Below are 288,358 nucleotides of genomic sequence, written 5' to 3'. Positions count from 1 at the left end.
TGGCGGGGGGGGGGGGATTCGAAGATTCCAACACATTCACCCTAAGCACTCTACCCAAGCCCTGCATTGGTTCCTCAAGGTGGTCAAAATATATAACTTATTTGCTGATTGTGTTCTCTCTTTTATGAAACTGGAATTCTGTAATTACTAAACACTGATAAAATGCAATAATTATAATTCATTATACCGACAGGGGGATAATAAGCATTGGCTATTACCCCCAGTGTCTGGCTTCAAATTTTTGAACGCTGGAGCATCAGTGTGGGGCTATATAATGCTAATTTGGCTTTTCTTTGATCCCTACAAGGACCATGCCTAGTAAAAAGAGACTGCAGTTAATGGTGCCCCAGGAATAGGAACTGGAGAGGTTAAAAAAAAGTCCTATACAGGGTATGCAAATAAGTGCATTGATGCAGTTTGACAAGAATAAATAGCTTGAAAGCCCAGGAAAATTTTAGAAAGATCTAGAGAAACAACTAGTCATGGTAAACATGGCCTCAGGCTACATTTCCATGATTAATTCGGCAGAGTAAGTTAAAGAATGCCTTTGGAATGTTACCTCGGTTTCTTGTCAGTTAAAATCAAGATACACAATTTGCCCACTGTAATAGGGCATAGTACACTTACTTTATAATTATATCTAGGGATAAGCAGGAAGCTAAAAAGTTATATCAAAATAGGTGGAGAGGTAGAAATCTTAATCTCTGAATTATACAGATAAAGTTGGTCTACCTTTCCTGCCCACCAATAGGATTTTATGTCTCCCTAGAGGTATAAACCACAAGACCTGGAAGCTCTTTAATTCTGTTACCTGATCTACCTATGGTGATGGTCCAGGAGGCACTACGATAAACATTAAATTAATCAGGTTCAGAGAAAGTTATTTTTACCTTAAATGTATAAAACATACAGATGACTGAAAAGATAGACTCATTTTCAGGACTCCAGGAGTATTCTCATGCCTTGAAACCTAAAGAAATTACCCTGCTGGGTTTAAGATGTTCTTGGGAACTGCAATGTCTTTATTCCGTCCCAATTTCTCCCTTTTGGAATGGGAATGTCTATTCTATACCCATCCCACCATTGTATTTGGGGAGCAAATAACTAGTTTTCTAGTTTCACAGGCCCACAGATGGGGAAGAATTTTGCTCCAAGATGGCCCATAACCCGAGTCTCATCATACTTGCTTTAGATAGTTTGGAAGATGAGTTTTATGACTTTTTGTGTTGATGACGTTAAGATGAGATTTTTGGATTTAGAGTTGATGCTAGAATAGGTTAAATCTTTTGAGGAGGTTGGAAAGGGGTGAATGTATTTTGTACTTGGGAAGGACATGAATTTTGAGAGACCAGAGGGCAGACTATTGTGGGTTGAATTCTGGCCCCAAAAAGGTATGTTGAAGTCCTAATGCGTGGTACTTATGACTGTGACCTTATTTGAAAATAGAGTCTTTGCTGGATTATCCAATGACTGATTTCCTTATAAAAAGAGAGAGCTTTGGGGGCACAGAGACATAGAGGAGACACAGGGAAGAAGCCATGTGAAGATGAAGGCAGATATTGGAGTTATGCTGCCACCAGACAAGAAATGTCAAGGATTGCCAGCAACATCAGAAGCTAGAAGAGTCAAGGAGGGCATCTTCTCTAGAGCCTTCAGAGAGAACATGGTCTTGTCAACACATTCATTTCAGACTTCTAGTCCTAGAACCATTAGAGAATACTTTTCTGTTGTTTTAAGTCACTTGGCCTGTGGTAATTTGTTATGGCAGTCCTAAGAGAGTAATACAATGTAGGATTCCATTTCTATGAAGTTCTAGAAAATATAAACTAATCTATAGTAACAGAAATTAGATCACTGGCTGGCTGGAAATATGGGGATGTGTGTTGGGGACAGGAGGAAGGAGGAAAGGTTTACAAAGGGACATTAGGAAGCTTCAGGGAGTGATGGCTATGTTAATTATCTTGATTGTGGTGATGGTTTCATGGGTATATAAACATAGAAACTTAGCATAATGTACACTTCAAATGTGTACAGTTTATTGTACGTCATTTATACCTCAATAAAGCTGTTTAAAAAGTCATTGCTGGAGAGTAGAGTTGGGTTTGGAATGGAATTAAATGAGGGCTGTTGAAACAGTAGCATCATGAATATATTTTCCTTCTTTTATCAATGTTGCAGTTTCTTTTTTTCTGAGAAAAAGAAAGAGAAAACATTGTACTTGATTAAATTCTTGGAAATTAGCTCTTAAGTGGATTTAAATGAATTAGCATTAATCTCCCGTGGGCACTTTTGCCACTGTCCACTTATGGCACCTTTATCCTAATATTGTGCCTTGGTTGGGTTCTATTCTCCCTTTATCAAGCTCAATAATTAGAAGTCCATTCAGAATTATAATTGTATTATTTGTCTCATTTTCTGTGAGAAACATTCTCCAATGCGCTGTTACAGTCTTAGGTATAATTCAGTTAGTAGAGGCTTTGTCCTAAAAATGCCTGCTTAATGTCAGCTATTTTACTCTGCTGGGGCAGAGAAGCTAACCAGCTAGAAGGCAAGGTAAGAGGTGGGAATAAATATCTATTTTTCTCTTGATCCAGATCTGATAGTGCTGGCTCACAGACATACATTAACGGTCTTTGCAAAACGTCTTGTGTGATTTGAAGATTTATGATTGGTGAAAAAGGAAGGAACAAAAGGGAATTATAGCTTTGCTGTATTTTACATGGTTGGACAGTTTCTTCTTCTTAAAACCTCTAATGTCAAAAGTCTCCTCTAGTTCTCTGATTTTCTTGGCTGTTCATTTTTAGTTCCTTTTTGTGTTCCTCTTTTTGTTTTTGTTTTTCTTTTAAACATACCTCTGTACTTTTTGCATGACCTCCTCTAAATGAATGGCTTCAAGCACTGCACTTATTGTCACCACTCACAGTACTGCTGAGATTTACACTTGTACACACAGTTGCCTAAAGGGCAGTTCTGTGTCACACCTCCAGGTAGTGAGCCTTACCTGTTCCCCACAGGGTCCACTTGATGAAGCTAAATATCTTCACTATTTCTGCTTCTCCTCCCTTCAGGAGGCAGAAGGCAATTCTTTACAAGTCTTTTACTTTATTTTAATTTAATATTTATGTTAGGGTATAGTTGATTTACAATATTGTGTTAGTTTCAAGTGTATAGCAAAGTGGTTCATTTATACATTTACATACATCCATTCTTTTTTAGATTCTTTTCCCATATAGGTTATTACAGAATATTAAGTAGAGTTCCCTGTGCTATATAGTAGGTCCTTGTTGATTATCTCTTTTATATATAGTAATGTATATATGATAAATTAGGAGTTTGCGATAACATATCTTTTACTTTGTTTTACTTCAGTATCTCTTACATTGCTCCCTTCCTTTCCAAACCTTCCAATTCCTCTGTCTTTCAGTTACACCCTAGAAATCACTAGATTGTAGATCATGACCTGTATTTTAATTTTTCTTTTACGTGTTCCATAGAAATATCTTTTCAAAATTGATAGAGAGTCTGCTTGAAATGTTCTCCAAAATATTCGAAGTTCGAAGTTCTTGGTTTAACCTATAAGATAAAGCCCCTGGTCACATATCTACCCATATTTCTATGTTTGCTATACACTTCATAAATGCTGCATTATCATTTTATCAGGTAAGATAGTTCTCTTTTTTTTACTAGCTTGATGGGGTTTTTTGGGCATATGTGGTGAATTATTTATCATAAAGGGGTAATGAATTTTATTGACTAATTTTCCTTCATTATTGGTAAGATTCTATTGTTTTCTCCTTTGATCCATTAATGTAATAAGTTGAATTAATTAGATTTTTAAAAAGTTAACCAACTTTGCATTCCTGTGTTAAAAAAAACCTTGCCTATGATTTATTATATTCTTCACATAATTTAGGATTTGGCTTGTCTATATTTTGTTTGTGATTTTGAATACGTGTTCATGAGTGAGGTTAGTCTATTGTTTGCTTTTCTCATATTATACTTGTTTGGTTGTGGTATCTAGTTATACTAGCTTCAAAAATAATTTCAGGAGTTGGATCTCTCTCTCTCCTTTTTTTTTTTTTTGTACAAAACTCTGGAAAAGTTTTGTAAGTTGGTTTATCTATTCCTTGATAGTTTCATGGAGCTCACCTATTGGTCTGTCGGGGTCTGGAGTTTTCTTTGTGGAGACATGTTTTTAACTTCTTATTCAAATTAGGTAATATTTATGTAAATAGAGGGCTCTTCTTGAGGCTGTTTTTAAAAGTCATGTATATTTTTGGAATTTGACATCTCATCTATGTTTTCATGTTTACTGGTCTATTATATTAATAGACTTCTTACATCAAAATTTTTGCTTTGTCTATAATTTACCCTCTTTTATTCCAAAAGTTGTGCCTTCTATTTTTTTTCTTGGTAGCTCTCACCAGAGTTTTGTTTGTTTTATTAGTCATTTTAGAGTGTTATTTTTTCTACCTTTTAAAAAGTCTCTGTTGTATCGTTTTATATTCCATTAATGTTAATTTTATTTTTATCTTTATGTCCTTCCACACACTTTGAATTTATTCTCATTCTTCTTTTTATATCCCAAGTTCAATTCTTAGCTTTGTGGTCTTGATCTATTCATATTTATTTTTATAACTACATACTTGGTTTTATTTTTGTATCTTATTTTTTTATTTCTACTTCTCTCACTTTATCTTGGATCCTATTTTTCTCCTTTCTTGCTTTCTTTTGGATTGATTTTTTTTCATTCCATTTATTGTCCTTTTACAGGTTTGCAATTTTTATATTATATTTCTATGCTATAATTTTCTACACAGAAACCACTATTTATCAACTTAAAAAGTTGAAAGCTATAAAATAATGTTAGGAATGAAACATAACTAAGGAGATATAACTCCTAGATTCATATGTAATAAGAAAACAATGAAAATCACTTAATGGCAGTAAATTAATAGCAGAATAAAATAGGAAATATTCTAAAAACAATTTATCAAACCTGAGTTTTAAATGATCTGGATATATTTATAACCATTAAAAATTGAACAAATTTACATATCAAAATATTAGAGGACTCAATTTCCTGAAAGCTTCAACATCTCTGTCATACACACATTATTCTTAAGGATAGAATATAGGAAAAGTTTTCCAATGCTATAGGGGAATTTAAAGTATTCCTAAAAAGTGAGTACATACTCAAAGCAGCAATGTAAAAATAACTTAAAATACTACGACTAAGTAGCATTTCACTCAGGAATATTAGAAAGAGTTTAAAGAAGAAAGGACGTATAAAAATAATAACAGATACAGAAAAATCACATAAAATCAATAGCAACTCATGATGAAAAAATTCATAGTGAATTAGGAATAGAAAATAACTGCCAGTAAACTATAGGATACAGAGGTAACGAAGGCAAATATGAACATTCTTTTTAAATCAGGAACCAAATAATTATCTCTGAGGTCACGCCTATTCTGTATCTTACTGAAGTTTTTATTCACTAGTCCTTTCGTCGATCTCTCTCCATTCATTCTTTGTGCGAAGTAGGCTAAATTTACCTCTTAATAGTTCTACAAGAAAGACTCATGTGAGTAATATTCCTGTTCTCTTGAGAGTTCAAAACACTTTGTTTGGAGCCTGTATAAGGCTATCTCCTGGGATCCCTGAACCTTCTAAAATATAATTTAAAATATTTGCATATAGTAAAGTTTACTCATTGTGCTTTAAAATTCTTTGGCTTGTGACAAAGGCATAGTATTATATATCTACAATTATAATATCATACAGAATAGATTTACCATGCTAAAAACAAATCCATCTCCTGTGATTTACTCATGCTACCTTCCTCTGCCTCTGACCCTCTGGCAAACACTGATCTTTTTACTACAGCTATACTTCTGCCTTTTTCAGAATGTCATATAATTGGAATCATACATTATGTAGCCTTGTCAGACTGGCTTCTTTCACCTCGCAATGCATATTTAAGTTTCATCCATGCTGAATGTGGATTAATAGCTCATTTGATTTCTAAATAGTATTGTGTAGTATCTATGTACCAAAGTTTGTTTATGCATTCACCTATTGCGTACATCTAGATAATGTTTCTTTGTGATGATGAATAAAGCTGCTATAAAAATTTGCTTCTGGTTTTTGTGTAGAAATGTTATCAGATCAATTAGGTAAACATTTAAGAGCATGAATACTGGGTCATATTTAAGTATATGATAAGTTTTACAAGAAGCATCAAATTGTCTTTTAAAGTAGCTGTACCATTTTGCATTGCCTCCAGCAATGAGGGAGAGTTCCTTCTGCTCCATCTCCTTGCCAGCCTTTGGGGTTGTCACTGCTTTGGATTTTAGCCATTCTAACAGGTGTGTAGTGATGTTTCGTTGTTGTTTTGATTTCCATTTCCCTGATGACAAATGATGTTGAATGTCTTTTCATATGCTTATTTGTCATTTGTATATCTTCTTTGGTGAGGTGTCTGTTCAGAAGTTTTGTCCATTTTGTGAGATCATTTCTTATTGTTGAGTTTTAAGAGTTCTTTGCATATCTGGATACAAATCCTTTATCAGATTTGTGATTTGCAAGTATTTTATTCAGTCTGAGACTTATCTTCTAATTTCTTAATAGTGTCTTTTATAAAGCAAAAGCTCTTAATTTTGATACAATCTGATTAACTTTTTTTTCTTTCATGGATCCTGCCTGTGGTATGTTTTATCTGAAAACTCATCAAGAAACCCACAGTTATTCAGATTTTCTCCTGTTTTTGTCTTGATGTCTTATAGTTTGTATTTTCCATTTAAGTCTAAGATACATTTGGAGTTAATTTTTGTGTAAGGTCTGAGGTCTGTGATGAGCCTCATTTCTTTTTTCTTTGTATGTGAATATACAATTGGAAGCACCATTTGCTAAAAAAATCTTCCTTTCTCAATTAAATTGCCTTTGCGTCTTTGTCAAAAATCAGTGACTATATTTGTATGGGTCTATTCATGGGCTTTCTATTCTGTTACATTGATATGCTTGTTTATACTTTCACTGATACCTGCTGTATTGATTAATTAACTTTATGTTTAATCTTGAAACTGGGTTATAATAAGTCCACCAGGTTTGTTCTTCTTTTTAAAACTGTACTGGTTTTGGCTCTTCTTTTGGCTTTCCATATAGATTTTAGGATCAGTTTATGAATATCTACAAAAACAGCTTGCTCAGATTTTGATTTTGATTATATTGAATCTGTAGGTCAAATTGGGAATAATTGATATTTTAACAGTATGAAGTCTTCTAATCCATAAAAATAGACTATCTCTCTATTTATTTAGATCTTTGATTTCTTTCATTGTTTTTTTTATAGTTTTTCACGTACAAATTCTGTATACATATTTTGTTAGATTTGTATCAAATTACTTTAGGTTTTTTTAATTAATTAATTTATTGGCTGCATTGGGTCTTTGTTGCTGCACACGGGCTTTCTCTAGTTGTGGCAAAAGGGGGCTACTCTTCATTGTGGTGCGCGAGCTCCTCAATTGTGGTGGCTTCTCTTGCTGCAGAGCACAGGCACTAGGTGCGTGAGCTTCAGTAGTTGCAGCACATTGACTCAATGGTTGTGGCTCATGGGCTCTAGAGCACAGGCTCAATAGTTGTGGTGCACGGGCTTAGTTCCTCCACGACCTGTGGGATCTTCCTGGGGCAGGGCTCGAACCTGTGTCTCCTGCATTGGCAGGTGGATTCTTAACCACTGTGCCACCTAGGAAGTCTCTACTTCAGTTTTTTTAAAAACAAAATTCTCTTAAAATTTTTATAACAGTAACAAAAAGTCATTCAACTTTTTAACAGTTTTTAGTAAAATTTTGTTTAAGAAATTAAACTTATTTAAAAACTAGTCATATAAACCAATGAGATATAAATTATGTCTTTATTCTCAAGTCTTTTAATATTTATCTTTATTAGGATGATGTAGAATTGCTATAATAGTATTAAGTTTCCTTATTCTTACTAAAATTAGCTGTTTTCAGGATTAGTGGTTATAATAAACTTTGCTTTTCATAACTCTGTAAGGTAAGGTAGAACCATTTTAAAATTAATTTTCAAATTTGTATGGACTATTTTATAGTAAAAATCTATTTGTTACCAAATGTTCTATGCTAAAAGTTCTAAAAGTAATCTTTAGACCTCAAATGAAGTTTGTACTCTAAGATTTTTTTATTTTAATGATATTTATATAATAAATATTAATTAATTAATTTATTAGTGTGAGGGGGTTCCCCAATGACCCTGGGCCCCAGACATTTCTCACTCTCAAATGCTCCACATCTAGTCTCCAGCAAACTCAAAATTGTTTTTATTTAATATCTATACCAGCATATGACATCCAGCAGCTTCTGCTCCAGGTAAGCGTATCTCAGGAGCTATATCTCTCTGGATGCAACCTGACTCTCCACATTTCAGCCTGGTGATATGCCCTGCAACCTTAGTTCTCTGAGAGTTTAAAGAAAATTCCTTGATTTTCACTTTGTTAAAGTTTTTCTTGTAGGACTGGAAATAGTGTTTCCAAGGTCTTTACATATCAGAGCTGAAACCAGAAGCCTGTTTTATATTTTTTATTTGCTTTTCAGATACATTTTCTTGGTGAATTTTCATCATCCGTAAAATGGTTATGCTGTTCATTTCCCCCTTTTTCTGATAATATCTTATCGAACATATATTTTTGCTGTTATTCCAAGGTGAAGGAGTTGAATTTTCTTAGAGTATTAGAAGGAAGTTTTTGTCGGAGGTGGTGGAGGGAGAGGCCTGGGTAGTTTTCCAAGCCTCTCAGCTCAGAGGCTCTTTTATTGCTGTAGCTATAGCCTATTGCCATAGAGCTTGGTGCTTCTGTATAGAGGGGCTGCCTCTGAATCTCAGAATATAGTCTGGCTCAGGATGACTTCTAGTGTGACTCCTGGGGCTGCCAAGTTTCACAGGGTGGCTCAGAGGCAGCCGTCATCAAGGGACTATTGCCTGCCTGAGTGATGACACTTTCAAAGGAGTTTTTTTCTGAAAGCCACTCATTGTGGCTCCCTGGGCACTTTCTGCAACTTCCTTGCCCATTACTGAAAAGTTAGAGTTCTGTTACATCTCAGTCCTTCTCATATAAATTTCATCACAGAGACCTTCTCTTTCAGTTAGTGAATATTTGCTGAGTAGTCTATGAGATTGCAGATGTTATAAAATCATAGTATTTGACAGTGTGATATTGGTGCAAAGATAGACAAATACATGAATGGATAAAAATAGTCTAGAAGTAGTCACACTTAAATAATTTACTGATTTACAATAAGGGAATTACTGCAATTCAATGAGGGATATGGTGGTATTTTCAATAAATTGTAATGGATCAATTAAACATATATATAAGGAAAAAATAAACCTTGACTCTTATGTCATGCCACACACACAATTTTATTCAAAATGGCAATAACTCAAAGATTCAATTGTGACTGATAAAGCTATGAAGTTTTCAGAATAAAATATATAAGAAAATGTTATTCACCTTGGGATAGACAAATATTTAACAGGACACATGAAACAAAAAAGAAAAGATTCATATATTTGACAATATTGAAATTAATAACTTTTGTACATAAAATGATACCATCAGAAGAGTAAAAAGGCACCCTACTCAGTGGGAGAAAATGTGAAAACATATGAAAAGATCATCAACAAATGAAAATCAAACCAGAATGAGATAGCACTATACAACCAAATTCGCTTCAGTTAAACAGACGGAAAACATCAAATGTTTATTCTTATATGGAGCATCTGGAATTCTCCTGTACTGTTGATGGGAGCATAAATCAGTGCAATCAGTTCACAAGACTGACAGTGTTTACTAAAACCGAAATGTGCATTCCTCTGATCTTGAAACTACACTCCTAGGTGTATACCCAACAGAAAAAAAGTACATATTTTAATGTACTTATTTCATGTACTTACTCACATACATGAATTTCATAGCATCACTTTTTGTAAAAGTCAAAAAGAGAACCACCCAAATGTCCTTCAACCACAGAATGGGTAACTAAATTGTTGTAAGGAATGGATAAATTGTAGAATTCTATTCAGCAACGAGATTGAACCATCTATGACAACAAAAGAAGCTAGACAGCAAAGATGTACTGTATGATTTATTTATATAGATACAAAACCAAGCAAAACTAATCTGTGCTGTTTTAAATCAGTTAGTGGTTATCCTGAGATGAAGTGGGTTAGGTCAGTGCTAGGAAGGGAGTATAAGGGTGGCTTCTGGATGTGTGTAACAGTATTGTTTCTTGACCCATTTGTTGTTTACATGACTTTGCTTAATTTGTAAAAATTCACTGAGTTTATGCTTATGATTTGTATACTTTACTGTATTTATTATTCTTCCATAAAAATTTCAAAAACCAAAACCAAAACCCAATATCTATATGATTTGAAGCAGGAGAGCTTTTCAACTTACCACTCTGCTCTATTACCAAAAGCTGTAGCACCCCTTGAGCCTATCTCTCTATGTTTGCTTATTACAGCTCTTTGGGACAAAAAATAGAATGAATTAGTGGTTTCTAATCTTGGCTGTATATCATAAAAAAACTTGGGAAGATTTAATAAAGTATAGATTTACATTCTTCCAGGTAAATTTCATCCACAGACAGGTTTGTGGACGTAAGGTTAAACTACTCAAAAGAGTCCTAGAGGGATTCATCAGGCATAATGTTAATTTATAATTACGTGGGTACAAGTCAGTTTGACCAAATTCTGACCCTGGTTATTTCATGCCTTTTGTACTGACTGGACTCAATGGGATCCATATTAAAAAGATAAAACTTGTTTGATAGCACCATCCTAATAACTCAGAACCTTCTTTTAGAAAAGTTTCAGATTGAAATCAAATTACAGATATGTTTACATCTGTAATTGGTGGATGAAACCCATCTCGTATGGTTGTTATAAGGAATAAATGGAGAATACAGTAAAACACTTAGCATAGTGGTTTCTGGTACATACATTTGTTGAACAAATTTCAAGGATCTCTGTAAGAGTCAAAATGGCATTTCTCCGTCAATTTGGAATCCTGCTCTTTCATAATAGTGCTGTATTTTTTGGAATACCAAGCTAATGCAATTGCCCACCTGGTGCATTTCTGAGGTATTTATTCCAGCCATGGGAATGAATTTGTACTCATCAGCCATGGTCTCTTCAAGTTCCCAATTTAGATTATCACCATCCTTTTGTAAAATGCCTGGCCAGTGTTAGGGAGGAATCGAGTCTGTGGTCATGAGCAAAACAGGCCTATTCAAGTGTTAAATTAAATCTCCTATCCAATCTTTCCTAGCATCATGATTTAACCAATGAGCCAACCAGCCACAGGGAACTGAACAACCACCATGTAATTGGTATGAAATGCTCCACTAATTCAGAAGACCAATTTGGTCACATCTCCTTAATTTTTTCAATCAATCACTTCAGTAGCCAACTTCCTTCTTTACCAGGAAACCTAGACTCTCCCTCTTGGGGTTTCCCTTTACCCTTAATTTGCCCAAGAACTTCAGAATCTCACACAGACCCAAAGCAGTTCGCATTTTACACCAACAGGAAAGAACCCCGGGGTCCTACCAGTCTACAGCCATAAAATCTATTGCCACGTGGTGTGACTTTTGCATTTAGTCCTGCTCTGTTGTGGAATTAGTATGGGATCACTGATGTTATGAAGCCTAGATGATCCAGATTCCTGCAGAGAATACAGTGGTTCTTTGAGGATAGATAATCCTTTAGTGCTAATGGCCAAGAGTGCCCCCAAATCCCCCACATTATGGGATCTTTAGTGTACACATATTTCAGCTCTCTTATAAGTTACTTCCATGGTTTCTGATTGTCCCAGAAGTGCTGAGACAGGATCAGCTATGTATTATTGTTACTTCACAGTCCAAAGCCACTGTCCTCTCTTTCCACGTAGGAATCAACTATCTAACTCCAGAATGTCTGCTGTTGTTTCTTCCCCCAGATTGTGGTGCTACTCCCTCAGCTTTCTAAAGAAGACTAAGTTCCATGACTTTAGGGCTTCATCTCTATACTTCTTGTATTCAGACTCCAACAGCCATGGTATCCAAGTGGGGAAATATCCCACTGCATCACCATATTTTATATTCTAAGGCTTGCCTTCTATGTGCCCATTTCCTGCTCCCAAAGCTACCTCTTCTCAAAATGATAGACACTGGAAATATTCTCTACCTTCTAGGCAAACAATATTATCCACTTAGAGGATTATATCTTCCCTGCATGATACACACAGAATATTGTTCTCCATTAGCAGTACATTTGTAGCTGGGGCTTTTGGCTTAAATGCGAGAATATTAACATTACAGTTTAGTTGGGCATTGCATGGTTCAGACTGGTATCACTGGTATTGCCTTTGGTGTTATGCTGGTATTAACTTTTCAGAAGTGTAAATTCTTGGACCCCACTCCAGATCTACTGAGTTAGAAACTTTGGGGGTGAATTCCAGCAATTTATTTCAACCAGACCTCTAGGAGATGGTGATTAAAACCAGAGTTTGGGAACCACTGGCTTACACAGAAACATACTTTATAATTGTTTCTCATGTAGGAGGTAAAGAACTGACTTCCATGTTCTTGGTGATGTTTTCTGAGTGTCAGCTCTTCTTCAGACATGAATAAACATATGTCTTTTCTAGGATAAGCAACTGTATGTAGAAAACAGTGTGGTATAAACAAGTTTTTCTGGAGCTTTTTAAAAAATGTGTGCCTGTTAGCAGTTCTGAGTTGGGGGTTCAGTGCCCTATCTGGGATATAGGAGGAGGCACTAAAGAAGCCCAGGGGACTCACTGCCATGTTATTCCTTAGGTCCCTAGAATCTGCTGCCTTCTTTCCAGCTTTCAGCATCTTCCTCTTCTTGTTCATTGTGTTATGTCCATGGTGTTTTCCTTGTAAGAGGATAAAACTAGGCGGGATGGAGCTACCACAAGTTAGCAGGACTAGAAGTCCTATGAAGCTCTTTATAACCAAATCACCATAAACTTGTGGTAGTGTTTTATGTTTTTTCCAATCTTTGATGTATTTTTTTAAGGAAAAATGTGGGATTCGTAATGAATATTTTGATCTATGTTGGGATTATTTGAATTCAGATGCAGTATATGGTATTATTGAGCAATGAGAAGAATAACTTTTTAGACACTTTGATCCTTCTAGCCCATGGCCTATTGTGAAAGAATGCATTGCTCTTGAGAAAATGTATTATGAGAATAGAACAAAGAGAGCACCACAAAGAAATAGTGGCAGTAACAACATTTTATTTCATCTAGGTGACAAACTCATGGCAAGGCTACACACCTTATGCACCTACCTATCTAATTTAGAAATAAGATTTTAAGATTTGAGAAATGCTGGGAAGTACATTTGCAATGCAGTGTGCTTTTGTCACTTTCATCATTCTAAGGAGTGAGAAAGAGTTCAATGAGAATGTTTACACTTTCAGGTCTTGGTCTTTAGTTGTATAGTTGTCATGAATTAAATCAGGCAAAGATTTAGATCAGTGCTAACAAGGAACATGTATCAGAGCTCAATTAGAGTGTTATAGTTTAATGATCAGTTGCTTAGATTCATAGGGGAAACATTTTCATTACATTTTTCCAGAAAATTATTTGATACTGTGAACACATATTCTCTTTTATAGTACCAGTGTACAAGCCTCCTGCTCACATCACTCACCAACTCCTTTTCTTATTTGTTTCTTAAATACTCATTTATCCTTGCATTTAATTATATGATTTAAATTAACAAAGTTAGTTGTGGGTTTATATTGCAGATTCTGTTATAAAGAATGTACTTAACATTAATTTTTATTATAACAACTTGTATAAACTCTGCACTTCCTAGTGGTTTATTACCTTGTTGTCCTTTTGTATAATGTAATGCATGCTTTAAAAAACAGATCTCCTTACTTAAGAATTTAGTTCCCTTCATTTCTACATTTCTTTAAAAAATATCTATTAAATTCCTGCTGTATGCTAACCATTTACTATGTACCAGAAAGCTAAGGTGAATAAGAAACAATCCTTCCCTTCAAGAAATCCTAGTGGAAAAATGCACAAATGTAATGAAATGTTATGACTGTGAAACTAAAAGAATATGCAAAATATCAGGTGACTACAAATGTTAGACTGCCTCATTTTGCCTGAGGGACTAGGAAGGGCTCCCCAAAGGAGGTGATGCTTTTAGCTGACTCTTGAATTAGAGGTAGGAGTTTGTCAGGATGTGTGTGCTGGAAAGAAGGAGCAAAGTGGTAAGACATTTTGTGATATTAGTAGAGATGGGGCACAGTTTTATGTAATTTAATTTAAATAAAGAACTAAATAATCTTTGGTGTATTAACAACATAACACCAATAATAATAATGAAAATATGATGAATATTTGGCTTAAAATCTGAAACTTAAAAATATACATTATCCTTGATTTTTCTGATAATCCATTTTTTTGGATTGAAGAGGTCAACCTCCAAGCTTTGGGTTTGACAACTAATATTTCACAAACTGAGTGTGTTGATGGCATTCTAAATGTCACTTTTTGCCTCTCAAGAAGTCCTACAGAGGAATCAGGCTCCACTGGAAAGAGCGCAGAGTCAAAAGCAGCCAGCTGTGTTCAAAGTCAAGTACTGTGGTAGAGTCCAAATAGATGGATAGCCATAAGCTCAAGTTTGTAATTCATATAATTCTACCTGGATCCTTATAGTTGACTTGGAGCTGTTATTGATCTAGAACATTGTGCTAATTCTGACTTTATAACCCAATAGGAAATTTTCTTTGAGAATAGAAGTCCCTAGAAATAAGAAATTTTACCTTAGACCTCTGATGGGGTTGGATTTTGTTAGAATGCCGTTTTGCATAAAGTTTTTCAAGGGTTTTTAATGTCATTCTATCTAGCATTTAATTGTAATTTTCTGCAAAGACTTTATGTTTCTGATTTTTTAAAAATATATGTTTAACACAATCGTTATATTGCGTTCTGGCATCCTGACATTTTAAAAACATGTCATTTCATTATGTTTCAGATATATAAGTGTTGTATTCTTTTATAGCTTTTGCCCAGAGGAGAACTCATAATGAAGACAAGAGTCAGCTAGAACTCATACCCTCTGAATCTCTGACATTCTCATTTTTAGGTAAACTATATTTGTCAACAGAGGGGAGGTTTTCAAGTTCCTGGAACCTGATCAATTTATGCATGCTATTGAATAGAGTAGAGGCAAAAATAAACCACTTAGGCTACAGGAAAAGAGAAATCAGGCCTGGTTCAATTTTCATCCCTTTCCTATGGCTTCCTGAAATGTCTCTTGTCAGATGCGCTTCACACCCATCTCCTCCATCTCTGACCCACCTCAGGCCTATATTATCTGCATGATACATTTTGGTACTTAATCGTACACCGTCTTGTAACATAAATGTTTATATCTTGTGTCTTTAAATAGGCCATAAGCCTTCAATGGTAATGGACTCTGCCTCTACTTCTTGGTATTCTCTTTGACCCTTAATATAATTTTCAGCGTATAATATATATCCTATACATTTTTATTTGATAGAGCTTAGATGAGTTAGCTCACCATCTTTAAGAATGTATGGTAGGACTTCCTAGGTGGTGCAGTGGTTAAGAATCCGCCTGCCATTGCAGGGGACACGGGTTCGATCCCTGCCCCAGGAAGATCCCACATGCTACGGAGCAACTAAGCCTGTGCACCACAACTACTGAGCCTGCGCTTTAAAGCCCGTGAGCCACAACTATTGAGCCCATGTGCTGCAACTACTGAAGCCCACGCCCCTAGAGCCCGTGCTCCGCAATAAGAGAAGCCACAGCAATGAGGAGCCCGCACACCACAATGAAGAGTAGCCCCAACTCACCGCAACTAAAAAAAAGAAAAAGCCCATGCACAGCAAAAAAGACCCAACACAGCCAATAAAATAAATAAATTAAAAAAAAATAGAATGTATGGTAGCAGAAGAACTGTGAAAGTATCACGAACCAGGGGATTCTGATCAGTGGTCATGCTGTCCAACTCCTACTACTCCTTCCTCCCTCCACTCAGTAGAGCTGCACACTGTGTTTCGTTTTTTTACTTACCTTACTGTGTAACCCAGGGACATACCCTGAGGTAGAAGGGCTGTCTTATTTTCCTCCAGACAAGTTCAAAAGTGGTGAAAAGTATTTTTTAAAACATTACCAGTTGTTCAGTTTGTATGAGGCAAATAAAACATTGCTGGTAACAGTGAACATTATGGCCAAAGTGTCAAAAGTATAAAGTGTACCTGTAAGTCCTAGGGCAGAAAAAACAGAAGGGCTTAAGTTGGAAATGGGAGTAAAGAGAATTGGTCTGTGATTAGACAGGGAAAATAGGGAAGATGTAGAGGAGGAGGTCTGAATGGACTATTTAGACTTGATAATGGGAATATCCAGGTTAAATCTGGTATAAGTTCATCACTTGCAGATTTCAAGGGAAAAGCATCTCAAGTCACTACAGCTGTTTTAGTTCTTTGAATATGCCCTCTAAGGAAGCAGGCCTAGAGAACACTAAACACAAGTGGACATGACTAGAATTAGATCTCCACATGTTGGATAATGTTTTGGTAGCTGAGGCTAACTGCTATAACAAATGGGTCCCAATGTGTACAGTGTCAAACCAAAAGAGATTTATTTCTTGCTAAGAGCACCGGGTGTCTGCCAAGGTTGGCATGGCAGCCTTCCTCCATGTAGCTACCCAAGGACCTGGTTGATGGAGGCTTTGCCATCTTTAATATGTAGCTTCCAAGGTCTCTGCAGGGGTGAGAGAATCATCTCTATTTCAACTAGCCATAAAGGGGAAAAAGGCAGCCAGGAACATATGTGGATGTTTTTAGGGGCCAGGTCTTGAAGTGGCACAGATTTCCATTGGTGTTTATTCCAGTGTCTAGAGCTCCATAATCCGGTCACACCTAATTGGTAGGAATTTAAGGAGCCTGAGAATTCATGAGAGGTGATGGGGGAGGGGTACCTCCTTCGGGAAAGAAAAGATGAGAACCCTGGAAACTTCCTAGTTTTTCCTTGCTTTGTGTACCTGTAACACTGTGTGTGTTGGTATGTGTGTGATTAGGTCAGGTACAACTATACCTAGATACATCTTATGAGCGATCTGGGCCTGACCACATGAACTATGCCAAAGTGCCTTTTCATGACTTAAAAAGACTGTTGTGTATTTGACATAAAGTCGATTTTCTTTACTATTAAAAATAACCTTTGTTTCCAGCGTTTCAGTAATTGAGGTGTCCTTGTATGTGGTGGCATCTTAGTAGTACAGCATATGTTTGGTGCCTTTGATAATCGTTTTATTTTTTAAAATTAGAAAATGCTCATTGAAATTTATCCAAGGTAAGATTTTTGGTATTTCAGTAAAGGGGTATATAGAATATGAATAATTTAGTGCTGAACTAATCAAATTGTGCATTACATGGCCTATAAAATATAAAAGGCTTCTAGTGCCTTTCTGAAACCATAATGGATTTCTAAATTTCAATAATTTTTTACTTTGTTGTATGCAAGCACAATTACCAAAAATTACTCCACTGGAACAGCTGTAGGCAATAGCATTAACATAATCTGCTAATGGATTAGTCTATAATGTTCTGAAGTGCTCTCTCTTTGTTTAAATGCTTTCCTAATCTTATAAGGGAATCACTAAAATGATTTTGACCTAGGTCATTACAAATGTTTGTGTAACTTCATTTGGCAACAGTTTATAAAATGTCAAAAATGGGGTTGGAACTGTGTTAACAATGGGAAAATAAAATTACAAGCCACATTGTAGGTGCAAAAAATATTTGTTGACAAATGAATGAAAGATACAAAGATTCTATCACCTCTCTTTTGACCTAATTTATCACTTATTGCCTGAATAATTGATCACTTATTCAATCACCTGAATCTCAAGGCTTTGTCCCTGATTAGTATAAGCACAGCTCTCAAACTTGTGGAGCAGTAAACCCACTGAAGGCTGTGTAGAGACTGGTTTAATTGTTAACAGTCAGTTCTGAACCAAGATACAGAGGCTGAAAGCAGATACATTATTTTTTAATCGTATATTTTGTTTATTAGTTTTTTCTTAATTAATTATAGCCTTACCCTCACATGTTATATATTGATAGTACAAGTTTATGCTCCATCAGGCAGACTAAATGAGAGTGTAATAAAATGTGACTGTCTGAATTGGAAAACTCCGAGGCTTACATAACAGGTCTCAGAAAAAGTAGAATACAGTTTCATATTCAGTCCATTTTTTCCCCTGTGATTATCAAGACCTGGCTTCAATTCTTTATTATGCTGTCCACTCTTGATTATTTCTTTTTACCTGGTTATTTCAGATACCCTGAAGCTTTGCTTGTACAAAATCACTTTATTGTGTTTTATTTTTTTAAAGAAGATAGAGTTTATTAGAGAGAAGGGACGCTGTAAAGACAGCAGGATGACTTCCTGGCAGACCAGGGAGAGCAGATGCTCTGGTGGGCTCACAGCCAACTTTTATAACCCCCAAGACAATGAAAATTCCTGCTAAGAAAATGGCGCTAATTGATTAGTCAATGCACCAAAGGTGACAGGTATCGGTAGGTGATAGGCTAGGGTCCTATATGGTGAATACCTTCTCTAATATGGGGTCGGCTGGCCCAAGTCACGAATCAAAGATTGCAGTGGGGGTCGAGATAACTCCGGAATTTGGTTGCTATGAGGGTTGGGTTAACTCTGGAATCTTGTCCTGTGACTTTGGTGTAGGGCTCCACATTGCCCCCTCTTTTTATTTGTGGGCCAAATCTTTGGCCCCTTTACACCCTGCTCATGACTAACTAGCTGCCTATCCCTGTGTCGGGCCATAGTGACCCAGGTCATGGGGGAAAGGGGTGATGACCGCTCTTAGCTTCTTCCTGCTGGACAGGGGCGTTGTGGGGTCCTGGGTCCCAATGCCTGCTCTCTGTCAGGGTGTATTTACAGAGGGAGATGGGACCGTACGGAATGATAAGGCAGCTCATTCCAATGTAGTCTGTATGCCAGCTGGCTGGTACCCTTGTTGTAGCATCATCTGGAATTGAATATTTTGAACCTGTCGGGAGATGAACTTAGATATTGTGTTAATAATGTAGGGGCCAAGCAACAAAACTAAGGGACCAGGGGCCAAAGCAGGAGTAAGAACTAAGTTACCTTTGGTAACAACTTTTGATCCTGGTCTATATAGAGTCAGTGCTTGGGTTAACCTGTCTAAAGGAGTGGAGACATTTGGCGTGGTCATATATATTTTTGACGTCCTTTTTATTAGCCCAGTGTACTGTGACAGACCCAGTTAGAAGTGATTGGAGGAGTAACAACCTGAACTTTAATGGACAAAATAGATCTCAAAAATTTTTTTTTGTTTTCTCAAGGCAACAGGCCTGAATTCCAGTCTAGATGTGGCACTTGGAGGAGACCTTTAGCCAGATAGCCAGTTGTCTAGTTTTGTCCAAATAGGTTTTAACTTTTGATGTGGTATTAACACATAAACCAAAGCAGTTGTCATTGTTAATGATTTTAGTGTTTCTTTAGGTATGAGAAGAGGCAAGAATTAGGGCTCATAAAAATCCTTACCTGAAAATATCTATCTGAAGCCCTGTTCTGCTAGTTTTTCCCAGAGCACAGAGTACCTTATTTCTGATTTCCACCCTGAACTCCTTTCAGGGGGTGTTGAAGGTCAGCAGTTGTAGCACCTCCTGATTTAAGTTTTTGCTGAGGTAGATAGCAAGTGCCAGTTTCCAGTTGGCAAGACCCCTTCATGGCCATAAATTTGACGATGGTTTGGAGGGCATTTTATGACCATTTTGTCCCGTGGTGCTAGGAATGCTCATTCCCAGGTCTGGTGAAGATTCTACTGATAGGTCACTCAATGTGCTGTTGCTGGACTAGGCCTGTGAGTCGTCAAAAGCCTCTGGACCACCTGTCTAGTCTGTTAAGATCCAGGAAAATGTTCCCTCTTATTGCTTCTTCCCATATCTAGAGTTACACCATTATGATCATTAATTGCATATGGGACTACTTACCATTACTTTATCAGAGGCTCAGAAACACACTTGGTAATGTAAGAAATAACAATTTTGTAAAACAGGCAAAGAAAGAAATAATGTAGCTAACAGTATTAGTAAGAACTTAAGAAGTTTTATAGGTGCAGCCCAGTATATTCCCAGATTGTCTGGCTTAGTCTGGTCCGTACCAATCCTCATCTCTAAGGGAAATTGTCCATAAGGCACCAGCTTAATATGCTAACGTTGCTAGACTGATTATCCTTAGTGTGATTTAATTATTCTCACCATAGGGGAGGTAATAGTTTTTGTCTGAGACTTAGCTCGTAGTTCTGATTGAGCCTGAGTGACCTTAAAAGATAATTTGAATTTACAGCCAGGGTCAGAGCAGGTATTATTAATTGGCCAGGTGAGGGGATCCCCTGAACAGGACTATAATTTTTTTTTTCTCTAGAATAAATTAGTTTTTCCTCTGATAAGTGTCCTTCTATCTAGGTTGGAGATTGTCCTTTAAACTATGTCCTTTCTAGTATGCACAATTCCCTGGTTGCAGTTTGCAGGGCATCTGATTTTTATCCAAAGATAGATTACTGAGATAAGCTTCAGAAACAAACTTAGAGTGGCCTTTTAAAAATTCAGTTGGACTTTACATTAATATAGCATAACAGCAAGGAACTATCCAGGGAGTGAATCTTAGTAAATACAGACCTCCATCAGCAAAACTGGCACTTAATGTTCATTGAAACATAATTTTTTTCTCTCTAAAATTACCCTCATATTTACCAAATATAACCAAATTAGGACTAATTTGTTTGTGAAATAAATCTAGTCTCTAAATAAACTGATAATTTATGTAACTATAATTGATCATATAGGCTTTTGGCTTTGTTGAAACTTTTATAAGGAGTCTCAGGCTAGACTTTTAAAAGACCTCTCAGGGCTAGGAAAGCCATGCCAAGGGCTTGGGCTTATCACAGATTTTTGCCTAACAGATATAGGTGAATTCTTCCCTTTTCAAGTTTCCCAAAATACCTTGAGTTTTCTGTACCTGTTAGTGAAGTAGCCTTTCTAATTTATCTGATAAAGCTGCTGGGAACCTAAGGGTTTCCAATGTCTGGAGGGAACAGATAGAGAGAAAAGATAAATGTTTCAATCCTGCTTTACAAAAGTATAATTTACCAATTTACTGTAAATCATAATTAGTTTGAGGGGAAGGTTTTCCTCACACCTGGAAAACACAGATTTAAACCAGTAATTTTTCAGATAGAAACCATAAAGTTTATGACCATATTCACCAGTTTTCTCAGTCCTATTTAACTAATCCTTTTTGTTAACAGCTTATGAAGCCATCAGTTTTCTCATCAGGATTCTTCAACTTCTTACCCGGTTCAGCATTATGGTCTGAAAGTCAGAAACTTGTATTTATCCAAAAGTCCTTTGTTATAAATCTTCTTGAAGAGGAAACATTTTGCAAAGGCATCAGAATAAAACCATAACTGTTTATAATGACATAAGGCTCAAGAAGGTGCATTTAAAATCTGATTGCAATGTAATCGACAAGGAAACTGGTTACGATGTGACATACAACACTAAGATAATAACTAGAATTATGACTGATAACATTTTACCAGGACATATCAGAATTTAATTTCTAGAATATCTACATTAATAACATTTACCATACACTAAAACCTAAGATTTATTACTCATTTGACAATACTTCCCATGTAACTTTAACGTGCCAGATGAACCGAGTTTATATCTTTCTGTGGGATGTTTCAGGGGCACCTGTGAGTCAGACCTACTTTCTTTCCCCTTAATAAAACATAATTCCATTTCTCATGCCTTCTTGAAAACACACATCCTACTTTTCTTAAGCAACCATGAACTGTCCTTTATGTTAGCATTCTGTAGATTGGTGAACATAAATACCAATGATATTGTCTAAAAATGTTTGCTTTCTTTACAGAACATGGCACCAAACATATTCATCAATAGTCCTAAATACCCTTTTGTTTCTCTGTAGAAGGAAGCCAATGTTTGGTAGTTAATGTGTCAGTATCTTATTTCATTTGGAATGACCTAGCTAGTCATTAAGCTTTCATTGCTTAATTTAGTACAACTCTAGAACTTCAAGTTACCAGAATCTGGAAAGGCTATTTTAGATAGACATTTGTAAAGCATAATCATTCTTATTAGAGTTTATCTAAAAGCTTTTATCTCATTTACATTTTTTTTTTCCTTAAAAGTTTCTTCACCTCGCCACTGCCTGCTTTTTGATCTTTGATGGTCAGCCTCAGAACTTCCATGGAGCTGGTGGGTGTGTCGCTTAGCTTGCTGATGTGAACACACAGAGGCCTCATAGTTCCCATTCCAAAATTTCAGCCCTGAGGCAGGTACAACATAAAAACCATCATTTACAGGGGGTTGGATTCAAATTGGGCTTCTAGCAGAAGAAATCAAGGTCACCTATCTAGATGGCTAAACCCTTTTTACTGGTGTTTACAGAAAAGACACTTAGGATTTCTATTTATCCTTAACAAGTCAAGTTCTAAATTACTTTACCTTCTTTTTTTAAATTTGCATTAAAAAGATGGCAGAGATAAGAGTTCCTGAGAAGACCAGATAGGACATTTGCATCAAGGGTCCAAGCAAGTTCCTCGCAGGATGACTTTGTTTTCCTTGTTTAATATTTACATTTGGTGGGCTTTGGATTATTTTTGGAGCCACATGCCTATATTCATTAGATCAACAAACATTAATACCAAGTATTAATTTGATATTGAATATTTCCCAGTTCATGTGAACCTGAAATTCATTTAGCTTAATTTCTCTTATACTTAGAACTTATAAGCACCTATTTTTCTTGAAGCCAATTAAATAGAGCTCATCTACAAATTAACCTCAGCAATATTATCCAAAGACAAAGAAGCATACCGAGACATACATGTATCCAGACAGACACAATGAGAGATCTCATAGCTTCATTTTCCAAATGTAGTCACGAATCATATATCTCAATATACAACTAACAGGAAAGGTCAAGTAGAGGGTTGTCTAGGAGATCTGATGGAGAGGGGGACAGAGGAGGTTGGGGAATAAGGCAGCAACAGAAAGACGTGTGGCATGAGTCCCTCAGATCTGGATTCTGACTAGGGCCATAAAGTCTGAACACAAGGAACCTCTGAGTCCTTCCCTTGCTTTTGACAAAAGAGATCAAGTTGGAGAATTTAGTGTGCCATTAAGAGGCCATCGTTCTTGGTCCCCCAAGCTTATATTTGAGCCAAGCCATGTTATAAAAGAAAATGAGCCTATAGATTGTCAGGGTCAAATTTCCTAGAATACAGCCAAGAGGTGAGTCTGAAGGAGGCTCCCGGGATGTACCAGAACCGATTCTTAGCTTTATGCCATAGAATGGGGATACTGAGAGTCACCGACCACAGAAAGGCGTCCCCTTTGTCCCAGTGAACTCTCCGTGCGGCTAAGGCACAAAAATGGCCGACTGTCCCAACAATCGCGTCTGACGGTGAGAGGTGACCCCTGAGCGTGTGGCTGAGGCACAAAAACCATGCGTCAAAGGCATAAACCGTGCGTCAAGGCACCATGCAACACGGGCTGGGAAAAGACAGGATAGAGAAGTGATTCTTGGGGAACAACCCAGAGACTCACCATGTAGGGATTCCCTGAGACTTGAGAAGGCACTCCTGGGATGGCTCAGAGGCAACACTTAGGCTCCTGTAATTCAATCCCGACCGAGGAGAAAAAGATGAAAGTAACAGAAGGCGGGCTGAGGAACCCGCCGTGTAATCCTGTCGGGAAAGCGGCGGCCAGGGGAAGGGGGCTCAGTGTTCTGCTTGTACCAATGTGTGCCTCACGTTGCACGGAAGTTGTCTTGCTGGGGACAGACACTCTAACAACCTGGTCTGTCCATGACCCCCTTATCCTCTCACAGGAGTCTTCAAGTGGCAGGTGCCCTAATGGCTTTTAAGTGCCTGACCCATGCCCACACAATGTCAACTGGCCTAGCCCTCAGTGAGAAGGAAGACAGAGGGACCCTCACCCGATCTGGGCAGCAGTTACTGGGGCGAAATGAGCTGTGGAGCCTTCGGAACACACCAGGGTGTGGCCCTGGCCAGAGTTCCTCCGTTGCTTCCACAGGCACTCACCTGTTCACAGGGAGTCCTAGGAAATGAGAAGAGGAGATGGGGAAGGAGATTTCCCCAGGAGAGAGTGTCCCTGTACGGGCCACCAAAATGTCATGGCTTGAGACACGGGTTGGAAAAGAATTTCCAGACACAAGGCAGAATGTAAGGAAGATAGAGTTTATTAGAACAAAGGGACGCTGTAAAGACAGCGGGACAACTACCTGGCAGACCAGGGAGAGCCGACCTTTATTGTGTTTTAGAATGAAGATGTCCTTAAATCAACACAAAAAAATAAATTAATTGAGCATTTACTTTGTATGAGCCAATTCAATTAAAGAATTCATTTTGATTCAATCAAGTAAGCATGTACTGATTGCTCTCCATGGAAAGGCACTAACACTGGTTTGGGGAATATTTTTATAGAATTGAATTAAGAAATACATCTATAATTTGTGAGCTTTTGGTCCTGTAAAATATCATGATTGTGAGAACTCATCAGTCTGATTGATGTGTCATCTCGGGAGGGAAGCTCCTTGACTGGCATCTGAAACTGCTAGTTTTGATGCTTCTCATGATCTGGAAGTGACCTGTCAAAACAGCCGTTGCTATGTTTTATGTTTCCTATTCTATTCATGATTTAGGAACAGGACCATATTCAGTTAGAGATGCATGTTTTGTCAGACACACCATGTACACACTCCTTTTAGCACCTGTTTAGCATGTACCTTAAACTCTCCCTTCTTCACTGGCTTTGATAGTTGAAAAGTGAGGCTGGAATAATGGAGATTCAGAAGAACAATGGACAGCAAGAGATGATCTTGGGATCCCAGGTTCAATTAGGAAAAGAGTCAGGCTGTCTGCAAACGATTGAAAGTGTATGTTGGGAAGGATGACATTAAAAAGAAGTCTCTTGGTGTATAACTTCCTTTTTCCAGCCTTCCAGTCTTTGCAGAGCCATCTTTCCCAGTGCTCTTGGGCTGACCTGTTGCCCATGGAGAAGTCCCACACAGTTATGTACTCTCTAGTAAGTGCTTTAACACTTCAGAACTTACTCTTCCTATCAGGTATTTCAGAAAGTGACCACCTCTGCTCAACCTACCAGCATATACTAGATGTCTGTTACTTGCAGGCTCACTTCCACTTAATTTCAAAACCATTGAGAACAAAATATTATAGAGTATCATGGACTTTTTTCCCTACCAGACTGTGTTCTGGAATATCCAAAAAAATGCCTAGTGAAAATGGAGGGGGGGAAGAAGACTAGCAACTGATGAACTTGATCTACAGTCTCCATTTCCACTCATGTGGTGGACACGCCAAAGCTGTGGTAGCTAGTTTCTACTCTGGGTCCTAATGGGGCTTGAGCCTGTCCTTAGAACTCCAGTATGTAGGAATAGAGCCCCAACTCCTTTCCTTTCCCAGTAAGCCTCTTCCTGAACTGGGCTGGATTTCTGGTTCCCACCTGACTTGACCACTTCTATTATTGAGAAGTCTGTGTCCCCATACGATGCCCCAAACATTATTCTACCACTTGTGTTATCAATGTCCAGCTCAGTCTTTTCTTGTACTATCTGGGACTTTATAATTTGCACTAAAGTACTCTTTTCCCAGTGATTTCATCCTTAGCCTCAATCTCACACCAGTCTCTGGACATTCCAGCATGCCATGTGCCCAAGGCTGCTTTGTCTCTGTTTACAAGGTCTACCTTTCCTTCAATACACACCCTTACCCAGTTGTAGAGGGTAGATGTAAGGCAAAGGTTTTAGGATAAAGTGGTTTGTTGATATGCTGAACGTGTAGGAGAACCAAGGGTAAGTCATCTATTCTCAGAGTCCTATTGGCTTTTTAAAATATAATTAGGAGGTTTTGATTATGCAGTTTTGACCATATTAGCAAATCTAAATCTGCTTCTGGAGAAGAGCTTTGTCTTACTTGTTGACTTTTGACTCATGTAGCTTGTTTCCTTGCAGGGATAGAATACATTTCCTCTGGGCAAGAAGTCAAGTCATACTCTTCAATTCCTTTTTAATTAATAGACATTATATTTTAGAGCAATTCTAGATTTATAGAAAAATTGATCAGAAATTGCAGTGTTACCACATACTCTCTCCTTCGCCAGTTTCTCCTGTTATTAACATCCTGCATTAGTGTGGTACATTTGTTACAATTGATGACTATTATTGATATATACATTGTTATTAACTAAAGTCCATAGTTTACAATAGGGTTCACTCTTTGTGTTATACAGCTAGATGGATTTTGACAAATGCATAATGTAGTATATCCAACATATCATACAGAATAGTTTCTCTGCCCTGAAAATCTCCTGTACTCCACCTATTCATCCCTCCTGCCCTTCCCTCAAGCCCCTGGGCACCACTGATCTTTAAACTGTCTCCATAGGCCTGCCTTTTCCAATATATCATAAAGTTGGAATAATACAGTATGTAGCCTCTAAAGATTGTTATCTTTCACTTAGTGATATGCATTTAAGGTTCTAATTAATGTCTTTTTGTGGTTTGATAGCTCATTTCTTTTTATTGCTGAATAATATTCCATTGTATTAATGTATCCAATTTATCCATTTATTCACACCTTGCTTTCTTCCAAATTTTGGCTCTTACAGAGTCACTGTAAACATCTGTGTGTAGGGTTTTGTGTAGATATGTTTTCAACTCATTTGAGTAAATATCAAGGAGAGTGATTGCAATATCATATGGTAAGAGTATGTTTAGTTTTCTAAGAAACTGCCAAACTGTCTTCCAATGTCTGTATCATTTTATATTCACCAGCAATAAATGAGAGTTCCTGGTGCTCCATAACCTCACCAGCATTTGATATTGTCAGTATTTTGGATTTTAACCATTCTAGAAGGTGTGGAGTGGCATTCATGTTGTGCTTTTTTTTTTTTTTTTAAGCTCTTTATTGGAATATAATTGCTTTATACTGTTGTGCCACTTTTTGCTATACAACAAAGTGAATCAGCTGCATCTACACATATATTCCCATATCGCCTCCTTCCCATGACTCCCTCCCACCCTCCTTATCCCAGCCTTCTAAGTCATCACCCATCATCGAGCTGATCTTCCTGTGTTATGCAGCAACTTCCCACTAGCTATCTATTTTACATTTGGTAGTGTATATATGTCAATGCTACTCTCTCACTTCGTCCCAGCTTCCCCTTCACCCCTCCCTACCCCATATCCTCAAGTCTGTTCTCTACATCTGCATCTTTATTCTTGCCCTGTCACTGGGTTCATCAGTGCCATTTTTTTAGATTCCATATGTATGAGTTAGCATACGGTATTTGTTTTTCTCTTTCTGGCTTACTTTGCTTTGTATGACAGACTCTAGGTCCATCCATCTCACTGCAAATAACTCAATTTCATTCCTTTTTATGGCTGAGTAATACTCCATTGTATATATGTGCCACATCTTCTTTATCCATTCATCTGTTGATGGACATTTAGGTTGCTTCCATGTCTGGCTATTGTAAATAGTGCTGCAATGAACATTGTGGTACATGTTTCTTTTTGGATTATGGTTTTCTCAGGGTATATGCCCAGGAGTGGGATACCTGGGTTATATGGTAGTTCCACTTTTAATTTTTTAAGGAACCTCCATACTGTTTTCCATAGTACCAATTTACATTCCCACCAACAGTGCAGGAGGCACCCTCACCAGCATTTATTGTTTCTAGATTTTTTGATGATGGCCAGTCTGACTGGTGTGAGGTGACACCTCATTGTGGCTTTGACTTGCATTTCTCTAATGATTAGTGATGTTGAGCATCTTTTCATGTGTGTGTTGGTCATCTGCATGTCTTCTTTGGAGAAATGTCTATTTAGGTCTTCTACCCATTTGTGGATTGGGTTATTTGCTTTTTTGGTATTAAGCTGCATGAGCTGCTTGTATACACCGTTGTGCTTTTAGTTTGCATTTCCCTAATGACTTATGATATTGAACATCTTTTCATATGCTTGTTTGCTATCAGTGCATATTCTTTGGTGAGATGTCTGTTCATATCTTTTGTCCATGTCTTAGATTAGGTTGTTTGTATTCTCATGGTTGAATTTTAAAAGTTTTTTCATATTTTAGATACAAATTCTTTATTAAATATGTATTTTGCAATATTTTCTCCCAATCTGTTACTTGTCCTTTAATTCTTTTAAGTGTCTTTCACAAAATAGAAGGTTTATTTAGTTCCTGTTATATTGAGATATTGAGATATAATTGATATATAGCAATGTGTAAGTTTAAGCTGTACAGCATAATGATTTGACTTACAACCATCCTGAAGCTATTACTACAATAATTTTAGTGAACATTCATCATCTCATATAGATATCAAATTAAAGAAATAGAAAAATGTTTTTTCTTTGTGACGAGAACTTTCAGGATTTACTCTTTAATAAATTTCATATATAATTGAAATATAATCTATTATCTTTATCATGTTGTATGTTAGATCCCTAGTAATTATTTATCTTATAATTAGAAGTTTGTTTCTTTTGGCCACCTTCATCCAATTTCCCCTACCCCTACTCTCTGCCTCTGTTAACCACAGACCTGATTTCCTTCTCTGTGAGTTCTTTGTTTATTTTTGAAGTAAGATTGACCTACAACATAGAGATTCACTATTTTTATACATTTCAAAATAACCACCATGGTAAGTCTAATTACCATCATACAAAGATATTACATTATTATTGACTATATTCCCTGCATTGTACCTTTCATAACTTTGACACATTTATTTTGTAACTGAAAGTTTGTACCTCTTAATCTCCTTTAGCTATTTCTCTCCTCTCCTCACCCTCTCTCTTCTGACAACCACCTGTTTGTTCTCTGTATCTATGATTATATTTTGTTATATTTGTTCATTTGTTTTGTTTTTTAGATTCCACATATAAGTAAAATCATACAATATTTGTCTTTCTCTTACTTATTTCACTCAGCATAATATCCTCTAGGTCCATCCATGTTTTTGCAAATGGTAATAGTTCTCTTTTTTTATGGCCAAGTAATATTCCGTATATGTATATTCCATATATATATGTCACATCTTCTTTATCCATTCATCTGTTGATGGACAGATGTTGAGCATCTTGGCTATTGTGAATAATGCTTCAATGAATACAGGGGTGCATATATCTTTTCAAATTGGTTTTTTAGTTTTCTTCAGGTAAATACCTGGGTGGAATTGCTGGGTTGTATGGTAGATCTACTTTCAATTTTTTCCTTAAAAAACTAAGGACCCTCAATACTGTTTTCCATAGTGGCTGCAGCAATTTGCATTCCCATCAACAGTGCATGAGTGTTCCCTTTTCTCCGCATCCTGGCCAACATTTGTAATTTGTTGTCTTTTTTATAATGGCCATTCTGACAGGTATGAGGTGATATCTCACTGTGGTTTTGATTTGCATTTTCCTGATGATTAGTGAAGCTGAGGATCTTTTCATGTGCCTGTTGGCCATCTGTATGTCTTCTTTGAAAAAATGTCTATTCTGGTCCTCTTACCATTGTTAATTGTATTGTTTCTTTGTTTGATGTTGAATTGTATGAGTTCTTTGTATATTTTGAATATTAACCCCTTATTGGGTATATTATTTGCAAATATCTTCTCTATTCAGTAGGTGTTCTTTTCATTTTGTTGATAGTTTCCTTCACTGTGCAAAAGCTTTTTAACTTGAAGTAGTTCCATTTGTTTATTTTTGCTTTTGTTTCCCTTGCCTGAGGAGACATATCCAACCAAATATTACTAAGAATGATGTCAAAGAGTGTACTGCCTGTTTTCTTCTAAAACGTTTATGGTTTCAGGTCTTATAGTTAAGGGTTTAATCCATTTTGAATTTATTTTTGTGAATGGTATGAGAGAGTAGTCCAGTTTGATTCTTTGCATGTAGCTGTCCAATTTTCTCAATATTGTTTACTGAAGAGGCTGTCTTTTCCCTATTGTGTATTGTTGCCTCCTTTGTTGTAGATTAATTGCCCATATAAGAGTAGGTTTATTTTAGGGTTTTCTATTCTGTTCCATTGATCTATGTGTATGTTTTTGTGCTGGTACCACACTGTTACGTTTAATGTAGGTCTGTAGTTTGGTCAGAAGTCAGGGAGCCTTTCAACTTTGTTTTTCTTTCTCAAGACTGCTTTGGCTATTCAGAGTCTTTTGTGTTTCCATGTAAACTTTAGAATTATTTGTTCTAGTTCTGTGAAAAATGCCATTGGTATTTTGATAGGGGTTTCATTGAATCTGTAGATTTTCTTGGGTATTATGGTTATTTTAACAGTATTAATTCTTCTAACATAAAGGCATGGTATATCTTTTCATTTGTCTGTGCCATCTTCAGTTTATCTTTGTCATATAGTTTTCTGAGTATAGGTCTTTGACCCCCTTAGTTAGATTTGTTCCTAAGTGTTTTATTCTTTTTGATGCAATTGTAAATGTGATTGTTTTCTTAATTTTTCTTTCTGATTATTTGTTCTTAGTGTATAGAAACATAAATTTCTATATATTAACTTTGTATCCTGCAACTTTACAAAATTCATTAATGAGTTCTAGAAGTTTTTTGGTGGTGTCTTTAGGATTTTCTATGCACAGTATCATGTCATTTGCAAACATCTACAGTGCTTCTTCCTTTCTAATTTGAATGCTTTTTAATGTCTTTTTCTTGTGTGATTTCTGCATCTAGGATTTCCAATACTATGTTGAATAAAAGTGGTGAGAGTGGTCATCCTTGTCTTGTTCCTGATCTCCGAGGAAATACTTGCAGCTTTTTACCATTGAGTATGATGTTAGCTGTGGGCTTGTCATATATGGCTTTTATTATGTTAGGTACATCCTTCTATATCCATTTTGTTGAGAGTTTTTATCATGAATCAATGTTGAATTTTGTCAGAAGATTTTTCTGCATCTATTGAGATGATCGTATGGTTTTTATTCTTCAGTTTGCTTATGTGGTGTATCACAAGAATGGATTTGTGGATATTGAAAAATCCTTGCATCCCTGGGATAAATCCCACTTGATCATGGTATGTGGTCCTTTTAATGTATTGCTGGATTTGATTTGCTCTTACATTGCTTAGAACTTTTGCATCTATGTTCATCAGTGGTACTGGCCTGTAATTTTCTTTTTTCTGTGTGATATCTTTGTCTGGTTTTGGTATCAGGGTGATGCTGGCCTGATAGAATGTGTTTGGAAGTGTTCCTTCTTCTGCAATTTTTTTGTAATAGTTTGAGAAGGATAAGTTTTAACTCTTCTTTAAATGTTTGATAGAATTCACCTGTGAAGCCATCTGGTCCTCAACTTTCACTTGCTAGGATTTTTTAAATTATTGATTTAAAAGCTGGTAATTGGTTTGTCCATATTTTCTATTCCTGATTCAGTCTTGGCAGATTGTTCATTTCTAGGAATGTGTCCATTTCTTCTAGGTTGTTCATTTTCTTAGTGTATGATTGTTCATAGTAATCTTTCTGATCTTTTGTATATCTATGCTGTTGGTTGTTACTTTTCCTTTTCCGTTTCTGATTTTATTCATTTGAGCCTTCTCTTGGTGAGACTGGCTAAAGGTTTATTAATTTTGTTTATCCTTTCAAAGAACCCAAGTTTCATTTCATTGATAATTTCTATTTTTTTCAGTCTCTATTTCTTATGTTTCTGATTTGATTTTTATTCTTTCCTTCTACTAACTTTGGATTTTGCTTGTTCTTTTTCTACTTCCTTTAGATGCAAGGTTAGTTTGTTTATTTAAGATTTTTTTTTCTTTGAGGTAGGCTTGTATTGCTATAAACTTCCCTCTTGAAACTGCTTTTGCTGTATCCTATAACTTTGGATCATTGTGTTTTCCTTTTCTTTTGTCTCCAGGTATTGTTTGATTTCTTCAGGAACCCATTGCCTGTTTAGAAGCATATGGTTTAGCCTCCAGGTATTTGTGTTTTTTGCAATTTTTTTTTCATATAGCTGATTTCTATTCTTGTAGCATTGTGGCCAGAAAAGATCCTTGATATGATTTCAATCCTCTTAAATTTACTGATACTTGTTTTGTGACCTAGCATGTGATCTATACTGGAGAAAAGAATTTGTATTTTGCTGCTTTTACATATAATGTTCTCTCTATATATCTATTAAATGCATCTGATCTAATCTGTCATTTAAGGCCAGCATTTTCTTACCGATTTTCTCTCTAGATCATCTGTCCATTGATGTAAGTGAGGTGTTAAAGTCCTCTACCATTATTATATTACTGTCATTTTCTCCCTGTATGTCTGTTAATATTTGTTTTATATGTTTAGGTGCTCCTATGTTGAGTGCATATATATTTACAATTGATATATCTTCTTGGATTGCTCCCTGATCATTATATAATATCTTTCTTTGTCTCTGGTTACAGTCTTCATTTTGAGGTCTATTTTATCTGATATTAAACTGCTACCCTGGTTTTCTTTCTATTTCTGTTTGCATGGAATACCTTTTTCCATCCCTTCACTTTCAATGAATGTGTGTGTCTTTGGAGCTGAAGTGAATCCCTTGTAGGTGGCATAAATACGGATCTTGTTTTTGTATTCATTCAGCCACTCTATATGTTTTGATTGGAGCATTTGACTTATTTACATTTAAAGTAATTGTTGATAGGTATGTACTTATTTCCATTTTGTTGGTTGTTTTTGTGGTGGTTCTTTTTTTTTACTCTCTACCCTCTTGTGATTTGATGATTATTTTTAGTGTTATGTTTGGATTCTTTTCTCTTTTTTTTGCATGTGTATCTATTACAGATTTGATTTGTGTTACCAATATGTACACGATTACTTTAAGTTGCTAATCTCTTATGTTTGAATGCATTTTAACAACCCTGCATTTTTACTCCCCTTCCTGTGTGTTTAATGTTTTTGACATCATATTTTACATCTTTTTTTGTTTCCTTTAAGTACTTATTATGGATACAGATGATTTTACTATTTTTGTCTTTTAATTTTCCTACTAGCTGCTTAACAGGTTGAATTTGATTGGGATTCTTTTGGCTCTATGGATCAAGTTGGGAAGATCAGAAATTCTAAAAATATTGATCTATTCTATCTGTAAACATGGAATATCTCTCCACCTGTGTAGATTTTTTCTTTAATTTCTTTCATCAGTTTTGTAGTTTCCTAATATAGACCTTGTACTTCTTTTTTTACATTTATGCCCAAGTATTATTACTTTTTGGCACTAAGGCAAATAATGTTGTATTTTTAATTTCAAACTCCTATTGTTCATTGCTGGTATATAGGAAAGTGGTAATGTAGATTCATTAGTTTTTATAATAATATGTTAACTTTATTACCTACATATCTGGTTTCCAAAGTTAGGTTGATGTCCTCTAATCAAAACGTATAACATTTGTTATTCAGGGACTCAGTAAGAACTAAAATCCACATTGACTACTAACGAACTCCTTAAAAATCCTATCTAACTTAACTTGGGGGGAAATAACTCTCCATTTCTAGATTCTCTGCTCTGAGAAGAAAAACTTTTTATACATCAAACTCAGAAAAGTTGGTCATAATCCATCTCAATCAATCCCTGTAAACTTGCTTCTTTAACCACACTTCCTAAAACCACCCTTTGGTAACATCATAACTTGGCTGAAGGCCAGGCAATCAGCAATAGCCTCACTATGGCTGACTTTTAGAGACACATGTACAGCTTGAAACATTTTCACTTTTAGAGACACTTCCATAACTACTAAAGATCAACTAATTCTGAGTCACTCACAGTTCTGAAAGTTCAACAATCCCCAAAAGTCTGTACTTGCCCAAACCCTGTATAAGATCAGCAATTTGCTTTAATCAGTAATACTGAGCTCTATTGATACAGATCTCCCTTGCTTACCAAATAAGCCATTAAACTTTTTATTTCAAGCAGAGAGTGGTGGCCTCTTTTTTTGAGAGCTTTTTTTTTTTCCTTGTTATCAATTAAGCTACCAAAAACAGCACCTATGGATTGCATTGTTTTAGAGCCAGGTAGTAACTCTTACTGGAAATATGATTTTACAGTTTTCTTGGCAATTTTTTGTTCTTGCAAATTTGTATAAAACTCAGTTACTTGAATATAGTTTCTGTATCTTTTCTAAAATAGCTACTTAATTCATTGCTTAATAACTAGTGAAATGTTATTTAAAGAAAATTCTTTAAATTCTTCTTAGAGTTTAATGCTAGGTAAAACTGTGTCTCCTGAGCAAATGATTTCCTCTTTTCTTCGGCTGCCATGAATCGCAACACTGCACTTTGTCATCAGTTATAAGACTTAATTTCTCACTTTAAGATATTCTTAACCATAAATGATACATGACTTTCATTTATTTTCATGTTTTTTGTTATTATAATCCTTATCATAATGGTTTTGTTGCAATGACTTTTGTTTAAACTACCTTAAAATACATTTTTGGGACTAGGTATGGAAAAAAATTTATAATACCTTTCTTTTTGAGGACCATTATGATAATATACTAATATTTGCACCCTTCTTGCTCTTTCCAGACACTTTCACCTTTGATAATACTCCTTCTTTATTTTGTTTCTATGATATCTACAATTTGGCAGCAATATTTTAATGAAGTCAGTCAACTGAGTTTATATTTTTACAAATCATTTCTAACATTCACATTCTTTGGAATAAAATTATGTGTGAAAATATTACTTCTCAGTATAACTGGTAAAAGTTATACCTCCACAGCAGTTAGTTGGCCAACTGCACAATCACCTTTGAAAATGCTACAAGTTTAATAGCAATATTGTACTAAAGTAAAAGGCAGCATCTTTACCTTGAAACGTTGGTGCTAACAATGGAAATCAAAATAAACATTTCTAAATTTTTATTTCACTCCTCTATTCAGCAAGACAACAGATTAGTTAATTGAAAAAGTTGACATCCTGCTTGGAAGAATATATTTCACAACATATATAACAAAAAGCACATCATAAACATACGACTGATTTTGAGTCTGATGTAAATTTTCCTATTTCCATCGAAGGTTCCTTGCTATTCACACAACCAACGACTTGCATTAGGGTGCTTGAAACTAATTTGTTTGGCTGGACTTATAGTCATTACTGTTATTATGTATAGTTTTTGTTTTCTTTTTTTAAAAAAGATCAATCTATCTATCATCTATCTATCTATCTATCTATCTATCTATCTATCTATCTATCTATCTATCTATCTATCAGGCTGCGTTGGGTCTTAGTTGCAGCCCACTGGATCTTCATTGCAGCATGCGGGATCTTTTGTTGCCGTGAGCATGCTATTGGTTGAGGTGCGTGGGCTCCTCTCTAGTTGTGGTGTGCAGACTCCAGAAATTGCGGGCTCAGTAGTTGTGGCACGCAGGCTTAGTTGTGGCATGTGGGATCCTAGTTCCCCGACAAGGGATCGAACCCGCATCCCCTGTATTGGAAGGCAGATTCTTAACCACTGCACCACTAGGAAGTCCCTAGTTTTTGTTTTCATATAACCAACACAGGTCCTATAAAGAGATGAAATAAATCATGGTGCCCGTGGTATGGCTTAAAGAGGTGGTGAGAAAGGCTTATTCTACTGTATAGTTCTTCCCTTCTTCCCTAGATGACATCCTGCTTAAAATTCTGTCTCTAGAAGGGTTGTAAGGGGTGGTGCAGTGGAAGAAAGATGTGAACTACCTCTTCCAAATTCTCATGAAATATAATAAAAGATCAGCCAGAATTGACATCATTGAGACCAATTATTCTTTTTTCCAGAAAATATAGTAGGTACTTCTGGGGGATGAAACACAATACATTCTTATTTCCCAAGGACATGTATATTAATGGGTCTTCTCTGATGACTAACCCTAGGTGCCTAGGGTGGGGAAGGCAACGGCAGGGGATGTTTGAGAAACTCTAAAATTAGGCACGTGTGCAGAAACAGCAGTCTTAAGAAGAAACAGCTACTAAATCTGCTCCTGATTGGTAGTGGACTTAGATTTGGAGGAAAGGGGAGGGTTAGTTCTAGTTCCAACAACCTGAACCTCAGGAAAGAGGCAATCTTTGCCTACTTCCTAATTGTTTCTCAAATGACCTTGTTTTTAAGTATATAAGGTTTAGCTATTCTAAAGTGCCAACATGGCAACAAATACAATACTAAATAAGAAACCACCTATTTTTCAAGGAAAGAGAGGAAAATTATTACAAAAGAAAGTGTTTCTGACTTTCATAGATGTCTCTACTTGTTCATGAAACCACTGGAATGGAAGTTGGGAGGCATCTGTTTTTGTCTTGTTGTCTCTGCTGATTTTCTCAGCTACTCAGGATATCCTCAACCTCATTTACATCTCCTATTCAGAGGTTTTCTTGAGGCCAAGAGAAGCTCCTTGGGCCTGCTTTGAAGACCCTCACTGTAAGTAGCCGGGAGACCACCACTGAAGATGAAGAAATTTGCTCTACTATAATCATTTTTTTTAATTCCAAATTTTTATTTTATTTTAGTATTTAAAAAAATATCCAAAAATTAGGTTTCCTCATTCAAAGCCAAGGCAAAGCAGGTAATAGGATACTTTTATCCATCCAAGGCTGTCCTTTGGTGATTTATATTCCTATTTAAAATGACCACTGATGTATATTGTAACCTGAATTACATGGGAGCTACTTATAGTGGTATCCCTACTCACATTCCATAGTTAAATTTACATCTATTGAGGCTCTTTAATGACCCACCTGCTTCATGTTTTTGCAGCAGCAGCAGCAGCGCCACTGCCAGCAGTATAACTGCCATTTATGTAGAAATAACTATGTATCAGAATCAAAGCTAAAGACTAATTTTATTTCATCCAATTCTTACATAAACCATGACAGATAGTATTATTCTTTTTTTTTTTTTTTAATTCTTATTTGATAGAAAACTGAAGCAGAAAGAGCCTCGGTAATCTGCACTAGGTCACATAGATAATAAGTGGTGAGAATTCAATCCTCATGACACTGCATTTACAGTAAAGGACACTGAGGCCCAGAAAGACCAGAACCAAGGGGACACAATAAGTGACAAACTGCAAATCAGATCTGTCAGAACTCTCAAAGAACATGTTCTTTCTACTGTATCATATGCCTTTCATTCTGTGTTTTATTTCTCTGCCCTCTCCGAAGTGTAGGAAAAAGAAATAAAATTTGTAAATTAAATGGTTTTGAATTATTCTGGAAGGTTCCATTTTACGAATAGGCATAATTCTCTGCCTGAGTCTACATTTTAGAAGGGACATCTCAGATATGAAGTGCTGGCTTGGCAGTAGTCTCAAGCATATGTTACCTGGTGACCTCAGTGTTACCAATTAATCACTGGCATATGAGCCAATGCAAAGTTACTCTTTTTTTTCCAATTTTTAAATTGAAGTATAGTTGATTTACAATGTGTTAGTTTTAGGTATACAATATATACATTTTTTTCCAGATTCTTTTCCATTATATTTAGGTTATTACAAGACACTGAATATAGTTCCCTGTGCTATATAGTAAGTCCTTGTTGTTTATTTTATATATAGTAGTGTGTATCTGTTAATCCAAAACTCCTAATTTAATCCCCCTTTGCCCCTTTGATAACCATAAGAATTTTTTTCCCAAAATTACTCAGCCATAAAAGAGAATGAAATAATGCCATTCACAGCAAAATTGATGGACCTAGAGATTATCATACTAAGTGAAATCAGGCAGAGAAAGACAAATATCATATGATATCACTTCTTTGTGGAACTTATTTACAAAACAAAGTTACGCCTATAGGACAGAGGCAGCTAACGGTACCTTGCTTCAGGAATCAGTGTTATTCATGATAGGAGAAATTGTGAAATGAGTTTCACTGGAAAGCGTTGTAAGGCTTCTATTCAACTAACTCCTGAGCTCACATTAGAGCTGAGTCCTGGCAGCTTTGGAAAGGAATTCAAAAAGAAAATGCAGACAATAGGAAGGCGGCTTCACTTTCATTGCCTTCAGCTGGAAACAGGTTAGTGCTCATCCACATCAAGGCTGTGCTTGGACCAGCTGCCTGAAATACAATTATATCCTACAAAGTGGGCTTGCAGGTTTACATTCTCCTCCTTCAATGACTTTCATAGCAAAGCTGCTTTGTTTCCAAGTTAACATAATGGGACTCAGCCTAATACTTTGCCAAGCCCTCACTGATCCTTGGTGTGGAATAAATGTGAAAACTGCCTCATTAATCCTCTCCACGGTCCTCGGAGAGAAGTGGCAAGCAATAGCCCATCCATTTTGCAGTAGAGGAAAGAAAGGCAAGGTAAATTGTTCACTTTGCCTCTGTGCCCAGCCTTCTGGACACTTCCATCTGGATATCCTGCTGGCTTGTCAAACTCAACTTACTCCAAATTGAACTCATTCTCTTCCGTTTTCTGAAACACATCTCTCTTTCTGGGCGCTGTGTCATGGTTAATGGCACTACTATCCACACAATTCCCCTGGTAGAAGCCTCTGAGTCATCTTCGATTTCTCTCGCTTTCTATATTCAATCAGTTATGAAGTTTATTTCTTTTTCCTCTGAGATAGCTCTTCAATTCATCTAAACAACCCTGCCCCAATCTCTTGCTCTGTCCAGTGTCACATCATCCTTCATCCAGATTAGTGCCAAAAAATAATCATTACTAATATACCCAATTTGGGTTTTTCAATTTGTCACTTATATTGTCTTCAAAAATTAATTTTCCTAAAACCAACGTATCACTATTTTCTTTCTTGCTCAAAAAGATTTGAGGGCCCCATGCGGCCAACAAACAAGGTCCTGACTCTTTTCACACTAATATTTTTTTAAATTGGGCACAACCTCGTTCTGAGAACTTGTCTCCCACTTTTTCTCACCATGCACCCACTACTCTAGACACAAGACCATCTCACTACTCTCCAAGAGCTTTTGACCATCTCCTAACTTTAGTTCATGATGAGCTTACTGTAATTTCAGCTGATTCAACAAATTTCTAGTCATTCTTTATAGTTCATATGTAACATCTTATTTGTTATCTTTTTGACTTATTAATCTGCCTACTTTCTTAATTAATCTCTCCCTCTTTTGGGTCTTCATAACAATTTGTTACCATTTATCATACCGTGTGTTATAGTTAATCATCAATATTTCTTAAAACAGCCTATAAGTTTCCTGAGGACAAAGTCCATATTTTATTTATCTCTGAATTATTAGTATGTAGTATGGTGTTGGGTACCTTCTTGGTGTTAAAAACTTTTTGTATAGCAATTTATATAAAGAACTTACTTTAGAAAAAAATTTATTATATTTAATAACCACAATAACTGTAATATAGGTATTACGACTGATCCTTAACTTACAGATAAACAGACTGAGGCCTAAAGATGTAAAAAGACTTTTCCATGGCCTGTCTAGCCTGAGAGCCAACACTAAAACCCAGGATCTGCATCTGAAAACCCTGATTTTATTTCACTGTACTAGACTGCACATAAGCAGAAGTATAGTTGGAAATGTGGCCCAAAACAATGCCCAATTTTGATAAAACAAGCATTTCTGGTTACTACAACATGCTAGATGTTGTTCAGATTGAGGGGTCATCAATGTCCAAAGGATTGTCCATCATTCCTGGTTGTTTTCCGTGTCTGAGAGTAAGATTACAAACATTTCAGGGGCAAGGATTCTGTCATGTTCACATTTGGAGCAACCATAGCACCATGGACTTGAATATAAATGATGTTTAAGGATTATTGATTGTATAATGGAATCTAGTCGAAGGATTTCATTATCTTTGGCTATTTTCTCTTGTCATCCTCAGCCCACACAATATGCTGCCAAATGTTTATGAAAAAAATGTATATACCTTGGTTGATTTTTGTATTTAAAGACATGTTACAGGCACAGTTCCACTTTATTCATTCCCAGAGAAAAATCACTATTGTTATGTGGGCGTGTGGTTTTCCCACATACAATTATATATTTTTCACCATGTATATCTGAGTATATAGCAATTTTCTGTGTGTTTCAAAGATAATGTCATGTTATATATGTCCTTTTGCAACTTTCTTTTATAATCATAAAATAATACATCATTTATGATCTTTTCTATTGTATTGCAACTTTTTATCTCTTCATAATACCCTTAGAAATATAATGCTTTATTGATAATAATTGCTATAGTTTATTTGGGGTTTATTAAGGGGTCTAGCACTGTGTGAAATACTATTGATCCCTCAATAGAGTCTAATACAAATAAGAAAACACTCTGATCAGAAGTTTTCCTGATATCAAGTTTTGAAGAAAATGAGATCCAGTAAGAATTTTGGACTGAAGACCCAAGAATACTCAGTGGAGGAAAGGTTGATAAAGAGAAGGTTGGTCCCCTGATTACAAGTGCCTTCTAGTTTTCTCTTTTGCCCTGAGATGGCCCATGCCATAGCAAGTCTCAGACTCCTCAGTCTGAGTGTCTTACTTCTTAATTTTCTATTCTTTATTTAGATTTTCTCTGTATTCTTGCCTAAGGAATTCACTGTATTATTTCACAGATGCTTATGTTGCCCTTAGCGTGGCTCTCCAGGTATTATATACACACGTAAATTTCTCCTCAACAGGCTCTATGCAGTTTATTAGAGATATAGCAAGTTAGCAATAAACACTCATTAACTGATTTGAATTGAAATAGATTCTAGTTGTCCACCTCTTCTAGGGAAGAGGAGTCCTGTGACGTAAGAACCCTATGAGTCCAAATAGGATACTCATTCCCCCTGTGGGCAAGAAAAGAATTGAGATCATAGCTTTAGCTGCCCAAGTGTGAGCTAATAACTTTGAGCATGTAGAATGTCTTAGTTATGAACTCTGTGTAAGTGGGTTTACAAGATGAAATGTGCAATCACACAGGGATTAAATGAGCTTCTTTCATTGTTTATTTGTTCAGTATTATGAGCACACTCACTCTATTGTCTAGCTTCCACCTAAATACCTCTGATAAAGGGAACTCATTATACTCTAAGACAGTCTGTTCCATTTTTGGACAACTCATTTTGTTGAAGGATAAAAGGATCATTGGGCGTATTTCCAAGGGCTCTAAGAACAAGATGACTTTCACAGATGTTTGGAGACTGGAGTTTAGATCAGGGATTAATAATCAAGTTCTAGGAAGAGTGGTGCAGAAGCAAACTGTGTCATCCCTGAAGCTATATGAAGTTGACTAAATCAGGTATCATTACAGTCCTAGGAAGCCAGAAGTAATCTTCCCTTCAAATCCCATTGCATGACAATGTACAGTGTTCTCAAATCTATCATTTGCCACATTATGCTGGAAAAGGACAGCTATGGGGATAATTAAAGATGATGTCAGTAAGACTTTCAAAGAAATATTTAAGGAACTAGAATTATTTAGTCTTGAACAAGGGCATATTAAAGGAAGGCAGTGATGGTGTTTAGTTATAGGCTCACAATTCCTTAACCACATGCTCCCCCCAGGTCACTGAAAAAAGAAGTATTTCATAATTCATTTTATATCAAAAACCTGACTGAACTGAGATGACGTTGTTTATAGTCTCTGTCCCAGTTGGTATGAATATTCATGTTTTGCACAGAGATATTTAGGTGTTTGGTCATAGAATACTGTTCCATGTCTTGTTGGGGGCATTGGGTTACATAGAATATATGCATCATCTTACCTCCCTAAAGTTTGAAAAAGTGTGGATTTTGAAACACATCTGTTCCCAGGGCTTGTAGACTGTCAAAGGTCATTTTCATATTTAGCTTTGGTGAGGACAATCTTCTTCCAATTTTGCCTTCCTATTTTCCTAAATTTGGGATACACTGATACTGCAAAATTGAGATCCTTGAAAGCAAACACCAGTCAGAGAATACTCTGAAAGAGGAAAGGATCCTTTACTTCTGCAATTAATTAAGAACTAGGTGCATGGGGGAATAGGAAACAGGAGCTCAGCAAGATATTTCAAGAACAGTAGTTCTTAACCAGAGTTAGGTTATGGGCCTCTTGGAAAATCTGATGAGAGCAGTCTATTGACCTCTCCTGGAAAAAATACAAATGAAGACAAGATTATGCATATATTTTCAAGGTGCTCATAGATCCCCTAAGCTTATATGGTTAAAAATTTCTGCTCTGGAATGCAATTGAGTGTATATAGATTCAATTAAGTGAATAGGTTCCTGTAACTAAGGTATAGGTAAACATCTTAGAAGTGGTGACTTTTGGAGGAATGGGGTATAAATACCCTCCTTGTCCCCACCACAGTTTAGAAGCAAATGAGAGAGAAGATATACAACAGCAGGCCTCCCCTTGTACAGCATAGCCTTCCCAGCTAAGCTTACCACACAGCAGTCTTTCCAGGTAGAGAGACATGAACGACTAAGTTGCACTGTTTACTTGAACTTATCAACCCATCAAGTCACCTCCTCCCCCATAGGAAGGGATGAAGAAGGGCAGGGGAGAGTCAGATTGTCTCCTCCTGCTCAGTAGTATACAAATCATTTCTGTCTCTATGGAAACTTGAGGAATGAGGATTAAGAATTAACACTGACAGGCTATGTGGCTGTTTTTGATCAAACCAAAAATAGCCAACAAAAGGCAAAGAACCAAACCTCTCTGAAGAGTAGGCGCTCCCAGCTTCACACAAAACAAACTAGGTTGTAGTTTTCTCAGGTGGGGTGAAGAGAAAAAGTGTTACTCAGGAAACTGTGACTGGAAAAAAGATATATAAGACTAAAAAGTTGAGAGGTAGATATTCTAGGGTTTAGTATCTTTTTCCTCTTCCTTCTGCTCTTCACAGACACTGCCTCAGTGCCTTTCTCCTTCAGTCAATAGCGTTCTCAAAGCTCTTCCAGCTCCTTCTACCTGCTGCTGGTTTCTAAAGTCATTGCCACATGTTTTAGTTTTTTCGTTACAGTAGCACTTCTGGGAAACAGTTTCTGTTTGTTTATTTCTGTATAACAAATCACCCTAAATCTGAGTGGCTTAAGATTCAACAATCATTTAATTTGTGCTTGAATATGTGGGTCAGGAACTTGGGAAGGGCTTGGCTGGATTATTCTTCTTTTCCATATGGTGTTGTCTGGGGTCATTTGCTATTCAGTTGGTGGTGGTATTTTCTAGAGGTCCAAAATGACAACTGGAAGGCTGGGCTCAGCTGAGCTTCTCTTCCTTTCTACATAGCCTAAGGGCCTCTCCATGTGGTATCTCCAGCAGGGTGGTTGAAAGTCTTACATAACTTCTTACGCCTCCAAAATCTGAAACTGGCACCATTTAGTTCCACATTATTCTAATGATCAAAGAAGTTGTAAGAACCAGTGCAGGTTGAAAAGACTGGAACACAGACAGCCACTCACCCTCACTGTGGGAGGAATGTAAAAACAATGTGTGGCCCTCTTCAGTGTACTACATATAGATTATTAAATTGTTCTTTTTATAACACCTTAATTTGGATGCTTAAGTTATTTATTTTCAGCATTTTTCGCCTAGCATAAGAATCAAAGCTAAGTATCCCTTTTACTGCATCACAAAAGTTGTTTTTTATACTGTCTCGTTATCATTTAGATCTAAATATCTTATTTATAATTTCTTATTTGACTCAGTAGTTATTTGAAATGTCTTTAAAATTTTCCAGATATACGGTGTATTTGTTGTACATTTTTATTTTCTTCTAAATTAATTGTGATGTAGTGGGGACTGTATACATGACACTGACTATCTGAAATGTTCTTGATAGTCGCTTTTGTCAGGATTTAAATTGTTAATTTTAAAATTGCCAATGTATGCTCAGAATTATACATATTTTCCTTTGTTATAGGCAGCAGAACGTCTCTCACTCTCTTACACACACAGAAACACACATTCTGTCTTTGTAATCTAATTGTCATCTACCTATGAAAAGACGTTGTCAGCCTCCCCCTCTCGAGTACTGTACAAGACAGTACTGACTATAAAAGAGCCTTGTGATTTACTCACCACAAAATAAAGTACACACTAAATTTAACTTACTAATATGATAAAAACAAAATGTTTTAAGTCTTAAGTTAGATTTTAAAAAGCAAAGTGCCAGTTACTTAACTTTATTGCCATATTAAAGATAGGAACAATACCTTCTGGAAGAGTTTGTGGTGAGAATTAAATGAGACAATGAGAATCAATGAGAACTAAATGAGACAAGTAGAATGTCTGTTACCTAGAAAGTGCTCAGTAAATTATGTCTTTGACCTGAACAGAAAGTTCATTTCACTGTGAAAAGAAGTCTTATGATTTCTTCAGATAGCAGATTGAAAAAATGAATGAAATAGTGCTATTTGCAGCAACATGGATGGTCCTGGAGATTATCACACTAAATGAAATAAGACAAAGACAAATATCATATGATATGGCTTATATATGGAACCTGTGTCCCTTGCATTGACAGGCGGATTCTTAACCTCTGCACCACCAAGGAAGCCCCCACATTACTATATTTAAAATAAATAACCAACAAGGACCTACTCTAGAGCACAGGGAACTTTGCTCAATATTCTGTAATAACCTAAATGTGAAAAGAATTTGAAAAAGAATAGACACATGTGTACATATAACTGAATCAATTTTGCTATACACCTGAAACTAACACAACACTGTTAAAGAACTACACTCCAATATAAAATAAAAATTAATAATAAATATAAATAAATAAGAAAAAATGGTAGAGTACCTTCATTTAAATATATTCATAATTTTCACTATGTTCTTCAACCAAGAACCAAGGTCAGGAGGCATGTGGTTGACCCCCTGCCATTCTCTGTGCATGAAGCACAATGTGAATTATTGGGTTCAAGAGCAACCTTCCATTACTGGGATTTCTCTCCAGGCTGCGCGTACAGCTCCAGTGCTCACCGCTGATGCTTTTCCAGCCTTCGTCACAGCTCAGAAGATACTTCCTTGGAATCAAGTCTTTTATATAATAAATATTTTAAGAACATAACAGAAAAAGTTTCCTGTGTATATACTGCACGTATAGCAGGAACATATTCACGCACTTTGTCAGTAGTCAATTACAATTGTGAAGTTGTCTGTCACCATGAACAGAGCGCTAGTCACTGCTCACCTATACTGAATACCACTGACAGTCTCCTTTGAAAAACAAGCCTATAGCTCTTTCTACTTTTTTTCTGGCACACAATAGTCATCACTGTGTTCAGTTTGTCTATCTTCTTGGATATACGGCCCCTTAATTTGTATTTTCTAGGAAGGGTGCAACTTTAAACGATGCTTCTGTATTTTTAGTCATCTTTGCCACGAAATGAATGAATTTGATACTAGAAAACACTATTTTGTACTCATTCTGAGAAAAGATCAGTTTGGTTGCTAGCAAGGACACTGTGTTTTGTCTTGGAATGATATGTGAATTTCAGTAGCTTCAGAATGCTACTTGATAATGTTTCATACAGACAATGTCACCTTGGAAAAGGGTAAAATGGATCGCTCATCTACACAAAATCAGACTTTCTGATTGTCATCATTTCACTTTTTATTTGTACTTTCCTTTTGAACATTTGTGACTACCTGTGGGGAATTGCCATAATCACAGTTTTACTAACTTCAGTAATATTTCACATTTTTTCTCCTTTGAACTATGGTAATAATGCTACTATTTCAATGAATCCCTTTTGAGACCTTGACCCAGGTTTGAAAATTTGGGATATGGAATAACATGATAGTGATGAGCATTCAAACTAAAATACAAAATAATTAACATGCAACTGACATGAAAATAGATTTTAATCAAGATGACCTGTACCTCTACAGATGTTATAGTACCTGAAAAACTTTTAGAAATATAAATATTATAAACAATGGGATTTCTATAAAAAACAAAATTTAATTTTGTTTTACACTTATGAGCTAAAAGCAACATTTTTATACTTCTCAATAATTCTGTTACCAATCTTTTTTGTCTTTGTCACTTTGATGGGTGAAAGAGCATTTCCTTGCAAGGCTAATTTATACTTTCTAAATAATGAATGAGATTGAGCATATTCTCAAGTATTTAGATCCATTTATATTTCCCTTTCTATCACCTGCTTGAAAAAATTTTTTTTCTATTGGGTTTTAGTCATGTTTTAAGAATGTTAAGGAAATCTTACCCTTCATCTATTATGTTGGAAATAACTTTTCCAAGTTTTCAGTTGGCCTTTTGGCTCATTTTCCAATGTATAAGTTTTAATTTATATCTTTTCTCCTTTTAGTAATCTTTCTAAACTGGTTCTATTTGTATACAGATAATGCTGTGATTTTGGTTATTTACAATCAAAGTGACAAATCTTCTAATGCTTTTACATTCAAAGCTTTCAGAGTCACCCTACTTTAGATGACTCTATAATAACATATATTTGGAGATATGCTTTCAATTCAACTTGTCTTTTTAATTAAATATATTTGCTTATCCCATTACAGTTTTTTTGAGGCTCAGAAACCTGTATTATTTTATGTATTTATTCATTCATTCTAGCTTTATTGAGATATAATTGACAGATTGTATAAATTTAAACTATACATCATGATAATTTGATACACACATATTCAAAGTGATTATGACAGTACAGTGAGTTATTGGTTAGTTATCTCCATTACCTCACATAATTAGCAGTTTTCATTTATGGTAAGAACATTTAAGACCTTCTCTCTTAGCAATCTGCAATTATATAATACAGTATTGTTAACTATTTTCACCATGTGGTACCTTGGAAGCTTCAGAACTTATTCATCTTATAATGGGCAGTTTATAACCTTTGATCAACATCTCCTCATTTTTCCCACCCTTGGTCTCTGGCAACCACCATTCAACTATTTCTATGAATTTTGTTTTTTTAGTTTGCGCATGTATATGACATAGCATTTGTCTTTTTCTATTTGACTTATTTTACTTAGCACAATGCCCTCAAGTTTCAGCTATATTGTCACAAATGGCAAGATTTCCTTTTTTTCTCATGGCTGAATAATATTCCTCTGTGCGTGTGTTTGTGTGTGTGTGTATTTAACAACAATAACTATTAGGGAAATGCAAATTAAGACCACAATGAGATACCAGCACACACCTATTAGAACAGCTAAAATAAAAAATAGTAACAATAACAAATACTGGTGAGGATGTGGAAAAACTGTACTTCTCATATGTTACCGATAGGAATACGAAATGATACCGTCACTGGAAAATAGGCAGTTTCTTAAAAAAATAAACGTACACTTACTATGTCACTCAGCAGTCATAATTCTGGGCACTCATCCCATCTAAATGAAAACTTATGTCCACACAAACCTGTACATGATATTTCATAGCAGCTTCATTTATAATAGCCCCAAAGTGGAAGCAATCCAAATGTCCTATGATAGATCCATATCCTGAAATACTACTCAGCAATAAAAAGGAACAAACCATTGATATACACAAGAACTTAGGTGCATCTCAAAGGAATTATACTGAGTGACATTAGCAAAGGAATTATACTTAGTGTCACTGGAGTAGGCAACTCCAAGGGCTCATGCCTCCACAGAAACATTGACTAATCAAGCAAATGCTATTAGAATCAATTTTGTTGGAATTCTGGAAAATAGTCAAAGACTTATAGCAACCAAACAGATGTTGAATCAGGAAAAAGGCAACTTAAAAATGGTAGGAAAGCTTTGCAGCATTTTATTTGTCCTTGTTCTGCTTCCCTCCCCTGCTTCATGATGGTCTGGAAGATGGCAGCCTCTGTTCCCAGTGTGGGACCTTAGTCTCTGATTCTGGAGGGAGTAGAGCAGACTTTACTCATAAACAATTATCCTAACCTCTCTGGGGGCTCCCTGAAGGCAAGGTTTGTTTCACCTAACTTGGAACTCACTGAGGGCAGAAAAGTGCTGGTCATTGTTCAAAAATATTACGAGGTAAATGAACAATCAGCAGCCACCTGGGGCAAAAGCTTAAATTGAGGCAACCTATAGACACTGAGAGCTGGGGAGGTAGAGCTGGGGAGGTAAAGCTGGGGAGAGAGGTTCTTTGGGGAATTTGAGCATTCAAAAGTGCTTGTATATAGTGGGGACTTTAGAAAGCCACAGACATGACCAAGGCAGAATGCATGCTTAGAACAGACCTCAGAAAACCTTAAGCTTTTACCTCTGACCAATCTCTAGGCACAATGCAAGCAGGAAGTGAAGGCTAAGGCAGGGTTGTAAATAGCTTGGCTAAGCGTTGAAGGAGTGCCCCAGCACAAAGCCAATCTTCAAAAATTGGGAAAGGGTTTCTTTTCTTCTTATTTCTTCATCTTATTCTACTTTTCCTTTTTCTTCCTCTCCTTCTCCTCCTCTCTCTCCTCCTCTGCCTTCTTGTTCTACTTTCTTTTTCACCTCTCTCTCTCTCTCCTACCTGACTTGGCTCCTGGCATTCAAGGAAATCTTTCAAAATACTAGCCAACCTAAACTAAATGAACAGTTCTTTTCAGAGACCACATATAACAAAAAAGTACAGTTTAACAAAAATAGTTTAGAAAAGTCACAAAACAAAGTCACTAAATAAACAGCTAGTGTCTATATCAAGCTACATAAACAGACTCCAAGGAGGGGGGAGAGTCTGATTTCCAGGGCGATTACATTATAATATTTAAAATGTCCAGTTTTCATTAAGGGGCTTATGCTAAACAGGAAAAATAAAACTTTAAAAGTCACATGCTGGACTTCCCTAGTGGTGCATTGGTTAAGAATCTGCCTATCAATGCAGGGGACACGAGTTTGAACCCTGGTCCAGGAAAATCCCACAAGCTGTGAAGCAACTAAGCCCGTGCTCCACAACTACTGAGCCTGTACTCTAGAGACCATGAGCCACAACTACCGAAGCCCGAGCACCTAGAACCTGTGCTCTACAACAAGAGAAGCCACTACAAAAAGAAGCCTGTGCACTGCAATGAAGAGTAGTCCCCATTCTCCACAAATACAGAAAGCCTGCAAGCAGCAATGAAGACCCAATGCAGCCAACAAATTTGAGAAAATTAAATTAATTTCAAAAAGTCATGTTGTAGCTATATGATTCAATTTAATATTATCTATGTGAAGAAATTACAGAGATGGAGAACAAATTAATTATTGTCAGAGATTAGGGATGATGGGGAGGAAGGAGATAGGTAAGATTTATACCTACACCTCCTCAAGGAAGCATGAGGAACATCTTTTAGCTCTGTTTCTTGATCGTAGGGTGGTTACGTGAACCTACACGTATGATAACATGACATAGGAGTACACCTGCACTGTATAGCAATATCAATTTCCTTGCTTTGGTATAATATTCTCATTCTAGATGGTAACCATTGGGACAAACCAAGTGAAGAGTATGTGGGACCTGTCTATAGTATTTTTTATAACTTTCTGTGACTCCATAATTAGTTCAAATAAAAAGTTAAAAATGGAAACTTAAAACATTAGATTTTGTAATTGGATATTAATAAGTAGTAGGAAAGCTATTGATTTTAGGGTTAACATCTATATTAAGTCTCCTTAATAAATTCTAACTAGAGCTAATTGCCTTTTCCATTTGGCTTTTTTGTAAGTTATAACTCATTACTTCAAAATAATGACAGTTTTAAACTTTTCCTTTCTTATATTAATCTCTTTCTCTTTTCTGCAAAGCATTTTTTTTTTTTTTTTTTTTTTTTGGCACACGGGCTTAGTTGCTCTGCGACATGTGGGATCTTCCTGGAGCTGGGATCGAACCCGTGACCTTTGCATTGGCAGGCGGATTCTTAACCACTACGCCACCTAGGAAGCCCTCTTTCTCTTTTCTTACTGAATTATTAAGACATTAAGCACAATGTTGGAAAGTAAAAGTAGCAACAGGCATCATTTTTCCTGTAAAGAATGGGAATTCTTTACATTTTCTATCACTAAGTATGATGTTTACTGTAGGTTCTAGTAGATTCCTTTTATGATGTTAAAGAAATTTCCATCTATTCTTGATTGTATTTTATTTGGTACATTATGTATCCCACCTTTTAAAATTTAGTATATCAGTTTTTCATTGTATTGCCCCAGATGTACTATAACTTAAATTCTAAACTTCCTAAATAAGTTTGTTAATTCTAGTGCTTTAGATAGTTGTCCATTTTTATAAATTTTTTATATTTTCCATAGGTAAAAGTACACAGAAGGGTAGATTCAGACTGAAAAACAGCCAAATGAACATCACTGCTTCACGGAATGTGATTTGTTTCCAAATCTGTCAAGAAATCCTATTTCTGTGCCTTGTGACTATAACCAAATTCCTTTTGTGTGAATCACATTAACTCTTCTAGTGTCTTTTGTGAGATAAGAAATCTGTTGTCCTAAGTCCTCAATTTTATTGCTAATTTAAGGAAATCAATAACTTGGGATCTTAGTTTTCCCATCTATAAAATGGGGAATAATTTTCTCTTTCTTTATCTATCACGTAGGGCTGTTGGGAAAATTGTTCTATTTATTAGTAAGGAAAAGATAGTTTCTTATAAATAAAATATATTATCACTTCATCTTTATTTGATTGATTTTTAGAGAATGAGAGTAATTCTGGTTTCCAGGCTTGACCATTTTTTTAATAGCTGATACAAACAGTCTTTGATGTTTCATGTCCCTTCATAGATAAACAGACATAAATGGAAAATATTTACTCAATTTAAATATATATGACGTCTCCATTGCTCCCCATCTTTCTGATTTTCTTAGGCTGCCTTGCCTTCCATGCCTCAAGTCTCATAAGCTTTTTGCCTCTAGGCAGTTTTCCAGGAGTCACAAGTTACCTTGCCTATGAGAATCAGCTGATCTGATTGAAGACCTCACTGAGTCTTACATAGGTATCAATATCTTCTATGACTAGCTTTCTTTAGTGCTGACAGTCTGTTCTGCTTGAATAGTTGCATAAGTTGGCTTCTCAGCCTCAGATGATTAGCTAAAGTTAGTCTAAAAACTGAGATTTTAGATATTTATATTGATAGCTATAAAACTTGGCTTGCATTGATACTAAGATTTACATAGTGTGAGGAGGCCTTTGGCCAGGGGAAATATTTTACTCCGTTGACATTATCTCTTAAATTCTAGTGGTTCAGCACAGATTTTTATTTTCCTTTCAGATCCATGGCAAATTCAAGTTGCAATATACTGCTTAGTCCTGTCCATCTATCTCTTGAAAAGCACAAAAGAAATATCACAATAGTGTAAGCTTTCTGTGAGATTTGACACTTCTACTAAGTGAAATGCAGGCTTCCCTGTATTCCACGGCAATATTGGTCTGATAACTTTTCCTCTGCCTGTTATCCTGTCCAGTGACTTGAGTCACCCAAGCCCCCTGGGCAATATTTTCATCTGATTCATCTAATTAAAGAAAAGAGAGGTCAAGTATGCTGTCAGGCTAGTGGTCCAGCCAAACCAGTTGAGTAAGAGTCTTTGAAATATTAGAGAAAGATCTGAAGTCAATTTCTGATGAATAATAGACAATAGATCTAATTGGAAAAGTAAATTCGGAAAAGAGAGAGAGAAAGAAAAACACTCCTATCTTCATTGTAAGTTATCAAGTTTTTTTTTTCCTTTTTCTGTCAAACCTGGGGATAAGAACTGTGACATGTAATTCTTAACTATGGAATACTCAGAAAGAGATTGTGTCTGAATGGCTAAAATTCACTCCTGGGGAGATATATTCTTAAAAGATCAAGGTTTGATTATTACAATAATACTGTTAGTAATGTCCTGTAAGTGTGCTAGTCTGTGTAATAGGCAACTTCTTGGTTTTGAAAAAATATCTTTTACTTTCCATGAATAACTCATGTTTGATGTTTTCTCTGGAGTGTAGACTCATTTACATGTTACAAAAGTGGGACGTGGTGGTCCCTGCTGCTAATTATTTCCATTCTTGCATTTTTGCCCCTATCTAGTGAGTCTTAGAAAGTGAAGAGGAGGTGAGGGAGGGTGCAGAAGAATAGCATAGGCACTTAGCATCAGAAATGTTCAACTCTTCCTCGCACGGATCACCAGTTGAAGATTTATTTGGATTTTTTAAGCTTTATATAGCAATGGTTTCAAAGGCCAGTGGTATTCAACTGTGCCTATGTAAGGTGTGTGCGTGTGTGTGTGTGTGTGTAAGTGTGCGTGAATATTGTATATGCATGCGTGTACTGTGGGGGGGGGCGGTAAAAATCCTGATGCCAAGGCCTTGTTCCAGATCTATTAAATAAGAATTTAATAGGGGCCTGGGCATTTGTGTTTTAATGGCTGCAGAAGGAGAGCAGGGGCATCCTGAATTGCCAAGGTATCAGCACTTGGAGGAATTGCTGAGCACAACAGGAACCTCAACAGCCTGCCTGCTATCAGTCTTACAGTTTGCTGGAGGCATGAAAAATACAAGTCAAATGAGGTTGCAGACTACAAATTCCTTGAAATGACAGGTAAATTTGGGCACACTGTAGAAAACGATATTGTTTGACAGCCTGTACTTTACAGACACCTTTAGTGACTGCTCCTTGGAGTCAAATTTTAGGCCAGTGGTTCTCAAACTTGCGTGTACACCAGAATCACCTGGATGGCTTGTTAAAACCCAGATTGCTGGGCCCCACCCCCAGAGTTTCTGACTCAGTAAATCTAGAGTAGATTCCCGGAGCATCCATTTCTCACAAATTCCCAGGTGACGCTGATGCTGTTGCTGCTGGTCTGGGAACTATACTTGCTTTAAGGAATAGCTTAGGAGAGACATACTTTTCAATCGTAGATGATTGTTGGTTTAGTCAGATCTATCTTTTAATAAAATAATTATGTTCCTTCCTAACAGTTACGGGCTATTTAAATGGTACAGATATATAAACATAGGGAACTGGGGGCTGTGGACCTGGGAGGCTTCAATGGTCAGAATGAGACAGTGCATCTTCTCCAAAGTCCATTTTAAGTCAGCTGTTCAGAGTGCAAGGTGTTTTAAGCCCAAAGGAGCAGTGCCTTGAGTGGGTGCTGGGATGCTCAGTCAATCCACACAGCCTAAGCAGCAGGTATGCTGGGTTTCAAATTATACGTTTTATTACATTTGCTTCTTCCCCTCTGCAGTGTAAATTTTAATTTTTATACAGATTGTTGATCTATCTCTGAGCTCAAAGAGATGTGTCCCAGTCTGTCCATAGCTTTTTATAGAAATATTTCTGGTCATAGATAAATTCAACTCCAAATGGAAAGTTGCCATTAATGTTTTAAGTTAGACACAATTACCTTTTGAAATACGTTTGTAACAAAATATATGTGTGCTCCCTGCTACTGACTCCACTCTTCTTTTGAGGCTGGATGGTCAGGCCATTCAAGATGGCCGTTCTCTTGCTTTCTGTGTATCCCCTGCTGCACCAGTCCTGGTCTCACACGACTATCCAATCTTCCTAATTATAGGGCTTAATCAGTAACTTCCCCCTGCCCCAGCTGCTGGTTTCCCTGGTAACTGATGACGCCTGACGTCAATTCCCCCTATAAATGGTAGCCTCGTTCTCTCCCAAGTAGTGAAGAGTGCTGCCACGTGCTGCCTGCCGTCTGCTGTACACAGTGCGGGTGTGGCTCCGGGACTCTTTGTGTCGGACGTGTACGATCCTCTGTCCAGTAAACCGTTGCTATCTCTGTTGCTGTTTCCAGGTTCTTTCTTAAGTCTCGAGGCTGGGCAACTACAAGGCCTGCAGGTCTGTGGGGGGCAGCCCAACAGAAGCTACGGGAAATGGCAATATTTGTTTAGCTTAAATTAGAAAACCTGAGATCGATATTGAATATTTGAGAGTGGTTACCTGCAAACATTTCTTTTTTGGTGAGGAAGTGTTTCAATTATTAGTTTAATATCTTTAAAACGGAAAATTTCTATTTCTTTTGCAACAGTGTTGGCTTTTTTAATTTTTGGAGTAATTTATCCATTTAATTTTGGTCGTCACCTTGATCGGAGTATAATAGACTATTGTTGGAGGAGGTCTTGTGAGCTGGACCCCAGCAATTGGAGGTTCTTCACCCCCGCCCCTAAGAATGTACGTTCTGTCCACTGTTCCCACAGTGGGACTTGGTTTCAAGGATGTAACCCTGAGAGTAAGGAGTTATTGAGACCACCTGAGCTGAACATGTGGTTGACCCCAATTAGGACCTCTATATAACTCTTAAGATTCTGGTGGGCTGCCATGGAGATGTGCTTGTCTTACGACCAACCAAGACAAGCCCTGTATGTAAGTTTGGTTGCTTATTATTGTAAAACTGTCACCTACCAATTTGGAGTGGTCTGCCTCTTTTCCTGGTTTCCCTTTGCCCTCCAGTTTCAGATTTTACCCAACAACTCCCAACGGTGTTCTCTGACAACTATATTCTAATTATCTTTTAATCTGTTTTATCATTAGCCAGTTTCCCTTTTTCATTTTGTGTTTTATTTATACTTTGTCTCCTTAACCCATCTTCACAGAGGCCTCTTTTATTTCCCTTATAATTTCTTCTTTGATCTATGGATTATACAGAAATATGATTTTTTAAAAAGTCAAATATTGGAGGGATTCTTTTTCATGTTATTTTCACCTTGTTGCATTGTGGTCGAAGAACGTTGTCTTAAGATATTGTCCCCTCGTATTTGTTGAGACTTGTTGTGAGATGTGGTTGGTGGTGGGCATTATTTCAAATATGTTTATGAAGAGTATATATTCTCTAATTGTCAGATGAAGGAACTTCATATATTTGAACATGAGATCATGCTTTGTAACTATGGTATTTGAGACTTTTAGATCTTTATTTTTTCTATGTAATCTATTACTCGAGTGTGTCAATTTGTCAACCACTTTTATTCCGTTAAATTTTTTTAAAGGCTATATTTTTTTCTTTACTTCAATTTATTAAGCTATTTATTTGTGAACTATAGATTGTCAAGCAATATTGTTTTCACAGTGCCTGAATTTACTTGTCATTTGAAGAAATTTGTAGTTTGCAACCTCATTTGAATTGACATTTTCATGCCTCCAGCAAAGTGTCAGACTGACGGGATTCAGCTTGTTGAGGTTCCTATCATGCTCAGCAATTGTCCTCTAAATGCTAAACTTGACAATTCAGCATGTCCCTGCTTTTCTTCTCAGGTGTTAATGAGGATCTATATAAAACTATGATTTTATACTGGCTATAGTCTTATCTAAACCTGGAATTTACTTCAACCTCAATTTTTTTTTTCCTTTTCTCCCCAGGAACTTTGAGACTGGACCAGGATGGGTTTGCCATTCAGACGTGAGATGATGGGACTGCGTTGTGTGAGATACAGGTAGGCCCCTGTGCCATGACTATATTAATGCCCACTGTGAAGCACATCCTTCCTGAGTGAAAAAACAGTCCCAGAACCCCGCAGTGATCTTTTCTGTAGCCATTTAATGTTAATACAGTCTGTCTAATTGCCTTATAAGAGCTGCAAATTTTTTTTTTGGCTATTTAATCTCCTGAAGTGAAGTCACTGGATATTCTTCAGCCTCTGTAGTTCAATATTTTGATCTTTAATATTGCAGTTAAATTCCCACATCAGTGTTAATGTTCAGGCATTAATCTGGAATATTTATTGCATGAATGAATTGTAATATTGAGAGCCTTTATAATTATTTTTTTACTGTTACTTAATAGGACAGAAGAAACAAGAAACATTTTCAGACCTTAGGTACCAGTTTTAATTTTGGTAAAAAATGAAAAATATGCTCACCTGGTATATAATATAGTTAAGATTCCCCCCAAAATGTCTTTCTCGAGGACCTGGGAGCCATTCCTTTAAAATGTAATCATCAAGGAAGATAACACCCCTATCTCCTCATCTTTGTCAGAGGGTCAGAGCCCAACTTCAGGGTGTCCATTGCTCCAAGCTATAAAATTACCTCCTGTCATAAAAACATGAGAAGTTTATTTTTTCTTTAGCTAAAGCTAATTAGCAAACGCGGATGGCCACCATAATTACCAGGTGAGTTTAGGATGAACTATGCATGACACATGATGCTGTCAAGTCATCTTACTTGAGGACTAGTTATTGTTCATCTCAAGAACATGTGGGCAATGGGCAGTATGTTCTTGGCTGCATAGAAGGGGAAGATGTCTTTCTGTCTTCGCAATCCCTTAGCGGACTGATGGTGATGCACATCACATTCTGCCTTAATGTTGATTCAATAATAAAACCTTTCTATTCTACTTCTGTGAAAAGTTTTCTGGGTTGGCAGCAGGTTTTGTCTTGGATTTCTATTTCTCCAATATATTTGCTATATTTACATGTGCTATACAATGTAACCATCTGAACTATGTATTTTTATGGTAGTATTTTGAAATAGGAAACTGAAGTTCAGAGAAACTGACTTACCAAAGTTCATACAACTTAGAAATGAAGACTATAATTTGAACTTTATTGTCTTTAGCTCCACAGTCTTTTATTTCATTGTGCCACATTTCTCAGAAGCAGACATATCACTTATTTATATGATGCTACACTGCATTCAATAACAGTGACTTGCTGTTGACATGAGAATTACCAAGGTTTACTTGCTAAATGTGGTCAATTGACTTAGGGGCCAAGTCTGATTGAAGACAATTCTCCTCATTTATACCTGGAGCAATAACTCTGTGGCAACCAATATTACTGCATCTGGTAGTGAGGAGAATATTTATCTCCAAAAGAATGTATTCAAGCCCTTTATTTAAAGTACCTAGAGTGGAAAGCAACTATGAACAGTTGGAAAACTACCAGTGAAACTAATCTTATTTAAAATTTTTTTCTAACCTTTGTTAGCAATGTAAACAAACCAAAATTGACTATCCAGTATTTGAGGTTTCTTGGCTGTTTTTTGTTTTGTTTTTTGTTTGCCTCAAGTTCTGCATTCACATCCTTGTAAGAACTAAGCACTAATGTTGATTAAGACAGAACATTGTTATACATAATTGATTTTAAATTATTGTAGTACCTGTATTTTTAATATTTCTTTTCTGTTTCTCCCTGACTTTTCTCTTTACAAAACAATTAAAACTTTTTCAAAGGTGTATATTAGGTTCATATGAATTAAAAATGTTGAAATATGTTAGCTGCTTTTTTACTGAAGTATAATTGATTTGCAATATTATATTAGTTTCAGGTGTACAACATAGTGATTCAATATTTTTATAGATTATACCCCATTTAAACTTATTACAAAACAATGGCTATATTTCCCTTTGCTGCAACAAGGGTATATTATCCGCTTCTTGCAGTTTTCAAAAAAAGTCCTACAAGAGAGGTGAACTCTTGCTAGAGCTAGCTATCCTGCAGATGGAGATGGCAAAGTCTTCATCTTGTAAGGCACCTGCCTCAGGTGAGGTCTTTGCAAGGTGTCCAGACAAGAGAAGGCTGGCTCTCCATCAAGAAGGTGGGATCTGCAGACAGCAGTATCAAGCAGTATCAGCAGTATTTCGCCTTGTGGAACTGAAAACTACAACCACAGAAAGATAGAGAAAATGAAAAGGCAAAAGACTTTGTACCAGATGAAGGGACAAGATAAAACACCAGAAAAACAACTAAATGAAGAGGACACAGGCACTCTTATAGGAAAAGAATTCAGAATAACGATGGTAAAAATGATCCAGGACTTTGAAAAAAGACTGGAGGCAAAGATCGAAAAGTTTACCAAAGACCTAGAAGAATTAAAGAACAAACAAACAGAGATATGCAACACAATAACTGAAATGAAAAATACACTAGAAGGAACCAATAGCAGATTAACTGAGGCAGAAGGGCGAATAAGTGAGCTGGAAGACAGAATGGTGATAATCACTGATGCAGAAAAGAATAAAGAAAAAAGAATGAAAAGAACTGGAGACAGCCTAAGAGACCTCTGGGACAATGTTAAACGCACCAACATTCGCATTACAGGGGTCCCAGAAAGAGAAGAGAGGGAGAAAGGACCCGAGAAAATATTGGAAGAGATTATAGTTGAAAACTTCCCTAACATGGGAAAGGAAATAGCTACCCAAGTCCAGGAAGCACAGAGAGTCCCAGGCAGGATAAACCCAAGGAGAAACACACCAAGACATATAGTACTCAAAGTGACAAAAATTAAAGACAGAGAAATGTTATTAAAAGCAACACGGGAAAAACGGCAAATAACACACAAGGGAACTCCCATCAGGTTAACAGCTGGTTTCTCAGCAGAAACTCTGCAAGCCAGAAGGGAGTGGCATGATATATTTCAAGTGATGAAAGGGAAGAACCTGCAACCAAGAATACTCTACCCAGCAAGGATCTCATTCAGATTTGATGGAGAAATCAGAAGCTTTACAGACAAGCAACAGCTAAGAGAATTCAGCACCACCAAACCAGCCCTACAACAAATGCTAAAGGAACTTCTCTAAGTGGGAACCATAAGAGAAGAAAAGGACCTACAGAAACAAAAACAAAACAAGAAAATGGTAATAGGAACATACCTATGGATAATGACCTTGAATGTAAGTGGACTAAATGCACCAACCAAAAGACACAGACTGGCTGAATGGATACAAAAACAAGACCCATATATATGCTGTCTCCAAGAGACCCACTTCAGGCCTAGGGACACATAGAGACGGAAAGTGAGGGGATGGAAAAAGATATTCCATGCAAATAGAAATCAAAAGAAAGCTGGAGTAGTGATACTCATATCAGATAAAATAGACTTTAAAATAAAAAATGTTACGAGAGACAAGAAAGGATATTACATAAAGATCAAGGGATCCATCCAAGAAGAGGAGATAACAATTATAAATATGTATGCACCCAATATAGGAGCACCTCAATACATAAGGAAAATGCTAATAACTATGAAAGAGGAAATACAAGGCAGAAATAGACACACAGATGTAGAGAACAAACACATGGACACCAAGTGGGGAAAGCAGGGAGCGTTGGGGGGGGGGATGAATTGGGAGACTGGGATACCAAATTGTACATTCTAAATATATGCTATTTATTGTCTGTTAACTGTATCTCAATAAATAAATAAAAAAAAGACGGTGGGATCTGCTACTAGTGGCCGAGGAGGTTCAAGTTTCTCGGGTTCTTTCATACAAATGAATCTTTCCCAGGTATCAGGGTCTCACTCTTTCTCTATTAGAGTCCTGGTTTTGATGGAGGAGTACTGTTGAAGCTGAGTATTCAGTTACCTTGTAGGTGTCCTACCAGTACCTTTAAAACCTGAGCCTGATATTTTTCCCATATTTGGACGTGCAAAGGGTCTTAAATGTTGCTGGGAGGCTTTTTGATTTTCATAGTATGCCTTGAATTGAGTTGAATAACCTAAACCTGTCTTTAGATTTTTAAAAAGACTCTAAAAACAGTTAACCAAAGGCAGTCAATTCTGTAGAACTTATTACCACTGACTCCCAAACCTTTCAAGTTTTATCCCTACCTCATAAACCAGTGCTTCCCTTTCACCTGTAACTTGTCCTAATCTATGAAGAGTGAGAGTGTTATAATTGGGATGCTTCTGCAGCCAGTTCTGATCACCACTCCACCTATCGACAGCACTGGGGTCCTGATTGCCAGCTGACCCGTTGCTCACTCAGAACAACCACAGATCCTAACTTGAGGATGTTCCCAAACTAAGGATCTCCTCTATAGGGCCACTCTTTAGATCAGCTATCTTAGCCTGGGTCCCCCCAAAAGCAGAAACTGAGACAAAGCCTACCTCTCAGGTAGGTTAATTTAGAATGTGCTTCCAGAGACCCAGAGATGGGGGGATGGGAAGAATAAATCAAGAAAGGAAGGAAAGTCTATGCCAGGTAGCACCACTGGATGGTACTGCTGTAGAATACTGGGACTCAGTAATGTTGGGGACCGTTGGGAAAATGGTGTAGATTTCACCTCAGAACATTCCATTCAAAACATGTGAGGTTAATATTTATCAAAGAGCCCCTCTATAGTTTCCTCTTGCTGCTGTAACAAATTAGCACAAACGAGCCACAAAAACCACTCATTTACTATCTCGCTGTTACATATGTCAGAAACAAGGTGTTGGCAGGGCTGTAGTCTTCTTTGGAGATGCTAGGAGAATCTCTCTATTCATTCAGGTTGCTGGAAGAATTCAATTCTTTTTAATATTTGCAGAGGATCCAAGTTTCCACTAATATCATTTTCTCACAACCTGAATAATTTCCTTTAGCCTTTATCCTAGTGTAATTATATTGGTGATAAGTCTTCTTAGTTTTCTTTTATCTGAAAATCTTTAGTTTGCCTTCATTCTTTTAAGGAAAATATCCTGTATAACTAGGATAAAGATATCGTAGAATCCTGTTAGACCAAAAAAAAAAAAAATGTTTTCAGCACAACAGAGAGATTTTCTCACTCTTCATGGTTTCTGATGAGAAATCAGCCATTAATTGGATCATTGGTGCCCTGTATATAATGTTTTTTTCTCACTGCTTATGAGTCGTTCCTTATCTTTGATTTTCATCATTTTGACTATGATGAGCCTCATAACAGGTTCTTTGTGTTTATTCTGCTTGATGTTTAATATTTTCTTTTTGAAAAATACTCTATTTCAATGAATTGGGAAATTTTCAACTGTTATTTTAAAAAATATTTTTTCTGCCCCACTTTCTTTCTTTTCCTTCTGGTATATCAATTACATGTATATTAGACCATTTGATACCATCTAATCAGTTCTTGAGACTATTTTTTTTCTCAGTCTTTATCTCCCTGTTCTTTGCCTTGGACAATTTTCTATTTCTTTACTTCCATTCACCAAAAGTTTTGTTTTACTTAATTGGTGATAATTATAAGAGCCACTTAAAAATTCTTATATGTTAGCTCCAGCATTTGTTCATCTCTGGATCAGACTTGACTTTTTTTCCTTCTCTCCTGACAATGCATTGTAATTTCTTGTTTTTTCTCATGTTGGATAATTCTGGATTGCATTCAAGATATTATGAATGTTGGAAAGATTGTAGATTCTAGTATCTGTGATGAGGGTCATTTCCTTTCATCAGGTATTTATCTTGGCTGGATTTGAACTATAAGCTCTGCTGCATGGATATCAGATCTGGTCTCAATTGAGAGCGTTTGTCTTTAATTCAGGCGCTTTAAGTATCTTCTGCTTTGAGCATGTTCAGGTTCAGTTGGAGATACTGACAGAAGAGTTTGGGGATCCCCTTTATGGTTTTCACCACTTCAGAACTGCCACACTTCCTTCAGTGTTTGACATTGCCTAGCTTCACTTTTCTGGTTGCCAGACTAGAGAGAGTGAGAATTTCTCCATGTGAGACCATTTCACCACCGTGTGTTCCATGTACGCATATTTAGTCCCAGGTTAAGGCCACAAAAGATGGAAACATACTCATGGAGCATGCCATCTTCCCCATTCCAAGTGAGTGTGCACTTTCCACTAGACTCTGTTATTTTTATTCTCCAGTACCTTCAGATAGTTGCTTTTTGTATTATGTCCAAGTTTTATAGTTGTTTTCTGTGGAGGGGTCCATCTGGTAGCCTTAGTGTACTACTTGGAAGTGGAGCTTCCAATGTAATCTGGTCCTGGGCTGTTAGAGACACAATGGTCATCGTTTGCTCCCTTTTTACTTCCCTCTCAGAAAGAGACAATATTCTCAGGGGTATGAGCTCTCTGCACACCCGTGATCCCTCTATGCAAAGAGGACAGGGACACCACATATTAGTGGGTTCACTCTTGAGACTTAGACTCAAATTCTACAAGTACAAAAATATTCTAGTTGGTATTCAGCTGCCTTAGTAGTAAAACCATAGTCCTCATTCACGCATTTGTTCATTTCCCTCATTTAACAAATATTGAGTGTCTACTATGTAGCTGGCACAATGCTGTATTGAGTTATGACAGTTATACATGGTCTCTGCTATTACAGTTAATGTTCTATCAGGAAAGACATTATAATTAATGTGATATAAGATATAATAGGGAGAATACAGGTTGTTATAGAATCCCACCTAAAGGACTTATAATTTAGCTAAGTTGTCTAGTGATGGTTCTATACTGAAGTGATCAAGCTGATACCTGAGAGGCAACTTGGAATTATCTAAGTGAAGGAGAAGAAGAAAGGAAAAAATAGCACATGCAGAAAAATTATGTGCAAAGGTCCTCAGGAAAGTAAACATACAGAAGACAAATACATAAAAAAAAAACCTGAGAGCGGTCTATCATAGTATGTGGAAAATGGTGGTGAGATATGTGGGGTTAAAAGGACTGGGTATTAGGGGGCAGGCCATGATGCGTCATGTAAGATGTGTGTGCTGGGTATCTTCCAATATGTCCCTTACTTTCTGTACTGGAGGTCAACATGTACGGATTATATCAGTGGTTCCCGTGCCCGTAGTTTCTGCCAATGAGGAACCCAAGATAGTACACTGGAAGGTGGGAGGAGAGTGAAATCAGGGTATTTATTTCCCTACTGTCTTTCCTATGAAATAGCCTTGAAATAGTTGTGTTCCATAGCTTGAAGTCCCTCCTAATCTCAAAGAGGCTTCCTCTACCTGATTGTCTTCTCTCTTTTCTGCCTGGGGATAACAATAATCCCAGACTCCTAAATGCTCTGCAAAGTCACAGAAGCAGAACTGCTATGAATACTATGAAATAAGGCATTTATTATAGGAATAAGACCTTCCACATGGTGGGATAAGCTGGGGAAATAACGGTCCATAGAGCAGAGTTAGAGGATTAGAGAGAAGTCATAAATCAGTTCTTCTGAAGCACTGGTACAGGTGTGCAAATCAAACTTGTCAGGAAATCTGGGATGCTAGTCACTTTGAGCTTGTGGACTGGGGTGATGATGGAATGCTGGAGGAAAAGTCTGTATCTAACAGGGAGCCTGGGGTTGCTGTTGGAAAGGAGAGCTGGGCCTGGGGCAAGGACCAGCTGGGATCCATCTGTACCTCTGTATCTGTCCTTTACCACTCTAAAACACCTGCCATTGGATTGTAATGGCCCTTGGTTCACTTCTGCCTTTCAAATCTCAAAATAAATTTCTCTTCTTGTCCACTTAAATCCAGAACCATACAAGTGAAGGAGATTCTGAAAAATGTGGTTCTAGCTTAGCCATATTGACACATTGCAATCCCACCACAGTATTCCTTATGGTTTTCCTTACATCACACCCTACAGTATCTAAATAAGTCATTATTTATAAGATCTACCTGAAATGATACTAATTTGAATGTGTCATGTCTTCTTCATTAGGACCCTGGATGATACACCATTAGAATGTGCTTGGATTTATCCTCAGGAAAATTGAAAACCATTGGATTTCAAGCAGAGCAGTAATGGAACAGAGTTGCATGTTGAGAGATTATTTTAGATGCAGTATATAAAGAATGAAACAGAGGCCTGGGGTTGTGTTGGCTATGAATGGAATTGAAAAAATTCAGAAGTATGGAGATCAAGACCACTTAGGAGTCTCTTGCAATTATCCATGAGTGGCCATTGGTGATGAAGGAAACAGGGTGGATTAAAAGATGGTGATATCAGGTAGAATGAGTGGATTTGATGACTAATGAGAGGTGTTTCTGTGCAGACTGACATGATAGGTACCACTGAGGGAGATACAGTTGTCACATCTAATAGAAACATTCATAAATACAAGCTGATATGACTCAAAATGTGAATTTAGAAAAGTGGGCATAATTTATGTTGTATAATGTGTAAAAATGTAACTGTCCACATACACTTAAACCCCCCTTTCCACTGACAGTAGAAGAGAAAGGAAAACTTGGTAATTAGAGGTAACACTTCTGGGGTTAAGCAGTCTTTCAGTTTAACTTAACATCCTTTGAGCAAACTCTTCTCTAGATCTGTCTCTCCTGCTTTGTGCCTGCTGGCTTGTGGAGTAAGCTTCACCATAGTGGTAAGGGAGGGGAACATGTTAGTCTTCTCTGTGGGCTCTAGCTGACCTTGACTGCAGCCACTGCAGCAAGGTCTTGGCTCATAGAAGTTTTAGCATGTGCTTTTGTCACAGGCAAGGAATAATGGCTTTCTCACTGTGTTCTTGAAAGCATGGTTTAACCCCTGAAGCATGGCTATAGCACCATCTAATCAAGCATTTGAGTTTCTTTGTCTTTCTGCTTCAATGCCACTTTTGTCTTTTGTTAATGAAAGAGCCTCTGGAGTCACTCATGGACATTTGAGATAATCTGGATTCTTTTAACATGATACAGAAGATCAGAGAGACTTGAGATCAACCTTCCAGGACTATCTATCCCGACACATTTCTGTCCTTGGAGCTCTTACTCCTGTGCCATTTTATAAGGATATATATCACCAGCTTGAAAATCTGATGTTTCCCCAGATTATTTCTCAACATTGTCTCTCTGCAGAAACCCAAGGGGTCATAATTCCCCCTGTCTTATCGTTCCATATTTCTTTCCAATACAAAACTCAAGAGTTTTCCACTTCTTCCTCCTGTCGTGTGGGAACTTTTTCTTTGTCATAGTAGCTTTCAGAAGTAATTTATAAAACTCAATGAGCCAAATAACTTTTGGTTTAGATATATAAAGTGGAGACTTCCTCTGTGAACATGGCCTAGCTCTCAGACCATTAGCGATGACTATGGACTGAGGAAATTATGCTTGCAACCAAAAGCTAAGTAATACTGTCTTTGTTTTAGGCTATCTTGGTCTTTGCACTGATGTAAGGAATGTCCTTGGGTCAATAGTTGAAGTTTCCAAAAGGCAAAGGGAATAAAAAAAATAATGAGTTTGATATATAAAAAAATAAACCCACTCAGGATGATGGTTGTAATCTGTCATATAGCATTGTAAGTCAAAAGCATGTAGAAATCTATAGAGAATTGGACAGTTGAAATAATGGATAAATTAGGCCTCATCTCTATAAAACCTTTAGTTTTGATACTATAACACCCAGTATTACATAATCTATTTACATTTAAATATCTTCCTTTACTGGATAACAGCAAATAGATGGCTTTTAACTTTGTTCCGTAGCTCATGTGAAATGGAGACAGAAGGAGTTTTGTTTTGTTTTGTTTTTTTACAATAAACTGCATATATTTAGAGTGTGCAATTTGGTATCACAATCTCCCAACTCATTCCTCCCCACAACCCTCACCACTTTCCCCACTTGGTGTCCATATGTTTGTTCTCTACATCTGGGTCTCTATTTCTGTCTTGCAAACCGGTAGATCTGTACCATTTTTCTATAGTCCACATATATGTGTTAATATACGATATTTGTTTTACTCTTTCTGACTCACTTCACTTTGTATGACAGTCTCTAGGTTCATCCATGTCTCTACAGATGTCCCAGTTTCATTGCTTTTTACAACTGAGTAATATTCCATTGTAGGCATGTACCACATCTTCTTTATCCATTCATTTGTTGTTGGACATTTAGGTTGTTTCCATGTCCTGGCTATTGTAAATAGTGCTGCAATGAACACTGAAATGCATGTGTCTTTTTGCATTATGGTATTCTCTGGGTATATGCCCAGGAGTAGGATTGCTGGGTCATATGGTAGTTCTATTTTTAGTTTTTTAAGGAACCTCCATACTGTTTTCCATAGTGGCTGTATCAATTTACATTCCCAACAGCAATGCAAGATCATTCCCTTTTCTCCACACACTCTCCAGCATTTACTCTTTGTCAATTTTCTGATGATGCACATTCTAACCGGTGTGAGGTGATACCTCATTGTCGTTGTGATTTGCATTTCTCTAATAATTAGTGATGTTGAGCAGCTTTCATGTGCCTCTTGGCCATCTGTATGTCTTCTTTGGAGAAATGCCTATTTAGGTCTTCTGCCCATTTTTTGATTGGTTTGTTTGTTTTTTTGATATTGAGCTGGATGGGCTGTTTATATATTTTGGAGATTAATCCTTTGTCTGTTAATTCGTTTGCAAATATTTTCTCCCATTCTGAGGGTTGACTTTTTGTCTTGCTTATAGTTTCCTTTGGTGTGCAGAACTTTGAAGTTTCATTAGGTCCCACTTATTTATTTTTGTTTTTATTTCCATTATTCTAGGGGGTGGATCACAAAAGATCTTGCTGTGATTTATGTCAGAAAGGGTTCTTCCTGTGTTTTCCTCTAGGACTTTTATAGTGTCTGGCATTACATTTAGGTCTTTAATCCATTTTGAGTTTATTTTTGTGTATGGTGTTAGGAAGTGTTCCAATTTCATTCTTTTGCATGTAGCTGTCCAGTTTTCCCAGCACCACTTATTGAAGAGGCTGCCTTTTCTCCACTGTACATCCTTGCCTCCTTTGTCATAGATTAGTTGACCGTAGTTTATCTCTGGGCTTTCTATCCTGTTCCATTGATCTATATTCCTGTTTTTGTGCCAGTACCATACTGTCTTGATCACTGTAGCCTTGTAGTATAGCCTGAAGTCAGGAAGCCTGATTCCACCAACACCGTCTTTCCTTCTCAAGATTGCTTTGGCTATTCGGGGTCTTTTGCATTTCCATACAAATCGTAAATTTCTTGTTCTAGTTCTGTGAAAAATGCCATTGGTAATTTGATGGGAATTGCATTGAATCTGTAAATTGCTTTCAGTAATATAGTCATTTTCACAATGTCGATTCTTCCAATCCAAGAACATGCTATGTCCCTCCATCTGTTTGTGTCATGTTTGATTTCTTTCATTAGTGTCTTATAGTTTTCTGAGTACAGGTCTTTTACCTGCATGGTTAGGTTTATTCCTAGGTATTTTATTCTTTTTGTTGCAATGGTGTATGGGATCATTTCCTTAATTTCTCTTTCTGATCTTTCATTGTTAGTGTATAGAAATGCAAGAGACTTCTGTCTGTTAATTTTGTATCCTGCAACTTTACCAAATTCATTGATTAGCTCAAGTAGTTTTCTGGTGGCATCTTTAGCATTGTCTATGTATAGTATCATGTCATCTGCAAACAGTGACAGTTTTACTTCTTTTCCAGTTTGGATTCCTTTTATTTCTTTTTCTTCTCTGATTGCTGTGGCAAGGACTTGCAAAACTATGTTGAATAGTAGTGGAAAGAGTGGACATTCTTGTCTTGTTCCTGATCTTAGAGGGAATGCTTCCTGTTTTTCACCATTGAGAATGATGTTTGCTGTGGTTTTGTCATGTATGGCTTTTATTATGTTGAGGTAGGTTCCCTCTATGCGCACCTTCTTGAGAGTTTTTACCATAAATTGGTGTTGAATTTTGTCAAAAGCTTTTTCTGCATCTATTGAGATGATCATGTGGTTTTTATCCTTTCATTTGTTAATATGGTGTATCACATTGATTGATTTGCGTATATTGACGAATCCTTGCATTCCAGGGATGAACCCCACTTGATCATGGTGTATAATCCTTTTAATGTGTTATTGGATTCTGTTGGCTAGTATTTTGTTGAGGATTTTTGCATCTAAATTCATCAGTGATATTGGTCTGTAGTTTTCTTTTTTTGTAGTATCTTTGTCTGGTTTTGGTATCAGGGTGATGGTGGCTTCATAAAATGAGTTTGGAAGTGTTCCTTCCTCTGCAATTGTTTGGAAGAGTTTGAGAAGGATGGGTGTTAGCTCTTCTCTAAATGTTTGATAAAATTCACCTGTGAATCCATCTGTTCCTGGACTTTTGTTTGTTGGGGGATTTTTAATCACAGTCTCAGTTTCATTACTTGTGATTGGTCTGTTCATATTTTCTATGTCTTCCTGATTCAGTCTTGGAAGCTTATACCTTTCTAAGAATCTGTCCATTTCATCCAGGTTGTCCTTTTTATTGGCATATAGTTGCTCGTAGTAATCTCTTATGGTGCTTTTATTTCTGCAGTGTCCGTTGTAACTTCTCCTGTTTCATTTCTAATTTTATTGATTTGAGTCCTCTCCCTCTTTTCCTTGATGAGTCTTGCTAGAGGTTTATCAATTTTATTTATCTTCTCAAAGAACAAGCTTTTAGTTTTATTGATTTTTGCTATTGTTTTCTTTGTCTCTATTTCATTTATTTCTGCTCTGATCTTTATCATTTCTCTCCGTCTACTCACTTAGGGTTTTGTTTGCTCTTCTTTCCCTAGTTTCTTTAGGTGTAAGGTGAGATTGTTTATTTGGGATTTTTCTTGTTTCTGAGGTAGGATTGTATCACTATAAACTTCCCTCTTAGAACTACCTTAGCTGCATCCACTAGGTTTTGGATCGTTGTGTTTTCATTGTCATTTGTCTCTAGGTATTTTTTGATTTCCTCTTTGATTTCTTCAGTGATCTCTTGGTTATTTAGTAGTGTATTGTTTAGCCTCCACGTGTTTGTGTTTTTTTACAGTTTTTTTCCTGTAATTGATTTCTAATCTCATAGCGTTGTGGTCGGAAAAGATGCTTGATATGATTTCAATTTTCTTGAATTTACCAAGGCTTGATTTATGACCCAAAATGTGATCTATCCTGGAGAATGTTCCATGTGCACTTGAGAAGTATCACTGAAAAATAGACATGGCTCTAAAGTAATAGGTCTTTGTAACTTAGAATGGGACCTCTGATGCCTCAGAAATGAACTAAGAAAGACATTGGAACCTTCATTTGAGTTATTTGTTGAGCATGGGGCTACCTATGGGCTGGATTAGCATTAATAAAAGATGCTTCCCCCTGACATGCTTGTCTGAGGAAGACATTGCTTATGATGACTATACTTTTCACTGGCTTCTCTCAGACATTTTCATTTCCAGAACATTTTGTTTGTCCCCAAATGACTTCTAAAATGTATGGATTTTCAAAATTTGGGATAACTCAAGAAATCTTAAAGCCAATGTTTTACAGAAAGGGCATAGGACAATAAGAAGGAAGTAAGTTTTAGGAAGTGTAAGAGAAGATTGAGAAGCTATGGTGAGCCACTTGGTACAGAAATATACTGAGACATTGAAGTCCCATTTCTAAGATGACCTTGGGATTACAAACTTAAAGTACACATTTCTAAATAGGGGCCAGCCCATTATGCTGAGTAGTATAAGAGACTAATGCCAATTATGAAATAATTGGTTGAGATCACTGTCAGCATTGTTTTACCCAGGCAGTCCTTTTCAGGTCCATGTGATTTAAAAAAATACCAACAAAATACCAGGACTACACTGGATACAGTGGGAATGAGAACGGATTGGTGAGAGGGTCGAATGTCTATTTCTCCTCGTTTTGCCGTGTGTCAGCCATGGCAGCCTGTGTTTGATGACCCACTTTGATAGGCAGTGGTGGCAGTGGTTCGAACGATGACTAACACCATGATACTTAGCAGTACTTTAAGTCCCCCTATTTCACAGATGGGAATGTATTCAGCTGTTCCTAGCTCTCACTTGAATGGCTATTTACAGGTATGGCACCCTCTATTAATTATGTTTAGATGTCAGTGGTAACTCACTATTTTAAACTAGTTGACAGAGAAAATGTCTGCCAATTCTAAAATGTGTCTTGTCTTTCAGTTGCATTAAGCACAAAAGGAACATTGTTGTCTTAAACATGGGAATTTTCTAACACATGCGTGAACTTTTCAAAATTGTTCTAGTATCCTGGAGTTCTACCACATGCTTGACATCATGTTAAATCTATTCTCAGAAAGTGAAATTATCCCTTTAAAAACAAACAAAAAAATTGTCCCAGTGTAAAGAAAGTAAATTAATAGGTATTCAGGGGCCAGAAGAGCACCAGAGAGGCAGATGCATGGGGTTGAGAGCATATTTTATGAACAGTTTTGATAAATCAGCAACTGAAAAGCCTACAGCTTAGAAGTCCTGTGGAGACTGAAAACACCATCAGACGTACTGTTAAAGCTAATTTTTTTTATATTAAGGAAATAAAGAATAATTACAGACAAAGCTAACAGAAACTGCCATTATAGGCTTAATTAAATGCTTCCCATAACATTTTGCAAATTATTCGTCAGTTGGTACTATGCTGATGGAAGTGGCTGGTGTGGTCAGTTGAACATTTTATTGTTGTTCTTTACTGTTCTTGCAGTTGCTGTGTTAAGACACAATCGTAGAGAAACACTTGCTTGTTCTGAGGGAGAAGGCCATATATTCCCTTCATTATTACTCTTTCTTACCTAAATAATCACAGAGACATCACATTCTTCCTTGTAATCTTTTCAGTTTGGGAAATGTGCTTCAATATAGTAGTTAGGTTGTTGACCAGCTGTGTTCACTTGGTCTCCTTGGTCATTATTATAATATCAAATATACTGAGTTAGTTAAATTGCTTCTGGTTTTAATGATCAGAGGCACTTCAAGTTGTATCAGCTAATTAAGTGCTTTCATGGCCTCCGGTTTACTCATAGCTTCTATTACTCATGGCTTCTGTGTACTACCCTCTTAGTATATAAGTTTTTGGGATATGCCAGCTGCCACCAACTTCTGATTATCTCTAAAGATTGTATGTTCAAAGTCTCCAACGTAGAGATGTTATTGGATTAGTTAGATAATTTTGACCCTCTTGGGCAAATCTGTCATGCCAGATCACTTCAGATGCTACTGGCCGTAAAGATATTGGCTGCCTGTGGGAGAGGCGCAAACCTCTATTCTACTCTGCTGACACTAGGATGGTTGGGTTACATAGTCAGTGTACCTTTTAAGGAGCTCTGAAAATGCATACAGAACAAAGGACTCCTTAATACACACAGAAATGTAAAATCCCATATCATAAAGCAGGGGTCCCCAACCCCCGGGCCACAGATTGGTACTGGTCAGCAGCCTGTTAGGAACCAGGTCGCATAGCAGGAGGTGAGTGGCAGGTGAGAGACTGAAGCTTCATCTGCTGCTCGCCATCACTGGCATTACTGCCTGAACCATTCCCCCCACCCCCCCAGTCCATGGAAAAGTTGTCTTCCACGAAACTGGGCCCTGGTGCCAAAAATGTTGGAGACCATTGTCATAAAGAACAGCTTTCATGATTGTTTGCCATGTTTTAGATTCTGAACTGAGTATATCATACATTTTGAGACATATCAGTCTCATAACAGGACAAAGTATTATCATAAACAAGGAAGTTTAGCCTGAGAAAGGTTAAATAATATGGTATAATATCAGGAAGTGGTAGAGTCAGGACTTGAACTACATTCAGGGTAATTATAATCCGAATTTCCTTGCCTAACACACTATGCTGTATCTGAGGTTATGGGAAAGAATAGAGCTAAGAGGAGTTGGCTATGCTTTTGCTGCTACTTTGCTAGACAATCACTCAAAGTCCTTTAATATGCAAGTTCTCTCATTTGGAAGAGTTTGCTGTGGTCAGGCAATAATACCATTCTTCTTTAAAAGAGAATCTATATGAAGATTGAATGAGATTTATAGCAAGCCTCTAATAGAGTTCTTGTCACAAAATAGGCCCTCAGTGCATTATTATAGTTGGGGTTGTCAGTCTACTACTTCCAGATAAAATTCCATGATGCATAGACAAGCATCTTTACAAAGGCAAAGCACAGATGAACCAGACCCATCGAAATTCTCTTGTTTCCAAAGGCTTATTTTTATTTTATCATTGATCATTTCTCTTTCTCCCCTCTTTTCTAGGCTGGACCTTTAGGTATACGTAGCTGAGTTTTGTTTCTTTCCCAATAATGATATATCACTGGGGTAAAGGAGAAGGAACTCTGTAGAGTGCTTGTTGGCATGAAAGGACTTTTATCCTTAAATATGTCCTCAAATAGGAAAGGTAAAACAAGCTGATTGTGTGATGGGGAAATAAAATTAAATCCTTAACTCTTCATTCTTCCAACCAGTATGAATACTTGCTATGTGCTAGATGCTGGGAGCGTGCTAATAACAGTAATGTGTAATCTGTTGCCTGAATGTGAAATCTTTTTGATCCTGATGCAAAGAGTCTTCAGCTTAGAGTAAAAATAAGCTGACACTGGTTAATTATAATTTCTAGCTCATCATTTTTATATAAGCTCCCAACACAGGGACTTATCATCAGTGATTTGCAAATTGGAAATTCTACAACATATAGTATACTGTGGGTGATTTGCAGTATCTTTTCCCATCAGCCCAAGAAAAATTAAAAGCAATAAATATGCTCATGAGAAGCAAAAAGTATATAATAAAAAAATTGAGCCATACACAGCAAGTGCTAACTTGGTTATTTTCACATTTTGAGGATTCTAGATAATTCATATAAATGGGCAAGTTTTTATTCTAATTATTTATGTTTCTAGTTCCAAGGGGTTAGTCTTTTTAAGAAGGGATATAATTAAAGCCTCAGGAACTAGGCAACATATTTATCCAAGCATTACAGGGCTTTAGAATATGTTAAGAATCAACACAATCCAACTTCAAGATATAACTGCCTTGCTCCTTTAAATATGAGCTATTTTTTGAAATATGCCCAGGGAAACATTTTTTTTAAAAGCAATTCTGCTTATTTGTAAAAAGTACATTTTGGGTTTGATATCAAGGTTTGAGCTAGTTGTTTCTACTTATTAAAATGGAAAACTGACTCAAACCTTGGTTTGCGTCAAATAATTCAATATGTTGCATGTAGCTAGGACTGAGATTTACATCAGTGAGAACATGTTCGAAAAGGGTGATTTTTGATTAGGCCCCAAGAAGAAAAGCACTTCAGAATCTGTGTGTGTGTGTGTGTGTGTATGTTTACACTTACACTTATATTTGGATTTGTATTAAAATTCATAGAGTCCTATGTTCTTATTTGTTAAAATGCAAGGGATTCCATAATCATGGGAGCTCTATTTTTATATAGGAATTAGAAACAAATAGTGTGAATACAGCAACATGTTATGTTGAAGCAGTCACTTTACTTTTGGAATTCCAGACAAGGTGAATGCACCAGAGGAGAAATAAAGTACCATCACCCCAACCTCACACAACAATCTGTGTTCTTTGGCTCCCATACAAGATAATCAAAAAGGGCAGAGGAACCCTCTAAAAATGGAGGTCATTTCTTCCATATCAATTGGAAAACCTTATTCTACTTGTGGCCAGAAATTGTGCTCATCAGTGAAAAGAGACAGTTTTTTGATTAAAGCTATCACCTCTGAATTGATACTTTAATGAAATAACTGTTATACAGAGGATACTGCATTGAGAAATGGGCTCTGAACTTATGAAACTTAGTTTAGCTGAGAAGATTAGATAGGGTTGACATTAATTATATAGTATAAGCTAATATAATTATATAATGTCTATAAGCCTGACATTCTATATGCCTGTTGATTCCAAATCCTGAGCTTCTTTGGGATTCTGTAGGATGAATCAGCTTGCTTTTCTTTACATACAACTGTAGGCAGCACAATTTCATCTAAGTCAATTGTAACTCTTATTGTCCATCTTGCAAAATTTTGGTGACCTCTTTTATCTATTATCTACTCTCTAGTTTATTTTCCTTTTCTATTCATGCTTTTACTTTCTTTACTGTAATTTTAGTGAAGTTTCTGAAGTGAGCAGAAATAATAGTTTATATTCAACTCACTATGTTTAACACAATATCTGATAGTTTTCATTGGACTTTTATGAAAGTATCTACTTGGCTTCTAGAGAATTAGATCTGGGTTACAGTATAAAAATTCTATAGTTGTGTTTCCTGTGTTGTGATACATATTTTCACTTGTTTTATGTTTTTAGAGGATGGCTTCCTAAATAGCCCCAGGTCACTCCCAGGTAGGTTCCTTCCAATTGGCTGTTGATGAGACATATATTCCCATCCTCCACTGTCTTGAATGTCATTCTCATGTCTGAATAGGCCAGTTCCAATCAACCTGGATGTCAAATGGTAGGGAAGGAGGCTTTGTGTGTTGCCCATACACTTAGTTCAATTAAAGTCATGAAATGGCCTAGAAACTTAACTTCCTAGCCAGTTATGATCAGCAGTTGCCCCAGTTTTACAAGGTGTTGATGGAACTGGAAAGGGGAAAGTAGTTCCTTTGGTAGCCACCCACTTCATGGAGATGTAGGGAATGCAGAGAGAGTATTGGAAAGAAATGAAGTTGTTCCTTCAATTGCTGGTATTGTGGCCCCATAACCAACTTCTCTAAGTTCTTTTCTGCTTTGTCACATGTTCATACATCCCTTCTCTTTCTAAAACAAGCATTCCCTAAAATCATTTAGAGTCTGTTTTGTATATACGTATATATGTATGTATGTATGTGTGTATATATATATGTATGTATGTGTGTGTATAGGAATTGACATGTGAACTAGCTCTAAGCAGACATTAAGGTTTTAATATAACATTTTCTGCTTTACTATTGGTATTACTGGGCTTCTTGAGTGAAAAGAGAGCCTGTCTATATTTTATATCTTTCCTTTCTTCCAAAGACAGATATTAACCCATGTATAATATATTTATAATGAGCTGACATTGAGGTTGACAATTCAAGATAATTATTGGGCTATTGGAAGGTGAAGATCAATGGTTTTAGAGTTAGCAACATGAACAAACACCAATTAAAGTGAAAAATATTCTGGAAGGTTATTATGAGGGAGGGAAGTGTGTAGGGCATGAGAAAGAATATTCTTACCACAAAGAGGCATAGCCCAAATGCTCCTTGAGTTCAAGGACTGTGCCTAATTTATCTCTGTATCCCTCAAAACCTTGAACATAATAGATGCTCAATAAATAATTGTTAAATAAATGAAAGAATAAAAATATTAGCAAGGTGGTTCCTGCCAGTTGGAGCCTCTTCCTGAGCCTTACCTTACAGGAACTCAGCGCTCAGACAAGGTTGAGTTTTGTCCAAAATAGGACACAAAATGATAAAGTGGAGCTTTCTGGTGGTATTGTCTGAATTCTAAGCCCTTGGTGGTGATCCAGAAGGATGGTTTTTACTGTGCTGTCGGTGCTTTTTTCCCCCTACATGCATAGCTACACTCCTATAATTTCCTCAAATGAGACACTTTCTCATGGTCTGCATTAAATGCTCTGTTTGGCCAACATTCATGTATACTTTATAACTGTTAGGCATCCCAAATGATAGATGAATTAAGATAGAATTAAAATATGCTTTAGTAAGTTCATAGATTTTAATTCATTGCAACTTGTTGTTTTTCTTGTCTTTTACTAATGTGGTTTGATGGCTCTTGAATCTTGGGGCTGTTTTAATGAAGAGCAATTTTTAGAAACTCAAGAAAATAAACAGATAAATTGTCTTTAAATAGCTCTACATCAGATTAAACGTTTGTCACTGGAAGTTCAGTTCTTGCAAGAAGTAAGTGAAATGCTCTGATCTCTGCTCATAAAAATCAAGAATGAAGATAGTCTCTTCACTGAGTCCCTGTGGCTCTCTGGGAGGCGAGAGCATGGGCAGCAGCTGCAGTTTTTATTGAGAATGTCCTCAATTCTCTACCATAGCCGCAATTAGCATGTTGCCTGTTCACAGTGTGCTGTCAACTCTTGTGTACAACACAATTTAGTCCATGTCGGCTCTTAGTGGGGACCTACCTGTGGAACAAGAATTTATGACATTTTGCTTTCGGCTCAGATCTTCTTTCTTTTTTTAAAAAAAAATGTTGCTACTATTTTACTGTTTAGAGGAAAATATTCATGATTATTTTTAATTCCATTTGGTACGTAATTCAGAATTTCTGGATCCCATTTCCCCCTCCATTCTCTTATACATAAAATAAGGTTGGTAGTATTATCCATTAGAGTCAAATAGGAATATCAAAAATCCAGAAGTTACCTGTCTCCTGTCACTTTTATATCTATAATGATTAAGGTAGGGGATGTGTCTCTTTACAAACACCTGAGTAAATTTTAATTAGCAGAGCTAAATTAGATGAGTGAGGATGAGCTGGAAAGAAAAGATTGTCTGGGAAAATTTCTTAAGGAACCAAAACTTGAGAAGTAATCTCCTGGCAGCAGTTTGTGGGCCTATCTAGCACACAAACTTATTTACTTGGTATTATCGCTCCCCCTGTGGCCCTCAAGTTGAATGTCACATTCCCAGCCTTTCATAATGTTCTTTCTCTATTTTAAGTTTGACTTAGTCACTCTGTGACATTCTAACTCTGCAGAACAAACCTTTCTAATGCCTTTATATTCATTAACCAAGAAATGAAAGGAAGGTTTAGCCAAAACAGAAGAATGTGTATTCATACAGACAGATGGACTATATATATATTTGTGTAGAAGCCAATTAGGGCTAGTGAGAATTTCGGAGTCTGTTTCAAATTCTTGAAAGCTTCTTTTCAAAGGGCTATAATGACTTTCACTGCAGCTCTTGCTGCCTTTCCTCATTTTGAATTGTGCATTTCAGGCAAGTCTAATTCTTACATGCATTCCTGTAGTTGCATTTAATAATCAAAGGGTAACTTTTGTTATAGATGCGTGCCACCCATCTCCTTTGAAATTACCTAACCTTCTAGATACAGATGAATTCCTAAAATAATTCTTTAACTTCTTAAAACATGTGTCTGGTATCTTAACTGCTAATGGAAAGTTCTGAAACACTGGCTAGAGCAGAGGACTTGCCCTGATAACACTGACATCCGGATAGAAAACTAAAAGGATATTGTAGCTTGGTCTTTATTTCAGCAACTTGATTGTAGCTCCAAGGAAATGTGCTCATTATTACTGTGTCTTCTACAAAGTGTAAAGAGACGAGGGAATGCTAACATTCTCCTTTTAAATGTTGGATAATAGCTATCCTTTTTTTCACCATGACTTTGTGAAAAATTTGATTTTTTTTTTGTTTATCTCCAAAGCATGGAGTACCCTCTATTTGCTTTCTTACTCGGTTTCCCTTATTCCATTACTTGGAGTGGAAGCGTATATTTTACCAGCCATCAGCAGTGCTTCTGAGAAAGCACTTTAGAAATACAGATTGGCAAAAGTTAGTAATTAGAACTGGAATCTCTGACCTTACAGTGTGAAACTGTTTCAGTGTAGGGTTAAAAAAAAAGGGAGTTGTCATATCACTATGCACCTCTTTCTTTGTTCCTCTGGTTTCTGGGATAGAGACTTTTTAGAGAAGATAAAATAGCTTAGATTTCTTTCACCACTTTCTTCCCTGTCCATGTAAGGAGAATGAGAGGAAAATATGATAGTACAAGTATTTCAGAGAGGATTGTTTCTGTTTTATACGTTTACCATTTTTAAATGTTTATGCCTAGTCGATGGGGCCTATATGTTGTTCATTTTATCCCTACAGTGTAAGATTGTGTGCTGCACATTCTTAGTAAGTATTTGCTGAATGATGAAGAAAATGGTGGTGACCACGGAGATTCTATCTGTAAAGACCAACCTACATTAAGAATCCTATTGTTCTTGTCTTTAGATTTTCTTCCTTCTGAAACATTTCAACTAAAACAAACTACTTAGTGTTCTGCAAATATATCTTGTTCTTTCTTGTTTCTGTTTTTTCTTTTACTTATAATTGCCTTCCTTTCGGGCTCTGTAATTCTTACTTTTCCTTCAAGAACCAGTTCAGAAATTCCTCTTTCCATCAAGGCCTGTGGCCATATCACCTTGATCTTCTTCCTTTTAGCTGCTCAGAGAAACCACAGTCTGAGGAAAGTCAGTTTTGGCTGGGGAAGTTCTTTTCTTTTTAAGCTCTTTATTGGAGTATAATTGCTTTACACTGTTGTGCCAGTTTCTGCTGTACAACAAAGTGAATCAGCTGTATTTATACATATATCCCCATATCCTCTCCCTCCCACGACTCCTTTCCACCCTCCCTATCCCACCCCTCTAAGTCATCATCCATAATGAAGTTGACCTCCCTGTGTTATGCAGCAGCTTCCCACTAGCTATCTATTTTACATTTGGTAGTGTATATATGTCAATGCTACTCTCTCACTTCATCCCAGCTTCGTGGGGGAAGTTCTTGATGGTTTGGTGAGAGTACTCTGTGAGTTCTATATGAGGCTGTGTTGCAGGGACCGTAAAGTGAAAATAATTCTAAGGTAGGATCTCTAACAGGATTAAAAGAAACACTTGATTGAAGTGTAACTGACATAAGTTTTACTCACTGTAAGTATACAATTCAGTAAGTTTAAATAATTTATAGAGTTGGGTAACCATCAGTACAACCCAGTTTTGGAGCACTTCCATCACTCAAAGATCCCTCCTGTCCATCTACAGTTAAGCCCACTCTCACCTCCAGCCCCAGTCAACCACAGAGCTTTCTGTTTTATAAGATTCGCTTTTATGAAGATTTCACATAAAGGGAATCACATAATATGTGTGTGTCTTCTTTCACTTAGCTTAATGTTTTTAAGGTTCATTTGTGTTGCACTGTGGTTCATTTTAATTGGTGAATAGTATTCTATAGAATTGATCACATTTTGTTTACCCATTCACCAGTTGGTGAATAGTTGAATTATTTGCAGTTTTGGGCTATGACAAGTAATGCTGCTAAGAACACGTATATGAATAGTTGTGCGGACATATGTTTTCATTTCTCCTGGGTATATACCTAGGATTGGAATTACTAGATTTTATGGTAAGTGAAGGTTTAGCCTTAAGAAACAGCCTGTATTTGTTATCTTTTGCTGTGTAAAAACAAACTTCAAACTTAGTAGCTAAGAACAACACATATCTATTATCTCATAGTTTCTGTGGGTCAGAGGCTGGGTTTGGTTTAATGAGTCCTCTGGCTCAGAGTGTCTCACAAGGCTGTGGTCAGGGTGCTGGCTGTGGTCTTATTTCAAATCTCAGTCAGGGAAGAATCTGCATCCAAGCTCCTGTGCTTCTTGGCAGAATTTATTTCCCTATGAGTTGTTGGCCTGATGGCCTCAGTTTCTTATTGTCTGTCTGCCAGAGGCTACTTTCACTTCTTTGCCATGTGGACCTCTCTGTAGGACAGCTCACAACATAGCAGCTTACTTCACCAAAGTCATCAAGGGAGAGGGTCAACTAGCAAGATAGTAGTTACATTCTTACAAAATGTAATTATGGAAGTAAGATTCCTTTGCCATATTTTATTGGTTAGAAGCAAGCCACCTGTCATACCCAGACTCAAGGGGAGGTGATTACAAGAGGAATGACTACTAAGAGGTGGGAATTATTGGGGGCCAATTTAGAGTCTGTCTGCCACACTGCCAAACTTGTTTCCTAAAGTGCATCAATATTTTACGCTACCACCAACAAAGCATGAGGGTTCTAGTTTCTCCTCATCCTTACTAGCACCTGTTATAGTCTGGTCATTCAAGTGGGTGTGAAGTGGTATCTCAGTGTACCCTTGATTGCACTTCCTTAATAACTAATAATGTTGGCCATATGTCCATGTGCTTATTTGCCATTATTATATCTTCGATGAAATGTCTATTCAACTCTTCTCATTTTCAATTGAGTTATTATTTAGTTGTAAGAGTTCTTTATATATTCTGGATATACATTCTTTATCGGATATGTGCTTTGCAGTTACTTTCTTCCAGGCCTTGGTTGGTTGGTTTTATTTTCTTACTAATGTATTTTAAACTGCAAGTTTTTTCAATTTTGATGAAATTCATTCTTTGATAGTCTTTTTTTGTGGATCATATTTTGGTGTTATATCCAAGAGCTCATTGCCTAATATAAGTTCTCGAAGATTTTTCTGTGATGTTTTCTTCTAATCATTTTATAGTTTTAGATCTTATTTTTAGCTGTATAACACATTTTGTGTTAGTGTTCATATATGGTGCAATGTAAGTATCCTAATTCATTCTTGACATTGTTAACTTGTGTCTTCTTTCTTTTTTTTGGGGGGGGGGGTCATTCTATCTAAAAATGTGCTAATTTTGATCATCTTTTCAAAAGAAAATTGGTTTCCTTGATTCTTTTTTTAATCCACTGTTTTCCTATTTTTTATTTAACCTATTTTTTTTTTTTTTGGTCTCTAAATTTTGCTTCCTTTTTCTGTTTGTTTTGGATTCAGTTTTTTGTTCTTTTTATAGTTTCTTAAAGTGGGATCTTAGGTTATTGACTTGTGATCATTCTACTTTACTAAGATAGGCATTTCTACATACTTTTCTCTGAGCACTGCTTTGGTTGCATCCTTTAAATTTTAAACCTGTTTTTTCATTTCAATTTAATTCAAAAATATTTTCTAATTCTACTTATGATTTCATCTTTGACACGTATTATTTAGAATTGCTTAATTTCCAAATATTTAGAGATTTCACAAAATTCTTTATATTGCTTATTTCTAATTCTGTTGTGGTTGGAGAATGTATTTTGGATTATTTCAATCATTTTAAATCTATTGAGACTCTTATTATGGACTGTCATATGGTGCCAGAAAGGTTCATATTCATTGAAAAGAATATGTGTTTTGCTCTTTTTTGTGTGTAGTGTTCTATAGATGTCAGTTAGATCAAGTTGGCTTTATCCTTGCTGATTTTCTGTCTTCTACTCAGGTTTAAAGTGTCCAACTAGTATTGTTGGATTGCCTATTTTTTATTTCAATTATATAAATTTTGTTTCATGTATTTTGAGGTTCTCTTGTTAGGCACATATATGCTTATATTATTAATATTGTTATGTTTCCCTAATGAAATAATACTTTATCACTATGAAATGTCCATCTTTGTCTTTAGTAATTGTTTTTTGTAGTAAAGTTTTAATTTTGTCTGATATTAGCATAGCGTTCCAGCTTTGTTACAGTTACAATTTGTATTGTGTATTTTTTGCCATCCTTTACTTTCAAACTATTTGACAAAATCCAACATCCTTTCATGATAAAAATACTCAAACTAGGAATAGAAGGTAACAACTTCCTTAACCGGATAAAGGACAACTCTGAAAAAAACAAACCTGTTTTCATCCCTAATACTTAAAGACTAAATGCTTTCTTCTAAGACCAGGAACAAGACAAGGATGCCTGTACTCACCACTTGTATTCAACCTTATATTAGAGGGTCTAGCCAGGGCATTTAGGTTAAAAAAAAAAAGACATCTAGTTTGGAAAGGAAGAAGTAAAATTATTTCTATTTGCAGATGATAGAATTGGTTATATAAAAATTCTAAAAAATAACTAAAAAAAGTTTAGAACTATTATAATAAATAAGTTTAGCAGTTTTGCAGGATACATGATCAATATACAAAATTTATAATATTTCTCTGTGGTTGTAAGAACATTTCAAAATGATATTAAGAAAATAATTCTATTTCTACTTACAATAACATAAAAGATAGGAATATATTTAACAAAAGAAGTGTAAAAACTATACTCTTAACTACAAAACACTCTTGGAAGAATTTCAGAAGATCAGAAAATTGTGATAATATATTAATGGATTGGAAAACTTAATATTGTTAAGATGGTAATACTACCCAATTGAACTACAGATTCAATACAATTCATATCAGAATCCCAGCTGACTTCTTTGTAGATATTAACCATATAATCCCCAAGATTCATTTGGATTACCAGGGATCAGAATAGCTAAAACAATCTTAATGAAGGAGAACAAAGCTGGAGTACTCACACTTCCCAATTTCAAAACATATTACAAAGTAAAATTGTGGTATTGGCATAAGGATATACACTGATGAAATAGAATTGAGAATCTAGAAGAAAACCGTACATCTATAGTCAACTGTTTTGTTGTTGTTGTTGTTTGTTTGTTTGTTTTACAAGGGTCCCAAGACCATTTAATAGATAAAGAAAAGTATTTTCAAGAAATGGTGCTAGAACAATGGGCTAGCCACATGCCAAAAAAAAAAAAAAAAAAAAGTCAATTCCTTACCTTACACTATGTACAAGAAACACGCAATGAATCTAAGACCTAAGTGTAATAGTTAAAATTACACAACACTTAGAGGAAAACTTAGGGGTAAATTTTCTTGACTTTGAATTTGGCCATGGATTCTTAGATATGACACCAAAAGCAGAAGAAAGAAAAAAATAGATAAGTAGGACTTCATTGAAATTAAAATTTTCTGCTTAGAAAGACACTATCAAGGACCTGAAAGGGTCCTTGGAAAGACCTGAAGGGACCCAGAGAGGGGACAAATTAATTATAAATCGCATCCGATAAGCACTTATTCTAGACTATACAAAGACCCCTATAACTCAATAATGATAAACAAAATTTTAAATTAGGCAAAGGTTCTGTATGGGCATTTTACCAAAGAAGACATTAAAATGGACAACATGAACATGAAAAGATGTTTGACATCATTAGCCATCAAGGAAATGCAAATGAAAACCACAATGGGATACCACTTCATGCACTTTAGGCTGTCTAGGATCAAAAAATAAAAAATAGTGTTGGTGAAAGTGTGGAGAAATCAGAACCCTTATATACTGCTGCTGGGAAAGTAAAGTGATGCAACCAATTTGGAAAACAGTCTGGGAGTTCCTCAAACAGTTAAATAGCCTTATAGCAACTACAAGCGTAGATACATACCCCAAAGAAATGTTGACATATTTATATACACAAAAACTTTTTTTTTAAAGAACTTTTATTGAGATACAGTTAACAGACAATAAACAGCATGTATTTAGAGTGTACAATTTGGTATCCCAATCTCCCAATTCATTCCCCCCCAAACCTCCCCACTTTCCCCACTTGGTGTCCATATGTTTGTTCTTTACATCTGTGTCTCTATTTCTGCATTGCATTTCCTCTTTCACAGTTGTTAGCATTTGCCTTATGTATTGAGGTGCTCCTATATTGGGTGCATATATATTTATAATTGTTATCTCTTCTTCTTGGATTGATCCTTTGATCTTTATGTAATGTCCTTCCTTGTCTCTTGTAACATTTTTTATTTTAAAGTATTTTATCTGATATGAGTATTGCTACTCCAGCTTTCTTTTGATTTCCATTTGCATGGAATATCTTTTTCCATCCCCTCACTTTCCATCTCTATGTGTCCCTAGGTCTGAAGTGGGTCTCTTGTAGACAGCATATATATGGGTCTTGTTTTTATATCCATTCAGCCAGTCTGTGTCTTTTGGTTGGTGCATTTAGTCCACTTACATTCAAGGTCATTATCCATATGTATGTTCCTACTACCATTTTCTTAATTGTTTTGTTTTTGTTTCTGTAGGTCCTTTTCTTCTCATATGTTTCCTGCTTAGAGAAGTTCCTTTAGCATTTGTTGTAGGGCTGGTTTGGTGGTGCTGAATTCTCTTAGCTGTTGCTTGTCTGTAAAGCTTTTGATTTCTCCCTCGAATCCGAATGAGATCCTTGCTGGGTATTCTTGGTTGTAGGTTCTTTCCTTCCATCACTTTAAATACATCATGCCATGCCCTTCTGGCTTGCAGAGTTTCTGCTGAGAAACCAGCTGTTAACCTGATGGGAGTTCCCTTGTATGTTATTTGCCGTTTTTCTCTTGTTGCTTTTAATAACTTTTCTCTGTCTCTAATTTTTGTCAATTTGAGTACTATATGTCTTGGTGTGTTTCTCCTTGGGTTTATCCTGCCTGGGACTTTCTGCACTTCCTGGACTTGGGTGGCTATTTCCTTTCCCATGTTAGGGAAGTTTTCAACTATAATCTCTTCCAATATTTTCTCGGGTCCTTTCTCCCTCTCTTCTCCTTCTGGGACCCCTGTAATGCGAATGTTGGTGCGTTTAACATTGTCCCAGAGGTCTCTTAGGCTGTCTCCAGTTCTTTTCATTCTTTTTTCTTTATTCTTTTCTGCATCAGTGATTATCACCATTCTGTCTTCCAGCTCACTTATTCGCCCTTCTGCCTCAGTTAATCTGCTATTGGTTCCTTCTAGTGTATTTTTCATTTCAGTTATTGTGTTGCATATCTCTGTTTGTTTGCTCTTTAATTCTTCTAGGTCTTTGGTAAACTTTTCGATCTTTGCCTCCAGTCTTTTTTCAAAGTCCTGGATCATCTTCACCATCATTATTCTGAATTCTTTTTCTAGAAGGGTGCCTATCTCCTCTTCATTTAGTTGTTTTTCTGGTGTTTTATCTTGTCCCTTCATCTGGTACAAAGTCTTTTGCCTTTTCATTTTCTCTGTCATTCTGTGGCTGTGGTGTTCAGTTCCACAAGATGAAATATTGCTGATACTGCTTGATACTGCTGTTTGCCCTCTTGTGGAGGAAGCTACCTAGGAGGCTTGTGCACGCTTCCTGATAGGAGGGACTGATTGTGGGTAGGGCTGGGTGGGTGGAGCTCAGTAAGTCTTTAATCTGATTTGGAGTGTGGAGCTCCATAAAACTTTAATCTGCTTGTCTGCCAATGGATGGGGCTGTGTTCCCACCTTGTTTGATGTTTGGCCTGAGGCTACCTAGCCCTGGAGCTTACAGGCTCTTTGGTGGGGCTAATGGCAGATTCTGGGAGGGCTCACACCAATGAGCACTTCCCAGAATCCCTTCTGCTAGTGCCCCTGTCTCCTCGGTAAGCCACAGCTGCCCCCCACCTCTGCAGGCAACCCTCCAACACCAGCAGGTTGGTCTGGTTCAGTCTCCTATGGGGTCACCACTCCTTCCCCCTGGATCCTGGTGAGCACACTTTTTTGTGTGTCCTCCAAGAGTGGAGTCTTGGTTTCCCCCAGTCCTGTGGAGGTCCTGCAATCAAATCCCGCTGGCTTTCAAAGTCTGATTCTCTGGGGATTCCTCCTCCTGTTGCTGGATTCCCAGGTTGGGAAGCCTGATATGGGGCTCAGAACCCTCACTTTAGTGGGTGGACTTCTGCAGTGTAACTGTTCTCCAATTTGTGAGTCACCCACCCAGCATTTATGGGATTTGATTTTAACGCAGTTGTGCCCTTCCTGCTGTCTCATTGTGGCTTCTCCTTTGTCTCTGGATGTGGGGTGTCTTTTTTGGTGAGTTCCAGTGTCTTTCTGTCAATGACTGTTCAGCAGTTAGTTGTAATTCCGGTGCTCTTGCAAGAGGCAGTGAGCACACGTCCTCCTACTCCACCATCTTGATCCTGTCCCACAAAAACTTCTAAATGAATGTTTATAGCAATACTATTCATAATAATCAAAAGATATAATTAATCCAAATATACACCAACTGATGAATGGATAAACATAATGTGTTAGCCATAAAATGGAATATTATTTGATCATAAATGAATGAAGAGATACATGGAATAGCATCAATGCTTTCCCCTAAGATAAACATGGATGAAACTTCAAAAAATTATATTAAGTGAAAGAAGCCAGTTGTACAAAAAAATTGTGATTTTACTTACATGAAAGATCCAGATTAGGCAAATCTATAAATATAGAAAGTAGATGAGTCATTGCTTGGGACTGGAGGCTGGAGTAGGGTATAAGGGGTATATTAAATAATATGGCATTTCTTTTTGAGGTAATGAAATGTTCTAAAATTGATGATGGTGATGGCTGCACATATTTGTGAATCTACTAAAATCCGTTGAATTGTAAAGGTTAAGTGGGTGAATTATATATTATGTGTACTATATCTCAATAAAGCTGTTAAAAAGTTCTTTATAGTTTCCTTAATTTCTTTGACTACATTTACAGTTACCTTTAAAGTCTTTGTCTGCCAAATCCAACATTTGTGTCCACACTTCCCTATTTATTTGCATACCTCATAATTCATAATTGAAAAATGAATATTCTAGATAATATAGCAACTCTGGATTCTATTAAATTTTCTTCAGTTACTTGCTTGAACTAAATCTGTATAGTTTGTTTCTCCCTCAATATGTATCTGTTAGTGTCTCTGCTCAAAAAAAAATCTTTTTTATTATAAAACCTAACTTCCCAGTGGTTACACCTGTGTCATTATAACTCAGCCAGTGATTAAATAGAGGTTGTATTCAAATACCTTGACAGAGTAACCCTTTCATCCTCTGTATGGAATCTGTATGTGGGTTGGCAAATGTATTAAAATCTCAGGCTTTTGTTTTCTGTTGGGTCCTCTTGTACTTCCTCTGCATGTGTATATGGCATCATGTTCAAACAGGGATAAGTGGATGTTTAGGGCCCTCTCTGGCCTCTGCTGTGCATGCACAACCTTGCACATGAGCACAGTTTTCCAGACCTCCAGGGATGTGTGGATACTTATGAAGGTTCCCTGTATCTCTCCCATCCCTTAGATCTCCCTGTTGAATATCCGGCTAGTCTCTCATTCCATTGCTTGCCCCAGCTGGAGCTGCAACCTCAGGTTAGCTTTGCAGTTGGCTTTCCCTGTTTGTTACTAAAACTGCTACCACTTCTGACCATGTGCCTGAATGTGCAGTTTTTCTGTGCAGTTTTTCTAATTTCTGCCCCAAACTTAATGAACCCCCCCCCGGCAGTAAAGCTGGTTCTCGTGGCTTATGGGCCATTATAGAACTATTGCAATGACCAACCTGGGGCAGGGTCATCAGCGAAGCTTTGGGCAAGAAGGCTATATATAGACTGTTGCTGTTTTTTGCCAAAGGTTTAGTAGTCGTTTTTCTTTTTCCTAAGGCTTTAGTTGATTTCCAGAGTTTTTATATGGCAGTGACAATTTAGTCAAGCTTTATTGTTTTTCTGGAGAAAGGATTTTCCTAGCTCCTTTCTTTGTGCTAATCACACTTTGTTTTCATGGTCTGGTATAGAATGGTATACAAAAAGTTACTTACTATGAATCTCAACTTTTAGCAGCACAGAAAATAGACAGAAGTTTGGAATTTCATCCTTTTTTTACCCTGCCCCACTGGTCTCTAGAAAAGGAAGGAGGCCAATACAAATATAAGGTACCCCATTCTTATGCATTATTTATCTCTTCCGCTACTTTGTAAGTTCGTTCCTCTTCACCAGGGTTTTTTGGTTTGAATTCCTGGAATATGATTACCAATGGAGACATCATCTTTTCAGATATGTGACAAATTTTGGACCTTTATCAATGTATTTTCGGGATTGACCTATAAAAACGTTCATGAGGTCCTGGAAGCACTGAAGCACATAGTATCTAAAGGCAGCACAAAAAAGGAATTAAGTCATGCAGCTGGATAATTCCCTTAGAGATCTTTCCTTGTCCCTCTCCAACGGCACTTTGAATGCTCTGTCTCATCCGGCTGTTACCTGTATATCTCTCTAAGGTTTGGAGCTTCTTGAGCTATGTCTTATTGCCCCTGTATCCCTAGCATAGCTCCTTAAAGAAAGAAGATGTTCAATAAGTATCTCTATACAAACTCCTTGGAAATATGAGAAAACCCATGTTGGAACTTCAGTATTGTCTTTATCAGGATTTTATTTCTGTCACTTTCCCTAGTCTCCATCAGCTAGAATATTATTAGCAAACAATTTGGTACTATTCACCAACACTTAACCAATGATATGATTTCAATTCTCTAGGAAATGCACTTGTTTTGTAAATGTAGCTACTGTGGCAGTATGGTGCAGATATTTATTAAGATGTCCATTTTCCAGAAAAATTGAGCCTATCCAATTTTTATTTGTCAATCTCCTGTCAGGAAAATGACAATCTTCTTTATTTTTTTGTAATGATAATGAAATAAACTAAGCACAAACAAAAACCTTACAAAGAATGATGTTACTCCAGTAACAAAGACTCATAGCTACTGCTCTTCATTCATTTTTATTTCAGGGTATAATTTACTTTATAATTTAAGGACTTATTAACTGAATGTGGAAGACAGCTAATGGCTTACATTTTATAGAGGATTATGCAAAATAGAAGCCACAGTTTTGAGAGACAGCATGACTTGTGCTAATGGAGACTGCAAATTAAAAAAACTTTTTTGAGGGCTATACCTGCATTTGTACAGATGTTAGAATATTAATGACAAATTCTAGTAGCAGTGCCTTCTCTTTTTCCTCTCAGAGAAATTAAGGGTGACTGCAAATTTTTGGAGATCAGTGTAACAAGTATGCCAGTTGTCTATTTTATTTTTCAATGCAAAATAGATTGAGAATAAAATCACAGCCACATTTTTCCATTTTTTAAGAAGGGGTTTTAGATCACACCCAAGGAATTAGATTGGCAAAGAAGATACTCTAAGCTAGTTTTGAAAGTGTGTTTTCTTAAAAATCTTGTTTGGAAGTGTAAGTGTTCTTAGACTGTAGTGTTTGAAATTTATGATGTAGGAAATTTTAGTAAGTTGCTTTACTGCTTTGAGCCTTAGTTTCCATGTAAACTGAGAAGAATAATACAATATTGAACAATGTTTCCTCTCTTGGAAGCTAGGAACTCCTGGGGTTGCCCAATAACTTGAATTTGGAAACTTATCCAAAATTTTCTCCTTGGATCACTGGGTTTATATGATTCCTCCACTTATGGAGAACAATCTCACCTTCAACATCCACTGCTATCTTCGGCTAATACTGGCAGTGAAAATTAAATGAAATATTTTTCTCCCCTACAATTCTTTTTTTAAAAAATTAATTTTTCTTAATTCTCTTATGGTTCCTGCCTGAGCCTGAAAATTAAACTGACAAAGACAGATTAACAGGAAAAAAGCATAAACATTTGTTTAATATTAGTTTCATGTGACATGGGAGATAGGAAAGGAAGACTCGAAGAAATGGTTAAATCTGAGTATTTTTATGCTAGTTTGATGCAGAGTGTAGAGTCCTGGAGAAGGAAATATGATAGGGAAGAGTGTGAGATAAGTGTACTAAATTGGGGGAAATTTGGCAAGGCCTGTTTGAGTTCTTTTCAAAGTCCCTCTGGGTATGGGGAGAGTACCCTTCACAGAAGGGTTTTATGATCTGCTTAGGGGAGAAGAAGAAGGTGAAGATCAGAGTGACCTCCATTCATCTGCTGTTTTCTCATATTCTTACAATTAAAATATTCAATATGCCAAGGAGCCATATTTCAGGGTACCATATACTGAACCCCATGGGCGGATGTGACAAACCTCCAAACCCTATTGTCATTGCCTTGTGCTAATCCTACCTGATTTCCATTGTCTTGCAAAGCATGTTTATAAATGAGCTTATTACTTTGGAGCTCAACTTCTAGCAGCACAGGGAACAAACAGAAGCTTTGCAATTTCATTCTTTTTACCCTGTCCCACTAGTCTCTAGAAATGGAAGGAAAGCACTGCAAAGACAAGGTATCCTATCCTTGTATATTACTTCTGAAGCTGAGTCTAGCCTGTGTACCCCAACCCCAAATTAATTCTCTGAGACAGAGTTTGGGTGAAGTAGAAAAGAACAGCTTTATTGCTTTGCCAAGCAAAGTGGGTCATGGCAGCCTAATTCCCTGTGTCCTGATCTGGAGGAAGTAGTGAGGAGTTCTATAGAAATGGTTCAAAGAGAACATGATCAGCTCATGGACATTCTTCTGATTGGTTGGTGGTGAGGTAAGTGGGAGTCAGCATCATCAGCCTTCTGGTTCTAACCTGTCTGAGGTCTCTGTGCTTGTGGGCAGCATATAGTTAACTTCTTCCACCTGGTAGGGTTTTCAGTGTTTGCAAAACAGCTCAAAGATACTATGTATATCCCTTGAGCTTGGAACCAGGACCTTGCCCCAGGATGGCACTATTGTTTCTTTTGACTGTTCCTTCCTTGTCTCAGCTTCCCCTCCTTTCCCTGAGCAGCAACTGTTTGAACCTGCTCTTAGGAACTTAGGGAAGGTCATGAAGGCTGAATGAAACCTAATTCCTATAATCAAGATATGGAGAATAGAATAAGAAAAAAAAAATTAAACTGTACACTTTAAATATATATATATATACACTTTAAATTATTTAAATACATGTTTATTGTATGCAAATTATATCTCAATAAAACTTTTTAAAAGAAAAAAAAAAAGAAATGGGGGATACAGAAAGGCTTTTGTGCCCAGGAGCCCCACATGGTCCTGCTTGGTATCACTTCTTTCCCCATTCCATTCATACACATATTCAGAATTAGAAGGAGCTCTAGATTTGCTTTTATAGCAATTTTTACTCTGTTATATAGCAAGATACCTTGAAAGTATGTTTAGAATGAATGAGCAGTTACAGCATGTCTTCACTGGAATCTTTCTCAATTTTATTCAATTAGATCCTAAATGATAGCTAATTAGATTAGAAAAATTAGATAATAAGATGAATAACGTTTTCAAATGGGCATGAGTTTTCTTTTACAGTGTAAAAAAGTTACCCCCAATTTAGTGTCTTTAAGAATATAACCATTTAGCTTTGTTCACAAGTGAGGGTTGACTGGATGGATCTGTTGTGGGAAGGGGGACCCCTTCCAGGGCCTAAGGTGGGCTCTTGTCTCACTCTTGGAAATGAATTGTCCAAGGAGACACATGTGCTGACAATGCAAGGCACTTCATTGTGAAGGGTCCCCAGGATGGAGAGCAGTAGGGTAAGGGAACCCAGGAGTACTGCTCTGCCATGTGGCTCGCAGTCTCAGGTTTTATGGTAATGGAGTTAGTTTCCTGGTTGTCTCTGGCCAATCATTCTGACTCAGGATCCTTCCTGGTTGCTTGCACATCACTCAGCCAAGATGGATTCCAGCAAGAAGGATTCTGGGAGGTTGGCAGGACATATGGACTGGCATCTCCTCTCTTCTTTTGAACTTTCCTGAATTTTTCTGGTTGGTGGTAGCTTGTTAGTTCCTCGTTCCTTACCAGAACCTCCTGTTGTAAGATAACTCATGCAAGTGGTTACTATTGGGCCTGGCCAGGGCAAGCAGTTTTAGTCAGTGTTTCCCCTAAGAGATCTGTTACCAAATAAAGTTGCACAGACCCTTCTCAGGCCCTAGCCCAGCCCAGGGTCTCTGTCTCTGTGGGGGAGGCTTCTTTTCCCACTGGGTTTTGGGGGTTCTAGTAGGCTAATCATGAACTGAAGCTGAGATCGACACAGCACAAACTTTACTCAGTGGCCAAAGAATGGAGAAGTGAGAAGCAAGTTCACAGATCAATTTCTTGCCCACCTGGTGAGAGTGATTTAGTTTTAAAGAGAAAGCAAGGAGAGGAGGAGTGATGCTAATACTGGGGAGCCATATGCATTAGTCTACCAGGAAAGGGACAGGGCTTTTTGGAGGGAGTGGGGTGCCACCCCCTTTTTCTCTCTTTTTGGTCCTTAATGTCTGGGTCCTGGCTGATGGTAGGTGTGTCACAATATGCTAATATAGTAAAATCAACATATAAGACTTTGGGTTTGTTGGAGGTGAGATTCCTCACCATCTTGATCCCAGCTTGTTCCATCCGTTTTTGTTTTTGTTTTTGTTTTTTGTTTGTTTGTTTTTTTCTTTTTTTGTGTGTAGCTTTCTTATCTCTGAACCCTTTAACTTTAAGATTTATGTTCACTCTTGCTGAAGGTGGGGGTGGGGATTGGCAGGTTTTGAGCAAGGACACTCTTGCTAAAGATGGGGGTTGATGGGTTTTGAGCAAAGACTGGAGCAGCTCTGACCTAGATCAGCCAGTCTCTGGTAGGCTTGCTTGTGTATCTGCGTTTTGCTGGCAGGTTGGCTGGTTGGTCTAGCATGGCCTCACTTGCATTTCTGGTGGCTGGCTGGCTGGCTGGCTGCCAACCCAGGGCAATGTTGGGAATGTTCATGCCTCTCATCATCTAGGAGACTAGCTCAGGTTTTTCAAATAGCAGCTGATCAGAGTTCCAAGAAGGCATACAGAGGTGCATAGGCCTTTTAAGGCCTAGGCTCAGGACTGACATATCAACTTTGCCACATTCAACTAGCTAGGAAAAGTCATAAAGCAGCCCAAGTACTAGGAAAATTAATCCCTTGATGAGAGGATCTGCAAAATTATATTAAGAGGTGGGGATACAGGTTGGGGAGTAATTGTATCCATATTCTGCAAACAAAATTATCACAAAGAGTGATAATAGCAAAAGAATAAGATACTTTTCTCATTTCCTAATTAAGGATGAGAAAAGTCTGTGATTACCATTGAGTTTTCTCTTCTTAACATAACTTTCTTTTTTCCTGGCCAGATTTTGCCAAGTAAGCAACTATTACATGCTTTGCCTTCTAATTTTTTGCAATGCTACTAAAGATTTCACTCCTTAACAAATGGAAATATTGCAGATTTGAGGGAAATACACTTTACATACTCAGAAGGAAACTTCTTCCCAGGGATAATATCAATTGATTCTAAAATATATAATTTCAGGTTATTATTTCCAAAAATCACATTCATATCCATTAGTATGTCTATATAAGTGCTTCTGGAAAAAGAGTTCAGTTTTGTTTTGCTTTTTTTGTTGTTACATGAAGTTTCTTCATTTTGAGGTCAGAAACTAACATATTAACTTGATTTCAGAAATTGCTAAGACTATTGAATTTTTAGTGAGAAAGAAGATAAAATACTAGAAATTGAACCAGCAGAGTATATCTTTTCCTGAACAAAAAGACTCCCAGGAGCCTGTGGCCTTTGAATTAGTGACACTTTGCTCTAACTCCTGTATGCCACTTGGGAAATGGATCAGGCTCAATAACACATCTTTTTATTATTATTATTATTATTTCTCCTATGGATAGTTTATTAAAAGTCCTGTAGACCCTGAGGATACCCTTTGATATATCAAGTTACCCTTGCTTGAAAGAACTAAAACAACATCCAAAGGTTTCTCAGTTGCAGCTAAGGTGTCCTGTGGTTTGGTACACTGATTTTTCAAGGAAAGTTACAAAAACGTTGAAACTTTTGTTTCTGAATTTTTGCTATGGTCATCACTCTTTTTTATTCTGTGTAAGATTAATGTTTGGATTTGACTAACTGCTTCTCTCCAGTGGAAACTTTTAAATTTACGAGTTAAGTATATTTCTATAAATGACCTAAGTAAAAGTGTCTTGAGACTTAATCCCTTATTTCTATGAAATAGTAGAGTTTTGGGTACATATTATTACTCACATAGCAATAAATTAAGCACCCCTAAAACACAGTATTACCAAAAATCCCTCAGAAGTTCTTGTCTGCAGCATCACATTTGCCAGCACCCCTCACTCGTTAGCAAATTAATGTTTCCTATTTATGCTTCATGAGTAGGTTCCATCAGCTTTTTTCACCCTTGAAACAAACACTGGCTTTCTAAACCAAAAATATCCTCAAAAATATAAAAAGCCTATTTTACTTTTTTAAAGCAGAGAGAAAATAATTATCATTGATGTGAGTGAAGGCAATTTTTCTTCAAAAAAAAATACACAGCATAAAATTAAGCTTAAAAATTCTCATTTCCAAAAAGTTTCCCAATCATTAAGGATGTATAAGGGCCATTTAAAGTTAAAACAAAAACAATCATCGAAGATTTAAAAAAATATAGAAAAGGAGGAAAGCAAAGTATGTCTACTGATTCAAATGCTTTCTACTGTCAGAATTAAATAGCCATTTCTATTTTCTTATTCCTGTACCAAGGGATGGGATTTTTTTTTCTTTTAGCTTTTCTAAAGCTTATGCTTTAGTCCTCTCTATTTCTTATATCTCAGTGGTCTATTGGAGTTTGTTGCATAGCAAATAGGAAAATCAAAATACTGTTAGGGACTCTAGGCTAAATATTATAGCAGTAATAATCAAATACTTCAAAAAATTCTAACTAAGGAGTTTAACTATGTTTGATTCTAGCCTACTGCTTGTTTTTTCTTCCACGATGACCCCAGCGTGAGGGAAAAAAATGTACCAAGTAGTCTCTATTTCTGGGACTATCTACCCCAATGGAGGAGGGAAAAAAATACTTTCCATTGCACCAAGGCATCAAAACATACTTTAGAGGTTTTTTTTAGAGTTATTTAGAGTTATTTTAAAATACTTTAGAGTTATTTTAAAAAATCACCTTTGAAATGTATACTTGTATTCTTATTAGGGACACTAGATTTCCGTGAAATTGTTAATCATCTCTGGAATAAGTAAGAGCATGCTCAGTTCACAGTGGCTAATTTTCTCAGTTGCAGATGGTTGGTTCCTTTTTTTGCTATTCATTCACTTGTGTATTCATTTATCCATTACTTGATTCAAAAAACATGTGTAAGGTGCTATGGGGGTATAAAGCTATTTGAGACAAAGATTAAATGTCAAGGAGCTTCCTTACTTAGCAAGAGATGGCATACTGTACTGTAAATATTTGGTGAAAATACTATTTACCATCATATGGAAAGCGTATTAGCGAAGGATGGTAGGGTTATTGATGAATTAAAGAGAATTAGGATTGGGGTTAACAGGCATCCAGGTGGGCATGAGCAGTAGACTGTATGTTTGTGTCCCTCCACAAATTCATATGCTGAATCTAATCCCAACATAGTACTCGGAGGTGGGGCCTCTGAGAGGTAATTAGATCATGAGGGTGGAGTGAGATTGATGCCTTTGTAAGAAGAGGCCAGAGAACTAGCTAGCTCTCTTTCCACCATGTACAAAGTGAGAAGATGGCCATCTGTAAACCAGGAAGTGGCATTTACCAAGAACTCAACCGTGCTGACACCTTGATCTCACACTTCCAGCCCCCAGAACAATGAGAAACAAGTTTTTGTTTAAGCCACTCAGTTTAGGGTAACAAATACCCAAAAATGTGAAATGGAATGGGGTAATAGAAGCTGGAAGAGTTTTGAGTGAATTCTAGAAGAAGCCGAGATCATTATGAAGGGAATTGGAAAGGTGATTCTGGTGAGAGCTCGGAGAGGATAGAGCAGACCTGTAGAGCAAGTTTTCATCTCCTTGGACCTTACATAAATAACAATGTACAAAATGCTAGTACAAATATGGATGGTAAAGACCATTCTGATGAGATCTCGGATAGAAATGAGAAACATGTAATTGCATAATGGAGAAAAGGCAATCCTTGTTATACAGTGGAAAAGAAATTGGCTGAATGAATTGTGTTCATGTTCTAGTATTCTGTGGAAGATAGAACTTGGGGAAGATGAAATTGTATATTTAGCTAGATTTCTATGCAAAGTGTTGGAGTGGCTTTGTTCCTCCTCACTGTTCATAGTAAAATGTGAAAAGAGAGTGGGAACTTGAAAATGGAATTATTAAGCAAAAAGGATTTGGGTTTTTTTGGAGAAAATTCTCAGCCTCTTAGTAAAGCAAGACATGAGAAAGCCTGTTGTAAGAAGAGACATGAGAAAGATAACCTCTCTCTCCATCATGGGAGGACACAGTGAGAATATATCCTTCTGCAAACAAGGAAGAGAGCTCTCATCAGGAAATAAATTGGCCTGCAACTTGGTCTTGGACTTCCCAGCCTCCAGAACTGTGAGAAAAAAAATGTTTGTTCACAGATACGTCTCATCTGTGAGATGAAAGATTGAACCGAGTATTCTCCAAGGGCCCTTAGAGCTCTATGCTCTGCATCTGCACCCTGAAGCTATCTGTTTGAGAAAATGCAATCAAGCTAAAGGACTTTTTACTAACTCAACTATGAGTGATTTACACTGAGCAGCGAAAGGATGGAAGTTAAAATGTATTTACAGTCATGTAGCTGCTGTTTTGCTACAGGTCTGCATAGAATCTTATGCAGCCCGGAAGACAAAGTCCAACAGGCCTGATACATGTGAAGAAGTCACAAGGGTGTGGACTTTTCACCAGGAGGGGAAGTAGGACAAAGTCACTTCAGATAGAGACAAAAGTATTAAAAATGAACAAAGACAGAAAAGCATGGCAGAGGCGGGGAGGAACAGGGCATATCTGCAGATTTGTGAATGTTACAGTTACTCTTGGTGTCCTGCTAGGTTCCCTCAGAATTCTATCCACGTTCATGCTGGTGGTTCCTCATTGCCAGCGTTTAAGTTCTGCCACAGGTGTATGCTCAGCCTGTAGGCTGGACGTGTCAAGGAGTTCATGCACTCTGGATTTGCCCTTCAAATATGTTGGATGGAAGTTAAAGGACAACCACCACAGAGCTTTTGCCCTTTTGGTGGAATGACTTTGCGTTGTGTTCTACATGGTCATTGAGAGTCTCTGAGGGAATTGTGCACATCTGAGCCCACATCGTAATCACTTATTAGCATACTCTGACTTTCTTCTCTTGACTTTTTCAGTTTCACACCTCCCTACTGGTGCTTTCTGGCACCATCTTCCGAATTACTTCTCCATTCCATCCACAGGTCTTCTTCTGGGGGAACCTAACCTATACAAGTGAGCAATATGGTATAACTAGAATTTAGTCATTGTGAAAGTGTAGCTGAGAGATTTGCCAGATGTTAAAGGGCTTTGTTTGACATTCTGATGACTTTGGATTTTGTAAGTGATGAGAAGCTATTGGAAGCTTGTTAAGGAGGAGAATGACATAATCAGTTTGCTGTTTTAAAAGATAATTCTGGCAATAATGGAACGTAGGAGTGATTACTTATATATCTGCTGTGATAATTTTAGAAATAATAAGGGTCTAAAGAAGATATAAGAAGATATAAGTGATGACATTAAAAGAATGTAACAGACAAGAGACATTGCAGTGGGAGAAATGGCAAAATGTGGTAAGTAGGCTAGATTTGGGCAGGGTAATACTTGAAGAAAAATTGATGGTTTGATAGGCAATTATAGGTAATAATGGGCTGGATTTACCTTTGCTTCTATTTGAGGGTGGCACCCTATGTTCTTTTGAAAAGGTAGACTCTAAGTGGGAATTGACCAGCATCAGAAGAGCTGATCTTCTGATCAGTCAGCCAGGAACTAAAGCTGCCAACCTTAAAGTCAGTACAACTCCCTAATTTTGTCATTGGATATTAGAGATGTTGGATTAGGGAGGAGGTGTACAAATGTGGTAATAAAGGATACGATAGAAGGAGTTTAGGGGTCCTTTCTGTTCTTAAGAGGACCAGTGGCATGGCTGCCTGCTTGGACGTAGAATCCATTTTCTCACTTATCCTCAGTGTTTCCCTGTAAGGTGGAGGATGATGAGAACGATGGTAAGTTTGAGAAGTGCAGCTGCTGTACAGATGAAGAAACCGGGGCATGGAGGTGACATGCAGATTTCCTGAGGCCCTGAAGTGACTCAATGGTTATCATCAGGATCCATCTCTTTGTCAGCTCAGTTTGTTACACATAGTAAGTGAAGGAAGAAGGTACAGATACCTGATTGTTTGAAAAAGTAAGAGTTGATGTCTTGAAATTAGTTGGAGCATTAGAATAGCAGGAGGGAATAAGGAGCTTGTTCATTTGAAACATTTCTACACTCCTCTAACTCTGATAGATGTAGTAGACTGTGCCAGGCTACTAGCAAATGAATTTTATCCAATGGCTCCAGGGCTCCCTTGATAAATAGTTATCCTTTGGCAGTCCATATACTCTCAACCCATTTAAAACTAAGTCTGTGAACCTTGCTGATTGGGTAAATTGAAATCAATATTGGCTGGGGAGAGGGATTCACTGCACGACGGATCAATGTACAACTCTCCATTGCAAATAGATATGGACCTCAGAGGGATGGAAATCTCATTCTATACTGGGGCTAGAGATTTTCTATAAATTCTATTACTTTGTAAAACATGCTACACTCTTTGGCAAATATTTATTGAGGGCCTTCTGGACTATGGTATGTGCACTATTTGCTAAGTGAGCTGCAGAGCTAAAGTCCTGTGTTTTTTATCAATGCTAATTGGAGCTTGGCACATGGATACTTGCAGAGAGGTTGCTGGTTTTAAGTATGGTGATAGATACTTAGAGTGAAAGGCCTATTTTACACATTCATTTAGAAATTCCATTTGATAAACTGAATGTCAAAAATTCAAAAATTTCAATGTGAAACCAAGTTCAAGAGTGTTGGCTCAGATCTATGAACACCAATTGCCTACCACTGCAACCTAAAGCAAAATCTATTTATTCAATAAGCATTTATTGAATGCCTACTGATTTTTAAATCATCATATATGCTAATTCAATAGATACCAAAAGTTCTTCACCAGATACTCGGTTCCTGACTTTGAGGAGTTTCTAACCTAATTGATTCTTAGAACTGTATAGCTAGTGAGTTAGGATACAATGAAATGAATTAAAATACTTTAGACTAAGTCATCTGAATGATCAATGAGAGGGTACTTATTAAGCTTCACTTTTTTTTTTACTTACAAAGCAGTAAGTGATCAATTTTTCTGTTACCATATAGAGTTAACATGTCATCTTTAATTTGTGTTTTATATCTTTTACCTAAAAGTGATACCCTTCTTGATATTCCAATTATTAAAATAATTCCCCTAATTACCCAGTTATAAATTCCATTGCTTTGCACACAACTTTCTCTTTCTGATAGTGTGATATTGCCATTGTTATTCTGTTGCATTAATTGTCATATTTTGTTTATCAGGGGTACTGTACATTATCAATTAGATGAGGTTTTTTTGGCTTACTTTTCTAGTAGTTTATAAAGGATAAAATCTGGCTCAATAGTGTCTCCTTTTTTAAAATCCAGAGGTTTAGAATTCCATAATTGTCCAATCCAAAGGATTTTTTTCCTCAACATAGAGGGTCCTTTAAAGTAGTAGTTATTCTAACCTCTTCTTTCTGGCTGATGAGTTTGAAGGACCAGAGTCCATACCTTGAACTGTGAAGTCAAATATTACTTACAGAGCAGAAACAGTCTTCTGTAATTATAACTGATATCCACGTCATTTCTTTAGGAAAATCTCTTCCTAACTTCATAAAAAAATGAGGGATTATGCAAAAGTCAGTGTGTGCTGACATGTGGACCCACCTACAGGTATTTTACTAAATGATGGCTTAAGAATTTTGCTCCAACTTTTGAAGGAAGGATTCCTTCTCCCTCAACTGAGCAGTAAAATCTGTGAAGGATTTGTTTCTTATTATTGGTCACTTTTAATAACACATAAAACTGGGCATTTTATGAAAAAAAGCCCTTCTAGATTCATTAATACAGATATTTATTTTAAAGCTTTGATTCTTAAAACTAAGCCATCCTACTTTATTCAGTTAGTAAACGTGAGACTCTTGTGTAGAGGCTGAGAGTGTGCTCAAAGGAGCAACATATAAAGTACTGAATATATGAAAATTTAATGATACATTCATATATGAAGAAAAATTTCTCCAGAACTGATATCTGTGGTGTTGTGGAAAAGTAATCTTTAGTAAGTTACTTAACCTACCCTATCTTGTTTCTTGAACTGAAAATGAAGAGAATAATTTCCCTACTTCATGGGGTTTTATAAGGTGTTGAATAAAGTAAATAAAATAAAGTATTAACCACAGTTCCAAACTTATAATAATCATTCAATGATGGTCAGTTATTAGCGTCACTATTTTTATTATTATAATATTAGCATGCAAGTAAATTAGTAGTCCCAGAGTCAATTTTTACTTCTTTTACTGCTAACAACTCTTTCTGGAGAGAAGCTTACAGTCATTCACACCTAGTTCTATAGCCCCTTGCACAGCTCAGATTTCTGAAACTTGAACACTGTAACATGTAATTCCAATCAACTCTATATTCTCTGCTTTTTCTTGGTTCAGTAGCAAGTTCATTCCATTTGATTGCATATTTGTGGTACATATTATGCTTGGTATCAAAATGCATGAGCAACATGGCTGAGGTGGTATATGATTCCAGTAGATTTCAATCTACTGGAAGACTACTATGGTACAGAAGCAACCATGTTGCAAAGCAGAGAGCGACCCACGACATAAGGGAGGTGCAAAGTGCTTCGGAAGTTCAGAGGAGGGAGCCTTGACATCAACTGGGGCAATCAGAAAACATGTTAGAAGTGAGGGGGGAACGTGAGTTAAGAACTGCTGGAGCCTGCCGGCAAAATCGATCAGGTCCTTAGGCAAACATGACGCGGCTAGGAAATAAAGAAAGACAGACACACAAAAGATGGGGTCGAGAGGATCAGAAGCTCATAGGCCACTGACAAACTTCTTTATTTTACAATGGCTTTTTATACAGATTAGAGAAGGGGAGTCATTGACAGCAAGGCTAAAAGAAAAATGATTCTTTCTTTAGGTAACAATGTGTTTTTCCCATAACCATCTACGGTAGCGAGCACAAGACCTCCTGTTGATTGTTTCTAGATGTACTAGCGAGATCACAGACCTGTGGGCGCACATAGTGCAGCCCAGGGGATCACATACCTTTTTCCATAGCACATAGTCAAAGGTCAGGGGTGGCGGGACAGAGAGCTATGCTTGCCTAGGCAAGCCCTTAAAGTAAGGCAGCTCCCAGGGCTATGTCCTGGAGACCAAGGCCCCTTTTTGGGGGCAACTACGGAAGCCAGGACCCCTGTTCAGGGCAGCTCCCTGCAAAGAACAGCTTAGATTTCAACAGGAGGAGTTTGAGCTGGGGTGGATATTTCAGGGAGAGAGAAGAACATAAGAAAAGTGGGCAAGAATGGGCATCATCAGAAAATCTACAAACAGTAAATGCTGGAGAGGGTGTGGAGAAAAGGGAATGCTCTTGCACTGCTGGTGGGAATGTAAATTGATACAGCCACTCTGGAGAACAGTATGGAGGTTCCTTGCAAAACTAAAAATAGAACTACCACATAACCCAGCAATCCCACTGCTGGGCATATATCCAGAGAAAACCATAATCCAAAAAGACACATCACTCTAATGTTCATTGCAGCACTATTGGCAATAGCCAGGACATGGAAGCAACCTAAATGTCCATCAACAGATGAATGGGTACAGAAGATGTGGTACATATATACAATGGAATATTATTCCACTGTAAAAAGGAATGAAAGTGGGACATTTATAGAGACATGGATGGACCTAGAGACTGTCATACAGAGTGAAGTGAGAAAGAGAAAAACAAATATCGTATATTAACACATACATGCAGAATATAGAAAAATGGTATAAATCAACCAGTTTGCAAGGTGGAAATAGAGACACAGATGTAGAGAACAAACATATGGACACCAAGTGGGGAAAGCGGGGAGGGTTTGGGGGGAATGAATTGGGATATTGGGATTGCCATATATACATTACTAATAAGAAAAAAAATAGCAAATTGTACACTCTAAATACATGCAGTTTGTCTGTTTAAAAAAAAAAAAAAAGAAAAGTGGGCAAGCGCCAGAAATGGTACAGAAAGTTTGTGGTCCAATTTTGGACTGGAGGGAGAGAGTTGGGAACATGAGGATAAAAAGGTAGATGAGAGAGCAGGTATGAAAAATTTTTAAATGCTAAGAAATCTGTACTTTTTCCAGCAAGTAATAGGGAGTTACTGAAAGAGTAAGAAAAATCCACAATCAGAATAGTCAGATTGAGAGACAAAGGAAACAGTTTAGGAGGCATTTGAGGCCATCAATGTAGGATGCCTAAAAGTGCTACGGAAGGGTACTGCCAGGAAGGATATGATAGACAAGGGCTCAGGAGGGCCAAGTAAACTCATTATATGAAGAACTCAAAGAAGAGGTGGAGCCCAAGAATTTGATCCTTCCTTCATGACTGGCAGAAAATCAAAGAAGTTATCAGAACTAGGGAGATCTCAAAACATACCAACATAGGATATTTGCACTTCCCTTTGCCTAGAATGTTCTTCTTCCAGATACTTATATGCCTTACTCCGTTACCTACTTTGAACTTTTTTTTTAAATGTTACCTTCTCAAGGAGGCCTATTCTAAGCACCCCACTTAAAATTGTAGCTGGCATTATCTCCCCTCCACCCCTCTCTCCTGCTCAGCATTCCTTTTTCTTAGTTTCTTAATTAGTCCTACTCTTTGTTTTTCCCACAAAATGTATCACCTTTAACATACTAAATAACGAACTTATTCATTATATTTGCTGTTTGTTTCTCTTTCCCCTCCCCCAACGTTTTGTTCCTGGGTGTATCCCAGATACCTATGCTATGGACCTGGGCCCCTGGAATCTTTAATCAATAGACATTGATAAGAGGCCAGATGAAAATTTCAGGAGAGGCTCTATTGGAGCTCACTCTGCAGTGCAAGGAATGAAAGCAAGAAACAGATGCCCTTGCTGGCTCCCAGAAAGGAGCTGCCTGGATCCATAAATGGGGTAACAACAGGGGCAGATCTATGGATTGGGCAGGAGGTGTGCTTAGGTGGTCTGTCCACCCCCTTGGTGGTGCCGTGTGCAGGAATCATGTTCAGTACCCTGCTTTTGCTCCGGACACCTCGGAAATGGCAGTGTGTTGTCACCTTTTTACCCGATTGCTCATAATTGCCCCAATTTGTGCATGCGTGCAATTATTTTTAGTCGCTTAGTTTCTTTGTATTCTATTGCTCAGGGAGATGTTTGTCCAGGTGCAAGCACTCCCAGGTCCCAGCCTATCTCATCTAGAAGGAGACATAGTAGGTGCTCAATAAATATTTATTGCATGCACCAAGTACTGGGTAAGAGTTTATTAGAAGATACATTTTAACAAAATGAACTTAGTTCAAGGCTGTTTGTGTTTGAACATGTTTGTAGATGTTTTGGAGATTCTTGAATACCACTTGTTCAGTAAGCATCTTAAATGGTTTTCTTTACAATCTTAATTATACTATCAAAAATAAAGGTTCTCATGTTTATTGTATCATTTCTGCTATTTCCTATGTGTTATGGGGGCAGGGGAGATATTTATCTACTTTTTGTGGTGGATGCTTAAAATATTGATTTTTCAGTCTTTTATCTCTGTTAGATGCATTTAAACTATAAATTTCCCTGTAACAATTGGTTTTGCTGTGTCCACTATTTGTGTTATGTCATATTTTCATATGTATAATCAAGCTTTATACAAATTTATTTTTAGATTTACTCCTTAACTTATAACTTATTTTATTTGTGAATGTCTGTTCCTTATTTTCTAAGTATGTAGGTGTTTAGGTTATATTATTATTAAGTTCTAGTTTAATTCTGTTGTGCTGAGACAACACATTCTAAATAATTTTATTATTTATTTAAAATTTTGTTTACATCTAATTTATGGTCTGTTGTGTTCTAAATTTAGGCTGTGTATATTCTATTTTGATAAATGCTTCATGTGAACTTGAAAATAAAATGTTCTTATTTTGTTCATATAATGCTTTATAAATGAAAATAAGGTTCAGCTAGTCAATTATATTACTTTCTGACATTATCATCTGATTGTTCTATAACTTACTGATGGAGGTGTGTTTAAAATCTGCAACATAATTAGAAATTGTCCTATTACAGTTATCGCTTTTTTATATAGAATACATAAAAATACAGCACTTTTTTATTCCTGGAATTTAGCTGTTATCAATATAAAATATAATTTTTTATCCCTAGCACCACATCTGACCTAATATTTTATGCAGTACTGGTATATCTATAATCACATTCTTTATTTTTAATTGAAGTATAGTTGATTTATATTGTTATATTAGTTTCAGGTGTGTAGTCAATAGTGATTCAATATTTTATAGATTATACTCCATTTAAAATTATTATAAAATATTAGTTAAATTCCCTGTGCTGTACATTATATCCTTGTATCTTATTTATTCTATACCTTGTAGTTTGTATCTCTTAATCTCCTTCCCCTATTTTGCCCTTCCTCCCACCTCTCTCCCTACTGGTAACCACTTATTTGTTCTCTGTATCTATGGGTCTGTTTCTGTTTGTTATATTCATTCCTTTGTTTTATTTTTTACATTCCACATGTACGTGATAACATATAGTATCTATCTTTCTTTGTTTGACTTATTTCACTAAGCAAAATTCCTTCCAGGTCCATCCATATTGTTGCAAATGGCAAAATTTCATTCATTCTTCTTTATGGCTGAGTAATATTCTATTGAATACACACACACACACACACACACACACACACACACACAATATAGGCATTAACTCTTTATTATATGTTTGGTAGAATTCCCTGGGAAGCCATCAAGTCCAGAATTTTGTTTGATGGGATTTTTTTATTACTAATTCAGTTTCAATAACTAGTAATCAGTCTGTTCAGATTATCTGTTTATTTCTGATTCAATCTTAGAAGATTGTGTGTTTCTAGAAAAAAAATAAAATAAAATAAAGGTAAAATTTGCTAAGGGAATGTAAAATATAACACGTTTAAATGTCTGTGTTCCTAATTAGCAAAGTACATAGAGATTACTGGTGTATTATCCTAAGAAGAATAATATTTGTGAATGAAGAAGAGAATACCAGTTTGTGATAGTCCAAGTGATATTCTTTCATTCCAGAAAATGAAGTTTTCACTCTCTGGTGAGTGAGCATATGAAAAATGGACTTTGCTATAATAGCTTCTAGAGATATTAAATTCAGGCCTAAAGATAGCATCTTTTAAGTGTCCTCACTAGACTCTAGGGGCCAATTCCTGTAAAGTATCCTTAGTATAACCCGTCAGAAAAATGCAGATCAAGACCTACTGGCATGACTTATAGGAATGACATAAATTGAAGAGAAAACCAGGGAAAATGACATTACTGGGAAGAGAGGGTTTTCCTGGATAATTCTGCCAATGTTACCATTTAGTTTACGATAAATTCATATAAAATAATATTGTCAGCTTAAACTACTTCCAATTACAGCTGCTTTAGAGGGGAGTAATGTAGTCTTTATTTAAGTATTTCACCTGAGAAATTATTCTCAGAACATTCAAAAAATTTTAAATATCTCTCTTTGAGCTTCATTGTAATCTCAAGGAGAATGAAAAAAAATGAATAAAAGTAAATGAAATGATGTTTACAGTTTGAAAATGATATATCATTTTTGGAATTAAGATTTGATGGTATACCATCAAGCAAAAATTTCCAGCCCTTTTCTAGAGGACTTGGATTTTTTTTTTTTTAAATCATTTATTCCAAATTATTTACAGTTTCTCTGGCTTTTTTTTTTTTTTTTTTTTTTTTTTTTTTGGTGCACGGGCTCAGTTGCTCCACAGCATGTGGGATCTTCCTGGAGCAGGGATCGAACCCGTGTCCTCTGCATTGGCAGGCGGATTCCCAACCACTGTGCCACCTAGGAAGCCCGGACTTGGATTTTAAAGTGAGTAAAAATCCAGTGGACTTATGTGTAAACTGAGTATCTTTGTTTCTCCCTCTTGCTCCTAACTCTTCTTTAACTTGTTATTTCCTTTGGCTTTCTGACACCACAATGAAAGTAAACTAGTGATGGATGAATTAAATATATTGAGGAAAGCCTTCATGGATTAATAGATAAAATATGGTATATCTATATTTATCCATACAAAGAAATGCAATATTGATTCATGCTGCATAAGGATGAACCGTAAAAACATCATGCTAAGAGAAGTCAAACACAAAAGCCGCATATTGGATGATGCCATTTGTATATTACCGTTTGTCCAAAATAGGCAAATCCATAGAGGCAGAAAACAGATTAGTGGTGGCCAAGGGTGAAGGGGAGGGAGGAAGGAGGTGTGACTGCTAATGGGTACAGGCGCTTTCTGAGTGCTAGAAATGTTCTTCGTTAGATAGTGGTGATAGTTGCACAACTTTCAGAATATACTAAAAACCACAGAATTATACATTTTAAAAATGTATTCTTCAGATGTGGGGTGAATTATGTCAGTTCAGTAAATCTGATGGTATTATTTCAACCTTCTACATCTCAGTTTCTTGTTTTCTGTGTACGTATTAGATTTTTTACTTGTGTGCAGACGTTACATTCTTTTAGAAACCGCATGGGTATAGCTGTGTCTCCTTGGCTCTGCTGGGTTTTGCTGTATATATTTGGATACTCTGCTTTTAGGTGAGCATATCCATATGTAGGATTGTTATGTCTTCTTGATGAATTGACCATCTTTATCTCAGAAAGAAAACTACACAATGGCACATCTTAATCAAATTGTCAAAAACTTGTGACAAAGAAAATATGAAAATATTAAAAGCAGCCAATACTGATAAAGAACTTTAAGAATGTTCAGACCTTTTGTCAGAAATTATGCAGTCCCTCTTTATCTCTGGCAATATTTCTTTATCTTTGTCTATTTTGGCAAATATTAATGTAGCTTCTCTGGCTTTCCTATTCTCATTTATATGTTTTATCATTTTCCATCTGTGTTTTAATATTTTAAATGCACTTCTTGTATACAGCTAGATCTTGCTTTTTAAACCAATCTGACAATTTCTGACTTTTTACATTTTATATAATTATGTTGCATATAATTTTATTTAATTTACATTTACATTTCACATAAGTAAAATTTTATGTGATTTTCAATTTAGTCAGGTTTGCCTCTATTCTTTTGCTATTTGTTTCCTTTTTTGTTGTCGTTTGTTTCCTTTTCCTTGTTTGTGGCTTTGTTTTGGATTAACTGAATATTTTTTAAGGATTTTATTTTACTTCCACAATTGGGCTTATTATTTCTATGGCTTTTACTTTATTATAAGTTGCTGTAGGGAAGTAGCACTTCAAGCTTTTGATTAAAATCAAAACTTGAAATAAGAAAAAAAATGTTTTATATTTACCAGTGTATTTACCATTTCTGATGGTTCTCATTTCCTTGCATAGATTAGGGTTGGTGCACTATGGCCTGCCACATGATTTTGTAAATAAAGTTTTCTTGCATTTCCACCACATTCATTCACTTACATATTGCATATAGCTGCTTTCATGCTGCAAAGGCAGAGTTGAGTACTTACAGCAGAATCCTACAAAGCCTAAAGTGTTACTATTTACTGACACTTTATGGGAAATGTTTGCTGATCCCTAATGTAGGTTCAAGCTTTCACCAGATACCATTTTCCTCTTGCCTGAAAAATGTCCTTTAACAATGTTTTCCGGAGTAAAAGTCCGCTGAGAATGATTTTGCTCAGCCTAAACCTGTAAGGGTTAAATGCTTTCCCCCCAGGATAAAGAATATTTTCTTTCTCTTCCGCTAGCTTCAGTGGATCTTCACCTATACCCTGAAGTCCTTCACTTAGAGTCCTAAGGCTTTTATTCCACAGGGAAGAAGGATTTAGCAGGGCTGCCTGACTTACATGCTTTCATTGATGGACTGTCCCAGTCTTTGTCATAATCACCTTGTGAAAGTCTGCAAAGAAGAAAGAAACTACAAAGGGGTGTGAACTCCCCTGTGTCTGTGTATCCCAGGAGTTCTCTACTTTCACTCTCACCCACACTTGGCCTTTGGTACTTTGCTAAAAATCGTAGCTTACCCATGTGTATGGTGGTTCATATTACTCCTGTGTTCTGTCTGCTCCAAGTGAATAAGGGCTAATGGCCCATTTCTTAGAGGTACCTGTCTTTCCTCAGCTTGTAGTTGGTTGTCATGCAACTTCAGGTCTCTGATAGGTTCAAGAAACAGTATGGTTTTACATATTATTTGGCTTTATCTTGTTCGCACTCTTTCTTTATATCTACAGACAAAGAAGTACATGTTAGAAACCCCATTATTCCTTCAAAAACATTTTTCATTTTATTTCCTTTCTCCTTTCCTTCTAGAACTCTAATGACATGCATGGTAGAGAATTCAGTATTGTTTCCCAGGTCACCTTTTGCAGTCTTTTACCTCTCTACTTCGTTTTTGGTAGTTTCTCTCGCTACATCTTTTATTTCCCTGGTCTTCTGTTTTACAGCATCTAATCTATCAATCCTGTTCATTGAACTTTTTGTTTTTGATGTTTTGTTTTCTTGATTTCTCACCCATGTATTTGTAAGTTCCATTTGTTTTCACACAGTTATAATACCTTCTTCTTCAAAAATATCAAATTTATTGACATTTATATATAATTTTATCCTTTTAACATGTGCAGTTCAATGAGTTCTAAAGTGTGTGTGTGTGTATCTGTGTGTGTGTGTGTGTGTGTGTGTGTGTGTCGAGAGAGAGAGTCATGTAACCACCACCAAAATCAAGAAACAATTTCATAAATTAAGAATAGTCCTGTTATCACCACAACCAAAATGTTTTAATCACTTCAAAAGTTTTCTTCTGCCCCTTTGCAGCAAATCCCCTATTTCCTTTGCAATCACTTGGCAACAACTTTTCATTAGATCCCAGACATTGTGAAGTTTGTGATTGATTTCTTGAGTGGATTGTACTCATTTAGAGACTATTGGCCTTTTTACTGAAGATAAATTACAGTTCTGGAGTAGAGATTTCATTCTTTCATAGTCTGTTTTGAAGGCTTTTTAAGGTCATGTATATTGTAGCCCTTATACTAAGGTTAACTTAGTCCTGGAATTAAGGTATTGATATTTGGGATACTTACTTAAAGCTTCATGGATTCGGCAAGGTCTCTCTATATGATCTATATGATCGTGAATGATTCTCAGCCATTTTTTTTTAGCTCTTGAAATTGTTTGGCTTAAAGTTCCTCAGAAATTTTTCTTTCCCTGAAAGTTATTCTTCACTTGACCTATGTTACTCTATAAATGTATAGCTTAGTATATGGCCAAAGATTCAAGAGTCAATTTATGGACACTTTACCGTGTGTAGCTCCTTCCCCTTGATACTCTGTTCCTTAAATTCTTACCACCTTGCTGTATCTGTCTCATCTTCTCATTGAGAGACCACCAGGCTCTGTTTATATTCCACTTCATGAGCCGTGGTCTAGAAATTGCTTAGAGACAGAAATCTGGGGTGATCATAGGACGGACTTCATTTTTTCCCTTTCTCTCAGGGATTTCAGTTGTCCACTGCACATTGTCCAATGTCTGAAAATAATTAAAATATATTTCTCCAGTTTTCTAATGGTTTATAGTGGGAGGCCTCCCCCATGACCTAAAACTAAAGTCCTTTATGATGTCTTTTGAAAAACAGAATTATTTTTAATGTAATTTCTTATGTTTTAAAATGGTCTGTACTTCTTATGTCATAATACATATACTTTTATATTTTCTTCTAAAGGTTTTAAAGGTTTGTCTTTCACATTTAAGTATTTATTACTTTGATTTCTGTGTGATGTGTCAATATTTTATCTATTCCTTTATGTATTAACAATTATCCCGACACCATGTTTTGAAGAGCCAACTTACTTAGTATTCTGCAATGTCAGCTAGACCATTTACCAGATTTCTGCTTTTAGTTGGGTCTGTTTCCCATTTTTTTAATGTTCTATATGTAATCATTTCAATGTTTGTAGCCTTTGCATACCTGAAACCATGGTTTGTGGCTTCTCTATGTTCTTGCTCATAAAAGCTTATTTGTTCATTTCCTTTTGTGTTCTTTTTATTGTGATCTCATGATTTTAGCAATATTGCCCATGACAGTTTTTGAGTTTTATGTTTAAAACAGTTGGTTCTGAAATTATTTAAATATATTTATGCGATCCTCCCAGGGACACTGAAAACCCAGGACACTTACAATCTTCAACTTGGGTTTGAATTATTACTCCAAATTCATATGACTATGTGTTTAAGGTGAGTAATTCTTAGATGAGATCTTATTTTCTTCCCTTCTCTCCATGTATACAGGAAGCTGAGATAGGAAAATATCCTTCTTTAACACTTTTTTTCCTAGTATGACAACCTTCTGTGGCCCTACCTTTATGTAGGAATCTCCAATCTAGCATCTCATCATTTTCAGAACCCAGGATTTGTTGCCTGTTCATCCATCTGGTGAATACTTTAAAACTCAGGCATCTGTGTATCCAGAGATGCCCCCAGGGAAACTGCAGGCTTGGATCTTCCATCACTCCTATCAAATTATGGATTTGGGTCATTTATACCTTTTACTTTTCTTCTCTTAATTAAAGCTACTTTTTATGTCATATCTTTATTATGCATTATGATAGATTTCTTTCTGCATCATCTAACATATTACCAAAAATATGCATTTTAGTGCTAATAGATTCTTACAGATTTCAAATATAAATCAAGTTTCTAATAGAAATGAGGTATATTCTTGAGCAGGCAGTGTCAGATGATGTGTGTGCTCATGTAAAGATATTTAAAAATAGCAGTCTTTTAATCAGTATTGGCAAGTAAAATTAATCATGTTAAAGAAAATATAAGTAGTGGGTATTGGTATAATATATCATCAGTAAATCTGAGGGGTTGATGAAAGTAACCTAGATTCAAAATACTTATTTAAATTAATGACAGAGACCTTGACAAAAAATGACTTAAAATATACTCAGTTGTCTATGTAGCAGATGATAAGTATGTGTTTGTAATACAGGAGGAGAGAAAATTATGCCAGATTCTATAAATAAGTAATGACCATAAATACTCCATCCTGCTTTTGAATTTTACGCGAAGACATCCGATCAAATCCTCACTCGGCTTGTGGTCTAGTACCTTGTGACTCTTATCAGTTTTTAGAATGCAGTGTGAATGCATAGCCAATAAGTTGTGCAGAATACAAAGTGGGGCAAACAGCTTTGCATGATGAAAAATGTAGCTTGAAATTTCATCACAGTAATTATTTTCCCCATACAAAGTGATAAAGAAAAAGATAATATCTAGGCAAAACAAAAACAAAAACATACCTATAGCAACTAAATCAGGCTGTCCTCAGCTTTCTCCAAACTATATTCAAAGCCAGATGATAATAAATCAGTACCAATAAAATTTTGAGAGAAATTGTGACCTAGGAATATTATGCCCACGCTAGATTCAATTTTGTTACTAGGACAACAGACATATTTCTAACCAGGAAAGAACTCAAGAAATAAAATATCCATATATACTTCTTGGGGATAAAACAAACAAAAAAATTGCTGATAAAGTTTAGCCAAATTAAGAAGCAGATCTAAATAGAGTTCAGGAGTTGAGGCGTCAGGATTAAAATCTTAGTTGTAAGTACAGAATTCATTGAAATACGGAAAAATACCAAACAACTGTGCATATTATGGTAACAGAATAGAATGTGAAAGTTATAAACAAGAATATTGTATAAAGCATATATAAAGTAATTCACCAATACAAGAGGCTACAGGTGGGAAGTTGGAAAAAATTGTGAGAATATTGCCTTCATTTTTCAATGTAGGAAATCAATCTATTGTTTTAATTAGAAACACAGTTTAAAAAGCACTTTAGTAAGATTATTTTCTTAATCTTAGAGATTTGGGGAAAATACCTTTTTATTGAAAGAAGTTTTCAGTTTCTTTTCCTGTTAATTTTGAATAAATGAAATGGAATGCTTGTTATTACAGACAGAAGATATGAGGGGATTCAAGGGGTCCAGGAAGAAAAGATTAGAAATTTTATTGTATTTTTTTAATCTACAAATAAGGAAATTAAGCTTTACTTAATTTATTATACAGTTTGACATCTCATTTCTTTCGTTAGTCAATGTAGTAGATTAATTACATAAATGGCCCCATTCTCCACTCCTTCCCGTAAACATGCCCATTACAATATATCTTGTAATTCTTCCTAGTAAAATGTAGAGTCTATGTCCCCACTCTGAATTGGCTAGCCTCATGCCTTGCTTTGGCTGGCAGAGAACTGGTGGAAGCAATAGCCTCAGTTTGGAACCACAAAAGGGCTTGCTTCCTTCACTCGCTTTCTTGGGACTTCTGTGACAGCTCTATGAATAAGCATGAGCTACTGAATTTCTTAATTACCTATTCCCATTTCCAATTGCCCTTCTTTTTTTTTTTTTTAATTTGTATTGGGGTATAGTTGATTTACAATGTTGTGTTAGTTTCATGTGTACAGCAAAGTGAATGTTATACATATACACATATCCATTCTTTTTTAGCTTCATTTCCCATATAGGCCACTACAGAGTATTGAGTAGAGTTCCCTGTGCTATACAGTAGGTCCTAATTAGTTATCTGTTTTATATATAGTAGTGTGTATATGTCAATCCCAATCTTCCAATTTATCCCTCCTCCCCTTATGCCCTGGTAACAATAAGTTTATTTTCTGCATGTGTAACTGTTTCTGTTTTGTAGATAAGTTCATTTGTAGCCTTTTTTTAGATTCCACCTATAAGCAGTATCATATGATATTTATATTTCTCTGTCTGACTTACTTCACTCAGTGTGACAATTTCTAGGTCCATCCATGTTGCTGCAATGGCATTATTTTGTTCTTTTTTTATGGTGGAGTAATATTTCATTGTGCATCTTCTTTCTCTAATCCTCTGTTGATGGACATTTATGTTTGCTTCCGTGACCTTGCTATTGTAAAATAGTGCTGCAGTGAACATTGTGGTGCATGTATCTTTTCAAATTATGGTTTTCTCTGGATATATGCCCAGGAGTAGGATTGCTGGATCATATGGTAGCTCAATTTTTAGTTTTTTAAGGACCCTCCATACTGTTCTCCATAGTGGCTATACCAGGTTACATTCCCACCAACCATGCAGGAGGGTTCTAATTGCCCTTCTCATGCCTACTTCCTCTACCTGTCTTTCTTCCACACCTAATATTGAAATTGCCTTTTCCATTTACTCTACTTTTCCTTTGTTTTTCTCTCCTCCAAATCAAAGGCTTGCCACTGTGGATTTTTCCTAAACTGAAAAAGAAATGATGAAAGAAGCATGTCTCTGTGACATCAAAACATTCAAATAAAGTAAAATTTTTGTTTGCATATTTAGACACACTTGAAAATGAGAAGAGTTTTCACATGCATTCTTGGAAATATGTGCTTGTTTTGTTTTGTCTGGAAATGAGTATTCATAATGTCGACAAGAATGTATGTTTTTAATCTAAGTATGTTTGCATTGTATGGACACAGCGAGGACTAACATTTTTGAAGAACATTTTACCCTTGGCATTACTAGATATTTCAGTCACTCTGAAAATGCTAATAACAAATGCTCCCTTTGCATATTTCATACTACTAGGTTTTCAACCAAGTCTTCAAATTTGTCCATGCTTTCTCTAGATTACTAGCACATGAACCATGTTATTTCATTACTTATTAAATATTCATAGATCATTAGGTCCTATCTTAAGGGGCAAAGAAGCCAAAGTAATTAAATTCATTTCATTTCTACTGTATTTAGAAAAAAAAAATAACATTCCCTTATAACAACTCTTCACTCTATTAATCACATAAAATTGTAAAACTCTGACTTTGTTGGTTGCAGTATTTTTCTTCTATGTTTAATCCCTAGAAATTGACATATTCTTCCCAGTTATTTCATACAAAATCAGGCATTGTGCACAGTTGACATATATTATTCAGACTGTTGATAAGTAAATTTTATTCACCACGACACCTAGCTTTTTCCACGATAATTATTTTTTTTGGTTTCTTTCTCCCACCTGAAAAAGCAGCAATTTGTATATCCTAAAGAGATGATTTTACAAGGGTTTTCTTTGTTTTCAATTGAAACTTTTGAAAAATTCTTGTGATTTCTGCAAAAGACACTGAAAAAAAAAAAGACAGTCTTTATAGTCCAGATTTCTTCAGCTTCCTCATAACGTTAAACATGCTCTCTCTTCAAATCTTCTCCAGATATTTATTGCCTTCAGGTTATAAACGTGGGCAGCAGGTGCTGTGGGAAGTTTGAATAAGGTCACATATTGGGTAATTCCAAACGGCCTCCACATGTTTCTAAGTCACTTACAGAGAAACAGCTAATCATTCCTTTCGACAAACTGATATACTCTGGTAGAAAGAGGAAGTTATGGCAAATCTTTCTTTCTTTCTTTTTTTTTAAGTGAAGTTTAGTACTTTTTTAGGTCATATGTCACGACTGAGTACAACTCAATCCTTCTAGAAACTGTTTTATGTGTGACTATAATTAACCCATGAAAATATATTAGTTGGTAAAGCTTTGAAAATATTTTGTAGAATTTCAGGTAGTAGCATTTGCCACATTATTAGCATCGGGGTGTGTGTGTGTCTTTGTGTGTGTGTGTTGATATTAATTGATATTGCTTTATGATTGTGACTTTTACTTCTCATTATTTGACTTCTTAGCACTTTTTGTTTTCCGGACCAACATCTTTCAGGAACCTACTTAATTGTACCTTTTCATATCAAAATGACAAAAGACCTTTTCTGTGTAAAAACATACACTCTGAAATTTTTTTAAAGTGTATGTTTTTAAACATGTTAAATAAGCAATTTGAGAATATGTAAATAAAGCATAATTTGGACTAGAAAAGGGATTTTCTACAAAGAGTAAGAAGTGTTTTCATTAAAATTATCGTGGTGAGATTTTATTCTTGCTAACAAAAGAAGTCCACGCTGTCCCCCTCCCCGCAGCTCCTAAATGGTTAGTTGACTGGCTCATCTATTGCTGTACAGCTCTGACTTTCATTGTTTTATAACAACTCAAATATTCCAAATGGAAGCTGAAGGTAACTGGCTCCAAGGCTACTGTGAAGTAGAGAGAAGGGATGTATGAAAATATTCTGTTTTTAGTGATTGGTTTCAAAAATGCAGATTCCCAAATGTTGGTTTCAAGTGCTGTGTTTCACTTTCTTATGCTCTGAGAAGCCTGCTTGTTGCAATGATGCTCAGCTCGCTCAGTGACCCTTGGGCTACATCGCTTTGGGTTAAAAGTGTGGGGTGGACCCTGTTTTTTTTTTATAGCATGCATTATGTGTGTGGGAGGGCATGTATGTATTTACGTGAGTGTGTGTGTATATCTCCCTTTTTTTGGATTTTTTTTTTTTTTTAGTCCTTAATCATAATATGTCCAAACTTGAATTAAATAGCAGATTATAGGCTTTATAACAACTGCTTTTTAAATCCAAGTTTATAGAAGTCATTTATAAATTGACAGAAAAATAACAGGAAGGTGAATGAGTACTCACTTTCATTTTTTTAAATGGAAGATTTATGGCTGGTAACATTTTGCTCTCATGCAATCAGCAATGTTCTCGAATATGTGGGTATAAAATTCTAGGTACAAAATAATTTTACTGTAATACTTTGGACTTAATTTACCTATTTTCTATGATCTGGAGTTGGCAATGGGAAGGTTGATATCAGTGGAATTCTTGTATCTCTATGTAACCTATTTTTCCTCTGGAAAATATTAAATTTTTTATGTACCCAGTATTATATTTCACATCAGTGTGTGCAGGGCAAGTATGCTTTCACCTTCATCTTGCTGTGCATGTGGTGAGCATTTTCCATCTGAATACTACAGTTTTTAATTATCTCTAAAATATTCTTCTAATATTTATTAATTTAATATAGTCTGTATTTTCTCTTACAAACTTCAGAAATAGACTTATCTTTTTTTTGTTTGTTCCTTTAACCGTTATCACATATATTTTCATCTGTCTTTTCATTTTAGGAGAAACCATTGGCTTGAACTTCTAGCTAACAAATTTGTCTTCCATTTTTATCATTCTTATATTCAAGCCAACTATTACATTTTATATGCAAATAATATTAACATGTCTAAGATGTTTCTTATTATAGCTTGTTATGAATATTTTCACAGAGGATATTAATTACAACTATTTCAAAACCTTTTTCTTCTTTCACCTCTGCTTTGTCAGGTGTTTTTCTGATGCAGAATTCATAATTTATTTCTTAACTTTTGAAGAGCCGCTCCTCCTCAAATGGTTGGTGACTCTTGGTTATCTAAACATTTTTTGCTTTTGAATTTTTTTTTTTTTTTTTTGCATTTGGGTTTTTCTTGGCTGACACGAAGTGGCAATTGTAATGGACTATACATAACGATTTTGAGGAAGGAAGTATGTATGCTGAAAGGATGAGGTTACTAGTAGGTTGTCTTTTGACTGTGGAGTCTTCTTGTCTTCCTGGGGCTCTCACAGATGTTTAGGGACCTGCATTCCCTCTTCAGTCCCAGTGATGACCTTTGTTGGTATGTATCAGTGCTAGTAACATTCAGCAGCGGGTCTTCGTATTTAGTCATTATGTAGTATTTTTTTGAAGTTTTTTTTTTTTTCCTGAGGAGGATATTACACACACAAAGCAGCCTGTGTAAAAAAATATATATGTATATAACTTATATGCATAATATATGTTAATATGTAATTAATTTTTACCAACAACCACCCATGTATCCATCTTGAGCTTAAATAATCAAACATTACCGGTAACTTTGAAGTATCATATGTGCCCTTTCCCAATCACATTCTGTATCTTTCATCCCTAGAGAAAACCAATATTCTGAATTTGTATTAAGTACAGTGCTTGCTTTCTGTGCACACATGCACACATATGTGTTTGTGTGCACCCATGTACAGAAGTGTATGTGTATTTGCATGTAGTGGTTTCATTTTGCCTGTTTGTTGTATAATATATAAACAGAGACTTTCCTTATCTATTCTTTGTCAACCTCACTTTTCTTTTCCACGTTATATTTTTGATAGATACATGGGTGGTTTTACTTCACTGTTGAGTATATTCAAATATATAAATAATTCTACAGCTCACTTATCTCTTCACTGTTGATGAGACGTTGTGTTGTTTCCAGGTTTTTTGTAATTACAATGATTCTATTTATATTCTTATGGCTACTAATGCGTATATATAAAATATACCTAAGAGAAGAATTGCTAGATTGTAAAATGTGTGTATCTCCATTTTTAGAAAGTAATGCCATATTATTTTCAAAAATAGTTAAACTAATATACAATTCTGCCAGTAGTTTTGAGTATTCTCATTGCTCTACATTTTTGCTCATACTTGATTTTTATATTTTCAAACTACTTTTGTCATAAATGTGGGTGAGATGAATTGCCTTTAATTTTTACTTTTCCAATCATTAAGAAGATGAAGCATCTTTTCGTAAGTTTAATTGCTATTTGTATTTCCTCTTCAATGTAAATCCGTCTATGTTTTTCTCCAGTCTCTATCAAATTGTCTTATTTATTCATAGGAGTTGTTTGTATATGACATGGATTATTACCCTTCGTTGGTTGTATGTTGCACAGACGTCTACTGAAGTTCTCATTTGCGTACCAGTTTAGAACTATCATATATTCTTTGTAAACTGAGTATTTTATTATGTAGTAATGCTTCTGCCTAAATGCCCTACTGAGCTATTAAAATATTTTAATATTTTAAAGTTTTAATTATTTGGGGGGTAGTTCTTTTGCTTAACATCCAAAGAAATTTTTTCTTTTTCTATAGCTACTTTTATTACTGATAAGTTATCCTTTTAATTTTCGCTGAAGTTACAAATTTGGAGTTTAAAAAATTTATCCCTGGTTTCCATCAAATCTTTCTGAATGCCCAGTGTGGTATTTTAATTCAAGCTGCTGATTATTCTTTATTGTGGAGTTATTTTCTACTTTTTCTTGCTATAAAAATGACAGCCTAGAATGATCAGTATATTAGACCAAATAAGCTAATTGATATCATAAATATCAGTAAACACACAGTAAAATACATTTTTACTCACATGAAGTACTTTGCAGGTGTTCCTGGCCAAGCAATTGTCTGATATGTGACTGTACCATGTAAGAAAATACACACACACACACACACACACACACACACACACGCACACATATAGAAGGGTAGAACTCTTCACTGAGCCCTGGTGGACTCTAAAGAAGCAGAGGCCAGCCAAGATTCAAGAAGAGGAGAATAAACTCCTCTTCTTCATGGCAGGGAAACAGCCACTTGTCTGTTTACAAAAACTGCCATCAGTAGTGAGCAACAGGTAAAGTCACAATAACACAGATCTAAATGAGTGGCTCAGGCTCACAGCCCCAGGGAATATTCTTGGCTCCACACGTCTCAGGAAAGATAAAAGTCTTTCTGGGCTTCAGGAAATGCATGGGACCCTGGAGCCTCAACAAGGCAAAGGTGTGTGGAACCTTAGCTGGATATGAGCACAGGGACCTCAGGTATCACCCTGTGGTGCACAGTACTCAGCAGAAGCACAAGCAGTAGGTCAGACTAGTTTGACCTATTCCCCCGCAGGCTTGGCTGAAGCAAAATTGTGAACTATAGAGAAACTATCTTTGTGTATACAGGTCCTTTACACTTTGGAGACAGTTATTAGCTGCTTTAATTTGCTAAGCTTTCTTCACTCCAAGTGTCCCACAGAGAGTTAGATGCTTTAATTTTCTAGCCCTAGACTGGCAGTGCCAGGTGGCTACCCTAAACTCAGTTATGCACTTGGCCTAGGAATGAACTGTGGAAGAACTAACCTGGGATGCATGCAGCTTGCTCTACATATGCAAGAGATGCTGCCTCCCTGCGAAACATGTGGCCTCAAGTTGGCTCCAAGCTAGCTAATTACATCTGAATGAGAGAACATTTCTAGACAGTAGGTTTGTCAGGAGTAAACAGTTCCATAGCAAGAGACAATGGATGCGGAATATAGAAAAATGGTACAAATCAACCGGTTTGCAAGGCAGAAATAGAGACACAGATATAGAGAACAAACATATGGACACCAAGTGGCGGGGGGCAGGGGGGACGGTTGGGGTGGGAGGAATTGGCAGATTGGGATTGCCATATATACATTACTAATAAGAAAAAATATCAAATTGTACACTAAATATATGCAGTTTATTGTATGTCAATTGAATCTCAATAAAAGTTCTTAAAAAAAGGGAGATAATGGAAACAGCCATTGCAGCATACAACTACTCAAGGGTGTGATGGCCATGTCACTGGATAAAATTCATACTCAATGTACAGGACCCAAAGGCAAGATGGAAACTAAGAAGTTGTAAGTCTATTGTCCGGAAAAGAACAGCACCTTGAACAAGATCCATTGTGGGGCCACTACTTTCGCAAATATCTACACTTTGAAAGAAGTCTAAAATGTCCCAGATTCCATGCTCCGAAGAAAGCAATATGCACGAGTTTCTTCTCCAAATGTGTTAAATGCATAGTGTCAAAATTAACTTCTTGTTAGGAGATTTCTCTTTGTTGGGTGTAAGATCACATATCATGGGTTCTGGAAAAGGGACACAGATTTTTTGGCATCCTGGTGAAGCTGAAACCAGAATTTTCTCAGTTGATATGCTTCACTGATAAACCCATTGGGTCTCTGCTCTGTAGGGTGGCACTGCATCGTCTATTAATTAAGTTTTGGCATTTTTTAAAATGACACATAGAAACTCAGATTTTCTTTTTGGTTGCAGCACTAAGAATGTGATATATACAGCCAATTTAAGTAAAGATTTGTTGAAAGTTTAATTCTTTACTTGCAAAAATAGCAATAATCATATGAAAATAACTTGCAAACAGAAAGAAATTCTATGGGGCTTCTAAATGAGAAAAATTCAGAGGACCAGCATTTTTACCACAACATTTGAGGTGACAAGAAAGGCCTATACTTTACTGCTTTGGGACACTTGCATAAATCTCTCAGCTCAGAATATTTGAATTTGTAGTGGTAAAAGAAAGTTGCATATTGTAAAAACTCATTTTCCATAGAAAAGCATTTTTTCAATTCTTGCTCATTGTTTTAAATTTGGTGCAGATTTAAGCAGGAACTTTCTCTGTATGAGTCAGGAGTTTTTGTTAAGCTCTGGTACTTCTGCAATATTTCTTAAAGACAAGGAGAATGATGATGATGAAATATTATTAATGAAATGCTGATTGGAGTCTTGCATGTGCTGTATCCATTTTCCATGGTTTTACATGCATTAACTTACTGAATCTTTACAAAGTCCTTATGAGGAAGGAGCTGTTAATATCTCAGCTTTACTTAGACGAAAACTGAGACAGGTAGAGAATAACTTGCCCAAGGCCTCACAACTAGGAAGTGTCAGAGCCCAAGCCTAAATTCTTAACCTGAATCTCATATAATGAGGGATACAGTGGTGACTGTCCTACCTGCCTGAATATCATGAAACTATAGAACTGCATTTAATACAAACGGGACTTTTTTTTCATTTAGAATCTTAAAATAACAAAGGAAGAAATGAATGAAGTACAAGTAATTTTAGCAGATTATTTATACTCAGGCTTTGGCCTTTGTCCAGGGTATGATTTAGCTTATATACTATTTGAAATGTGTCTGAAAATACACACAATACACAGACACAGACACACACGCACAGAGTATACACACTGTATGTAAGTACATATTGACCCATAGTAATTACAGACATTAGTAAAATAAGAATCTATCATTAATTAAAACACAAAATTACGTGCTATGGATATGTAGTTAATGAAAGATTCTTACTTTGCTTGTGACTATAATTACTAAAACTCATTTCTGCTGTCTAATAATTATGTTACTGATGAATAAATATGTTAGGGTCCTAAGCCTTAAAAAGTAGATAGCTCTTCAATTTGTTAGGTCTGTCTGGATTTACATATCACAAGAAAAATAGCAATGCAAAGTAGTACTTTCTAAGCTCCAAACAGATTTGCTGTCTGATAAAGAGGAGATTGGAAACATTTAGAGAAAGTTTTGTAGAACTTAGAGAATTTAATGTTGCCTTGAAGCTTTAGAAGAGGGAACAGGCAAGAAGAAGAAAACACTAAACATTATAAAGAATGGCATGACAAAGTGGTAGTGGTTTAGGGATCTGCAAGGAATCGCAAAAATTTAGACAAATGTGGCTGGTTTGGAGAATGGTTGTGGCCAGCTTGTGCAATAACTTAGTCACTGAGTTAATATGTTTTTTGCTCAGAGGGTTGATGTGTATACTAGGTACAAAGCAAAATTCAGTTGCTATCATTGTATCTACTACACTATAATCAATTAGATGATATTACCGCGTCCTAACTGATCTTGCTTCTCTCTTAGATTTGGAATCTCTGTTCTCTATCAAGTTCATTATGTTTTGAAGTTCTGTGGATACTTTCTCTACGACATCTCTGAGAACTTCGTTTCCACTTATACTGTTACTTCTTTAGCATGGTTCTCCGGCACCTTACAACTCTCAAGATCATACAAACCTCCTGTTTAGTCAACTTGTATTCTCTAGGACGTTTTGAGTTAGCTTAAGCCAAAAAGGAGAGTTTATTGGCATATGTAACTAACCTGGTAAGAAAGGAGGGGTAAGACTTGCCTCAGGGTCAGCTGAATTGAAGGACTTGCAGGCTATCACATCTCTTTCCCATCCCTAATTTCCTCTCTTTGTTGGCTCAATTCTCATCTTTTATTTTTTTATTTTTTTAAGAACTTTTATTGAGCTACAGTTAACATACAATAAACTGCATATATTTAGAGCGTAGAATTTGGTATCCCAATCTCCCAATTCATTCCCTCCCAACTCTCCCTGCTTTCCCCATTTGGTGTCCATATATTTGTTCTCTACATCTGTGTCTCTATTTCTGCCTTGCAAACCAATTGATTTGTACCATTTTTCTATATTCCGCATATATGTGTTAATATATGATACTTGTTTTCCTCTTTCTGACTCACTTCACTCTGTATGACAGTCTCTAAGTCCATCTATGTCTCTAAATATGTCTCAGTTTCATTTCTTTTTACAACGGAGTAATATACCATTGCATATATGTACAACATCTTTTGTATCCATTCATCTGTTGATGGACATTTAGGTTGCTTCCATGTCCTGGCTATTGTAAATAGTGCTGCAATGAACACTGAAGTGCATGTGTCTTTTTAAATTATGGTTTTCTCTGGGTATATGCCCAGCAGTGGGATTGCTGGGTCATATGGCAGTTCTATTTTTAGTTTTTTAAGGAACCTCCCTACTGTTCTCCATAGTGGTTGTATCAATTTACATTCCCACCAGCAGTGCAAGAGCGTTCCTTTTTCTCCACATTCTCTCCAGCATTTACTGTTTGTCGATTTTCTGATGATGCCCATTCTAACCTGTGTGAGGTGATACCTCATTGTCGATTTGATGTGCATTTCTCTAATAATTAGTGATGTTGAGCAGCTTTTCATGTGCCTCTTGGTCATCCGTATGTCTTCTTTGGAGAAATGCCTATTTAGGTCTTTTGCCCATTTTTTGATTGGGTTGTTTGTTTTTTTGATATTGAGCTGGATGAACTGTTTATATATTTTGGAGATTAATCCTTTGTTGATTCGTTTGCAAATATTTTCTCCCATTCTGAGGGTTGTCTTTTCGTCTTGCTTACAGTTTCCTTTGGTGTGCAGAACTTTGAAGTTTCATTAGGTCCCACTTATTTATTTTTGTTTATATTTCCATTAATCTAGGGGGTGGATCAAAAAAGATCTTGGTGTGATTTATGACAGAGAGGGTTCTTCCTATGTTTTCCTCCATGAGTTTTATAGTGTCTGGCCTTATATACAGATCTTTTATCCATTTTGAGTTTATTTTTGTGCATGGTGTTAAGGAGTGTTCTAATTTCATTCTTTTACATGTAGCTGTCCAGTTTTCCCAGCACGACTTTTTGAAGAGGCTGCCTTTTCTCCATTGTATATCCTTGGCTCCTTTGTCAAAGATTAGTTGACCATAGTTGATCTCTGGGCTTTCTATCCTGTTCCATTGATCTATATTTCTGTTTTTGTGCCAGTACCATACTGTCTTGATCACTGTAGCCTTGTAGTATAGCCTGAAGTCGGGAAGGCTGATTCCCCCAACACCGTCTTTCCTTCCCAAGATTGCTTTGGCTATTCAGGGTCTTTTGCGTTTCTATACAAATTGTAGAATTTTTTGTTCTAGTTCTGTGAAAAATGCCATTGTTAATTTGATAGGGATTGCATTGAATCTATAAGTTGCTTTGGGTAGTATAGTTATTTTCACAATGTTGATTCTTCCAATCCAAGAACATGGTATATTTCTCCATCTGTTTGTGTCATGTTTGATTTCTTTTGTTAGTATCTTCTAGTTTTCTGAGTACAGGTCTTTTACCTGCTTGGTTAGGTTTATTCCTAGGTATTTTATTCTTTTTGTTGCAATGGTGAATGGGATCATTTCCTTAATTTCTCATTCTGATCTTTCATTGTTGGTGTATAGAAATGCAAGAGATTTCTGTGTGTTAATTTTGTATCCTGAAACTTTACCAAATTAATTGATTAGCTTAAGTAATTTTCTGGTGGCATTTTTAGGATTTTCTATATATAGTATCATGTCATCTGCAACCAGTGACAGTTTTACTTTTCCAATTTGGATTCCTTTTATTTCTTTTCCTGATTGCTGTGTCAAGGACTTCCAAAACTGTGTTGAATAGTAGTGGCGAGAGTGGACATCCTTGTCTTGTTCCTGATCTTAGAGGGAATGCTTTCAGTCTTTCACCATTGAGAATGATGTTGGCTGTGGTTTTGTTGTATATGGCCTTTTTTATGTTGTTCCCTCTATGCTCACCTTTTGGAGAGTTTTTATCATAAATGGGTGTTGAATTTTGTCAAAAGATTTTTCTGCATCTATTGAGATGATCATGTGGTTTTTATCCTTCCATTTGTTAATATGTTGTATCACATTGATTGATTTGTGTATATTGAAGAATCCTTGCATCCAGGGATAAACCCCACTTGATCATGGTGTATGATCCTTTTAATGTGTTGTTGGATTCTGTTGACTAGTATTTTGTTGAGGATTTTTGCATCCAAATTCGTCAGTGATATTGGTCTGTAGTTTTCTTTTTTTGTAGTATCTTTGTCTGGTTTTGGTATCACGGTAATGGTGGCCTCATAAAATGAGTTTGGGAGTATTCCTTTCTCTGCAATTTTTTGGATGAGATTGAGAAGGATGGGTGTTAGCTCTTCTTTAAATGTTTAACAAAATTCAGCTGTGAATCCATCTGATCCTGGACTTTTTTTGTTGGGAGATTTTTAATCACAGTCTCAATTTCATTCCTTGTAATTGGTCTGTTCATATTTTCTATGTCTTCCTGATTCAGTCTTGGAAGCTTATACCTTTCTAAGAATCTGTCCATTTCATCTAGGCTGTCCATTTTATTGGCATATAGTTGCTTGTAGTAGTCTCTTATGGTGCTTTTTATTTCTGCAGTGTCCGTTGTAACTTCTCCTGTTTCATTTCTAATTTTATTGATTTGAGTCCTCTCCCTCTTTTTCTTGATGAGTCTTGCTAGAGGTTTATCGATTTTATTTACCTTCTCAAAGACCAGCTTTTAATTTCATTGATTTTTCTATTGTTTTCTTTGTTTCTATTTCATTTATTTCTCCTCTGATCTTTATGATTTCTCTGCGTGTACTAACTTTGGGTTTTGTTCGCTCTTCTTTCTCTAGTTTCTTTAGGTGTAAGGTTAGATTGTTTATTTGGGATTTTTCTTGTTTCTTGAGGTAGGATTGTATTGCTATAAACTTCCCTCTTAGAACTACCTTTGCTGCATCCCATAGGTTTTGGATCGTTGTGTTTTCATTGTCATTTGTCTCTAGGTATTTTTTGATTTCCTCTTTGATTTCTTCAGTGATCTCTTGGTTATTTAGTAGTGTATTGTTTAGCCCCCTTGTGTTTGTGCTTTTTACAATTTTTTTCCTGTAATTGATTTCTAATCTCATAGCGTTGTGATCAGAAAAGATGCTTGATACGATTTCAATTTTCTTGAATTTACCAAGGCTTGATTTATGACCCAAAATGTGTTCTATTCTGCAGAATGTTCTGTGTGCACTTGAGAAGAATGTGAAATCTGCTGTTTTGGGATGTAATGTCCTATAGATATCTATTAAATCAAGCTGATTTATTATATCATTTAAAGCTTGTGTTTCCTTATTAATTTTCTGTGTGGATGATCAGTCCATTGGTGTAAGTGGGGTGTTAAAGTCTCCCACTATTATTGTGTTACTGTCGATTTCCTCTTTTATAGTTGTTAGCATTTGCCTTACATATTGATGTGCTCCTATATTAGGTGCATATATATTTATAATTGTTGTCTCTTCCTCTTGGATAGATTCCTTAATCTTTATGTAGTGTCCTTTCTTGTCTCTTGCAACATTTTTTATTTTAAAGTCTATTTTATCTGATATGAGTAACACTATTCCAGCTTTCTTTTGATTTCCATTTGCATGGAAAATCTTTTTCCATCCCCTCACTTTCAGCCTGTATGTGTCCCTAGGTCTGAAGTGGGTCTCTTGTAGATAGCATATATATGGGTCTTGTTTTTATATCCATTCAGCCAGTCTGTGTCTTTTGGTTGGTGCATTTAGTCCACTTACATTCAAGGTCATTATCCATATGTATGTTCCTAGTACCATTTTCTTAATTGTTTTGTTTCTGTTTTTGTAGGTCCTTTTCTTCTCTTCTGTTTCCCGCTTAGAGAAGTTCCTTTAGCATTTGTTGTAGGGCTGGTTTGGTGGTGCTGAATTCTCTTAGCTGTTGCTTGTCTGTAAAGCTTTTGATTTCTCCCTCGAATCCGAATGAGATCCTTGCTGGGTAGAGTATTCTTGGTTGTAGTTTCTTCCCTTCCATCACTTGAAATATATCATGCCACGCCCTTCTGGCTTGCAGAGTTTCTGCTGAGAAATCAGCTGTTAACCTGATGGGAGTTCCCTTGTACGTTATTTGTTGTTTTTCCCTTGTTGCTTTTAATAACTTTTCTCTGCCTTTAATTTTTGTCACTTTGAGTACTACATGTCTTGGCATGTTTCTCCTTGGGTTTATCCTGCCTGGAACTCTCTGTGCTTCCTGGACTTGGGTGGCTATTTCCTTTCCCATGTTAGGGAAGTTTTCAACTATAATCTCTTCCAATATTTTCGTGGGTCCTTTCTCTCTCTCTTCTCCTTCTGGGACCCCTATAATGCAAATGTTGGTGCACTTAACATTGTCCCAGAGGTCTCTTAGGCTGTCTTCATTTCTTTTCATTCTTTTTTCTTTATTCTTTTCCACATCAGTGATTTTCACCATTCTGTCTTCCAGGTCACTTATTCACCCTTCTGCCTCAGTTAATCTGCTATTGGTTCCTTCTAGTGTATTTTTCATTTCCGTTATTGTGTTGCATATCTCTGTTTGTTTGTTCTTTAATTCTTCTAGGTCTTTGGTAAACTTTTCTTGCAACTTTTCGATCTTTGTATCCAGTCTTTTTTCAAAGTCCTGGATCATCTTCACCATCGTTATTCTGAATTCGTTTTCTGTAAGGGTGCCTATCTCCTCTTCATTTAGTTGTTTTTCTGGTGTTTTTCTTGTCTTTTCATCTGTTACAAAGTCTTCTGCCTTTTCATCTTCTCTATCTTTCTGTGGTTGTGGTTTTCACTTCCATAAGACGAAATACTGCTGATACTGCTTGATTCTGCTGTCTGCCCTCTTGTGGAGGAAGCTATCTAGGAGGCTCGTGCATGCATCCTGATTGGAGGAACTGATGGTGGGTTGGGCTGGGTGGGCAGAGCTCATTGACACTTTAATCTACTTGTCTGCCAATGTGTGGGGCTGTGTTCCCACTTTGTTGGTTGTTTGGCCTGAGGCTACCTAGCCCTGGAGCTTACAGGCTCTTTGGTGGGGCTAATGGCAGATTCTGGGAGGGCTCACGCCAATGAGCACTTCTCAGAATCCCTGCTGCCAGTGCCCCTGTCTCCTTGGTGAGCGACAGCTGCTCCCCACCTGTGCAGGCAACCCTCCAACACCAGCAGGTAGGTCTGGTTAAATCTTCTATGGGGTCATTGCTTCCTCCCCCTGGGTCCTGGTGAGCACACTTTTTTGTGTGCCCTCCAAGAGTGGAATCTCTGTTTCCCCCAGTCTTGTGGAGATCCTGCAATCAAATCCCACTGGCTTTCAAAGTCTGATTCTCTGGGGATTCCTCCTCCTGTTGCTGGACCTCCAGGTTGGGAAGCCTGACATGGGGCTCATAACCCTCACGTTAGTGGGTGGACTTCTGCAGTATAACTGTTCTCCAGTTTGTGAGTCACACACCCAGCATTTATGGGATTTGATTTTAATGCAGTTGCGCCCCTCCTACCATCTCATTGCGGCTTCTCCTTTGTCTCTGGCTGTGGGGTGTCGTTTTTGGTGAGTTCCAGTATCTTTCTGTTGATGATTGTTTAGCAGTTAGTTGTAATTCCAGTGCTCTTGCAAGAGGGAGTGAGTGCATGTCCTCCTACTCTGCCATCTTGAACCATCCATTCTCATCTTTTAGATACAAACTCTCTCTGTGTGTAAGGGGCATGGTCTCAGGCTACTCCCACATTCACATTCCTCCAGTGTAGTGATCCAGGAAGAAAGAGACTCTTGCTTGCCAGTTTTAGTCAGAAAATATCCTGGCTAAGTGCTGTGCCTGACTCCTTTGATGAAGAGGGCATCTGCAGAGAAATTTCTATAGCCAGGGGCATGGAGTACTGGAATTGGGCTTTCATCAGAACCTGTCAGTGAGTGAGGAAAGTAAAGAATTATTCAAAGTACAGAAGTACATTTCCAAGAAGGGGAAAAAATTAATAAATGCCCACTGCTGTCTCTGAGTAGTGGTCTTTAAATGTATTTTCATCCTAGTACACCTATATTCAAATTGAACTATTCTTAGCATTGCCATTTGTTTTCAATGGTTGTTTGACAATGTCTTCTCTAGTAATAGTCAACTTGTTAGTCACACCCATTTGTTTCAGGTTCAAAACTAATTGATTTATTAACTAGGTGATCTTAGGCAATTTATCCTCTTTAACCTTTAATTTTCTCAACTCTAAATTACGGATACTAACTGAGCCAATCTCATGAGTTGATTGGGAGGATTAAATAAACTCAGAAAATGCATGAAAATCACTTAGTATAGGGATAGTCATATACAGATAGTCATAACTATTTGTGGAAAGAATGAATGGGTAGATAAAATAATAAAATATCTGAAACAGAATTTCTAATTCTCATTTATTCTGTGTTTTCTCTTACAAGTCTCTCCACTAAGAAGTCCACATTTTCATGGTTTTTCACCTGTTTACCAGTTTCAAGATTTGACTAATATTTATTTATCCAACTCTGACTTTATTTTTTTTACTGCTTCATTTGTATGCTATTCTCTAAACCATGTGACAGAAGGCTTTTCATTCATATAAAATAATACATCAAAATGAATTATATTTTTAAGTCCCTTTAACAAAATGAAAAAATATATAATACTTTTTTCATTCAGGGTAAAATTTGACACTTGAATCCTGTATTTACCTGTATATCCAAATGTCCATCCCTTGTGCTTGGTTTGATTATTTGTAGCCTGAAAATCACGTGCTTCATTCAAAAAACAGAGACTAGCAGCAAAATCTACTATGGTCCTTTTCAAAGGGCATGAGTACAATTAGGCTAGCAAAAAAAAATGACAAGCTCCTTAAGAGAATTTTTGAAAGCAATCATTTTGCTCTATCCCCACAATTATGGGGATATTGTTTTTCTCAGAAAGCCTATCCCCCACCCCCCCACCACCCCACCACTGGCATCCATAATGTAATGGCTATGGGCACTAAAAATAACATCATGGTCTTTGCCCAACAATAGACAGTTCCCTACTTCAACTGTTTCCTTTAGGTTTTGTTAGAAACTTTCTGGTTTGTTCACTGAATAGTGTTGAAAGATTTCATGAAGATCACTTGTTGGAAGATTCTGTGCACTTGAAGTGAAACTAAGGTCACTAATCATGATGCCCCTAGGTTGCTCTTGTGCAGTCAGTGACCATTCCAGGGTCCTCCTGTTGTTTCTGTGTTCCAGTCAAAGACTGGCTGTGGCTTCTGGGCACAGTGAGCTCAGCAGCACTGTGTTCAGTACCAGAGGTCAGGAATGGTGGTGGTCATGGAAGATGGAGGGAGTGTGGGGATGAGGACGTGGGAAGTTCTTGATTCTTGATTGGGATTAAAAAATGTTAAGTGACACGTTACATGAGAAAATGCCCTGAAGATACTACTGTACCATACAAATTCCCATTACTCTGTTTCTGGGAAATCAAAAAGAGACTTTTGAGTAGGAGCTGAGCTTGAAAATATCTAGGATAGAAGAACTACTAAAGGAGGCAAGGGGTTTGAAACTATTGCCAATGTGTATCTGACTTGCTCAGCTCCTTGGCCCTCTTTTTTCCTCCCTGCAGAAATTCTTCCTGAAACCATCCCTCTCCCTTGTCAGTCTTGGCCCCCAGGGTTTTTTGTAGGTTTTACTTTCATATATTTCAGATTTTTGACAATTTATATGTGAGATAAACAGTATTCTAAGATGGTCCCCAAGATTTCCACCCTGTGGCACACCCACTCTGTATCATCTCTTACCCTTTAATGTGGGTAGAAACCATTAATATGATTGAAGTTATGCTATATAGGAAAGGTGATGGTATAGTCCCTAAAGTAGTTATATTAAGTTCTCTAAGACTTCTTAGCAGCTTGGAGAGAGAGTCTTCTGCTGGCTTTGAAGAAAAAGCTTCCATGTTGCAAGAGGGCCATATAGCTAAGACCTAAGGGCAGCTTCTAGGAGCTGAGATTAAATCCTCTCCTCTGTGCACATCCAGCAATAAATAGACTTCAGTCCCTTAACCACAGGAGCTGTATTCTGTGAACAATGATCTTGGAAGAGGATCCTGAGCACTAGATGAGAATGCAGCCCATCCAATGCCTTGATTTCAGCATTGTGAATCCCTGAGCAGAGAATCCAGCTACATTGTTCTCAAACACCTCACCCATAAAGACAATAAGACCATACATTTCTGTTGTTTTAAGCTAATTTTGAGATAATTTGTTATGCAGCATTAAAAAAATTAATATGTGTCAGATTTTAAATTAGAATTAAGCCTTATCTTTAATTTCTTTGTATCTTTCAGGATGCCTAGTTTAGTACCTTGTACAAAGCACACTGCAATTAAGATTTGCTGGTGCATTAATTTTTTGATTACTGTAACTATTCTGAAAATTTCCTTCAGGGTTGGCCTCTTTTTCCCCAACTAGAAAAGTCTTTAAGATTTTTTTTCTGAGCAGTTAGAAAATAGCATCTTTTTCTTTCTGGAAAATTCCTTGTCTTATTAGCCAGTCAAGCACTTCCATGTTGACCCAAACCAAGTAAGTAATTGATGTAGGTCAAAGGATACTTTGGGAGGGAAGATGATGACTTTGGGGAGAATTGAGTTGAGTAGCCACAATCAAAGTCTTACCTATTTCAATTATTAAACTATGGAATAATGACATGGAAGTTTGGTATGAATGGGTCAGAAGTTTACATTTTTTTTCCTAATGTTTCCCAATTATAAGCATGTATATTGAGAGTGATAATAACACCAATAGCAATAGCTAACCCTTATTAATCACCTGCTATGTGCCTGGAAATTCTTAAGAGTTTTATACTTATTAACATATTTTAGCTTTGAGGATATCTACAACCCAGGTTACTATTATTATCCCCATCTTACAGATAAGGAAAACAAGGCACAGAGAGATTAAATGACTTGTCCAGGTTCAAATGGATGATAATAACAATAAGCTCTTGATTAGCACTTGTATAGTGTTTTACATATATTAACTCATTTAATCCTTGCAACAATCTTGTGAATTGTAAGGAAACAGAGGACACTAAATATATCATTTTAGAGCATTTTTCTTAATCTAAGTTAATGAAACAATTTTAAGAGTTTTGACTTACATAGGAGGTATTTTTATCTCAATTTTTCAGAATTTCAAAATCAGTTTGATACTGCCAGATTTATCTTCCTTGAGGTACTCCCTGACCACGTTAGCCGTCTTCCAAGAAAAGTTCAGCGACTCTTAATTGTTAACTGACCAAATTCCAACAACTTATTGTGGCCATCCAGAGCCTTCTATGACTTTTCTCCAATGTGTATTTCTAGTTGGTTTTTCTACTGTGTCTCAACATGTACTCTGAGTTCAGTCAAATTAGCATAGGTAATGTTCACTACAACCAAGTTTTCATAGCTCTCTGATTTTCTAATTTAATTCTGGCCACCTGCAAGGTCCTCCTCCATCTCCATTTGTCAAAATAGCATTTTCCTTTCAATTTCATATGTCAACTTCTCTAGCAAGACTTCCTTTAATACCACACCCGTACATGTTGCCTCCTTTACTTTGAAGAAGTCTTGTGGAAGATATCACAGTTATGTTTATATTAGTCTTTTCTTTCTTCCATATCTTCCCTCCATATATTTTTCTTAAGGAGAATGAAAATTGCTTATATGGAAATTCAGTGAAGGATTTGATATTATTTATGTTACATGATTTAATTGAATATAAATTCTAAGGTACTTTGAATTTCTTTCCCTAATTGACGGAAAGCAAAAAAGCGGAGATATTATTTTTTCAGGTTAGAGGATTCTTTCCTCGTATTCCGGCAAGTCTGTTTCTGTTTTCCCTTAGTTGTTCATGTGTAAGGTTGGGAAGGTCTGTGATCTATATAATGATGACACAACTAAAAAAGATGGAAATAGGGAAATGGAGCTTGTTTAGAGAGATGAAATAAATTCTGTGATTGAGTCATATCATGAGCCAAACAGAAATCCCTGCCTTCATGGAGCTAAAGTTCCAGTAGAAAGCAACCAAGCAATAAATGTAATAAATTAAATCTTAGTGCTATGAAAACATAAATGAACATAAAGAATTGGTCATGGCAGAAGGTTAGGTAGGTATGGTCTGGGTAGGCCTCATTGAAAGGGTGATAGCTGAGTTAAAAGAGCTGTCCAAGAAGGTTTTTTTCCCTTACTTGTATGAGGATTATTCATTTTAAAAGAAGGGATACTGGTTTTCTATTGATAAAAGAAAAAAGTTTCTTAGCTTTGGTTCAATGAAATGTAAGATAAATGATTTGAGACTGTTTGACCTTATCACTCAAATAAATGTAGAATGTGAGTAATTGGATTTTAGCTATATAGGTGACCCTGGAACAACATGGGTGTGAACTGCACAGGTCCACTTACATATAGATTTTTTCAACAGTAAATACTATTCAATCCTTTGATTGAATCAGTGGATATGGAACCAGAGGAACCATGGATACGGAGGGCCAGCTATAAGATATATGCAAATTTTCAACTGTGAGGAGAAATGGCACCCCTAACCCCCACGTTGTTCAAGGGACAACTGTCTACTCTTTTAAAGGCTAGGTCAGGTGCATGATGTTATGGATGAAATTGTGCCTCCCACCGCCCAACTCATATATTGAAGTTCTAACCCTCTGCACCTCAGAATGTGACTATATTTGGAGATAGGGTCTTTAAAAAGGTAATTAAGGTAAAATGAGGTCATATGGGTAGGCCTTAATCAATATGACAGGAATCTTTATACAAAGAGTAAATCAGGACACAGAACACATAGACTGAGGGGCATTCATGTGAGGACATAGCAAGAAGGTGCCCATCTGCAAGCCACACCTGCCAGCACCTTAGTCTTGGACTTACAGCCTCCAGAACTGAGAAAACAAATCTGTTATTTGTTGTGGCAGCCCTAGCAAACCAATACTCATGATTATATGCTAGTTGGAAAAAGAGGAGACCATAAAATCCTTAAAATGTTTTGAAATAGGCAGAAGTTCAGATGGATTATGAAATTGAGTCTGTGTTTTGCTCTATCCGCTGCTCTGTTTAGAGATCTAGCCTTGGAAATTGAAGATATCAATACCAGGTATGGTAGCCAGCCTCCAAGATGGCCCCCAGTGATGCATGCCTCTTGATATTCATGCTTTATGTAGCTTTTAATCATAGCTTTCCTTTGCGACCAATAGAGCACTGCAGAAGTGACTGTATTTTTCACAGGCTAGAGCCTATCACTGGCTTTGGAGGAAGATAGCTTCAGTATTACAGTCAAGCAGTCCTATGCAGAGGTCTATGTGGTAAAGAAATGAGGGCTTCTGCCAACAGTCAACATGAATTGTCTTGGCAACAGGGCCTCCAACCGCAGTCAAGCCTTCAGATGACTGCAGCTGGCTGACATGTTGACTTCAATCTCATGAAAACCCCCCAGGCAGAGCATTCTGTTATGCTATTCCTATATATGTGATATCAGCAACTGTTAGTGAATTAAAACATCAATAAATATTATCTAATTATCTAGGTTTTGAGGTAACTTGTAGCAATAAATAACTAATATACTAGGGATGAAGTCCATCATGCTTTCTATGCAGTATACAGGTGTACTCAGTTTGTCTGAGTTTATCTCAAAATACATGACCTAGAAAAGCTTATTTGTAGCTCTTATCCTCAAACTAACTTCAATAATATCCCTACTTAGTTTGGCTCATCAAAGTTGCTCTATTGTGCAGGTGGTCAAACTTTCAAACAGATCTCAATATTGATGTCTTTTTTTTTTTTTGTAATATTAGTATAACTCTGAAGGTTTTTTCTTTTTTATAAATTTATTTATTTATTTATTGGCTGTGTTGGGTCTTCATTGCTGCATGCGGGCTTTCTCTAGTTGTGGCGAGCGGGGGCTACTCTTTGTTGTGGTACGAGGGCTCCTCATTGTCATGGCTTCTCTTGTGGAACACGGGCTCTAGGCAACTGGGCTTCAGTATTTGGGGCACATGGGCTCAATAGTTGTGGCTCACGGGCTCTAAAGCACAGGCTCAATAGTTGTGGCACATGGGCTTAGTTGCTCCGCGGCATGTGGGGTCTTCCTGGTGCAGGGCTCGAATCCATGTCCCGTGCACTGGCAGGTGGATTCTTAACCATTGTGCCACCTAGGAAGTCCCTGATGTCCTTTTTATTAGGATTCCTCCACTTACTGGTCAAATCTCTAATGTGTAGGTTTCATGCAGTATTGTCTTGTGAAAGCTAGAGGAAGGAAGGAAGGCGGAAGCCATTTTGTAGCATACACACACCTTCCACAAGTTATGTTTTCCCACTTTTATTGAGGTATAATTGACATACATCACTGTAAAAGTTTAATGTGTACAGTATAATGACTTACATATAAAGTTATTTACCACTATAAGTTTGGTTAACATCCATCATTTCAAATAGACTTAGCAAAAAGAGAAAACAAATTAAAAAACAAAAGTTTTTCCTTGTGATGATGATTCATAAGAATTACTCTCATAACACTGCTATATGATATATATGAATGCTGTTGACAAAATTATTGTGATATACATTATATCCCTAGTACTTACCTATCTTGTAACTGGAAGTTTGTACATTTTGACCACATTTCTCCTAACCCTCTCCTCCTCTTGTGTCTAGTAACCACAAATTTGAACACTTTTTCATGATTTTTTTAAAAATTTCACTTATACATGAGACCATAGCATTTGTCTTTCTCTGACTTTTTCACTTACCATAATGATCTCAAGGTCCAATCATGTTGTTGCAAATGGCAGGATTTCCTCATTTTTTATGGCTGAAGAATATTTTATTATATATGTATATATAATTATGTATATAATTACATATATAAATATAATTATATATAATATTTCATTATATATATTACATATATATGTATATATAAATCTTTATCCATTGATTCATCTGTGGACACTGAGGTTGCTTCTATATCTTGGCTATTTTAATGCTGCTATGAACATGGGTGTAAAGATATCTTTGAGTTAGTGTTTTCCTTTCCTTTGGACATACAGTTTACCCTTGAAAAACATGAGGGTTAATCTACATATAACTTACTTGGTTCTCCACATCCGCAGTTCCTCTGCATTCACAGATTCAACCAATGATGGACCATGTAGTACTGTAGTACTTACTGCTGAAAAATATCCTCATGTAAGTGGAACTCTGCAGTTCACACTCATGTTGTTCAAGGGTATTCCTAGAGGTGGAACTGCTGGATCATATGTGTACTTATATTTTTAATTTTTTGAGGATCCTCCATCTTGTTTTCCATAGTGGTTGTACTAGTTTACAATCCCGACAATAGTACACAAGAGTAATCTTTTCTCCACATCTTCACCAGCATTTGTTATCTCTTGTCCTTCTGATGACCATTCTAACAGATGTAAGGTGGTAGCTCGTGATTTTGATTTGTATCTCCCTAATGACTAGTGATGTCAAACATCTTTTCTTGTTTCTGTTGGCCTTTCCTATATTTTCTTTAGAGAAATATCTATTCCGGTCTTTTGTCCATTTTTAAAATGGATTATTTGAGGTTTTTTGCTATTGAATTCTATGAGTTCTTTATATATTTTGGGCACTAACTCATTATCAGATATATGGTTCACAAATATTTTTTCCCATTCCATCAATTGTCTTTTCACTCTGTTGTTTGTTTCTTTTGCTGTGCAGATAATTTTTAGTTTGATGTAGTCCCATATGTTTATTTTTAATTTTGTTGTTTGTACTTTAGGTGTCATATCCAAAAAAATATAACACTGCGAAGACCCCTGACAAGGAAATGTTTTTCTATGTTTTCTTCTAGCAGTTTCATGGTTTCGGGTCTCAAGTTTGAGTCTTTAATCCAAACTGAGCTTATTTTCTCTGAGTGGTGTAAGATAGGGATCTAGTTTCATTCTTTTACATGTGAATATCCAATTTTCCTAGCACCATTTATTGAAGAGTCTGTCTTTTTTTCATTGAGTATTCTTGACTCCCTTGTCAATATTAGTTGACTGCATATCACTGGGTTTATTTCTGGGCTTGTAATTCTATTCTATTGGTCTATCTGTCTGTTTTTGTGCAACTACCACACTGTTTTGATTACTGTAGTTTTATAGTACATCTTGAAATCAGGAAGTGTGATGTCACTCACTTTGTTGTTCTTCTCAGGATTGCTTTGATCATTTGGGGTCTTTTATGTTTCTGTATCAATTTTAGGAGTGTTTTTCCTACTTCCGTTTTTTTTTTTTTTTTTTTTTTTTAAAGCTGTTGGAAGTTAATAGGGATTGCACTGAATTCCTAGAATGGCTTTTGGTAATATGGACATTTTAACAATACTAATTATTTCCATCCATGAACACAGGACACCTTTGCATTTACTGGTGTCATCTTCATTTTATGTCATCTGTGTCTTATAGTTTTTAGAGTAGAGATATTTCTCCTCCTTGGTTAAGTTTATTACTAAGTATTCTATTGTTTTTGATGATCTCATAGATGGAATTGTTTTATTTCCTTTTCAGATAATTCATTGTTAGTATTATATAAATGCTACAGAGTTTTTAATGTTAATTTGTGTATCCTATACCTTTATGGCACTTGTTGATTAAGTCTAATATCTTTTTGGTGGATTCTTCAGGATTTTCTATACATAAAATCTGGCCATTGACAAATAGAGACAACTTTATTTCTTCTTTTCCCATTCTGATGCCTTTTATTTCATTTTCTTGCCTGATTTCTCTAGCAGGAATTCTAGTACCATCTTGAACAGGAGTGGTGAGAGTGAACACCCCTGTCTTGTTACTGATCTTAGGCAAATCTTTCAAACTTGCATCATTTAGTGTGATATTAGCTGTGAGCATACCATATATGGCCTTTATTATGTTGAGGTACATTCTGTCTATACCTAACTTAAGACTTTTTATCATAAATAAATGTTGAAATTTTGTCAAAAGCTTTTTCTGGATCTATTGAGATTATCATATGATTTTTTCCTTCTATTAATATGTGATTTCACACTGATTGATTTGATATTTTGAACTAACCTTGCATCCCAGGTTAAAAAAAAAAAACATCCAGTTGGATTCTGGTGAATCATTCTTTTCTGTGCTGCTGAATTCAGTTTGCTAGTATTTTACTGAGAATTTTTGCATATATATATTCATTGGGGATATTGGTCTGTAGTTTTCTTTTCTGGTTGTGTCCTTTTCTGCCTTTGATATCAGGCTGATGTTGGCCCTGTAAAATTAATTAGAGAGTGTTCCCTTCTCTTCAATTTTTTTTTTGGAAGGACAGTGGATTAACATTAATTCTTCTTTAAATATTTGGTAAAATTTCCAGTGAAGTCCTCTGGTCCTGGGCTTTTCTCTGTTGGGAGACTTTTATTACGATTCAATCTTCTTACCAGTAATTGATCTATTCAGACTTTCCATTTTCCTGGTTCAATGTTGGTAGTCTGTATGTTTTGAAAAATTTTTTCACTTATTCTAGGTTGTTTAGTTTGTTGGCATATCATTGTTTATGATAGCCTCTTATGGTTTGTTGTATTTCTGTGATATAACTTTTAAGAAGTTTGTTTTTTGGTCATTTTCCCCCCTTGGTTAGTCTAGCTATAGGTTTTCCTTTTTGTTTATCTTAGTTTGGTTAACCTTTTCTATTGTTTTCTTAGTCTTTCTTTCAGTGATTTCTCCTCTAATCTTTACTATTTCCTTCCTTCTGCTAACTTTGGGCTCAGCTCTTCTTGTTCTTGTTCTTTAATATGTAGAGTTAGGTTGTTTATTTGGGCTATTTCTTCTTAATATAGGCATTTATTGTCATGAACTTCCCTCTAGAACTGCTTTCCTGCATCCCATAAGTTTTGGTATGTTCTATTTCCATTTTAAATTTCCTTTTTAATTTCTTCTTTTGTTCATTTGTTGTTCACTAGAGATTTTTTATTTCTATGTATTCATGAATTTTCAATTTTCCTTTTGTTACTGTTTTCTATTTACATACCATTGTGATCAGAGAAGACACTTGATTTCAGTTTTCTTGAATTTGCTAAGACTTGTTTTGTGGCATAACATATGGGGTATCCTAGAAAATGTACCCTCTGCACTTGAGAAGAATGTGAATTCTGCTATTGTTGGATATAATATTCTGTATATGTCTGTTAGGTTTATTTGGAGTATAGTGTTGTTCATATATCCTCTTTCCTTATGATTATCTGTCTGAATGATCTATCTGTTGTTGAGATGGGATATTAGAGCCTCCAACCATTATTGTATTGTTTTTTATTTCTGCTTTTAGCTCTGTTAGCTTTTGCTTTATGCATTAAGGAGACCATTGTGAATACACAAATATTTACAATTGCTATATCTTCTTCATGTGTTAACCCCTTCGTCATTATATAAAGACTTCTTTGTGTCTTTTTACCATTTTTAAAGTTTATTTTGTCTGCTATAAGTATAGATACTCCTGTTTTTTGTTTGTGCTTGTTTTGTTACCACTTGCTTAAAATATTTCCTATCCCTTCACTCTCAGTCTATGTATGTCTTTAAGGTGAGACATACCATAAAGGTGTTAAAGTGAGTCATGTTAGAAGGCATCTAGTTTTTACATCCATTCAGCTCTTCTGTGTTTTTTTTCTGGGGAATTTAATCTCTTTATGTGTAATTTCTAAGTAAGGACATAATATTGCCATTTTATTTTTTCTTGTTACCTTTTGATTCATTGTTTTTTGTTTTTTATCCTGCTGCCTTTTTGTGTGTGTGTGTTCTGAGGTCTTGTTACCACAAGACAGTGTGGTATGACTTCTGTACCATGTTCTTTTGTGTAAATAGTACAGATTTTACCCTTGTGGTTACCATGGGGCTTACATAAAATATCTTCAATTATAACACCCTGTGTTTAACAACAACATAACTTCAATAGAATTCCTAAGGCTTAGACTTTTAGTTCTCTTTCCCCTCATACTTTAGGTTACTAGTGTTACTATTTACATACCTTTTATATCATGTAACTAATAACAAATTTATGTAGTTATGGTTGTTTTTACTACACTCATTTTAACTTTTAAGCTAGAGATGTAAGGGAATTATGCACCCCATTTCCTTATTACGGAATCCAACTTTGACTATGTACTTTACCATCGCTAGTGAGTTTTATAGAAGCTTATTATATTTTTATGATGTTAATTAGTGTCCTTTTATTTCCACTCAAAGAACTCCCTTTAGCATTTCTTGTAAGGCAGGTCTGTTGATGATGAGTTCCCTCGAACAAATTTTGTTTGTTTGGGAAATTCTTTATCCCTCCTTCATTTCCAAAGGGCAGCTTTGATGGGTATAGTATTCTTGGTGACATTTTTTTTTTCACCAATATAATATGTCATACCATTTTCTTGCCTATAAAATAGTTTCTGATGAGAAATCTGCTGATAGTCTTATGGGGGCTCCCTTGTATATAACTTGGCTCTTGCTGCTTTAAAAATTTTTATCTTTGAGTTTTGAGAATTTAATTATAAGTATCTAACTATAGCTTTATGTGGGTTCAACCTGTTTTGGATTCTTTGGGCCTCTTGAATCTGGATGTCTAATCTCTCTGCATGTTTGGGAAGTTTTCAGCCACTTATTGCTTTAAACATACTTTGTGTCCCTTTCTCTTCTCCTTTTAGAATTCCCATTATGAGACTATTTCTTTTCATTGTGTCCCATGAATACCAGAGGCTTTCTTCGCTCTTTTTCAATCTTTTTTCTTTTTGATTCTCTGGATAATTTCAGTTATCCTGTCTTTTAGGTCACTGATTGTTTCTTGTGATGGTTGAGTCTGCTTTTGAAGTTCTCTATTGAATTCTTTAGTTATTTTATTTTTCAGCTCCAGGATTTTTTTAAAAATTTCTATTTCTTTGTTGAATTTCTCATTTTGTTTATGCATTGTTTTCCTAATTTTGTTTAGTTGTCTTTCTTTGTGTCCCTGGAGTACACTGAACTTTTTTAAGAGACCTATTATGAATTCTTTGTCTGAATGTTCATAGATATCCATTTCTTTAGGTTCAGTTATTAGAGCTTTATTACTTTCCTTTGGTGGTATCATATTTACCTAGTTTTTTGTAATCCTGATTCTTTACATTGGTAATTGCATATTTGAGTAAGTGGTCTCCTCTTCCAGACTCTGCAGGTTTGCCTTGGCAGAGACAGTTCTTCACCCATCAGCTCAGTTTGGGTTTCTTGATGTGTCTGCTGGTAACATCCTTGGGTGGGTGGAACCTGCTATCAGAGTCAATTTGGGGGCAAGGAAACTGTGTGAGCTCTGAGTTTGGGGTGGGAGGAGTGCCATCAGCTGAGAACAACTGGATAGGGCTGCTGATTTGGTTTTCTGCTCAAGTGAGAGTGTAGGATGGGCCTTATGGTTGCTTGGATTCTCTGGTCAGGTTTACTAGACAGTCAGAACTGGGTACTATACTCAGCAGTTGGTGGAGACATGAATTAGCTTCCCTGCCCTGCTGGGGCAGCAGGATGGGAACCAGGGCCTTCACAACTCATAGTTTTGGGACCAAAATAAGGCAAGAGTGTGCACTGAATATCCTGGTCAGTTGAGGCCACTGTACTTGCTCTTCACACAGGGAAAGTCAGGGTCTGTTCTTTCTGTTTAAGTGCCACTGTAAGCAGAGCTGCTGGATAGGCTACACAGCTTCCTTTGTTGAGTGGTATGAAGTCTGTATTCAGCAATAAGTGGTGCTACAAATTATTTTCTTTGCCTGGGCGCAGTGGGAGAAGCAACTCCAAGGACATTAATGTTCTTTGTTTGTGGTCTTTACTCAAGCTGATCCATGCCCCAAATTCCCTGAGTGAACAGAGCCACTGGCTTTGCTCAGGGGCCCTCCTGCCTGTTGGTCTAGCATTGCTGGTCTACACAGCTTCCAGGTGTTCTTGCCAGAGCTTCTTGTTAGGTGGGGCTAGAGACTGTACTCTGCAGTTGGTAGGGCTATAATTTTGGTTCTAGCCTGGGTGGGACTGGGAGGGCCCACTTCAGGTAACTAACTCCCAAATTTTCCTAAACAGTCTTTCTGTTTGAAAGGGGCTGGGAGTTGCTGATCACATAAGCTGGGGCTATGACTCAATTTTCCCTCCTGGGTATGGGCAGACCAGGCTCCAGGGCTGGCAAGATTCCTCATTTGGGGGACATATACCCCACTGAGTTCCTTGGTCAGACTCTGCTCCTGATTTCATTCTGCAGATGATCAGAGCTACTGGTCGGGACTACTATATGAGCTCTGTAGGGTAGGAACTCAGTCTGCCATAATTTAGGTGTTGGAAGCGCCTAACTCCTTCTCAGTCTCTCAGATTTGAAGGGGTTGAACCCTGCGGATTCCACTGCTATCTCCATGTGGTGAAACCAGAATAGGAGCTCCCATGAAGTGAATGAATATACTGAGTGAGGAGAGCTAGAAATCACCCCTGGGCTCTCTCTTCCCACTGGGGGAACCATAGCCTCAGGGTAGACCTCCTGTAGTGGTGTCCTGCTGGTCTGGGGGAGGGGCAATGCGGTCAGGGTATAACTATTCCTCTTATCTTTCTGATACAGTTTGTCTTGGTCTCTGTAGTACAGTGGGGTGCTTCAGTCTCACTCCCATGTTCTAGAATACTCTAAGTGGTGCATAGTCCATGAATAGTTGTTTGTTGTTCTTGTGAGGGGTAGCTAAGTCAGGAAGGAATTATATCACCATTTTGGTGACATCACTTTCCTTCTCCAAGTTCTTTAAATCAAACTTAATATAGGTGTTACTGTGAAGGGTATTTGCATGTGTAATTAAAGTCCATGGTTATTTTGCTATGTAAATCAAACGGGATATTATCCTAGATGAGCCTGAGTTAGTTGGAAAATCTTTACAACAGATCTTGAGTCTTCTCTGAGTAAAGAGAGATTCTCACCTGTGGACAAAAAAGTTTTAGCTTGTGATCTCATGGTTACAGCCTACTTGTGACCTTCTCTTTCTGCCATCTCTTTGATGGATTTCAGACTCGTTTAGTCAGGACCCCACATATGAGTAAGCACATTCCTTTTATTGAATTCCTTTATATAGATATATCCTATCTATCTATCTATAATACATATATATATATATATTTATATACACACACATATACTTATATATATATAAAATCTCCCCTACTGATTTTGCTTCTTTGGCTGAACTCTGAATAATATACTTCCTAAAAATAAATAGGAGGTTTCTTTTTCCCTGTTAAGATTGTACAAATTGTCATCTAATTTAGTAATCCAATCATATCTTGGCAAGCAAATCAATTTCCAAACCGTTAAGTTGTTATCTATACACTTATCTAGAAGCTTTATAAAATTCAAATTAATTAACTCTAGTGAAGTATACATTTCTCTCATAATGAATGTTCTAAGAGGGAATGATTCTGTTAATACATTATCCATTTTTTCAAAAAGAATGAGCTTTAAGCCAAAAGAGTAGCATATGTCTTCTGGGAAAATAAATTGTTTCTAAAGTCAATAATTTACTCTTCTTTCATTATCAAGCTCAGATCCCTCCAAACTTGAAACAACAAAAAAATGTCAATCAAACTTACGTTCATCTTAGGTATGGCTCTCATTCCTCTTCTTCTCAGGTCTCTCAGGAGTGGCCTATATTTATAGTCTCTGTTTTTTTCACTTTTCATTCATTCCTCAGCCATTAAGATTTGGCTTTCATTCTTTAAATTCTGCAAAATTGGTCCTGACTTCTTGTCATTAAATTTAATGGTCATATTTAATGATCACTTTACTCAACCTCTTAACATTATTCAATAATATTTGATATCTCCTATCTTCTGGAAAACCTCTCTTTCCATTGGCATCCATGACATCAGAAACTTCTGGTTTTCCTACTGTTTCCAGATTGCTCTTTCTCTGACTATTTTACTGGCTCATCAACCTCTGGCTGTACTTAGGTCCTCAAAGTCCAGTCCTAGTTTTCCTTATTTATTTCTATATTCTTTCCTTGGGAGTATTATTCCACATGCACGGGTTCTATAAGCAACCATATAGCAATAAGTTGTAAATGCATATCACCATTCTAGATCTGACCCTTGTATCCAACTGCTTCTTCATTATCTCTACTCAGGTATCTCAAAAGCACCTTTAAGGCAGAGAGTCCAAAATTTAACTAATGCTCTTCCCTTAAATTTTCCCTCCTCCAACATTCCCACTTTTAGTCAAGAACATCATTATCCATTTGCACAAGTTAAAAATCTGAGAATATTTCTCCTATCTCCTTTTGCTTCACTTCTTCCTTCCCAGCCCCACTGTCATATTTATCACTATGTTCTATTAATTTTGCAGTCTAGAATCTGACTTCTCCTCTGTATATCCTCTACTCCCAATCCAACTTCAAGCCTTCTTCATCTCAGTACTATACAGTAAAAGCCCCCAGTGAGTCTCCATGCAACCACTCTTGCTCAACACACTCCAATTCATTGTTTATACTGTATACAAAAAATATTTTTTCAAACCCTACATCTCACTCTATTACTTCTATACTTAAAAACCTTCAATGGCTTCTTAGTCACCTATATCTTCATCTTTTTATTTTTTTCCTATTCTTTCTAAATTTGCCTGTCCCAACAAACTTAACTTCCTTCATTTCCCACTTTGAGGACTGCACATGCCTGCCCCACCATCTCTAATCAGCACCTTCACTTAGTCACCTTCTCTGCTTTACTTGGACTTTAACTCAAATGACATTCTTCAGGGAAGAATTTCTTTATGGCCATGATCAGGTTCCCCTTTCATAAGCTCTCAAGCATCCTACATGTTTAAAAAAAATAATACTGATATCTGTGTGCTCTGTGAGAAACTGAGGTGCTTTTCATCTTCACATTTTCAAATGGTAGAATAGTCCAAATACATGGTAGACACTCCAAAAGTAATTGATGAACAACTAAATGAATGAATGATTGAATGAAACACCATTACAGCATCCAAGATACTTTCTGAGATAATGTTGAAATATGATAAGAACCTAGTGGTATATGTGAGGAGTATAACTTTGTAGATTTCCCTGTTTACCTTTCTTAATCATATTTACATCACCAAACCACCAATTCTGCAATTAGAAGTGAAACTTTGTAGGTGATGCATGAAAATATCTAACTTGTTTATCCATAGCTTTATTACCTCTACAGATCTTTTGGGAGTAAAAAAATTATTTGCATTTATGATGTAAGTAACTGACACAAAAATACACAGCAAGCAGAAAGAGGAAAAAGTTCCATCTTTGCATGATTCACAGTTAAACCTACAGTTTACACAACTGTCAGGCAGGATTTTTAATTACGTATTACAAATTTGTTTATTTTTTTCTTTTGACTGATGACTGCCAGTCAACAATTGCTAACTAACTTACCTTCTAAAATAGAATCTTTATGTATATGAACTCTTAGAGTCCTGGAATTTTAGGATGGTTGTACCAATAAGCAAAAGATAGAGACTGAAAAGTAACTTTGATTAAATATGAGAAGAATGACATTTTGGATCAATAATAAGACCCTAAATCTTGAATTCCAGGTTCTTGGAATTTCAGTCATTAACTGGTTAGATCATAAGATATCCATTTTTTTATTGGGTAAAGTCAATAGAATTATTCAAAGAGCTGGATGTATCTTCAGAAATTCCAGATGTTGCAGTGATATAAAAATCCAGCACTGTCAAAAGACTGTGAAGTAACCTAGGCCCAAGCTTTCATGTCATTTTGCTATCACTCTGATGCCAGTACAAGAGCTTAAGAATTTTCACTTTATCTTCTTTTCCTTGTCCCCTTCATCCTGCCTTCAGAAAGACTGGAAAAAGGGATTGGAAAAAATGGCCTCAAGTAAACTGATGGCATCTTTTTGTTTCACATTTGAGTCTGAGTTCTCAGACTCTTAGAACTATTTTATATATTGGGCTGGCCAAGAAGTTCGTTCAGATTTTACAGAAAAACCCGAACGAACTTCTTGGCCAACCCAATACTTCTGTACAGTAGAATTCTGACAGGGAGTATGATTATTTTGTAGTAACAAATCATATGCTATTGGTGGGAGTGTGTGTGTATATGTTTGACAGAGTGGTCATAGGTCTGAGAACTAAGCATCTGGCATGGAAAGAGGCCAGCTGTAAGTCATGCTTTTGTAGGGGGCTTACATAGTGGGAATCAGAAAGGAAAAGAGGGCGCCTGTGGAAATCTTTAAGTTGGGCATCCAGGGTTCAGGAATATCTTACAGCTAAAGGCATAATTTGGTTTTCTGCTCTACCAGCCCATCTACATCTCCCTAGGAGATCATCTGGTTTTTATCACCAAGAAGCACATAGCACTGCTACTGTTCTGCCATGCTACAGGTTCCCCTTGCAAAAATAGGTGTAGACAGGTAATTCAAGACAGAAACTCCTTTCTGGAATTTTTTCAATAGAAAGTGCCTCCTTTGGAGAACTAGCATCACAATTACCTCAGGGGTAATTTTATAGCAATAAGTGGATGCTGCCTCAGAAATATTTACAGTTTAAGGTAATTTTAAAATCAACCTGTAAAACATCCTAGAGTTATCCACAAATGACTATATTTATTGATACTTACTCATAATCATAATCACATATTGGACTTTCATTTTTGTTTCCATGCTAAGTAATAAACGTCCATGTAATATTGTGAACTTTCTACCTCAGAGCTAGAAACACATTATCTTGATTCCTTAGCATGAAGAATGATGTTTTGAAGATAATAGATACTGCTATTCATTACCTAGTAGAAGAAAGCATGAATAAGGCACCATTATTAAGGGGCACTTAATGCTTTTTTTGGTAGTTATGTTGAATCAGTCTTGTCTACATACTGAAAATGTTTAACCTCTGCTCAATGAATGTGAAATAAAGAAATAAGCAGAACGAGTCAAACAACTGCTGAAATTGACTGATTTTATATGATCAGCGTGATTAAGCAGATTTCTCACCAGCTGTATAGGTGTTGGGCTTAGACAGTTTAAATTAACTGAAAATCAAATTCTGACCACCAGCTATGGGGCAAAATAAAAATCACAGTACAGCTAAAGTTTACAAGTTAGACATTTGGGATTATGCTATTCTCTGATGCATAATAATAAAAGTGCATATAGTATCACTCATCCCCAAATTCATAAAATATTTTTCATAAAGGCCAGAATGTCCTTCTGTGTATTTCAGTTTTTAATAGGATATGGGTGGCTTGTGGCTCATACTGAGGACTCTAAGAGAATTCTGACCACTGACTTAATGAGAAGTTCAGGTCAAAACTGAATTTAGTAACCTGGCTACCTTTTGATGACAGATTTTATTTTACATTTATCAGTTCATTCAGCATCATGAAATGTTCTCGTTTGTTTTATGCCATATTTTGTCCTTGTGGAGTTGGGATATTACTGTGATTTCCTTAAGAATTTTGGAATCAGAATCACTAGGAAGAATGATGGAATTAGGATAAAAGTTGACTCCCTGTCTTTCAAAGGTTTCTCAAAATCCTGAGATGATTTTATTTTCTTTGGTGAAATGATCTGAGATGATATTTAACTGAGCCATTAGATAAGGCTGTCATTAAGTAATGTCCTGAATATTTAAGCTTATACATGTACATGCAAATCCATTTGTTAGGAAGCGATCTGACTTAAATGAACTGCAACCACCTCATGATCATTCAGGACACAAAAGATAAGGCCGGCATTTTCTGTTCTTTTCTCAGATAGCCTAGGCAGAAGAAACGCTAGTGTCACTGAGAGGCTAATTGGTTTATGACCAATTCGTTTATACTGTAACTATTACATCTGTGTCTATTATGTTCACAACCCAGTGCTGAGTATTGCAGAGGATTCAGTATGGAGAGAGATGAGACTCCCGACCTCAAACAGAGAAGTCTAGCAGATAAGTCTTGCCCCAAAAAAGCTATAAAGCAATTCAGTGTGTGTTAAGTACTAAAACAAAAGTAGGACAAAGTGCCAAAGTGATTCCATAGTGGGATTAAGAAAAAATCCCAACTAATACACTTTGGAAACAATTTTATATACATATATATACACACATATATATATAATTGATGCTCTCTAAAGCTATTATTCTGCAGAATATTATTCTAGAATGTTATTAGGTGTGTTGTTGAACACAAGATACTTTTGTTAAGAACATTTAGAAAATGCCAAATTGGGTATAAGGAGATCACTTATTCTCTCATCCTCATGTTTTTACTAGAGAGTATTGGAAAAGATATTTGAATAGAATACCACCTCCCTCCCCCACACCCCTCCCTGTCTCTGCCTGTCTGGTGCCCATTTTCTTCTCCCTCTATTTGCTTTGCTTTCCCCCTGTGAACCTGGCATTTATTGATCCAAGTTTTTCAGATGACTAGCTGACTACATCAAGGGGCAAACAGGCAATGCTGACTTTGTGAAGCGGCTTTGAGGTTCTAGATGTTTCTGAATCCAGAGAAAAGCTGTGCACTGTTCTTTAGTAGTTATCAAACTTCCACTAATAAACTGACACTTGGACCCTCACTTAACTCCAGTGTGTCTGCTCTATTAGAACTCAGCAGAGAGCAGGAGTAATCAATTGACACTGCACATCATGACTAGGCTAATCAAGTTAGACAGCTTTCTTTGTTGCAGGAGGCTAGGTTTAGTATTAGGATAATGTATATTGAGAATGTTTAAGTGAGGTATTTGGTATGTAGTGTCAACTGAAAAAATTGCGCAACCTAGAAGTTGAGAATTACTTTTTTTTTTTGGTTTATTATTTTTTGGTAGCAGCTTTTTTGAGATATAATTCATAGACCATACAATTCACTCATTTAAAGGGTACATGTCAATGACTTTTAGTATATTCACAGAGTTGTACAACTATCACCACAATCTTAGAACATTTTCATCACTCTGGAAAGAAATCCTGTACAAATTTGCCATCCCCCCCAGGTCGCATAGGCCTGAGAATTATGTTTTATTTGGTGGACTTTACTGAGGATTTAAGCCCAAGATAGAGCCTCTCAGATAACTCTGAGGGACTGGTCCAAAGAGGAAAGGGAGGAGCCAGGACATACAGGAATTTTTGCAAAAACGAACAAACAAAAAATATAGTCAGAACATCAGAATATTACTGCTATTTAAAGAAAACCAGACATCTCAAGTTAATGAATTTAGTGCTGTTCTATGTATGGGAAGATGCAAGAGTCTGGGCTCATTGAAATTAACCCTTTGGTATGCACCTTAACTATCTAGGGCCAGTATCCTGTTTTTCTCCATCCTGAACCCCTCAGGGTACACTGTTGGGGGTGGCTGCATTGTTTGCTGCCTTGGTGGCCTCAACATCTTTTGTTTACTGAAATGTCAGGTGACATTCTCTGTCCACAACAGTATTTCCCAAATTTGGAGATTTCCAAAAATCAACTTGGAGTAAGTAGTAAAAAATACTCCAGAGCTATAATAATAGCTACCGTTTACTAAGTACATACTAAGTTCCAGAAACTATGGAAAATTTTTGGTGATATAATCTCATTTGATTCTTAAAATAGTCCAGCAAGATAGGTATTGTTATATAATCATTTTGCAGATAATGAGTGAGTTTGAGAAGCTAAGTAACTTGCCCAAAGTTAGAAAGCAAGTAAATGCCAGAATTGTCATTTAAACACAGATCTTTCACATTCCAGGATTCTTCTCTGAACCACTGCATTATAACCTGGAATATATTTGGGAAATATTTGTGCATAAGGATATATGTCTTCTATGGGTTATCTTTCAATTATAGGAAATTTTCATGGGGATGTTAAAAATGGTAGAAAAGGCTGAGAGTTTGGCTGAATTCTTGCTTTAGGTTTCATATGCATTAGGACAAAAATTAAGTTTCCACATAAAAATGTAAATCTGGTGGCTGGAAAAGGATATCCATTCCTTCTTTTCATTATTAGCAGTAAGTATTACCTATTCAACTCCACAGGCAAGAAGGAAAAATAGAAGGGAATATTTTCACATTTATTTCTATGCTGCAGTCAAGATTTAGACATACCCACCAAGAAGATATAACTGAACAGTGTTTTAAGAGAGTGCTTAGGAGAAAGATCAATGATAATTTTGAGTGAGTAATGTATTCCGAGGAAACAGCATAAAATACAAAACTGTAATTCTGCACCCTGGCATTCTAGGTCTGCTCCTGAGATTGACTTTTATTTTGAAAATCACTTAATGATTTAGTTGCTGTTCCAATATTTATGAAATGAGGAGTCATTCTCAACTGTGCAAATACCTCAGGTGCAGCAATGTACTATGTTCAGCTAGGGAGAGGGAAACAAATATTCTGGCAGCAAGTACTGTGCCTGGCAAGACAAAGAAAACTATAGCAGTGGGGTTACCATTTATACAAGATCTCAGAGAGATTCTTCAATGCACTGGAAACCAGAACTTGGAACAGCATACTAAGGGCCATCAAAGAGGAAAGATTATCATGTAACAATTAAGACTACATTGCCAGGTAAACATACTGCTTCCTCAAACTGCTTTGCAGTAATGGCAACTGTGTATGTAATTTTGGTGAATGGACAGAAGTTGTGGGCTTTAGGAAAGGTTTTGACTTTCTTGATTGAGGTACTGCCCCTTCCATCTTCTTCCTGTCTTGAATATGGAAATGATGTGTGGAATGTATCAGCCATGCTTCCTCTGTAAGGCGGAAAGCTTGTGGATAAAAACCAAGGAAAGACAGAAAGGGACTTGTCCTTAATGGTGTCACTGAACCATTAAACCAGCCCTGGACCACTTGTCCCTGGATTTTTTTTTTTTTTTTCATGAATAATGAGGCACAAATGTTACTACCTAGTTTAAATCATCATTAGATTAGTTAGGTTTTCTGTTACGTGTCACCAAACACATTTCTAACTTTATATATGTTGGGACACATCTCTTCATAGTCACTGTCATTTCTGCAAGCAGAGGCACTGACTGCTTTGTTCCACACTATCTTTTCAAGGATGCTTGTACCGCAAATAGCCTTGGAAGATAAACATAATAAATCCTCCCATAGCAAAGGGAGGTTTGTTTACTCTTCAGTATAATAAAGATAATGCTTTCTTTTGGAACAAAGTTCAAATACTGTCCATTATAAAAAGTTCAGGTTTTTTAAGCTTGAGGTTCCTTTCTTATAACAAAACCCACTAGGTGTGCAGATGTTACCTGCTGTCTAGTTCAAGCTGCTGAAACCAAATACAACAGACTGGGTGGCTTAAACAACAGGCATTTATTTCTCACATGTATGAAGGCTAAGAGCTCCAAGAACAGGGTGCCATTAGATTCATTATCGTTAGAGGAGGGCCTTCTGCCTGATTTACAAATAGCTGCCTTCCTGCTTTATCCTCACATCTCACATGGTGGAGGGGGAGGGAGAGAGCTTTGGTTTCTTTCTTTTCTTATAAGAGCTCTAATCCCATCATGGGAGTTCCACTCTCATAACCCCATCTAAGCCTAATTACTTCCAAAGGCCCCACCTCTGAATACTATCACTTTGGGGATTAGGGCTTCAAGATAAGAATTTTGAGGAGCCACAAACGTTCAACCTACAGCCCTTGGCCCTATTCATAGGCTTCTATAGGACTTGTGGCTAGGAAAGCTGGTGAAAATGCTAATACCTTGACTACTGCTATTGTTGTGAGTAAAAAGTACTTTGTCTCAGACCCATGAGTCTAGTATCTTCTGCTTGCATCCATGAAGTGTGGCAGTACTACTTGTTACCTTGCAAGTATGGTTAAACATCAGACTATGAGCAGTTCTCAGCGATATGACTTTTTTCCTTTTAGTTTTATTGAGATATAGCTGACATGCAGCACTGTATAAGCTTCAGATGTACAGCATAATGATTTGACTCATATATCATGAGAGGATTACCACAATAAGTTTAGTGAACATCCATCATCACATATAAATGAAAAATAAAAGAAACAGAAAAAATTTTGTTGTGATGAGAACTCCTAGGATTTGCTCTCCTAACAACTTTCATACATATATATGTGTATATATAATGATATATATATACACAACAGTGTTAATTATATTAATTATGTTGTACCTTACATTCCTAGTACTTATTTATCTTATAATTGGAAGTTTGACTACCTTCATCCATTTCCCCCTCCTCCCACCTCTTGCCTCTAGTAAATACAAATCTGATCTCTTTTTCTATGAGACAATTTGGTTTTATTTCTGGAAGTATAATTGACCTACAACACTATGTTCTTGGTGTACAACATAGTGATTCCATATTTCTATACATTACAAAATGGTCACCACAATATATGAGCCTATTTACCATAGACTTTGTATGTGTTACCATACCAAGATATGATCACCTTATTGACTATATTCCCCACTCTGTACATATCATTCCCAGGACTCATTTATTTTGCAACTAGAATTTTGTACCTCTTAATCTACCTTACCTGTTTCACTTATCTGCTACCTCTCTCCTCCCTGGAAACCACCTGTTTATTTTTGAATCTATGATTCTGTTTCTGTTATGTCTGCTCATTTGTTTGGCTTTTTAGATTCCACATGTAAGTGAATCATATAGTATTTGTCTTTCTCTGCCTGACATATTTTATTTAGATAATAATTTCTAGGTCTATTCATGTTGTTGAAAATTGCAATATTTAATTTTTTTTATTGCTGAATAATATCCCATTATATACAACACGTTCTTTAGCCATTCATCTATTGATGGGCACTTAGACTGCTTCAATATCCTGGCTATTGTGAATAATGCTGCTATGAACACTGGGGTGCATATATCTTTAAGAATTATTGTTTTCATTTTCTTCATATATATATAACCAGAGATGTAATTGCTAGATCATATGGTAGTTCTATTTTTAGTTTTCTAGAAGAAATTTCCATACAGTTTTCCACAGTGGCTACACCAATTTACATCCCTACCAACAATGTACAAAGGTTCACATTTCTCCATGTCCTTACCAACATTTGTTATTTGTGGTCTTTTTAATGATAACCATTCTGACAGGTGTGAGGTGATATCTTGTGGTGGTTTTGATTTGCATTTCTCTGATGGCTAGTGATATTGAGAATTTTTCACATGCCTATTGGCCATCTGTATGTCTTCTTTGGAAAAAAATCTATTCAGGTCTTGCCATTTCTTAATTGTGTTTTTTTTTTTTTTTTTTTTTTTTTTTGATATGGAGTTTTAGGAGCTGTTTGTATATTTTGCATATTAAACCCTGATCAGTCATATCATTTGCAAATATTTTCTCCCATTCAGTAGGTTGTCTTTCTCTTTTGTCCATTAAATAAAAGCTTTTAAGTTTAATTAGTTCCCACTCATTTATTTTTGCTTTGGTTTCCTTTGCCTTAGGAGATAGACCCCCCAAAATATTGCTATGATTTATGTCAAAGAGTATTTTGCCTATGTTTTCTCTTAGGATTTTTATGATTTCTGGTCTTACATTTATGTTTTTAATCCATTTGAGTTCATTTTTTATGTGGTGTGAAAAAATGTTCTAATTTCATTCTTTTACACATAGCTGTTTAGTTTTCCCAGCACCATTTACTGAAGAGACTGTCTTTTCTCCATTGTATATTCTTGACTCCTTTGTCATAGATTAATTGACCATAAAGTGAGTGGGTTTATTTCTGGGCTCTCAATTCTGTTCCATTGATCTATGTGTCTGTTTTTGTGCCAGTACCATACTGTTATGATTACTGTAGATTTGTAGTATAGTCTGAAGTCAGTAAATGTGATTCCTCCAGCTCTATTCTTTTTTTCTCAATATTGTTTTGGCTATTCAGGAGTCTTTGGATTTTCTGTATGAATTTTAAAATTATTCTAGTTCTGTGAAAAGTACCACTGTTAATTTGATAGGGATTGCATTGAATCCGTAGATTGCCTTTGGTAGTAGAGTCATTTTTAAAATGTTAATTCTTCCAATCCATGAACATAGTATAACTTAATATCTATTGTGTCATCTTCAATTTCTGTCACCAGTGTATTATAGTTTTCCAAGTTCAGGTCTTTCACCTCTTTAGGTAGATTTATTCCTAAGTGTTTTTGATGTGATTTTAAATGGAATTGTTTCCTTAATTTCTCTTCCTGATAATCTGTTGTTAGTATCTAGAAATGCAACAGATTTCTGTATATTAATTTTGTATCCTATAACTTTGCCAAATTCACTGATGAGCTCTAGTAGTTTTTTTGGTGGCATCTTTAGGATTTTCTTTGGTATCATGTCATCTGGAAACAGTGACAGTTTTGCTGTCCAATTTGGATTCCTTTTATTTCTTTTTCTTGTGTGATTACACTGGCTAGGTTTTCCAATATAATATTGAATAAAAGAGGTGATAATAGGCATCCTTGTCTTGTTCCTGATTTTAGAGGAAATGCTCTGTTTTCCACAGTTGATTACAGTATTAGCTATAGGTTTAATGTATATGGTCTTTATTATGTTGAGGTATATTCCCTCTATGCCCACTTTCTGGAGAGTTTTTTCTTTTTCTCATAAATGGGTGTTAAATTTTGTCAAAAGCCTTTTCTGCATTTATTAAGATGATCACATGGTTTTTATTCTTTAATTTGTTAATGTGGCTTATCATGATGATTGATTTGTAGATATTGAACCATCCTTGCATCCCTAGGATAAATCTCACTTGATTATGGTGTATGATCCTTTTCATGTATTGCTGGATTCAGTTTGCTAATATTTTGCTGAGGATTTTTGCACCTATGTTCATCAGTGATATTGGTCTGTAATTTTCTTTTTTTGTGATATCTTCATCTGGTTTTGCTGTCAAGGTGATGCTGGCCTCATAGAATGAGTTGGGAAGCATTATTTCCTCTGAAATTTTTTGAATTCTTTGAGAAGGCTGGATGTTAACTCTTTGCTAAATATTTGATAGAATTCATGTCTGAAGCCATCTGGACTTTTGTTTGTTGGGAATTTTAAAATTACTGATTCAATTTCATTACTGGTAATTGATCTGTTCATAGTTTCTATTTCTTTCTGGTTCAGTCTTGGGAGATTGTACATTTTTAGGAATTTGTCCATGTTTTTCTAGGTTGTCTAGTTTTTTTGGCCTATAGTTGTTTGTAGTAGTCTTTTATGATTTTTTGTATTATGTGGTGTCAGTTGAAACTTCTTTTTCATTTCTGATTTTACTGATTTTGGGCCCCCTCTCTTTTTTTTTCTTGATGAGTCTGGCTAGAAGTTTACCAATTTTGTTTATCTTTTCAAAGAACCAGCTCTAAATTTCATTGATCATTTCTATTTTTTTTAGTCTCTATTTTATTTATTTCATATTTATTTCTTTATATCATTTCTAAATGACAATATTATTTATTATCATTTATTTATAAATGATCTTTATTAGTTCTTTCCTTCTACTAACTTTAGGTTTTACCTATTCTTTTTGTAATTCCTTTAGGTGTAATGTTAGGTTGTTTGAGATTTTTTTTTGTTTTCCTGAAGTAAGCTCTATCACTTTAAACTTGCCCCTTAGAACTGATTTTGCTGTGCTCCTAGGTTTTGGATCATTATTTTTTTATTTTCATTTGTCTCCAGGTATTTTAAATTTCTTCTTTGATTTCCTCAGTGATCCATTGTTTGTTTAGTAGCATATTGTTTAGTCTGCACAATATTTGTGGTTTTGCATTTTTTTTTTTTTCCTTGTAGTTGATTTCTAGTCTCATAGCATTGTGGTGAGAAAAGATATTTGATATGCTTTCAATTTTCTTAAATTTACTGAGGTTTGCTTTGTGGCCAACCAGGTGATCTGTCCTGGAGAATGTTTCATGTGCACTTGAAAAGAATGTATGTCCTACTGCTTTTGGATGGAATTCTCTCTTTATATCGAGTGCATCTGGTCTAATGTGTCATTTAAGGCCAATGTTTCATTACAAATTTTCTGTCTGGATGATCTGTACTTTGATGCAAGTTAAAGTCCTCTACTACTATTGTGTTACTTTCAAGTTCTCCCTTTATGTCTATTAATATCTGCTTTCTGTATTTAGGTGGTCCTATTTTGGGTGCATACACATTTACATTTCTATATAATCTTCTTGGATTGATACCTTATTATATAGTATCCTCCTTTGTCTCTGGTAACAGTTTTTGTTTTAAAATCTATTTCGTCTGATAAAAGTATTGCTACCCTGGCTTTCTTTTGATTTCCATTTGCATGGAATACCTTTTTCTATCCCTTCATTTTCAGTCTGTGTGTGTCCTTAGATCTGAAAGTGAGTGTCTTGTAGGCAGCATATATACAGGTCTTGTTTTTGTGTTCATTCAGCCTTTCTATGTCTTTTGATTGGAGCATTTAGTCCATTTCCATTTAAAGTAATTATTCATATGTATTTGCTTATTACCACTTTAATTGCTTTTCGTTTGTTTTTGTACTTTTTGTTGTTGTTGTTGTTGTTGTTGTTCCTTTTTTCTTCTTTGGTTCTCTTCCTTTGTAATTTGTTGACTATCTTTAGTGTTATGTTTGGATTTGTGTGTGTGTATCTATTTTAGATTTTTCATTTGTGGTTACCATGAGGTTTATACATAGCAGTTTCTATATATATGTGGTTATTTTAAGTTGCTGGTCTCAATTTCAAAAGCATTTTAACAGCCAAGCATTTTTACTTCCCTCCTCTCATAATCACTGTTTTTCATATTGAATTTTCATCTATTTCCTGTATTCCTTAACTGCTTATTGTGGATTTAGATTATTTTACTACTTTTGTCTTTTAACCTTCCTACCAGCTTTGTGTACATGGTTGATATTATGTTTGCCTTTACTGATGAGATTTTTTTCTTTCTTAATTTTTCATGTTCTAGCTGTTGCCTTTGCTTTTTCAAGCTGGTTTGGTGGTGCTGAACATTTTTAGCTTTTGCCTGTCTGTAAAATCTTTGATTTTTCCATCAAATCTGAATGATAACTTTGCCTGGCAAAGTGTACTTGGTTGTAGATTTTTCCCTTTCATCAATTTAAATATATTGTGCCACAGTCTTCTGGCCTGCAGAGTTTCTGCTGAAAAGTTAGCTGATAGCATTATTGGAATTCCCTTGTATATAACTTGTTGCTTTTCCTTTTTTGCTTTTAGTATGCTCTCTTTGTAATTAAAATGAAAATGATTAAAGATAATGTCTCTTTGTGTGGTCTTCTTTGGTTTGATCCTGTTTGGGACTCTCTGTATTCATGGGCTTTGTTTCCTTTCCCAGGTTAGGGAAGTTTTCAGTTATCATGCCTTCAAATATGTTCTCTGACACTTTCTCTCTCTCTTCTTCTTCTGTGACATCTATAATATGAATGTTATTATGCATGGTGTTGTCATACAGGTTTCTTAAACTGTCCTTATTCCTTTTTATTCTTTTTTATGTTCAGCATCAGTGATGTTGACTACTCTGTCTTCCAGCTTGCTGATTCATTCCTCTGTATCATATAGTCTATGTTGATTCCTCCTAGTGTATATTTCATTTGTTTGTATTCTTTATTTGTATTTGGTGATTCTTCATATTTTCTGCTTAAAAAATTCTAGCTTCTCCCTCTGTTCATCCATTCTTCTCCTGATTATTTTGATCATCTTTATGTTTATTACCCTGAACTCTTTCTCGGGTAGATTGCCTGTCTCCACTTCATTTAGTTCTTCATCTGGAGCTTTATTTGGAAAATATCCCTCCGTCACCTCATTTTGCCTAACTTGCTGATTTTATTTGAATATATCTGGTAGGTTGGTTATGTTTCCTAGCCTTGGAGAAGTGGCCTTTTGTAGGAGACATCCTATGCATCCTAGAAGTGTACTCTTCTCTGGTCACCTGAGCTATATGCTCTGGGGATGCCCCCCATGTTGTCTGTTGATCCTTCTGTTGTGGCAGGCCCCCCAGCCTGGTTGGTTGCTAAGCCCTGCCTTTGTGGAGGCTGCTGGCTGCTTGTAGGAGGGGCCAAGTCACAAGGCAGCTCGCTGTGGAAATCTGGGAGTCCATGGGGCTACTGCTGGCTCACTGGTGGGCAGAGTCAGGGTCCAGCAGGTTCCAATACTATGTTGAAAAAAAGGGGTGAGAATGGGCATCCTTGCTCCTGATCTTAGAGTAAATGCTTTCTGCTTCACCACTGAGTATGATGTTGGCTATAGGTTCGTCATACATGGCCTTTACTATGTTAAAGTATGTTCCCTCTATACCCACTTTGTTGAGAATTTTTATCATAAATGGATGTTGACAAATTGATTTTGAATGGAGTAGTCAAAATCAGTATGCATGTGAATCCCATAGATAAGTATTATTGTACTCCCTACATATGAACTAAAATGCTGATTAAATGATGGCCAGTATTTATTAGACAGCAGACAAAAGTTTTAGTCAACTTGGTATTTGTAAAAACAGTGCAATACACCTGCATATAATTTTAATTTGTTGTATATTCAGCAATTCAGAGTGGAACTGAAAAGTTGAAGAGGATTTCCTAGAAAAATTAAAAATTGTTTTATAGTTAGTGAAAAGAAATACAGTATTAATTTTGGAGAAAATGATATCTGTATTATGGCTGATCTTGGGATGCAGCTAGAATGTAGTGAAAGGGATCATAGAAGAATATATATAGAAGACTGAATAGGGGAAATAAAGAATAACAAAAATAACTGCCCCAGGAGTGAACAGAAAGAGAATTCCAATATGATAATAGCATTACTATAATTCTTTTTTTGGGGGGAGGGGGTGGCCGGGGGTTCAAACAACAGACATTTATTGTCTCACAGTTCTGCAGGCTAGAAGGCCAAACCCAAGGTGTCAGCAGAGCCATGCTCCCTCTGAGACTGAGTAGAATCCTTCTTTGCCTCTTCCTAGCTTCTGGTGGTGGCCCACAAGCCTTGGTGTTCCCTTGTTTGCATCTGCATCTGTCCAGTCTCTGACTCCATTATCACAGGGCTGTCCTCACCTCATCATCCATCTATGTGCGTCTGTGTCCAGATTTCCCTTTTTTAAATTTTTTAATTTTTTTAAGCTCTTTATTGGAGTACCCCAATGACAGGGCAAGAATAAAGATGCAGATGTAGAGAACGGACTTGAGGACCCAGGGTGGTGTGCGAAGGGGAAGCTGGGATGAAGTGAGAGAGTAGCATTGACATATATACACTACCAAATGTAAAATAGATAGCTCGTGGGAAGTTCATGCATAACATAGGGAGGTAAACTAGATGATGGGTAATAACTTAGAGGGCCAGGATAGGGAACGTGGGAGGGAGGGGATATGGGAATATATGTATAAATACAGCTGATTCACTTTGGTGTACCTCAAAAATTGGCACAACAGTGTAAAGCAATTATATTCCAATATTATTATAATTCTAATAAAACTTTCTGAAATGGAAAAAGACCTGAATTTGAATATCAAAATGACCCATGACTTATAAGGAAAAAAGAAAAAAGAGCAGTTAGATGAGATTAAAAAGTAAAGAACAAATAATACAAGAATATAGAAAGAATAAGTATGTTTCATATTGAAAAAACAAATCAGACTGTTGTTAGCTATTTATTTCATAGTATTGGATGCCAGAATACCATGAGCAACAATAATTCAAACAAGTTTATACAAGAAGAGAATCAGACAAGTAAATTATTTTATAATGTGATAAAATACCTTGTGACTGTTAAAGTAATAATAAAAGACAAGTATGCTAATACAGACAGTTGTGGAAAATGTCCAAAATTAAACTAAAGTGTTTTCATCTGTATGTTTATTTCTCTCTGTGTTTCACTCTGTATGTTTTCTTCAGGTCTATCTTATTTTTAATTTCCTACAGCTGTGCTAAACTACTGTTTGCTCTATCTATTGAGATTCTAACTTCAATAATCATGTTTTGCAATTGTAGAAGTTAATTTGGGTTTTTCAAATGTTATGCATTCAGATTTTGCTTTTTTGCTGATTTTGCTTTGTTTGTAAATGAGCTAGTTCAAACACAAAAGCATAGCTATAAACGATCTACAGGAGAAAAAGATAGCTGTGAAACAAAAAAAATCATCTAAAATATTGACACTTTGCTTTTAATTATTGTTAAAAACAAAAATAATCTTTATTATCTTTCTTTTTCCACTTCTTTCATTTTACTAAGACTTTTGAATACTCTAGTTTCTCTTCAGATCTAATAAATCTTTCTTGTATAACAAAGGGAGTCCAACTCCAGGATGGAAGATGCCTTAGAGGACTGGGGCGGGGAGGGTGGGGGGGACTCGAGGTGGGGGGAGTCAAGGAAGGGAGGGAATACGGGGATACGTGTATAAAAACAGATGATTGAACTTGGTGTACCCCCCCCCCAAAAAAAAAAAAGTTCCCTGAAAGAGAAAGAAAAAGAGAGAGAGAGAGAGAAAACATTCAGAAGAGTGTGCCTTTTCCCTGGCGTGTGTCACAGCTGCTTGCCTCTCAGCCCTGCATCCTGCTGGTTAAAGGTGTTGGCAGGTGTGGGTGTGGTTGGGGCCATGTTCATGAAGATTCCTCATGTTTGTTCAGTAGTAAAGATGGAGTCAGATTCCAATCTACAGTGGTGGACTAAGCAGGGAAGAAATTAAATCTGTAACAGCAGCCTGTGGTCTGGAGGCTCGCTGCAGAACTGAAAACAGTTCCAGAACAACATCATGTTTCAGTGCCACACGCCACATTTCTAAGTTATGTCATGTCGGAATTGAATTTGCATTCCTCAGTGCTTAATTTCCATTGTGAGGGTCTGCTTGCTCACTGATGCTTTCAATGTATTACCCTCCTATTGCAAAATGTAGCACTCAAAGTTGCTGATCCTGTTAATGTCCGCGAAGGGAGGGGAAAACCCACATGGCAGGACCTGGAACTAATTTATGAAATGATTGGAAGGCTGCATCTGCCTTCTCCTTTGTCATTCATTTTATCCCCCACTTCTTTGTCCCACTCTTTCCTCTAATTTTTATTTTTTTCTTGTTCTATACTCCTTTTACTTTCTCTAATTCTTGTCTTTCACCATCTCCAGATTTCACCGCATCTCCTAGTTCTTTTTAAGCTTCCTCTATATGTAATCCTTCCTCTCCCACTCTCTCCTTATTCTTAGAGTCTCAGGATTCTTTCCCATTCCTCCTCCAGAACTCACTCACAGTCACCCCCTACCCACCTACTGTCTTTGGTTTACTCATTTTTTCTTTCTTTGTCCATAATAATGCTCTTTATTTTTAATTATATCTTGGACTATAAGAAAGAGAGGCTAGTTCTAAGCTTATGGGTTCTATCCTAAGATGTCATTTGAGAATAGGGGATAATTTTCACAATCTCCTGGTCTAGACTTACTGAACCATCTCAGAGACATTGGAGAAAAGGTAGTATAGGCAGCCAACATATTTGCCACACTACTATTATTATTTCTGCTAATAATAACTATGTGATGATGAGTTACACCTGCTTTGCGGGTCTTCCAACTTGATTATATACTAGTTCAAGCAAATGTCATAGTTTCTATTATGGAGAGGCAAGGCAGCACAATATTGTGGGAAAAAACATGGAATTTTGAGTCAAACAGGTGTAAATTTAAATTTTGGTTCTGTCCTTAAGTAGCACTGTAACATGGGCAAATTATTACCATCATTATTGATTTTTTAAATTATGACGTATCTGAGGCTCAGAAAGATGTATAAACAATAACATGTTTAGCCACCATTGTAACTTTGTCAGATCTTATCATTTTGCCATATCAGTTTCAGATCCCTTCCTGTTTTTTAAGAAATAAAATGTTACAGCGATTAAAAAAAAAAAAAGACTTTTGAGGCTTCAGAAAGATCAAATTTTATGACCAAGGCACATAGGTAATTAGCAACAGAGATTATATTAGAACCTTGTTGTTTTGATTCTCAGTTTAAATTCTTTCATAACTTCACCAGGAATGTACAGAGAACTGTAATGTTTTAGGATGCTCAGTGCACTTTGAATACATGTAATTATACAATGTATAAAATGACAGTGTTTGGGACTTCCCTGGCAGTCCAGTGGTTAAGACTCCGTGCTTCCAGAGCAGGGGGCCTGGGTTCAATCCCTGGTCAAGGAACTAGTATCCCATATGATGTGTGGCATGGCCAAAAATATTACAAAGGACAATGTTTCACTGTTATCTAAATTTAACCTACTTAATCCTAGCAGGCTAGCAAAAATAAGCATTAATTAAGTATCCATTAATGTTTACTTTATAGCACTTACAGAAAAATTTAGAGGATATATGCTTTTTACAAAGCTAACTAGAGATGTCTAAATTCATAACTTTGTTTTTTGTTTAAATATTCCCATTGCTCAGTCAGAAAAGCTTGGAGTTATTCCATTGATGTATTTTTAAAAAGCTCATTGAAATCTTTAATAATGACTTTTTCATATATATAACCCAATATCTCATGCCTCGTCTGGCAGATATCAAGTATTCAATAAATATTGAATGAATGGATGACTTCTTGAAGAAAAGACAGAAAAAAAATTTATTGTTCATGCCTTGACATTAATTACATAAATGGACACATCAGGAACACTTTTCTCATCTTCAGTTTCTACATCTGTAAAATGACATATTTGGACAAGGTCATGGATCCTAAGTAGTTTTTAATTTGTTCGCTAATTCTGATTGAGAATAGTTTCATGGCACAGATGCTGTGATAATGAATATGATAGTGTGTCCAGGCTCAGCTAGGAAAAGCAACATGTTCAGTTAGTGACATGTGTCATGTACAAAGGAGGTCACATATGAAACACATGTTTTTCCACACATTAGGGGGTGCATCAAAGGCATTCCTACCCATTTCATAAGTGGGCCAGTTGTTCTGTTTCAGAGGTCCTTTCTAGCTCTGATTGTTAATAATTTGGGGGTCCTTTTATTCTCTTCCTTTTCTCTTGTTCATTCTTTCTCATACAACAACTCCTTGCTAGCTCCATTTCACCAAAAGGTACTAATTGTAATAAGCAATAACTCTTACATCCTTTATGGGGAGTTAAAAAATATAGCTTAAGGGGTATGTGGAGGAAATAGATGGTCAGTTGGAGTACTTTATTTAGTTCATTGATTCTCAAAAATTTCTATCCCATAGCATAATAAAACCAAAAGAGAATGAAATGCTTAAGGACCAAATCTGTTTTTGCTACAGAATCTAAAGCTATTCAGAGAAATTATATCTTCCTATTACCTGAAAATAAAATCATCGACTTTTTTTTTTTTAGCTCCAGAGAAATAACAAGTTATTTTATTATTCAAATGGGACTCACTTCCTACTGTTTTCAATATATTTTAAAATACATTTGTAAATTCTAAAAAAGAAAAAAGAAATAGGAAATTTAAAATTTAGTTCTTCATAGTATCTTAGAGCTGATAGAGACCTATAAAGCATCATTTTATCAATGCATCCTCCCTGTCCTTATAACTGCTGTATTTCTCAGTACCTAGCCCAGTGCTGGGCATGCATTAGGTGCTCAAAGGGCAAAAAGAGCTGTTGCTTGAATGAATGAACCAGCCTGCTCTTGGTCACCTGCAGTTGGTACTTCAGAGACAAGAACACACTTTGGTTGGAAGGGGAGAAAGGAACATGCCTCCTCATTCCCCTCCTGAAAGTCTCAATTACTATATTGATTGAAAGTCAATTCTTCCTTCAAAGTACAACTAAAATAATGCCTCCTTTTTGAAGTCGTCTTTAATGCATCTGAAATGTAATAAACCATCATTTCTTTGTTCTTGTAACAGTTTTCTTTCTTTTCTTATTCCATCATGGCTGCTTTGTATTATAGGCAGTTGTTTACAAACTCCTACTTCTAAATTTTAAGTAAATTGAGGGCAATGATTGGGTCCTAATAATTTTGTCAAATCTTAGAGAAAAAAAAAGAAAATATTGGCTTTTAATTAATGAAGAGACTTGAAGTTCAGCGATGGTCCAGTTAGAGTCCCCTAAACTGGGCAGAGGTGGAGATGAATCAGGGGAGGAAAGCGGAGGCTCTGAAGCAGGTAACTGTAGCCCCTAACCACGTTCCTCCCAAGAGACCTCTGGAGCAATTTCTTCATTCAAATTGGAGTAGCAAAGAAGAGTCAACACATTTCATATTTTTTTTCTCAGAAAGATTTTCACTTCAGGAAAGAAAACATGGGTTATTTCTACTATGATCCGATCAAAAAAGAGATTTTGTTTGAATTTTAAAGTGTATGGGAGAGCTGCTTAGAATCATTAAATAAATACTGATTCCAAAAGCAAATTTAGAGATAGAGTGATTGAATATTAAAGCTAGAATGGATTCTGGAAATGACTCAAGTCAGTTTAGTGATTTTCTAAATGGGAAACTTAATATCTGTAAAGATTTAGAGATTTGTCTGACAACAGAAATAAGAAGCCCTGAACATGTAAGAAACTGACATAAGTTCATCTGGGAAGTTCCCAAAGTTAAAGTGGCTTTTCTAGAAATGGGCAAATTTATCAGCTTTTCCAAGATGAGAAATCGTATTTCAAAAATTCCTAAGTCATTCATAAATGCAGTTGCAAACACTCGGGAGATCAAGGAAAAAATAAGTCTTTATTTTGAAAATAGGAGAGTAGAAGCTTTTCCTCAGGCAAAGGGAAGAATTTTAACTCCTAGAGAGCTAATAAGAACTTCAGAAGGCAATGATAATAGACATTCCAATTTCCATGGGACTTGAAGGCCCCTCTAGCGTTTGCAGACACTTAACTTATATTAAAAAATGTAATTCTGGGTTTCCTAAACTTTTCTCTTTCTCTGCTTTCCTTTCTTCTTTCCCCTTTACCTTATGATAGTTATAAGCATATGCTAAAACCTGTCTTTCCAGTCTTTACTGGTAAATAAAGTTTTTTTTTCCACATTCTTAATTTAAAATGTGGGGAAAAACAATCACCTTTTCTTTTACAAATTGTTAAATTTCTTTTGGCTTGCATATAACATTTGACTAATTTTTTTTCTTTTCTGTGTGTCAGAACATTTGTAGAAAGAGAAGTTTTCCACCCTATGTTAAAAAGGCTTTTAAAACAGGACAAATGTAAGCTTAATTTAAAGTTGGTTGTGATTTCTCTAAACTCTTGTTTGTTTCATTTATAATGACCTTGTGAAAATTTGCTTAAAGTGCAGGAATCTAGGCGTCAAGAGAAGCACTTGGTAGAGACAAACCAGTATTAAACTTAGGTGATATGGATCGATTATTTTCCTTTACAATAAGAACTCTCCTTGGAAATTGCTTACTATGACATGGACTTTAAGACTTTGGACTCCATCTGAAGGACTTGATTGGAGAGCTTAGAATGATCTCAGTACAAGACTTCTTCGCTTATAACTTGCCTGTTATGTTAGATAACTAAACTTTATTCTCACAGTTTTGCACTACTTTCTCAAGGACTGAACATTCCACCCTCCAGGTGTCTGTCATCATGTGCACCCCCTTTTTCTAATTCTGGTATACATCATGGTGAGATTGCACCCCAGTGCATGTGCTTTATCACACTTTAGGTGGAAAGATAGTCCTGAGAATTTTCCCTAGTTGAATCTTAACTGTCAGTTAAATATTTTTCTAGCCTAAATTATGCAAAACTCAGATGATCTTCAAGACCTAAATATGCTTTATTACGGGTTTGTATTCCCTACTGGTTTTCATTGCTCATGCCATAATTGTTTTCCCTGCTGGAGTTATGGGTTTGAATCGTGGTCATAATACCTAGTTATTTACAGAAATGAAGATAAAGCAGGAGAGGCTGATCATTTAAAAGGAAGAAGCAGTAATTAGGCTATAGAAAAGCTGGATTGTTTATTGAGAAACTTTTGCCCAAATAAGAACTCAAAAGTTATTTATCTTTAAGTTTTCATTTATTCCCCTCCTATTAAAAAAAGCAGCAGCAACAACATAGCTCAGAACACAAACTCTTCCTAGCAATGTGCTGTTTTAATGATTTACTTCATATAGCCCTAATTCCTGTAGAGAACTCAGGACTGTGCAGTTATCATTGAATTAGCTTGTATAATTTACAATAAAACAAATAGGCTTCATGAGTCTGTTTACTTCTTCATAACTAAAAGGGACAAAAAAAAAATTTTCCTACAAGGTTCATCATACTGTGATTTATATCTATTGATTTCTTTTTTTCCTTCTCTTACAGTTCCCTTCTTGGTTCATATACATGGTCATGGTTTCAAATCACACAATATTTTATTGCAGTTTGAATCAAATTTGCGGTAAAAGTTACATAGATTTTTGATGTTAGAAAATACATAAATGAGATAGTGTCATTCATATTATATATTGAGGCATTTCAGGAACAAAGAGGTCAAACACTTGGTCAAAAGTCAGCGAGTCAGTTGTAACATCTCTCATTACTCAATTAGCTTAGCCCAGTTTGAAAATGTAATGCCATTTATACATGTTCACTTTGCTTGATGTACTTACACTTGGTTAGCACTTTCCATGCCTTCTAATTTGGAGTTACTCTTTCTTATCAGGTCTTCAACTTTCATACAGAAGTTGGATTCATACCTTCATTCTAGAAGGAAATACTGTTTATTCGGTAAATAATGTTGAACTCCAGCTATGTGCCAGGCACTCCATTAGGTGCTCAGGATTCAAAAATGAGCAAAACAGATTTGATTCTACCAAGAGCTGCCGTCCCGGGTGGACAATCAAATAATCTCCTGAATAAGTGATTATTCACAACAAAATATGTCGTAAAACATATTTTGAAGGAAAAATACAGGTACTCTTTAGGCTGGGGAGTGACGATGTGATGTGCAAGTAGATATTGGAGAGGTGACGAATCAACAGGGGCTGGACGGGGAAGAAGGGAAACTAGGCACATAGAACATAATGTTCTTCTTCCAGGTGATGTGAGAGTATGGGTTATTCATGGAATGCGAAAAAGGCAGAGTTGTTAGAAGTGAAAAAGAGATGAACGATTGAGACTGGGACCAGGATATTCAGGTCCCTGAGAGCCATATCAGGGATCTTCATCTCTAGCCTGAGTGTCTTAAGAATATTGGAACCTTTTGAAGAGGTACAAATGGGACAATAACAAATGAGAATTTAATTTTTTTAAAAAAAAGATTATGAATTGGTGAGAAGAAAAATGGACGCAGAGAAAGTAGTTATACATGTATTGCAAACGTCGAGAGAGATAATGGGAGTGTGGGCCAAGATGGTGGGGTGGCAGAGACGACAATACATTGACATAAGTCAGTGGTATTGGCATATTAAAATTGAATAAATTTTAGGACAGTTAAACAGTTCTCATAGTTTACTTTGTTTCTGGAGAAAGACTTTTCATTTTTTGGTTTAGATGTGGAATGTCACTCTGTAGCATGAACCAAGATTCATAAATGTCTTCACCGATTTCCTAAACCCTGCCTTTTTAAAAAGGGTATTCAGAGCATGTTTAGCTTCTTGAGCTACCTGTGTATTTACTCAGACTTCTATTCATGTCTTTACTTTTAAATGATGACATTGTTTCTAAAACCTACCAGGTTATGTGTTTATGTTTAAATAGGCACGAATGGACACATTGTAGAAGTACAAATGAATATAACCATTTGGGATGGTAATTGGTACTATATCTCATGAGCCTGAAACAGGCTTATCCCTTTTGCCTAGTAAATTCTCATTGGGAGACCATACTAAGGAAAAAACTCGAAAGTAACCAAGATGTCTGTGGACTAAGATGTCCACTAATGCATTGTTCCTTAATAGTGAAAAAGAGGCAACTACCTACGTATTCAAATACAGGAGAAAGATTAAGTAAATTACAGTATATTTACCTCCATTACTTTTTAATAATTTAAGAAAATTTGTTTACAATAAACATATCTTATTTAATAATTAGAAAAAAGATTAAGGACCCAGTATACCAGCAACTCTATCCATATTATTATTTCCTAATCAAAACATCACATTTATGTTTCAATGCTTTTTCTGCATTCTATGGTTTCTCAAGGATTGGATGGAGGGTAAAAGTAAATGAAGGCTTAAACATAAGATAACCTTGGTGAGAATATTTTATAAACCATAGAATAGTAAGCACTGAGAAATGTACATCTCAGTTTGATGGCCGAGGCTGTATCAATTGCAAGTCTGACATATGCAGCTGGTAAATGTTAAGTATTCATGTGATGTATGAGTACCTAATAGGTTTTATGGGAAGCCCAAATAAAGACACTTTGGGCCTGATAACTGATCTCTGATTCTGTAAAGATCCTTGTCTTAACTCTCACCATACCTAAGGTAGGTACCAGATGCAAATTATTCATGCAATAAAGCTAAAGTTAAGGTACAGAAACTGGCTGAGGGTCAGCAAGGATGACTGGGGCAATAGGAAGAGGATTAGGAGTACAGTATTTCCTATAGAGCATAATGCATCCCAACCATATGTTATTGTCCCCACTTTGATTTTCTATAGAGCTTTATGGAGAAGATGAGATATAAAAAGAGAGTTAACTAAACACATTGAGTTTCTATCGCTTCTGTAAAAAAAAAAGACATGCAAAAGATTGCTGCTTTAAAGCCTGATTACTGACTGTAAATTGGTTGGACCACAGATTGAACCTCAGAATGGAGGAATGACAAGGCTAATAAAGCAGTAAGAAACCTAATCAGAAGTATGGTAGCTATAATATGAAGTCAGTGGAATTAGAAAAGATGGTCATAAAGTGAAAGAAGTTGACAATTAGATTTTCCAGGCATGTGCAATACACAACTTTATCCCTCAGGACCCAGAGGAGAGAGGATTTTCTCCTCCTTTCGCTGTAGCCTTATGGCATCCTTAATAGGAGGAACCTGGGGAATGAAGTACACAAAGTCATTTCATCACCCTAATTCCTTCTTAATTTTACCCCACCTAGCTGTTATAGACCCTCAGGGCAATAACCAATGAGTTCAAAAGGGAAGGAGTCCACTGTGTCTGTTTTTTCTTTTTAGCACTTGCCTAATGTCTGAATCCTCCTTTGGACTGTGCGCTTCATGGGGTCAGGTGTCTTTTTTGTGTACCATTGTATGCCCTCTGGCCAGCAGAATGGTGCTGTAATATTTATTGAAAGAATGGAGTAGCAGTGTTTAGATAAGATGATTTTGGCTGTGGAGAGGGGAGGGAAGAGGGAGAATTTGACACTCAAGCACTAACATCAGTCTTGGCAGTGTTCTGCTGCCAAGGTGAGTGGAAAGGTCCAGGCAGAAGAAAGATGGAAACCCCCAGCAAGGTGAAGACCTGAGAGAACTGTCTCAGAAAAACATCCATTACCAAACAGATAAGCAATGGTTACAGGAAGCTGGCTTGTTCAGAGAGCAAAGATCATTTGGAAACAGGAGGAGAAAGAAGCCACCACAAACCTATTCTTGATGGGGTCAGTTGCAACATAGTTTAAGTAAAGAAAAAGATGAGGTATAAAAAGAGAGTTAACTAAACACATTGAGTTTCTATTGCTTCCGTAAAAAAAGACATGCAAAAGATTGCTGCTTTAAAGCCCGATTACTGACTGTTAATTGGTTGGACCACAGATTGAACCTCAGAATGGAGAAATGACAAGGCAAAGGGGAAGCTGGGACGAAGTGAGAGAGTAGCATAGACATATATACACTACCAACTGTAAAATAGCTAGTGGGACATTGCTGTATAACAAATAGAGATCAACTCGATGATGGGTGATGCCTTAGAGGGCCAGGACAGGGAGGGTGGAGGGATTTGTGGGAGGGAGGGGATATGGGGATAAATGTATAAATACAGCTGATTCACTTTGGTGTACCTCAAAAGCTGGTACAAGAGTGTAAAGCAAAAATAAATAAATAAATAAAAAATGAAAAAATGACCAAATTTAAAATTGTCCAATTGAAGTTCTATGAGAACTTTTTCCAAGGTTATACCCTAATGATTAAACAACCTATAAAACAATGGATGTAAAGCACATTTGTGTGTGAGTATGTGTGTGTACATGTATAGCTAGTGTAGACTATAATGGAATGACATTAAAATATTACGGTTCTTACGTCGTATGCTTTTCCTTTGCCCTCATTCCCACCTGTATTAGAGTTTTCCAGAGAAACAGAATCAATAGGATCCGATGGGTGGATCTACATATCTATCAATTTATGTACTTATTTTAAGGAATTGGCTAATAAGATTATGGAAGAATGTCAAGATCTGCAGCTGACAAGCTGAAGACCCAGGAGAGCCAATAGTTAAGTTCCAGTTGGAAGGCAAGAGAAGAGTTATGTTCCAGCTCAAAGACAGGTAAGTGGAGAGAGCTAAATTCTCCCTTACTCTTATTGTTCTATTCAGGTCAGCAGATTGGATGCAGCCCACCTCCATTGGGGAAGACAATCTTCCTTACTCAGTCTCCTGATTCAAATGCTAATCTCACCCATAAGCACCTTCACAGACACTCAGAACAATGTTGAACTAGATATACTGGCTGCTGTGGTCCAGTCAAATTGACATAAAATTAACCACCACAAAACTTCTATCTAGAGGTATATAAGGAAGTAACTAAGATACACTCTAATATCATTTTTACAATATAATTTTGCAGTTTTGGAATGAATAGTTGTACTCTTTATTATTAGTGCACCAAAACACTAAAATGTCCGTATGCCATCACCACCAGCTTAGTAAATTACAACAATCCAGCCAACTAACGTTTTATAGCTGTGATAGCCACAAGAGGTGGTATTTAATGACTCAGCCAGCCTGCCAGGAAATGAAAGATGTTTAAAATTATAAAGGGTTGCTATTGCTTAGATTTAATGTTTGTCAGGCTATTTAGCAAGATAGACCACTAGTTTATAATCAAATTGGGAACATTTATATATTAACAACATACCAAAAAGTAGTGATTTCCTTTACTGGAAAAAATCAAGACTTTTTAAAATTAAGATTTTACACTTAGTTATGTTCAAATATATATGCTCCCACTCAAAGCAGCACCTTTGGAGAAAAATGTACCCACCTGAACAATGCTGCTATTGTTCAGAAGTGGTTCATATACCGTACAAGGAAATATTTCTAGCTATTTAATTATTTTCTCTCGCCTCTGAAACCAGCAGAATTTTTCAACGTAATTTCTTTTTTTTAACTTGTCTTGGTGGTAGTAACTTTTGGCCATTACTTGATATAAGGTTCATCCTTAGTTAGGATGTCAGAATAATGAACCACAGCTTTGAAGGTAAACCAAGAGGAGTTCTGAGACAGGACTGGGCAGTAGCAGCACCACTGAACTATATATATGTGCAGCCTCTTAACACCAGCTTGAAGGCAGGTGGGAGAAAAGAAAGGAAATGGGGATGAGAATCTGAAAATGTTATTTTCAACTCTGCTGCTGACTTCCTGGCAGAATGGATGCGCCTCCTTTCGCTCCTGTCCTCCTCCTCCTCCTTTGTTTGGCACCTGTGTGGTTCCAGCTGAATTAACTCAACTCTGCCTGCAGGAGTGTGTTGCAAAGGACCCAAAGGCAGGTAATTCCAATTTCTCTTGTCAGAGTTCTTGTTGACGAGCTTGATAGTTAACCAGTTACCACTCCTAAGACAACAGGTCCGTAGTTTTCGGTGGTTGTTTTGCTTTACCAGATTTAACCCATCACACTAAAGAGGAGGACTTTCACTTTATGCTTGGGGGAAGGATAGGAGGAAACACATTGTCCAGATTGGGACTGACAGCTTTGTTGTGTAAGGACAAATACAAAATAAACATAAGAAGCTTAAATTTCCCTGTTGAAAATAAGAGAAGTGACTTTCCTCCTTCTTTTCCTGGAGCAATTTCCTTGGGAAACTTGTAAGTTCTTTATCTGTCTCTTCTTTGGAAAGTATGTAAACCCTTTTAAAAGCCAAATAAGCCGTAGGTTAGCTTTATGACCCCAGAATGTCTTTTTCAAGTACCTGAGAACCATCTCTTTGAGACGTAATCAGCAAGAGAGAGAGGACACAAGGTTGGGGGGGCGGGGGGTGAAGGGGAAGCTGGGACGAAGTGAGAGAGTAGCATAGACATAAATATACTACCAACTGTAAAATAGCCAGTGGGAAGTTGCTGTATAACAAAGGGAGATCAGCTTGATGATGGATGATGCCTTAGAGGGCTGGGATGGTGAAGGTGGGGGGGAGTCACGGGAGGGAGGGGATATGGGGATATGTGTATAAATACAGCTGATTGACTTTGGTGTACCTCAACAACTGGTACAAGAGTGTAAAGCAATTATATTCCAATAAAGAGCTTAAATAAATAAATAAATAAATAAATTTCAGTTAAAATCAGTCAAAAGGAATAAGTGTTGATTATAGTAACATGACAATATACATTTTGTTAGAATAAGAACATAAAAGAATGAACAATGGGAAAATAAAGCATCAGATGATCATTTTAGCTCTTCTGCATATAAAGTAGGCTGGGTTTATGCTTTTACTGGTGATCCTTCCTAAGATATCCACATACTAGTTGGATAATAATATAATTCATCCACACCTGAGAAATTTTATTTTCACATATGCCTCTCAGAAGGAATTAAAATGAACTGGATCAGTGTAATGACCAGAAAAACAAAACAAACAAACAAAAGCAGAGTTCTAATTCCAGATTAAAAGTAAAAATTGATACTTATACCCATGTCTTCTAAAAATGATGTTCCAGTAATTTCAAAGTATGCTTTAACTTAAAAACAATTTTTAAAAAGCGTGGTCATAGTGAGACAATGAAACATAAATCATGTTGGTGTAAACAGGATTCTATTCCTTACCTGTAGTTTGGGGAATGAATTTTAAAGTTTGAACACAGCTGTACATTAATTACAACCTTTGTTGCACTTAACCCATCATGATGTATACCTGAAATTTGCAAAAATAGAATGAAACAACTTCTCCTGCCAGAATAAGAATTTTTTACAGTGCCAGTTGAGCAGATGACCTGAACAGATGTAGATAGTCAATGGCTAAGAGTTTGGTGGCCATGTACAGAAACAAAGGTATCTTTGTCATGAGGATTTAGTTTTTGGTTCTTTTGGTTAGTTCAACCTCTATGCATTTGGTTTTCCTGAGTATATATAATGAGGATACTGAACCACAATTTCTGAGGTCTTTTATTTGTCATTACATTTCCATTTGGTTCAAGTAAACACAGGACAGAAATATAAATTCTAACAATAACATACTAGGAAATACTCACATAGAAGATGTAATCTGTGCTCAGTATTGACAAATGTTTAAGGTTTTAATGGGCAGAGATACCAACGCATAACTCTTCAATGAGGAATAGATGGATGGAACTAACACTAACAAGCAGAAATGCACTTAAGTTGGGAAAAGACCAAATTATCTATACTAAAGGCTCTTGGTAGGATTACAGATTATTTTAGTTTTAAGTATTTTCTCAACAGTGTTTTCTAATTACTCCATGTAAATGAAGCCACTTAGAACTAGCGATGCTAATTTATTTATTTTGGCACTATATCATTCCATTATAAATATGTTCTATGGTTTAATTACCTATCCCTTTATTGACAGGTATTTGCATTATTTTCATTTTCCCCTATTACAAACGATGCTAGTGGATGTCCCTATGCGTATCTTACTTGAATATGTGAGAGTATACTGAAAAATGGAACTATTGGGTTCCAAAATCAGCAAGATAAGGATATGCTTATTTTCAGCTTGGGGAGATATTGCCAAATTGCCCTCCAAACCCAGTTTACACTCCCATCAGCTGCGTATGAGACTTTCATTCCCATATCCTCTTATATTGGCAAAAATTATATTAACTCCAAATGATAATGGGTTTGAAATGATGTCTCATCTTGTTTTGCATTTTTTTCTTAAACACTAATGATACTGTCTGTCTTCTTCCTTGAGTTACCCATACTCATATCCTTTGTCCCTTTTCTATTGCCTGTAGTGCATGTTGGTTGTATTTTTCTGTTTATTTCTCTTCGGATTGCTCTGACATTGTTTACTAAGTAACTACCTTTTCCCGTCTGATTTTTAATGTCTTATCTAGTACATGTAAAAGCCCCACAGAGACTTTATTCTCTTACTTAGTGCTCTATTTTTTCCTATTTATCTATCTTTCCCTGAGCCAATAGCACACATTTTAGTTATAGCCTTATAATAATTCTTGATATCTGATTAAAGTGGATATTACAAAGGATTTTGATCATAATTGCATTGAGTTTTGTGATTAATTTGAAAGGATTTACGTCTTCAATCATATTTTTCAAAAGTAAAGGTTGTACATATATCTTACCATTTATTCAGACATTTTCAGATTTATTGAGGTATAATTTACATAAAGTAAAATATACTCTTTAGCTGTGCAGTTCAATGAATTTTTGACAAATGTATCAAGTCATATAACCATTATCTCAGAATACAGATCATCTCCATCACTTCCAAAAGTTTGTGGTTAATCTGCTCCCCTACCACTACCCCCTGGTAACCACTGATCTAATGTCTGTCCCTATAGTTGTGCCTTTTCCAGACTATCATGTAAATGGAATCATAGTGTGTGTCTGACTTTCTTCAGGTAGCACACTGCTTTTAAGATATATCCATGTTGTTTTAGGTAACAGTAAATTTGCTTCTTTTTAGTGCTGAGTGATAGTCCATTGAATGGACATACCATCTTGTTTCCAGTTTGAGTGATTATGAAAAAAAGCAGTCATAAATATTCACTTACAGGTTTTTTGTGGACATATCTTTTCATTTTTATCGGGTAATAGCTAGGTATTGAATTTCTGGATCATACAGTAAGAGTATTTTTAACTTTATAAAAACATGCATATTCATGAAACATACTTTCCAGATTTTTCCTTTATTTTATAATATCTTTATTAATGTTTTCATTCCAGAATATGTGCCCTCAATATATTGTATTTGACAATATGTTAACAAAATGCATTGACTTTAATTCCTGTATAGCATCTTTCATTTTATCTCAGATAATGCCAGGAGGTCTGAGTTAAATGAAAAGTACTTAGATAATGTTTAGCATGCCTAGATTTAAATCTTAGCCTTGCACTTCTCATCTGTGTGCTTTTGAGTGATTCATTTTAACTTTTAAAGTTTTAGTTTCCTCATCTTTTAAATGGAAGCAGTAATATCTGCTTTTTCTAAATTGTTATTCATAAAGATCCAAGGAGATAATGCAATGCTAGTACTTTACAAATAGGAGTTGAAGATGGTGAATTTCTTTCCCTTCTCATTTTAAAACTGTATATGAAAAATGAGACTCTGATCAGATTACATAGGAAAGGGAATTTCTAGGATAAAACCATTTCCTCTACTAGTTAAATTTAGCATTTGCTTTAATAATGGTATAAAACTTACCTATTAAAAAGCTTAATTAGTAACTAAAAGTAGTTATTATCATAAGATACTACATGTATTAAGAACAAGATAGGTAACATTAAAGCCTTCACATTTATACTATCTCTGCGTCACATCTTGCTCTGCTTTAAATAGTATTTTGTTAATTGCTTTGCTCATTTATGGGAAAAAAAATGCTTGAGAAACTTCCAAGTACCATGCAATGTGTAAGCCACCCTACAAGACAAGATTTCTGTCTATATCTTCTATTCCCAGTAAGGAAGTCAGGCATAGGAACTGACAATTACAATGCAACATGATATATGCTATTGCAGAGGCCTCTATGTTTACTATTAATTTGCTGAGGTGGGTAGGTAAAGCGTCAGAACTGACAAATGAACTTTTCTATTTTCTTCAGGTTGATGGAGAAGGAATATCTAGCATATGAAAGGTATAGTGATGTGGCTAAAAAAGCACTTTGATTAGAATTGTATGTTGGTTGGTATGGCTGGGACACAGTGTGTGCTGAAGAGTTGTGAGTGATTAAAGGGTAGCCAAGGAACCAAATGATTGTGTCACATATGCCATACTAACATTTGGTGGAATGTTCATGATAGAAGAGGATCATCTTCAAAATTCGTCACCATTTTAGAGAGAGATCTTGCCTTGGAGTCCTCCCAAAGTAGAACCTGAGGCAACGGCTTTGGTGCAGGTAGTTTATTTGGAAGTTATTGAAGGAATCAAGAGAAAAGGATGGAGGAGAGTGGGACAGGGAAGGAAGAAAGCCCAAAATGGTCATGTTGCTGATTTTTGCTGCTCTAGGCTGTAGAGGGTCGGTCCTGCAGGGACCTCTGAGAAGCACAGAGAATGACTTCCAGAACAATCTTTCTAAAGCATAGGGGCTGGGATGTTTATCCATTGACATGTATTCCATTGAATGTTTCCCCAGGCATGTTAACATCCCAGAATATCCAGACTGTACCTGCCAGTTGCCTGAGTAACTTCCACAGCTTCAAGAAAGACCCGAAGCAAAAAAGTGAAAAGATAATGGACATGGTTAGCATGGAAGCATATGCTACAACCATGACTGAACTCTGAGGAGGATATCAACTCATTTGCTGCAGATGAGAAAACAGAGGTAGGATATAGCCTAGGTTTTAGTTATGCCGCACACCACCACAGGGCCTGACTCCAGGATCTCTCTTGCTCATCAAATTTCTACTTGCTTTTCAGTTATACAAAAGCAATTATTGAAAATATTTTCACTTTATTCATTGTGTTAGTTTCGATTCTCTGAGCAGCAGACACAAGATGGGATTAAACATGCAAGAGCATTATTAAGGAAATGCCTGCGAATTAGAAAAAGGAAAAGGAGTCAGATATTCGAAAAGCCATGAAGAGTGAGCACCAGGATGGCAACATTGGTCATTCCTGGCTTCCCTCCCTCTCATAAGAATAACTAACAACTATTGGTAGGCAAGAACCATGAAAATATTGCTAGAATTTGTAGTTGAAGCTGAAGCAACTCTCTGCACCATAGGGACCAAAACAGATTGCATAAGAAGGGTAAGAGGAATGGCTACATAATGACCACATTGCCCCTCCCCCAGGCCAGCAAGGCAGCACACCAAGAGGTCTCCTCTGACCCAATGTCTCCTCTAGTGGAAAAGAGAGCCCAGGGGTGACAACAAGTTCTTACAGCATTGTACATTGCTGCTCTGGAGCCTCTACTCTGGTTTCACTCCGTGGGGATAGCACAGGGATCATAGGGGAATCTGTGGGGCTCAACCACTGGGAATCTGATTGACGCTGAGAAGAGAGGAGGGGCTTCTAAAAACCAGCCAAGTTCCTACTTGAGGGCTCAAGTAGTAGTCCCAACAAGTGGTTTTGTTCATCTACAGAACCAAGTCAGGAGCAGAGTCTGACCAGGGAATTTGATGGGGTGCAGTTCTGGTCAATCCACAGTCAGGCAGAAGCCTGAGTTATAGCTCCACTTGTTGTAGAGTGTGGTCCTGGGCCCCATTTGACAGGAAGGGCTGGTGAGAACACCTGGAAGCTATACAAGCCAGCAACTGTTAAGCAGAGAAGCAGGCAGACAGAGCTGTTGGTCCTCAGAAAAAAAGCTAGTACCAGGTTTGGAGGGCTCCCTTGCTATAGCCAGGTAAGGGAGTTAATTCATAGCTCCGTCAGCTGCAAATCATAGTTTCCAGCCTGGCAGGAGCCAGAGTCAGCCCCACTCACTGCAGAGCACAGCCAGTGACCCTGTTCAACAAGGGAACCTGGAGCATGAATTGGTTTGAGTTAAGGCTGCTAATTCTCTGTGATCTTGAAGCTGCTTCCCCTGCTGCATCCAGACAGGGAAATTAATCCTACTTACTGCTGAACACGGCCTTCAGACCACCTGACAGGCAACCTTACCAGAACACATGGGAAGCTGGGTAACCCATACAGCAACCCTGATTACCATGGCACTCAGCACAGCCGTGGCTTTACCTGTCTGCAGAAGGTAACCTGACCAGGATGCACACTCTTGCCTGATTCAGGTCCCAAAACAATGAGCTGTGCGGGCCCTGGGTCCCATTCCTGCTGCCCTGCCAGGGCTGGAAAGCTACTCATAGCCCCGCCTACTGCTGAGTATAGTACCCCGTCTCGTTTAGTAGGCCTGACCAGAGAATCCAGGCAACTACAAAGCTAATCCTATGGTCATAGTTGGGCTAGGAACCAAACCAGCACGTTCTATTTATAGGGACAGAGTAAAGGTACAAAGTAGGAAAAAGTATGGGACATCCCTGTAAGCTAATGATTACTCAAGAAAGCAGGTTTGCTTAACCACAAAACCAAGCAGGCTTACTTAGCAGCAAAATCATGTGACACAAGCATGAGACATGCCCCAAAACAATAAAATAATGGTGACATGAGACCCACATCCTATCCAGGGAGCTCAGTAAGCTAATGATCCCTAGAATGTGCTCTCTGCACACATGAGAAAATTTATGGAAAGGTGCTCATTGTACAGAGATCCAAAATAACTTTTACAGTCTTGGCTCGACCGTGTATGGACAAAAATCTCCCTTGCCCAGCCTGGAGGAGGAGCTGATGATGGAAGCATGACATCAACTCAAGAAAGACAAAGAAGATCCTTTCCCCCTCCCCCACTTTTCCTTTGATTATAAAACCGTAGCCCACTAAGTTCTTGGGGTGGCATCCTCTTGCCCACACACTTGGAAGCCTCACAAGCATCCTATTCTAATAAATCACTTCGCCTCTTACTGAATTCCTTCTATGCTGAGACATAAAGGACTGGGCTTCTCAGAGCTCCCTGAAACCACACCTATCTGTTTCACTATCCAGGTGTTCTTAGCCAGCAGCACACCACCCCACCCACAACCTCAGAGCTCGAACAGATGCTTTGCTCAAAAATAGAACATAATAGCAGGTACAACTTGCCAGCAGACAGATCCAGAACCCCAAACTGAAGTTACTGGTGAAGAACTCTCTCTGCCAAAGTGAACCTACAGTCTGGAAAAGGAAACTACTTATTCAGATGCACAGATATCAATGTAAGGAATCAAGAATCATGAAAAAATCAGGCAATCATGACAGCCCCAAAGGAAACTAATAAAGCTCTAATAACTGATACTAAAGAAATAAAGACCTATGAACTATCAGAGAATAATTTTCATTAAAGTGTTTAGTGAACTCCAGGAACACACAGAAAACTAAATGAAATTAGAAAAACAGTGCATGAGCAAAATGAGAAATTCGACAACAAAATAAAAACCATCCAAAAAAAAAAAAAATACAGAAGTCCTAGAGCTAAAAAATACAATAACTGAACTGAAGAATTCACTATAGATCTTCAAAAGCAGACTCAGCCATCAGAAGGAAGAATCAGCAACCTGGAAGATAGGACATTTGCAATTATCCAGGCAAAGGAACAAAAAGAGAAAGAATGACAAAGAGTAATGAAAGCTTACAGGACTTATGGGACACAATGAAAAGAAAGAATATTCACATATAGGAATTACAGAAAAAGAGAAAGAGAAATAAAGTACATTTAAAGCACTAATGGCTGCAAACTTCCCAAACTTGGGAGAGCAATAGCTATCCAGATCCAAGATGCCCGAAAGACCCCCCAAAAGATTAAACCTGAAAAGGGACATGCTGAGACACATAATAATTAAATTGTCAAAACTCAAAGACAAAGAAGGAATTTTAAAAGCAGTAAGAGAAAGGAGAGAAGTTACATACAAGGGACCTCCCATCAGACTGTCAGTGGATTTCTTAACAGATACATTTTAGGCAGAAACAAAGTTGTCCTTCAGAAAGGAAAGTGGGAAAAAGATTTTCTTCAACAAACAAAAGCTTAGGGAATTTACCACTAGAGCTGTCTTACAGCAAATGCCAAAGAGAGTCCATTGAGTGGAAATAAAAGGACACTAATTAACATTATAAAAACATAAAAAGGGAGTGTAAAACTCACCAATAACTGTAAATAGTCAAAACTGGATTCTGTAATAAGGTAATGGTGGTGTGTAATTCTCTTACAACTCTAGTTTAAAAGTTAAAAAAACAAATATAGTAAAAAATAAGCATAAATACAATAACCTGTTATCAGTTACACAATACAAAAGATATGCAAATTTTAACATCAAAACCCAAAATTGTGAGGGGAAGGAGAAGTAATAGTGTAAGGCTTAAGAATTCTATTTATTAGTTTAAAGCAGGGTGTTATGAGATATTTTATGTCAGCCTCATAGTCATTGCAGGGGAAAAACTGGTAGTAATTACACAAAATAACATGATATAAAAGTCAAAGCATATTCATACCACAAGATATCAAACACACAAATGAAAAAAGACAGCAGGATAAAAAAGAAAGGACAATGGATCCTCAAAGAACCAGAAAACAATTAACAAAATGGCAATAGTAAGTTCTTATCAATAACTACTTTAAATGGAAATAGATTAAATTCCCTAGTCAAGAGACATAGAATGACTGGATGGGTATAAAAACTAGATCCAACAATGTGCTTCCTACGAATGACTCACTTTAGCCTAAAAGACACACAAAGACTGAGATTGAAGGAATGGAAAAACATAGTTCAAGTAAATGGTCACCAAAAAAAGGATAGCTATACTTGGGAAAAGAAAAAACCAAAACTTTAAACATTGTAAAAATGGACAAAAAGTCATTATATAGTGATAAAGGGGTCAATATATCAAGAAGATATAAGAATTGTAAATATTCATGAGCCCAAGATTGGCAGAACTAAATGCATAAAGCAAAAACTAACAGAGGTAAAAGGTGAAATCAACAGCAATACAATAATGGTTGGGAACTTTAATACTCCACTCTCAATAATAGATCATTCAGACTAAGAATCAATAAGGAGACAGTGGATATTAACAGTACTGCAGACTGTTGTACCTAACAGACATATACAGATCATTCTATTTGACAACAGCAAAATATACATTCTTAAGTTCACACAAACATCTAGGATAGACCATAAAACAATTCTTAGCAAATTCAAGAAGACAAAATCATAATCAAGTAATTTCTCTGACCACAATGGTATGAAACTAGAAATCAATAACAAGAGGAAAACAATTTATGAATACTTGGAAATTAAACAACACTCTTCTGAGCAACCAATGGACCAAAGAAATTAATGAGGAAATAATAAAGTATCTACAGACATGAAAATGGAAACACTACATTCCCAAACTTACGGGATGCAGCAAAAGAAGTTCTAAGAGGAACTTCATAGTAATAAACACTTACATTAAGAAACGAGAAAGATTCCAACTCTTACAGAACTAGAAAAAGAACAAAATGTATTGCAAGTTAGCAGAAGGAAAGAAATACAAGCAAGCTTTGTTTTATTGCCTTGCCTTACTGTTCTTTGCAGATACTGCATACTTTACAAATGAAAGTTTTGTTGCAACCTTGCATGGATCAGGTCTATCATACCCTTTTCCCCAACATTATTATTTTTAATTAAGGTATGTACATTGTTTTTTAAGACATAATTCTATTATACACTTAATAGACTACAGTATAGTGCAAAAATAACATATTATTAGCACTGGGAAACCAAAAAGTTTGTGTGACTCACTTTCATGTAATAATTGCTATATTGCAGTGGTTTGGAACCAAACATGCAATATCTCCATGGTATGCCAAACATGCAATATCTGCATGGTAAAGATTACCACAGAAATAAATAAGATAGAGAACAGGAAAACAATAGAAAACATTAACCAACTAAGAGTTGGCTCTTTGAAAAGACAAACAAAATGGACAAATCTATAGCTAGATTAACCAAGTTAAAAAAAAAGATCCAAATCAAAATTATAAATGAAAAAGGAGACATCAAAACCGATACTACAGAAATAAATGAATCTTAACAGGCTATCATAAACAACTGTACACCAACAAATGGGACAACCTAGAAGAATGCAAAACTTCTTAGTTTATATGTTTCTATCAAGACTAAATCAGCTGATGAACCCAGTGACAGGGCAAGAATAAAGATGAAGATGTAGTGAACGGACTTGAGGACACGGGGTGGAGAGGCGAAGGGGAAACTGGGACGAAGTGAGAGAGTAGCACTGACATATATACACTACCAAATGTAAAATAGATAGCTGGTGGGAAGCTGCTGCATAATATAGGAAGATCAACTCTATGATGGATGATGACTTAGAGGGCTGAGATAGGGAGGGGATATGAGGATATATGTATAAATACAGCTGATTCACTTTGTTGTACAGCAAAAACTGGCACAAGAGTGTAAAGCAATTATATTCTAATAAAAAGCTTAAAAAAAAGACTAAATCAGGAAGAAATAGAAAGCCTGAATAGATCAATTAATACTAAGGAGATTGAATCAGTAATCAAAAATCTCCCATGAGGAAAATCCTAGGACCAGATGGATTCATTGGTCAATTTTACCACATATTTAAAAAAGAATTAATGCCAATCCTTCTCAAACCCTTCCAAAATATTGAAGACAAGGGAATGCTTCCAAAGCATCATCCTGACACCAAAGTCAGAAACGCATGCTTCTAGAAAAGAAAACTAGACCAATATCCCCGATGAATACAGATGCAAATATTCTTAATAAAATACTAGCGAACTGAATTTAATAGCATATTGAAAGATTTATTCAGTGTGATCAAGTGGAATTTTGACTTGGGATGCAACGTACAGAAATCAGTCAACATATGGAAATTGATTCAACATATGGAAATCAATCAGTGTGTTACATCACAATGACAATGGAAAAAGACTATATGATCATCTCAATATATGCAGAAAAAGCATTTGATGAAATTCAACATTTGTTCATGATAAAAACTCTTAATAAATTAGGTATAGAAGGAACATATACCTCAACATCATAAAGGACATGTATGATAAGCCCATAGCTAATATCATACTCAATGGTGAAAGGTTGAAAGCTTTTCCTCGAAGATGGACACTAAGACAAGGATGTCCAGTGTCACCACTTCTATTCAACATAGTTCTGAAAATCCTTGCTAGAGCAATCAGGCAAGAAAAAGAAATAAAAGGCATCAGAATGGGAAGGAAGAAATACAATTTTATTTATTTGCAGATAAGCTGATTTTACATATAGAAAATCCTAAATTTTCCAGCAGGAAACTATTACATCTAATGAAACATTCAGTAAACTTGTAGGATACACCATTAATATATCAAAAATCAGTAGCACTTCTATACACTAACAATGAATTATCTGAAAAAGAAATAAAATGATCCCATTTGTGATACATTGAAAACAATAACATATTTGGAATAAACTTAATCAGGGGGTGAAAGACTTCTACTGTGAAAGCTACATGACATTGGGGCTTCCCTGGTGGTGCAGTGGTTAAGAATCTGCCTGCCGATGCAGGGGACATGGGTTTGATCCCTGGGCCGGGAAGACCTCACATATCATGGAGCAACAAAGCCCGTGCACCACAACTACTCAGCCTGTGCTCTAGAGCCCACAAGCCGCAACTACTGAAGCCCTCGTGCCACAACTACTGAAGCCCATGCACCTAGAGCTTGAGCTCTGCAATAAGAGAAGCCACTGCACTGAGAGGCCCGTGCACTGCAACAAAGAGTAGCTCTCACTCTCTGCAGCTAGAGAAAGCCCACATGCAGCAATGAAGACCCAATGCAATGAATGAATACATAAATAATTTATTTAAAAAAGCCCTACAAGACATTGATGACAGAAATCAAAGACAAAACCAATAAATGGGAAGGTACCTCATGTCCATGGATTGGAAGAATTAATATTGTTAAAATAATTGGACTACCTAAGGCAATCTACAGATTCAGTTCGATTCCTATTAAGATACTAATGGAATTTGTCACAGAACTAGAACAAATTATTCTAAAGTTTGTATGGAAACTCAGAAGACCCCAAATAGATAAAACATTCTTTAGAAAGAAAAATAAAGTGTGAGGCATCACACTTCCTGATCTCAAGATATACTGTAAAGCACACAGTAATCAAAATAGTAGAGTATTGGCATAAAAACAGACACATAGACCTATGGAACAGAATTGAGTGTCTGAAATGAACCCAAGCATATACAGTCAACTAATATTTGACCAGGGAGCCAATAATACTCAATGCAGGAAAAGGCATTCTCTTCAATAAATAATGCTGGGAAAACTGGATATTCACATGAAAGATAATGAAACTAGACCTCTACTTTATGCCACTCACAAAAAGTAAACTAAAAATGGATGAACAACTTAACCTGAAGCCATGAAACTCCTTGAGGAAAAAATCTCCTTGACATGGGTCTTGGCAATGATTTTTTGGATATAACACTTAAAGCATAAGCAATAAAAAATAAGTGAGACTACCTGAAACTAAAAATCATCTTCACAGAAAAAGAAGCAATCAACAAAGTGAAAACACAACCTATGGAATGGGGAAAAATATCTGCAAACCATGTATCTGATAAGTTAATATCCAAAATATATGAAGAACTCATACAAGTTAATAGCAAAAAAAAGCAAATAACCCAATTAAAAATGAGCAAAAGTCCTGAATAGACATTTCTCCAAAAAAGATATAGGAAAGGCCAACAGGTACATGAAAAGAAGCTCAGTATCACTAGTCAGTAGGGAAATGCAAATCAAAGCCACAATGTGATATCTTCATGATCAAATCCTGCTATTTACAAAAACATGGTGGGACATTAAGGGCATTATGCTAAGTGAAATAAGTCAGGCAGTGACAGACAGATACTGTATTATCTCACTTATATGGGGAATCTTAAAAAAACTTACAGAAAAAGATATTGGGTTTGTTGTTACCAGCAGTGGGGCTGGAGGAAAAGTTGACGTGGAGAAAGGTGGTCAAAAGGTACAAACTTCCAATTACTAGATAAATAAGTACTAGGGATATAATGTACAGCATGATGACTATAGTTAACACTGCTGTATAATATATATGAAAATAGTTGAGTAAATCCTAAGAGTTCTCATCACAAGGATTACTTTTTGCTTTTTTGCTTTCTCTTTTATTGTATCTGTATGAGATAATGGATACTAAATGAACTTATTGCAGTAATGATTTCACAATATATGTAAGTCAAACCGTTATGCCATGTACCTTAAACTTTTACAGTGACACATGTATAAACCTTGGGAAAAAAGGCCATCAGACCATGAGGTACATTCACTCTTGTGGAGGAGGAGGGGAAGAAGGAACATGGGATAAGAAAGCTCTTAAGACTAGAACAGAGTTTTAAGATAATTTTGGCAAAGTTGATGAGAAGTCTTCAAACCAAGTAAGTCATTATTATAGTCATGAATTTCTCAGGAATGGGCCTGCCTCAGTACCCCTCACCCCTCCAGGCTCAGTTACTGGCTGAGAACAGCCTATCAGAAGCATGGCCTTGGTATCAACTCACTGATGGATTTCAGAGAGAATCAGCAGGTGCCAGTTAATTATACTACCTGCACTGGGAAAGCTGAGAGGCACATTTTCCTCACCATGTTCATTGCCCCATGAAGAGGCAATACTGGGAATCAAAATAAGGTATCAGCTCTACATGTTTTCCTTATAATATACCAGGTAGAAGGGAGTACATTCTGATCTTTCTAGAAGGTTCCACTAAAATTCTACCTAAAAGAGAGGGAGTGTTACATCCATTCTAAAGAGAGCACAGGTTTTCCCACTGTGCAACCACAAATTGGCACAGCTCCCAAAATGAAATCCTGCTCCAGCTCACCTCTAAGGAGTATATAGAACACCTTGGGCCCCAGAACAGAAGAACCTAGGAGCAGAAACTCTATCCACGAGATTTATTTCTGTATCTGGAGTGTCTAACCATTCACATAACTCATGTTTTGCTGGCACTTACTGTTAAAGTACTTTTTGCCGCCATAAAAGATTCTTTTTCTTTATTGTCTCCTAGATTCTCTAGGGAATATCCTTCATCCTCACAACTAAATCCTGTCAGCTACTACAAAGCATTTGATTTTTTAACTTCTTCCATTCCAGTCACCTTCTGCTGGGCACCACCAACAGTTACTTCTTGCAGCTGTTTTTTGGGGGTTCTAGAGATGCCAAGATTTTGTGTGAATGCTTTAGTGAAATAAAGCCATGCTTTCTCTGTTTAAAATTGAATATTTACATGTTAATTAAAATACTCAAAAGGTAAAATATTATTCTTGTGATACCAAGAGTTTATAGAGATTTCAGTGAAAAAAGATTTTGTGAGCACTTTCATATGGTTCTTTCCCCTTTCTATTAGAAAGAGAGAAGAGTTCATTTGGAATTACATCAAAAGATAAATCTTTGGATTCAAAGAACTGGAAAGATATCCCCTGCTCTTGGATTGCAAGAATTAATATTGTTAAAATGTCCATACTACCCAAAGCAACCTATAGATTTAATGCAATCCCTACCAAAATACCCATAACATCTTTCACAGAACTAGAATAAATAATCCTAAAATTTATATGGAACCAAAATAAAGGCCCAGAATTGTCAAAGAAATCCTGAGGAAAAAGAACAAAGCTGGAGGCATAACCTTTCCATTTTTCAGACTATATTACAAAGCTATGGTAACCAAAACAGTGTGGTATTGGCACAAAAATGGATACATAGATCAATGGAACAGAATAGAGTGCCAGAAATAAATCCCACATCCTATAGTCAATTAATCTATGACATAGGAGATAAGAATATTCAATGGAGAGAAAACAATCTCCTCAACAAGTGGTGTTGGGAAAGCTGGACAGCTACATGTAAACCGATGAAACTAGGACAATCCCTTATACCATATACAAAAATAAACTCAAAACAATTTAAAGATCTAAATATAAGACATGGGACCATAAAACTCCTAGAAGAGAACATCAACAAAACATTCTCTGACATAAATTGTAGCAATATTTTCTTAGATCAGCCTCCCAGGGTGATATAAATAAAAGCAAAAATAAACAAATGAGACCTAATCAAACTTAAAAACTTTTCCACAGCAAAGGAAACCATCAACAAAATGAAGACAATCTACAAAATGGGAGAAAATATTTGCAAACCATGTGACTGACAAGGGGTTAATATCCAAAATATACAAGCAGCTCATATAACTCAATATTGAAAAAATAACCCATTCAAAAAATGCACAGAAAACCTAAATAGACATTTCTCTAAAGAAAACATACAGATGGGCAACAGGCACATGAAAAGATGCTCAACATCACTAATTATTAGAGAAATGGAAGTCAAAACCAAAATGAGGTATCACTTCCTACCAGTCAAGAGTGTGCATCATCAAAAAGTCTACAAATAATAAATACTGAAGAAGGAGTGGAGAAAAAGGAGCCCTCCTACACTGTTGGTGGGACTGTAAATTGGTGACTCCACTATGGAAAACAGTTTGGAGGTTCCTTATAAAACTAAAAATTGAGCTGCCATATGATACAGCAATCCCATTCCTGGGCATATATTCAGAAAAAAATGGAAAATTCTTAATTCAAAAAGATTCATGCACCCCAATGTTCACAGCAGCACTATTTACAATAGCTAAGACGCAGAAGCGATCCACATGCCCATAAACAGATGATTTGCTTAAGAAGATGTGGTACATGCAGATAATGGTATATTACTCATCCATAAAAATGAAATAGTGCTATTTGAAGCAACATGGATGGACCTAGAGAATATTACACTTACTGAAGGGAGTCACACAGAGAAAGACAAATACTATATGATATCATTTACATGTAGAACTAAAAATAGTACAAATGAATCTATGTACAAAATAGAAATGAACTCAGGTATAGAAAACAAACACTGTTACAAAGGGGAGCGGGAGGGAGGGACAAATTAAGAGGATAGGATTAACAGATACTAACTACTATACATAAAATAGATAAGCAACAAGGATTTACTGTATCCAATATCTTATAATCTATAATGGACTACAATCTGAAAAAAATAACTGAGTCACGTTTCTGTACACCTGAAACCAACACAAAGCTGTAAATCAACTGTGTTTCAATAAAAAAGACAAATCTTTGGATAAAATATCATGCTGTACTCATGATTTCCTTTCCCCGTGATCATTAACTCTTACTGGGCCAAGCTTGTAGGCCTGACTGCCTCTTTTCTGAGGATGACTCCTTCCCTAGAGGATTCTTCCTGCAATTCTTCCTGCAAAGATCACTGCCCATCCTACCAGTTTTCTAGCCACGCCCTGGCACGGTGTGATCCCAGTGGTGGACAGGCTCAGGCAGTAACCTCTGCTATATATGAGCACCTCTAGTTACTACTCCAGATAACTTACAGACTTTCATACCTGGTGTGGCATTTCATTTCATTCTCCTAAGTGGCCCTGGTTTTTTTTTTTTTCTACCAGAGATATCAGAGTGTTCCCTAACTGATTATGTCCCTGACCGCAATGATAAAAATGTATTTGTAACTCAGAGGCAGATTACCCATGTCAAATTGATTCTACTTTAATACATTTGGCTCTTTCTTTTCGTCCAAGCCCACCTACAGAAATTCAACTGAATTCTCGCATTCATCTTTAAAGCAATAGAACACAGAAAAAGAAAAATAACACTTGGTAATTCATCAAAGAAAATTGAGCAAAACGTATAGCGCATTTCGGGTTCAGATCATGGTGTTTTTATGAAATAAAAGCCAAGAGTAACGAAAATGAAAACAGCAGTTACCTAATACTGATATCTCCTTTGTGCTGGGCACTTTATGTGCACTATTTCTAATTCTTACATTTACCCTGCAAGTTAGCTATGATTATCATCCCATTGTATCCATGTGGAAATTGAGGGCTACTTCTCCCAACTTTGCAGTTAGGTAGTGGCTGGTATTTCGGTCATTCCCAAACACAGTCCTTCACATTGTTTCACTTAATAAATACTAAGCACCTAGGATGTGTGAGGCAAACTTAATGAACAAACCATGGTGGGATTGCCTTGAAGATCTCTCCCAAGTCTGAGGGGCTAATTTCCAGAGAGTTCCAATTCATGTTATACAGAATTCTAGTGTTCTTCTGAGGTATCTCTGAAGATGTAAGGGGACCTGGGGAAAGATTTGGGGGTAGTATGTTTATGTTTGTTTTATACAGTGAGGTTCCACATAAGATACATTTAAAAAATGAAAGCCACTGATACACGCATTAAGTATTAAAGGAGTTTAGAGAAAATCTCACAATTCCTTCAAGTTTCCTCTTAAATTTGTCTGTGTCTCATTGTGTTTGGTGGGCCAATCATAGGAAAATGAGTCCTCCACTTCCAAATTCCCGCTCCCTTGACTCATGGTTACTTCCTGGATCACAGAATTACATAATCTTTAAGACCACAAGCAATGTATCACGCTGCTTTCTTTAGAAGTTCGGCTCTACTGCTTAGTACTCTCTGCTATTCAACCTCTGTAAGCGTGTTTTCTCATCTGCAAAATGGGGAGAATAATAGTACCTTGTCACAAGGTTGTTATGAGGATGAGATGAATATAAAACAGATAAATGCCTCTCCTATGGTAAGGGATCAGTAACTGTTAGCTATAATGACTAAATGTCTGCCTAACTCTAGGTATCACCATAAATAACGACTAAAGCCTCCTGTAAGACTTGGCAATAAAGCCATCCTCAATAAGTTATTGTGCACCTCAATTTCAGTCACTGGATTTGAGTTCTTCACTTTCTCGTCACATGGTCTATGTGTGACCAGAAAATTTCTGGTCACACATAGACCAGAAATTAAATAAAATGTGTATTCTTCACTGATATGATTTGCTGGTCTATTGCTCTCACTGTATAGTTTTCTGGAACTACTGGCTCTGGGAGCAGCCACTTTTTGAGTACTTTTTAAAAATTTTTTTTAATGTTTATAGTAAGATATGAGATATATTTCAATAGTCTCCTGTATAATTCCCTCTTTGTCATCCTAATGTGTTTATAAACGCTTTAGAAATATGAACAACAGTGCTTTCAAGTTACATTCAGCCCTTAGCATAGATGCACCTTCCTGTGTGACTGTATTCAATATTGCTGTGGACTTGATTACAATCTCTATCTTATTTTTTCAGACTTCTGTCTTTTAGCCATTTTATTCAGGTACACTTTTTTTTTGTTTGCCATAAACATGGTCCTTCAGGAGACCAAAGAGAGATTTGCTGGAGAAGGGCTGGATTCCTTCAAATTTATTCACTGTTTAATGGAAGGTCTCTGCCCAGGAGAACAGCCTGGTGATTGTTTAGTAATAATCTAGTATGTCTTCGATTGAGACTTTTATTCGTAAAAAGAATAACTTTCTTATTTTTTAAAACTGTAGTTTTTGTTTGCCTAAAACTCCATTTTCTTGGGACCTAGATATAATGCCACTGTCTAGGCCTCCTGGGTTTGTTGCATTGGACTTCTGAATAAAACTGATGAACTTCACTATTTATTTTGTGTTTCTGAATACCAAATTAACATAACAGAACCAAATTACTATACTATTTATCACAGAGTTATATTTTAGAGCTCAGATCATGTACCTTTCCATATGCACTTAATCACCAGAAAAAAAAAGAGATTTTTGTTCAGGTAAAAACTATACCCATTGGATTTAAACTTTCAAATCATCCAAAATTATCCTGAAAAGTGCTGGAATTAATTAAAATAAGATCTCTTACTTATTGTCTTATTACTTATCCTCTGAAAATACTTCATGAGTCCATGCTTTTGTTTCTTAAGCCAAGTTGATGATATTATTTGAAGATTTATTTTTATTTTGAAGATGATATATCACATTGCTTAAGATACCTTCATGTGGCTGCCTTTTTCATAATCCTGCTATTCACACAAAGATTATTCTTGGTTTGGTGATCTGTCAATCATAGGATAATTGACTTAAAATAGCTTCACTGCTGGGTAATATTTACACACATTGGAAAATTCTCTAAGCACTAATGGAGGCTTCAAGTGAATAGATCACATTCTTAATCAAAGAGGTACACCTACCATCACATTGGGGTTAGGCAAAAATGGATAAATAAACATGCTTAAGATGAGTATAAGAGAAATCAGTAGCAAAATGTGTCACAAAAGGCATATCAGGGATATATCAAAGGCTACAATCCAGGGAAGTAATTGGAATTGGAAAACAGATATGGCCAGCTATCAGGAGCCACTTGTGTGATTGGATTGATGGGCAGCTTGTTATACTATGTTTAGCAATTTCCTTTTGCCTGGAGACATTCCAGTTTGGTCATTCCAGTTTTCAGCAGCATTAACTTGTCATATCTTCAAAGTGCGCCATTGGTATATGAAAGAAAATGTTATTTTTTCAGACTCATTTTGAAGGAGTTCTAACTTTTACTTGTTCCTATCATTAAAGTCTTACAAGTCAATCATCTTCAGTAATGAAGCACTCTTCTTAACTTATTCTTCCACACTGAAAATATCCTTGACAGTGCAATAATGGCCACACCTAGAAGGCTTCAGTTCAACCTTTCCTTATATTCAGACTCCACATTAAAATAATGGTGTCTAGAGATCTCATGTCAGAAATAACTAATACAGCTCTGATGCTTAAGTGCACAAGTTTTGAAAAACAGCTAGAAGCAGCTGAAGTCATTTGGTAAAGGACTCTTCTATGAATCAAAATTCTCAGCAGTAGTCCAGAAAATTAATATGGATTCTTGATCAGTGTTTCTTGACCACTTCCCATAGAGAGAGGTGGTGATAAATGCCTGTGGTAATTGGAGTGCCTTTGCTTTGATTATATTAATCATTTATATGACAGGATCAAGTGGGTCAGAACATTTATCTTAGAGCCTGTATTTATGTGAATAATTTGTAAATTTTCTCCATGTAGGATAAATGAGATATCAGTGATCTGTCATTTGAAATAACAACTATATTTGCTTATGAAAGGTAATATTTTTTATCAGATACCACACTAGTGAATAATATGAAATTCTCAGACAATTTGTCTACTCCACCCTATTGATAGCACATTATAAGAGCATGATTTGGATACAAAATTAATTGTATGACTTAGTAAACCTGACAAAATTTTAGTGTAGCTGGCACAACAAAATCTACCATCTGCCAAGGCAGGTGGCACTGGACATTTGAATCACATGTTGCCTTTTCCTACGTGAATATATGAAGACTGTTTAGCTGCATTGTCAGGAGCCTTGAGTAAAATATCCAGCTGATGTAGTTAATGTCACAGAGTTTTCCTTAGAAAAAGAAGGCATTGTTGTGGGCAATACAAATTAAGAGACATTGCCTTAGAGTAGATGTCTCAATTCCAGGAAAGACAGACAGAGGTTATTGCGACAACCTTTCTCTCTTTCACACAAAAGCATGCTTACCTAAGTGATATTCATTTATAAGATTATTAAGTGCCTATGAATTTTCAGGCATTTCGCCAGGTGCTGTCTGTCTATCTAATGATTTTTCCTCTCAAGGAGCTTATAATCTAGAAATAAGATCATCAGCTGCCTTGATGATTACAACACGATGGCATTGGATTAGGCATATGTGTTAGGTGCAATATGAATTGTACCTAATCTACATTGGGATGGGTGAGGAAGGGAAGCTTCTGGGGTGACGAGGTGGTACATGAGCTAAGCCATGAAAAACTAATGGGGTCATCTACAAAAAGGGAGGGTTGTGTGGATGGGTGGTATTCCAGGAAGAGAGAGTCACACTTACATAAGCCAATTTGAGAGAACGCAGGATACACTGGACAGATCTAAAGTTGCTTAGTGTGAAAGAAGATGGGTGTCCTGAAATCTTTCTATGATGTATGAAAAGTGTTGATCTCATAACAAACAAAACAAAAACACTAAACATCTTCCTACTCCTGGGATATCTAAAAAGATTATCTCCAAACATCACTTGAAAAAAAAAATCTCAAGAACGAAACAATTTCTGAAGAGAGAGGCTTTACTTAAAATATAAGGGCTCTTTGGTTCCTTTAGTAGCTTTTAATAATTTGGACAGAGTCAGTAGGTCCCCCTACAAGGACAGCAAATATATATGTACACTTGATGTCCTGAATAAGGGTGGCTTTTAGTTCCAGCATATGAAATGACTCTAGAATCTCACTTAAATATTAAATGTCAGAATTCATGAAGTTCTGAGAAGGTATTACCAGTCCAATTATATTTTCAATTGTAGTCTATTCAACAAGCATTTACTGAACATCATTTTTGTGCAAGGGGCAAAGGACAGGAATACAAAAGTGCACACTTTGTGGAAATTTCTCCTCAAAGAAGGTTAATAGCAATAAACATACTAATAATAGTATATACTATGCAGAAATAAAACACATGAGAAAATGAGTAACTACCAAAAGAAACTTGAGAATACTTAATTAAGGAGGTAGCATTAGAATATATCCTTGGCAGATTTTGAAAGGTAAAATTTAGGATCAAAAACAATTTTAGGACTATAAACAAGAGTCCAAGGTTGAGTAATTTTTACTTCCTATGCAGCAGCCACAGAGTCTTACGAAACATAAATCAGGTCATATTTTCCTTCTTCTACAGAAAGAAAGAAAAAAAGAAAAACAGTTTTTTGAATCACTAGATGGCTAAGATTTTCAGGTTCCTTTGTACCCATTAAGGCTAAATTTTCATTTCTAGTTTTAGATGAATAAAGGTAAAACCCAGAATCTGATGGAACAAATTAGGCTGTTTCTTAAGTCAACAATTTCCTACAGTGAGGACTTCCTAATAGTATGAAGGCCATTGACAAAGATGGCCATGATAATGTTTGTTCCAAACTGGCATTTGTCACGCTGCATGTTCACAGCAGAGCTTCCAACAACACCAATGGGGTCAACACGACTTCATTTATAAAACTAAAAATTGTGATCTTGAGACCAATGGTCATGCAGTCCCAATAAATGTGGTAAAAGATCATCTGTGATAATGTATATAAAAATATTTTTACTAATAATACTGAATGATAATCAGAGTTGACTTCTAAATTTAGGTTTCGATCCTTTCAAATTAAGTTGAAAATATGGCACTACTTAGGGATATTTTGCCCAAACATTTGTGAATATGATTCTCTTTCAAATCCCCACAGTTATGGGGAAAATTAAGACCACTCGATTCTATGTAATGAAAATAGCCTTTGCAACTTGTGGACTCTATTTTGTTGCATTGTAAAGTGCACTCTTGCTTCAAGTGGCATCACCTATTGAAGAATTCACATTCCGTGCTCATAAATTTGAAACACATTAATGGACACAAATCTCCGCATTTTAAGCAGAGGATGACATTTCTAAATGGAGCTGTGAATATTCTGTAGTGTTCAATTCTTGTCACCACAACTTTCTACCAGAACTTGTCAGGAGATATTTGCATTAGAAGATATTCCTTTTTCTCAATGGGGAAAAACTGGAAGAATTCCCTCTAAGAACAGGAACAAGACAAGGGTGTCCACTCTCACCATTATTATTCAACATAGTTTTGGAAGTTTTAGCCACAGCAATCAGAGAAGAAAAAGAAATTAAAGGAATACAAATTGGACAAGAAGAAGTAAAATTGTCACTCTTTGCAGATGACATGATATTATATATAGAAAACCCTAAAGACTCTACCAGAAAACTGCTAGCACTCATTGATGAGTTTAGTAAAGTAGCAGGATACAAAATTAATGCACAAAAATCTCTTGCATTCCTATACACTAACAACGGAAGAGCAGAAAGAGAAATTAAGGAAACTCTCCCATTCACCATTGCAACCAAAAGAATAAAATACCTACGAATAAACCTGCCTAAGGAGGCAAAAGACCTGTATGTAGAAAACTTTAAGACACTGATGAAAGAAATCAAAGACGACACAAACAGATGGAGGGACATACCATGTTCCTGGATTGGAAGAATCAACATCGTGAAAATGTCTGTACTACCCAAAGCAATTTACAGATTCAATGCAATCCCGATCAAATTACCAATGGCATTTTTCACAGAACTAGAGCAAGAAATCTTACGATTTGTATGGAGATGCAAAAGACCCTGAATAGCCAAAGCAATCTTGAGAAGGAAAGATGGAGTTGGTGGAATCAGGCTTCCTGACTTCAAACTATACTACAAGGCCATAGTGATCAAGACAGTATGGTACTGGCACAAAAAGAGAAAGGAAGATCAATGGACTAGAATAGAGAACTCAGAAGTAAGCCCAAACACATATAGGTACCTTATCTTTGACAAAGGAGGCAAGAATATACAATGGAAAAAAGACAGCCTCTTCAATAAGTGGTGCTGGGAAAATTGGACAGCAACATGTAAAAGAATGAAATTAGAACAATTCCTAACACCATACACAAAAATAAACTCCAAATGGATTAAAGACCTAAAGGTAAGGCCAGACACTATAAAACTCCTAGAGGAAAACATAGGCAGAACACTCTATGACATCCATCAACGCAAGATCCTTTTGGACCCACCTCCTAGAATCATGGAAATAAAATCAAGAATAAACAAATGGGACCTCATGAAACTTGAAAGCTTTTGCACAGTGAAAGAAACCATAAAGAAGACTAAAAGGCAACCCTCAGAATGGGAAAAAATAATTGCCTATGAAACAACAGATAAAGGATTAACCTCCAAAATATACAAGCAGCTCATGAAGCTTAATACCAAAAAAGCAAACAACCCAATCCACAAATGGGCAGAAGACCTAAATAGACATTTCTCCAAAGAAGACATACAGATGGCCAACAAACACATGAAAAGATGCTCAACATCACTCATCATCAGAGAAATGCAAGTCAAAGCCACAATGAGGTATCACCTCACACCAGTCAGAATGGCCATCATCACAAAATCTGGAAACAACAAATGTTGGAGAGGGTGTGGAGAAAAGGGAACTCTCCTGCACTGTTGGTGGGAATGTAAGTTGGTACAGCCACTATGGAAAACAATTTGGAGGTTCCTTAAAAAACTACAAATAGAACTACCATATGATCCAGTAATCCCATTACTGGGCATATACCCAAAGAAAACCATAATCCCAAAAGAAACTTGTACCATAATGTTTATTGCAGCACTATTTACAATAGCCAGGACATGGAAGCAACCTAAATGCCCATCAACAAATGAATGGATAAAGAAGATGTGGCATATATATACAATGGAATATTACTCAGCTATAAAAAGGGATGAGATGGAGCTATATGTAATGAGGTGGATAGAACTACAGTCTGTCATACAGAGTGAAGTAAGTCAGAAAGAGAAAGACAAATATTGTATGCTAACTCACATATACGGAATCTAAAAATGGTACTGATGAACTCAGTGACAAGAACAAGGACGCAGATACAGAGAATGGACTGGAGAACTCGAGGTTTGGGAGGGGGCAGGGGGTGAAGGGGAAGCTGAGACGAAGCGAGAGAGTAGCACAGACATATATATACTACCAACTGTAAAATAGATAGTCAGTGGGAATTTGTTGTATAACAAAGGGAGTCCAACTCGAGGATGGAAGATGACTTAGTGGACTGGGGCAGGGAGGGCAGGGGGGACTCAAGGTTGGGGGGAGTCAAGGAAGGGAGGGAATACGGGGATATGTGTATAAAAACAGATGATTGAACTTGGTGTACCCCCCAAAAAAAATAATAAAAAGAAAAAAAAAAGATATTCCTTTATCCAACGACATATATGAGTATGGCCTATTTTTGAGCTATTATAAATGTCAAATTTAATCAAGAAAAGTTGAACATAACCAGCCTATCTATTTATGAAATCCACAGTTCAAAATATCTAAGGAATTTCCAAACTTATAGTTGGAAATTAGAACAATACTGTGATGTAAGCAGAATTCCCTCAGAATTCTTTTGATTCAATTTTAACTGATAAATCACTAAACACTGACTCTTGGTATTAGTGAGGAATGTGCTTTTAGTAATCTTCAGACTGTTTAAACATTATAGTGTTAAGTAACTTAAGACTGCATACACCATTAGTATCAGAGAACAGCTATATTGGAGGACTTTTATTTAGTTTGCTTCCAGAAAGAACAAAGGCCTCTCAGTATATGGACCTCAGGAAAGAGGTTTTCTAAAATGTTTCTTCAATAATAAAAAGAAAAAAAAATATTTTAAAATAAAAGAATATATTTCGTGGGAATAGCATTTTATATTTTTACAGAGTGTTGCACAATATTATTCTTCTCTTTGGTCCAATCAACAATATTAGAAGAATGTTGGGCAGAGGTTACTATCAACTTTTCACATGAAAGATAAAAAAACAGAGCTGAATGAAGTAAAGTGACTCTACTTAGGACTAATTACTAGTAAGCTGCATTTACTGGTACTAGAATCTGCAATGTTTTCTTCCTAAAGGCTTGTTTGTTTTAAAATAACCTATATTTCCTCAGCTTTTGTGTCTCTTGCATCTGATAGCTTGCACCTGCGACTCTTTTTGGAGGTTGTCCAAGGGCTACTGGAGCCACTTTGCCCGTGTGCACAGATTGTCGGAAATGCTGGGATTTTATGTGTCACCTGGGATGCACAGAGTCAATGACTAGGGCAGGAATCCAGCTCAGCTTCCTACTTGAGTCAGGACAAACTGGGATGTAACTTATACTCCAGAGCTCCCTTGTGGAAGTCAGGCTGATGCTAGGATTTTTCTGCAATCACAGTCTGTTTGGCTTTTTCCACTTCCTACTTTTCCTTCCATCAGCATTTACTATTTATTGGTGGTAACATTTCCTTAATAGATCATTTGCACAGGAGTCCTCATCTCAGAGTTGGCTTCTTCAGAACATAGACTAAGGAATTAACTAATAAAATAGAGGAATGGATGGTTTAAATATCCATTCCAAAGGCACACACTTCATAAGTGAGGGAGATAGAAATCAAATCCAACTAGAGCACCATCATTATTTCTGTTCTTTCAATTCGTTCATGACCAGACACTAGAAGATGTTAAAGTTTTTCCTTTGTCACAAATTTACTTAACCTCTTCGAGCTTGTTTCTTTTATCTGTAACCTGGGAGATAATAGCAACTGCTCAGATTGTTGCATATAGGTATTGCGATAATCAAATAAATTAATACAGAAATATTTGTACACTATAAAATACTTCAACAGTGTTTTCCAAAATGTAAAAATAAATCAAATGTAGGTTTCCAGGATGCACAGACATTCCCCTCAATTGTACAGATTCTCATTAATAGGTATATTAGCATTAGAGAACCTGTATTTTAACAAGTCCTTTAGTTGATTTAGCTGGAGATTGTCCAAGGTACACAGTTTAAGAAACACTGAACTGTTCAAGACGAGCTGATACTATCACCATCATTATCATCATCTACACAGAATAGTTAGTTTCTTTCTGACTTATCTGCGTAACATCTAATATTTTCTTACTGTTTTTAATATTATTAATTCATTGATTTTCCCCACCTCTCTACTTCTTAGCTGACAATAGCAAAATGTAATTTACTCAAAGCAAGCCAAACAAAACAAAACAAAGCAAATCCAACAGGAAGACTAAGCAAGCACATCAGCAAACCCTTGAAAATGACCAGAAAGAAATTCTCAAAAATTAGTTTTGAATTATTTTTTATACAGATGGTGCTCACTAATTAGCTACTGATATTAAAAAATATAGTGAAAAAAATTCACTGTGGCAGTTAAAAGATGAATTTAGCTAAAACACTCATCAAGTCATGAGCATAATTAGTCATTCAAGAGTTATATAAGAAACACACAAAGCTTAAAGTACTTATAATTCCTACGTTTTGGAACCTGTGCCAATTTTGTAATTGAAGCTTATTTAGATGATGTGTCATAGACACAGGGATCACCAATTAGATACAATATTACAGGACTATCATTGCCAACTTGTTCTTTTTGTCTTTATAAATGCTGAAGTAGATCCCTCTTTAGTTGATTTCAGTTCTAGGTACCAGAATGGAAAAATAGTATCTAAAATGTTTTAAGCATCTAATTGTAACTATATTCACATATTTCTTTTAATTTACATGTGATACAAATTGTTCCAATTAGTAAAGTTTTAAGCCATTAAATTGTAAAACAATAACTTAATTCTGTTAAGGGGAATGGAAGCAGTATATAATTTAATGTAGACAAATTAAGTGATTTCATGCTTTCTCCATGCTGATGTCTCCCATATTTACATTTCCAGCACAGAAGTCTCCTTAACACCAGACTCACATAACCAACTGCTTAAATAATGTGTGTGATAAGCATCTCAAAATCAACATGTGCACAACTGAACCCTTGACTTATGCCTTAGATCTCTTCCATCCCACTCTTCTACATCACTCCACTAGTTGCTGGAGACCATTCAATCAATCAATCAACAAAACCCAAAAATCCCAAACAAACAAATTTGGACTCTTTTATTACTCCACTCTTTCTCTCATATCCCATATCTAATTTGTCTTGTCATATTGATCTGTTAAAATATGTAACACATACCATGTCATTTCCCAAAACTCTGCAATGACTCCCCATTTCATTCAAAATAAAAATAATCATTATAATGCTCAACATATTTGTAAATGATACAAAACCACCCTCTATTAGCTTCAAGACTTCATCACCTATGACTCTCCATGTTGCTTACTCTGATCCAACTGAATTGACCACTGGCTCTTTCTTGCTGTTTCTTGAACATAACTGAAATGCTCTCTTCTTGGGGCCTTTTCATTGGATGTTGTTTTAGTCTGCAGTGATTGCCTTTAGATATCTCATGGCCTTCCTCTTCTGAATTCTTTCTCTCCAGTGTTATTTCTCAACATATCTATTATTATCATCTTATTTAAAATTGTCTCCTCCCACCCCCAATGTGATCTCTCTTATTCCCTTCTAATTTTTCTTTTTGTGTGTGTGATGGCTCTGATCATCTTTTTACATACTGTAGAATTAATTAAATTACTGTGCTTGTTGTTTACTTTTTACCTACCTGTAAAAATAATTGTCACATGGTAACTAATCAATCAGCATTTATTGAATGAATAAATTTATAAAAATGGAGAACTAAGGAATACCATACATTTGAGGAAAGCAAATAGTAATAGAAAAGGCTCTAAGCAGGATAAACATGAGACTTGGTTCTGATGGAAATAGATAATCTGGGTAATATGAAAGAACATTAAACTATTCCAATGAGGATCCTCAGTTGTGAGATATTATTTAATCTATGAATATTGGAAAGTTATAAAACAATAGAATCAGAACAAGAAAGAAGTCTTGGAAAAAATAAAGATGATGAAATTAAAAACAAATAAATAAAAAAAAAGATTGTTAAGAAAAGCTGCTGAAAACTTCCCAGAATATAGTGCAGCAAGATAGGAGAAGCAAAATATAAGACAGAAGTTAAGGAACGTAGAGGATGAACTTAAGAGGTCCAATTTTCATGACAGGAATTCCAGAAAGGAGACATAGTGGAAAATAAAGGAAAGAATTAAATAAATAATAAAAGCTTCTACAACTGAAGAAATATAAAAATATTCATATTGAAAGAAGTCAGAGAATTTCATGTAGGATAAATATAAAAATACATAGCATCTCTTAAGAGCTTTCAGATCATCTAACAAAAAAGAAGCCTCTATAATTTTCCACAAAAATGAGTAAGTGAAAGAAACAAGTTACTCATGAAGAAACAGGAATCAAATTGGTATCATCTACTTACATTTAGTAATAGATTCTGGAATAAAATAAAGCAAATCCTTCAAAGACTTATGGAAAATTCTATATTTAGTCAAAATTTATTGAACCCTAAAATGTTCTTTCTCGTTCATCTTTTTTGAAAAAATATTTATGAAATTTTTTCCCTTGAAATGAGGGATGTCAGATATGCAATCAAGCAATTTAGAACATCAGATGGAGTCTTCAAAATGAACATTTCAAAAAACACATAGTATTCATTCACTTCTCCAAATTAGAATTTTTAGGAAAAAAAATTTGTGAAGAAATTCATGGTTCAAATATGACATTTCCTATAAATTTTAGAATTAACTTGTTAATTCAACAACAAATCCTGCTGGGATTTTGATCCAGATTGGACTAAGTCTTTCAATTTAGGATGCATCAACATTCTACAATATTTAATCTACTGATACATGAAAATGGTCTATCACTCTATTCCAGGGTTTCTCAATATTGACACTATTGACACTTTAAATCAGATAATTATTTGTTCTGAAGGTGTGTCCTGCATATTATAAGTTGTTAAGACAGTACAAACAACCCTGCCCAAACTATGACAATCAATAATGCTTAGTGTCTTTAAACGTTGCTAAATGTCCTCTTGTGGGCAAAACTACCTCCTATTCAGAAACACTGTTCTAAAGTTACATACTACAAGTGCTAGTGCTCAGAGAAAAAGGATAAAACAGAGAACAAAGCACTTGAGAATTGTGGGACAGTAACAGATAGCCTAGCATATAATCTAAGACTCAAAAGAAAGGGAGAATTATGATTAAAAGGGAGAGCAAAAATATTTGAGGAGATAATGGCCAAAATGTTGTCCCAAATTAATAAAAGATTATGAAGTTTGGTGAAACTCAAGCAGGATAAATACGAAGATGACCAAAAACATACACTGGATAAAGGCTTAAAACTAAAATTAAATAGAAAATCTTAAATGCACCAGAGGGAAAAAAAAAGGCATATTCAAAAGAATAACAAGAATAACTGTTGATTTTTCATTATAAGCAACAAAACCCAAAAGACAATTGAGTAACATCTTTAAGATGCTGAAAAAACAAAATAGAATTACATACCCAGTGAAAATTTCTTCTAAAAGTGAAGGTTAAATACAGACAATTTTAGAAAAATCTGAAAAATTCATGATTAGGAACTAGCACTAGAAGAAATATTAGTTCTTTCAGCTGAAGGGCAGTGATTCCAGATGGATGCCTGGATCTTCAGAGATAAATGAACATTACCGGAAATAATAAATACATATATATATATTTTAAAAAGACTAATGATTGCTTAAAACACAAACAATTACAACCATGTGGTAGAGTTTATAAGGTATAGAAATAACGACAACAATAAGCTAAATGGCAGAAAGGTGGATAAATATAGCTTTCCTATTATAAGGTTTACATATTGTATAGTAGAATATTAAGTCTGGATGTGCTGTGATAAGCTAAGGATGCATATGCAATCCCCATGGCAAACAAGTATAACACTACCAAAAAAGTGGAAAACAACTAGATTGTAAACATAAACTTAGCTGCATCTGCAATTACATTAAGAAATAACTGTCTTTATATACTGATGACATAATTTTGTACATAGAATTTCTATATGTATCTATAAACAAATGTAATATGTACATTGATCAAGGTTAAGTGTCTCTGCAACAGAAAAAAATTGTATTTCTATATGCTTGCAATAAACATTTGGAAACTTAAAAACTGTGATTTACAGTAGCATCAAATATTCCATCAAATACATGAACACAAGTTTAATTTAAAGACGTGAAACTTCTACACTTCAAACTACAAAAAAAATGCTGACAGAAATTACAGATCTAAATAAATTGAGATATATTTTGTGTTCGTGGATTTGAAGATTCAGTGTTGTTAAAATGTTAATTTTCCCCAAGTTGATTTGTAGATTTAATGCAATCCCACTCAAAGTCCCAAATGGATTTTCTTTTGTAAATATTGTGAAGCTAACTCTAAAATTTATATTGAAGTGTAAAGGGCTTAGCCAAAAATGATACTGAAAAAGAGGGGAAAAAAACATAATTGAAGGTTTCAAGACAGTCTATAAAGCCACAACAATTAAGATAGTGTGGCTGGCACAATGACACATATAGATCAATGAACAGAACAGAGTCCAGAAACAGGCCACCTAGATGGCAAAATGATTCAACAGGTGAAGTAAAGCATTTTCAAACATTTCAAGCTCTGGAACATGTATATCTGTGTGTATGTGTGTGGCAGTGTGTGTAGTGTGTATATACACATGTACCCATACACATACACATTTAGATAGGAATAGAAAATAAACCTTGACCCCTACTTCACACCATATACATTGTAAAAATGAATTTGAAATAGATCATTTAGCTACATCTGAATGTAAAAAGGTATACATCTTCTAGAAATAAAACACAGGTGAGTGTTTTTCTGACCTTCACACAAGCAAAGATTCTTAACACAGAACAGAAAAGATACTAACCATAAAAGAAAAAAAAATGATAAACTGTAATTTATTAGAATTTAAAACTTTCTGTCATCTAAAGACATCATTTAGGAAAGTGAAAATGCAAGCCACAGACTGGACATCATATGAGATATGAAATATGAAACAGAGAACTGATACACAAGATATATAGCAAACTTCTACAATTATGAGAAAACAAGCACCCTAACTAGAAAAAAAATGGAAAAAAATTTTCACATAGGTACTTCACAAAAGGAGATTCCCAAATGGCCAATAAGCATATGAAAATTTGGTCAACTTCATTACTCATCAGGAAAAAACAAATTGAAGCCACAGTGAGATAATGTTACACATCTTTAGAATGTGTAATAATAAAAATTTTGATGAGACTTTGTGTTGGAAAGAATGTGGAACAGTGAAATTTTTCATAAATTGCTGGTAGTATCATATAATGCTATAGTCGTTTTGATAAACTGGTAGTTTCTTACAAGTTTACACATAAACATGCTCTATGACACTCCTAGGAATTGGATAAACCCGTGTGTCTACAGAAAGACATGTAAAAGAATATTTATGGCAGTTTGATTCATAATAGTCTATAACTGGCGAAACAACTCAAATTTACATCAATAAGATAAAGAATACATAAACTGGATATTCATTACAAAGGGACACTACTTAGCAATACAAAAACATACACACCGTAGATGGATTTCAAAAACATTATGTTGGGTGAAAGAAGTAAGACAAATACAGAAGAATACTTATTACATGATTTCATTTATAAGATGTTCAGTGATAGGCAAAATTAATTTATGATGATAGAAATTAGGATCTATGGGACAAGGAAACAAGGTGCTTTCTAGGGTGATAGAAATATTCTTTCTCTTGCTTTGGATAGTGGTTACATGTCTACATTTCTCAAAATTCTTCAAGTTTCACATTTAAAATTTGTATATTTTATTGACTAAATTATATCTCAAAATGCTATTAATAAAAAACTAAAAATGAAACCTAGAAGTAATTATCATATAATACCTAAAGAGAACTCTAGACATAGGTGTCAGGTCCTATTAGTGTTCATTATCTCTTAAGGAAAACAATTAAGAATGGTGACTGTAGGCTTGGGAAGTGCATTAAGACACTCCATTGTCCAGCTTCTTCACTGATTTTATTCTGAGTATGTCTAGGATCAAAACAGGGCTGGATTTTCTTCAGAAGTATCTGGGGTGTGGCTCTGAGAATTAAATGAAGTTCATTCTTTGATTTTTGCTCTAAGTCAACCAATAGAGTCCTATAACTTTAATATTACAGAGAAATTTCTGGTAATTTATCTCAACAAAACATCACTTATAGTTAGAAAAAAGACACCCAGTCAACTATTTGATTCTTCTGAAGCCTTTCTGATCCTACACCTGCTAATTGATATCTAAAATTTGTATTTAAGAAGCATTGAAATGTTTTGAAATATACAGATGTATCTTAGCTTGGAATTTTTCCTCAGCTTCTGGCTGTTAATTTATAGGAGACAATACATATTCAGTCTCTGACATTTGTATATCCCTTTAAATTTCTTGCTGTTCTTTATGTAGACCAAAAAATACACTTTGATGCAATGGAAAAATACATTATTATTTACTATATCTTTCTGATAGTTGCTGAGAAACTCTATTTGTTAATAATAAAAAGTTACAACCTCCTTACTCTGCTCTACTTAGAGTGGGAAGAAATGTTCTAAGTCTTCACAATCTGGGGCACTGGTTCTCTGGATATGCTTGGTAATAATTGTTGCAGGCAGCTGTAACGCATTTCAAAAGCCAGTGTTCCCAAAAACTGCTCTCTGAAAGACAAGCACTGCTGATTTAGCTGCTTGTCACTGGTTTCTCATGGCTTTTGCCATGTTTTATAATCTCTCAATCACATCTTAAGGGCAAACGAGTATTCATCTATCCTAGATTTCTTCCACATATATTTCAGAGCCTAGTATTTTCGATATAATTTACAAACTAGAATATTTTTCTGTTTCTTGATGATAGTGGCTAGGTCAATTCTATAAAGTAGGATTCAAATTTAATAAAAAATTTATTTCATTCACTGATACCAAATCCTCTTTCTTTTTCCCTTGGTTTCTTTATACCTGTGACTATTTTAGGAGTTTCAACAAACTTTTGTTTCATCTCCAATCTAGAAATGATGTGGGGATTAACAAACTCTACTTTTCCACATCAAGAAGGAAGAGTGTGGAGAAATACCTGCAAGCTGAGACAGAGAAAAACATAGTCTTAATCCCTTGCAAATTCTAACTATTGACACAGAGGCTGCTTTTCCTGAAATTCACCAGATTGAGATAACTAATTCACTGTATTCCTAAAGAGAACACTGCTTGTTTAACATACAGGGAAGCAATGGTGTTCAAGAACTGGTCAGTGCCTGCACAGCAGCTGTCAGGTAAGTGCTGGGCAAACCTCATCTTTCTTTTCGTTTAATAGATGCTATGGGAATAAGACAACTACAGAAAGGATACTAGCCTGATACCTCACACCCTATCTTGAAGTGCCTTGCAAGTCTGTTCATCAAAATTACAGAGTAAAATTTGTGTGTAGTAAAATTAAGTCATACCATTAGACTTAATCATCTGGGCCATATCCTCCCAGTTGAAAAATTTTAAACATAGCCAAGGTGATCTAGTTCAAAAACCTGTTTCTTGGGGCTATATTACATAATGCTTTCATGATATTTGGAAGATATCAACTCCTTTGATTCTGTTCCTGTTAAATATTTATATGCATGACATTAGTGTTTTGAGAATATCCTGTTTGTTATAAAACAAATATATGGTTTCTTCCAAAGAAAAGAGTGCAAATAATTTGCTTACAGAAATTAAGGTTATGTTTTTCTATAAATTTAATTCCACGTATTTTACCCTTCATAAAAATGAGCATCAGAGCAAAAACAGGGAGACAGAAAGGCAGGTGAGAGATGGTGACAACGAGGACTAAAGTACTAATGACAGGACGGACGTATACTAAAGTGACTGTATTCCAGATGTGCATAAGAGCAGGAGAAACTGCTGATACAGTTAGTGTAGGCGATAGGGAAAAGAAGACCCATGGTATAGGAACTGGGAAACTAAAACAAACAAAAACCTCTGGATGTTACACATCTAAAACCTTTGAAGAAAGACTTTCTTTTCCATAACACTTTATCCCACCAAGAAGACCTGCAAAGTTCTTGGGCAGGCTATGGGCCATTCATTAAAGAATGGTGTAGTCATATGTAGTGGGAAGTACATTGGTTGAGGACCTGCATTCCGTTATGTGACCTCAAGGACGTCATCTAACCACTCACAGACTTTGTTTCCTCACCTGTAACACAGGTCAAGGATAACATCTCCACAATGCTGCAATAATGCTCAAAAAATGCCATTGGATGGAAGTTAAAGCTTTAATAACTATGCCTTTTAACTTTCCTGTGTGTTGCCTAACATAATGTCATATCCAAATAGGGCCTTTTATAGCGTTGATTTTGATTTTTGTAAAAATTTTATTGGTAATAAGATGTATAATGTATAATATAAAACATAATCATTATATATAATTATAGTTATATAACTATATACATATACAATTATATGTGTGTGTATACAAAATTAAATAAAAAATGAGAAACTAAAATTCAACCAAACCATTATTTTTAGACATAATGCACTGGAAAGTTTAGCACAGCTCAGGAATGTGGTAGCAGAGATAATATCTCCTTCGCAAACTTATTTATTCTTTTCAATGCTATATTGGTCAAGGAATGCCTAAGGCTTTGCAGCTGATGTCTCTGGAGCAGATCAATTTTCTAATGTTTTTTCCCTCTGGAGCCTGTCCAAGGAGAAAGGCAAAGACCTCGGTTGAACAGCATTTTTCACACTGACCTGCTCATTTATTTGAATCAGTAGCACTATTTAAATAAGAACCAAGTGAGTGAAAACAGCATGAGGATCCTTGACTGATGCTTCCAGTTGGAAGCAGTTTTTTCTATTGTATTCACCTCCCATAGCATCATGTTAGTGTCTCTCCTTTGGTATTTTACAGTCACTGTAACATAGATAAGTGTGTGTATCCTATATATTATATATACACACATACATATGTGTACGTATGTATGTGTGTATGTATGTATGTCCAATATATTATGTAGCACGTATATTGTGCTAAAATAGATGTTAACATGCTTTATCTCCATCACTTACATAAGTACATTCTTACTTATCTTTAATAACCCAAGTCCAACTCGAGGATGGAAGATGCCTTAGAAGACTGGGGGGGGGAGGTTGGGGGGTACTTGAGTGGGGGGGAGTCAAGGAAGGGAGGGAATACGGGGATATGTGTATAAAAACAGATGATTGAACTTGGTGTACCCCCCCCCCCAAAAAAAAAAATAACCCAGCACCTGGTTTATACTGGAAGGTCAAGTTTGTTTCAGATGAATCAAATAATTAATGATTGCATAGATTGCTAGGTAAATGGGTGAAATGTTTAGACAAAATTCTAAACAGTTGGAAAAAGAGGATAAATTTGGTATTTTTATGGCAGGCAAATTTATGTAAGAGTTGCCTTTTTTAAATCTCATGTTTAGAAGATTTTTATAGCATTTACATTCATGTATTCATTCAATAAATATTTTTGAATAAATACTATGTCCAAGGTCCTCTGCTAAATATTGGGGATACAATAGTAAAAATAAAAATAGTTCCTGCCATCACAGTGTCATCCTCCAAAACATGTCTTTGACCTAAGTGTACATTAATATCTGGTTTTCAAGAGAATATAAACAAAGATAACCTTTATTTGGGCTACTGTTTAAAGCCCTTCCTGATCTATCCTCCCAGTCATTACCCCTTAAGGTTTGGGGGCCTAGTCTGATATTTTCATTGTCTACTTGCAATTGCAGTATTTACTCATAGTTTGAAGGTTTTGCAAAGGCTACCTTCGCTCCAAGCATACAAAGAGAATAAAACTAATTTGTTTTTCAAACTTTACAGACATTACTGATTCCCTATAAAGTTTTGGAGGTAGCAGATAAATTGTACTAAATCATTTCATTATCTCCTATCTCATGCAGATGATATCTGAAGAGTTGTGTATTAGGTGGAATATGCTTTATTGGATATTTAGAAGAAATAAACAGTTTTTTTAAATAGGAGCAATAAAGTCACAATGGCTTAGTATTAGTGAGGATCTAAAATATGCAAAGATAAGTAATTTTTTAAACATTTCCTCTAATAGACCATATTTGCCTGAGATGGCTGAGAAGAGTTAGAGAAGTGAGGAGGTTGTGTGCTAAGCAATTTATCATAATCCTTTCTGGCCTAAAAATAAGCTGCGTGAACTGATGTGAATCTTACCTAAGATTTTTTTTAACTTCTGTTAACTTTCATTTTTTAAATGACACAGTATTACGGACGACACATTTAGAAATAATATGTGAACCAAAAACTGAGGCAGAAAAATATCAAAAATACTCTAAGAACTGAAATCAAGATGTGCATGAATGGTGAGGGAGTGGAGGCAGAATAACGTGTTGAAAATATCTTGGAACCTGGGAGTCAGAAAACATGGATTTGTGTCCTGGCTTAACCACTTCCCAGTGGTTTTAATCTAATCATATAAGCTCTGTAGGTCTTTGTAACTTCACCTGTTCATTGAAGGTGTGACACCATTCCACCATTCCCTGTATATTACCTCAGAGTATTGCCCCAAGGATAAGAGGGATGGAGGGGATAATTGCACGTGAATATGTTTTGGTAAACATCATAGATCTAATAATATATTTCCTTCAAGAAGTTTGGCACTAACGGGAAAGTGAGAACTGGCACAGAAATTCAAAGAAATGGGATTATTTTCTAGGATGGTATTATGGGTTGAATTGTATCCTCCATCTCCTCAAATTTATTTGTTGAAGTCTTAATGTCCAGTACTTCAGAATATGAGCTTATTTGGAAGTAGGGTCCTTGCAGATATAATTAGTTAGGATGAGGTCATACTGGAGTAGGGTAAGCCCCTACTCCAATATGACTGTTGTCCTTATAAAGAGGGAAAATTTGGGCACAGACATGTCTATGCATAGAAGGTAGATGACATGAAGAAACCCAGGGAGAAGATGACATCTACAAGCCAAGGAGAGAGATTTGTAACAGAGCATCCTCTCATAGCCCTCAGAAGCAACTAACCCTGTGGACACCCTGATTTCTGACTTCTAGCTTCCAGAACTGAGACAGTAAATTTATGTTATTTAAACTATGCTGTTTGTGGCACTTTGTTACAGAAGTCTTTTGTATGAATGTAGAAAAGCTTAAGCCAGTCTATAGGCTGAAGAAAGTAACCAACAAATTAGAAGAGAGTATCTTTAGATTTCATTTTGTTTTCCTCAGCTTTTCATACAGTGTCTGAACACAGGGATGGTTACTAAATAATATTGACCAACCAGCAATATTTTGAACATGACACAACAGCCAAAGCAGTTCTATATCAATTTCCACTTAAGGTATTTAACTACTGTGCTATAATAATACAAAAATAAAAATGGCAGTAATTTAAGAATAACAGTACAGGAAGAGGGATTCTGAAATATGAAAAAAGAGAACTTTTAAATTTTCACATCTATCAGTATATTTTATAGAAAATGAAAACTATAAATATTGCTAGAAGTGTCTTAGAGATAAAATCAGTTCCTTTGCCCAACTATTCCTGTTGCATATTCTTCCCGTGGTGCCTCAGTTGTGCCATCTGTCCTTCCCTTATTATTATTGTTTTCACCATAGGACATAAAGAATATACAGCTGACCTTTAAACAACATGGGTTTAAACTGTGGGTTTAATCCACTCATACTTGGATTTTTTTCAATAAATACTACAGTACCACATGATCTGCGTTGAGTTAAATCCACAGATGCAAAACTGCAAATACCTGGAGCACAGGCTATAGACTTGAGTGTTGATAGATTTTGGTATCTGCCATTGGTCCAGGAACCAATTCCCTGTGGGTACCCAGGGACGACTGTCTTCATATATACCTGTCATTCCACCATCATTATTTTTAAAAGGTGATTACCTCTAGCAGAAGGACAGAGCCAGTTACAGTAGCTAACGACTGCTGGTTCACTCAAATTACCCTTCTATCTTCTCCTATGAGGACACTCACTTTACTGATTATAGACTGATTTCAGCATATCTGACTGTCATCAGTAATGAAAAGTGGTGGCATGACTTATGTATGGTAATTCCAAGCTAAGGAACCTATTGAATGATGCATTTGTTTCCCATCAAGGTACCTAGCACAGCACTGTAGGAAGTTAGAGTTTGTTATTCCCTCATACATCAAAGTCTGCTTGCCAGTGCTATATTTATCGACCTGTCCAACTCCTTTTCCATGATTGATTACTTTTGCCACCCAAAGGTTCTCCCTGCTGCCCTGCCACAGCAACGTTCTCAACACACTTTGAAAATTAAAAGTCCCCTTTACTCCTTCCCTGGGAAAATTCTTAATTTCACAGGAACAAGGGACACCCAGGACTGTGGCAGATGTTGCTTTTGCTACCCACCACGCACTCCTCCCTCCTTTATTAACAAAGGAAAGTACCCCCCTTCATATTTAATTTTCCAGGCTCTTCACAGATTATCAGTAGTTTTGTGATCTAATTCTGATCAAAATAATGCAAGAAGTGCTCCACTGGCTGGAGCTTACAGAAAACTATTGTTTTTCTCATAAAAAAAGACAAATCACTCAACATTCATCTTTGCCTTTCACTCGTCCTACCTTTTTTTTTTTTTCTGAACATAAAATATTATAGTAGAACAATTTTGTGAACATAAAAAGGGAACTACTCAGTAAAGGTGCTAATGCCTGGGTCCCTGGCATTTCTTAGAGTCAAACTATCAGCTTTGAACTGGTTACCTCTGAACCTCTTAAATGAGAACAGTTGCTCCCTGTTATATTTAAGTCATTTGGATTTATTTAAGTTTTCTGCTATAGGCAGATGAATGCAATACTAAAGGAGTTCACAGATCTAGATTGTAGGTGCAGCCTTTCCAGAATAGCTGGGCTTTGCAATGATTATCAGGGCAATGACTTTTTCTACCAATCATTTTTAAGATTAAAATATTCTAAGAGTTATAATTTGTAGACTTTGGATTACTAAAAATCATATACGTAGAGGAACTAGGTCTGTTTTCTTCTTTACTTCTGCAATTAAATGTCGCAAAAGTCTGACATTTTTATACAGATGGCACAGGGAGCATCAGGCCTACCTACCTTCAACATGATACGAACACGGTGTGTTGGGTTTTTCCCCCTTCAGGACCCATGTTCACTCTCTGGCTATAATTTAATCCTCAGAGAGGTCCATCTTGATGAGTGCCAGAATGTGAACAGAAAAAGAAACAGACAATAAACGGTTGATGTCCCCAGTCTGGGAATTCAAATGAATAAATCTCAGAAACAGAGGGAGATATATTTGATATAAGCATTAATGTATTTATGTATTTTTTATATATAGACAACTCCTCTCTATGTCATATTGCTTTATTTTCCTAAGTAGCACACATATGTTCAGTGACACAAATACTGGGCACTTGTTAATAAAAATACATATATCTTGATTCTCCACTCATAAATATCCCCAAAGGATTTGTTCTGATTCTGACATCTCAAAAGTGACTGTAACAGATTTTTCCCTAATAATTGAATGTATTGATAAGCAAAGGTACTACTATCCATTTTATTACATCCCTGAAAGTAAAATTAATTATACTCTGAATCATTCAAGTACATAGACCACTCAATATCTGTGTATAATTTAGAGATGATGATCTTCGTCTGAATTTCTTTTTAGGATTTATGGAAAAATGATCTTTATTCACCTGGGGAAGAGTACTTTCCCCACACAGTTTCTGGAAAATAACCGATATATTAATGATAAGAAAATGCAACCAATCAGATAATCCAGCCTCTACAAGTAACCAACCTCTGGAACCTAAATCTGCCTGAGGGAGTAATCTGTCTCATTTATAAACTACTGTATATTCCATATCTTCTTATTGATAACCATGGACACCCAAACAGATTAGCTACAAATAGAAATAATTCAAAAGGAAAAATAAACACCATGATGGAAGTACAAAACCCTGTAAAACGTACAATAAAATAATTTGTTGATACTTATGTTCTCTTGGGAGTTTCGCTTTCATGTAAGTGGCTATTAAATATAGGGCAGACTCTACAAAAACTTAGGGAATACGTGAAATTTGCATTTGATTGCTCTAAATTTCTCCCCCATTAGATGCTGATGTCTTATTTTCTACTTTCCTTACGTATTCAAAGCCTGAAGTCCAATATGTCGCACACCGATTTTTAACACAACCTCACAAAATCCTTCATTCCAATTAAGGTAAAAATGCTTGATAACATTAAAATCTTAATTTTCTGGGGGTAATTGAATTTTAATAACGACTAAGAGACTGAAATGGAGGAAAGGTATTCCAGCCAATGACACTGAAGTTGCTCTACCCCAAAAAAGATTTAAACAATCACTTTAAATATGAATGGGAGAGTAAAGGTATGGAGCATCTTTTGCTCCTATAATACTTATTGTTCAACTCTGAGAGAAACTGAGATAGAGATTTCACTCAATGTTCACAATTATTTATCGTGTTTCAGGTATTTATTGTTGTGTAACAAACTACTTTCAAACTTGGAAGTTTAACACAATTTATTATTATTTTTCATGGTTCTGTGGTTGGCTGGGCACACCTGGCTGATTCTGTCTTAGGGACTTTCATGTAATTCTAGTCAGATGGAGGTTGAGGCTGGAGTCATCCAAAGGCGTAACTGGGCTGCATGTCAAATGGTCACTAATACGGCTGGCGATCGATGCTGGCTGTCCACTAGGAGCTTGGGTGGGTTTGTTCACTGAAAAACCTACACATGCCCTCTCGATGTGCCTTGAACTTCTCACAGCAAGACTACTTGGCTCCTCAAAGAGGGTCCCAATTGTGGGAAACCAGGGAGGACGCAGAGGACAGAAACTTGGAAACACCTGCAGAGGGCACATAATGGCTGAGTGACTGTAAACATGTTCTGAAAACAGAACCAATCTCAAAGGAAAACCGACTGAGATAAGGCAGTCACGAAGCCTGATGGTGCCAGCTCTGGGTTGAAGCTTAGCTATACTCCCTAGTAGTGATAATATACACAAGGCGTTCTGTTTTGGCTCTTCTGAAGTCTCATGCCTTGTGTTTTTCATTATTTTGTTTATAATTTGGTCTCTGCTAGAATGCTTTTGATCTTTCTCAATAAATATGCCATGGGAATCAGAGCTCGGGGCTCTTGACTGACTTGGTCTTGAGTCCCCTGACCCCATGCTTTCCTATACTCCCGTGTGAATTTTCTTAATTCCGCCATGCCACTCACATTCAGATTCGTTCATGTGGAGGTTACCTCCACACCCAATGATGAGTATTCTAGGAAACCCAGGAAGAAGTTCTAAATCTTCTCATGACTCAGCCTCAGAAGTCACAGAATGTCACTTCTGCCTTATTCTATTGCGCAAATATCCCAGAAGCAAGATAAGCTATGAGAATCTGTCTTTTGATGTTGGAGTGGCGAAGTGACATTGAAAAGAGGGTTTGGTATGAGATATATTTGCAGATCACCTTTGAAAGATGCAATCTCCACATTCTCTATGACAAGTCTGCTCATTATTTCATAATTTCCATGGTCTCATTACTTTAACAAATAGATTCTCAGAATTTCATTAGAAACTGTATTTTCCAGCTTTTAAAGATTTTATTTATTTATTTATTTTATTTATTTATTTATTTATTTATTTATTTATTTATTTATTTATTTTTAAAGCTAACTATAGCCATAAGGTAAAGTTCCAACCAAAGAATGTGAGTAGAAGTGATGTGTTCACCTTCTAGCCTCCTCTTAAAAGTGAAGCTGGGATTTCCCTGGTGGTCTAGTGGTTAAGACTGCACACTTCCCCTGCAAGCAGCACGGGTTTGATCTCTGGTCAGGGAACTAGGAACTAAGATTTGGGATCATGCGTGCCCCACATTGCAGCCAAAAAGAAAAAAAGGTGAAGATCAGAGCAACCATGCAAGCCCCATTTTGATAACAGCAGAGTCTCCCCTACCAGCTCTGAGCTTTGCATCTTGGAATTGTCCCATGAGAGAAAAAGAAAATATCTATCTCAATTGAGTCGTATTTACGATCTCTTCATCACAGCAGCTTATGCCAACTAGTATAGTCTCACATATTACTTCTTAAATCCCTGAAGTGATTATATATGATCATATGGCTATTTTTATGATTTCTGCTTGAATCTACTAAGGTAGGAAATAGTGGTATAGTGGATAACAGAATGCACTACTGAACTATTAGGTAAATTACACATATGCTTATTCTTAGAAGTGTGAACTTACTTTATCATGAATAATCTTTCCTTTTTTCACCAATAACAAATAACTTTAAAAGTTTATTTCTGATAACAGTTTTCTCAGAGGATATAGGTGAGCATAATTTGTGCAGGCAGGGAGAGAAAAAATGTGTGAAGTATTTTCTGTGATAATTCTTCAACTTTGGGGCAAGTATCAATTTTATAAACTCAAGGCTATAATTTTGCTTTTATGAATTATTTATATATAATGCAATATATGTGATTAACACAATTATTACCGCTGTTTCTGTCTGCAAAATTTTTGAAAGAAATTCTGTTTATGTGCATTTCCTATCATTACAATTTTCTTCAATAAATCTCAGACACTATATACATGCTTGCCTTGCTTAAATTTCACCTGTGCTTTAATTTTTCCTCACACAATATTTGATCTTCTTTGTCAAGGGTATTAGAAGGAGAAGAGCTTTCTTGACTCCATTGTTAATTGAGAAAAACATAATCTGTTTATTTTGTAACTGCAAATGGAGGCTGTGTAGTTCTTCAGAAAAGGAATTAGTGATAAATCCATTTCCTTAGTTTAGAGATACCAGCCTAAATTTTAACTTAGGTCATTTAAGCTATAATTTATTTCATTTCAGCATTAGAAGCTTTAAAAAATAGAGAATTTCAAAAGGAAGGCTTTAGTCCTTGTACTTCTGAGTATCCATAACAAATTAACAAGGAAAGATAACTGCATACATTACATTCTGTATTCTGCCTATACCTGCTCTAATTTTCCCAACCCCAAAGATAATATCTACCTATAAAATAAATTTTATTAATTTGTACATATATAATGTACATATATAATGTACATACATAATGTTTTTGATTAAAGCATATAACTTAGCTGAGTCCAGAGAGAGAGGTTAGGCAGAATGCTCCAGCCACAACGTGAAATCACTGGAAAGTTATAGAGCAACGGGAATCCAGAGAGGGTTGAAAAACTGGGACTATTTTTTTGTGATCGATCTATCCTTCATCTTCTTTTACCTTCCCTCTTCCAACACTATCAGCGTTTGGGATACTTCCATTCTTTTCTACTACCATGGTTTCATTTCTTGCTTCACTGACTTGTTTTTTTTTTTGGCAGAGCCACACAGCATGTGGGATCTTAGTTCCTGGACAAGGGATCAAACCCTCACCCCCTGCACTGGAAGGCGGAATCAACTGGACTGCCAGGGAATTTCCTTCACTGACTTTTAACAAAATAGTTTTATTGTTGTATAATTGATATATAAAGAACTGTACATATTTACTGTGTACAATTTGACATATTTGGACATATGCGAACACTTCGGATACTATCACTGCAGTCAAGGTAATCGACATATCCAAAGCCTCCAAAAGTGTCCTTGGATTGTTTTATTGTCTTTTTTTAAAGTAACAACACTTAACATTAATTCTACCCTTTTAACAAAGTTTGAAGCACACGATACTAAGTTTGTTCTCTAATACTTTTGTTAAGAAGGGTGCATGGAAATTGTATTCCCTCTGGGAATAAATTTCATGGGGTACACTTTTTCCTTGAAGAATTAATAGGATTCATCACTGTTTCTTAGCATGCAGAGTTGTCGTGGAAAAAGACCTACCTAGCATATTTAATCACTGAACTACTCATAGATACTTTGAGCTCTGAGAACTTTAGGTCAGAACCCAAGCTGTTTCTACCAACAGAGTTGGAAGAAAGCCTTGAATAAACTGACTGGTTTCAGTTCTTCCTATTATAAAACCCAAAGTTTATAGTTGTTAGCTGAATAAAGGGAAAATTGGGGATACTCTTCTGCTTTTTCCCCTAATACCCATATATCTTGGATAAAATTCATGTGTTATCATTTAAATTTAAGTTTTTAATAGAACTTATTTACTATCAAAGACTTACCCACAAATTCTCACTTGTTTTTTTCCTGAACTAAATTTTGCTGTCTTTAGAAAGGTAATATTTGGGGAGGGATAAATCAAGAGTTTGGGATTAACAGATACACACTCCTATATATAAAATAGATACCCAATAAGAACCTACTATACAGCACAAGGAACTGCACTCAATATCTTATAATAACCTACAAAGGAAAAGAACCTGAAAAAATATGTATATATCTATATCCATATCTATCTGAATCCACTTTGCTTTACACCTGAAATTAACACGTTATAAATCAATTATACTTTAATTAAAAAAATTTTTAAAAATTAAAAAAAATAGAAAGGTAATGTTTAACTTAACACTTCAAAGAGAAATAAAGCTGTCTCCAAAGCATTAGAAAACTGAAACCAAAACACTGCTTCACCTCTAGTACCCTTTTCCACTCTTCCCAAGTCCCTGTTTAAATGAAGGATGTCATAGAAACTGCTCTTAGAAATGTCTCTTCTTCCATCTACACTGTCACAGTAAATTTGGTCTCTTTTGAAATCTGAAGGTTTATAGCATCCTAGGAAGTAAGAGGTAATAATCATTCCTTATTTTCAATCCTGATAGTTGCTGATGTATCAGCTGTCTCATCTCATGGTTATTCTTTCCTTTCACAGTCTATTAACTTGCCGTTCCAGGGCCAGCAATCTGTAACTAACTGTAGAGGCCACCACATGTGCAGGGATTTAAGTGTTATCTCCTAAGCTCAATGTGTTTTTCAAAATCTGTAGGTAGAATTTCCTCTTTCAGTTCAATTTTGTCTGTTCATCTTGGAGAAGGAGAGTTGACTGAGATTTGTCTCTCATTTTTAATTTTTAATTTTTTTATTCTTCACCCACATGCTTTTCTTTCTATGCCTACTAACTAGTTTTAAGGAAAAAGTGTGTTTGTTTTTCCTTTGATACTTTCCTAGCTATCATTATTGAAAACCATTTGCTTTCCCTGGGTTCTGCAAGAAAGTTGAGTCAAAAATAGAAAGTTTTACATTGGCAAAGTGCACACAAAATTTATCATCTTGTAGTCCTACAATCCTCTAAAGGAACCAAAAGCATAGTGTTAGTTAAAGCTGAGCTCTTTCTTGCATTCAACTTAGGATTTTAGAAATAAATTTTATCAGCCTTAACAATGAAAAAACTTCACTGTAACTACAGGATATAGCTACTTGAAGCAATTACCAATCTAGGTTCAGAGTTTGCTGAAGTTTTCCCAACTCTGTGTCTAAAACCTAATTTCTCCTTTTTCTGTATGAAGTTAGCTTATCCTACTGAAAAAATAGAACATTTAAGGTATCAAGGGAAGAATAATTGATTATTTTTTAGTAAAAAGCAAGTGTAGTTGGGAAAAACACTTACTTGACATGAATTTGTCTTTCGTTCATGAGTTTATAAAGCTAATCTCTTTTCCTTGCAGTATGATTATTATTATTAAATTCATCTCATGTCAGTTTTGGGTAGGTTTTTCAAGAGTTCATTTTATAATTGCAAACCAAAATGGAAATGCTTTCAATTACATATACAAAAATGTAGGAAATGTGTACTAAAGCAAAAATACTTGAAAAAATGACAGAAGTTCCCTCATTCAGGGCAAAAAGAGAAGATTTGATAGGCATTGTGGCCTACGCCTGGGTACCACTGTCTGGAACTCTAATCACAGAACCTAAAATAATCCCTTTTACTTTGTAACATAGAGTCAGTATGATTTCTTCCTTGAACCCTTTATCCAAAGAAGAAAATGTAAACACCTCACTCCTGTCAACTCAGCTCAACACAAGGCAGTGAAGCAAGAAATGTTCTCTGTAACTGCAACAATCAGAATGGTTACCTTTTCACAAAGCTAAAGGGTAACAGCAATAATATAATAAGGATTTGTGTTGCATTATTGCTAATACTTCCTAGCATTAGTGAAAATGCCAGGCAAGAATTGGGAGTCCTGTTTTCACTTTTTATAGGTGAAAGCCTCCTGCTTTATATGTTTTTGTCCTTCATCAGCTACTCCCAAAACAAATGACTTTGGAGTGTCAAATGGCAGTTTCAAGCAGGTAGAGATGTGGGATCCAAAAAGAGAGAATTGTGGTTTTTGGATACACATATCTCAGTAGTGTATTTAATTTAGGAAAGAAACAGTTTTTATTCATAAGTGGGACTCTGAAACATGGTTATTTGTTTTGTCTCTATGTTACTCACTGTAAGTTGTCTATCTACTCAAACATGGCTTGACTGCAAATGCTGGAAGTACTTGGAACTAGTGATATAAACTGATATCTTCTTGTGAATGGTGGCACTGCCATTAATTCTACATTGCTGAATATAAATACCTTTCCATCGCAACCACTCCACCATCTTTTAGGGAGAAATGACTCAATTTGGTTATGCTTCCTTAATGAGCTCCCAGATTGCCCCGGCAAGAGGATGAAATTATGGGTATAATTTTCTTTGGGTGCGTACTTGTTTAGCAATATAGAATCCAAACAGATTAATGAATAATTAAGAATTCTTTGGTGGCAATCCTGACATCTCTACCTTAGTTCAAGTCTTCTTACTCATCAGATAAGAGGAAAGCTGCCTTCAGAATTCTCAATGTCACTGACTTTTGTGAACCTAAAACAAAACCCAGCAAGATGAAAGAACTTCGCAGTGACAGCTCTTCTAGAGAGCTTTTATTTCCTAAAGTTGATAGTTTATAGCCCCAGAGGGTTTCAGACAGGACTGTAACTTCTCTTGTCGTTGTTTTCCACATATACTTCTATACACCTAAATTCTCCTAGCTCATGGTTGGATTTATGCACAGGTGGAGAAAGGCTCTCCCTTGTCTGCTGACCCTCGTGAGGTTCTGTAACAACATCCTAAGCAAAAACTCTTTGGCCAATAGTTGCAGTCACTTGAGCGGCTGGCCGTTTTTAAAGATATGAAACCTGGTATAAAATAGACAACTCATTTTAAAAGCATAATCATATTTGGGATAGTGATTATAGTCCATGTCTCATTTGAAACAGAAATCCATTCCCCCTTGTTACATTTTCTGTAAGCTAAGGGTTTATCAATCCCCACCCCCCAAAGTTAAGTGGATTTAAACACATATTGGCTTATTTGGCTCTTCCTGTTAATTCATTCTATTCAATACCATTAAGCAACAAGTGCATGAGTTCCAGAGATACACAGTGAATAAAACAGATAATGGCAGAAATAATGAGAAAAAAAAAACCCAATAAACTGTAAACTAATGTCGTGTAATTTAATTTCAGATAGAGACAAAGTGTAAAACAAAACAAGGCAATGGAATGTATACTGTGTATGTATGTGTGTGTATGTGTGTGATCTCTTCGGAAAAGTATAATTCAACCAAAGACCTGAATGTGAAAAGGAACCAGTCATGCAAAGATCTGAGGAAGATGTAATCTAGGCAGAGGGAACAGCAAATGCAAACCACCACCACCACCACCACCACCACCACCACATCTGCTTTGCTTTAAGGTTTAATTAAACATCACCTATTTCTGTGATAGCAACATCTATATAAATAACATGAACCCAATAATACTGCATAAGGTTCTGAAAGTCACACTAGTCTCTACCTCCCTGATATTGTCACAACACTAAGAAACCAAAAGGAGAAGAAACATAGTATCGGGAGCAATTAGCTTTGTACATCTCACATGGTACAGTTTTAATATTATAGGTTGATGGAAAAGTCAGGATGCCCTTCTTTAGCAACTGTTCTTTCATTACTTCAGATTTTGCTCTATTCTTGATATCTTTTCAAATCTGTTATTTTTTGCCTTTAAAAAAATGAAAACTGGAGGATTCAAGCCATTAATCTATCGAATTATTAAATAGGCACAGTGTTCCCCTTCAGCTAAAATAAAGGATTTGTGTTAGTTTAGAAGAACTCTTTGACACTGACTATCACTGTGTAAATAATAGATCTAGCACGGAAGGAAGCAGTCTTCTCCTATTGACATTTGCCTCTCATCAGCTTTTGATGAAAGACCAAAGGAAATGGAATTGCGTATACATAATTACATGTTACAGAGCAGTTAATGCATTCACTGTTATTCCCCAGGGTCTTAATGGCCCAAATGTCTATTCTCTGAATTTACTGAAACTAAGATTTATACATTCCTGGAGTCAAAATGATTTGGGAACACAACAGGGATAAAATGGAAGTTCAGAAATAAGACTTAGAGCTTCATAATTAAACTTTCTGCTGAGAGAGTACTCTTTGAAACATGCATACTGGTGTTTGGCCAAGATAAAACTCCCTGTGGCATAAGTGGGTGTTTCTAAACTTGATTTCTGAATACAATTTTGAAAAGGTGGCTGTAAACATTAGGGACTAAGTTTTTCAAAAGCAGTCTAAAAACCACTTTGGAAACAGTGTAAATGTACTAGGTAGACTGGGAGTTTTAAGACTGCTATATATTTCATATAATAACTTAGAGAAAAATTGATGATTACATTGAGTATATAGAAGTAAAAATCCCATTCCCCTCAAAATTAACAGAGTAATTTCAGAAAGATTCAAAAGTGTTTAAAATTGTGGAGTAGAATTTGTTCTTTATTTTTTTTCCAAACCAGATAGGAATTTTAAAAAATATTCCCTTTCACTCTATTTCCTTCCTCATAAATTCTACTTTTTGAGTAAATTTCAAGGAACCAGTTCCTAAAACACTTTCTATCTGAAAAACATGTCTCAAGCCAGAGGGAAAAAGAATGAGATGCAAATAAAGACAATTAGTGGGAAGCTTAACAGCTTTTCTTATTTCCTCTCTTCCCTTTTAGCAGTGAAGAGGGAAGAAGAATAGGAAAGGAAGGTAAAATGCTTTCTTTTTAAAAGGGTTAGTTTTGGCTTCAATGTGTATCTAACTATAAATTCTTTCCAGCAAAACTTAATAGTGAAACCTAGGTCATAAGCATGGGAATGACTGTGAAAACTTGGATGGACTCAGATACATGCTAGCAGGTATATTTATATACAGTTAAAGGAAGAAAATGCTTAGAAGAAATGTAGAGCTGAAGTTGAGTCTCAGGACTGAGCACAGGGACAAAGTCTAATTATTAGACTACTTGGAAGTGTACCAGATAATGTTGACTGTATAGTGGGAGGATGTCTGCTCCATCTTGGGGTTTGGGGAGGAGTGTGAATGTTGGTAGAGAAGAAAAGTTCGTATTTCACTTAATATTTGGACAATGACTTCAGGGGAACTTCTTGCAAAGTTCAAAGGACAGAGAGGGTGCCATAATAAATATATGTAATTTAATATCCTATTATTTAAAATTAAAGGGTACTTTATAAACTAAGAATGTAAGTAAGTCAGCATCCTTTGAGTTTTTAAGAATGATTGAAATGGTCAGAGAGGACCTCGGTCCACTGACTTCACTGTTACAATGGAAGATGCCAGTGATGCCTCATGACCTGTGTGCTGAAGTTGAAGTTTATGCATACCCGTGAGCCTCAATCTTGTAATGATCACTAATTTTTGTCCTTGCACATGGCATAGTGCTGACCAAATAAGAATTCCCTCAGTGGTAAACTATAGATAGCCTCAGGTCTCTAGGTAATCTTAATACCAGGATAGATAACTTTTTTTTCTGATGAGAAACTGGTGTTGCAGTGGTGTCATCTGATGGGATGCAGCTGATACATTACTTACCTTTAGTGTCAGAATTGGATAGAAGGGTTGGTTCCAACTAAACATGAAACATTAATCCAGCCTCCTGAGCTCTAAAGCTGCATCTGAATCACAATTCAATATAACTGCTTTGCTTTGTTTTCCCTTCATTTAGGAAAGTAGAATACAGTTAAGCCAAAGAAACCTATCAGGTCATTGCCCAATCAATGAATGGAGCAAAGTAAGAACTGGGCTTGGAGAGAGAAAACCTGAATGTCAGTCCAAGTTACATCACTTACTCTCTTCACATTCTTAGGACACTTGCTAAGATTCAGTACTACACCTTAAAATGAGGATCTAAGACCTATTCTCCTTAACTTCCCTAGACATAGCCCCTTAATTTACCTCTGATGTCAGACATCAGTGTTTGTACTACCTGTTGGCTCTGCCATCTACTGCCTTTGGAACTTCCTTCATAGCTAACTTCCTTAATCTCCTCAACTTTTCACACAAATAACTTATTCTAAAAGAAGACTTCATGGAAACCCCATTTAAAATTGAAAGCTACCTTCCTTCATCTCTAAGACTTTTTCTCCCAGCATACTCAACATCTTTTAACAAACTACATACAATTTTCTAGATTGTCAAAATGTCTATAATACCCAAGGCAATCTACAGGTTCAATGCAATCCCTATCAAATTATCAATGGCATTTTTCACAGAACTAGAACAAAAACTCTTAAAATTTGTATGGAGGCATGAAAGTCCCTGAAGAGCCAAAGCAATCTTGAGAAAGAAAAATGGAGCTGGAGGAATCAGATTCCCTGACTTCAGACTATACCACAAAGCTACAGTCATCAAAACAGTATGGTACTGGCACAGAAAAAAAAATACAAATCAATGGAACAGGACAGAAAGCCCAGAAATAAACCCATGCACCTGTGGCCAATTAATCTACAACAAAGGAGGCAAGACTATAAAATGAGGAAAGACAATCTCTGCAATAAATGGTGCTGGGAAAACTGGAAAGCTACATGTAAAAAGTGAAATTAGAACATTCTTTAACAACATACACAAAAATAAACTCAAAATGGATTAAAGACCTAAATGTAAGACCAGATAATATAAAACTCTTAGAGGAAAACAAAGGCAGAACACTCTTCGAGATAAAGTGCAGCAGTATCTTTTTCTGTCTGTCTCCCAGAGTAATGGAAATAAAAACAATAGTAAACAAATGGGACCTAATTAAACTCAAAATCTTTTGCACAGCAAAGGAAACCATAAACAAAAGACAACCCACAGAATGGGAGAAAATAGTTGCAAATGATGCGACTGACAAGGGATTAATTTCCAAAACATATGAACAGCTCATACAGCTCAATATAAAAAACAAAAACAAACAACGCCCCCCCCCCCCCGCAAACAACCCAATTAAAAAATGGGCAGAAGACCTAAACAGACATTTATCCAAAGAAGATATACAAAAGGCCAAGAGGCAGAACAGATGCTCAACATCACTAATTATTAGAGAAATGCAAATCAAAACTACAGTGAGACATCACCTCACTTCAGTCAGAATGGCCATCATCAAAAAATCTGCAAACAATAAATGCTGGAGAGGGTGTGTAGAAGAGGGAACCCTCCTGCACTGTTGGTGGGAATGTAAGTTGGTACAGCCACTATGGAGAATGGTATGGAGGTTCATTAAAACACTAAAAATAGAGCTACCATATGATTTAGCAATCCCATTCTTGGGCATATATCTGGAGAAAAACATGGTTCAAAAGGATACATGCATCACAATGTTCATTCCAGCACTGTTTACAATAGCCAAGACATGGAAGCAACCTAAATGTCCATCAACAGATGAATGGATAAAGATGTTGTACATATATACAATGAAATATTACTCAGCCATTAAAAACAATGAAATAATCTCATTTGCAGCAACATGGATGGAACTGGAGATTATCATACTAAGTGAAGTCAGACCGAGAAAGACAAATATCATATGATAGCACTTATAAGCAGAATGTAGGAAAAATGATACAAATGAACTTATTTACAAAACAGAAACAGAGTCACAGACTTAGAGAAAAAACTTATGGTTACCGGCGGGGGGCGGGGATAGATTGGGAGTTTGGGATTGACATGTACACACTACTATAATTTAAAAAAAAAGGTTTTCCATGAAAAAATAAAATTAAAAAAATAAAATTCCAGTTTTAAAATCCCTTCCATAGCTGCCACTCTACTCCAGAGGAGTGGTGAAAAGAAAATGGTCCATAGGAAAAGTAGGAGCAGCTGGATGATTATTGACTCTCTCACCCATTCTTTACGCCTAAGATACTTTCTTTGAAGGAGTTACTTTCCTAAATTAACCATCTCTCTCTGTTCTGGCAATAGCAAAATATATTTTCCTCAAGTGTCTCAAAGGCTGACCAATCTTTTCTTATGGCTCTGATTGTTGTTTGAAAGTATGGGGGAAAAAAAAAGAATACAAGTGTACATATGTGGTGTATGTAATGGGAAATTCAATTACTTGATTTTATTTTCAAAATGGGCTAGATGAAGATAGATGAAAAAATAAGACTTAAATATTAAAAAACCCCATAATATTGAGACCTATTTTCCACCATGTACACCACTACAAATATATACATATTTTTAAAAATCAAAATTATGGTTATTTGAACATTTAAAATAATATTTATTTTCATGTTATATTATTACTATTCATATTATCATATCATAATTACATTATTCACATAATCATTTCAAATCATAATCATGCCTTCAACTTGTCTATCTCCTACACTGCTGAATCCTTGTGTAAAAGAACTATTTGTGGTTTATGACTGTATCTCAGGGCCAAGTCCAATTCTGGATCATGATATATAGCATAATTAAAAATATTATTAAGTGAGAAATTCAAAGATGGATGCTCTATAATTTATACTTTGTCTTGACTTTAAAGTCCTGGATTGAATGTTTTGCTCTCTTTTCCATTTCCTTCCTCTTCATTCCTTTTTTTCATCTCTTTACCACTAGGTCTTAACTGGTATAACCATTTCTGGTTTCACGTGTCAACACTGCAGACCCAAATTTGCCCTCTAATATGGGAGTCTAATAGCTAGACTTGGGAGAAAGTGTATGGTCTCTCATTTAAGATCAAATCTCTAGTTTAGCATTAACAATAGTAATGCTGAAATTTAATCTCCATATATCTGTTACATATGTCTACTTCTCCACTGAGCCGTATGTCATATTGTGGGGAAGATAAAGGTGTGATTAATTATCAACCTCAAATCCCAGTATCTCTGTGTAGTGATGCTGGGTTGGGAGTACTAAAGTTGAGGATGGCAATTTCAAATAAAGTTTTCTAGTACAATAATTTCCAGTATCAAGTCCTATTAACTGACTCCTCTGCAAATTGCTGTTCCTTTTCTTTTTGTCTTTTCCATCTTTCATTAATCAGGTAGAAGGGCACAATTATTGAATTTAGAAGTGGGGAGAAGTTTGAGCATCTGAGCAATGTATAGCACAGAACTTGTTCAAGGGCAATGGGATGAATTCCTTAAATCAATGAATTGACTTCCTCCCAGATATTGGACACTCTTTTTGATACTAACTGTATAACTTACAATGTGATAGATAAGAAAATAGCCCATTGTTTTACTTACCTTTATCAAATGTTCTCTAAGTTAAACATAAGGGGCAACATCTATTTATGAGTAAAGTACCATAAAATGAATGCATGCATGTGTGTGTGTTTTCTCAAGCTCTGAAGGTCTATTTGTCAACTGCCTCATGTGTAGAATAGTAATCCAGTAAGCCATGTTCTCCCACTGAATTAATCGTCAGTTGAATAAGGCAGTTACTCCTTCTGGGTTACTAAATTTCCTCTGATATAAGGCATCATTTCAGAGATTGTCAGGTAAGAACCAGAGAGTAGTATATAATTTCTTAGAATTTGGTGTTACAATGTTTCAGCACACCCTGGTCCCCTCCCCCGCCCCCGACACACACACACACACACACACACACACACACACACACACCCCCATATTTTGCCTTCTTGACCACTCCTCCAGGAAGTGGAGCCAGCATTATTGCTTGGGGGTAAGGGACAGGAGCTGCTTTTGTCATTATAGATGTGCCTGAGCTTTCGCTTGTTAATCAGGCCAGCAAGAACTCCACTTTTTTCCATGGCAGGATTTCAGGGGCTACCTTTTTAAACTGTACCACTTTATATGTCTTCTCTCCTTAAAAGTTGTAAACTAGTGGTCCCTGGGCTGAATTTGACTGATAGAAAAATTAATAAAATTTTAAAACTAAACTATTTTGAGCTAATTATAAATTCATATGCAGTTGTAAGAAATGAGATAGAGAAATCCTATGTACCCTTAACCCAGTTTCTCCCAATAGTCACATCAAGTGAAGTATTACAACCAGGAGATTAACATTGCCATAGCCCATCAGTCTTACCCACAGACATCTTTTACTGCATTATTTTAACCAGTGTTGTACATCTGAATAGTAGCCAATATTTACAAATCAGAAGCATTTATATAATAGTATGGACTTAAATCACATCTCTCAAAACTGGGCCTGCATTTTACATATAACATTCAACTAGAACTAAATATCATTTTTATTATATGACATGCATTTTCCATTTTGTTCCAGTCCCCACCTACTCTATGTTTCTCCTTGACAGCTAGCCCAATTCATGTATTATTTTCCTAGGGCTGTCCTTCCTACAATCTGTTGGGGAAGTACTTAATCCCTGGTTTAGCATGTCTGTACCCCAGTGTGCTTAATCTTGCTGGTTTTCCACCAGAGGGCACCCCATCCTCGCCTGTATCCAATTGTAGCCTGGAAGACTGAAGGTTCCATTTAAACAGTGAGTAATTGGGGTCCTTAGAAAAGCAAGCCAAATATTTTTCAAATAGAATAATGTCACCAGATGAAAGCAAATGAAATTATATAATGCCAAATGCACAGTTTTTTACTTCCAGTCTTGACTTCTTCCCTGAGGTCCAAATATATATTTGACAACCTACTTGATATTTCCACTTGGGAATTTAATACGTCCAAACTGAACACACTGAAAATAGAACATTTGTTACCTTCCTCCTAAACCTGTTTCTCATAGTCCTCATTTCAGTAACAAGTTTCACCATGTACCTAATTGTTCCAAAGACCTGGAAATCTTCCTTGATTCTTCTCTACTTCAAACCACCCCTATCCTCCCTTCATATCAAATTCATCTACAAGTCTTATTGCCTGTGTCTCCAAAGTATATTCCTAAACTACCTGCCATCAAGGCTAACGCACCATGATCTCTTACCTGGACTACTGCAACAGCCCCCTAACCAGTCCATCTGTTTCCATTTTTGTCCCCTAGAATCCATTTTGTATCATGTTAGCTCTTCCGAAAGCATAAATCATAACCTACAAGAATCTATGTAATTTAGCCCCTGATTACCTATTCAATACCATTTTCTTTCATTCTGAATATTATATACTTAATTTCAGTCTCCCCACCCCCCCACCTGTTTTACAAAAACACCGACTTATTTTCCATCTCAAGTCTTTTCAACTTGCTTTTCTCTCTTTCTGGAGACTCCTTCCTTACTTGCTACAATGTTCACCCTTCATCCTTTAGTTTTTAGTTTAAATATCACCTTAGTTAACTATCACCCCATCACAGAGGCTTTCACTTATCATCCTAGCTAAAGTGGAACCTTTCCTTCTCCCAACCAGTACCACCTCTTACCTCATAAACTCTACTTACTTTGCTGTGTATATCCTTATATTATCATATTTATTTGTTTGCATGTATATTTATTATTTGTATTTTATAACTACCATATAAGTTCCCTGAGAGATTTTATATAGGGTTGGCCGAAAGGTTTGTTTGTTTTTTTCCTTAAGATGGTTCTAGTTATCTTTAACTTCATTAAAAACAATTTTTTTAGATTGTATTGTGACAGCTGTCATATCAGCATGCATTAAAAAAACTTATCAAAACTGGTGAAATTTTGTATAGCTATTTTAATATTGAAGATGGAAGAAAAAAAGCAACATTTTTGGCATATTATGCTTTATTATTTCAAGAAAGGTAAAAATGCAACTGAAAAGCAAAAAACGATTTGTGCAGTGTATGGAGAAGGTGCTGTGACTGATCGAACATGTCAAAAGTGGTCTGTGAGGTTTTGTGCTGGAGATTTCTCACTGGACGATGCTCAACAGTTGGGTAGACCAGTTGAAGTTGATAGCGATCAAACTGAGACATTAATTGAGAACAATCAACATTATACCACACAGGAGATAGCTGACATACTCAAAATATCCAAATGAAGCATTGAAAATCATTTGCACCAGCCTGGTTATGTTAATTGCTTTGATGTTTGGGTTCCACATAAATCAAGTGAAAAAAACCTTCTTGACTGTACGTCTGCATGTGACTCTCTACTTAAACGTGGTGAAAACACTCCGTTTTTAAAACAAATTGTGACAGGTGGTGAAAAGTGGATACTGTACAACAATGTGGAATGGAAGAGATCATGGGGCAAGTGAAATGAACCACCACCAACCACACCAAAGTGTGGTTTTCATCCAAAGAAGGTGATGTTGTGTATATGGTGGGATTGGAAGGGAGTCTTCTATTATGAGCTCCTTCTAGAAATCCAAATGATTAATTCCCACAAGTACTGCTCCCAATTAGACCAACTAAAAACAGTGCTTGATGAAAAGTGTCCAGAATTAGTCAACAGAAAACCCATAATCTTCCACCAGCATAAGGCAAGACTGCATGTTTCTTTGATGACCAGGCAAAAACTGTTACAGCTTGGCTGGGAAGTTCTGATTCATCTGCCATATTTACCAGACATTACACCTTTGGATTTCCATTTATTTTGGTCTTCACAAAATTCTCCTAATGGAAAAAATTTCAATTCTCTGGAAGACTGTAAAAGTCACATGGAACAGTATTTTGCTCAAAAAGATAAAGGTTTTGGGAAGATGGAATTATGAAGCTGCCTGAAAAATATCAGAAGGAAGTGGAACAAAAAGGGTGAATACGTTGTTCAATAAAATTCATGGTGAAAGTGAAAAATGTGTCTTTTATTTTTACTTAAAAGTTGAAGGAACTTTTTGGCCAATCCAGTATGTCTGCTCACTGCTGTATTCCCCAAACCTAGAACACGGTCAAAGTCAAATTTGATGTTCATTAAAAATCTGTGAATATGTATATTCATGATTACCAACATTAAAGTGTGAGTTATAAGTGGTATTTGCATTTGGCAAAAAATTATGAAAACCTAATATAACATCTTCCAAAGTTTAGTTACTTCTTAAAATTTAAAATATATCAGCATTGTGAGTAATTATTTTCAATGTTAACTCACTAGAATTTCTACTTTCAGCGATGAGTAACAGGGCAGATTTTCCCTCCCACCTTAAACAACTAAACAATAAGAAAAATATGTGAAAATATGATTTGTCGACATCAGAAAAGAAATAGTATAGGATAGTGATACCTAGAGAAAGAAAATTAATGAAATGAGCTCTTAAGATTATTCCAGCTTACTCCCTGGAGAGAGTTTTCACTCAAAGTACAGGGAGAGGCAATCTCAAATAGAGCCTGGCTATGTGCCTAAATTGAGGGGACAGATTGAAAATTCTGAGAAGTCCAAGTGGCTAGAGTTTGCAGGGCAGACTAACAGTCAAAGAGAGTAAAATTAAGTATTTTATACTAGACAATGTACATTTCATAGCAAAGAATATTACCATGGATAAAGAATGTACTTTCATAATGCTAAAATATCAATTTGTAAGAAGTTTTATGTTTATGGGGCTAATAGCAGTGCTTAAAAATACATGAAGCAGGGACTTCCCTGGTGGTACAGTGGTTAAGAATCCGCCTGCCAATGCAGGGGATACAGATTTGATCCCTGCTCCAGGAGGATCCCACATGCCACAGAGCCGCGAAGCCCGTGTGCCACAACTACTGAGCCTGCACTCTAGAGCCCACAAGCCACAACTACTGAACCCATGTGCTGCAACTACTGAAACCTGCATGCCTGTAGCCCATGCTCTACAACAAGAGAAGTCGCGCACTGCAATGAAGAGTAGCCCCCACTTGCCACAGCTAGAGAAAGCCCACACGCAGCAATGAAGATCCAATGCAACCAATAAAAAAAAAAAAAAAGAAAAACAAAACATGACGCAGGACTTCCTTGGTGGCACAGTAGTTAAGAATCTGCCTGCCTCGCCCGTCACGCACCGCACGTTCCTGAGGAACCTGGTGCTAAACCATTCGTAGACGACCTGCTTCTGGGTCAGGGTTTTGTACGTAGCAGAGCAGCTCCCTCGCTGCGATCTATTGAAAGTCAGCCCTTGACACAAGGGTTTGTAAAAATAAAAAAAAATAAAAAAAAAAAAAAAGAATCTGCCTGCCAATGCAGGGGACATGGGTTCAACCCCTGATCTGGGAAGATCCCACATGCCATGGAGCAACTAAGCCCGTGTGTCACAACTACTGAGCCTCCGCTCTAGATTCCGGGAGCCACTACTAAGCCTACATGCCGCAACAACTAAGCCCACGTGCATAGAGCCCATGCTCCACAACAAGAGAAGCCACCACACTAAGAAGCCCATGCACTGCAATGAAGAGTAGTCCCTGCTCACCACAACTAGAGAAAGCCCACATATAGCAACAAAGACCCAATGTACCCCACCCCACCCCCCAAAAAAAATACATGAAGCCAAACCTGATAGAACCATAAGGAGAAATAGACACATCCATAATTACAGATACAGATTTCAATGCCCCACTCTAAATAATTGATAGGACCAGTAGATAGAAAATCAACCACTATACAATGCACTTGATCAACACTCTCAACCAAATTGGCCTGCAATACTCAACCAAATAACAGCAAAATACACATTCTTTTCAAGTGCACATGGAACATTTACCAAGGGAGACCATACTCTCAGTCATAAAATAATTCTGTATAAATATAAAATGATTCAAATATGGCAAAGTACATTTTATGATCACAATGAAAATCAATTAGATATCAGTAACTTAAATTGGAAAATCTTAAAACATTTGAAAATTAAAATAATTTATGTATCACAAAAGGAATCATAATGGAATTAGGCAGTGTTTTGAACTAAAAGAAAATGAAAACATGACATATCAAAATTTATGGTATGCAGTTACAAGAATGTTCACAAGGAAATTTTGTTAAGTTCTACTATGTAAGTAGACGAGTTTAAAAGAAATGAACTAAGCTTCCAATTTAAGGACCAAGAAACAGAAACATGGATTAAGTCTAAAGCATGTAGAAGTAATCAATGAAAGAGCAGCAAATTAAACCCAAAAAGCAGAAGACAATGCAATGAAAAACAGAATAAAAAAATTAGAAAAACTCTATGAAGCCATAAGTTAGTTCTTTGGAAAAATCTTTAAAAATTGATAAACCTGTAGGCAGACTGATAAGGAAAGGAGAAAGAAACAATACCAATATTAGAAATGAAAAGAATAATCACAACAAATTTTACATTAAATTGACAATGAGGGAATTTTATGAGCAACTTTCCCAGTAAAAATGAACAACTTAAATGAAATGGACTAATTCCTTGAACAAAATAATAAAGCTAAATAGCCTTGTACCTATTAAAGAAATGGAACTTGTATTTGAAAATATTCCTACAGAGGGAACACTTGGAACAGGCTTTACTAGTAAATTTAATAAAATATTTTAAAAAGGAAAAAAAAAACTTCTATAGAAGTCTTTGCAGAAAGTGAATGGAAGGGATATTTCCCAACTGATTTTATAAGACCAACAGTAATCTAAAAAATTCAGAAAAAAAATTACAGAGAAATGAAAGAACTATATCTGTTCATAAACTAAGATGCAAATATTCTTAAAATTTTGGCAAGTCTAACCCAGTAATGTATACAAAGTATACTATATCTTGACCAAAGACATTTATTCTAATAAGTTAAAGTTTGGTTTAACTTTTAAAATTCAATATAATTCACATATTCACAGATTAAAAATGAAAAAAATCATACAATTATCTATCTTAATTCAGAGAAAGCATTTGACAAAATCTAACATCCATTTCTGATGAAAATGCTTAAGGCACTAGGAATAGAAGTGAACTTGCTCAATCCAATAAAGAACATCTATAAAACACACAATTAACATCACACTTAATGGTGAAAGAATGGATGCTTTTCCCCTAGTATTAGGGAATAAACAAGAATAACTGTTGAGGCCACATCTACTCTACAACATTGTACTGGCGGTACTACCCAGTGCAATAAGACAAAAACAACAAAGAAAGGAAGCAAGGAGAGAGGCAGAGAGAAAGAAGAAGGAAGGAAGGAAAGAAAGGATATACAGAATGTAAAGGGAGCTGTAAAACCGTTACAAATGACATAATAGTCTATGTAGAAAATCTTAGGTAATCTAAAAAAAATCTATTAAACTAAGAAATAAATTTAGACTGTTTGCAAGATAAAAATTCAATATGTAAAATCAATTATATTTTTATATATTATAGCAATAAAAAAGGTCAAAAATTGAAATAAAATGTGATTTACAATTGCACCAATATGAAATAATTAGGGATAAATCTGATGGAAAAAATTTCAAGACCTATATGCTAAAAACCCAAAACACTTCTAAGTAAACTCAAAAAAGAAATAAAGTGAGATATATATTGGGTTTATGAATCAGAAGACTCAATATTGTTATGTCATCAGTTCTCCCCAAATTGATCTCTAGATCAAAAACAATCTCAAACAAAATACTAGCATATTCTTTCTGCAGAGATTAATGCTCTACTTCTATGATTAAGAGAAAATGCAGAGAAACTAGTTTATCCAAAATAACTTTGATATAGAAAAAGTTGGAGGATTACACAGCATTGTATTGCAGCTTGATTTCAAGACATCAAGCTACAATAATGAATACACACTGTTATAGTGATGTAAAGAAAGATACATAGATAAATGAAACAATAGTTTTGAAGTAGACCCATATATGGTCAATTTATTTTTTTACAAAATTTTCAACAGAATCCAATGGGGAAAAATAATCTTTTCAATAAATGGTGCTGGAACGAAATGCAAAACTCCCAAAACTAACCAAAGAAAAAAACTGTCAAAGTCTACCTCACACATAAAAAATTTAGTCAAAATGGATCACACACCTAAAGGGGTACAACATAAAACAACCAGAAGAAAAACTAGGAGAAATTCTAGATGATCATAGGTTTGGAAAAATATTTCCTAAATAGGAAACCAAAACTGTAAACTACATTTAAAAACATACTTTTTACTTTGAAATGTTTTCTCTTCAAATACACTTAAAAAAAAATGAAAGTGAAGGGCACAAACTATGGAAAATATTTGCAAAACACATATCTAACCAAGTGCTTACAATGCAGTATATTAAAGATTCTCAAGAGTCAACAAGGAGAAAAACAATGAAAAAAATTCACAAGAGCTTTCAACACATTACCAAAGAAAACATACAGATGGCCAATAAGCACATGAAAAGATGCTCAAATTCATTAAACATCAAGGACATACAAATTAAAACCAAAATGAGATACTGGTACATACCCATTATAATGGCTAGAGTTAAAAAGCCTGCCTATACCAAGTGTTGACAAGGAAGGATATGGAGCAACTGGAACTCTCAAGTACTGCTGATGGAAATGTAAAACTGTACCACTATGGATATAGTTTATCACTTTTTTAAAAGTTATATATACATCTACCATACAAGATGTATATTCTAAGGTATTTATTTAACCAAGACAAATGAAAGCATTTGTTCACACAAAGAAGTGATAACTGAAAGAACACAGACAGAAAAAAAGTATATAAAGTATAAATCATATAGTTCAATTCCATAAAATTCTAGACAATGTAAATTATTGTGACTTAAGCAAATCAGTAGTTGCTGGAGCCCAAATCTGAGTGGTGGCAGGGAGGAATAGTTGTGTCATAAAGAAGGCTGAGGAAACTTTTTAGAGTGATGGATATGTTTATTTTCTTGACTGTAGTGATGGATTTACAGGTGTATAAGTAGGTTACATTCATGAAATTTTACACTTTAAATATGTGCAGAGCATTATATGTCATTTATATCACAGTAAAACTGTCAAATATAGTAAATCATAACTGAATATTTAGCAAAATAAGTGGCCTCACTCTTCAGTTCCATCTTCTTGAAATAAAGTATCTTTCTTTTTTCTTATTGAGATAAAGTTAACATACAATAAACTGCATATATTCAGAGTGTATAATTTGGTATTTTTTTCTTATTAGTAATGTATATATGGCAATCCCAATCTCCCAACGAAACAAAGTATCTTGAACTGACCAAATGCAGGAGCATGTTTGAAGGGCATTTTATATGTTACTATTAGCATCTTACCAGCTCTTAGTATACGTCAGAAACTATGCTAAGTACTTTCATGGATTGTCTTAATCTTTATAGCAACTGATGAGGTAAATTCTACAGTTAACCTCTCACATTTTATTATTATATTCTATCACTAACTTCTTAAAATGATTAAATAACCTGTTCAAAATCACAGAGTTAAAAGGAAAGAGGTTTGGGATTAAATACAGACATATGAAATGCAGGCGCATATACTTTATAACACTTGATTGCTTCAGTTGTGGGTGTCTGGGGGGGGTTACTAGGTATCAAATAATGTGTTAAGGTAGACTGATTGCCACAAAACTGCTGTCAGATCAGAAACTTTTAAAAACAAAGCAGGAGACATTGCTTCTGTTGCTGAAAGAAAACAAAAGAGTTCTTTACAACAATAATGACAGCCTTGGTGCCCAGGAGAGGTGAGGGCCAGACTGCATCTTGACCGTAAGGATGAACAAGCAAAGCTGACTCTTTTTGTAAATTGCTAATAGAGTCATGGCTGTTGGCATAAAGGTCCCGCCTGCCAATCACCTATGTCAGTATAGTTCAGGGCAGGAAGTGAAAATGAATTCGAGGAAGGTTTAGCATTAAAGAAATTGATGTCAAAAGAAGAGATGGGTAGCAATTAGTATAGGCAAACATTAATCAGCTCAAATACTAGAGTAGGTTTAGTATAATTAAATTAAGAAGGACTGAGGTGGTAATTAGGAGGATATCTACCCTTTCAGTTTAATACACATTTTATATTCTTGGTTATAATCTTATGTATTAACCAAAAAGCTTTAATATATCTTCTGCTATTTATTTATTTTTTAATTTTTAAGAGAGGGGACATGCTCACACAGCTTAGAATCTAGTAAAACCAGGTAAAAATGTTCACTCCTAATTATATTGTCTATAAGGAAGCTGGCCACAGATGTGACTTAAACATGTCAGTCTTTGTGTTTGCATCGCTCCTCTGCTGTTTATCAGCTAAATTGCTCTGCATAGATTGAGGAGGTTGCTAAACTTCAGTGGTCTGAGCTGCTGATCTGTAGAAAGGACACAGCTATAACTGTCCTTAACTGTTGTTGTGTTTATACAAGAATATGTATATAAAGGTTTTCAAGATTTTTCCCCATTCCTCTCTAACATGCTGACAGGGGAAAGGGGTGGGAGAGGGTGGAATTTCATCTCACTAAAGCAGTGATCTTCAATGGTAAGGAATTCTGGAGAACAAGGATTTGCAACATACAATGGACTGGCAAACCTTCTGGGGAATATATTAGAATCTTGGAAAGAACAGTAGTCATCTTGTTTTTATAAAAGCATTACTGAGATATAATTCACATACTATAAAATTCTGCTGTTTTTGATATGTTCACAAGATATGCAACTACCACTACTAATTACAGAACATTTTCATCAACAAAAAGCAATCTCATGTGCATTACCAGTTACTCCTCCCTTTCCCCAGCCCCGATAACCACTGATCTACTTTCTACCTCTATAGATTTGCCTTTTCTGGAGATTTCATATCAATGGAATCATACACTAATGGCCTTTTGTGTCTGGATTCTTTCTCTTAGAATAATGTTTTCAAGGTTCATCCATGTTGTAGCATGTAACAGTACTTAATTCTTGTTTATAGAATAATAATATCCTATTATTTATATATCCCATATATTTTTATCCATTCACTAGTTGATGAACATTTGAGTCATTTTACTTTAGGTGATTATAAATAATGCTGCCATAAGCAGTTGTGTACAAGCTCTTCTGTGGATACATGCTTTCATTTCTATTGAATATATAACAAAGAGTAAAACTGCTGGGTCCTATTGTAACTCTGTGTTTAATACTTTGAGGAATTGCTAAATTGTAAAATGGTGACACTACTTTGGAAAACAAACTCATCAGCAGTATATAAGGGTTCTAGTCGCTTCACATCCTTACTAACACTTGGTATTCTCTGTCTTTTGTACTTTAGCCATCTTAGTGGATATGAAGTGGTATCTCATTATGGTTCTGAATTGCATTTGCCTACTGACTAAAGATGTTGAACATCTTTTCATGCCCTTATTAGACATTTTTATGCATCCTGTGGAGAGATGGCTCTTCAAATCCTTTGCCTATTTTATTTTCTGTCTTTTTATTGTTGAGTTTAAGATTTCTTTGTATGGTAACTATAATACTTCCTCTTTCATTATAATTGACATACAGTATCTTTTATAGTGACTCAAAGTGTAGTTCAGGAGTCTCTTGTGGTCCCAGATACTCTTTCAAAAGGGCAAAACTATTTTCACTCCACCAAGTGTACAGTGGAGTTTTCTAGTGACCACAAATGTGTGATATCATAATACATTAGATGCAGAAGCATATATGAAAATCCAGTTGAATTCTGTGAAGCCAGATATTAAAAAAGATTTGCAAAAATATAAAACAATGCCATTTTTTCTCACTAATAAATAATGGCTTGTTTTGGAAAATAACTATTTTTCATAAAAATATGTTATGAATAATGTAATAGCTTTGTTATTGTTATTTTGAAATGGATTAATAAATTCTTTTTAAGAATTTCATTTTAAATTATAATACAATAAGTGTTGATTGTTATATAACCCACAGAAACAAAAACTATTTGTGGTAATCAATAATTTTCATATGTAAAGTGGTCCTGAAACCAAAAAGTATAGAGCCATGAATATAATGTGATGCTGGGCACAGAGCAGACACTAGTAACATCCAAATTGTCTTTTTATAAAGTTGCTCCATTCAGCATTAGGGGAAGATTTGAGATGAATCGTTTCAGCTGTGCTATGTTCTTAACCGCTGCACAGTTTGAGGAAACACACAGAAGAGAGAAAGAATTCGAGAGACAGGATATAAGAACTCGAAGAACACAGTGCTTTTCCAACTTATTTTTGTGTTTTTCTGTCTCTGCAGACATATTGCTTCGTTATGGGTACCCTCTCTCCCTAAACATGGCACTCCTAGTTCAATCCCCTTGAATTTTCCACATTCCACCACCAACCATATAGAGCTTACTGCTTCTGAGCATTTCTAATATGGTAGTAATTATGAACAGGGGCTCTGAAATAAAATTAGGGGAGTATTTAATTTCAGTGATAGCCTCTTACTTGCTACACAAACTTGGGCTGGTTACCAAACATTTCTGAGAAAGAGTACGCGTCTGCATTGTGTGAGTTAAAAGCATAGACTCTGGAGTCAGACTGCCTGTGTGCAATTCCGCAGACTGTCACTTAATGGTTATGTAACCTTAGTACGAATTACTTAACCTCTTTGTTCCTTGGACTCCTCATCTGTAAAGAAGGGATCATGATAATAACAGTACAAACCATTGTGTTGTAAAGAGGTAGATATATAGATAATTTTTAAGAATATAGTCAGTAATGCTAGAGTGCCTGGTACATAATAAATTCTCTGGAAGTGTTTGCCACAGTATCATCTCTGTATTTCTGTTTCTCAAGTTTACCATCTCTATAATGAGGATAATAATAGTTCCTACTTCATGGGATTGTTATAAGAATTGTATGAAAATACATATAAAGTGTTTAGCATGGTCTCAGGCACAGAACAAGCTCTCGATAAAGCATTAGCTACTATTATTGTCACTAATAGATACTTGGCTGTTTAAGGGGCCATAAAAAATATCTGTGATTATATTTTAATGTCAGAAGTCTTCCCAGTTAAATCTTTGAATTCTAGAATTTTCATGCTAGAAGGTGCCTTGGAGTCTATCTAGTTCTGCAATTCCAAATTGAACTTTGAATCACCTGGGGTCCACCTCAGTTCTACTGAATCACAATTTCTGTGACCAAGGTTTTGGCAACTGTAGGTCCAGAAATTCTCTGGATAATTCTAGTGAATTTGAGAATCACAATAAACAATTCCTTTGTTTTATATTTGAGGAAGGAGAGGTTTTGTGGGGCAATGAACTTGGTGAGTAAGTCATTTCAAACCAGGGTAAGAACCTCTATTTCTAGACTAACAACCAAATACAACTTACCAGACATTTATACATCAGTGTGAAAGAGTTTCAAATCTTTCTTAATGGTATGTTTTTCTACAGAAAGAGCACAAGAATTCTGAAAGCTGGAGCCATAAAAGGGTTAACTCTAAACATATACCTCCCAGATTCACAATCTAGCTGAGGACTTGAATGCTAGTCTATACACATTCCTCAGCATCTCTTTGATACTATCAGCAGCATGGAAAGTACTCACATATCCTGAAAGCTGAGAAATGTCTTTCTATACTGTAGAGAACATCATTGTAGATAAGTATAAGGAAGAAAGTTGCTTTGTACAAATGTTACCTCTGACTTTCATTTACCAACTCAATTTTTCTTATATGTTTGGATGATTAAGGCAAAACTTTCCAACAGAGATAGAATACTACTAGATATAAGTACCACAGTTAGATCTTTAAAGAGAAGAAAATGATCAGTGACTACTTCCCTACAGAGAAGCTGTCAATCAGAGCCTGTGAATGAAGTCACTAATATTCTTCCTGTCCACAACAGCCATACCTGAAGCTAGATGTTGGTATTGGTGTTGGGTAAAATTATGAATATTTTAGTCCTTTCCCACTTTTCATTTAAAAATAACAGTATTATCACCTTATTATCATACTATCTCACTTGATTATATAATTTGTGGAAAGAAAGTAATTTGTTAATAATAATATGTATTAGTTGATAGAGTCAATGTATTAATTCATACAGTTAAATAGAAAACCTGATTTTCACTCTAAGTCCCGTGGTCTTTTCAAAACACCAAAACTTTCTTCCCATCTTAATTGTATAGTACTAATTTTGAAACTGTTTTATAGGCTATCATTTCCAGTGAGTTAGGTATATAAAAGAAAAGCCTCAATACAGATTTTAAAACTTTTAATTGTGGTGCTTTAGGCACTGTGGCTAACTTGCATGTGATCTTTGGGGTCATTTCCCTCTCTTAGGATCACCCCAAATGACGCATACACTGTTTCTTCCATCTGTAATCCACTTCCCTTTTGCTTAAATGTCCTGATCTGAGATGTCTTCCCTAACTTACATCACCCCATCGTTTGCTTCTCAGGCTCCTTGTTGATTAACTCCATAGCCTTATCACCATTTGGTATCGATTTTTTTGCATGTTTGTTTTCCTAGATACAGTTTTCCTTCCTCCACTAGACTCCCTGATCTGTGCCTGTCTCCTTCACCACTGTAGCCCCAGAGCCTGGTCTAGTGTTGCCACTTTTCAAAAACCTGAATGACTGTGTAGCTCTATGAATTCTCAAAGCTACTTAACCAAGTAGCCAGCTCTGCCTAGGTAGTGCCAGCAGGGGAGCAACCTGGGCTAAGGGGCAGCATTCATGCTTTTGGAGAAGGGCTACTACTTGCAAACACACAGTAAAAGTTATGATGTTTTTGGTATGGTCTCTAAGTTGCATGTTACCAGTTATATTGATCCCTAGGGCACACTGACTCACCAGAGCTTGAAATATAATATTCTGATGTGTCAAACAAGGCGCTTTTTAAATTAACTTGCACTCCCCTGCCCCAAATTGTCAAATTCAGAATTTTGCTGAGCTATGTTAATATCCTATCTGTGCAGAACAGGATTCACAATGAAGCTTTGGTTGTTAGTAATATTGGGTTTGTGTTCTGGAAAATATTCTTGACACATTTTCAGAAAGCATGCTTCTTTCTGACATAAAGTCTAATAGCATATGATATATAGCAAGGTTCTCTAGATATGAAAGAAATTTGCCAATTTTATGAATTTTTATGATTTTGCCTTCACCTTCTTTGAACTTGAACTTCTTCCCCTAGAACATTACATAACGGAGGCAGAAATGTAGAGATACTAAAGGTAAAAATCATTTTGCACTCTGAGCATTTCCGCTATGAGCTGTACAACTTGGCTTATGCTATCCATATCACCTAATGGGGTAGGGACTTCAGCACTTGATGTCATTTCTGGTAAAGTACCCAGTGCCTGCAACAGAGTAAGAAGACAACAAAAGCAAATGATTGATGGTGATAATGATAAAGATGGATGATGAATGTGCTTGAACATACTAATTGACTCAATGTGACATTAATAGAAGCTCAGTTATCAGAAGCAATAGATAAAAGTATGAATGTATGCTGTCCAAATGGCCAGGGAAGGGAGGTTCAGATTGCAAAAAGGAAATTATTCTCTAGTAGCTAAGACCATAAAGAGACTTGATATTCAAGCAAAGACAAGACATAAATCTTCTATAAGCTAGGAATAGACTGAGTATTAAGGGTTAAATTTTTTATAGAATTTATGTGAGATCAAGTCAGGCTCAAGTTATGAACGGAATGCTGACAACTGAGGTCATAATTAAAAGATGAACTTGGGCCACCATCTGGCTGGAGTCTTCTGATCAGCTGGAAGACAAGAACTGAGGGAACTTTAAATATTTTGTTTGATTTGCATTTGTGAGATGTGAGAAAGAAGGAAATATGATGAATTGCTTGTTCTTTGAGGTCAAAGCCACAAATACATAACCTCAAATTTTGGGTAATGGTGGCACAGAAAGAGCACTTTGAATTTTATCATAATGAATACTCCAAGGTATGTGCACATCTGATATAGTAAAACTGAACTTGGCCTGTTGCAGGAATCCTAACAGGGCTGAAGGAGATCTAGATGACAGAGTGTGAAACCAATGGCAACACAAAAGTTGAGTTTTTAAAGGAATGAGAAGCGTTGATGTGACCAGCACCAACCTAACGCTGCCCCTCGCAAAGTCTGAACTTGGAAGATTAGTCTGAACTTGGAAGATTAGTCTGTATGAGGGAAAGACAATTGTTACTAACCAAAGCTCAGGCTGAACACAGGGATGAATCAACACAGGGGTAGAATAAGCCTTCCACAGGGAACCATATCACAAGGAATTTTTAAGATTATTGACTGGAAAGTAGATATCAAAGACTCAAAATATGAAAACCAGGAATGAAAAATGGGACATTTATTTTAACCTTAGAGAAGTGAAAATAATTATAAGCAAATACTATGGACAAATGTAATCCAAACAATAGATAAGCTAGATGAAATATGCACATAAAGACATAGACAATAAAAATTTCCTCAAGAAGTGCAAAATTAGAATAGAACTATAACAATAAAGGGATTAAATTAGTAATCAAATAACTTCCTATAAAGAAAAACCCAGAACCAGAACCAAATGGTATCACTGTAGAATTATCAGATTTTAAAGAAGATTTAACACCAAACATTGATGAAAATTCAGAAAAAAAATAGAAGAGGAGAGAACACTTTACAATTCATTCTATGAAGCCCTGCTACCAATGACAAAGTCCTTATAAGAAGAGAAAACTACAGACCAATATCCTATATGAATATAGACACAAAGATACTCAAAATACTAGCAAACCAATACAGAAATAAAGAAAAAGGATTATACACTGTGATCAACTGGAATTTATCCCAGGAGTGCAAGGTTAGTTCAACATGGGAAAATTGTCAATATAATATTCCATACAAGTGGATGAAAGGACAAAATCCATATGATTACTAAATAGATGCAGGAAAAGAATTTCGCAAAATCAACTCATTTTCATAATAAAGACATTCAACAAGTAGGTATATCAATCAAGGAAACCGACAGATAACACTAGCTACCAAACAGACCTATAGTTCTTTGCCCTAAGTGAAGTAAGCCAGAAAGAGAAAAACAAAGTGTATGCTAATGCACATATATGGAATCTAAAAAAAATGGTACTGAAGAACCAGTGTCAGGGCAAGAATAAAGATACAGATGTAGGGAATGAACTTGAGGACAGGGAGAGGGGTGGGGAGGGGGAAGCTGGGATGAAGTGAGAGTAGCATTGGCATATATACACTACCAAATGTAAAATAGCTAGTGGGAAGCTGCTGCATAACACAAAGAGATCAACTCGATGATGGGTGATGACTTAGAATGCTGGGACAGGGAGGGTAGAAGGGAGTCACAGGAGGGAGGGGATATGGGGATATATGTATAAATACAGTTGATTCACTTTGGTATAGAGCAGAAACTGGCACAACAGTGTAAAGCAATTATACTCCAATAAAGATCTGAAAAAAATTAATTGATTAATTGAAAACAAAACAAGTAAACAAAAGAACCCCTTCTTACCACACTGATTTGAGAAGTGCCAGAGGGTACAGGGCAAGAAGAGGTAGAACAAGTAGGGTGAACGACAGATTACATTCTTACTTCATCACTGCAGTTTATAAGCAGCAGGGCAGACCTTCATTGGAGGAATGCAAAAAAGCTTCAAGTTGGATATAAGATTTAAAATTCTCAAAGTGATTTGGACTTTTAAATGCCCAACTAATTATCAAAATGAAATTGGTCTGATACTTGAAAGTGACCAGAAAAATTGGAGACCTGCCTGAAATGCCTTCAAGGGATTGGAAAGTAAGACTGATGTCATATTTGAAAACAGACATAGGAAAACATAAAAAGTTTTAACTTCTAATAGGAAGAATAATCCCCTCTCAAAGATGTCCATGTCCTACCCTCTGGAAAATGTGTACATATGACCTAACACAGTAAAAGGAATTTTGTAGATGTAATTAAGTTAAGGGCCTTGGAATGATTATCTTGGATTACCTATGCGGATCCATCAACACACTATTAATACAGATATAAATGTTAAAGGTGCTGCTGGCAAGGGTTAAAGAGGAACGAGGAACTATTTTAGCAGAAACTTCAGGAAAGGGGATCCTTGTTATGTAGTGGCAGAAAGCTTGTGCAATTGCATCCTGTAGTTATGTGGAAAGCAGAACTTATAAGTGATAGCTTGGGCTTTGGCAGAGGAGATTTCCAAGAAAACATGTTGAGGGACTTCTCTGGTGGCACAGTGGTTAAGAATCCACCTGTAGGGGACACAGGTTCGAGCCCTGGTCTGGGAAGATCCCACATTCTGGAAGCAACTAAGCCTGTGCACCACAACTACTGAGCCTGCATACCACAACTACTGAAGCCTGTGCACCTAGAGCCCATGCTCCGCAACAAGATAAGCGAGCCCAATGAGAAGCCTGCGCACCGCAACAAAGAGTAGCCCTTGCTCGCCACAACTAGAGAAAGCCTGTGTGCAGCAACAAAGACCCAACGCAGCCAAAAATTAAAAAAAAAAAAAAAAGGTTAAAGTGGTAAATTAAAAAAAAAGAAAACGTTGAAAGAGAGGCTTGATTTCTTCTTGCTGCTTCCAGTAAAATTCAAGAAGAAAGAGATTCATAGCGGGAAGAATTTCTTGAAAAAAGGAACCAGGACTTGATGTTTGGGGACATCCTCAGACTATCTAGATTATAAAAGACAACAAAATAAGACTCACAGTCTGGAAACTGTACTTTGGTAAGAAAGCCAAGAGTGTGACTGGATAATCTTTTGCTAGTGCCTCCAAAGGCCCCAAATGCCACAATGTTTAGCTGCACAGAGGGCTCTCTGAAGAGATTAGGCCTGTGACTCACAGTTTCTCTCAGCAGTCATCTAAGCATAAACCAAGAATAATAGATAGGATTATCCAGGAAAAATATGGGGGTGAGTCATTTGTCTAAGGCAGTGAATTCCAGGACATGCAAAGGAAATCCACAGGTTCTTTAAAATGTTATGCCACCAGAAATATTACCCATTTGGACCGAAAAAGACAGTGAGAAGACAAAATGGAAGAAGGCTATCCCAAATTCTATGGGCAGGAAACAGGCTGATTAAACTACTCAACTTCAAACATGTACTCATGTTTATGAAAAAGGGAGAACTCTGAGGGTGAAAACTTGAGCACAGAGATTGGAATCCTGAGCCCAGAGGATGGAGCTGAGAACCAAAAGAGATTGTTCCCAGACCTTGAAATCTAATGTTTGTCCAGCTAGATTTCAAAATTGCTTAGGACTGGTGATTTCTTTTTCCTTTCCACTTTCATACTTTTTGAATGGGGATGTCTATAAATGCTATCCTATACCTATCCCATCATTGTTTTTTAGGAGTAGATAAATTTTCCCCTAATTTTACAAATCCATAAATGGAGAGAAGTTTTGCCTGAGGATCTATTTTACCCAGGGACTAACCTATACCTAATTTAGAGTATTTAGAATTTTGAGCTGATTAAACTAAGATGAAACTTGGACTTAAGTTGATGCTGGAATGGGTTGAAGTTCTGGAGGATCCTGGAATGTGATGAGTGTATTTTGTGAGATGGACATAAATCTTTGGCGGCCAGAAGATGGATTTTGATAGATTAAAAAGAATCATATTGTTCACATCCTAATCCCTAGAATCTGTGAATATGTTACTTTACATGACAAAAGGCACCTTGAAGTTTTGAATATATTAAGGTATTTGAGACGGGGGAATGTCCTGGATTATCCACATCCATGTAAAGTGATCCTTATAAGAGGGAGGCAGATAAGGAGATAAATGATAGAAGCAGAGGTGAGAGTGATTTGAAGCCACGAGCCAAGGAAAGCAGATGACATCTAGAAACTGAAAAACAAAAGGAAACAGCCTCCAGAAAGAATGCAACCTATGTGATTTCAGGACTTTAGACCTCCAAAAGTATAAGGTAAAATTTGTTTGGTTTAAGACACTAAATTTGTGGTAATTTGTTATAGAAGAAATAGGAAACTAGTATATAACCTGTTGAGTTCTGTCCATTCAAAAAACCAGTTAAGAGGTTTTTGCTCGTTCTCTCTGGGAATATTGGCTCTTAAAAGCCACCTTCCATTAAGAAATGAGACTCTTCAACCCCAGCTTGCATTAACAAGTGAGACTCTTTAACCTGCTCCGCTGTAAGAAACCCGAACCACATCGAGAGGTTCCAGATGATGAGACGTAATGTCAAGAGCCAAGAAGCACTGAGGCAGCGGGTATTCCAACCACGTTGGAAGAGGTTTCTCCAGCCCATGCTGCTCCAAAAGATGCCTCAGGGATCAAAGGGGAATCCAGCCAAGCCCTCCCCACCTTTCTGACCCAGCAACGTGACTTCCAAAACTATGCTAAATAAAAGGGGCAACAATGGACATCCTTTCCTTGTTCCAGACCTTAGAGGAAATGCTTTCAGCTTTTCACCAGTGAGAATGATGTTAGCTGTCGATTCATCATATATGCCTTTATTATGTTGAGGCAAGAGACTAACACACTCTATGGCTCCTGGATTCATCAGGAAGTAGAAATTTCAGTTGCTTCTTTAAACAAATGAGAACTGAGTCAACCTCCTTCTAGAATGTGATGACATGGGTCCCTCTCTCTCATTGCTTGAAGGTTTAATTTAAACCATGGAGACTTTTTGCAGAAGACCATTCTGTTCCAATATGGAAAGAATATGGATCCGTGTGTCACTAACTGGAAGAGAGTGATTGAGAAAGCTACCTATCCAGAAACATCCACATTGGGTTTTGTTATGAACAATAAATACATATTTTATTAAAACAAACAAAAAAAAAACAGTTAAATATTCTGGTGCTTTTGTACTCAATTTTTTATGTTTAACAATTATCAAAAGAAAAGAGTCAGAGAAAAAACATTTAGAAAGAAATGAAGTTAAGAATAAAGGTTTATAAGAGACTCTAGGCTTTACATGGACTGACTCAACGACAATCCAAGAATAAAAATAAATGTTATTTATAGGAAATATATATTATGTCAAATTTCCTAAGTTTACAGTTACTTTGTCCAGGATGGAAAAACTAATTTTCTCACATGATTATCATATCTGAAAAGTTTTTCACATATATGCAGATATCAGTCTTGCAAAATTATTGGGGAGTCAGTAACTAACAAGAAAGGCTTAATGTTACTTTTATGTTGGGGTTTAGAACTAGACAGAATGACATTGCTTTTTCCTTTCTTTTTTCTTATTTTTGGTTTATCTTAAGTTTAAAGTGCTCTCCCTCACACCCTGACTATAAAATATGATAGGTACATATCCATAATGGCAGCAGGACAAGGTACAGTTTTTCTTAGAAATAATTAATCATGAATAAAGATTTCTATATATGAATAATATGAAGGCATAACTGAACAGTGCTTAACAAATTTTTGTCAATTAAATCACTCAAAATATAAGTATTATAATCATGATTAAAATAATACCATTTATACATATTTTATAATTTTAATATCTAATTTTCTTCAAAAAGAATGGTTAATGTAAATATGCAAATAAAAAGCCTTGACCTTTGCTATTTCCTTATCTAGTGAATCTTAAATATTGGCATTTAGGGGCTGAAAAGTTTTCCCCAAGCTATTCTTAACCCCCATTTACTTATTGTGTAGAACTCTTAGATGAGATTAAGTGACACTACTTTTAATTTTTCATCTTCTACAAGCCTAATCTGAAAAAGCTGCATGGATCTCATGCAGAATGAAAGGATTCAGATCTAATTTATGCTATCATAAGTTTTGTCACCTCCTTGATCTTGCCCCACAAAGACCTCCCACATATATACCATGGCTTCTTTCCCACTGAGTCAGGTCAGGGTGCAGTGTTGCAGAACTTCATTGGCAATTTTTAAGACTTTGCCCAGAGATGAAACCAACGTGTCATCCTGGAACCAGACAAAAGTAACGCTTCACATTTATACTGCAATTTATAGTTGCAAATTTATATACTATCTCTCAATCTCAACAATAAATCCATGTATTTATTTTGTCAACTGCTGTGCTGGAGAACAAGACAGTCCCTGGATGAAGGCATTTACAGTCTACTACTGCAGGGACAGTGTGCCAGTTTTTATTGCTGTGTAAAAAATTACCACAAAATTAGCAGCTTGAAACAACAGCCATTTGTTAGCTCACAGTTCTGTAGGTCAGAAATCTGGGCAAGGCTTAACTGAGTTCCCTAAAATCAAGGTGTTGGCCAAGCTGCTCTTATCAGGAAGCTTTAGGGTGGAATCTACTTAGAAGACTGTTCGGATCTTTAGCAGAATTCCATCCTTTGAAGACATAGGACTGAGATGCTTGTTTTCTTACTGGTTGCCAGCTAGGGACCAGCTCTTCTGAAGGCTTCCTGCGTTCCTCGGCACATGGCCCTCTTGACCTTCAAAGCTACCAAGGGCATGTTGAATCCTTCTCATGGTTGGAAATCTCTCTGACTTCCACTTCTGCCACCAAACAGGGAAACTCCTCTGCTTTTAAAGCACACAGGTGATTAGGTTAGACTCACTTGGATAATCTACCTTCTGCCACATAATGCAGCACAGTCATGGAGTGATAATTCATCATTCTCACCAATTCTACCCACACTAAAAACAGAAAGTACTACACCAGGCTGAGAGTCATTGAGGGGTTATCTTAGAATTCTGCCTACCAAAGTGGAACACAATACTTTAATAGGCAATTCAATATCAAATAATAAAATACTATGATAGGGTTAAGTATAGGGGGTCCTGTAGAAACATACGGTGAAAAGACCTAATCTAGTTTTGGGAGCTTTGAGAATATATTCATAATATATTATTATAAAACAGTATAGATAGTATGATTATATGTGTATATGTGTATGTATATGCATACCGAAATATTTATGGTAATTAACCAAACAATGGAATTTATGTAAGTTTAATTTTTTGGTTTATCTGTATCTTCTGGATCGTTCATAGATTGAACAAATATGTTTTGGGCAATGTAATCATAAAATAACTTTTGTCCCCCATTTTTCTTTTAAAGTCGTGCAGCAGCACATATTTTTTCCATTGGCCAAGTCTTATGAGTTTTCTGTTCATTCTGATGCCACAGAATACTGTTTCAATTTAGTAAATGGAATGTCAAAATTCTGAGGTTATTCAAAGTTGAACTTTTCCCCTCCCTAGCTAAGTACCGCTATAGGCTGGGAATTCTATAATGGGAAAGAAAGGGGGTATATTTGACATCTTTGTTTCTCTGCCTAGTGTTTCCACACTCCTATGCCAAGCTGGATCACTGAGGTTTGGGACCCTTTTGGGGATGGAGTACAGGAAGGAAAGAGGAAAGAGGGGAAGAAAGGTCATAGTTAAGTGATAACTCATTAATTAACAATGAACCTGTAGGCTTGGAAGATGCTTAAGCTGAGTCGGGTCTATGGATGTTTTTGTGGGTCCTTTAGAGAACTTTTTTCATTGGAGATTTCACATCTCTGGTTTTCATTCTTAGCCTGTAGAAATTAGGTAATTTGATAACCTCTTTCTGCTGAGTTCTGTTTGCCCATTATGGAGGTCTGGACCCAAAGAATACAAGCATCTGTCCTAATATTACACTTCTTAAATCCTCTTTGAACCTCCAGCAACCTGAATCTTTTAAACCCTTGATGTAAAGGATTTGAAAGTCATTTAACTTGTTTTGAATTGTTTTTAAAAAATTATATCTTGACCAGGCACCTTATTTTAGAATGTCTTGCCTATAGTACCTTCATGTAAAGATACAATGATCAGTCACTATTTCCAATTTAACATTATGTAGGTTATTGTAGTAGTAAGATTCTCTTTTGGATAGCAGAAGAGACAAAGCAATCAGAAACGGGCTCAAGGGCTACAGAAATACCAAGAAAGATGAGAAATTGGAAAAAAGTCATTGATTATATCTTAGATCTGGAGAGCATTTTCCATAGAGCGATGGGAATAAAAGGTACATTGCAGGGGGTTGATTAGGAATAGATTGTAAGGAAGTGAATGTAGATGACTTCCTTCCTATGATGGCTAGAGGAGTCCCAATTTCACATACTGTTAAACATAATAGACCCTGACAGTTGGTCCTGAAGAAGATTCTGAGCTCACTGGTTCCGCTCCACCTCCTGTCTATCTATTTGGTTCCACAACATTTTACTGGGGTTTGCAAATGGACATTCTAACTTTATTCAGAAACATGTGGGCTGTTTTTGTGCACAAAGGGACTCAGTTTAGTGTTTCACTTCTTAACCCTACATCACTTCATTTAACACAACCTGAAAGAAATTAACCACACCAGAAAGCCAGCCACTTTACCCTTGAGAATTCTTTCTGTAACACTTTTTTTGCATACTAGCATTTCATTAGGTAAGCATTACAAACTGGTATAGAAAAGGGACTGGGGGTTGGAGTAAAGAGAGCATGAATCTGATAAGTGGTATAAAGGTGATCTAAAACCTTGATCAACAGAACTTTGAGGACAGTAGAAATAGAAGGGGATTTGTAAACTGAGAAAGAAACTCACTGGACGCAGGGTTATACTGTCTCCTTTGGCAGCAAATATGTAGAAAGATCTATGACTCTCCCTAGAGTCATAGATACTTTAGGATGTTTTAAACATGAAACACACATGCACACAGTAGAATTAAATGGGTCAGAGAAATGGCTAAAATCCCAGTTTTCTCTAAATTAGCTTCAACTTTCCAGCACAGCAATATGTTATTTCAGCCTATGAATTCTTGATGCAAACTGTGAAAGAAGGATCTTGGGGACTTTTAGGTTACTGATGCTCAGGTATTCTTCTCCATCTTTTTGACATAAGGTATATTCTGAGGCTATTATAGAAGAGAGACTGTCAGAGTGATAAGATTAATGGGACTTAAGGGCCTACTACTCACACAGTATTTGGGATTTTAGTTTTTAGTTTTTTATCTTTTCCTCCTCCTAATTCCCAGCCTCCTTGTGAACTCATAAGGAGTGGCAGTGTGTCTAAAAGCCTCTACCCTATCTCACCAAAACTCTTACAGAGGAAGACTATTTTAAACCCTGGGGAGATTATCATCCTATTTCCAAGTGACAGAAACATAGACCAAAAGAGGCTTTAGGGGGAGAGAATTAAGTTTGTATTTGAGCTCAAGTTTTCATCACATATCAAAAGTAGCAGAGTTCAACGTGATGTTTCCCAGATTACAAGATTTAAATTCTTAGTTTGGCTCACTTGATCAGTACCTTCCTTGGAAGTTCTTGCCAGAAATAAACACCTCAGCTCATTAATTTTTATGTTGTGTTTTCCACTATGCATCACCCTTTCAATCAAAACTACTCCCTGTAGTGGGAAGTTTGGGGAATAGATGATCCCATTCAGTGGACTTTCCCACAGGCAACAATGTTTGAAGTTCCCCTTACACTGTTTGTGGAAGGAAATGCCAAATCCATGAAAAGGTAGAGAAGTTAATTCATTAAAACATTCCTTTATGCTCTATCCTATTTCAAGCAAACTTGTTTGCAACTCTGATTTTCAGTTCTGGAGAGTGTAGGTTTCATTTCTGATGGGTAACCCATCCCAAGCTTGTCAGACTCACTAGCTTATAAATAAAGTTTTGAAATCCTGAATGATGTTATCTGAAGCTCTTTTGTAAATACAGAAAACACCAAAAGAAAAAATCATGTTGTATTGTGAAGTTTAACAACATATATATGCTTATATAATGTATAATATATAGATATGTATATATGTGCTATATATGATGTGATCTATGTACCATATGAAGGGTAGAAGAATGTGTCACCCCATCTATGCCTCTTTGGCATAAAGATTATTTTGAACTGATTATTTCTGAGAAACAGGAGACACAGAAGAAGCTCTAAAAACAGAGTAGAATTTACACTTTTGTAAGGGAAATTCACTTTTATAGGGGAAAACTTCATTTTGAAGATATTTCCCTCTCTTTACCAGAAAGAGAAGCATGACTCTAAATGACAAGAAACTCTAATGAACAGAGAAAATGCCAGACTTAACTCTGTATAACCTCACTGTACTTTTCCTAATAATCTCCTGTAACTGGCCTCCCTACTCTCCCAACATTTTTTTTTTTGTCTTTAGCTAAGACAGTATTTAAGGTGGTGGCTTGGGCCATTTCAGGGAGTCATACTCAGTATTTCTGGGTCTCTGCCACTATACATAAGTTATACATGTTATTAAACTTATGTTTATTTTTCCTTTGGTAATCTATTTTTTATTACAGTGGGAGTGGGGGCGGGGTCTCAGCCACAGAACCTAGACAGGTAGAGGGAAAATTATTTTTCCTGCCCCCCACATATATATAAACAAACACATAAAAACATATATATAAATATATATATATATATATAAGCACACATCAATATACACAGATGTATGATATGGATATATGTGTAGATATGTGTGCTTATATATGTATGCTATACAAGTATGTATATATCGATATATATCAATGATATAGATATGTAGATGTATGCTTATAAATATATGTGTGAAATATATACAGATATTACAGATTATGTTTTTATGCTTTTGGTACTAGCTGGCCATTCTTTTCTTCCCGTATAAGAGTAGCCAAATTTTAGAAGGACAAATGTTACTGGGAATAAAGACTACACTTCCAAGCTTCCCAGTTAGGTGTGCTCATGTGACTAGAAGAAAATTTTATAATTGCAGAATGTGGTAGCTTTTCTAGTATGATACAGAATTCATAGAAGAAAGTTAGTCATTGATAAAGGTAAAATACTATGACAAAAGAATAAATAACAATCTGAGAAAATTATTTATCATAGTATAAACAAAAATCATTTTTCTTAATATGTTAACAACTTCAGCATGCCAAGGATAAAATAGCCAATAACAATATTTAAGTGGACAAATGGGAAGTTCAAATTTATGGGAAAAAGCCAAATCCACCTCATTTATGATGCAAACACAAATTTAAAAGATTGGCAAAGGGAAAACAACTTTGTTATGCTTTGGCAAAGGTATGGGGAACATTCCTTCCCAAAATTGCTGGTGGAATACAAATTGGCAGAATTTCTACTGATACAATTTCCAATGTCTATTGAGAATACTAACGTTTATCTGCTTTTTTCCAACAATTATATTTATACTGTTAATTAAACAAGGAGGCCATCAAACTGAGGTGGCTCTCATGCTATGGTGGCTTCTGTAAGCAAACCAAAACCTAAGCTTGTAAATGCCTCAAGGTACAAAATTGAAACCTAAGGATAACTAATCACAAACAGTCAACTAGGCAATAATTTCTCTGCTTTGCTTCAGTCTTTTCTGTGTAAAAGTCTCTCTCCGGACTCTTGGTGGTAGAGCACTCCTAACCATATCTGGTTTGACACTACCTAATTCCAATTGATTTCTCTCAGATAAACTCACATTTTTAATATGCCTCAGTTTATCTTTTAACATTACCATTATAATTTTACTGCTGCAAAAACTGTGTATACAAGGAAATATATTCCAGAATGTTTTTATAATAGAAAAAGTTTAAAAATGTCCCAAATGCTGGTTTTGAGATGAATGACTAACAAGATTATAATATAGTCATACAGTGCAATACTATGTAGTAATTGAAAAAAATAAGGCAGTTTCATGTGAATGCATAGAAATATTTTCTAATATTCTAATATAAATATTTTAATATTATATTATTAAATAAAGGAAATCAAGTTAAAGAATACTATATATATTGTGTTATCAACTGTTAAAATATAAAATTATCTACATAAGAAATAATATTTATAAGTCAGAGAAAGACAAAATACTGTATGATCTCACTTATATGTAGAATCTAAAAAAAAGAAAAAAAAAAAAAAAAACCACCACTACCAAACTCATAGAAAAAGAAATCAGACTTGTGGTTACCAGAGCTGGGAAGAGATATGTGACTATAGCTAACTCTGATTTATGATATATTGGAAAGTTGTTAAGAGAGTAAATCCTAAAAGTTCTCATTACAAGGAGAAAATTTATTTTCCTTTATTTTTTCTTCTTTCTATCCTTTGTATTATATCTATATGAGAAGATGGATATTAGCTGAACCTATTGTGGTAATCATTTCACAATATATGTACATCAAACCCTCATACTTTATGCCTTAAGCTTATACAGTGATGTATGTCAGTTATTTCTCAATAAAACTGTGAAAAACATCTTAAAAGAGAAATAATTTTTAGTGTGACTGAGGCACAGCAATAAGTGGAAAAAATTATTTTTAGCTATTATTTTGTTCCTTTAAAAATTGCCATAAACATATACTAACTGTTCACAAAATATTTAATTAAAAATGTTTCTTCCCATTTAATTAAAAATTTTTCTTCCTAATTAGTGCTACTCTGGATATTCCCTCAGAGCCTCTGTCTTTTTAATTTTCATTTGGATTACTAAGGCAATGGAGAAAGAGAAAATGAACTATTTCTTAAGCACAGCATTATTTCTTAAAATCAAGCACTTTGCAAAATATGCTTTTGCACACTTAATCTTCATAACAGAAAAGAAAAATCTGGGGGGCGAGGTGATGGGGGCTGTTGTTTCTTGAATGTTCTAGGCACTTTACACACATTCTATTAGTTAGTTATCATAAGGGTCCTACAAAATAGGTCTTATTATCTACACTTTGTAAATGATAAGAATAAAGTAAAAGAGTATTAAAAACTTTGCCCAAAGCTATCCAAATAAAAAATATCAGGAATGTGAGTTAAACCCTGCTTTATTTAGAAATACACAATAAAAACTTCAACAACAACAATAGAACAATGACAACAGAACAACATTTAGTCTTGGAATGTATCATTTTCATGATTCAGCTTCTATGACTGATAAATGTCATGACTGCTCTCAAAGGGTGTAGCGATACCTTAATTATTTTCAGTCTTAATTTTTCCCCATGATTTATTATTTGGTTTTAGCTTTCCCCAAGAATTCAGTATTGTTTAACTAGTCTTTCTAGGCTTTCAAAACAAGCAGTATTTGAGGATGGTTGTTTGCTTTGCTCCATATGCTCTTAAGTTTACCATGCATTTAGACTCATCTTACACATATAGCATGCCTTGACACAAAGACCTTAAAAGCCTATTATCTCTTGTCTAGAACACAATTTAGGAAGGAAAAATTTTCAAGCCCACAAATATATGCTAGATTTTCCTCTTATTTCTCTCTTTTATTCCTGAATGACTTTGTCCAAAATCCAATAATTAAGACTCAGCAAGGTAGACATCAAGCTGGTTTGGGGATGCGTGAGCTACAAGGGTCCAGAAAAAAAAAGTCAGAGCAGTAAGGTAGAAGAGGGTGTCTGTGTGGGTTAGTGGGAATCTGGCATACAGTGTGGGAGCCTGAATACAGTAAGGAAAATGTCTTTCAGGAGGGGAAGCCTAGTGTGGGAGAAATTGGAGTGCAGATGTAGTAAGGTAGGTATCTACATAAAAAGGTAGCCCATGGTGAGCTGATTGGGGTAAGGCAAATATTTATAAAACTGACCCTCCCAGAAGGAGGTGTCAAAGACAAAGTGAGATGAAAAGAGTTTGTGCATAAGAGGAAACACAGAATGGAATGTTGAAGCCCCACCAAGGGTTGAAAGAAAGACTATGTTGGGGTAACGTTGGGGTGGGTGACTGGCCTGGCATGAAGTGTCAGATACCAAGGTGGGTGAGAAGGACATCCATTCGTTAGAGTGCCCTGAAATGAGATATCAGATCCCATGCAAGCTGCAGTGAGCATCTATTTGGGGTGATATCACCACAGCAGGGATAAAGAGGGTCATTTAATAATAAAAGTGCCAATTTATTAAACAGACATAACAATCATAAATGTTTATGTACCTAATGACAGAGTTTTGAAATACACAAAGCAAAAAATTGATGAAAGAGACAAACATACAATTATCATCAGCAATTTCAATACTAATCTCTCAATAATTGATATAAGGGCTCAGAAAATTATAAAGGATATAGAAGATTTGAACAACACCATTAACCAGCTTTTCCTAATTGACATCTATAGAACAATCCACCTAGATATCAGCAGGATGCATACCTTTTCAAATGTACACAGAATATTTACCAAGATGGAGCATATCCTGGCTGTAAAAAAAACTCAAAAAATTTAAAATTGAGTCATAAAAGTATGTTATTTGATTACAATGTAATTAAATTAGAAAACAATTGGAAAAAGGATCCATGAGAAATCTCCTAATATTTGGAAACAAAATAATGCACATCCAAATAATTAATGGGTCAAAAAAGAAACCAAGAGAAAAATAAGAAAGTTTTTGAACTGAAAAACAAAACAGAAACAGAATACATGTCAAAAATTAAGGGATGCCACTAAAGCAGTCCTTGCGGTTGGTGGTGGAATTTATAGCACCAAGTGCCTATATTAGAAAATTTTAAAAAGGTCTCAAATCAATGACTTCAGATTACACCTTAAGAAACTAAAGGAAAATTTAGTATGAAATAAGTAGATGAAAGGAATAACAATGGTCAGGTAGGAAATGAATAAAACAGAAACCAGAAAAACCCTTAAGGAAAAATCAATAAAGTGATATTTTGAGAGGATCAAAAACTGATAAACTTCAAGCCAGAATGATCAGAAAGAAAAAAAGACACAGTTACCAGTATTAGGAATTAGAGCCATGACATCACTATAGACTATACAGAGATTAAAAGAATAATAATGAAATGCTATAAACAAATTTATGACAAATTTGACATCTTAGATAAGATAAATTTCTTGAAAGATACAAACATAAATTTCACTCAAGAAGCAATAGTTAAAATGAACAGCCCTACGTATAGTAAAGAAACTGATCTTATAGGTGAAAACTTTCCAAGAAAGAAAATTATAGGTCCATGTAGACTCACTAGTAAATTTTACCAACCATTTAAGAAAAAAAAGCAATTCCACATGAACTCTTTCAGAAAATTAGAAAAGAATGACATTCCTGAAGACATTCTAGGAGGCCAGTCTTGTGCTAATATTCAAACTAAACATAAGCGTCGTGAGAAAGTAAAGCTGCAAAACAACCTTATGAATATTGAAACAAAGTTTCTAACTAAAGTTGTAGAAACTGGGATTCAACAATATATACAAAAATAAAAATAACACATTGAAGGTTTATTCCAAAAATGCAAAGTTAATTTAATATTTGACATTATTCATTGTAATTCACCATATTAGCAAATTAGAAAAGAGAACCCATACATTATCTCAATATAGGTAGGGGAAAAAAAAAAGCATTTGATGCAATTTAACAGTCACTCCTGATGAAACTCTCAGCAAACTAGCAATAGAAGGGAACTTCCTCAGAGTGAAAAAGGGCATCTATAAAAAGCCTAGTTAACACCATAATTAATAGTGAAAATGGATGCTTTCTCCCTAAGGTTGAGAACAAGTCAAGGTTATTTTTTCTCAAAAATTCTGTTCAGCATCACTGTACTGAAGGATCTAGCTGGTGCAATAAGGCAAGAAGAAGAATTATTAGGAACCCGTATTGTAAAAGTAGCAAAACTAAAACTAGCTTTATTCATAGATGACGTTATTATCTGTGTAGAAAATCTGATAAAAAATTAAAAACCTATTAGAACTAATAAGTGATCTTCAGCAAGATCAATGTAAAAAGTCAATTGCATTTCTATATACTAGCAACAAATAACATAAATTGAAATAAAAATACCATTCACTATCACATCAAATATCACATCAAATACTTTTTCACTATCACATCAAAATACTTAGGAATAAACCTGACAAATATGTAAAACTATAAAGTAGTGCTGAGAGAAATTTTAAAAGCCTAAAAATGAGAGTGATACAGCAGTCATAAGTTGAAAGAATCAATATTAAGATGTCAGTTCTCACCCAAATGGTCAGTATATTCAACACAATCTCCATTTGACATTTTTTTTCTTTTAGAAATTAAAAAATATATATATTTTTAAAAAATGTCTGATAAAAAGACTTGGATTCAGAATATATAAAGAACTCTCAAGCCTCAATAATAAGAACATAAACAACCCAATTAAAAATGAGCAAATGATTGGAACAGAAGCTTCACTGAAGAACACAAAACAGTGACTTACATAAACACAGTAAAACATGCTCAGTATCATTAGTCCCTTGGGAAAAGCAAATTAAATCACTGGATATAACAACACATCTTTTCAAGTGGATATAAATAAAAAGACCATATCAAGCGTTAGGATTGGGGGGAAATGACTGCTAGTGGAAATGTAAAATAGTACAACCATTTTGAAAATCGTTGGGCATTTAAAATTTTTTTTTTTTTAATTTTTTTTTTTTAAAGTATCTATCTTCTAATTCAGTCATTTCACTCTTAGAGAGATAAAAACATATGCCTATAAAGATATTCATGTGTCTGTTCATAATAGCTTTATTTGTAATAGCCAAAAGCTAGAAATGAATGAAATATTCATCAACAGGCAAGTGGATAAACAAATTGAATATCATACTCTACTTTTAAAATGAATTATTAATACATGCTACAATACAGATGTATCCCAAAATAATGTTTCTAAGTGGAAGAAGACAAAAAGTATAAATGTATAATTCCATTCATATAAAATTCTGGAAATTGCAAACCAATCTTTAATGACTTAAGAGCATCAGTAGTTGCCTAGGAACGATTTAGGAGGTTACAAAGGGGAGAGGTGAAAGGGAATCAGATTACAAAGCAGCGTGAGGAAACCTTGGGGGGTGACATAAATGTTTACTATTTTCATTGTAGTGATGGTTTTATTAATATGTATATATGTTAAAACATACACTGTACACTTTATGTACAGTTTATTGCATGTGAATTGGACCTAAATAAAGCTTTAAAGAATCATTTTTAGGACAACTGGAGAAACTAAAAGGGGTCAGAGGATCAGATGATAGCAATGTATCAGTATTAACTTCCTTTCGTGATGTCTGTAGGGGAATCTGTTTTGTGAAGCTGTATGTATACCCAGAGGATCTATTATTCTAGGCTTGGGTTCTTTAAACTAATTTCCACAGAAAGTTGTTTTTCTTCTCACTCCAACTTCTCTTTCAATTCACTTGCAGCAGCAAGAAGGGTCAGATGATAGCTTGAGGGCAAGTTGTAAAATCAAGAGTAAAGAGAAAAGCAGACTACAGTCTGGGGTCTTTTAGTAAAAGGATAAATAGGGCTCACACTTCATTAAGCCATATGTTTTTTATAATAATCACCCTGGGTCATCCTGGAAATGTTAATTTATGTTCCACAAAGAGAATATTTTTTTTTCCTTGTAGCTCCTCCTTAGTATCAGGTATGGTGGGAGATTTTATACCTATAGATATAGATTATAGATATAGATACAGATATACAGATAGATATAGCTGTATCTCCATTGAAAGCTCATAACAAACTAAAGAAGTAGCTGTTTTTGCAGTTAATTTATGGAAGAGGAATATAAGGTTGAGGGAGGTAAGTACCTTCCTCAAGGTTATACAGTTATTAATAAATAGAAAAGTCAAGGATCTTTCCCAAAGTCTGTGCAATTTTTAATGCACTACCTAAATTATTGCTTTAGAAATCAGGGGGAAATGTGATAAATTTTGAAAAGAATGAAGAATTTAACGCCTCTCATTTCCAGTTAGTTAGATTTTACTATTTTACATTTAGAACACTTTTATATTCTTAATTCAGATATTACACATTTCCACCTTCATCTTTTTAAGGTCACCTCCTAGTTTTCTGGAGGGAAGAAAGAACATTTTATGATTCTTCTTGGGTCAGTTCCACACTTCATCTATGCTTCCGATACATTTTCGCTCTCTGTTGGTAGCCCTCTGGGGTTTCTGAATCATTGCCTGCCTCCCACTGTGCTGACTCCTCTGCACAGATGTCTAGAGAGAGATGACTTTGGGGCAATCCATCCTGGCTTTATTTCCTGTTCCTTTGTTTCCTGCTGTATCACCACTGAGCCTTTACTTACTCTCTCTGCCTAAAAGAGTGATAACAAAAAGCATTACTAGTAAGGCTTTGTATTAATTAAATAATAATTTAAAGTACCTGGTTTATAGTATATGCTCAATAAAAGTACTTTCTGTTAGCAGCTTATTACCCTTTGTGTAAATTTCAGGGAGATGAAAGGTGGCTGCACCATAGTATTCTAATAATTTATTTAAAGACTAAAATTTGTAATATTGAACTACTTTGACCATCCAGTCCCTAAAATGTTTTCTTTGCCCAAATTTTGTTGTGGATTATTCATAGGTTCAAAGTCTACACTATATTGCTAGGTTCTTACCTCCTACCAGTTCCGTTCAGTCTTTTCTATTCTCTATCTCCAAAATTTTTAACATTTCAACTAAAGAACAGTTTGGTTATCTCTTTCATTTCTTGTATCTGAACATTCTCTCTCTCAGAGCTAAACATTCTAGTCACAAATAGATTATTAGGTCTTTCCCGAAGCAAAGAGCCATCCCTAAAGGAAACTCAGTACTGGCTATTAAAATGTGTGTGTACCCACGACACACATGCACACACATTTTTACTCACCTTCTCAGCCTTTTTTTTAATACAGTAATTGCTTACATAATTATAACTATTTTGTAGGGTCTCTGGCCAAACGACTTAAACACATAACCACTGTTATTTTATCCTTAAAATAACTATCAAAATTTCTCCTTACTTATTTTTATTTATATAATAAAAATTTTCTTAGGGCAGTGAAGGTGCTGAATAACTCCTATTCTAGAACAAAGTGCCATGTCTCCAGCTGTAGATCGAGGCCACCTAACAGCTGTTCTTAGTAGAAATAGCAACACAGATATCAAGGGAGAAGCAGTGGAAGGCTAACCTCATGACCTGCAAGTTTTTAAAGCACAAAAAGCTAAGAATAAAACTTAAAATATTGCCTCTTACTGGAAAGCGTATAGTTACTGGTCAGATAAAAGTCTATATAGCAAAAACTATTTTATAGGGAATTTAGTTACTCTGAAATATTCATCCAAAATGAGAATTATTTGTACGTGTTTTTAAGGTTTTTTCAAAATGAAAATTTTCAGTATTATACAACTCTAACATGAGGAAACCAGAGATCTCATGAAAGAAAATCAATTAGACACAAAAAGGCTAAATTAATTTTCTACTCAGTTCCTGTTGATACTCTACAAAAGCAATAGAAAATGAGAATATAGGCTGTGCTATGTGTTTTACCTTAGTATTGTGCAGAGCAGATAATGACCTGGAGACAGAGCTAATCCTTGAAACATAGCCTGCTGGTGAAAGTCCCACTGACTTTTTCTGATTGTATAAATCCATGTGAACCTGGCGATAAGATTCTCTGGGAATGAAAGTGGGTCATTTGCAGAGATGTAGATGAACCTAAAGTCTGTCATATAGTGTGAAGTAAGTCAGAAAGAGAAAAACAAATATCGTATATTAATGCATGTATGTGGAATCTAGAAAAATGGTACAGATGAACCTATTTGCAGGGCAGGAACAAAGATACAGACGTAGGGAATGGACGTGCGGACACGAGTGGGGGGAGAAGGGGATGAACTGGGAGGTTGGTATTGACATATGTGCACTGCCATGTGTAAAACAGATAGCTAGTGGGAACCTGTTGTATAGCACAGGGAGCTCAGCTCGGTGCTGTGCTGACCTAGATGGATGGGAAGGCGGGGTATGGGAGGGAGGTCCAAGAGGGAGGGGATATATGTATACATATAGCTGATTCACTTCAGTGTACAGCAGAAACTAACACAATGTTGTAAAGTAACTAAACCCCAATAAAAAATAAAAATCCTCATTAAGATTTAAAAAAATATTCTACTTCTATGTTCATATTTCCACTAATTTTCCAATCATTAAAACACATTTTAGGACAAACTATATTGCAGTGAACTATGAAATACATACTTTTCTTCTTTTATTTTTCATAATCCAGTTTTTGCTATAATTTTAACAAAGAAACCAATGACTTCTTCCTATGCCTTATTAGTAATCCAAGATACTCGGTACAAGATCTGAAAACTTTCTTTAAACCATAAAGAGTTTAAGTTGTTTTAATTTACATTCTAACTTCTAAAATGTAAATATTATCCTTAGAAATAATTGTATTTTTTTTCTGCTAATCAGTCAGTGAATCTGCAAGTATAATTTGTTGGAAAGTGTTGGCATTTCTATGTTTGATACAGTTACTTTTCCCTTTGATTTATGCCGACACTCCCAGGTCTATAACTTTCCTTCACACTTTTGCTGATGAATTTGCAATACTATTCTGCTCTGACGCCTAAATACTGGTAATTCAAATATCCTGCAGTTAATGAATTTCACATTTTTTACTTGTATATGCAATGGTGTCTCATATTAAGTATGGTGGTCTGGTTGCCATCCTCTGCTATTGCTCTCTAACTCATGTTTAGAATTCAGACCAGAGCTATGGGAGTGAGTGAATGTGTCTAGCATTCTTATGTCCTTTCCACTAGAGGCAAACTGGACACTAGGCAGAAGAGGAGTTATCTATTGTAAGATTTTCTATCAAGTCTTATTAGGAAAAAGAAGTTCTGTTTGGTGTGCTATTAAATTAAAAAATTTCAAAATCTTGTTTAGACCCCAAGTGCTTTCAGAGTATATCATTAATAGGGAAGAAAATAATATCTTGACTATATATTAGATATAATACATTATATAAATTAAAATAATATAATCAGCATTCAAGCCATGAAATATTTACACGTTTGCTATTTAATCATAATAATTACTGATTGATGGATAAATTCCTATGGGCCCTCATTTGATTAAACTTCAGTTTATAGCTCCTTCCTTTACTGTGATTGGAACCCAGAAAATAGAGGTGCCAGAAATATTTATATTTCATTATTAGTATCTATAAAAATGGAACAACTCATAACTGCAATGCCACTTTAAAACTGTCAACCAGCACATCACCCTTTTTGAAAACTGCCTCACAGAAAATGTTTGTAGATCAAAATCAGAATTTCTAAGGGAAGAACGTTACTATTATGTTCCTATTTACGTTACTACTACATTACTATTTAATGTTTACTACATTTGCATTTATCAGTCTTGATGCAATCTTGTGGTATGATATCATATGTAATTAATTTCAGCCTGAATAAATCACTTATTGTGTTTTCATATTATCTAAACAGTTGTAGGGCAAGTGCAAATCAATGCGTGTTATTTTTTAAAATGTCTTATTTCACAATGTGTCTCTAATCTCATCTTTATGCCTTCACATGTTCTAAAAGAAAATCTTTCTTCTTAAGGGGTTATGTGTGGGTCAATGGATAGAGAAAGAATTCTGGTTTTGGTTAAGCCGTTTTTAACAATTTCATTTCTGGTGAGCAAAACATAGAGACTAAGTATTCAATAGAGATTCATTTCACATATTTTATAATTAGTCAATGCTAATTTTAGTTGGAACTCAAAATTTATTGATTGAAAAGGTCAATATAGGCAATTATGTCACAGTACTTCCTAAGATTCTGAAAACACATATTTTTAGCAGGTGAATTTGGTCCACTTACATCTTTCTTCCAGCATATACATAGGAAGTACCCAGCAAATATTTGTTGTTTGAAAGGAGATAGTTTTCCCATTATATGACCAAATTTTTTAATCAATGCTATTGTTAGCATAGGGATAAAATAAGAAAGGAGTATTCAAAAGTAGACCTGGTTCTGTGTGATTAATGAAAAAAATCCTAACTTACTCACAGATAATTAATTATCAGACAATATACACAATTGATGGTTTGGCTATCATGTGTAGAAAGGTGTTACTTAGGACAGATTAGATATTTATTTCTTAAGTATACTGTCACATAATTAGAGCGCATATCTGAAAAAAACTCTTATGAAGTTTAAATTCACTTCAGGTTTAAAATAAAAGATCAGATCTTAATTCTGTGTGACTGACATATTTCAAAATTAAAATCACAATTTCAAACAAAAGAAAAAGTTAAACATGATAAGATAAATCCTTTAAATTATCAGGAAATTAATTTATGTATAATAACAACTTATTGAACATGCAAATAATGGTGCTTCAATATGAAGAACCCAAGTGGCAAAATGAATTTTATTCAAATAAGGAGGATTTTTGAATATTTTATTTGGAAATCATATAGTATCTAGGAAAAATATTGAACTTGGAGCCATAGGACTGAATTACAGCATTAGCTCTGCCATTTATTAAATGTAGGATTGGGGGAAATTTCAATTAATTTCTATCAACCTACCTCAATTTTCTCATCAGTCAAATAAAAAGTTGACTTATAATTTGAAGATCTTTCCAGGTCTAATAAATAAACTACCTACCTAACCTGTGTTATTACTCTGCTCTCTGTAGAAATAAAATATATAGCTGAAGAAAAAATGGCAAATATATCCAATCTCTACTAGTTTTGAATCTCTTTTCAGATTTGCTTAGGCTTCCACTTAAATAAGAGTATAACAAACAAGTAGAAAGAACACAGAACCTGGAGACAGCATATTTGCGCTAAAACCCCGTTGGGCTGCTTACTACTTGTGTGTTCTTATGTCCAAGCAATTTTTCTTTAATTTATCATATGGAAGTAATATATTTTTTAGAATTGTGGTAAGAATTTAAGATAATGCATACAACATGTCTATCATTGTTAGTTTTGTTTGGTTTAGTTCTATTTTAAACTATCAATCTTTAAATTCAGTGATACTTTGAGGGAGGGTGGGGGGGAGTCAAGGGAGGGAGGGAATACGGGGATATGTGTATAAAAACAGATGATTGAACTTGGTGTACCCCCCCAAAAATAATAAATAAATAAAATTAAACAAACAAACAAACAAAAATTCAGTGATACTTTGGGGAAATACATTTATCATTAACTGGCTGAGGTTTCAGCAAGTTCCTTATTAGCCTTGTCAGGAAAAAGTTCTTCATCCACAAAATAAAAATACAGAACAAGGTTGTCTGCACCTTATAGCTCAAAGGCTCTAATCAAAATTTCAGTAAATTCATTTATTCAAATGTCCAACTTAGGTTCCTATAGCAGCTAGACTTAGCAAAGTTTTCTTAGATATCTAGAAAATATTTAATGCTATATTCTTAGCAAAGATGTACAAGTAAGCCCACCACAAAATGCAAGAGCATGTCCTAATCTTGAACCCTTAAAAATTAAATCAATCATCTTTTTCTGAACCCAGCTATCAGTAGTAATAATTGGTACTATACTGAGGAAAATATGCCATTAAAGTTAATGACATTAAAATAATTTTGCATGAAAAGTCAAGGTCTTTTTCATTCGTCTCAACATTAGTATTACTCCTTGACAATGTTCTGAGGGACCTGGATTAATTTAGTATGTGGGAAAGTTTGCAACTATTTTAATCCCTGAGGGTTCTATTTAATTCACAATAGAAAGTCTTAATATAAAGGAATTATTAAGACCTTGTGGAAGCTGTTTTCATTAGAAAATATTATTTTTTGAAATTCAACTTCTGGTGTAGTATCCAGTCTAATTTAATTATTATAATTTGATGACATTGTTAATGAGAGTGTCATAAAACACAAGAGTTAACATTTAAAATAAGTGGGTTATTTTTTTTTCCTCTATAATTTTAATAAGGTCATGGCATAAAATGTTTGTGTTTCCTAATTACTGAATTTTTAAGATTCTACCAGTAACTTCCTTATCTTTTGTCTGTGAATGTAAATAAAACAAAAAGATAAAAAATTAAGGCTGTCACATTATGTTAAGGCTGCTCCAAAAGTACAAGAATTTTTCCATCTATTAAATGACTAACACAAATTTAAGAATTTTTTGTTCTAGTTCTGTGAAAAAAGCCATTGGTAATTTGATAGGGATTGCAGTGAATCTATAGATTGCCTTGGGTAGCATGGTAATTTTAACAATATTGATTCTTCCAATCGAAGAACACTGTATATCTTTCCATCAGTTTGTGTTATCTTCAGTTTCTTTCATCAGTATCTTATAGTTTTTGGAGTACAGGTCTTTTGCTTCCTTAGGTAAGTTTATTTCTAGATATTTTATTCTTTTTGATGTGATGGTAAATGGGATTGTTTCCTCAATTTCTCCTTTCGATCTTTCATTGTTAGTGTATAGAAAGGCAACAGATTTCTGTGTATTAATTTTGTATCCTGCAACTTTATCAAATTCGTTGATGAGCTCTAGTAGACCCCAAATAACCAAAGCAATCTTGAGAAAGAAAAATGGAACTGGAGGAATCAGGCGTCTTGATTTCAAACTATACTGCAAAGCTACAGTAATCAAAACAGTAGGATACTGGCACAAAAACAGAAATATAGTCCAATGGAACAGGAGAGAAATTCCAGAGATAAACCCACACACTGATGGTCAATTAATCTATGACAAATGAGGCAAGAATATGCACTGGAGAAAAGACAGTCTCTTAAATAAGTGGTGTTGGGAAAACTGGAGAGCTACATGTAAAAGAATGAAATTAGTACATTCTCTAACACCATGTACAAAAATAAACTCAAAATGGATTAAAGACCTCTATGTAAGACCAGATACTATAAAACTTCTAGAGAAAACATAGCAGAATACTCTTTGACATAAATCACAGCAATATCTTTTTGGATCCATCTCCTAGAGTAAAGGAAATAAAAACAAAAATAAACAAAAGTGACCTAATTAAACTTGAAAGCTTTTGTAAAGTGAAGGAAACTTTAAACAAAAAGAAAAGACAACCTACAAAATGGTAGCAAATAGCTGCAAATGATGTGACTGACGGGATTAATTTCCAAAATATATTAACAGCTCATATAGCTCAATATAAAAACAAAAAAACAAACAACCCAATCAAAAAATGGGAAGAAGACTTAAATAGATATTTCTCCAAAGAAGACATACAGGTGGCCAATAGGCACATGAAGAAGTACACAAAACATTGCTAATTATTAGAGAAAGGCAAATCAAAACTACAGTGAAGTTTCACCTCACTCTGCTCAGAATAGCCATCACCAAAAATCTACAAGTAATAAATGATAGAGAGGGTGTGGAGAAAAAGGAATCCTCCTACACTTTTGGTGGGAATGTAATTTGGTACAGCCACTATGGAGAAGAGTATAGAGATTCCTTAAAAACTAAAAATATACCATATGATCCAGCAATCGCACCCCTGGGCAAATACCCAGAGAAAACTGTAAAAAGAATCAAATTTTGTCTTTGCAACAACGCAGATGGATTTGGAGAATATTATACTAAGTGAAATAAAGGCAAATACTATTATGACATCACTTATATGTGGAATCTAAAAAATACAACAAACCAGTGAATACAACAAAAAGATACAGACTCAGATATAGAGGACAAACTAGTGGTTACCAGTGGGGAGAAGGAAGAGGGGAGGGGCAATACAGAGGTAGGGGATTAAGAGGCACAAAACTACTGTGTATTAAATAAATAAGCTACGAGGATATATTGTACAACACAGGGAACATAGCCAATATTTTATAACTATAAATGGAGTATAAAGTTTAAAAATTGTGAATCACTATATTGTACACCTGTAACATATAATATTGTACATCAACTATGCTTTAACTAAAAAAAGACATTCTATTAAAAAAAGTAAACAAATGGATGGATAGATGGATAAGTAGGTAGATAGATAGACAGGAAGGACTGGAAACTGCCTTTAGTTCTCATGAATCAAATTTTCCTGACATTACCAATTGAAGTGATGTCTAGCCCCCTTGGCTTTCAGTATCAGAGGGATGACTGAGCCTCAGTTCCTTCTAACCGTTCTCTTCTCTTCTTTTCCCTTCTTTTTTCCACAATCTTTACCCCTTGCTATCTTTTTATTTTGTTTCCTAAAACTTCTTCATGAAACACAGTTTATGTGATAGCATCATAGTCCACTAATTCAAGTGGAGTCTTCTAACCCTGGTTGAAGACACTATGACTGAAAGAGTTCTTACTTAAATCAAACATGATTATGCTGTCATATCTGCATTTTCCCATCATTTCCTAAATATTCTGCTTTTTCTTTAAAAAGACAAAAGTGACAGGTCAAGCCTTCCCAATTTTTTTTTAGTCCAGTGTCCTTTTGTTACATAACACTTCACCTTATACTTTAATGTTTTTATTTCAAAATAAATAAATAAAACGATTAAAATCACATCAATGGTTAAAACTATATTTTAGATTTTGTTTTTTTTTTTTTTTTTCGGAAAACAGGTGGTGCATTTCTGATACTTCCATCTTCAAGTTGAATTTTTTTATAAGGAGTATAAACTCCATATCAAAAGTCCACAAGTAATTTGTGAAGTCCCACAGTATTCTAACTGTGCAATCCATTGTTCTCCTAACCACCTCCCCATTCAAACTTTTTAGTTATAAGCAGATTTAATCTCTGTCCAGGGAAGCATGCTTATTCATTTTGTACTCCAAAGTTTTCTGAAATAGATATTTCTTACAATGAAAGTCCATCAAATAATAAATTCCCCCTCCATCAATCTTCTCTAGAAATAGATCCCCCCAATAGGAGATGAACTATCTAACACTATGCTTGAGGCTGTAGCTGAATGACTTGTGTTTGGACATCTGTCTCAGGGGAAAGCTCTTCCCCTCAACATCTATTTGATCCCTTATTTTATTCTTCTCTTTGCTCAGAAAGGCCATCCCTGACACCTCCCTCAATCTGTTTAAAGAGTTCCCTCTTTTCATGTCTCTCTATCCACTTACCCTACTTTATTTTCCTTCACACACACACACACACACACACACACACACAGACATTTAAGTAAATGTTTATGGCCTGTATCACCCATAGAACATCACTAGAATGTAAGCACGATGAAAACAGAGACCTTCCGTTTCGGTCATTGCTATATTCCATTGCCTAGAACAGGCACATAGTAGACACTTAAACATGTTTGAATAGATGAATAAATGAATTAATGAATGAACAAATAGATGCTGCAAAACAAACCATTGATGGGCAACCAGTCCTCCTGGCACAGGGAGATTACTAGGCAGTGGCTTCCCAGGTTGACGCCATGGAGAGATAGGAAAGCCAATCTAATTGTAAAGTTTTCTTGTACATTCTACTCTGTTTCCTCCATTCCTCTCTATTGGAGAGCCCTACCCCATTCTCAAAATTTTGGTCTTAGTTCCTCACCATGGGTCTTGCCACCCCTATTTTCCTTTTTATTCTTCTATGATACAAATTAGGCAGATTTACTTATTTTTCGAATTCTGCCAATTGTATACCTCCGAAATTATTGCATATTAAAGGCAGTCAGCTGTTGTATGAGGTTTTTATTACTCCACGTAAACTTAATAACTGAGCTTTTAAATCTATCCTTAAGTTTTCCCCATATGCCCCAAAAGACACTCTTCTGAAACCAACACTCGACCATTATCAGAATGACACATTAAACTAAAATATATTTTAATTCTGCATAGAAGTTAATACTGATAACCTGTGTTTATTTTTGTCATCAATAGAAAGAAAAAAGCAAATACAAAAACAAACCACTTGAAGGCAGTTAGGGAAAGAGAAGTTTAGAACCCCTGCTCTGTGGAGAGAAGACTCTAGGTAGAAGACGCTTTCAGACTATTTAGGTTTATTGCCTTCAAATAAGATTTTAAAACAAAATAATATATAAAAAAGACAGCTTCTATAATTCTGGGTGCAGCCTACAGATTATTTCAAAAGCTCTCGGTTATTGCTAGAGGTCTATATACAGTGAATTGTTTCAGCTGAATGAATTATAAGTAATGATATACCATAGAAATTAAGTGTGCAGTAATATGGAACTTTTCTGGCCTTACTCAGGAGATGGCTTCACTCATATTTTTCACTTATTCAACAAATATCTATTGACCATATACTAAGAATTTATATAATTTTTTATTGCCCTATGGCATTCCATTGCATTTTCTTAAGATATAATGATGATTCAAAGTTATTTTGCTCACTACCTTAGTCTGCTGAGGCTGCAATAACAAAATACTAAAGACTGGGAGGCTTGAACAACCTTTGTTTTCTCACAGCTCTGGAGGCTGAAAGACTGTGGTCATGATGCTGGCATGGTCTGTTTCTGGTGAGGCCTCTCTTTCGGGCTTACAGGTGGCCACTATCTCACTGGATGCTCACATGAGCTCTCATTTGTGAGTGTACAGAGAGAGTGACAAGTGAGCTCTCTGGTGTCTTTTCTTATGAGGACACTAAACTTACATTATCAGGGCCCTACCCTTAAGATCTCATTTCAACCTTAAATTACTTCCTTAAGGCTCTGTCTCTGTATATATTCTCATTGGGGGTTATGCCTTCAATTTATGAATTTAGGGGGTACACAATCCAGTCCATAGCTCTTACAAAATCATAGTCATGTATATTAAGTTATATGAAAGAGGTAAAATCTGAACTGGTCTCTAGTCCCCATTTTCTTATAAATAAAATTCCGTCAATTCTTTTCCTGCTTATTTCATTTGCATGAAGTGCCAGTTTAAAGCGTGACCTTTGTTCTCCATAATTTTGCCTTTCATTTCTTATATTTACCATTTCAGTCAAACAACTAGTTAGTAACAAACTATGTTACTCAGATTATTGTCCTAAGACTACCTTTATCAGAATCACTTTGGGGGCTGGTTAAAATTTGACTCTTCTTTTCCACCTAGATTCAGAATCAGAATCTCTGAACATAAAACCTTATCCCTGACATTTTAAATAAGATTCTGATGTGCACAAAAGTTTGGGAACCACTGACTAGATGGAAACTGCATTATTCATCAAAATAGGAAGGCAACTTGCATGCTAAAGCAGAGTTAGCATTTTCCATAAAGTTTGCAGTATTTTAGTAGCTTGATGAATTCATCCTAGGAACAAATATCATTTTCCCCTTCAGACTAGATCCTCTAAGGGAGTGTGTTCTTTACATCATCACTTTTCATAAAGGAGTGGTATTATTGATCATGGGAAATTAAGCCCGTCAACCATAAATGTGCTCAGACCCACACCTGTCTCATTCTCTCATCTAACAAATGTATGTGTATAAACGCCTATCAAGCAAACCAGATGCTCTTCCACAGAAACATCAAAATAATTATAAGGAGCCATGAACACCTGTGCTCAATACTGTGCTGTCAGAGCTTTCATACCTAAGACTGTGTTTAACGGATTTGAGCATTAAGACTTTTTGAGGTGAATTTGTTGAAAGATGCTTCTCTCTCTGTTTTAAGTTTGGCAGCTGGTGAACAGAAGAGACATTAAAAGGATCCAAGCTCAAAAGTGAAAATTTTCTCAACTCAGCCATCTTTAGTAAGCTACTCTGTCTTTAAACCAGTCACAATATTTGATTTACTTTCCCTATCTCCCCAAAGTTTGCTTGTGTTACTTCTGATAAATAAATGAGCAAAAAGCCTTACCTCGTGGGTATCCAACAATGAAACAGAAGAGTTTTGAGTGTAGATGGAGCTCATAAAGCCATAACTACTGGGATTGGATTAACATAGTTGGATGGGTTATAGGGAACCCTGTGGTGTATATGAGGCTTGAATAAATAGGTGAGGATTATGTAGGTGGAGGGAAGAACCAAAGGCATGTATATGATGTCAATGGCATGAGATCAAGTGCTAATGAAAGATCTTTTTGTTGATTAGGAACAATTTTAACAATGCTGATTCTTCCAATCCATAACAATGGGTTATCTTTTCATTTATCTGTGTCTTCCTCAATTTCTATCATCAGTGTCTTACAGTTTTCAGTGCACAGCTGTTAGTATACAGAAGCACAACTGATTTTTGTGCATTGATTTTGTATTCTGAAATGTTAGTGAATTCATTTATTAGTTCTAAAAGTTTTTGGTGGCGCCTTTAGGATTTTCTCTATATAAGATCATGGCATCTGCAAACAGATAATTTTACTTGCTTTCCAAGAGAGTGGGCAACATTATCTTGTTCCCGGTCTCAGAGGAAAAGCTTTCTGCTTCTCACTATTGAGTATAATGTTTGCTTACCACATATGGTCTTTATTGTGCTGTAGTACATTCCTTCTATACCCAGTTTGTTGAGTGTTTATTATGAAAGTATGTTGAATTTTATCAAACACTTTTTCTGCATCTATTGAGATGATCACATGATTTCTGTCCTTTGTTCTGTTAATGTTGTATATCATGTTTATTAATTTGTCTATGTTGAACCATCCTTTGCATCCCAGGGAAAAATCTAACTTGATTATGGTGTATGATCCTTATAATGTGCTATTGAATTCTCTTTGCTAGTATCTTGTTGAGGAGAAAGCATAAAGATGACCTGCTGTCAACCATTCTACCGTGTATAACTATAAGGACCTTGGACAATTATAATATTTCAATTCTTTTAGACTAGTTTGCTTACTTGTAAGTTGGAATTAATTTTAGTATTTTGCTCACAGAATTGTTGTAAGGTTTGACTGAGATCGTGAATATAAAGTACTTAGTATATTATAAGACACAGAATAAATGCTCCGTAGGTGTTTTTTATGCTAATAATTATTAATGTTATCTCCCACTTATCTAGCAATGCCACAATCCATCCATCACCATAACAAAAAGTATTGTCACACCACCTAAATGTTCCTTTGGATCCCACTTTTATTTCTCTACAGTCCAATTTCCACATAGCAGACACAGTAGTAATCTTTCCAACAGGAAAAGTGCTCATATTATTTCCCTTGTTGTAATGCTTTGATAGCTTAGTAATACATAAAATAAAATCCAAACTCATTACATTGGCCCACAACACCCTGACTGACTGATCTGGAAACTGACTTCTTTTTAGCTCTCATCTTGTATCACTCTCCTCTTAGAGCTCAAGTCAATGTTGTTCCCACAAAGACTCCACTCAGAACTATCTAAAAAGTTCCTACCCCACTTTGCATATACCATATAAGTTGCAATATTCTTTAATGTTTTCCTAGAATATGTCTATTTAATTATTTGTTGATATGTCTATTATTTATCTTTGCCCATAGCAAAAATATGTTAAATGAAGGTCAGAACCTCTTTTGTCTTCGGGTCATATCGTGAAACAAAGATGGTACTGACAAGTGGTAAAAGCTAAATGAATATTTGTTGAATGAATGCATGAATAAATGAATGCATACTCACATGACCCATTCTTGTCCTAAGGAGAATCAAGGATAAATAGAGACCTCAAAAGATCTAGTAAGATTTATTACTTTCACAAACATCTCAGAGGGATCTTAATGCATCCCAATCTTTCCCACTCACTCAACAATTATACAGTGGATTTCTTCAAAGAAGATTCTCCATAAGGATAATTGAGAGTCCCAAATATTTTTAAAAGCAACTTCTACTTAATTTAAATGAATAGTAGACACCACCTGTATATTTCAGTCTGCATACCAATACTCTGTGCGTCAATTAAGCAAACAAGTACCAAGACCTTGAATCCACTTACTCCTATTTATTCCAAGTATTAAAAAGATTTCACATGCACACTGTCAAATCTATTTAATAAAAAAGGCATCCGGAAAAAAAAAGGGAGAAATCCAATCAATCATCTCAAGCACATTAGAAGGCTTTTTTAAAAAAAAATTGTTACCCAAAGGAAGAACTAAAAATAAACTAAACAAAACAAAAACAAAAAAAGGAAGAACTATATTTTACATTGATATTTAGCACATGCATAGATATATTTCTTATGCATGTACTTGAAACAAAACTTTTGCATATCCTTATTGTGTGTGATATACTCTGATTTTTTTTATTCTATTCTAGTCCCTATTTCATTTTTTAAAAATGGTGGCAGCCCCCTAACTTCATTTTGTGATCCACTAATGGGTCATGATTCACAGTTTGAAAAAATAACAATTTGTATCCAAAAATGTAGACATTTTTATCTGGAAAAATATACACATATCAAGTGGGATATTCTTGGTATTTTAGGATTTTCGTTGAACTATTGCCTTAGGATGGGTTGGTCAGAAACAAAACTCCAGGGAAAAGTTCATCTCCTTTGACTTTAACAGTACAGACCTTCTTTTTTCCCCAGAAGCTTGAGTACGCATACTGTATGGTTATAATGTACTTCTGGAAAGAGAGTAGATACAAATTTTGTCATAATACACAATACACAAATACACACACACAGAGTTGCATAAGAAAGAAGAGAAATGAAAGGAACAGGAGTGGAGGTGAACGAGGAAGAGGAAAGGAGAAAAAGAAGTTTCCAAATAAAAATAAGTTTTCTTGAAATGGCTTCATTCTATAGCATTTTGTTAGAAATATTAATAAGCAAAGTTATTAAAAGTCTGCAATGGAATTAAATTTTATATTTGTACTTGGAACTTTTTTGGAGCATTTTTGATGTTCACATATGAAGTGCTCATCTATAGAGAATCTGAATTTTGGTAGGACAGAATATAGTGTACTCATGAACAGTTGTAAAAATGTCTTTTGCATACATAGAGCACATACTTATACTCAGTTATTTAAATAGCTGATTCCTTGTAGGAGTCCATGTCTGTGAACTTGCACTCTTCCTATATTCCCTGTATGCCTTGATTACGGTGGGATTTAAGCTACTCTTCCATACCACTGCAACCACCTCTTCTTGAACATTAGCAAGTAGGGTAATCATATGCATTCAGATGCTTAAGGCAGCCCCCATTTATGCCCATTTTACATTATAATTTTTAATAGCACAACTCTGTGTAACCCAAAGGGACACAGATCTGACAACAAACTATATGAGCACCTACCCTGTTGGAAAACATTCTCCCCTACCATCTCCCCATCCATTTATAATAGTTTTAAAAGCTATTTTATAATGAACAGTTGTTTCCTGCTTTAAACATCGATCTCATTTAATCCTTCCAACAATGTTGTTAATTAGATATTATTATTGCCACTTCACAAACTAGGAAACCAAGATTCAGAGATAAAGATAAATGGTCAAAGCAACATAATCAGCCAGTGGAGAAGCCAGGATAAAATTGAGATGTCTTGGACTACAAAGTGCATTTTCTTAGAGAGTGTGCAACTCTGCCTCCATCACGCTGCTGCTAAAGAGAAGGGATGAGACTATTCAGAGTACTCTATTGTATGTGGCTGAGACTCTGCTTTGTGTGTGGCTGACGCAAAGTACACAATTGGAAACTGGAACACATTTCTTCAGTGATTTTACCAAATCATTCCTTTGGTAAAGCTTCTTAAAGGAATATGTATTGCATAGAATAGTTAGTTATTACAGTACTAGTATACTGTAAATTAAATAATTAAATAATTTTCAGACTAGGCTTGCAAATTTATTTTTTATCAAACATGCTTCTATGGGAGCACATTACAATTACAGATTTACAAATAAATATTTAGAAAACAAGTCATCATAAGTCTGTAAATGTGTCCATTATCTGTGATATATGTGATGAAGTTCCCAAAAATCTCAGATTTTTTTTAAACTTGAATATGAGAAAAATCTAAATTTATACCTGATTGTTCCAAACAAGCAGACCAAAACTGCGCTGCAAGAGGAATGAGTCATTTCTGATCAATATCTTTTTATAGACAAACCACAGAGTGAGTTTATAAAGCTAATTCAAAATTTTAAAAGTGATTCACACACTTTCATCAAACCAATAAAAGTATATACCAAACAGGGCTGCAGTACCTTAAATTGGAGCACAAAGACCAAACATTCATCAAAAATATTAACTTTCTCTTCTTAAATAGCTTAAGCATATTTCCTTAATTTTAATAAAGTGAGCCCAGAACTCTTCCCCATAAGAGAGATAATAAAATAGCTTATATTTATTTTAAAGTTGATATCCAATACTTAAGTACTCCACAGTGGTGGTGGAAATGAAAGGCTTTGTCATTAGTCCACTGCTAAACATGTAGAAAAACTTTGGTTGAGAAAAGGAGTAATTAAACTGAGCTTGTTTGCTTCCTGTAATACCAGCTTTAGCAACTAATAGATGGAGAATACTATTTTCCATTTTTTAATTTTATGTCAAGTCATTGAGGGATATGAATGGAAATTACTAACCAAATTTGATATGGTGTTAATACCTTTCTTGTGACCCCAATTAATGACTAACTTAACTGTTTGTGCAAAGATTACCATCCCAGTGGTAGGTTGTGAGAAATGTAGTTCCCTAGTGTGGCATTTTCAGAGACACAAGGATTTTAAGTGCCTTATATGTTGTGTTTTTCCTAGTGCATTATATTAGCAGGCCCACAATATTACTTTGTGCTGTTATTAGTGATGTTAATTTTGATCACTTGGTTAACATGTTGTCCTCCAGATTCCTCCATTGAAATGTCATTATTTTTTTCTTTGGTATTTAATAAGTAATTTGTCAAAAGACACTTTGAGAATGAGTCATATTCTATCCTGAACCAAATATTTACTCATTGTTTTGAACATTCTCAAATGCTCAAATATTGATAATTCCGGCTTGAATTGGTTATTAATAAGACAATTGCCAAAGGCATTTTCTAACTCAATCATTCCTTTGGTATGTATACATTTGTATTCAATATAAGGAAGAGGTTTTTTCCTTCTTATTTATTTTATTTGTATAAGTATGGATTATTTTATTTGATGAGCTATCATCTATTACTACCATTATCTTTTTGATGCTCAAATTTCCCCAGATTTTGCCAGAGGGAGCTCCTTCAAACTGACTTGTGTTTGTGTGCTATAGACAGTTTCCTGATTCTTGGAGAATTTTCTTTTGTCTGGCACAATGAAATGCTCCAGGGTCATTTTATACTGTCCTTGCTTTACACCTAGAATCAGCCATTTCTTCAATAGGCCCTGCTATCTTTTACTTGAGAACAGCATTTAGAAATGAAGATCAGGATATTAGGTGTAGTCATTGTTACTGGAATATAATTTCTTCTACTTTCTGTCAACATAGAGAGGTCAGGAACACATGTGTGTGTGTGCATGCATGTGTGTGTGTGTCTGTCTCTGTATTGTCTATGTTTATATCTATCTATCCATCTGTCTGTGATCTAGCATAGACATATGCTAGCATATGTGTATAAATAGCATGTGTCATAAATAGAAAAAACATTTAATAGACATCATCTATTCCAATTCAACACCAATACCACATACAGTGTGAATTCTAATCTTCTCCTTTTCTGTATTTGGAACTTCTTTCCCTAACAATGCAAAACCTAGTTCCTATTATCCTTAATATATTTATCTATATGCTTAATTCTACAATACTCAGAAAGTAACTTCAGAGTTGCTAAACCACACTACTGCAAAAAACTAACCTAACGAACTAGACTCAAAAATCTGTTTATATTTTCGTTTTTTCTTTAGGCTGGGGTTATATAGTCAACACACTCTGCACAAAAGTTGCTCAGGGTAATTAATGTTTTTCCTTCAATGTAGTTAGGTTATTAATTTGAAATACATTGTTTTAAATTTTTTTTTTTTTTTTAAAGATTTTATTTTATTATTTATTTATTTATTTTGGCTGTGTTGGGTCTTTGTTGCTGAGCGCAGTCTGTCTCTAGTTGTGGTGAGCGGTGGCTTCTCTTGTTGCAGAGCACGGGCTCCAGGCACGCAGGCCTCAGTAGCTGCAGCACATGGGCCCAGCAGTTGTGGCGCACAGGCCCAGCTGCTCCTCGGCATGTGGGGTCTTCCCGGCCCAGGGACCGAACCCGTGTCCCCTGAATTGGCAGGCAGACTCCCAACCACTGCGCCACCAGGGAAGCCCCGTGTTTTTTTATTTTAAGAATTTCCCCCATTCTATCTAATATGCCAAACATTAACATGGTTCAAAAAATCAAACTGCATATACAAAGGTAGAATCAGAGAAGTGACTACCCTACCAGACTTCCACCTCATCCTACCCTCTCTCAAAAACAATCAGTTGCATTATTTCTGGTTTATTATTCCTTGTTTCTTTTCACAAAAATAAGCACGCTCAGATACATTTTGTTTCTTCTCTGTTCTTCTATAAAATGTGGCTTTTCATGTGTGCTACTTTCTACCTTTTGCTTTTGCCACTCTTACTTAAAAAGCAATTAATATTCATGTACAGAGAACTTCTTCATTCTTTCACAGCTGTGTGTGTAAAAGTTTATTCAGTCACTCTCCTACACATAAGCATTTAGATTGTCACCAATATTTCTACTTTCTGGAATTTCCTCATAGTTTCAATATAAACAGATATTTGATCAATTTTGGGGCATCTTCCATATGCTACTGAGGACAATGTATGTTCTCTATTATCAGAGTGTAAATTTTAATATACATCCATGAGATGCACATTATTTTTTATGTCTTTCAGAAACCTAAGTTTTCCTCTCTTGCTACTTCTTCTCTTCACCATTTTATGCAAGATCTTTCTTATTTAATATGTATCCATACATCTATGGTTTTGTGTATATATCTTTCAGGATCTTAATTTTCCTCTCTTGCTTCATTTTCTCCTCACCACTTAATCTCCAGAGGGTAATTCTCCCTTTCTTTTTACCCTCTTCTCCCTCAGAAACATTGCCTTTCTAAGACCAACACTTTGAGCCCCATTCACTTTTCGTTCCCTTCCCTACAGAATGCTATCTGATCTATAGAGATTCTTAGGGTGATTTTCTTTCTGAGGGTGATTTTAGCTCTTCTCTTTTTTACATAGATTTTCTGGATCCACTTAATTCTTCAAAAGAGCTTGGAACAAGAAATAGCTCTAACAGAAATTGGTGCTTACTTTTCTATATGGAGGTAATTCGAAGTTTGTTTTGCTTACTCTCTTCTATTTATACTCAAGGAATGATATTTGGAAGAGAGCTAGGCAGTTGTTATTTCCTTAGCTAACCACCAAATAAAATTTAAAGGTCTATTATCAAAAGTATGTCTTTACTTTCGGTAACATTGTTACTTAGAACCTTTTGATCATAATTTAACCTCAACACCAATTGAGACAACATCTGGATCACAATAATAACATTTCACCTTTTTGTGGAAGGATATATGATTCTCTAATACTTAAAGAAGGTAGACATCCACCCAGATCATTTGAAATCATTTTCAGTTCATTAAAATGAAAGAATAGGAGAAACTGGATGTGGGGAGGCAAGGACACCATCTTGTTTTTTATTACTCTGAATTATCATCTGGCTGGTAGGTAGGAAATTTTTGTGGAACTGGGACTCTGAGATTAGTGATAAGATTCAAGGTTAAAGCACCGTTTACTGGAAGTTTATATTGAACTCAAGCAGCTTAATTCGTAATGTGCTCCTTTCTACAAAGGCTGAGGGAAAAGAAAATCAATAAAAGTTCAGACTAATTTTGTATTTTTCTTGACAAATTTCTCTTTAAGTTAATAAGAGTGAAATAGTGATTAATAATGGGATAGTCTTACCAAAGTTTTCCTTGAAATTTATTTAAAGTATTTTCCTGAGGACTTCAGATACATAATATATCAAGGGAAGAATCTAGTACAAAAATAGATGCACTGTGAAGATGGTGGAGTAGGAGGACATGTGCTCACTCCCTCTTGCAAGAGCACTAGAATTACAACTAACTGATGAACAATCATTGACAGAAAGACACTGGAACTCACCCAAAAAGACACCCCACATCCAGAGACAAAGGAGAAGCCACAATGAGATGGTAGGAGGGGTGCAATCACATTAAAATCAAATCCCATAAATGCTGGGTGCATGACTCACAAACTCGAGAACAGTTATACTGCAGAAGTCCACTCACTAAAGTGAGGGTTCTGAGCCCCATGTCAGGCTTCCCAACCTAGGAGTCCAGCAACTGGAGGAGGAATCCCCAGAGAATCAGACTCTGAAAGCCAGTGGGATTTGATTGCAGGACTTCCACAGGACTAGGGGAAACAGAGACTCCACTCTTGGAGGGCACACAAAAAAGTGTGCTCACCAGGAACCAGGGGAAAGGAGCAGTGACCCCATAGAAGACTGAACCTGACCTACCTGCTGGTGTTGGAGGGTTGCCTGCAGAGGTGGGCACAGCTGTGGCTCACCAAGGAGACAGGGGCACTGGTGGCAGGAGTTTTGGGAAGTGCTCATTGGCATGAGCCCTCCCAGAGTCTGCCATTAGCCCCACCAAAGAGCCTGTAAGCTCCAGTGCTAGGTAGCCTCAGGCTAAACAACCAACTAGGTGGGAACACAGCCCCACCCATTGGCAGACAAGCAGATTAAAGTTTTACTGAGCTCCGCCCACCCAGCCCTACCCACCATCAGTCCCTCCCATCAGGAAGCATGCTCTAGCCTCCTAGATAGCTTCCTCCACAAGAGGGCAGACAGCCGTATCAGGCAGTATCAGCCGTGTTTTGTCTTGTGGAACTGAAAACCACAGCCACAGAAAGATAGAGAAAATGAAAAGGCAGAGGACTTTGTACCAGCTGAAGTGACAGGATAAAACCCCAGAAAAATAACTAAATGAAGAGGAGATAGGCACTCTTCCAGAAAAAGAATTCAGAATAATGATGGTGAAGATGATCCAGGACTTTGAAAAAGACTGGAGGCAAAGATCAAAAAGTTTACCAAAGACTTAGAAGAATTAAAGAGCAAACAAACAGAGATATGCAACACAACAACGGAAATGAAAAATACACTAGAAGGAACTAATAGAAGATTAACTGAGGCAGAAGGGTGAATAAGTGACCTGGAAGACAGAATGATGATAATCACTGATGTGGAATAAGGAAAAAAGAATGAAAAGAACTGAAGACAATGTTAAATGCACCAACATTCACATTATAGGGCTCCCAGAAGGAGAAGAGAGAGAGAAAGGACCTGAGAAAATATTGGAAGGGATCATAGTTGAAAACTTCTCTAACATGGGAAAGGAAATAGCCATCCAAGTCCAGGAAGCACAGAGAGTCCCAGGCAGGATAAACCCAAGGAGAAACACACCAAGACATATAGTAGTCAAACTGACAAAAATGAAAGACAGAGAAAAGTTATTAAAAGCAACAAGGGAAAAACGACAAATAACATACAAGGGAACTCCCGTAAGGTTAACAGCTGATTTCTCAGCAGAAACTCTGCAAGCCAGAAGGGAGCAACACAACATATTTAAAGTGATGAAAGGGAAGAACCTACAACCAAGAATACTCTAGCCAGCAAGGATCTCATTCAGATTCGACAGAGAAATCAAAAGCTTTACAGACAAGCAAGAGCTAAGAGAATTCAGCACCATGAAACCCGCCCTATAACAAATGCTAAAGGAACTTCTCTAAGCAGGAACCACAAGAGAAGAAAAGAACCTACAGAAACAAAAACAAAACAGTTAAGAAAATGGTAATAGGAACATACATATTGAGAATTACCTTGAATGTTAATGGACTAAATGCACCAACCAAAAGACACAGACTGGCTGGATGGATGCAAAAACAAGACCCATATATATGCTGTCTACAAGAGACCCACTTCAGGCCTAGGGAAACATACAGACGGAAAGTGAGGGGATGGAAAAAGATATTCCATGCAAATGAAAATCAAAAGAAAGCTGGAGTAGCAATACTCATGTCAGATAAAATAGACTTTAAATTAGAAAATGTTCAAAGAGACAAGGAAGGACATTACATAAAGATCAAGGGATCAATCCAAGAAGAGATAACAATTATAAATATATATGCACTCAATACAGGAGCACCTCAATATATAAGGCAAATGCTAACAACTATGAAAGAGGAACAAGGCAGAAACAGAGACACAGATGTAGAGAACAGACATATGGACACCAAGTGGAGAAAGCGGGGAGTGCTGGGGGGGGAATGAATTGGGAGATTGGGATACCAAATTGTACACTCTAAATATATGCTGTTTATTGCCTGTTAACGGTATCTCAATAAAAGTTCTTAAAAAAATAGATTGCAGTGTGTTATAAAATAATAGGTGCACAGTCATTGTTTTACTTTTTGTTGTTTTTTATTTGTATGTCATCATATTCACAGAGTTAATAAGATTAAACAGGTTCATCCAGATAGTCATGTAGTTATAGCAGACTTTGAATGAATATATCGGCAAAATGTCTTTGTCTATTGCTGCTAGCAAAGGACACTGCTATTAGATTACTGGTTTATCTCCATAACCTGTCCTCAGCTTCAAGGAGTTGCACGACATTATTTTTGGATTTTTATAGATTCTAGGGCTTCTTTTTCCTGGTTAGCATGATGACAGTGAGCCTGCTATACACCCACATACTAAGAAATGGGAAAGCAAAACAGAAAATGAGACAATTTATTTAAACAGGCTGAGTGATCCAAATGAGACTACATAAGTAAATCCTGATACAATTAAATTAAATGAATGTTTAAACTTAACAGAGACTGTTTTATCTGGAAAGACTGAAATATTTTTTAATTGACAAGTTCAATTGTACCTAGGAAGGATATGAGAAATTTTTAGACTATAAGAACCATATTTTTCCATATATACCAGTGTACTTGCAAGTCCCCTATATAATAACATTTTAAGGGTGTCAAGATTTAATCCCACTATTTCTACATTCCATTTCTTCATGCAATTTCATTTACACGGACAAGTTCTGTCCCTTCCTTACACCACCACGTCCACTCCTGGTTCTAACAATTAAACAGAATTGGAAAAGCACTGTTTTTCTTTGCACAAGTGTAACATGAATAAACTGGCCTATCAATTTATAGGTATATTTGTTAAGGTCCCAATGAGAAAGAGATGGCACCCTCAAATGGGTATAATTTAGAAGAGTATAATGTAAGCACTATTTACAAAGCTGTTGAAAATATTCAGGGAAACCAGCAAGGAATACAATAATACCCAGCAACAGCCATTACCAACAGTAGATCTGACAATGAAAGAGGATGAATTCTGAAAAGGGCTTTAGCATAGGTGAGGGTCCATCAGATAGGAGTTGTGGCTTTCAAAAGAGAAATGTGGCTACTTCCAAGTCATAGCCCTGGCAGGGAGGAAGCCAGAGGAATAAATACCCCTACCTCATTATCCTCCTGCCCTCCCTTATCTCCTGCAGGTGCCTGCCACTGGCCAAAACCAACCAGAACCCAGAGGCAAGGGAGTCCATTGATACTTTCCATATAGTCACCATCCTATGCACAAATCAGGATGGAGACTAGTAGAGAACAGTTACGGAGATGCAAAATGGAGAATGTATAGCCAAGCGGGAAATGAGAAGAAAGATTCTTTTAAGGCTCAACATTTTTCTCAAAAATATTACATTATAATTTTTTTAAATATGTATTATAATGTTAAACAGACATGGTTTGAATCCCAACTCTTTCCCCATAAGCTGTGTGACTTTGAAAAAGTTACTTTAATGCTGCTAAACCTCAGCTTAACCATCAATAAAGTGGAGCAATAACCATATAATAGGATGGTAAAATGATACTCTTTCTCTCTCTGTTTCAGTTGAAGCACTGAAGCCTAAAGAACTAAATAAACCCCAGCTATTCCCACATACTAAAGCAAGGTATGTGACCACCTGATTAAGACTTACTGAGGAGACTGTGACAACTGGTTTTGTGACTCCCAGCTCTTCATTAATCTTGAGAAATTAATAAACAACTAAGAATGAGGGCAGACTTCTCTGGAGAGAAACATTGGCGTGCTGTATATTCTTACTATCTTCTGTAAAATATAATGCACAATGTAAGAGCTATGAGTTGAGTTTATTCAGTGGCTTACTGAGGATGATAGCCTGGGAGCCAGCCTCTCATACAGTTCTGAGAAATTGTTCTGAAAAGGTAAGGGAGGAGGTCAGTGTATATGTGATTTTGGCAAAGGGGTATAGGCAATCAAGATACATTTCAGTAGAAGGTTGCTGCTAGTCATGAGGAACAGGTATCTTAGTGAATGGTTTTGATGCTTTTCTAAGCATGGGTGGATGCAAGAATTTGTGCCCAAAAAATTTTCTCCTGAAAACAGTTAATTATCTCAAGGCCTGTTCTGCCAGTTTTCCCAGAGCACAGAGTACCTCATTCCTTATCTCAGCCTTTCAGGGTTTATTATAGGTCAACAACTGCAGAGGTTAATGACTTGATTCTTATAGAATTGGATGGTGGACAGTGTTTTACATTACCCTCCCAAAGAAAAGGATGGACAGTGACATGCTTCCCTCTCATCTTACACCAAGTGGAAGAGGGATCTGAAAGGACACACTCTGATACCCTGATATGGTCCTCTGGGGGTTTAGGTAGCACAGAATCTAGAATGACAAATTATGGGGGGATCATTACACTCCTCCTCTCATGTTATATTATTTGTTGAATGAACACATGTTCACTGTATTGTTTAATATCTTTACTTAATTTATAGATTTTAAGCATACTCCTTTCCTGTTTCATTAGTTTTGATAATGCCTTCTAACTCTTCTGCTTTCCCCTCAAATGGATCCCTTTAATCTTCTTTAGCTTTGTTGTTGCTCTTTTCTAGATTATCCCTAATTCTGCTATGACTTTCTTGAGGTGGGAGGACTAGAAGTATACAATAGAATACTGATGTTCTCTCTTTACAACAAAAAACAAATGCAAAAAACTGGATTGTTCTAGCTGGAATCTACAATTTGCGTATACTTAGAATATCCACATAGGTGTTCAAGGACATGTCCAGCACTGGAAAGAAATGAAAATAATGAAGGAAGAAGATTTGATGAGCAGAAAAGTCAACAAAAGAAAACAAACAGTAAGGCTAAAGAACCCCAAAGCCTTTCTGCTTCTTCACTTTTCTGAGTTCATTGTAACTGGAAATCATCTCCAACTGCTATTCCATTTCTTTTCTACAGTATTGACATTCTTAGTGTTTCCCCATGTTAGAAGTCACTAGTATGAGGGGCTTCCCTGGTGGCGTAGTGGTTAAGAATTCACCTGCCAATGCAAGGGACATGGGCTCAATCCCTGGTCTGGGAAGATCCCACATGTTGCACAGCAACTAAGCCTGTGCACCACAACTACTGAGCCTGCACTCTAAAGCCCACACGCCATAACTACTGACCCTGCGTGCTGCAACTACTGAAGCCTGTGCACCTAGAGCCACAACAAGAGAAGCCACTGCAAGAAGAAGCCCATGCACCGCAACAGAGTAGCCCCCACTCACCACAACTAGAAAAAGCCTGCACACAGCAACGAAGACCCAATGCAGCCAATAATAAATAAATTTAAAAAAAAGTCACTAGTATGATGACAAGCCACCTCTCTGACATAAATATAAAAACGTGAAAGGGCAATAAATCTTCAGCAACTGACACACTTATGAGGAAGTATTGAACTTCAGGGGTTGTTAAATGTCATCTGAGTTCATTACTTAAGCCCAAGGGATTCAGGACTATTAGAGTGGCATCTTTCAGTATCAGTAAACCTATCAATATTCTGCTTTATTGTCTACTTTTCTATCTGATGTTTTGCTGAAATATTTTTTGACAAATTTAGGATACATTTACATCCAGAATCATTGAATAACTACTATCCCTATATTTTCACTGATGAGTTAGAAGTTGACAAAGAAACACAATGAATTGTTTTGTTACATGGTAACAGAATGATGTGACATGATAGTGCCAAGAATGGTAATATAAATGCCTCCATTTTAATCATAGCAGTTGCATTTCAATTTATATATGTCTGATGCAGATGAAAAACTATCAATGATTATCTCTTCATGTTCCCTGCCTTGTCACTAAGCTCCCTAGAAGACTTGGGGCTGTCCTACCATGAAGTTCTGCCTCTGCTTACCCTCTGCCATTCTCCATATCCCTCAGTACAGGTTAACTAAGTATTATAATGACATCTCATGAGGGACACTGGTGTACTTCTTGGAGGTATTTGTTAAGAAAGCATTTGAAAATATCTGACTTAAAGTATAGATTAAACATCCAATTTAGACCCTTGGCACTAGATTTGGGACCCTTGTTAATTCTGTTAAAGTAACAAGGATGTAAGAACTAACTTAATAAGCAAGTGAATTATTCCAGTCTAATGACACCAACAGCTTGGTGTAGTCAGCTAGGAAGCAAATGGAATGAAGAACAAAATTCAAATAGTCAGATTCTAAAAAGCTTAGAACTAGAAATATAGATCTAGACTTAGCTCCCAATATATTAGGAGGCCAAATGTCTGCTACTGATTATATGGAGAAATATTACATAGACCTAAATTAGTATTGAGTGAATTCAAAAGATGGACATAACTAATTTACAAAACATGTCACATCAAGTTTCATCAAATCACTTGATTTTGAGGAAAGAATTGTGCAGTGGATTATATCTTACAAAGACGGCCAAAGCAATACCCCCCATCCTATACATACTTCTGAATTGTGACTCTGCTATTCACCAATCAAGATGTAGAATCTGCTTTCCTCCCCTTCACCTGGGCTGTCTTAGTGACTTGGATGAACAATACATTTAAATGGAAGTAATGTTTTGGATTTTTTGAAACATTCCTTCTTAGGACACTCTATCAGAACTTGACCCTGATAGGAAAAGTCCAAGTCATATGGAAAGGCCATATGTAGGCACTTCACTGGCCAGTCATCACTGAGCTCTCAGCTAAAAGCCAGCATCAATTGCCGCCTTGTGAATGCACCATTTTGAAATCCAACCCATGTGAGCATTCAGATGACTGTGGCCCAAATATTATCTTATTCCAACTATGTGAGAGACACTAAGCAAGAATAACTTAGCTGATCGTAGTCAATCCAAAGAACCATGAGAAACAATGAAGTATTGTTTTAAGCCACTAAATTTTGGGATGATTAGTTATTTAGCAATAAGTAACAAAAACCTCCGATAAGGGAACTGATAACATATTTTTTATTTCTTCTGTTTTTTTAAATCCAATTTGCACCATGACAATATTGCCTTTATCTTTCTTATTAGCACCAAAATTATTTTCAATTTTCTAGTTGATATTCGTGTATTCTATAAAGTATTAATTTTGTTGCTCTTTCTAATTACTATTCATCTCTCAGATATTAATAATTTTCCTTGTTTCACATCATAATATTTTAAACACTAAATGTGAAAGGAATCTTGCCAGATAGCTTATTACAAGGTAGGATTTGGAAGATTCATTAGTGTTACTATTTAAAAAAGGACAGTTTTTTTTGGCAACTGCTTCTATTTTGTGAGTTGCTTTTAGCCTACGCTAATGATGGAACTTTCCTAGATAGCATCTTAGGAAAGTGTAGTGAGATAAAACGAGCTTAATAATAGGGGAATAATTTTTTGACATTTAAAATACAGATAATAACCCAAACACGTTCAAAAGTAATTTGTCTATTATAATTTGATGGATATATCCTTTGTTCCTATGTAGGTAATACTGAAAATCCATTTATGATTTCATTTAAAAGAGTAACAATATTGCTCATTTTCTCTGAGTGTTGATTCATACACTTAGAAAAATATTGCACAGTTTATACTCTTTCCAGGAGTCCATGATAAAAGAAGTAAGTGACCATTTCCTCATTAATTTCAACAATAGATATTCTTTTCTTAAACTGTACTTTCATTTGTATTTTTGTACTTCTGGGATTAATAGTAAAATTGAATATTTATTTTAATTGTCTCAGCCATTTGTGTGTGATTTGTGTTCGTGGGGTTTCTCATTAAATAATATTAACACTTACTAATTTAAAAAGTAGTTTCCAATTTTTGAAATTTGTGTTATTTATGTATTTCAAAAATTGGAGAATATGGAGACGCAAAAAGAAAAATTGAAACCTTTCTACTCAAGAATAATATGACCCTATTATATGTGATGGCTTTTTTTTTTTTTTAATGATCTCAGTTAACTTTATTCTCAAAGTTGCACTTTGGATGTAGGTTCAAATGGGGATGGAAGTATGTAGCTTCTTCTCTTCACTATCAAGATATGTGGGTTTTCTCCATTTGGTTACTTAAGAAGGCTACCTGATGTGATGGCTTTTGATGTGTCAACTTGGCTAGGTTGGACTAAGTCCTCAGAATTTCCTTTCACTGTGTTTCCAGTTAGAGTGGGTTACAGAGTATATTATCTTTTTTTTTTTTAATTTTTTAATTTTTTTTTATTTTTTTTGGGGTACACCAAGTATGTTATCTTTTGACAGAATTGGCAAATGAAAGAGAGGTAGAGGCCATTTTGTTGTACATACACATCTTCTCTCAGTTATTCAAGCAAACACTAACCTGGGTGGTACTGTGAAGGTATTTTGCAGATTTGATTAAGGCAGTTTACTTTAGGTTATTCAAAGACAAAATTATCCTGGGTGGGCCTTAATTAATCAGCTCAAGGCTTTTGAAAATGAGCTTAGGCCTTCCTCAAAGGGAGAGATTCCTCCCTCTGGACAAAAAGCTTCAGATTGTGCTTGGGGTTCTAGCTGATTTGTAATCTTTTCTTCCTGATTGCGTGACTTACAGACTTCAGATTTGTATAGCCAGCCCCCACAATGTGTAAGTTAACTGCTTTTAATAAATTGTCTATATTGATACCTATGTTTATATTCATATCCATTTCTAGCTCTACCTATGTATCTGCATATCTATGTCTATCTATATTGACTACTGAATCTGCATGTCTGGATGAGCCCTGACTGATGCAGAATTTGGTACTGGAAGTGGTTCTAGAGGAACAGAATCTTAAGGATAATTTCTCTGAATTGATTTCAGGTTTTCTGAAACTGGTGCTCTAATCTGACTAGATTTAAGTGAAAAATGATTCTATTTCCAGTGATAATGAAGGCACAGGTAGTTCATGGTATGAAGTGACAGAGTTGCTGCTTAAATTATTGCCTCTGGATGCCTGTAACTGGGTACCTACAGAACATGAGGCACTGCACGAATGGTTGCTACCTTAAAATATTTTGGTCAAAATAAGGAGTATAATAGTATTCTTTTGTTGCTGTGAACTATGCTGTAGAAAACGGGAAGAAAATAATGAGTTCAGGGATTTCAAATTCCCAGTTGTAGCTCTGCTTCAATGATGTGAAATCTTCTATAAAGTCCCTGTGATGTAAGTAATTTGCACAGAAGTGGCCTAAATGCAGGACCACTTACCTTGCTACATTACCTTCTCTTTCTCAACCCACACCTACGAAACCATGGCCAGTTCCTTACAATCAGTTGACTGAGGAAGGAAAACTCAGGTCTGGTTTATAGAAGCTCTGCATGAAATGGAGGCAGTATACAAAAGTGAATAGCTAGAGCAGTTCAGCATCACTTTGGTTGAGCCTTATAGGGTGGTGATGAAGGGAGATCTTCCTAGTGGGCAGGGCAGGAGGTGAAGCAGTGCATGTGGTTTTTCATTATGTCTGAAAGCAGAGATGGCCAGAGGTATAAATCTGTATTGGTTTATGGACTGTAGTCAATGGTTTGGTTTGATGTTCAGGGACTGTGAAAAAACACAATAGGAAAATTGATGACAAGAAGGCCTAGGGAGGAGGTATGTGAACAGACTTCTCTGGGCACAGAATGTGGAGATATTTCTGTCCCACGTGAATATTTACCATAGGGTGATATCACCAGAGAAGGGTATAAATGATCAAGTGGATAGGATGACCTGTTCTGTGGATATCAGTAAGACCCTTTCTGCAGCTACTTCTGCCATTGCTCAATGGGTTAATAAAAAAAAGTGCCCACATTGAAGGAATGGAAGTCAAGCATGGGTTCAGCAACAAAGACTTGTAATCACCAAGGCCAACCTGACTATAGCCACTGCTGAGTGTCCAAACTGCCAGTAGCAGATACCAATACTGAGCCCCGACACGGCACCATCTTTCAAGGTGAAGAGTCAGCTTCCTGGTAGTAGGTTAAATACACTGAACTGCTTATATCATGGATGGGGCAGCACTTTATTCTTACTGAAGTAGACATTTATTCCAGAAGTCTTATTTGTATTCCATGCCTACAGTGGTTCTGCCAAAACTACCATCCCTGGAATTATACAATGCTTTATACATTCTCAGGTTATTTTGCTTCTCTGGTTGAACCCTGACCTGTGCACGCTATAAACTTTCATTCCCTCCTTATATTCATATGCAAAGCTATTATTTCCTGTGTGTTTTCATTTAATAATGTTTAGAGTGTAAGCAAATTAATAATAATTAGAGCATTTCTCAAATTATCTAAATCAAATCAATAGGCCTCTGACATTCTTCCACCAACAGTGGCTGAGTCAAGCGTCACTGCGTTGCAGTTCCTCAGCCTGCATTGATTCATTCAAGAACCACGGACCTAAGCAGTCAGGAAAGAACGTCTCCCCCAATCCCATCTTTCATATAAGAGATGTCATTCTGTTCAGTTTTTCTTTTTTTCTTTGCTCTCTGTTTGTACAGAGAGCAGTGCTCTTACATCTTGTTATGGTTTGAATAGGGCTCTCTCACCCCCATTCATATGTTTTAGTCCTAACCCCTGGTTCCTCAGACTGTGACTGCTTTAGGAAACAGTCATTGCAGAGGTAATTAGTTAAGTAAGATGAGGTCATACTGGAGTAGGATGAGCGCCTCATCCAATATGACTAGTGTCCTTATACCAGGCGAATCTGGACACAGCCATGCACATGGGGGGAATAACAAATTCATGAAAGAACCTAGGGGGACTCTTGTTATTCTACATTTGGCCATCAAAGCGAGCAGAACACATCCCTAAATATCTACTCTTGTGATTAACATGACTCAGACCTGAGGAAAAGAGGTCTCCACAAATCTTGCTTATACCTTTGAAAGAAAAGGTAACTGTGTCCAAATACTATGAAAGTTTGTGGGTTCAGAACAGACACTGCTTCAGTGGGCAAAAAGCAGAGTGAGGTGGAATTACTTAGGTTAAATGTGGGATTACTTAGGAAAAAGAAAAAAGAAACTGATGGCTTATAAAATCCTTTTTCTCAGCATGGATGTAACAGATTTAAAACATACATTTTTACTTCCTTCATGCTCTAATTTGTAGCTCCAGAGGTACTTACTTAAGAAAAAGAATTAGAATAACTATAATACAAAATTAGTTATGAAAATTAATATTTACTGGGCATTACAAAGGAAATAATATCAAGTTAGACTTTTAATAGTTGGCAAATACCATAAACCACATGATACAGAAATAAAAATATATTTTATTCTTTAGCTGCCTAACACAGTTATATAATATTTTTATTCTTATACTTTTGGCTGTTTACTTTTCCATCAATTCTTCATCTGACAGCAATTTTTCAAATTGTAAAAGTATTAAAATAATTAAGTCTTTTTATGGCAGAACTAAACACTTTTTATTATAGAAATTGAGAAAAATTTCTTTCAGCTTTACAACTTAGAATTGGTAATGTCATTTGATGCTAAAGTTGTTGTAAAATTTGGGAAAATCTCTATCACTTTCTTTTATATACAACATATG

The sequence above is a fragment of the Hippopotamus amphibius genome, chromosome 1 (genome assembly GCF_030028045.1).
Source record: "Hippopotamus amphibius kiboko isolate mHipAmp2 chromosome 1, mHipAmp2.hap2, whole genome shotgun sequence".
Taxonomy (NCBI): Eukaryota; Metazoa; Chordata; class Mammalia; order Artiodactyla; family Hippopotamidae; genus Hippopotamus; species Hippopotamus amphibius.
The sequence above is the reverse complement of the archived record's forward strand: the minus strand, read 5'-3'. Positions refer to the sequence as shown.